This window comes from Hemiscyllium ocellatum, chromosome 4 (assembly GCF_020745735.1).
Source record: "Hemiscyllium ocellatum isolate sHemOce1 chromosome 4, sHemOce1.pat.X.cur, whole genome shotgun sequence".
NCBI classification, from domain to species: Eukaryota; Metazoa; Chordata; class Chondrichthyes; order Orectolobiformes; family Hemiscylliidae; genus Hemiscyllium; species Hemiscyllium ocellatum.
In genome coordinates this window covers 73,647,754-73,936,111 of record NC_083404.1, presented here as the reverse complement: position 1 = coordinate 73,936,111, position 288,358 = coordinate 73,647,754, and the positions used below count along the sequence as shown (strand labels likewise).

The 288,358-nt window shown below is 41.6% G+C and overlaps 1 protein-coding gene across 1 annotated transcript; it reads left to right on the top strand.

Moving 5' to 3' along the window:
* Positions 1-83,773: 83,773 nt before the first annotated feature.
* LOC132815212 (lipoxygenase homology domain-containing protein 1-like) lies at positions 83,774-286,415 on the top strand. Its single transcript, XM_060824026.1, has 25 exons — positions 83,774-83,902; positions 85,774-85,993; positions 107,034-107,188; positions 112,557-112,770; positions 138,553-138,728; positions 139,211-139,421; positions 158,684-158,838; positions 179,918-179,996; positions 196,951-197,085; positions 198,278-198,471; positions 205,623-205,709; positions 205,848-205,980; positions 219,773-219,921; positions 228,338-228,602; positions 235,403-235,644; positions 242,259-242,399; positions 257,373-257,486; positions 261,297-261,531; positions 268,108-268,256; positions 268,356-268,431; positions 274,723-274,801; positions 285,050-285,341; positions 285,432-285,510; positions 285,641-285,716; positions 286,316-286,415. Exons 1-25 carry the CDS (start codon positions 83,774-83,776, stop codon positions 286,413-286,415), a joined length of 3,885 nt encoding a protein of 1,294 aa, XP_060680009.1.
* The last annotated feature ends 1,943 nt before the right edge of the window (positions 286,416-288,358 follow it).

Below are 288,358 nucleotides of genomic sequence, written 5' to 3'. Positions count from 1 at the left end.
AGCAGGCTTAAAATGCTGAGTGGTCCATTCTTGTTCTGTGTTCGTATATTCATAAAATGTCAAACATCTCCCTCAACTTTTGTATTAATGCCCAGGGCATTCAATGGCTTAATTTTGATTTCATAGTTTTATTGCATTCAAAGTTAGCCATCTACCATGGTGGGATTTGATCCTATGTCCCTGGAACATTAGTCTTGGATATGACATTGTATGAAAAAGTCACTGAAGTGGTTGATGAGCCATTACCATATTGAATAACTGTGTAAGCTTGGGAGGCTAAATGACCTCCTGTGTTCCTTTGTTCCCTGTATGTTTAACCCAAATAAGAAACAGAGCAGGAATGTCATTGATACTCAATCACCTTGACAGTCCCCTTGAAATCACATACCATCCTACTGTTCTATCATCATTCAAAGTTTTGTAATTCTCTACCCGACAGCATTGTGCTTACATCTACTATTACCATAGTTCAAGGAGATGGCCTACTTTCTGATCAAATTGGAGTGGGTAGTGAGTGTAGCTTTGAGTGTGATTAACCACTTATGACACTGCAGTATTGAGCTGTATTGCTGAAATTAATGTGCATCGTCATCGTCATCCATACACTTAACAATAATGTGCAGAAGTAAAGAGCTTTTTTGATTGTGCACATGATGCAATTTTGTTTTGGTGCCCTCATTTTAAATCTAGTCACCCTACTGCTGGAGCAATGAGCAGTTTTTTTTTCCTTAAGTACAAGATTCCTCTTGCTATAAACAAACTGGGGGTTTTTATTTGAACTGCTGCAGACCCAAAGTGAGTGAACTCTTAATGCAGAACATAATTCAGAAAATGCACTTTTGCATAAAGCTTGAAATGTGTTGACCTTTAAAATGTAAACATAAAAACTTGTGCTGATGGTGCAGTATTTTCCAGCCTACTATACATGCCACTGAAAGTGGGCATGTTTCTGCCCTTTTTCTTTGTTTGTCCGTATATATCTCAATAATTAATGAGTGGATTTAAGTAATGCTTGCTGTGCCCCTTTGGGCCATACGTGGTTCTGAAATATCTTTGAAGGATCCACAGGTAGGGTGAATTGACTCAATTTTGAAATGTTGTGGGTTCTTTCATTTCAAATATTATGGATTGCCTAAGCTGCTGTGGTGGAGATTAACACAGCTGTCAAATTCTGAGCAGCGTTTTCTGTTCTAGATGGAGGCTTGCTCTCTGAGCTGGAAGATTTGTTTTCAGCTCAGCGAGCAAACCCACATCCAGAACCTCAACATGAGCTACAAATCTTCTCAAAACTCGCTAAGAGTGTTCTGTGTCGATTGGCCTGAAGTATTCTTAGTAAGTTGGAAAGTCTCAATAAAAAGAGCTCTTTTTCAGTTTGTTAGTTCCTCAAGAAAGAGGTGCATAATTGTAACAAGATTAGGTTATGCTCTGGTTTTCTTTACTCATTATTAATTTTAACAACTGGAACTGGAAGATGTTACAAATCAATATGTTGGCCATTGTATTTAATTTTCGAGCTTTCTTCTCATCAAGCATGGCTTCAGTTAGAGATTGCTAATTCAGAGTATTTCTCTCATTCAAAATATTTCTTAAAATATTTAACATCACATTTTTTATGGTGTTTATTATCTGGAAGATATCACAATTGTTATGACATGGACTAAACCCTCCTGCTTTTTTTAACCCTGCAACAAAGACAAGATTTATCCCATGCAGCAATCTGAAAATTCGATAGGCCAAGAACTAGTTAAGTTAAAAGTAACAGCTTTATTTCTTAAAGTATTAACTAACAACTCCTTCCTCTAACCTATCTTTCACCTTTCCTTCCCCAAAATAGGCTGATAAAACTCTCAGATAAGATTTACAAAACAAAACTTCTTATCTCAAAACTAGGCACATCTTGGTTCTCCTCTGTATTCCTGTCTTCTTTTCCTCTTCTTGAGGATTCTGCTTCACAGGTTACTGATCAATAAAGGTATCTTTAAGAGAGCTATTTTTTAGGCAGTCTTTACATGCTGGTAGCTTAGTAGTTCTCCTCTCAACTGTTCAACTTTCTCCAGTCTTATATCTCCAAAGCATCATATTATGTCAATATACTCAATTCAAACTTCATTGGAGGTGGGTATTTTGGGGTATAATTTAAACCTACTGGTCAAATTTGAATTTTTTTTTGTCTCCAAGCAACCAGCTAATCAAGTTGTTCAACCAAATCAGAATCAGAACCCCTACAGTGTGGATATAGGCCCTTTGGCCCAACAGGTCCACACTGGCCCTCCGAAGAGTAACCCACCCAGATCCATTTCCCTACCCTATAGTTACTCCTGACTAATAACCTCCACTATGGGCAATTTAACATGGCCAATTCACTTAACCCGCACATCTTTGGATTGTGTGAGGAAACCGGAGTACCTGGAAGAAACCCATGTAGATACGGAGAGAATGTGCAAACTCCACACAGTTGGCCTAGGCTCGAATCGACCCCAGTTCCTGGGTGCTGTGAGGCAGCAGTGCTAACCACTGAGTCACAGTGTTACCCCATAAATGTTACATTATTTTTTCAGAACACTTGGTGCTGTCAGGTAGTTTTTGCTAGCTTTTAACTCTTAAAGATACAGTACACCCAAATCTTCATAACACAATATTGTGACATGCTACTGAATGCTTATATTAGAAATTGCAATGATGCAATGATTTATTCTATTCATCTAGTAGTCTTTGTTTATAGCTGAGTATATCGGTAAGGCATGAGAATAGGGGCAAGAATTTTGGTTTTGGCCAGGACACCAACATTAGAGTTAAGTGGGGGTCTTGGCCTCACATTCATTCAGAAACAATCACCAAGATCGCAACAATCACCAGGCAGCTGACCACTTGCTTGAATTAGCTAACTGGCCAAAGGTAGGCTCACTGTCTAATTATGAATGGTGGGTTGGCTTCAAAGCTGAAGTGCCTTGAGCTGAAATGGAACAGCAGCCAAGAGTTCAGGTACATGAAAAGTCTTAATATTAAGGCAGCTTTGTTTGGGTCAATTATTCCCAGATCCCTGAAGTCAGCATAGCACATGAATAGGATTGTTAAGAAGGCATGTTGTGGCATAGAATTTAGGAGCAAGGATGTAATGTTGGAGTTGTACAGATTATTGGTTAGACCACAACTGGAGTTTTTTGTGCCATTCTGGTCAACTCACTACATGAAGGATGTGAAAGCACTGGAGTGGTTATAGAAGAGATCCACCAGGAGGTTATATGGGATGGAGAAATAGAGATATAAGGAAAGACTAGATGGGCTTGGATTAGTTTCTTTAGAGAAGCAAATCCTGAGGGGTGATATGATTGAGATGTATAAGGTTATGAGGGGTATGAACAGAGTGAATAGAGAACAGCTTATTCCCCTTAGTTGAAGGGTCAGTCATGAGGAGGCATAGTTTTAGGGTAAGGGGCAAGAGATCCAGAGGAGATTTGAGAAAAAAAAAACTTTTTCAGTCAGTGGGTAGTGGGAATGTGGAATGCATTCAAAAAATATTTTGAAATGCATTTGAAATATAACATTCTACTATATGGGACAAGTGCAGGAAATTGGGATTAACGTCCCTTCAGTTGTAGTTACGTCAGTGCAGACTCAATGGGCTGAAGTGCCTTTGCTGCACTATATGACTGTAAGACTTCAAATTTTAAATCATGTATTATTTTACAACTTACCTCAGTACTCAAGCCATAATGATGGAAGGGAAAATGTCTATCTGCAAACACAGCTATAACCTGGTACATTGTTAGGACTTCAAAACTTATCCAGAGTAATGGCATCCTTATATCTATTGTTGGAGGCTGCCTTCAGGCAGCTGATCAGTTGCAAGTTGGTAATAGCCTTTGTTAATAGCCTCCATCTGGGAAAATGGTCCAGAGTGATGCTAACAGGGATATTACTATCTCCAACTGCGCATTTCCATATCTGCTTGTTTCCAAGCCCACCCTTATGTCAGACTGAAAATTCAGCAAAGACTTCCCATCCAGATGCCTTTTAAATTTTGAAATCTTACCAGCCTCCATCGCTTCCTCTGGCAGCTCATTCCATACACACATGACCCTCTGCGGGAAAAGGTTTCCTGTTAGGTCTCTTTTAAATCTTTCTCTTCTCACCCTAAACTTATGCCCTCTAGTTTTGAACTCGTCTACCCCTGGAAAAAGACCTTGTCTATTTACCTTATCCAGGCCCATCATGACTTTATAAATGTCTATGTGGGATTCTCTCAGCCTCCCAATGCTCCAGGGAAAATAGCCCCACCCGATTCAGCATCTCCCAATGGCTCAAACCCTCCAACCCTCGCAATATCTTGTAAATCTTTTCCTAATCCTTTAAAGCTTCATAACATCTTTTCTACAGCAGAGAGACCAGAATTGCACACAATGTTCCAAAAGTGGCCTAATCAATGTCCTGTATAGCCACAACACAACCTCCTAACTCCTTTACTCAATGTACTGACCAATAAAGGCAAGCATACCAAACCCCTCCTTCACTATCCTATCTACCTGCAACACTACTTTTAAGGGATCATGAACCTGCACTCCAAGGTCCCTTTGCTCAGCAACACTCCCCAGGACCTTACCATTAAATGTATAAGTTCTGCTCTGTTCTTGCTGATCTTTTAGTGCCCTGCTATTCCCTCCCTGTTGTCCTCAATGTATTTGCAGAATCATTTTGGATTCTCCTTAACCCTATTTGCCAAAGCTATCTCATGTCTCATTTTTGCACTCCTGATTTCCCTGTTAAGTATGCTGATACTGCTTTTACACTCTTCTAGGGAATCACTCGATTTCTGATATATCAGACGCATCTATATCTGATGTATGATTCCTTGTTATTCAATTTCTCTAATCATCCAGCATTCTCTGCACCAACCTACCCTGCCCTTCACCCTAACAGGAACACACTGCCTCTGGACTCTCGTTATCTAATTTTTGAAGGCTTCCTATTTTCCAGCTTTGCTTTTACCTGCCAACATCTTCCCCCAATCAGCTTTTGAAAGTTCTTGCCTAATACCATCAAAAATTGTCCTTCCTCCAATTTAGAACTTTAACTTTTAAAACTGGTTCAACCTCTTCCATCACTATTTTAAAACTAATGGAATTGTGGCCATTGGCCCCAAAGTGCTCCCCTACTGACACCTCAGTCACCTACTCTGCCTTATTTCCCAAGAGTAGGTCAAGTGTTGCACCTTCTCTAGTAGGTACATCCACATACTGAATCAAAAAACTTGCTTCTACACACTTATCAAATTCCTCTCCATTCAAGCCCTTAGCACTATGGCAATCCTAGTCTATATTTGGCAAGTTAAAATCCCCGAGCAAAACCACCCTATTATTCTTTCAAATAACTGAAATTTCCTTACAAGTTTGTTTGTCAATTTTCTTTGTACTTGGGAGGTCAATACTATAATCCCAATAAGGTAATCATCCTTTCTTATTTCTCAATTCCACCCAAATAACTTCCCTGGATGTATTTCCAGAAATATCCTTTCTAAGTACAGTTGTAATGTTATCTTTAATCAAAAGCACCAACTCACCCTCCTCACTTGCCCCTCCTTTCAATCCTTTCTTTTGCACTTATATGCTGGAATATTAAGCTGCCAGTTCTGCCCACCCCTGAGCCATATCTTTGTAGTTGCTATGATATTCCAGTCCCGTGTTCCTAACCATGTCCTGAGTTCATCTGCCTTACCTATTGGGCGTCTTGCATTTAATTTATCAACCCTACCTCATTCGCTAATGTGTTCCTACCTGCCCTGGTTGTTTAACTTATCCTTATTCCACTATATCAGTCTCAGACTGATCACTTTCCTCACTATCGTCCTGAGTCCCACCCATCCTTCCACCCCTTACTAGTTTAAATCGTCCCAAGTAGCTCTCGCAAATCTCCCTGCCGGTATATTAGTCCTCTTCCAATTCAGGTGCAATCTGTCCTCTTGTACATGATTTGGAGGTGCTGGTGCTGGAATGGGGTGTACAAAGTTAAAGATCACACAGCACCAGGTTATAGTCCAACTGGTTTATTAAGAAACGCTAGCTTTTAGAGCACTGCTCCTTCATCAGGTGGTTGTGGAGTATAAGATCATAAGACACCAATTTTCTAGCAAAAGTTTACAGTGTGATGCAACTGAGATGATATATCGAAAAAGACCTGGATTGTTTGTTAAGTCTCTCATCTTTTAGAATGACCATGTTGGTTTCAGTTCTTTCAAATGTAAATCTCAGAACTTTTTTAAAGTTACATTCTCAAGCTAACTTTAACAATAGGTGCCATGTCAGCTCAGACAGGGTACTGACAGGGTACCCTTCATTGTCCAGTACCTTCCAGGAGCCAAACAACTACGTCATGTTCTTCATAGCTTGCAACGCATTATCAGTGAGGGTGAGCACCTCGCTAAGACCTTCCCCATGCTTCCACTTCCCGCCTTTAAATAGCTGCCAAACCTCAAACAGATCATTGTTCGTAGCAAACTGCCTGGTCTTCAGGGCAACACCATACAACCCTGTCACAGTAGGCATTGCAAGACATGTCAGAGTATCAACACGGATACCATCATCATATGTGGGGACACAACCCACCATGTACGCGGCAGGTACACATGTGACTCAGCCAACATTGTCTATCTCATACGCTGCAGGCAAGGATTCCCTGTGGCATGGTACATTGGTGAGACCGAGCAGAGGCTACAGCAACGGACGACTGGACACTGCACAACAATCACCAGCCAGGAGTATTCCCTCCCAGTCAGGGAACACTTCAGTGATCCAGGACATTCAGCTTCAGACCTTCGGGTGACCATTCCCCAAGGTGGACTTTGGGACAGGTAACAAGGCAAAGTTACTGAGCAGAGGCTGATAGTCAAGTTCAGTACCCATGGGGATGGACTTAACGGGACCTTGGATTCATGTCACGTGACAGGTGACCCCATTGTATTACACACTCTCTGATACGTGTGTCTGCATGCACACACACTCACACAGACCCATACACCCACGCAGACCCTCTCTCATACACAAGCTCTCTCTCATTCACTTATACATACACACCCCACACACTCATACCCACAAATGCACCCTCTCACTTATACCCCTTCTACACTCACACACAGTCTCTCACAGACACTCACACCCACATGTACACACATACACACACACACACACACATATAAGTTTGTGGGGTGAATTTGTACTAGCAGAATTACATTTTATTTTGCTCAAAAACTGCATGAATCCACACAAGATTCTGTAAATCCAATTTTTTAGAAATACAATTGATCTGAACATTGGGACACAGACAGACTTTAATCTTATACCTTCAGTGCATTATCTGAGCTGACATGGAGCATATTGTTAAAGTTCGCTGGAGAATGTAACTTCAAAAAATTCTGCGATTTACATATGAAAGAACTGAAACCAACATTGCCATTCTAAAAGATGAGAGACTTAATAAACAATCCAGGTCTTTTTCTATATATCATCTCAGTTGCATCACACTTTTGTTTGCTTTTAATTTGGTGTCTTACGATCTTATATTCCTCAACCACCTGATGAAGGAGCAGCGCTCTGAAAGCTAGTGCTTCCAAATAAACCAGTTGGACTATAACCTGGTGTTATGTGATTTTTGACTTTGTCTTCTTATATAGTTCTCTTCTACCCCAGGACATATTCCAATGATCTAACAATGTGAATCTTTCTCCCCTGCACCAGCTCCTCAGCCATGTATTCATTTGCTCTATCCTCCTGTTCTTACCCTCACTGCTCATGGCACTGGGAGTATTCCAGATTTTGCTACCTTCGAGGACCTACTTTTTAAATTCCTGCTTAACTTCCTAAATTCTCTTCACAGAATCTCATCCTTTTCACTTCCTATGTTATTAGTTCCAATGTGTAGAATGGCCTCCTGCTGGTCCCAGTCTCCTTTGAGAATAGTCATCACCCCCTCTGCGATATTTATGCTCCTGGTTCCAGGGAGATAATATACCATTCTGATGTCTTGCTGTCAGCCACAGAATTGCCTGCCTGTGCCTCTAACTAGGCAGTCCCCTATCATAATTGATCACTTGGAATCTGATGTACCCCTCGGTATACTAAAGCTCATTTCCGTACCAGAAACCTGGTTGTCAGGGCTACATTCCCCTGACAGTCCGTCACCCCGTATACTTTCCAAAACAGCATGCTCATTGAGATGGGTATAGCCACTTCCAAAGTTATAGTGCGATCCAGAAGATTGGCCAAGTTATTTTCAATCAATTTTGTTCAATGCCTGCCACCAGAAGATATAGAGAATGCTGTTTTTTTTCAATGACTTGCAAATAAAAGCACACTGATATTCACATCAATATGTTAAACCTGAAAAAGATGCATTGTACTTTCAGCTTAGTTTGTTCCTGGCTTGATCTAGAATAGTATATCTGTCTTTTGGATTGTTGCAACTGTTCATTGGGAATTGTCATTAGTTGAAGGTACCACAAAATGATCTACCAAGTGATACAAAATGATATACCACATTTGCAACATGTTTTGATTGTTTCCTTTACAAGATTGCCTCCAATAAGTGCAATGATGATACTGAAAATTCTAATGTAAAGGATATTTCATTAACAAAAGAATGTATTTAGCACTTTTCACCAATTGCCTCAAAGTGAGCAGGAATAAGCCATTCACTCCCTGAGCCATTCAGCGAGAGCATGATTGACGTTCCACCTCAAAGCCATTCTCCTGCACTGTCTGATGTTCCTTGGCATCATTAATATCTAGAAATCTGTCAGTTTCTTTCTTGAAAATATTTAGTGACCGATTGTCGAAAGCCCTAACTGGTGGAGAATTCCAAAGATTCACCAACATTCGAATGAAGGAATGCCCCTCATCTCAGTCCTAAATTACCTATTCTTAATCTGAGACTGCACCACATAAATTAGATTCCCTTATATTTTGTGCTGGTTACATCATCAGCCATGTTTACTCTGCTCAATCCTACCAACCTTTTTTATGTGCTCAATTTTTTTTAAAAATGTGATCGATGTTTGAGTGTAGAAACACATTATTACTTGCATGGTTTAGGAGCAACAATTTTGAAAACTGCTCCACACTTACATTTTACCAAACCTCGAGCCTGTGCTTTCAAACTCAACATCTTTTACCATAGTGTTAGCTCTCATATTGTTCAATGGGAATCTGGGTCTGATGTTTGATTCAGGTGACCTTTATTTGTCTAATTTACAGCACAGTTACAGTATACAGCAAAAAAGACACTCAACCCCAAACCCTCCCCCCCCCCCCCCACACGCAGTTAATGCTATTAGTCAGCGGTGCAGAGATGTTCCTCTGTAATTGGCTGTCCCAAACAGCATCCTACACAGTCAATTTCAGTGTATTTTCAGTTAAGACCACTGAACAAAAAAGAGATGGACAGGTTGGTGGGCTCCACCCATGATCATAATGTTTTCATAAACTTTCTTATCTTTCTCCTTGGGGCTTTTGACAATGAATACTGAATTCAAGTAACATTTGCCAGAACTGCCAATTAATTAGATCAGGAACTTTTAAATTTCTTATTACAGACAATATAAAAGAATATTGATTTTTGATTAGTACCAACAAAGTTATGTGGTTACACCAAATGTTAGAATTCTGTAGCTAACAAGTTGTGTTTCCAATGTCTGATAATCTCTACCATCCCTGCAATAATAAGTATGGGGGGCTGGCGGGGGTCACTTCTACTACCTGAAACTGGTTTGAATTTTTTTCTCCAATGCTTTTGGTGATTTTTTTTGTATAGACATAGATCCAAAACTAGTTCAGAATCTATATCTATGATTAGCTGAAGGATTTTAACTAAAACCTACTCTTAATATTGTAACAGATTGAGTAAATAATTCAAGAGGAACAATTAATTAGTGTGAAATGTTCTTATCTATGTAACCAATTACAGCTGTACATTCTATCTCAGCCAGTAACCCTGATTCTTACAGAGCTGCTTTTGTGCTACTTGGTGAGATTATATTAAGCAAATATTCTCCCCCACACTCTTAACTACGGTCAGCCAGGTTTTGCTGCATTCCATTTGCCATTTTGTGCCGTTCAGTCTTGGGTAGCTCTAACACATAGTTTATGAATCCACTTTATGAAAGATATTCTTCTAGTAGCATTTTCTTACTTCAAATATCATTATAAGTAGTGTCAGATACTGTCTTAAATATATAGAACTGAATCCTTTTTGAGGCAAACTTTTTTTGTTTGTTCAGATTATTTTAGTTGATCTCGGAGAGATATATAAAATTCGCATAGGGCATGACAATAGTTCAAATAAACCTGGCTGGTTTCTAGAAGAAGTAAAGCTGAAGGAGTTTAATACAGGACGGGTTATCTGTCTTCCTGTAAACCGTTGGCTGGATGACAATCAGGATGATGGAGATGTATGGAGGGAACTTCCCATTGCCAAACCAGGAGAAAAGCACCTTCCAGGTGAGTGTCTCTGTTTGTTACATTTGATTTGATTTGATTTATTGTGTTACAAAATACAGTGAAAAGTTTGCTGTCATGGGCGGTATCTTAAAACATAGAAAAATGAACCAAAACATAGAATATAAAGGCAGAAGAATGAAGAAATAAAGAAAAAATGTTCCCTCCTATGGGCAATGGGCCTGGTAGGTAGGCATGAATCCCTTTCACCACGCTGTTGGAACGAAAATCACCACTCTTAAGTACCATCGATGCCCTTGCCATTATGAATCTTTGCTGGACCTCCCCAATGCAGATGTCACCGAAACCGCCGGATAGCACATCAGCCCAAGCTTGACTCTGCTGCCACCATGAATCTGCTTTGGGTCCAACTCACTGATGCAGCTGCTGCTTATGCAACAGGATTTTCTACTGGACCTAGACTCACCTCCACTACTGCCTCCACAAATCTCCACTGGATGTAAATGCCACGAGGAACCTAACCTCATCTCCACCGAAGTTACCATGAGTTGGCATTATGAGTGCCTTGTTGATGCAGAAGCCACCGGAAACCCAAACTCTTCTGCCACCACTGCTATGAATCCACACTCAGCCCACTCAAGTCCAATCTGGGTCCACTTGCCACTGCCGATGTTATTGCCCTAACCAAGCTCTTCAACAGAATCGAGAGGGTGAAAGAAAAGTAAAGAAAAGCAGGTGGAGGGGACGTGAAACCCTATTCCACCACCAATTTACCACAAATACTGTTGCTATAATATTGTTATTAAGGTTTTCATTTTTCTCCCAACTTAGAGACTTCTGAATGTTTAGGTTGTTGAATATCCAAAGCCCACAATATCAGCACTTGGATGGAACATTCACATTGAATGAATCAGAAACAGAGACATTGAGATCAACAGCACAGAAAAAGGCTCTTCAGCCCATCACATCCAAGCTAGTGAAAAACAACAATCTAACTAATGGAACAGTCAAATTACTTAGCAGCATCCAAATCAGAACCAATCTGGTTGAATAGTTTGGTTAAATAGTCACCCGGTTGTACTGGAGATCAATATCGGCTCAGCCATTTCAGTGATCACAGAACCAATCTTTAATAAAGTTTGCTCTAGACGTCAACTCTTAAGTTTGCGCAAAACTTTGGCCAGACTGAGAATCTATACTGGCTAAACCCCTACAGATTAAGGGTAAATCTTTGGTTCCAGTCTCTTATGAGAAGCAGCTGGTTCAGGTAACATTAATTGTAGTAAAAGGCTTCGGCCCAAGCTTGATATGGTGAAATTGGTTAAGAAAGATTCACTGCTGAAAAATGTGTTGCAGGAAAAGCGCAGCAGGTCAGACAGCATCCAAGGAGCAGGAGAATCGACGTTTCAGGCATAAGCCCTTCTTCAGGAATGAGGAGGGTACGCCAAGCAGGCTGTAATACTAAGTACCTATAATTATATTTGGAACATTGTCTAGGAGTCCAAGTAGCAAATGCTGTTTCATTGAGCTGGCAGATGCACCGCCAGTAGTACTGCCCCTGGAAGAATCCATAATGGTTTGAAATTTTCCGAACTCACTTTCAGTCACAGATAACAGTGTCAGACTTTGGACACACAAAGATCTGGTCCTGTCAAAACTGAAACAGATGGTGGTGATGTGAGAAACCAAAGGGCCATCATAACCAGAATTGAAATCTTTTTGGACCCGGAGAGACCAGATCATAGCAGAGGATAGCATATTATTATGGGAAGCAAGAGGAGTTTCCCAAGTGAATGCTCACTGAAGTCTACTAGGGTCATCCAGAGGTCTCCAAAATGAAGAATTTGATGACAAGTTATGTCTGGTGGCCTGGATTGGCTGCAGACATAGCTGCATTGGTTGGGCAGTACCCAGAATGCCAACAAGGACAAAAATTACTGCCAGCAACTCACCGTCATTCCAGGGAATGGACTTAGTTATACGTTGACTATGCAGTTCCTTTCATGGGCTCGATGTCATTGTGGATGCTCACTCAAATTGGCTGGCTGCACATAGAGTTCATTCGTCAAACAGAGGGACGACAACAGGTAAACTCCATGCATCTTTTGTAGTCCATGGAGTCTGTGAAGTGTTGGTCATAAATAATGGGCCATCATTTACCAGCAGTGAATTTAAGCATTTCTTAAAGTTGAATAGCATTCGATGTGTAAGGACAGTTGCATAACATCTATCATTCGATGGTCTTGCAGAAAGAGAAGTCCAAGCTTTGAAGACAGACTTAAGAAACAACCCATAACTTCACTAGATACCAAACTGTCCCTGCTTCTATTTGATTGTAGGACCAACTTTCATGTTACACAGATGGTTCCAGCGGAGTTGGTAATGGGGAGAAGATACCACACCAGGTGAAATCTAATCTTCCTGGACCTGGGAGGGTGGGGGGTCATGTGAAACAGCATCATAAATGCCAATGCCAGACACAAGAGTCCACTAAGTGAGAGAGAGAGTTTACTTTAAGTTTAGCATACAAAGTTTGGTCTCAGAACCAAGGGAATGGCCCTGCATGGTTAAGAGGCATTGGCGAAGCAGGGCCAGGTCCAGTGATGTATAAATTTTGAGTAGGTGGGATGACTTCTGAACAAGCACGTGGACCATATGAAAGCTACAAACTCTCATCTGGTGTGGGAGCAAGTTGTGCTGGGCTTCTCAACTGCCTTTTTGACTGATCAGGAACCTGTAAGTTCTGCCTTTCCATTGAGAATATCTAGGAATCTGAGATAGACATGATGATGTTGCCACTTAGACACCTTTGTCACCTGAAGAAATAAATTAATTTCTTCTGAGATGCTCTGGACACATGAGGTGAAGTTGGAGGAAACTGACTCAGTACTAAAATACCCCAGGAAGAGCTACAAAAAAAAAGAATTGGCCTATGTCCTTGCACTCAGAGGAGAAGGGATGTAATCATTGTAATGAGGTCAGCCAGTTGGACCTCATATAATAGAGTTCCCTGATGGGGATTTTAATTTCATCCAATCAGGGAGCCTTGGCTGACAGATAAAAACAGGAGGGCCTCACATCGTGTCCACTCTGAGAGCTGGTTCTCAATGAGCTGGATCAGTGTCAAGGACTGTCTGTGTAGATAAAGTGATGGGGTACCAGCCACTGTGGAGTTAATTTACTCATATCTTAAGGAACTGATGTACATTAACTTCTAATTTGCGGTGCTTCCCAGTGTCCTATTATTCATCACATTTGTCATGACTTGTTTGTCCTGCCCAAGTACATCACTTCACATTTATCTAGATAGAATTCCATTTTCCATTGATCAGCCCATCTGACCAACCTGCCTACATTCTTTTAAGGCTATTCTCTTCACTATTTGCCACCTCATCAATTATTGTATCATCTGCAAACTTACTGATCCAACCTCATACATGTAAGTTTAAGACCTTTATATAACCACAAACAGCAGAAGGCCCCAAAACTGATTCACATAGGATGGCATGGACACAGCCCTATAGTCGAAAGCACACCCCTCTTCCATCACTCTCTGCTTCCTGCCACTCAACCAATTGTGGTTCCACTTTGTCAAATTTGTTTGAGTCCTATCAGTCTCTTGATATGATAGGGGGAGGAGGTGTTGGGTGTCTTGAAAAGCATTGAGGTAGATAAGTCTGCAGAGCCCGATGGGTTTTTATTTATTTACAGGATGAGGGAGTCATTAGCTAGGCCAGAGGGCAGTTAGGAGTCAGTCACATTGCTTTGGGTCTGGAGTTACATGTAGGCCAGACATGGTAAGGCTTGCATTTTTTTCCCTAAAGGGACATTAATGAATCTGAAAGGTTTCCTACAATCAGCGATAGTCATCATCAGACTCTTAAATCCAAATTTTTCTTGAATTCAAATACAACCATCGGCCATGGTAGGCTTCAAACCCTGGTCCCCAGAACATTATCTGAGTCTCTGGATTAATAAAGAATTAACCACTGACACTAGGCTATCACCTCCCCCAGGATATTCCAGGTTGCTGAGGAAAGCAATGCAAGAAATTGCTGGCTCTGACAGAGAGCTTTCTATCTTCCTTAGCCACAGACAAGGTCCAAGAAGATGGGAGAATAGCCAGTGTTACTCCTTTGTTTAAGAAGGGCAGCAAGGATAGACCAGGAAGTTATAGGCCAGTGAACTTTACAGTAATGGTAAGGAAATGATTGGAGAAGATTCTTTGGGACAGGATTTACTCACATTTGGAAAAGAATGTTCTTATTCGGCTTTGTGCAGGGGAGGTAAAAACAATGACTGCAGATGCTAGAGGTCTTGCTTCACAAATTTTATTGAGTGTTTTGAGAAAGTGGTGGGGATGATTGAGGATTGGGCAGTGGATGTTGTTCTACATGAACTTTACTAAAACATTTGACAAGACCTTCATGATGGACTGGTCCAGAGTATTAGTCATGTACGATCCACAGTGAGTTGGTAAGTTGGATATAAAATTAGAGTTGTGGAGGGTTTTTTTTCTGATTTCAGATGTGTGACCAGTGGTGTTCTGAAGAATCAGTGCTGGGACCTGTATTGATGAAGATATGGATAGTCTGATTAGTAAGCTTTCAAACATCACAAAAATTGGAGTTGTGGAGAGCAAAGATACAGATCGGGATACACATCAGTTGACAAATTGGGCAAAGAAATGACAGATAGACTTTCATCTGGACAAGTGTTGCAGTGATGTATTTTGGGAGTTTGAATCTAAGAGGAAAGTATTCAGTAAATGACAGGTCCTTTAGGAGCATTGATGTATAGAGGCATCTTGAAATGCAAGTCCATAACTTCCTGAAAATGACAACAGAATTAGAAAAGTAGCAAGGCGGCCTTTGTGTGGAGCCGCAGGAGATGCGGCAGATACTAAACGAATATTTTGCATCAGTATTTACTGTGGAAAAGGAGACGGAAGATGTAGAATGTAGGGAAATAGATGATGACATCTTGAAAAATGTCAATGTTACAGAGGAGGAAGTGCTGGATGTCTTGAAATGCATAAAAGAGGATAAATCCTCAGGACCTGATCAAGTGTACTCTAGAACTCTGTGGGAAGCTAGGGAAGAGTTTGTTGGGCCTCTCACTGAGATATTTGTATCATCGATAGTCACAGGTGAGATGCCGGAAGACTGGAGGTTGGCTAACGTGATACCATTATTTAAGAAAGGTGGTAAGGACAAGCGAGGGAACTATAGACCAGTGAGCCCGACGTCAGTGGTGGGCAAGTTATTGGAGGGAATCGTGAGGGACAGGATGTACATATATTTGGAAAGGCAAGGACTGATTAGGGATAGTCAACATGACTTTATGCGTGAGAAATCATGTCTCACAAGTTTGACTGAGTTCTTTGAAGAAGTAACAAAGAGGATTGATGAGGGCAGAGTGGTAGATGTGATCTATACGGACCTCGGTAAGGTGTTTGACAAGGTTCCCCATGGGAGACTGGTGAGAAAGGTTAGATTTCATGGAATACACAGAGAACTCACTATTTGGATACAGAACTGGCTCAAAGGTAGAAGACAGAGAGTGGTGGTGGAAGGTTGTTTTTCAGACTGGAGGAGGCCCATGACCAGTGGGGTGCCACAAGGATTGGTGCTGGGTCCATTACTTTTCATCATTTATATAAATGATTTGGATGTGGGCATAAGAGGTATAATCAGTAAATGTGCTGATGACACCAAAATTGGAGGTGTAGTGGACAGCAAAGATTTCATGATACAATGGGATCTTGATCAGAGGGCTGAGGAGTGGCAGATGTAGTTTAATTTAGATAAACACAAGGTGCTGCACCTTGGGAAAGCAAACCTTAGCAGGACTTATACATTTAATGGTAAGGTCCTAGAGAGTGTTGCTGAACCCAGAGCAGAAATACCCAGTCTGCTCTGTCAGTCCTTTCATAATCTTGTATTTCAATGCAATCACCTCCCTTTTTTGAACTCTATAAAATCAAGTCCAATTTACTTCAACTCTCATGATGAGAATGCTCTCATCATAGGAACCAATCTCATGAAACCTCTTTGTGCTGCTTCTAAGGAAGGTATCATCTTCCTTAAATTGGAGACAAACTGTGACTAGAACTTCAGTAAGTTGAACAAAGCCTCCTACAATTGTAGCAAGACTTTCGTTTCTTATACACTAATCTCATTCATCACATATCTTCCAAATTGCTTGTATTTCTTATATTTAGGTTTGTCTGACAATTAACATTTAAAAGTTGAATACTGAAGAAAGAAGTCTGATCTTACTCCTACCAACTAGATAGCCTTGTCGCACTTCTGCAGATTACTCTCCATCTATTACTTTGTTGCCTACTTACTTTAACGATCTTCATTTCTTTTCCATCCCTTTGTGTCCTTCTTCACAGCTTCTCTTCAAACTTAGATTTGTATCATCAAGAAAGCGAATGCATTACTTCCAATTTCTTTTGTCAGATTATAAATAGTTGAGACCCCAGTATTAATCCTAATTATAACCTGCCAAGTTGAAAATGCCCTGTTTATTCCTATTTTTTGCTTCTGTCCATTAACCAATTCTTCATTCATGTTAATATATGAATGCCAACTCCATGAGTGCTTATTTTTTTTGCGTGGTGTCTCATCGTAAGCCAATCAAAAACCAAAGTGGAATCCAAGTGCATCACATCAACTTATCTGCTTTTATCATCTGACTACCTGCATCCTTAAAATAAACGTTAATAAATTTATCAACCATTAATTTCATTTCCTGATACTATTTTACTGCATAAAATTCCCCTCATCCCAACCCCCAAAAATAAATATTCCTTCACCGCTGATCCCATCCTTCTCCCTGGCAACTACCTGAGACTGAGAGAGTTCCAATTCTTGGCAAGAGATTTTCAGCTTCTTAAAGAGGTCAAAAGTGGATCACAAATGCAAAGCTTATTACCATTTTTATGGCTTTTTGGCAAATTGGAAGGGTCTCCTGCAAAACATATGCTCAGGGGTTGGGATCAGGAAATTTGTTTCTGTATTATGTGTGTATTCCTTTTCTTTAATCCTTTAAAGTCCATATCTTCTTATTCATGCCATGATCACTCAGTTAGTTTGGAAAGACTGTACAGTTCATATGAAGCAACTTCCTTCTATTATTTTCTCAGTTTTAAAACTGCAGTGCTTGCATACAAGTAAAGGCATACTCTGCCAGGAAAGGCAGGTAGGTTCATAAGGAGGAGTCCCTGAAGGTCACATTCAGCACTTGGCAGCAACAGATCTCCAATACAACCTCAGAGTCTTCAGTACAGCAGGTTAGGCAGCATCTCAGGAATAGAGAATTCGACGTTTCGAGCATAAGCCCTTCATCCTGATGAAGGGCTTATGCTCGAAACGTCGAATTCTCTATTCCTGAGATGCTGCCTAACCTGCTGTGCTTTGACCAGCAACACATTTGCAGCTGTGATCTCCAGCATCTGCAGACCTCATTTTTTACTCAGAGTCTTCAGTAGTCAGGTACTCCCTTGCAAATCTTCATTTTGTTATATGTATAGCACCATGCTCCCTTCAGTAGAGTGGGGGGGGGGGCGCACAGAGATAAAAGCTGCTGCATAAATTATCTCATCATGCATGTGCATGGCTCCAAGAACAGAAGGAACCAAGAAGTAAAATGTTCCTGAGGAGGAGGAGATGTCAATGAAGTAGAATCCACAAAAATGTATATGTTGGAACAGGGTCACTTCTTCTGCCATTGTCTCTTAGTAATGATCAACTGAGGTTTCAGTCCTAAGCGGTGGTGGTTAAGTTTTGCATTCTTCTACAATAAGGCCTGCAATGATTGGAATGTATACTCTCCTAATTGCATGTGGCTATGACTCTCCATTTCCTCACTAGCAGATCATTGCAGGGCTCTGCAGCTAACCATTGTGGAATTTCCTGGTTATCAGCACACAGGCCCATCCATCAGTCACTGTTGCCCTGATGCCTGGGGCAGTTTACTCCGTTTTGCATGGATGTTGCATCACAGACACGGGTTGATAGGATTGCCCTTCATTACAAGCTTCACCCAAGTGCACGTGTGGTCAACAGTGCCCATGTGATGATAAGGGCACTTCTGTGCTATTGGGTGAGGTACATTAATCAATAGACCACCACCCTTTAAATGTCCAGCTCCTTTGTGACCAAACTAGAGATTGCTACATGTTTGCAACTGCTATCTCGCCATAGCGGCATATAGCACAAAAACAGACCCTTCAGTCCAACCAGTCCTTGCTGAACATAATCCCAATTGTTCCAACCTGCCTGCTCCTGGCCCATATCCCTCCAAACCTTTCATATTCACATACTTATCCGAAAGTATTTTAAACGTTGTAATTGTACCCACATCCATCACTTCCTCAGAAGGTTTATTCCACCCTCTATTTAAAAAAATGCCCCTCATTTCTTCTTTAAATCTCTCTTTCCATTTGCCAAATTTGTTTATCCAAAGGAAATCTGGGCTAACACAAATATTTTGGCAGATTTCCCAGATTTCAAAAGGATATTCCCTGAAAGTATGACTACCTGATCACTACAGTTATTTTGAGAAAGGCTACCTTCTTAGGACCAGGAGGCAGATGGCAGATTGGACCTTAGGCATGAGAGGGCATCCAAGTGGATCTCTACCAGCTACAACAGGATCACAAAGTCATTTTTTTAAAAAAGTGGCCTCTTTGATATCCTGGTTCACTCTGAGATTGGCCCATCCCAGAACAGGGCTATGGAAGGTATATGAGTCAGCATCTTTGGTTTTCATGGCATGTGGTTCCTTGTCACAAACTTCATTGGGCTCAGTAATCTCAAGGGAAAGGCATTGATCATGGCATGCTCAGGATGGATTTACAATTTATAGAATCCTGACAGTGTGAAACAAGCCATTCAGCCTAACAATTCCACACTATCTAAAGAGCACCCCACCGAGAGCCATTCCCCCTACTCTATCACTCTGCATTTCCCATGGTTAATTCATGTAATTTGTGCATCCCTGAACACTATGGACAATTCACCTAACCTGTGCATCTTTAGACTGTGGGAGGAAACCAGAGCACCTGGAGGAAACGTACGCAGACACTGGGAGAATGTGCCAACTCCACACCGTCACTAAGGCTGCAACTGAACCTCGGTCCATGGTGCCATGAGGGAGCAGTGCTAACCACTGAGCCACCATGCTGCTCTAAGCTAGGCTTATTGGCCTAAGGATATTGTTGAGTCAGGCTTGTCACCCTCTGTCTCAAATGCAGTAAGCACCAATGCTTCAAGGAGTACTCATTATGCTTTTGAGTTCACACTGGGAGAGTTCAGTTTGGTACATCTGCTGAAGGGGAAAGCATTGAGACGGCTGTGGTGTGTATGAGAGGGTCAAAACTGGAGAGAGGGGAACAGAGGTGACCTGATCTGCTGTGATGGCTTGCAGAGTTCTGTGAGCTGCTGCATAATATTTTATATAAAACTGAGAATTTTGAGGTGTGCAGCAAAACATCTTGTAAAGCAGGGTTCTCAAAGGATATGTTGGAGTAGCAACATTGGCTCAGATGCGGTTCAATGTTATTTCAACTGAGGAGTTAATGAGCCATCTATCAGAGAAAACTAATATTTCAACCAACGTCAAACAGCACAGCCCTTAGTTAAGATGCAGGTATATGTTTTAGAAGCCACAAACATATACAGGAGTCTCATTTCATAAGTCCATGAGGAAAATCCAGGCATTGGAATCAAGTTTTAACTGAAGATGAGATCGAAACCATATATCTGTGCTGTCACAAGGAGTGCTTGTAACATTGTCCCACTTTGCCTCTAACTCTGGCAACACCTTTGTAAATCTTTTCTAGACTCTTGCACATTTCACAATGTCCTCCACACTACATAAAATTCTAATTAGAGACATAGAGTCATGTAGCATAGAAACAGAAGCTTCAGTCCAACCAGTCCATGGACTATAATCTCAAACTAAAACGGTCCCACCTGCCTGTGCATGGCCCATATCCCTCCAAACATTTCTTATTCATGTACTTTTCCAAATGTCTTTTAAACATTATAACTGTACTCACATCCATCACTTCCTCTGGTAGTTCATTCCACACACGAACCACTCTCGGTGTAAGAAAAAATTGCCTCTCATGTCTTTTTTAAATGTTTCTCTCTCACTTTAAAAATATGCCCCTAGTCTTGAAATCCTCCACACTAAGGAAAAAAACACCTGTATTCACCTTATCTATACATCTCATGACATTATAAACTTGTATAAGGTTACCTCTCAAATTCCTACACTCTGGTGAAAAGAGTTCCAGACTATCCAGCCTCTCTTTATAACTCAATCCTCCAGTTATAGCAAAATCTAGTCTCTCTCTTCTGAACCCTCAGCAGCTTATTAATATCCTTTCTATAACAGGGCAACCAGAACTGGACACAGTATTCCAGAAGAGGCCTCACATCCTCAACATAACATCCCAAATCCTATATTCAATGGTCTGAGCAGTGAAGGCAAGCAGGATAAATGCCTTCTTAATGACCTCATATGATCCAAATTTTAAAGAATCATGAACCTGAAGCCCTAAGTTTCTTTGTTTTACAACATTGGCCAAGGCCCTACATTAAACAGTATAAGTCTTGCCTTAGTTTGTTTTTCCAAATGTAATACCTCACATTTATCCAAATTAAACTCCATTTGCTACTCCTCAACCCATTGACCCAATTAATCAAGAACTCTTTGCAATCTGAGATAACCTATCCACTATACCAACAATCTTGGTGCCATCTGCAAACTTATTCACCATACTTTCTATATTCTCATCTATATCATTTATGTACATGACAAACAATAGTGGAGCCAGCACTGACTCTGTGGAACACTGCTGGTCACAGGTCTCCAGTCCAAAAAATAATTCTCCATCATCATTCTCTATCTCCTATTGTTAAGCCAATTTTGTATCCAATTAGCAAATTCACCCTAAATCCCATGTGATCTAACCTTACTAATTAGTCTACCATGCAGAACCTTGTTAAAGGCTTTACTAAAGTCCAAGTAAAAAATGTCTACCATTCTGCTTCACGTATCTTCTTGGTTACTTCCTCAGAAAACTCAGTCGGATCTGTGAGATATGATTCCCCTCACACAAAACCATGCTGACTATCTCTAATCATTTATTGCCTCTCCAAAAGTATATAAATCTTATCTTACAGAATCAATTCCAACAACTTATCCACCACCAGTTAGATTCACGAGTCGGTAGTTCCCAGGCTTCTCCCTTATATTCCTTGTTAAACATGGACACAACATTTGCCACTCTCCAGTCATCCAGCACCTCACCTGCAGTTATAGATGTTGCAAATATTTCGGCAAAACGTCCCATAATTTCCTCCCTAAATTTCCACAAAGTCCTGGGATACACGAGATCAAGACCTGGAGATTTATCCACCTTTATATTTTCTAAAACCTCCAGCAGCACCTCTCCTGTAGCTGTTTTCCCGGAATTGTCTTGCCTCCATTTCTTTCTCTACGGTTATAATTGATGCAAAATATTCATTTAATATCTCTCCCATCTCCTGAGGTTTAACATAAAGACAACCTCTTTGATCTTTAAGGGGGCCTACTCACTCTCTTGGTGTTCTCTTGCTCTTAATGTACATATAGAATCTCTTTGGATTATCCCAAACTTTATTTGCCAAGGCTATCTTGTATGCTCTGTTTATCTTCCTGATCTCCTTCTTAAGAGTGTCCCTACAGTCTTTATACTGTTCAAGAGATTCGTGTGAACAGAGTTGTTTGGATCTAATATACAAATCATTTTTATTCTTGACTAGAACTTCAATATCTTTGTTCATCCATTGTTCTCTAATCTGACCAGTCTTACCTTTTACTCTATCAGGAACTCTGAACTCCTACTATGGCACTTTTGAAAGCCTTCCACTTATCAGATGTCCCTTTATTTGCAAACAGTCTAATCCAATCAATATCTGAAAATTCTTGTCTCATCCCATTTAATTTTTAATCTTTAATTTTTATGGAAGCCTTATCCTTTTTCAGAACTATTTTAAAACAAATATATTTATGATCACTAGACTCAGAGTGTTCCCCTACCATTACTTTCATCCTATCTTATTACCCGATAGGAGATCAAGCTTTGGTCTTTCACTACAAGGAACATTTACATATTGATAAAGAAAATTTCTTGAACATATCTAACAAATTCTTCAACATCGAAACCTTTAATGCTATGGTAGTCCCAGTCAATGTTTGGAAATTAAAATCACTGACTGTTACAACCTTATTATTCTTACATATATCTGAGATCTCTCTACATATTTGTTTTTCAATTTATCTCTGACTATTGGGAAGTCTATGGTATAATCCCATCAAGGCGATCATTCCTTTTTATTTTTAATTTCAACTCATATTTTCACTGGACTATTTTTCAGAAATATCTTCTCTAGTTACAGCAGTAATGTTTTACTTAATCAAAACACCACTCCCCCTCCTCTTTTGTTTCTTTTTCTATCCTTCCTATAGCATCTGAAATCCAGCAGATTAAGCTAGACCTGTCCATCCCTTAGCCAAATTTCTGGAATAGCTATAGCATCCCAAATCCCATGTTCCCAAACATGTCCTGAATTCATCAGCCTTACCGATAAGACCCCTTGCATTGAGATAAATGCAGTTTAATTCTTCAGAGTTACTTCATTCCCTGACATATTGTTGTCTGTCTTTTCTAATTAATTTGTTCTTTTCAGATTCAAAACATCTTATCCATCTTTCTATTTGCTTTGCCACTTAGGATCCCTCCGCCCCTTTTCTCTAATAGTCCCTTAAAAGAATTAGCAAATCTACTCGCTAGGATATTGATCCCTTTCCAGTACAGATGAAACCCATCCTTTTCAACAGATCTTTTCTACCCTTGAAGAGATCCCAATGATCCAAGAACCTGAATCCTTGAACATTACAGCATCTGTTCAGTCATTGATTTTTCTCCTTTGTCCTTTTATTCTTTCCCTCATTTGAGCTTGGCATCATGAGTAAACCAGAGATTGCTACTTTTGATGTATTTTTAAAAATCTTTCACTTAAGGTCTTATATTGTACACATCAGTAGGGAATATTTTCGATACCAATGTGTACACTAATAGGTGGTTTCTCTTTCTCCCCTTTAACATTATGCTTTGAACATTTTGAGACATCTTTAATCCTGGCACCAGGAAAGGAATATACCATTCTAGATTCATGGTCACTGCCGCAGAATCTCCAGTCTGTGTCCTTGACATAACAATTATTCTTTTAAATTTTGTCAAACCCCACCTAATGTAAGGTTCATCCTTAGTGCCCATGATCTGACTGTCTCTACTATTTTCCTCTGGGAGATTATCCTTTTCAACAGTACCCAAAACTGAGTGTCTGTTTGAGAGAGGAACAGCCACAGGAGACTTCTGAACTACCTTCTTACCTTTCTTAAAAGTCATCCATATATCTGACTGATCTTGCTATATATTCACTTCACTAAATCTATTAGCCATCTAACTCTCTCTCTCGTGTATACTCTCAATTAAGCCGAAAAAGAAACAATTTACGATACTACTGTATACATAAAATGAACTAACTTTCTTTACTCAGAGGTATTAAGCATGCAAAAAGTAAGACATTTTTAAAAATCAAATGTATAAATCTTAAATGAAATCAACCATTTGACAGAACAATCAAATTAAAGAAAAATTCCTGCTTAAGTTGTCCAGCAGATAGTTTTTAATCTTTTGATAAAAAAAACTCATTCCAGAGCCATTCACATGTAAGCCTCTCCAATAGCTCTGCAAATACAACTCCTTTTTTAAACAAAACTCTTCTCTGTGATTTACAAAAAAATCTCTTTAGCGATGTTAAAAAAATCTTTTCTACATGCATAATTTTATAAGAAAAACTAAGTGATCCATTTGTAGATCTCTCCAAAAGGGTCTGTTAACAGAATTAATTATGAATCAAAACATCCATTAACAGAATTCCAATTGAAGAAAACATGTGCTTTTTCGATTTTTGGGGTGTTTTATTGTGAATTTGAGTACAAAAGGAAGGCAGAGAGGGGACAGGTGCAAGAGACGCCGGGGGAAGTACTTGTCAGGAACAAGTTGAATCTTTTCGAAACAGCAGAGACAGATGACACTGCCAGCCCGTGAGGCGGCCAGGTCTGTCAATCAAAAGTTGGCGTGGAGGCAGAGCGGAAGAGTCGGATATCACACAGAGCTGTGGTAATAGGGGACTCCATAGTGAGAGGAACTGACCGGGGTTTTTGTGGCAGCAGGCGGGACTTAAGGATGGTGTGTTGCCTTCCTGGTGCCAGGGTTAAAGACATCACAGACAGAGTGCAGAACATCCTCAAGGAAGAAGGTGAAGAGCCAGATGTGGTGGTACATGTCGGCACAAATGATGTCGTGAAGAAGAGAAGGAACATACTACAGCGGGACTTCGGAGAACTAGGAAGAAGGCTGAAAAGTAGGACGTCCAGGGTGGTTATCTTTGGTTTGCTTCCGGTTCCTCGGGCTGGTGAGGCCAGAAACAGGGAGATAATGGACTAGAATGTGTGGTTGGGGAACTGGTGTAGGAAGCAAGGATTTAAATTCTTGGATCACTGGGGTATGTTTTGTGGTAAACATAAATTATACAAGAGAGACGGTTTGCACCTTAATAGGTTAGGGACCAGCATTCTGGCAGGCAGGTTTGCGACTGCAACACAGCTACGTTTAAGCTAAGTAGCGGGGGGGAGGGGACAAACTGGATGTTTGAGAAGGAAATTGAAGGGAAAGTTAGAACAAGGGAAGTCAAGAAAGACAACGGTATCAATGAAGCAGAAAACTCAAAAAGGGATCATGCTGTAAGGTTGAGTGAAATATGAGTTGATGGGAAGGGTGAGAGCAATAACAAATTAAAAATACTATATATGAATGCACGAAGCATTAGAAATAAGATGGATGAGCTCGAGGCTCTTTTGGAAATTGGCAGATACAATATTGTGGGGATAACGGAGACGTGGCTTCAAGTGGACAGGGCCTGGGAAATGAATATTCAAGGCTACACGTGCTATCGTAAGGACAGACTGATGGGCAGAGGGGGCGGGGTGGCCTTGTTGGTAAGGGATGATATTCAGTCCCTTGCACGGGGGGACCTAGAATCAGGGGATGAAGCGTCAGTGTGGATAGAGCTGAGAAATTCTAAGGGTAAAAAGACCCTCTTGGGAATTATCTACAGGCCCCCAAAAAATAGTCTGGATGTCGGATGTAAGTTGAATCAGGAGCTGAAATTGGCCTGTCGCAAAGATGTTACGACAGTTGTTATGGGGGATTTCAACATGCAAGTAGACTGGGAGAATCAGGATGGTATTGGACCTCAAGAAAGAGACTTTGTAGAGATGGACTTTTAGAACAGCTGGTGCTGGAGCCTACCAGGGAGAAGGCAATTCTGGATCTGATATTGTGCAACGAACCAGAATTGATCAGGGACCTCGAAGTGAAGGAGCCATTGGGAAATAGTGAACATAATACAATAAGCTTCAATCTGCAATTTGAGAGGGAGAGGGTACAATCGGAAGTGACAATATTTCTGTTGAATAAAGGGAACTATGAAGCTATGAGGAAGGAGCTGGGCAAAGTTCAATGGTGCAATACCTTAGCAGGGATGACAGTGGATGAACAATGGCGGATATTTCTATATATAATGCAGAAGATGCAGGATCAGTTCATTCCAAAAAGGAAGAAAGATCCTAGGAGGAGGCATGGGATGCCGTGGCTGACAAGGGAAGTTAAGAAAAATATAAAGTTAAAAGAGAAAAAATATAACATAGCAAAGATAAGTGGAATAACGGAGGACTGGGAAGCTTTTAAAGAACAACAGAGGATTACTAAGAAGGAAATACGCAGAGAAAAAATGAGGTGTGTATATATATTATATTATATATATATGATTAGGTTACTTAGTGTGAAAACAGGCCCTTCGACCCAACAAGTCCACACCAACCCGCCGAAGCACAACCCACCCAGACCCATTCCCCTATTTTTACCCCTTCACCTAACACTACAGGCAATTTAGCATGGCCAATTTACCTAGCCTGCACATTTTTGGACTGTGGGAGGGAACCAGAGTACATGGAGGAAACCCATGCAGACACGGGGAGAGTGTGCAAACTCCACACAGACAGTCGCCTGAGGTGGGAATTGAACCGGGGTCTCTGGCATAGAAAATGGTATTAGTCATAACATAAGCAAATTTGCTGACAATACTAAGCTCGGTGGCAGGGTGAAATGTGAGGAGGATGTTAGGAGATTACAGGGCAACCTGGACAGGTGAGGACTGGTTAGGTGAGTGGTCAGATGCAGTTTAATGTGGATAAATGTATGGTTATCCACTTTGGTGGCAAGAATAGGAAGGCAGATTACTACCTAAATGGAATCAATTTAGGTAAATGAGCAGTACAAAGAGATCTGGGTGTTCTTGTACACCAGTCAATGAAGGTAAGCATGCAGGTACAGCAGGTAGTGAAGAAAGCTAATAGCATGCTGGCCTTCATAACAAGAGGGATTGAGTATTGAAGCAAAGAGGTTCTTCTGCAGCTGTACAGGGCCCTGGTGAGACCACACCTGGAGTACTGTGTGCAATTCTGGCCTCCAAATTTGAGGAAAGACATTCTGGTTATTGAGGGAGTGCAGCGCAGGTTCACTATGTCAATTCCTGGAATGATGGGACTACCTTACGCTGAAAGACTGGAGCGACTGAATTTGTATACCCTTGAGTTTAGAAGACTGAGAGGGGATCTGATTGAGACATATAAGATTATTAAAGGATTGGACACTCTGGCAGCAGGAAACATGTTTCCGCTGATGGGTGAGTGCCAAACCAGAGGACGCAACTTAAAAATATGGGGTAGATCATTTAGGACAGAGATGAGGAGAAACTTCTTCACCCAGAGAGTGGTGGCTCTGTGGAATGCTCTGCCCCAGAGGCAGTGGAGGCCCAGTCTCTGGATTCATTTAAGAAAGAGTTGGATAGAGCTCTCAAGGATAATGGAATCAAGAGTTATGGAGATAAGGCAGGAACAGGATACTGATTAAGCGTGATCAGCCATGATCATATTGAATGGTGGTGTAGGCTCGAAGGGCAGAATGGCCTACTCCTGCACCTATTGTCTAAAAATGAATCAAAATAATAATAATATATGACTGAAATGTAATAACTGTGAGAAATCTAGAAGTAAACCTCGAAATAAGCCTGAATCTCAGGAGCAGCTGTAAGATCCACACTTCTCTCAGTCCACCATTTTAGAATAGTTATGAAATACACCCCAAATTCAACAATGGATTGGGTAAATATTTTAAGGTGAAAAATATGCAAATATAGAAGAATGACTGATTGAACAGTTCTTTCAAACAGCTGGCATGAGTATAATAAACAGAGCTGATTTTTTTGAGCTGTATAAGTTTAGTTTTGTATCAGTACAATGCAACACTGACCTCGCCAGGGTTTAAAGGAGGATACTTGATCAACACTGTCCCTATGAGGATCAAAATTATGGTAGAGCAATTTTGAGCATATATTCCCTACTTATGCTTCCTCTCTAAACTCCAAAATATGACACAAGGTTCCTGTTTTAAGGAAGTTTAAGGATCTCCCAGAAAAGTCTCAAAGAGCAGCCAGCATTTTTTTTTTAATTCTGAGAGTGTTAGGCTGCAGTCTATGAATTTGGCTTTTTGTCCCTTTTGCAAATCACTCGCATACTTCAGAAGGCCAGTATTGTTAGAATTCTTGCTGACTTCTTGTTATTATATTTTTAAATTTTGGTTTGGAGCAGTGAACTGTGAAAGAAGATTTATAGAGAAGAGAGAAACAAACAAAGCTTGTTTATTTGTGAGGCCAAGTCTGTAAGTTTTTCTGGTTGCTTCTTGATCAAAGGATTCTACAGACTCTTCATCACCTAGGAAAGTAGCATGTATAAATATGTAGAAGATATTTGGCCATTAACAAGGTCGGTACCTGGGAATTTGTGCTGGCAAGTCTGCGAGAAAACATGATGGTCAAACAATGGGAGAGCTTGGGATTGTGAATTGTTTTGAATTGGAGTTTTTGAGAGAGGGAGTTTGAAGTTTCAGCATGAAGATTTGAAAACTACTGCCTGACTAACCTCCCAGAACCAGCTATTGGAAGTTCAGAGAATAGGAAACGAGTAATTAATGTAAGTTCCTCAGAGTGAGTGTCTTCAGAAAATCAACCAAGAAACATTCATATACACCTATGGAATAACATATCATGAAAACTGCTGAAGTAATTTGTACAATTTTGTTCCTTTTTGAAAATTTAATTTATTCTTTAACTATGTTTGTTAGTCTTCACAGTTAACATCCTGATAAACCTTTTCTGCACCCTCTCCTTCTGGTATCCACATCCTTCTGGTAGTGTGGTGACCAGAACTGTATGCAATATTCCAAGTATGGCCTAACTAAAGTTCTATAAAGGTTGCAGCATAAATTGTCTATCCTTATACTCAATGCCCCTTCCAATGACGAAAACAAAGCTATTGAGGAGGATTGTCAGAGGATATAGATTAGTTGGGGCAAGTGGCAGAAAAATAGCAAATGGAGTTTAATCCAAGCAAATGTGAGGTAGTGCATCTTGGAAGATCAAATACAGGTGAAAATTATCAGTGAATAGCACAACCCTCAGCAGTATTGATATGCAGAGGTAGCTGGGTGTGCAGGTCCACAGATCACTGAAGGTTTCCGCACGTAGATGAGGTAGTAAAAAGGCCTCTGGCATGCTTGCTTTCATGGGAAGGGGCATTGTGTCTTAGGTTAGGCAAGTTATGCTGCAGCTTTATAGAACTTTAGTTAGGACACTCTTGGAATATTGCATACAGTTCTGGTCACCACACTATCAGAAGGATGTGGATGCTTTGGAGATGGTACAGAAAAGGTTTACCAGGATGTTACCTGGTATAGGGGATTTTAGCTACGAAGAAAGGTTGAAAAATTGGGTTTGTTTTCACTGGAATGCCGGAGGTTGAGGGGTGGCCTGATAGAATTTCATAAGATTATGAATGGCATGGATAGAGTGGAAACTGAGGCTTTTTCCCAAGATGCAATGTCAATTACAAGAGGACACAAGTTCGAGATGCTGAGGGAAGTTTAAAAGAGATGTGCAAGGCAAGTTTTTTCACATGAAGAGTGGTAAGTGCCTGGACGCATTGACAAAGGAGGTGATGGAAGCAGACACAATAGCAACATTCAAGAAGCACCTGGACAAATACACTATACATGAATAGGAAGGAAATAGAAGGATTCAGGATAACGTAAGTGAAGAGTTTTTGTAAAGGGCAAAATGTGTTTCGGAGGCTTGGAGGGTTGAAAGGCCTGTTCGTGTGCTGTATTGTTCTTTGTTCTTTATATTTGGGTTTAAATCATTAAAATTAACATGATTACTTTTTAAAAAATAATTATGCTCCATTAAAGTCATTGTATTGTTAATAGATTAAGTCTTTTGTTTCAGCTACAAAGAATCGAATATTCACAAAGTCTGGGGTTGATTCTTCAAAAAAATCTGTTCGGAACATTGAAATAAAGCTTGAGGGTCTATGAAAGTTTTAGTTCCACTGTATAGTGAATACAGAGACAGGGAGGCTGATTCAATTTGGCTGACTGTCCTGTGGCAGTGTACACCTTTTCTAACGCAAAACTACGCCCATCTCCCTGTTAAGCCAGGTATGCAGGTATTCCCAATATGTGGACTTCCTATCCTTGACTTTTGCCCCAGTCTCTATCAGATTCAGATGATGTGGTAAAGGGTGGATGAAGATTTCACCATTTATTTCACCATAGAAATCTCACAAAGCTGAAACCTGGAGTTTGCACACTGAAGCCCTGGAAGAGTTTGTGGCTATTCTGGAAAATTCCTGCAGAAAAGATGGTGAGAGTTCACTGATCAGCTGAGTAATTTCTATATTGTCTAATAGTGGTAGTGGTGTTTAGATCTCAATGAACAAAATGTTACAGAATGTAATGAATGGATTTAATATGTGATTTTGACATTGAAATGTTGTGTTTTCCCTCTTTTAAAAAAATATGGCAGTCTTATTTTATCACATCCATGTGTTTACTGGTAATAAACCTGGAGCAGAGACAGGTGCCAATGTTTACATCAACATATTTGGTGAAAAAGGAGATTCAGGGAAAAGGAAGCTGCACAAGTCTCAAAACAATCAGATAATCTTCCAAAAAGCTCAGGTAACAAAACAAAAGAACAACATTAAATGCAAAGCATTTTGTTTGCTTCATACTTCATTGCTTGATGTAATGATGTAGTAATGTAGAAAGAACAGTACAGAATAATTTGTTCAAATATTATTATTTAATATCTTAGAAAGAAAGACACTTCCAGGATGGAGAGGGACATTTGGACCATTTGAATTCTTGTTTGAATTATTTCAGAATATTGTGTAGCTTTTTCTCCAAACTGTTGTACATACTTCTCTTACAAAATTTTAGCTATTTTTCCCTTTAAATATGCACGAATGTCAGTCACAAATGACTCCATCTAATAAAGTATTGCATGCTTAAAAAAGAACTGCTGGGATAGGCTCTTCAATATCATAGAATCATAGAATCCTTACAGTGTGGAAAAAGGCCAATTGGCCCAACAAGTCCACACTGATCCTCCGAAGAGTAACCCTCCCAGACCCATTCCCCCTACCCTATTACATTACATTTAACCCTGACTAATACAACTAATCTACACATCCCTGAACACTATGGACAATTTAGCATGGCCAATTCACTTAACCTGCTCATCTTTGGATTGTGAGAGGAAACCGGAGCACCCGGAGCAAACCCATATCTGTTGAATTGTCAGTAGAGCTAAAACTACAGAATCAATGGCAAGCAACTCTTACATTACAGAATAAAATAATATTGAAGAAGCAGCAAAGACTACTAGAAATGTTTTTTGTGAAGCTCCTTCAGTGATATTTTGGCACTGAGAAAGTAAGCGATTAGAATGTTTTCCTTTTACTTATATTGACTTTATTTTTATGTGTGCCCTTACTACAATATTAAGCTGAATGTTGTCTTAGTCATAGAGTCAGACATGTTCAGCATGGAGACAGACCTTTTGGTCCAACCCATCTATGCCAGCCAACTATCCTAACCTAATCTAGTACCATTTTGCCAGCATTTGGCGCATATCCCTCTAAACCCTTTCTATTTATATACCCATCCAGATACCTTTTAAATTTTGCAATTATACCAGCCTCGACCACTTCTTCTGACACCCTCTCTGTGAAAACTTTGGCCCTTAGGTCCCTTTTATATCCTTCCACTCTCACCCTAAACCTATGGTCTCTAGTTCTGGACTCCCCCCCACCCCAGGGAAAATACTTTGTTTATTTATCCTATCCATGCCCCTCATGATTTTATTAACCTGTATAAGATCGCCCTCGGTCTCCGACATTCTAGGGAAAACAGTCCCAACCCATTCAGCCTCTCCCTGTAGCTCAAATCCTCCAACCCTGGCAACATCCTTGTAAATCTTTTCTGAACTCTTTCAAATTTCACCACATCCTTCCAATAGGAAGGAGACAGAATTGTACACAATATTTCAAAAGTGGCCTAACAAATGTCCTGTACAGCTGCAACATGACCTCCCAACTCCTATACTCAATACTCTAAACAACAAAGGAAAGCCTACCAAATGCCTTCTTCTCTATCCTATCCACCAGTGACTCTAATTTCAAGGAACTATGAACCTACACTCCAAGGTCTCTTTGTTCAGCAACACTCCCAAAGACCTTACCATTAGGTATATAATTCCTGTTAAGATTTGCTTTCCCAAAGTACAGCACCTTGCATTTATCTAAATTAAACTCCACCTGCCACTCCTCAGCCCCTTGGCTCATCTGATCAAGGTACCATTGTAATCTGAGGTAACCTTCCACTGCACCTCCAATTTTGGTGTCATCTGAAAACTTACTAACTATATCTCCTATGTTCATGTCCAAATCATTTATATAAATGATGAAAAGTAGTGGAGCCAGCACCAATCCTTGTGGCCAACCACTGGTCAAAAGCCTCCAGTCTGAAAACCCTCCACCATCACCCTCTGTATTCTAACTCCCAGACATTTATGTATCCAAATGACTAGTTCACCCTGTACTTCATGAGATCTAATCTCGCTAACCAGTCTCTCATGGGGAATCTGGTCGAAAGCCTTACTGAAGTCCACATAGATCACATCCACCACTCTACCCTCATCAATCTCTTCGTAATTTTTGTTGATGGCAATTTTTTTCATCTCTCATCTTGCATTCATGGGGTTAATAATGGGGGTAATAGTAATTGCAAAGGTGTAATAATGTCTCGAGCAAGTTTGGAATGTGAATGTTAGAACTGAGCATTAATGTCAGGTAATGAAGCAGCAGATATCATTACTGATCATCTCTTCCAATCACTTCATTCAAAATTGGGAAGAGCCTTTGGCCAAGAGATGATTATTTAAATAGAAATAACATGCAGTGTTATGGGGAAAATGAAGGCTACTGTCACCAAGTCATGCTGCTCATTCAGAGAGCAGATGTAGGCATGAAGAGTGAAATCTAATAGGTGAAATGTGCGGCAGATTCATGTGAGATGTTCAGTGAGTTAACATCAAGTTCATCTTGCTATATCTTTTACATTTATTTCAAGAAGTGTGGCGAGTTCAGAATTGAAGCTTATTATTACTTGTTAAACACCTTGTTAACAGCCTAACTCACCATGGGTTGCAAGCCTGATAAAGGGCTTTTGCCTGAAACATAGATTTTCCTGCTCCTTGGATGCTGCCTGACCTGCTATGCTTTTCCAGCACCACTCTAATCTAGACTCTGTTTTCCAGCATCTGCAGTCCTTGTTTTTACCTGCATACCTACAAAACCTACCATACAAACTAGCCATGTTGAATACTCAAATGGAAATCAGAGCAGATTCTTGCTTCGTTCAAATCATCACTTTCTCCAAAATAACGACATGTCAAAGAATGGGTATGAACATCTCAGGCAAGTTCCATGGAGACCAGCCAAACACACCTGATATACCAGTCCCTAACAGCCCACATGGAATATCTATGATCCATTCCCAAGACATTTCTGCATTTCAGTGTTGCTGCTCAGGCTGTACCACTAACTATCATTGGAATGTTGCAAGGACAGAGAGTGCTCAGGGAAAAGCATCCAGTTCACAGAAGGGACCAGAGTATTTGTTCACTGGGTGGCTGAGTGGTTAGCACGGCTGCCTCACAGCGTCAGGGACCCAGATTTGATTCGCCCTCTGGCTGGATGTAGTTTGCACATTCTCCCTGTGTCTGCATGGGTTTCCACTGGGTGTTCTGGTTTCCTCTCACAATCCAAAGATGTGCTGGAGAGATGAATTGGCCATGCTAAATTGCCCATGGTGTTCAGTGATGTGTAGGTTAGGTGCACAAAGTTAAAAATCACACAACGCGAGGTTATAGTTCCATATTTTGAAGTACCAGCTTTTGGAGCAATTGTTAGGTGCATTAGTCAGGGGTAAATGTAGAATAGTAGTGAAATGGATTTGCATGGGATACTCTTTGGAGGGTCGGTGTGTACCTGTTGGGCTGAGGGGCATATTCCCTCACTGTAGGGATTCTATATGATACTATCATAACACTCATTCAATCTGAACCTACCTGGATGCTTACAGTATCCCTATCTTGGCTCACCTTTTTGTGATGGCATATCAGCCAGAGATACTAATGCAGATACAAGCACAGAAAAATAGTTATAGTTGTCAGCAAGCCTCATCAGGGTATCAGAATTCGGATCCTGTGCTGTTAAGTAGTGAGAAGCCAAATGATGTGCCGCCAATATCCATCTTGACTCCTCTGACCTCCTATGGTTAATTTGTTTCTGGGATATGGGAGGGTCAAGTATTATGGGAGATGAATATGGGAGGCACAGCTGTTACTGTTGGTGCAGGTGTGGAGGTGTCCCAATAGAGTGAATAGGCTATGCAGAGGATCTGCAGGGTTAGTGGTGTCAGGCTTATTATTGGTGAGGGTGAGTGAGGAAAATGTTACAGGAAATAGTGAGATTTATGGAATATCAGCCTCTCTGTGAGGTGGCTATAGCAGCATAGATAGTGATTATGAGATATCGGAGAGAAGATGGTATCATGTAGGTTAGCAAAGTTGAGAAGGTCATTGACCTCCTTCCTCCAGAGCTTGGCATCCAGCCAGACAGCTGAGATTGTTTTAAACTGGGTAGTAACTTCATATTCTGGTGTTGTGACCTTGACTAATCATAGAAGAATTATAGAATCCCCACAGTGTAAAACAGGCCATTTGGCCCAACAAGTCCCCACCAACCCTCTGAAGAGTATCTCACCCAGACCCATTTCTTTACCCTATGACTTTACATTTCCCCTGACTAATGCACCTAGCCTACACATTTCTGAACACTATGTGCAACTTAGCATGTCCAATTCACCTAACCTTCATATATTTGGACTGCGGGAGGAAAACCATGCAGACACGAAAAGAATATGCAAACTCCATGCATACAGTTGCCTGAGGCTGGAATCAAACCTGTGTCCTGGTGATGTGAGGCAGCAGTGCTAACCACTGAGTCACTGGAGTAAGAGGAAGTCCTGCCTCTGTACCACCCCTTCTAGCAGGATCTCTTGGACTCTTGCCTGCAAAGTGCAGCGACAATTTTCCTGTCTGCTATGTCCATGTCAAGAACCGTGCAGGGTAACTTCAGACTGATGATACTAATCTGGGAGCAAAATGACCTTTTAAAGATGGAGCCTGTGCTGTTGATACAGGTGAATTATGAGATCTCTGGTGAGTGGGGAATAGCTCCATGAACACTACAAGGTAAAACCGGCCATGAAATGTCTTTGGTGTTCACCATAGGGACAAGAACAACATTTAATATGACAATTTTGATAAGATGCAGGAAATAAACTCTCTCAACCTTGTGGTGAGAAACACTTGCATTTAGCCAAAAAAACATAAAATTTACCCCAAAGGATTTAATGTCATTCTTTTGCTCCATATTGATTCTGTATGTGATTCTAACAGGCATTAAGGATTTGTGAACTTATCTTACAATATTTCTAAGTTAACTGTATTGATGTTTTGATTAGAAACCCATTCTCCAATTCCATTATTTTGCAAAGAAAAAGAATCCTTTAAATGTCCTTAATTTTTGCAGCATATCATCCATTCGCCAGATCAGTTTAAAAATATGGATTACATGGCCTCAGATTCCTTTTCTAATGAAAACAAGTTTAATCTGAGTCTGGCTTCACTCTTCTCTGAACAAATTTTTCAAAATCTCAGATTTTTACCCATTTGCCCTACCCAAAATTTCACTCTGAGCATTGCTTACACTGTATAACTGATAATATGAATCCACCTCAAAAAAAAATGCAAATGCTTGAGGTATGTAATGTGTTCGAGGTGTTTATTGCGCACTAATTCAGGCAGTGAATATAACAGGAGACTAGAAGCCCTTACATTAGTAATATAGCTTGAATGTTTGATCAGTATTTCTGCATCTCTTCCAAAATTGGTCTACAGATTTTCAAGTTGACCTCTGCCTGGTGCTACCTAACATTCTTGGCTTTCAGAGACCAGTTTTTCCTGCTTAGTGGCTCCAAACACCCCAAGCCCACCAACACCCGTACAATCCATCCACCGTGGCTTTTATTCCCTGCTATGCTTTTGGCTGAATTTTATGTTGGTGATACTGTCCCTGCAACCAGGCCCTATACTGTATGTATATGTGTTGACTCCGGGGTAGCCATTTCTGTTAAGTTCGGCAGCCTACCCTGAGAGCTGCTGATTATTCAGAAGGAAAACAACTCAATGTCTTACTGACCACTGCATCTGCAGACCGCAAACCAGCCTCAAAAATCATATAAATAGGACCTGGGAGAGTCAGGACCAGTCAGGCAGCCTCTGAAAGGAGAGGCATCAATTCCTAGTAAAGACAGTGGTGTTACTTGTAAGACAACTATTGAGATAATATTATGGCTTAGAAAGGCTCAGGGTGGAGAGTCATTTAAATCTGGGTTTGAGGAGTTGAGGACAACTTTCCTACCCCATAGCTCAGTGGGGGATCCAAAGATGTGCAAATCAGATGAATTGGCTATTCAAAATTGCTCATAGTGTTAGGTACATCAGTCAGAGGGAAATGGGTCTGGGTGGGTTATTCTTCGGAGGGTCGGTGTGGACTGGTTGGGCTGAAGGGCCCTGTTTCCACACTGTAGAGAATCTAATCTCAACTGAAGTGGCTGGCTAATTAAAGGCCATTCCTCCTCACTCCTACTTGTTGTAAAAGCATGCTATGGCTAAATAAGAGAGATGCTATCAGCAAGCACCACTTCTTCAAGAAACTCCACTGCCTCCCCCCACCTTCCATTCTTTAAACTATCCCCATTCTACTTATTGCTTGTGACCTAGGGGATCCATGGCTGCTTCTCTTCTACTCCTACTGATGGATGGGCAGTCTACTTCCTGATCTGCTCCACAAGGCTTGGGAACCCCAACACCACCAATTAAGTGGGTTTCCAATTGGCTTTTAATCATGGTAGGGTTGCCACGGTTCATGAGCCGATGGAAAGGCACATTACCATGGCATGCCAGCCTACAGTATGTCTTAATATGCAGAGATTGTAACTCATTTTTAGTAGAATTTCCTCTCCTTTTAAGTTTAATCATATTTATAGACTTCCATTTGATAACTATATTTATTAATTTGCCATCAGTCATTTTATTTATTGTTTACTGTGTTCTCCAGCTGGTTTATTGGCATTTAAGTTGCTTTTGTTTCTTGTAGATCTAGAACACTTGGCTCAATACATTTCCTAATTTGGTCACAGACTAATAAACCTCTTTTAGTTTCTTAACTTCAGTCTCTTACCTGGAATGCCCGATGATCTAAGTTTATGCTGCAAACTTTCATGGGGAACTTTTCCAAAGATTAGCATGGCTGCCTCACAATGCCAGAGACCTGGGTTCGATTCCAGTCTTGGGTGACAGTCTGTGTGGAATTTCCCCAAGGGCTCATGCCCGAAACGTCGATTCTCCTGCCCCTTGAATGCTGCCTGACCTGCTGCGCTTTTCCAGCAACACATTTCCAGCTCTGATCTCCAGCATCTGCAGTCCTCACTTCTCCCTTCTCCTTGTGTCTATGTAGGTTTATGCGGGGTACTCCAGTTTTTTCCCATAGCCCAAAGATGTGCAGGTTAGTTGAATTGGCCATGGTAACAATGAAGGGTTACAGTGATAAGGTGGGGGACTGTATCTGGGTGGAATGCTCGATGGAAGGTCAGTGCAGACTTGGTGAGCTGAATAGCCTCATTTCACACTGTAGGGATTCTTGGATTCTACGATCTCATTGAAACATGCATGATTCTTAAGGGGCTAGACAGGATAAATTATGAGAGTATGTTAACCCACATAAGAAAGTCCATTTGTAGAGGTCACAATCCAATTTAAGACTGAGATGAGGAGAAATTTCTTCTCTTAAGGCAGCTCAATGCCACAGAGAGCTATGGAGCAGAATCTTTGTGTATATTTAATACTGAGATAGATTCTTGTGGTAGCAGCTTGCTGTGGAATCTCACTAGGGACCCAGGATTTTTTATTTCGGATTATAATAAGGCAGACTTGATTTAAGAAGCTTAGGTTGAAGGACCCCTTGGGGACAGGGATTATAATATGATAGAATTCACCCCTTAGTTTGAGAGAGAGAATCTGGAATTATGTAATGATATTATAATTGAGTAGATGTAACTACAAAGTCACGAGAGACAGAACTAACAAGAGTTGATTGAAAAAAGAACCTAGCATGAAAGACAATGCTGCAGCAAAGGCAGGAGTTTCTGGTGGTACCAGAACAGACGCCACAGAAATTCATCCCAAGGAAAAAAAGAATCATATTAAGGGAAAGATGAGGCAACCATGGCCAACAAGGGAATTCAGAGACACCGAAAAATAAAAAGTATACTGTGTGGTAAAGAGTAGTGGAAAGCTGGAGGATTGGGAAAACTAGCAAGAATGCCAAAGAAAAGTATTGGGGGTGGGGTGGGGGTGGTGGTAATTGAGATGAAACATGAGAGTAAGCTAGCTATTAATATTAAAGAAAATAGTAGTTTAGATTAGATTCTCTACATGTGGAAACAGGCCCTTTGGCCCAACAAATCCACACCGGCCCTCCGAAGAGCAACCCACCCAGACCAATTTCTCTCTGACTAATGCACCTAACACTATGAGCAATTTAGCATGGCCAATTCACCTGACCTGCACATCTTTGGACTGTGGAAGGAAACCAGAGCACCCAGAGGAAACCCATGGGGACAATATGCAAACTCCACATGGACAGTTGCCCGAGGTTGGAATTGAAGCTGGGACCCTGGTGCTGGAGAAGTAGTAATGGGGAAGAAAGAAATAGTGGAGGAACTGAATGGTATTTTACATCAGTCTTCACAGTGGAATACATCAGCATCATGTCAAAACTTCAAGAGTGTGAAGGGGCAGGAGATGAGTGTCCATTGCTGTCACTAAGGAAAAGGTGTTTGGGAATCTGAAAGGAATGAAGGTGGATAAATTACCTGGACCAGATTGTCTGCACTGAAGAAGATAGTTGAGGAGATTATAGAGGCATTCGTTATGGTATTTCAGGAATCACTGGAGTCAGGGAGAGTTTGAGAGGATTGGAAAATGGCGAATGTAACATCCCTGCTTAAGAAGGGAAGTAGGCAGCAAAAAGAAAACTATTGGCTGGTTAGTCTGATCTCATTCAATAAAATGGATGAAATTATGGAGTACTTGGAATTGCATGGTAAAATATGGCTGAGTCAGCATGGCTTCATAAAGAGGAGGTCATGCCTGACATTTCTGTTAAAATTCTTTGAGGAGGTAACAAGCAACGTAGATAAATGAGAGGCAGTGAATGTGATCTCTTTGGATTTCGAGAACACCTTTGACAGGTTGTGCGACAGGAGGCTGCTACATAAGATAAGAGTCAATAGTCTTAAGAGCAATTTATTGGTCTTGATAGAGGATTAGCTGTTCAGCAGAAGGCAGAGAGTGGCGATAAAAGAGTCATTTTCAGGTTGGCAGCTGGAAATTCGTAGAGCTTTGCAGGTGTCAGTAATAGCATCACAACAATTCATATTATATATTAATAATCTGGACAGAGGAACAGGAGGCATTGTTGCCAAGTTTGCATATGACACAAAGATAAATGGAGGTGGAATTGAGTAAAGAGGGAGCTGCAGAAGAACTTGGACAGCATAGAAGTAGTAGATAGGATAATAAGTTTAGGTATTTGGGGAGGAAGAATAGAGGCATTGACGATTTTCTAAATAGTGTAAGGTTTCAGAAATCTGAAATACGAAGGGACTTCTGAGTCCTTGTTCAGGATTCTCATGAGGTTCACATGTAGGTTCTCTTGGCAGTTAGGAAGCAAATGCAATGTTCACATTTATTTCAAGAGGACTAGAATATAAAAGGCTGCGTAAGGCTGTGGTCAGACTGAGTTTGGCCATGTCATTGAGTATATTTAAAACAGAAATAGATAGGTTATTGATTAGTAAGGGAAACAAGGATTATGTGAAGAAGCCTGGAAATTGGAATTGAAAAACTTATCAACCATGATCGAACAGCAGATTTGATGGACTAAATGACTTAATTCTGCTCCTATAATTTATGGTTTTATCAATGGAAGAATCAAGAATTATGGAGAAAATACAGGATTGAGGACATAAAGAAAGTGGGGTCACCTGTGATTGATGGGTGGAGCAGGCGTGAGGTGGTAAATGTTTCAAGTTATGTTTCTATTTTTTTATGGTCTTATAGATAATAGAACAAGTGCAGGAATGATGAGCAAAATGGCCCCTTCTGTGTTGCAACAAATCTGATTTTGTGGTTATATATTTTTCTATTTTTTGCTGAACCTGTACAATTTTATTTCTCCATTCCCTTATAGAACTTTCTGCTGCAGTATGTCTAATGTCTATTCATTTAACTTTATGACTTTCTTGTGGTGCTTCTTGATAACTTTCAGGATATATCCAGAAATTTTGCACCACCAATTAAAAATAATATATTTTAATTGTGCTATTTCTTTACATTTAATTTGTATTGAATTCACAATTCAAACTATGAATATAGTTCCTTCGACACTATCCAAATCTGAACCTGATTCTCTGAATATGTGTACAAGGAACTGAACTCGAGAAAGATGAGTGTCATTGGCATGTTATTGACAATCTTGGATATTAATAGTCCTAAAAGATTTAGAAGTGATGAATGTCATCATTGAAAAAAAATGACAATAGTTATCCTGTAGGAAAAAAATACCACTTGATGGGCAGAAGTCTTGAAATCCTTGTGATTGCCTAAGTACGTAATGTCTTACTGCAATAAGAAAGGATTGGTGTTTAGTTTCTTACAACTTATTTCCTCAATCATATTGAAAATAATGCATATTACCTTTCTATATTGTAGATGGATACCTTCACTATTGAGGCAGTTACTCTGGGAATGCTTAAAAAGATTATAATTGGCCACGACAGTATGAAAGCAGGTACTGTAAGATTTATCCATATTTGAACATTTGCTTGCCATTACAGGGAAATAAAACTGAGACATTAATGATTGCTATTTCCAGTGGCTATAGGCAAAAAAAAAGTCAACTCTGAGAAGTGATTGAAATTTACAGACCACTGTGAGGCCGGAATAGAATGGGCATGAAAGAAGATGTTTCCACTGTTAGGACACTCTAGGACTTGAGAGCACATCCTCAATGTGAAGGGATGACCATTTAGAACTGAGATCAGGAAGAATATCTTCAACTACAGGGTGGTGAATCAGTGGAACACATTGCTGATTTGATTTGATTTGATTTACATAAAACATTACAATGCAGTACAGGCCCTTCGGCCTTTGATGTTGTGCCGACCTGTCATACCAATATGAAGCCCATCCAACCTACACTATTCCATGTACGTCCATATGCTTGTCCAATGTCGACTTAAATGTATTTAAAGTTGGTGAATCTTCTACTGTTGCAGGCAAAGCGTTCCTTACTACTCTCCGAGTAAAGAAACTACCTCTGACATCTGTCCTATATCACCCCTCAATTTAAAGCTATGCCCCCTCGTGCTCACCGTCACCATACTTGGATAAAGGCTCTCCCTGTCCACCCTATCTAACCCTCTGATTATCTTCTATGTCTCTATTAAGTAACCTCTCAACCTTCTTCTCTCTCATGAAAACAGCCTCAAGTCCTCAGCCTTTCCTTGTAAGACCTTCCCTCCATACCAGGCAACATCCTAGTAAATCCCCTCTGCACCCTTTCCAAAGCTTCCATATCCTTCTTTTAATGCGGTGACCAGAACTGTATACAATACTCCAAGTGCGGCCGCACCATAGTTTTGTACAGCTGCAGCATAACCTCATGGTTCCAGAACTCGATCCCTCTATTAATAAAAGCTAAAACACTGTAAAAGCAGGCCGCTTACTTGCGGAACGCTTCAGAGAACACCTCTGGGCCGCCCGAACCAACCAACCCAATCACCCCGTGGCTCAACACTTTAACTCCCCCTCCCACTCCACCGAGGACATGCAGGTCCTTGGACTCCTCCACCGGCAGAACACAACTACACGACGGCTGGAGGAGGAGCGCCTCATCTTCCGCCTGGGAACCCTCCAACCACAAGGTATGAATTCAGATTTCTCCAGCTTCCTCATTTCCCCTCCCCCCACCTTGTCTCAGTCGGTTCCCTCAACTCAGCACCGCCCTCCTAACCTGCAATCCTCTTCCTGACCTCTCCGCCCCCACCCCACTCCGGCCTATCACCCTCACCTTGACCTCCTTCCACCTATCCCACCTCCATCGCCCCTCCCCCTAGTCCCTCCTCCCTACCTTTTATCTCAGCCGGCTTGGCTCTCTCTCTCTTATTCCTGATGAAGGGCTTATGCTCGAAACGTCGAATTCTCTATTCCTGAGATGCTGCCTAACCTGCTGTGCTTTGACCAGCAACACATTTGCAGCTGTGATCTCCAGCATCTGCAGACCTCATTTTTTACTTCTTAACAACCGTGTCAACCTGGGTGGCAACTTTCAAGGATCTGTGTATATGGATACCGAGATCTCTCTGCTCATCTACACTACTAAGAATCTTACCATTAGCCCAGTACTTTGCATTCCGGTTACTCTGACCAAAGTGTATCACCTCACACTTGTCCGCATTAAACTCCATTTGCCACCTCTCAGCCCAGCTCTGCAGCTTATCTATGTCTCTCTGTAACCTACAACATCCTTCATCACTATCCACAACTCCACCGACCTTAGTATCATCTGCAAATTTACTAACCCACCCTTCTACGTCCTCATCCAGGTCGTTTATAAAAATGATGATCAGCAGTGGACCCAACACTGACCCTTGCATTACACCACTATTAACTGGACTCCAGGATGAACATTTCCCATCAACCATCACTCTCTGTCTTCTTTCAGCAAGCCAATTACTGATCCAAACTGCTATATCTGCCACAATCCCATTCCTCCACATTTTGTACAATAGCCTACTGTGGGGAACCTTATCGAATGCCTTGCTGAAATCCATATACACCACATCAACCGGTTTACTCTCATCTACCTGTTTGGTCACCTTCTCAAAGAACTCAATAAGGTTTGTGAGGCATGACCTACCCTTCACAAAACCATGCTGACTATTCCTAATCAAATTATTCTTTTCTAGAGGAGTATAAATCTTATCTCTTATTTATTGTCACATTTATCTCAGTACAGTGAAAAGTTTGTTTTGCGAGCAGTACAGGCAGATCATAACATAGCAAGCAAGGATATACAGATCATAGTGTGCTTAAACAGAGCACTCCTATGCATAAGAGGTGACGTCTGCATAGGAGGTGCTCAAAAGCAAAGTCAACATTCAATTTGAAATTAGAGATGTCCATTTACCAGTCTAATAACAGCAGGAAAGGAGCTGTTCTTGAACAGTTGGTGCATGTATTCAAGTCTCTGTATCTTCTGCCTGATGGAACAGGTTGGAAGAGAGTATTACTGGGGTGGGAGGGCTATTCGATGTTGGCACCCTTTCCACAACAATGAGAGGTATAAATGGAGTATATAGATGGGAGGTTGGCTTTTGTGATGGTCTGGGCTGTGCACACAACTTTCTGTGTTTTTTTGTGGTCCTAGGCAGAACAGTTACTGTACCAAGCCATTATGCACCTGGATTTCTTTCTATGAATACATCTGTAAAAGTTGGTGGGGATTCTTATGAACATGCCAAATTTCCTAAGCCTCCTGAGGAAGAAAAGGCACTGTTTTCCCTTCTTGACCATTGCATCTACACGGGAGGTCCAGAACAGATTGTTGGTTATCATCACTCCTCTTAACTTGATGGTCTCGACCCTCTCCACCTCAGCTCTGATGATTTAGTTATGGATATGTCCTCCACTTTTCTTCCTAAAGTTCTTTTATTTTCCTGACATTGAGAGAGATAGTGTTATCACTGCACCATGACACCAAGCTTCTATATCTTATTGTCTCGTGTATTCTGACTCATCATTGTTTGATATCCAGCCTACAACAGTGTTGTCAGCAGACTTATAGATGGCGTTCATATGGAATTTGGCTATATGGTTGTGGGTATACAGGGAGTACAGTAGGGGGCTAAGTATGCATCCTTGCAGGGTGCCGGTGTTGTGGATTAACGTGGAGGTGGTGCTGTTATCTATCTTCACTGATTGCAGTATGTGGGTCAGGAAGCTGAGAATCCAGTCAGAGGGCAGAGCTTAGATCTAGGTCTTGGAGTTTTGAGATTGGTCTGGTAGGGATTATGGTATTGAAGGTGGAGCTGTTTTTGATGAGCAGGAGCTTGATATCAGTGTCCTTATTATCTAGATGTTCCAGGGATGAGTCTAGGTCTAAGGAAATGATATCCACTGTGAACCTGTTTTGTCAGGAGGCACATTTCAGGGGATCCAGGCAGGCTGGGAGGCTAGAGTTGATGTGGGCCACATCACACGTAGACTGATCTGCAGCAGTGACGGAGGGAACAGATGTGGCCGGGGCTGTCGGGACTAATGACACCATGCCACTGGCATTCTGCTTGAATTTAGTGCATCACGGAGGGATGTGTTTTTGTCTGCTATCTTGCTCTGCTTCATTTTGTATCCATTATGTTGTGTAGGCCTTGCCACAGACGACGGGTGTCCATGTGGTTAGTTTGGGCCTCTAACTTGATCTAGTATTGTCTCTTGACATCTCTAATGGCTTTGCAGAGGTCATATCCTGTATAGGTGTGTCTATACTGATGCACAGTATTGTTTTAAAATGAATACATGGAGTTATAAGGAGTCATAGAGTAATATAGTATGGCCCAAACTGGTCCATGCTGACAATGGTGCCCACTCAGCTGGTTCCAACTGCCCTAATTTGGTCCATATCACTCTAAACCTTCCCATCCATTTATCTATCCAAATGTTTTTTAAATGTCGCTATTGTACCTGCCTGATCTACTTTCTCTGACAACATATTCCATATATGCACCACTCTCTGTGTGAAGAAGTTGCCCCTCAGGTCCTTCTTAAATCTTTCCCTTCTCACCTTAAACCTATGTCCTGTAGTTTTTAATTCCCTATTCCTGGGATAAAGACCCTATGCATTCATTCTATGTATCCCCCTTATGATTTTATACACCTCAATAAGTCACCCCTTATTCTCCTACACGCCAAGGAATAAAGACCTATCCTGGCCAACCACTCCTTATAATTCAGTCCTACTCGTCCTGGCAGCATACTTGTAAATCTTCTTTGTAATCTTTCCAGTTTAATAGGTTGACCAAAGCTGTACACAACACTCCAAGTGCGGTCTCATCAACAACTTATACAACTGTAAGATAACATCTCAACTCCAATAATTAATGCCTCAATTGATGAAGGTCAGCATACTAAATGCCTTCTTCACCACCCTGTCTACCTGTGATGCCGCTTTCTAAGAACTGTGTACTTGTACTATTCCACAACACTCCTCAGGACTTTACTATTTACTGTGTAAGTCCTATCTTGGTTTGACTTTTCAAAGTACAATACCTCACACTTGAACTGCATTTGCCAATCCTTCACCCACTTCCCTACCTGATCAAGATCCCTATGTAATTTTTGATAACCTTCCTCGCTATCAACAATACCTTCTAATTTTGTGTCATCTTCAAACTTACTAATTATGCCTTCTACATTCATACCCAGATTGGGGCGGTACAGTGGCACAGTGCTTAGCACTGCTGCCTCACAGCGCCAGAGATCCGGGTTCAGTTCCTGCCTCAGGCAACTGTCTATGTGGAGTTTGCATGTTCTCCCCATGTCTCCGTGGGTTTCCTCCCACAGTCCAAAAATGTGCAGGTTAGGTGAATTGGCCATGCTAAATTTCCTATAGTGTTAGGTGAAGGGGTAAATGTAGGGGAATGGGTCTGGGTGTGTTGTGCTTCGACAGGTCGGTGTGGGCTTGTTGGGCCGAAGGGCCTGTTTCCACACTGTAAGTAATCTAATCTAATCATTTATGTAAATAACAAAAGACCTAGCACTGACCCCTTGGCACACCACTAGTCACAGTCTTCCAGTCTGAGAAACAACCTTCAATCATCACCCTCTGCTTCCTACCATTGAGCCAATTTTGAATTCAATTAGCTGGATCCCATGTGAACTAACCCTCATGACTAGCCTGCCATGCGGTATTTTGTCAAAGGCCTTATAAGGTCCAGATAGACAACATCCACTGCCCTACGCCCTCACCTATCCTCTTCGTTACCTCTTCAAAAATGCAAAGATTTGTCAGACTTGATTTTCCACACACAAATCCATGCTGACTATCCCTAATCAGACCTTGACTATCCAAATGTTGGTTGATCCTGTCCCTCAGTGTCCTCTCCAACAACCTGCCTCCCACTAATGTCAGGTTCACTGATCTGTAGTTCCCTGGCTTGTCTTTGCTACCTTCCTTAAAGCATGGAATAATATTAGCCATCCTCCAGTCTCCTGGAACTTCACCAGTGGCTAAAGATGAATCAAAAATCTCTACATTATAAATATAATGCAAAAGTTGGAAATATGGTGAGGGTGGAACTTCTCTGGTAAGTTCTGGTGAGTATATCAGAAACTGAAATTTAAATTAAATGTAAGTATTTTCTTTAACATTTATGTACAGAGGCCTTATGGCACAATAGGTAGCATCCCCATCTTTGAAGAAAGGAGTTTTGCGTTCAAGTTTCATACCAAAATGTAATGGTTATAGAAGGTGCATCCATAACAAAACCAAAATTCAGTGGCAGGTGATAAGAGTGGAAGAGAATTCTGGGCAGCTGTGTGATGGAAAGAATGGGAGTCTTTATCATTCTATTCTTAGATCAAAGTTACATCATGTTTGTAAAAGTTTTTCCCACAACAACTCCAATTCGATAGAGACGCTAGTTGACTCAGTTGTCTGGGCTGCTTATATGGATCAGATTCCTACCAATGATACGTGGTCCATCTCAGTTCCAGTTAGGGTGGATTATGATTTGCTTCCTTGCCATAGACTCACGGGGGCAAACATAACAATGGGAAGAGAACTTGAGAACAAATTTTAACATTTATTTATATGAACTTCCAGAAAGCATTTCAAAAATTCCCCTTATGAGATTGTTAGTTAAATCTGGATCTCAGGGAGTTGAAGCTAAATTCTTGCTTGGGCAGTGGAGATAGAAAGTAGTGATATTGGGTGGGTACAATAAGTGTCAAGATATCACTTGTGGCATCTTGCAGGGATCAGTTTTGAGACCTCAAGAATCCACCATATGTATTAATGATTTTAATGATGGGACAGAAAACCACATATGCAAATTTAACAATTACAGAAATTTAGATGAAATTGGACACAATCCAGATGGAAGCATAACATTACAATGAAATGTTAATAGATTAAGAGAATTGACAAAATTATGACAAATGCATTTCAATGTAAGCCATTCACTTTGAACCTAACAGGAATAGAACAGACCACCCTCTATATTATGGCAAGTTAGAAACAGTTTGTTCCAAAGAGATCACTAAAATGTCATGGATATGTTCACAAAATAGTCAAATAAGCTTAAGGATATCAAATATGAATTTTGGATCAGCAGCTAATGAGTCCAAACACATTGCTGAAAATACTTGCTGCATTGTTAGCCTCTTCTGGCATGGTATTCTGGCTTCAGTTGCATGTGGGCGGCACGGTGGCACAGTGGTTAGCACTGCTGCTTCACAGTGCCAGAGACCTGGCTTCAATTCCCGCCTTAGGCAACTGACTGTGTGGACTGTGTGGATTTCCTCCGGGTGTTCTGGTTTCCTCCCACAGTCCAAAGATGTGTGGGTCAGGTGAGTTGGCCGTGCTAAATTGCCTGTAGTGTTAGGTAAGGGGTAAATGTAGGGGTATGGGTGGGTTGCGCTTCGGCAGGTCGGTGTGGACTTGTTGGGCTGAAGGGCCTGTTTCCACACTGTAAGTAATCTAATCTAATCTTAACGTCCTCTGCCAGCACAAGAAATTGAACTCAGGAGATCATGACATTTCTCAGCCATTGCAGCTGATTAGATGCCTTTTTCTTTTGAAATAATCAACTATGTTGGGTCAATTGAACAATATTTAACAAAGATCTAATCAATGCTATTTTAATAGACTGTCAGTGTACTTCAGTTAAGATACTTTTGATTTACATTTGCTTCAGTTAGTGGAAGAACTATACTTGCTGTTTGAAGTCATATGTTTACATGACAGTCGATGGACAGAAGAATACTTCATGCATAAGGCTGAGGTGTCAATACTTTTTGATTCAATATTACAGGCAATGGAGCCGAAGATGCAACAAGGTAAAGTGTTGCAAGATGGAAGAAAACAACGGATTCTGCACAGAAGTCCTTTCCAACTTAGGGTTTTTATTAAAAGAGTACTCACAGCTCACCCTGGAGACATACCTGAGGTGACTCATTTTAAGGAGAAAGTGAGGTCTGCAGATGCTGGAGATCAGAGCTGAAAATGTGTTGCTGGAAAAGCGTAGCAGGTCAGGCAACATCCAAGGAACAGGAGATTCAATGTTTCGGGCATAAGCCTGACTGAAGAAGGGCTTATGCCCAAAACATCGAATCTCCTGTTCCTTGGATGCTGCCTGACCTGCTGCACTTTTCCAGTGACTCATTTTAAGTATGGATGCGATCTAGAGCATCCTTTAACTTCACTGGAAGCTTCATAAAAGGATAAGGATTGCAATGCCAGTGGCTATCAATATTACTGTAATCTTAAATTTTTACTCTTCCATGTCCTTCCAGGGAAGATAGGGAAGTTTAGATACTATCCATGTAGTGTTCAGAAGATCTTGAAGGCCGTATGCTCAAGATGATGAAAGTTCATCATCCTTTTACTAAGGCAGGAGAAGAAAAATGAGATGACATGTGAAGGAAAGTGGATGTCCAGAGATATGACCAATTGCATATATGTTGTCCTGTCGACCTCTCCTGTCAATAGGGAAAAGTTAAGGAACTGTACATCCTTTTTCACAGGGTCATCATGCCAAAAATAATTAGAAAATGAGGCTTTGTCTTTTGAAAAGAGCAGCATGAAATATTAACATCATAACTCCACTATAGAAAGAATAATATTAAACTAGAAAAAGTACAGTAAAGATTTACTAGGATGCTACCTGGAAGGTTTGAGTTAGGAGAGATTGGATGTGCTGGGACTTCTTTTCCCTGGAGTGGAGGAGACTGGGGTGGGGTTGGGGAGTGGTGGGGGGAGGGGGGGGGTGGCAGGGTGTGGTGACCTTATACAGTTCTGTAAAGTCATGAGAGGGAAAGATAAGGTTTTCCTCAAGGTAGGGAAGTCTAAAATTAGAGGGCTCAGGTTTAAGGTGAGAGGGGGGAGATACAACTGGGTCCAGAAGAGCAATTGTTTCACACAGAGTGTAGTGAATGTCTGGAATGGCCTGCCAGAGGTTTGGTGGAAGCGAATGCAGTTTCGCCATTTAATAAACATTTAGATAGGGACCTGGATGGGATAGGTATGGAGGAATATGAACCAAACACAGACAAGTGGGAATAGTTTAATTGTGAAAACTGGGCAGCTTGGGCAACTTGTGCAATTTAAGCCAAGGGGCCTGTTTCCATGCTGCAGACTTATATGACTATGACTGCACTCTAATTTCACAAGTTAGATGTGGCCTCTGGGCAAATCCAAACAAGTATGAGAGCATGTCAGTCATAGAATCATAGAACCCCAACAGTACAGGAAGGTGCCATTTGGCCCATCATGTCCACATCAACATACAGAAGAGCATCCCACCTAGACCAAGCCCCCCCACCCCACCCCATCTCCATAGTTTCACACTTACCATAGCTAAATCCTCCTAGCTTGCACATTCTTGGACACTAGGCAAAATTTAGTGTGGCCAATCCACCAAACCTGCACACATTTGGACTGTGGAAGTAAACCAGAGGACCCAGTGGAAACCTACACCGATACTAGGAGAATGTGCAAACTCCACAGTTACCTGAAGCTGGAACCAAACTGCACCCTTGGCACTGTAAGGCGCCGGTGCTCACCACTGAGCCACCATGCCAGCCATATCTCTGAAAACTTGGTAAAATGCAAATTACTTGCCCAAGTGTAATTGACTACCCCTCATCATTTTATGGTAAAGATGTATAAAATTATGAGAGGGTAGACAGAAAGGAAAGTTTCCCCTTGTTGGAAGAATCAATGATCAGAGGCATAGATTTAAGGTAAGGAGCAGAAGATTTACAGATGATTTAAGGAAAGATCTTTCTCACCCAGAGGGTTCACCCCAGAGGGGAGGGTGGTCATGCAGAATCCCTAAATATTTAAGCTTTATTTAGATGTATACTAGTGATACGAAAGTAGTCAAAGCCAAGTGCTTGAAAATAGGATTAGTATAGCTAGGTGGCTTTTGACCAGCAGACTCAATGAACTGGAAGGTCTTTTTTCTCTTCTCTAGACAATTAAGTCCATAGCTTGTAAAAGAATGCTCAATCCTCACCTACATAACTGCATCTCCAACAATACCCAAGATGCTTGACAGCGCCCAAGACAAAGCAACCCAATTGATTGTGACTTCATCCACCAACTTAAGTATTCACTATCTCCGCTACCATTGTACAGTGACATTGGTATGTACAATATGCAATATGCAATCCAAGAACTTGCTACCTCTCCTTCAACAGCTCATTCCAAATCCATGACTTTGACCACCTGGTAATGAAAGGGCAAAAGATATGTGGAAAGACCACCATCTGCAGATTCCCTTTCAAGCAATTCACCATCCTGATTTTGAACAAATCGCTCCTTCATGGAATGTAGATCAAAATCCTGGAATTGCCTTCCTGACAGCGTTGTGGATATACCTGTTTCAAACGGATTACAATGATTTAAAAAGACAACTGAGCACCACCTTCTTGAGGGTGATTAGGGAAAATTGATAATTTTACCAGCGATGTCCACATCTCACGAAAGGTAAAATAAACTCACAGATCCAGAATTGGAAGGAGCGGCAGGAGGAATAGTCTGAAATGACAAATTAGTCACTCAGATTTCAATGAAACAGGTTGTCCATACAAACATGGACCCAGTAATTCATCAGTGATGTGAATCACTAATGTTCAATTGATCACCACTCAGCAGTAAAATTATTTCCTAATATGTTTATCCAACAACACAGTTAAAGATACAAAAAAGATACAAGAAATGATCTATGTACTTTAAGTGACTGCCTGTCCTTCAGATTGCATATTGGCATGGGCAATAGAAATATGAATGCTTTCATGTTGAGACAGGTCAGCAAGTTTGGACAAGATTGCCACTGCCATTCTTAAGGGGTGGTACCTCTGCAAACTAAGTAATCCATTGGGAAGACCAACCACTGAACCGAGCCCAGGTCTCTGGTTCTATGAGGCAGTAGTGCTAACCACTGAATCACCATGCCACATCTATGCTGGAAAGAGTGGATTCCAAGTTCTGCACAAATTCCAGTGTTGTATTAGATATGGTGTTCTCTGTGCTTTTTGCCAGACAAAAGACTTAGTGGCAATTCTGCATTTCTTTGTTCACACGTTTTGGTGTTCTTTTAGATGCATCTCATTATAATCCTTATCTGAATCTTCTTTGTTAGAACTCCTGTGCATCCTTGGGCTCTAAGAGGCTGGCAGAGGGACTGCTTTTTCCTCTTTAGTCATTCATGTCTGGTAAAAGGTGACATCACCATAGGCCCAGGGAATAACAATGGAAGAAGACTCATTAGAAATAGAAGAATGACTGTGAATGGTCACACACCTCAGAAAAGAGGCGAGGTTGAGAAGGCAAGACCTTAGCAAACTCACTCTGGTAAAAAAAACCACACAGTAAATTACCTGCTAACTGGTCCAAAGCAGACCCTCTGCAAAAATATACTAAACTGTAACCTGCTCCACAGGGTCCTAAGAAGGATCACTTCACTGAAAGCAGTCACAATCCACTCCACCAGACCATGTGACCACTCAAATGTAAGACATCCGGGAGGAAGCAGGGTAAGCTTGCCAGCCTGCTAGTAAGACTGAGACTACCTGATTTAAAAACCCTCCTTCCTAGCTTACTCCTAGCAAATGTACAATCTTTGGAGAACAAGATGGACGAACCAAGATCACAGCTCAGTTTCCAGTGTGAACTGCAGGACTGCTGCACCCTCCACTTCACAGAAATCTGGCTCAACCCATCCATTCCCAACTGCACACTTTCAGCTGATTATTTTTCTATCCATCGTTAGGACCATTCAGCATTCTAGGGAGAACAAAGGGTGGATGGGTTCGCTTTTTGATCAGCGACTTGTGGTGCATGAACATTGCAACCCTGGGCAGCCATTGCTCCCCAAGCCTTGAATTCCTCACCATCAAATGTGGCTCCTTCCATCTACCACGGGAATTTCCCACTACTATACTAACTACTGTTTACATACCGCCACAAGATAAGGTTGAGGAAGCCCTGGAAGTGCTGTACTCCACCACTAACACGCTGGAGATGGAACGCTCAGAGGCCCTGTTTATTTTAATTGGTGACTTCAATCAAGCCAATCTGAGGAAGGTGTTGCCCAAGTACCACCACAACATTACCTGCCCCACCAGGGGCCCGAACATTTTAGACCACTGTGAAGGATGCCTTCCACTCCATCCCCGCCCTCATTTTGGGAACTCCAACCGCAATGCCGTGTTTCTTCTCCCAAGGCAGAACCTCAAGCAAGAGACCCCCTCGTGGGTACAGGTCCGGTGCTGATCAGAGGAGGCAGAGGATCAACTCCGATGATGTCTGGAATCGGCTGATTGGGCCATGTTCAAACAGTCTGCAGGTACCTTGGATGAGCACACCACCACCGTCACAGATTTTATCAGCAAGTGTGTGGAGGACTATATACCAAGGAAGTCAAACCCAGTGTTCCTCAGCAGGAAACCATGGATGAATCAGGACATACAGAATCTGCTAAAGAACAGGTGTGAGGCCTTCAGATCAGGAGACCCACTCAAATATATGGAATCCAGGTATGACTTTCGCAGAGCCATTAAGATAGCCAAGGATCAATACCAATCCAAATTAGAGACTCAGACAGAAACCCGGCGACTATGGCAAGGACTGAATGACATCACCAGTTCTAAAAAGAGACAGTGCAAGATAGCAGACAATGACATACCCCTCCCAGATTGTCTCAATGCCTTTTATGGTCACTTTGAGCAGAATTTTGGTGGAGAGGTAACACCTATTCCGACAAGTCCTGACAAACCTAATCCAACAGTGACTGCATCAGAGGTCAGATCAGTTTTCCTTCGTGAGAATCCAGGGAGTTTTGTTTCTAAGCTGCTGGATTGCATGAGACAAAATCTGTTTCTGAATTTGCCTTTTTGCCAAGGGGTTTGATTATGGGATGTTATTTTATTAGTAACAGCATCCCATAATAACAGTAGTATTTACATGCATTTATTCTGTAAGTGCATGTATGGAATGAACTGTCAGAGGAAGTGGTGGAGGCATTTAAGTCATACTGAATACAATTACAACATTTAAAAGGTATCTGGATGGTACATGAATAGGAAGGGTTTAGAAGAATATAGGCCATGTGCTGGCAAATGGGACAGATTAATTTAGGATATCTGGTCGGCATGGACGAGTTGGACCAAAGGATCTGTTTCCATGCTATACATCTGATTTTTAAGTTTTCCAATAAGTTGTTACTCTAAATTCATTCTTTTGTATTTTAACTATTCTATTTAATGTTGAGTAGTTTGACCAATCGAATTGCATCTGGAACACAACAGACATCCTTTGCCTTTAAAACAAGAAAAAAATTAGGCTCAAGGGTAAATAGACAAAGCCTTTTCCCTAGGGTCAGGCAGTCTAGAATTAGAGGGCATAGGCTTAGAGTGAGAGGAAAAAAGATATAAAAGAGACCTAAGGGGCAACTTTTTCACACAGAGGGGGGTGCGTGTATGGAATGAGCTGCCAGAGGAAGTGATACAATTGCAACATTTAAAAGGCATTTGGATGGGTATATAAATAGGAAGGGTTTGGAGGGATATGGGCCAGGTGCTGGCAGGTGGGACTAGATTGGGTTGGGATATTTGATCGGCATGGATGAGTTGGACCGAAGGATCTGTTTCCATGCTGTACATCTCTATGACTCTATAAAAGTGATGGGACCAGACGGAGTATCAGGCCTGCACTTAGAGCATGTGTAGATCAACTGGCAGAGGTCTTCTTGGGCATCTTCAACCTCTCCCTACAGCAGGCCACTGTTCCTGCCTGTTTCAAGAGGGCCAACATCATCCCTGTTCCTAAGAAGGCTCATGGAGCATGTCTCAAAGACTACCATTCAGTGGCCTTAACTTCAGTGGGCATGAAGTGCTTTGAAAGGCTGGTCATGACATTAATCAATTCCAGCTTCCTCACTACTCTTGACCCATTCCAATTTGCCTATCAGGCCAATAGATCCATGTCAGATGCCATATCACTTGCCCTTCACACCTCCCTAGAACTTCTTGACACCAAGAAAACAGCTACATAAGAATCCTACTCGTTGACTACAGTTCAGCCTTCAACACGATTATCCCCTCAAGACTGCTTACTAAACTTAGTGATCTTGGACTAAGTCCCACTCTCGACAACTGGATCCTCAGTTTCCTGACCCAAAGGCTACAATCAGTGAAGATTGGGGACAATATTTCATCTAGGAGAAAGTGAGGACTGCAGATGCTGGAGATCAGAGCTGAAAATGTGTTGCTGGAAAAGTGCAGCAGGTCAGGCAGCATCCAAGGAGCAGGAGAATCGACATTTCGGGCATGGATGTTTCGGATCCTGAAGAAGGGCTCATGCCCGAAACATCAATTCTCCTGCTCCTTGGATGCTGCCTGACCTGCTGCGCTTTTCCAGCAACACATTTTCAGCGACAATATTTCATCCTCAATAACACTCAACAATGGAGCCCCTTGGGATGCGTACTCAGCTCCCTACTCTACTCATTGTGTACCCATGACTGCATCGCCAAAAACCAGACTAATGTCATTTACAAGTTTGCTGATGACACCACCATAGTCGGTCGAATCTCAGATGGCGACGAAACAGACTACAGACGGGAGGTGGAAGACCTGGAAAAATGGTGCACTGAGAACAACCTAGCTCTCAATGCCGGCAAAACCAAAGAAACCATTATTGACTTTCGGTGGGATGTTACTCATGCCCACCTACACATGAACAGTATAAAGGAGGAACGAGTGGAGATTGTCAAGCTCCTGGGAATGGTCATCCACAATAAGCTTTCTTAGACTCTGCACGTGGATGCACTGGTTACAAAGGCCCAACGTCTCTTCTTCCTCAGGCAGCTGAGGAAATTTGGCATGATGACAAATACCCTTGCCAGCTTTTATAGGTGTACCATCAAGAGCATTCTGTCTGGATGTATCACTACCTGGTATGATAACATTACCATTCAAGATTGGAGACTGTCACAGAGTGTGGTGAACTCGGCCTAGACAATCACAAAAGTATCCATCTACCAGGCCTGCTGTCAAGGAAAGGCCGCCAGCATTCTCAAAGATCCATTCCACCATTCTACAATCTCGACCATCGGGGAGAAGATACAGAAGCCTGAGTACATGCGCCAGCCAGTTTCATAACAGTTTCTACCCTACTGTTGTTAGAATACCGAATGGACTCTCAAACTCGTAAGATTTGCCTCTACCTGTATTTTTGTCTTTGCTGCTGTTTACCTATTATCTACGCCACTTAACTATGTGATCTGGCTATATTGCTAGCAAGACAAAGCTTTTCACTGTGCCTCGGTGCATGTGACAATAAATTCAACTCAATTCAAGTTAATTCATGATAAACTCAGACAGTGTGAAAATTGAACTCATGTTGTTGACATCTTCCTGCATTGCAAACCAGCCATACAGCCAACTGAACTCCTGACTAGGAACTTTACAACCTTCTGGACTGAATATTGAATTCAACACCTTCATATTGTGAACCCACTCCCATTCCTTCCCTTTCTTTTACTTTTACTTGTTACATTCTCTGTCACTATTTCCTCCCTCCCCAACCTGTACCCCAGTGAGACTGTCTGTGTTTTCCAGTCTGGCAGTTAGACACACCATTAGTTTGCCTTTTACACATTTCAATCACTTAATCTGAACTATCAACATCTCCCTTCCCTTACAGCACTACCCCACCCCCGCTATTGCTTAAATACCACTTAAGTCAGGTCTATTAAAGAGTCATCTAGACTCAAAACCTTAGCCTGCTTTCTCTCCGTAAATGCTGACTGGCCTGGTATGATCTCCACATTTTTTGTTTCCAGTCCTGAACTCCTGATGCCTGGTACTATACCATGTACAGAGAAAAATAGGATAACCGTGGTCACAACATGATCAGCTTTTGCTTCATGCCAGCTCATTAGATGAAGGGTGAGGAGACAATTAAAAAGTTACTGACCATTCCAAGATTTAAGGAATTGGAGTGCCATCTCCTCCCTCAGGCTGGAAGCCTGCTCATACCTCCAAACCCCACCTCTAGCTTCTCTGGGTTTTCCTGAAGTTACTTGATATTTTGCCGTGGAAGAGAGAGGACAGAGTAAGTAATTACATGTTGCTTTATTCGAGTGATATTTCTTCCTTCATTGATTAGCTGGAGCAATGTACAGATTGTAAGATGTAGCTGTAAGACTGCACACTAGTAGGTTTGTAAGATGGTGTATAGGAAGATTAGATATCAGTTCTGAGTGCTACCAGTTGAGTGATCAGGATATAATACATTGACCAGTGTGACAGATTGGTGGTCTAATGAATATGGAAGGTGAAGTGAAGATACATCCGCTGACCTTGACACTATATGACAGTAACATGCAACAATAAGCTGATTACAATTCTAATATATTTTTGTACAGCTAATGGATGGTTCCTTGAAAATGTCATCATTACCTATGAAGAGAATAATCAGGAGTATGAAGACATGTTCCTTTGCAACAGGTGTGCCATGAATTTTAAAAATGCCCTGATTGAAGAATAAGCATAATATTTAAACAATATTTAAGTAGTTCAGAGCAATCTTTGACATTATTTACTGTCTATTAATTCAATGAACTAACAGATGGCTAGACGTGAATCGGGAAGATCAAAAAACTGAGAGAGAATTGATTGCAAAAAGTAAGTATAAAATTTGTTTTTGCTTCACCGTATTAGATACTATTTGATGAACCATGCTAATATAAATTTACGCCCAAAGTGTGGTGTTGGAAAAGCACAGCAGGTCAGGCAGCATTCGAGGAGCAAGAGCATCGAAGTTTTGTGCATAAGACCTTCATCAGGAATGCCCAAAACGTCGACTCTCCTGTTCCTCGGATACTGCCTGACCTGCTGTGCTTTTCCAGCACCACATTTTTGACTCTGATCTCCAGCATCTGCAGTCCTCACTTTCTCCTAATATAAATTTATGAATACTAAACAGAAAGTTACACTTAATAAAAACTGAAAATGTTGCAAGTACTCAACTGATCATAGAGTCCTATTAAACGGAGACAGGCCTTTTGGCCCAAATTGGTCCATGCCGACCAAAATGTTCATCTACACTAACCCCGATATCCTGTACTTGACCCTTATCCTTCTAAACCTTTTCTATCCATGTATTTATCCAAATATCTTTTAAATGTTGTTAACATACCCACCCCAACAATTTCTGCTGGCACTTCATTCCATATGCGTACCACCCTTTGTCTAAAAAAGTTGCCCCTTAGATTCCTTTTATTCTTTGTCCTCTAACCTTAAACTGATGCTCACTGGTCCTCCAATTCTCCAAACGACACTGTCCATGTGCATTCACCCTGTCCATGCCTGTCATAATCTTATACACTTCTATAAGATTTCCCCCTCCATATCTTATGTTCTAAAGTAAAAAGTCCTAGCTTGTCCAACCTCTCCCTGTAACTCTGGGTGAAACAGTGGCACAGTGGTAAGCACTGCTGCCTCACAGTGCCAGAGACCGGGTTCAATTCTGCACTCTTTCCAGTTTAATAACATCCCTCTTATTGGAAGGTGACCAAAACTGAACACAGTACTGCTAGTGTGGTCTCATCAATGTCCTGTACAACTGCAACACAACTTTCCAACATCTATACTCAATGCCCTGACCAAAGGTCAGTGTGCCAGAAGCCTTCTTCACTGCCCTGTCTAACTGTTACTCCACTTTCAGAGAACCATGTTCCCTCTGTTCCACTACACTCCTTAAGGCCCACTTCCTTGATTTGACTTTCCAAAATGCAAGATCTCACACTTATTTGCATTGAACTCCATTTGTCATTTCTCAGCCCATTTCCCCAGCTGATCAAGGTCCTGCTGCAATTTTTGATAACCTTCCTCACTGTCCACATTGCCACCTGTTTTAGTGTCATCTGCAAACTTACTAATCATGCCTTGTACATTCTCATCCAAATCATTTATAGAGATAATAAACAACAATGACCCCTGAAGCACTCCACTAGCCACAGACCTCTAGCCTAGTAAGCATCCTTCCACTATTACACTATTGGCTTCCTACCATCAAGCCAATTGTGTATCCAATTTGCCAGGTCCCCCTGGATTCCATGAGACCTAACCTTCCAGAGCAGCCTACCGTGTGAAACCTTATCAAAGGCTTTACTGAATCCATTTAGACTATAGACGACATCTACTGCTCTTCCCTCATCTACCATCTGGTACTAACTGTTGAGGGAGCAAAAGTTAACATTTGTGATCTTTCCTTTAAATACTTTAACTCTGGTAAAAGGTTATAGGCCTAGAATGTTGAGCTCATTTTTCATTTCAGGTCAAGATCATAAAGTATATCTGAGTCAGCAACTTGACCTCACATCAATGACAGACATCTGAAGCAATTTTTTTTAACAATGGTACGATTTGTGCACTAACTGTCCAACTAGGAATAGCAGGCTTGATTACAGGGGGTTCTCCAGCACTGAAGGATCAGTAGCCCCACTATCAGAGTTGGGTGCTACCAAAGTGGATCGTGGTATCACCTGCCAAGATGGAGGTACCTCAAAAGGAAATCAAAAAATGTTTAACTTCAAACTGGTTACTATGATGTGTCAGTGTATCCATTGAACATTCAGAAGCTGCAGCTTTCTTCTTTTGGTTCTGGCAGATGCAAAGATGGAGTGCAGTCTCTCTTCCCAGATCTGCCTCCAGGAGGCTAGACCAGTTCTTTTCCAATGTCAACAGGAGGCCTACCTCTGACTGTAAAATAAATTTAATTGATCCAATGACCCACCCATGCTGGTGATGAGCAGTCATGTATCATCCATCCTAATCAGAGCAGAACGACAATGGCCTAGGGGCAGAATCCAATAAAGTTGAGACCATTTAACTACCCTATTTCAGGAAATTGCAGATCCACCTGCCTGTAGTCCTGCCTCCATAAACAAATGAAAAATCTGTCTATTAACTCCATTTATCTCTCTACAGATGCTCCTTTACCTGCTAAGTATTTCCAGTACTTAATGTTAACATTTCAGATTTCCAGCACCCCCAATGTTTTGCTTTTGTACATGCATGATGGAATTGAGGATGATGCAAGAGTTACCAATATAGGTACGGTCAGCATACTGTTTGAGCATATACATCATATCAAACTTGGCACAAGGAATAGCAGAGGTGGAGATCACTATTATTTAGAAAAGCATAGATAAATATTTGAAACGGAAGAAAATTCCAAGGCCATGTGGCAATGAAGAACAATTGAATTAGCATTGAATTATTCAGGTTTAAAGCTAACAGAGACAAATCCACTTCCTTGTGTAATTTGAATGTTAATAGTCACATAGATTATCATTTTTAATTGTTAACAAGGTGATCCTAGTGGTGTCAATAAGAACAAAATCAGACAAAGATGATATGAGTAACAATTAATCAGAAAGATTAACTGTACTTCGAATGGTGATGCTGTATGAAAGACCTAATAGTGAAATATTAAGTTAAAAATGGAGTATCTATTAGAAAAATGGAGGATCAAGGACAGACTTTTCAAAAGGACAGGGGTCACCTTGTCTTTGGAAGGAACAATGTTGGAAAGAAAGGTCAAGTTAACAATGGATTTAGGATTCGGCTGAAATTAAGTAATTAGATTAGTGATTTCTTTTATGTGTGAACCGGTAATAGCAACCAGAAACGTCCCACTCACATTGTGCCTAAGTTGACTCTTTTCAGCTAAGCAATGTAACTGGGAATGCACATTTAAATAAGTTACCAGCACATACACAAAACAAAAGCAGATTTCTTTAAATGAGCTGATTTAATGCATGGTGTAAAATGGAGCCTAAGTTAATAAGTATCATCTAAGAGGTCAGAGTCAAGAGTGTGGTGCTGGAAAAGCACAACCAGTCAAGCAGCATCAATGAAGAAAGATACTCAAGGTTTCAGGAAAAAGCCCTTCATCAGGAATGAGGCCTCATCCCCGAGGAAGGGGTTATGCCTGAAATGTCAATTCTCCTGCTCCTTGGATACTGCCTGACCTGCTGTGCTTTTCCCGCACCATACTCTCGACTCTGATCCCCAGCATCTTCAGTTCTCACTTTCTCCATCATCTAAGAGGTAACTCATGGGAGCAATGAAGATAGAGGAGAAGCTGTGAGATCGCTATAGGTTCAAGACTAGGATAAACAATGCAATAGGAGCCTTGAAATAACAGTGGGGGGTCAGATGAGTAATAATCTTATTTTTGGAGGTTGAAAGCTAAAACAAATTTGCACTTAATGGAGGAGGCATGATGGCACAGTGATTAGCATTGCTACCTTGCAGCACCAGAGACCCAGGTTCAATTCCAGCTTTGGGTAACTGGCTGTATGAAGTTTACATGTTCTCCCTGTGTTTCTACGGATTTCTAAGGTGCTAAAGTTTCCTACCACAGTTCAGAGGTGTGCAATTTAAATGGATTGGCTATGCTATATTCCCTTGTAATGTCTAGGGATATGCAGCCTATTACAATTTTACAGAAATAGGGTGGGATGCTTTTGGGAGGGCTGAATGGCCTTGATCTGTACTGTAGAGAAGGTCAGAGTAGGAAAAGGTGGTTGAAGGACATTGGTAATTTCAAAGTCTTTTCTTTCCCATTCTGATTTTAACAGGTAGTGTAGTAGAAAGAGGCTTCATCAGCTGAGAGGATAATTGTCCACAATGATTCTGGACCTGAAATATCTACTGTCCTCTATGCATTTAATCCCACGATCCTCAAATCTGACATCATAAAGTTTGGTGCAGTACTGGCAGGAGTAGAAACTCATGCAGAATGAAATAAGAATGAAAAGAGGTTGATAGTGAATAAAAGTTGATGTTGAAAATAAAGCAATAATGTTTTAGTAGTTGTACAACCTGAAGAAAGAGATTTGTGTAAGAACAATAGTGAAGAGAGGAGAATAAAGTTATTTTCACAAGGACAGAGGATGTAGGATGATTAGCCATAAGCAGAAGCTTTAGACAGTGAAGAATTCCATGAAAGATTCAGAGATGGAATTATTCATGATCAATGCTTTGAGACCTAGAAAAGTTTAAAAACAAATTCTGATGAGGATCATTAAACTGCACAATTAGCGTTGTTTCTCTCTTCACAGATACTGACTCACTTTCTTAGTATTTCCAATATTGTCTTTTTTGTGGAGATATCCAGTATCACAGTATTAAGCCTTTGCTAGCTTATTAAACTCTGATGAAACATTTAACTAAATCAGCAATCTAGTCCAATGGCCATGACATAAATTGTAAATGGAATTTTGTTTTCCTGTGTGCATGCTATGTACACAGTTGCTGATCTCTTTACCCTATAGCATTTTTTTCCTGAGTTGAAGAATTTAGAAGTGAATTACTTAGTAATATTTTACCTAAAGAGGCCTTGTTGATCACTGATAGCATGGTGTTGTGGATTCTGTGATATTTTAGGTCATATAGCAGATATGCGATACATCTTTAAAGGATGTACTCATGATGTCGTCACTATCATGGCATGTGATATAATAGTATAGAGGCATCAGACTCCATCTTACTGAATTCTTATAGTGTGACATACTGAGGGAAGTGTGCTACAGTAGAAAATGTGAAGTACAGTAGAAATTGTGAGAAAACTTCAGTAGGTTTGGCAGCATCCATGGCGAGAAACCAGAGTTAGTGTTTTGGGTCCGGTGACCCTTCTTCAGTTCTGAAGAACTGTTAGACCTGCTGAGATTTTCCAGCAATTTCTGTTTTATTTCTAATTTCCAGCATCTGCAATTCTTTCTTTTAATGTGCTACAATAAATCTGAGTTGTTTAACTGAGTGCAGACTCACAAGTGCCTGCTATCACCTTGTATGTAAAATAAAATACAGAATACATGTGTGGGTATATTAGGTGCTGGAAGAAAAATTCATTAAATTCTTCAGTACTATGTGGCGTACGTTTTGTTCACATATGAGTTCACATATTTATAACAGTTCACATAAATATCACAGCATGATAATTGCAGATCATCACAAATGAGGAAATATGAGCAGCTAGGGGATAAATTAAAAAGCAGAACCAAAAACATTGTTATCTCTGGATTATCATCTCTGGAGAAACATGTTTGAATTAGTGGGGAAAACGATAGCTGTTCCAATGGGATTGGCTCTACCCAGAATCATGCTAGGATCAAAGTGTTGCCTAACTGGGGCTTTCAGAATTGCCTAACTGGAGTTATTAGTAGAGCTTTAAACTAAATTGTGTGTGATTTGGGGGAGGGGAGGTCTTTACAGAGGGGTCTTCAGTTACATGGAAAATTAGAAAATCAAAGGTAAAGGAGAAGTTGGGATTGCAGTGATGGGGCTAATTGCTACCAGAAAATAAAAAGGAAGGACTAAATACGTGAATGTTTTTTACACCAGGGAATCATAAAGGTGTAGAGAAATTTGAGAATAGAACAAACTATATATTTTGTATCTTAATGCACAAAGTTTTGAGAATAAGTTAAACAAACTGATGGTGTAAATCAAAGTAAATAGATGTGATTGCACAGCCATTACGGTAACGTGGTGTTGGGAACTTCACATTCAGGAAAGCTTGAACCCTTGAGAGACAGGAGGGAAGGAAAAAGTGGTCAGTTGTATTGGTAATAAGAGATGAAATGAAGACAATTGCATTTTGTATGATATGGAGTCCATTGGGTGGAGGTTTTAAAAAAAAGGGGAAGAAAACATTGGTAGGAGTTATTCGTAGACCCCCAAACAGTCACTACACTTCAGGAAAGTGTTCAAACTGACAAGTAATAGGGGCATGTGAAAATAGAGCAATAATTATGAGTGAAGTTAATCTTTATGTTGATTAGGTTAATCAACCTAGATAGGTACGGTAACAAATTTATCAAATGCATTAGTGATAGTTTCATAGATAGTTTCATTATATCATGGAGCCAACCATGGAGCAGGTTATCTTGGATCTCTTAATGGATAATAAGACTGGTTTAATAAATGACCTAAGGGTAAAAATTTCCCTAAGAAATAGTGATCATAACGTGATCGAATTTAATATTCAGCTTGAGGGCGAGAAACTTGGGCCAGAGTCAACTGTGTTTAACATGAAAGGAATTAAAATGAAGTGAGGATAAAGTTAGTGAAAGTGAAGAGGGCTCGTAAATTAGCCAAAAATACAGTATGCAAGCATTAATCGATATTTAACAAGGTAATTCATGACTCTCAGCAAAAGTACATCCAGTAAGAAGGAAAGATTCAAAGAGAGGGATAAACTGAATATGGCTAACCAAGAATGTTAAAAGAAAGTTTGACGTTGAAAAATAAAGCATATAAGCGGACAAAAGTCAATGATAGTCCCAAAGACTGAGATAAGTTCAGAATCCAGCAAAGAAGGACTGACAAAATAAAAAAAGAGAAAACAAACTGCAAGAGAAAATGATTGAGGAACATAGAAAGTGATGATAAGTGCTTCATCAAATATATATATATATATATATATATAAAGGAAATGAGAGATCAAAGTCAATGTTGGCCCCTTAGCAAATGAATCCAGGGAGATAGTTATGGGAAACAAGGAAATGGCAGAGGGGTTAAACAGATATTTTGCACTGGTATCTATTGTGGAAGAAACTTTGAACATCCCATTAGTGCTAAAAAATAAGGCATTGCAATTATTATCATCACCATCACTAAAGAAGTTGGATCAGACAAACTAATGGGGCTGAATGCAAATAGGTTCCCTGGCCCTGATGGTTTGCATCTTAGAATGCTAAAAGAAAAGTGACATACATAGTGGATGTATTGGTTGTAATTTTCCAAAAATCATTGGATTATGGAAAATTATAATGGATTGGAAAACTGTCAATATGACAACGTCTATTCAAAAAAGGAGTGAGTCAAAAAGTGGGTAACTATAGGCTGATTAGCCTAATATCATTCATTGAAACATCAACCATTGGAATAAATCATTCCGGAAATAGAGGAACATTTGGAAAATCATTCAAATTAAGTTTAGTAAGCACGACTTTCTGAAAGGGTGATTGTGTCAAACAAATTTTTAGTTTTTCAAGGAAAGCTCAACTAGACTAGTTGCTGTTTGACCTTCCAGAAGGCAGTCAACAAGACAAAATGTTAAGTCAGCGATAAGAGCCCATGGTGTTGGAGGTGGTATATTGGCATAGGTAGAAATGAGCTAATGAACAGGAAACAGCAAATGGGGAGAAGCGGCTACCTGTGACTGGTAGGATTCCAAAGAAGTCAGTGTTGGTACCTCTGTTTACAGCATATATTTATTACGTTGAGGAAGACCATAATATATTGTAGCAGAATTAGGTCGTTTGGCCTACTGGGTCTGCTCCACCATTCGATTATGGCTGGTATGTTACTCAACCCCATTCTCCTGCCTTCTTCCCATAACCTTTGATACCCTTGCTAAACAGCAACCTATCTATCTCCATCTTAAATACTCAATGACTTGGCCTTCACAGCTGTTTGTAGCAATGAGTTCCACAAATGAACCATGCTTTGGGGGGGTAGCACAATGGCTAGCACTGCTGACTCACAGTGCCAGGGACCAGGGTTTCCTGCCTCAGGTGACTGTCTGCGTCGAGTTTGCACATTCTCCCTATGTCTGCGTGGGTTTCCTCCCACAATCCAAAGATGTGCAAGTTAGGTTAATTGACCACAATAAATTGCACACAGTGCTCAGGGATGTGTAGGTTGGTGCGTTAGTCAGGGGTAAATGTAGAGTAATGGGATAAGGAGATGAGTTTGGGTGGGATATTCTTTGGAAGGTTGGCATGGACTTGTTGAGCTGAAGAGTTTGCTTCCATGTTGTAGGGATTCTATTCTTAAAATAAAAACATGCTTTGGCTGAAGAAATGTTTCCTCATCTCAGTTCTAAAGGGTCATCCTATCACTCTGAGACTATCTCTTCTGGTCCGAATAGTTCAAATTGTGGAAAAATCATCTCAACCTCTACTCTAACCAGGCCTCTCAGTGTTCCGTAATTTTCAATGAGATCTGCCCTTATCTTTCTAAACTCCATCAATTACAAACACAAGGTCCTTGACCATTCCTCATCTGATAAATCCTTCATCCCTGGGATTATTCTTGAAAACCTTGTCTGGAATCCAAAGGCTGGTACATCCTTCCTTTGATATGGGGCCTAAGACCTCAGTTTCAGCAATATATTTCTTATCTTTTATTCTAGTACTTTTGAAATGAATGCTAACATTGTATTTGCCTTGCCGACTGCCAACTGAACCTGCATGTTAAGGTAATTGCCCATGAGAAGGTGGTGTGGAGTTGTCTTCCTAAAATGAAGTCCACATTATGCATGTTGACCCACAATGCCTTTATGAAGTGCATTCCCTGAGTTTGACCCAGTGACAGTGAAGAAATTGCAATGTAGTTCCAAGTAAGGATGATGAGTGGCTTGGAGGGGAATCTACAGGTGGTGGTATTCCCATATATCTGCTGTCCTTGAGCTTCTAGATAGAAATAGTTGTGGGTTTGGAAGGTGCTGCCTAAGGATTTTCTGATTTTCTTTTGTGATTTTCTTGTAGATAGTACAGATTACCGCCACTGAGTGTGGGTAATGGAGGAAATGGATGCTAGTGGGGGTGGTGTCAATCAAGTGGGCTACTTCGTCCTGGGTGGTAACAAACTTCTTGCGTGTTGTTGAAGCTGCACCTTTCCAGACACGTTGGGTGTGTTCCATCACACTTCTGATTTGTGTTCTGTAGAGGATCCCTTTGGGGACTCAGGAGACAAGTTACTTGTTGCAGTATTCCTAGCCTCTGCCCTATTCTTGTAGCCGGTGTTTATGTGATGAGTCTAGTTGAGTATGTGAGGATTCAATGATGTTAAAACCATTTAATGTCAATGGATGGCAATTAGAATGTCTCTTATTGGAGATGGTCATTGACTAGCATATGTGTGGTGCAAATGTTACTTGCCACTTGTCAGCCCAAGCCTGGATATTATTGAATTTGAAAATAGGCTGCTTTAGTATTGCAGTGAATGGTGCTGAATATTGTGCAATTATTTGGCAAACATCTGAATTCTGACTCTACTTCTGAGCTTATGATGGAGGGAAGGTCATCGATGAAGCATTTTAAGATAATTGGGCCTAGGTCACTATCCTGAGGAGCTTTTGCAGAGATGTTGTGGAGCTGAGATAACTGACCTTCAACAACCACAACCATCTTCCTATGTGCTGGGTGTGACACCAACATGTTTGTCCCCAATACCCATTGATTCCAGTTTTGCTAGGGCTCTTCAATGCACTCTCAGTCAAATGCAGCCTTGATGTCAAGGGCTATCGCACTCACCTCACGTTTAGTATTCAGCTGTTTTGCTCATGATTGAATCAAAGCTGTAATGGGCTGATTGGTCCTGACAGAATCCAAACAGGGAATTACCAAGCAGATTATTGCTGAGCAGATGCTGTTTGATAGCATTGTTGATGGCATCTTCCGTCACTTTAGTGTTGATCAAGGGTAAACTGATGGGACAGTAATTGGATATACCTGGGCAATTTCCTACATTGTCAGGTAGATGTCAATGTCATAATTACAATGGAGCAGCTTGTCTAGAGTGAATGGAATTGGCTGAAAACTGTAATGCTGGGGACCACAGGAGGAGACCAATTTGGATAATCTACTTGGTTCTTCTAGCTGACGATTGCTGCAAATGCTTAGCCTTATCTTTTGGACTAACGCATTGAGCTATTCCACTGAGGATGGAGATTTTTGTGGATCTGCATCCTCCAGTGAGTTGTATAATTCTTCACCACCATTCATAACTGGATGTGGCACGACTGCAGAACTTAGGTCGGTTATGGAATTGTTTAGCTCTGTCTATCACTCGCTGTTTGGTGTCTTCACCAGGTTTTTGGGTATGCCTGGTGCTACTCCTGACATGCCCTTCACACTCTCCATTGAGTTAGGGTTGATCCCTTGGCTTGATAGCAATAGTTGAGGTTGCACTGGAGTACAATCTTGCTGCTGTTGATAGCCCACAGTGCCTCATGGAAGTCCAGTCTTGAATCGGTAGATCCGTTTGAACTTTATCCCATTTAGCACAGTGATAGTGCAACATACCATGATGGAGCTTATTCTCAATGTGAAGGTGGGATTTCATCTCCACAAGACTGTACGGTCACCACTCTTTCTGATACTGTCAAAGACAGATATGTCTGCAGCTGGCAGATTGGTGTGGATGAGATAAAGTATGTTTTTCCCTCTTGTGGATTCCGTCACTGTTGTTGCAGAGCTACTCTTGGTGGCGGACATTGAAATCCCCCACCTAAAATATATTTTGTGCCTTTTCCACCCTCAGTGCTTCTTTCAAGTGTTGCTCAACATGAAAGAGTAGTAAGTGGTAATCAGCAGGCAAGGGAACGTCCTATGTTTAACTTGAAGCCATAAGACTTCATAGGATCCGGAGTCATTGTTAAGAACACTGAGAGCAACTCCCTCCCGAATATAAACTGCCTTCCAGCCACCTCTACTGAGCCTGTCCTGGGACAGGACATATCCAAGGGAGGGTGATGCTGGCATCTGCGACATTGTCTGTCAGGTATGATTCCATAAATATGATTGCCAGGCTATTGCTTGACTGGTCAGTGAAACAAACTCTCACAATTTTGGTATCAGTCCCCAGATGTTAATATGGAAGACAGGGTTGACAGGGCTGTTTCTGTTTTTGTCTATTCTGATGCCTGGTTTGATGTCAGGTAGTCTATCGAGTTTCATTTCTTCTTTGAGACTTTGTAGCAATTGATACAACATAGTATTTCAGAGGCCAATTCTAATTGAATTCAAATTCCACCATCTGCTGCAGATTATAGTCCAATTATAATAACACTACACCGTTGCCTACCCTGTTTCTCTCACTTCTGTTCCTTATGGTATTCTCTCACCGAGGAGAAAGTGAGGACTGCAGATGCTGCAGATGAGAGTTGAGAGTGTGGTGCTGGAAAAGCACAGCAGGTCAGGCAGCATCCAAGGAGCAGGAGACTCGATATTTTGGGCATAAGCCCTTCATCTGGAATGAGGCTTGACCTCAGGATGACACAAATTGCTTAATAACCAATGGAGCTGGAAATGTGTTGCTGGAAAAGTGCAGCTGATCAGGCAGCATCCAAGGAGCAGGAGAGTCGGCATTTCATGCCCGAAATGTCGACTCTCCTGCTCCTTGGATGCTGCCTGACTTACGCTTTTCCAGCAACACATTTTCAGCTCTGATCTCCAGCATCTGCAGTCCGCACTTTCCCCTCTAAAAACAATGGAATCTTGTTGAAATTTAGGAAGAAACAACAACCAGCTTGGACAAAGCAAGTGTCCTAAAATGACAATGCGATGCTAATGTCGAATCATAAAACATTTACTTGCAGAAGCAGGCCATTTGGCCCATCATGTCTATGCTAGCTTTTTGCAGTACAGCTCATCTAGACTCAATCCCTCACCTTTTCTTCATAACCCTGCAATTTTCCTCCTGATGAACACAGGGATTAAGAAATATTTTGAAGTTTAATAATTTCTACTGTCCATTGGCTTGAAAAAAAAGGAACTTTTCACAATCAAGCGAATATAAGTCATTTATGTATTTATGTAGTTACCTCAAAAAGGTGATCTCCAGGACCTGATCAGGTGTACCCGAGAACTCTGTGGGAAGCCAGAGAAGTGATTGCTGGGCCTCTTGCTGAGATATTTGTATCATCGATAGTCACAGGTGAGGTGCCGGAAGATTGGAGGTTGGCAAACATGGTGCCACTGTTTAAGAAAGGCGGTAAAGACAAGCCAGGGAACTACAGACCGGTTTGGTGGTGGGCAAGTTGTTGGAGGGAATCCTGAGGGACAGAATGTACATGTATTTGGAAAGGCAAGGACTGATTCGGGATAGGCAACATGAGTTTGTGCGTGGGAAATCATGTCTCACAAACTTGACTAAGTTTTTTGAAGAAGTAACAAAGAAGATTGATGAGGGCAGAGCAGTAGATGTGATTTATATGGACTTCAGTAAGGCGTTCGACAAGGTTCCCCATGGGAGACTGATTAGCAAGGTTAGATTTCCTGGAATACAGGGAGAACTAACCATTTGGATACAGAACTGGCTCAAAGGTAGAAGACAGAAGAGAGTTGTTTTTCAGACTGGAGGCCTGTGATCAGTGGAGTGCCACAAGGATCGGTGCTGGGTCCTCTACTTTTGTCATTTACATAAATGATTTGGATGCGAGCAAAAGAGGCACAGTTAGTAAGTTTGCAGATGACACCAAAATTGGAGGTATAGTGGACAGCGAAAAGGATTACCTCAGATGACTACAGGATCTGGACCAGATGGGCCAATGGGCTGAGAAGTGGCAGATGGGATTTAATTCAGATAAATGCAAGGTGCTGCGTTTTGGGAAAGCAAGTCTCAGCAGGACTTATACACTTAATGGTAAGGTCCTAGGGAGTATTGGTGAACAAAGAGACCTTGGAGTGCAGGTTCATAGCTCCTTGAAAGTGGAGTCGCAGGTAGATAGGATAGTGAAGAAGGCATTTGGTATGCTTTCCTTTATTGGTCAGAGTATTGAGTACAGGAGTTAGGAGGTCATGTTGTGGCTGTGCAGACATTGGTTAGGCCACTGTTGGAATATTGTGTGCAATTCTGGTCTCCTTCCTATCGGAAAGATGTTGTGAAACATGAAAGGGTTCAGAAAAGAATTACAAGGATGTTGCCAGGGTTGGAGGATTTGAGCTACAGGGAGAGGCTGAACAGGTTGGGCCTGTTTTCCCTGGAGTGTTGGAGTCTGAGGGGTGACCTTATAGAGGTGTACAAAATTATGTGGGGCATGAATAGGATAAATAGACAAAGTCTTTTCCCTGGGATCGGGGAGTCCAGAAGTAGAGGGCATAGGTTTAAGCTGAGAGGGGAAAGATATAAAGGAGATCTAAGGGGCAACCTTTTCATGCAGAGTGTGGTGCGTGTATGGAATGAGCTGCCAGAGGAAGTGGTGGAGGCTGGTTCAATGGCAACATTTAAGAGGCATTTGGATGGGTATATGAATAGGAAGAGTTTGGAGGGATATGGACTGGGTGCTGGCAGGTGGGACTAGATTGGGTTGGGATATCAGGTCGGCATGGTCGGGTTGGACCAAAGGGTCTGTTTCCATGCTGTACATCTCTATGACTCTATGACTCAATATTGCTTCCATCAATAAAATTTTAGCTGAGGCATTTCTAGGGAAATTAAGGATCAGTGATCAATATCTGGATTGGTTCTTCATATCTGTTTCTACGTCTGCACAAAAAGAGAGTGCTACCTAATTTCTTCTTGGCCTCGAATTTGCACAGTGCTCTGTCTTCATGTCTATAACACAACACCAGGTAGTATTTAATTACCACCAAAAACATATTAAAGGATAAATTAACTTGCAACCACTGCTTCTAAAGTTGACAAAATTTTGTACTGCCTACTGGATTGCATGATTACTGGCAATTTTGTGCGAGGCCAACACCTCTTAACATCAGCCTGCAATATAGAAAGGCAACATGCATTCTGTCTGCAGAACAAGCTGTAATTACTTGTAAAAGAAACTCTAAGCAAGAAGAAGAATAAATTATGGCATAACATGGGAGAAAGTGCACTTTATTTTTCCCAGATGTTCTGGAGGAGGAGATAATGAAAAGTTCCAAATTGAACTTGAAGGCCATCCTGACGAATTGCTAAGGTAATGGGATAAGGTCGCCATGGCAGTGTCAAGGATGTGGAAACACAGTACCACAATGTTCCAGAACCTCAGTTGAATGGCTATGGACAGTAATGTGTCTTTGACTGCAATATCCAATCGGCTACACCACTTGCTTCACATGTTGTTGAGTAAACTACACAGTCATCACTCACTCACACATCTGTGTCAATCGTGATTTCTACCATTAATCTATCTTCACACACGTTACAGCTGAAAGTTTAACACTTGCTACCATTGTCAGCTTGACAATCATGAGTCCAAGTTGGCGGTAGAGTAAGACACTCCAGCTGGAGTTCCTCTGCTCTGCCTGTTCTTTTACATTATTCTTTTTCTTTCTCACCTTTTTTTCTACTTTCTGTATTAAGGGAATGGAGAAGCTGGTGAGCCCCAGAGTGAAACCCCGAGCAGAGGTTGGCACGGGGAAGCAGTCCCGAATCAGTGGCTGACATGGGGAAGCAGTCCTGAAGCAGCAGCCAGAATGAGGAGCAAGTCCCATGTGGAGGCTGGTGAGGGGAAGCGAGTCCTGGAAGAAACATACCTTGGAGTAGCCGAGAGCTGGTGCAGAGTGGACCAGGAACATGGGAACAATTGTTGGACTGGGGTTTGGCATGGGTGGTCAGACCATGTGTGTAGCTTAGCGCAGTATAATATATATTCGTAACTTGTTTATCTGATTGCAATCTCAATACTTTAACTATGTCTTATTTCTAACTTATTCTTTAAACACTGTAAAGTAATACAACAACTTTTCTTTTGTATTCCTCTTTTGTATCTAAATTTTGTACCAAGGTACTTGCACTAGATGCACCACAAGAGACAACATTGTAAAACTTTTCACTGTACTCCTCTACTTGAGTACACATAACAATAATGGATACTTTAATTCTATGTTAATTCTGCAGGTAATATCAATAATAAATCTGCAAATTCTGCTGATGGTATTTGCTGAAGTGTGTAGGTAATATGCTTGGGTTCTTTCACTCTTCTTTCACTGTTTGTGCTTGGCCTTTGGAAATGCTGGAAACAGTTCCTTTGCAGACATTTCTTCAGTTTAGGTGCTCTTGGGCAATAGATCCCTATGAATCAATGGGAATGTTGCATATTCTTCATAGGGGCATTGAAGACATCATTGAAGTGTTTTCTCTGCACTTCAGTTTAACTTTGCCACAATGAAGCTCAGAGTAGAGAGCTTGTTTAGGTGGTTTTGTGTAATAGACTAAATGATGTGGCAGTAGTGAGCTGAAAATGCGTTGCTAGTTAAAGCACAGCAGGTCAGGCAGCATCCAAGGAACAGGAAATGCGACGTTTCGGGCCAGAACCCTTCAAACGTCAAATTTCCTGTTCCTTGGATGCTGCCTGACCTGCTGTGCTTTAACCAGCAACACATTTTCAGCTCTGATCTCCAGCATCTGCAGACCTCACTTTTTACTACTAAATGATGTGGCAGCCCCTATACAACTGTTTGACCATAACTAGTGCTTCAATACTGGAATGTTGGTCTGAAAGAAACAACACTAATAATGGAGCACCTCGTTGAAGAATGGCAACACTCTCACTCACCTGACACTACTAATAATGAATTACTGGACAAGTGATGCAGTTGCCTCAATCCATGCATATTCTTGACACTAGTTATTATATCCCCTTTTACACAATCTTAATTCACCCTTTTTAAAAATCTTTCTAACAGTAGCTGCAGTAATTGTTGCTGACAGAAATTCGTCGATTATCCCCATATTCTGAACAATGCCAGCAACTTCTGCCACTATGTTTGTCCCTTTGCCAACTATGTAGCACTTGTAGGAAATAAACGTATTTAATGAGAGTTGCTGCTGGATCTTATGTGACACAGGAAGTCATTAAAAAAAGCCATAATTTCTAAACCAAAGCATGATGGGCAGGGAGACTTATGGTGGATGCTAAGCAGCATATTTAAGTTCCATTTTCTGATCTTTCTGCTGTATTCCTACTGGACTTAGGGTTTACGTATACTATGAAGGACAGAAGAAGTTTGACCCCATTTTAGTTCCTAAATTGCATTAGATCATTAGAATTTTTAGATGTTTTCAGTTTTTAAATACATGATCATATTTAAATAGGACATTATGTTAGAAATGTTCAAAAAGGAGTGACGTGAATTGCTGGGGACTTATGGTTTTAAATTATGATTTTTTTTCTCTTTATGGAAAACAGTTTGACATGGGATGTGATCCACCTGCAAGACTTAGTAAGGGGTAAAAAATGATCTAATGAAAATAAGCAATTTGAGTTGGACTTTGAATGCAGAACTGAAGAATACAGATTTTAAATGAATAAACCTTGAGCAAAGTAGATTTTTTTTGTAGAATAGTGAGACTGGACTAAGCAAAGGCTGTTCTGCTGTGCCAATCAATTTCTTCAAAGAAACAAAAACAGTTATCTGGTTGAGTACTGGACTGACAATTAATTTGTTATGTTCAGTATATTGCAGCTCCAGAGCTGAGACTGTAGATTGCTGTGATAGACAGTGAACTGATCATTTGTACAGGTCATAATTAGGTCACCAACATGGGATTTTTTTTGTGTGCTTCAATACACTTGCAGACTCCACTCTGTGTATTTTTGATGTTGAGTGTATCTGCTGTCTCATTACAATGTTGTTTAACAGAAATAAGTAAAAACAATAGTGTAAAATAAAATAGTCATTGACTTCATAGAATATCTTTATCAAAGTAAGAATAACTTTCTAGAATGTATCAAAGATTACATTTGCTGCTAATTGGTTGATTGCACAGAATGGTGAGTTTTTTTTAAGAGTATGAGCAATCTCTAGTCACTGATGAGAAAGCTGTTGAGTATAGAATGATGCAATGTTGGTTGAGGTCTTTGACCTCCCTGATGCATCTGATGTGCCAGTGCATGATAGGTGGGATATGTTTAGAATTGAACCATTGGATGTGATGTTTATTAAGTATTTTTATGATTCATTGTGCATGAAGGACCTTTGAGACTCCTCAATTACAGACTGCAGGTTATTTCCCCAATATCAATGAGATTGCGGTCATATTTTGACATTAGATGGGAGAAGAAAGGGTCAAACTACTATCCTCAGTTTTTAGCAAAAACTCTTTCCCCTACTGTCAGGCTCCAGTCCTCTTCCTGGAATGGGCAGATAGCCATATGAAGACAAGTTAGACAAACTAGGATAGCATTCACTGGAGTTTAGGAGAGTAAGTGGCAACTTGATTGAAACATGCATGCTCTTGAGGGGTGTTGCCAGCTTGGATGTGAAAATGGCGTTTCTTCTTGTAGGAGAATCTTGGAACAGTTTCAGAATAAAGGGCAGTCATTTATGGTGGAAACAGGAGAATTTTTTTCTCATTAAGTCTTGAGTTTTCAGTGCTCTCTTGCTACAAATGAAGTGGAAGCAGAGTCCTTCCATATTTAAAAGATACAGGTAGATTTAAAAAAAATAAAAGCAGAGGTCAAAGTTTTGGGCATAGACAGAAAAAAAGAGAGTAATCAGATCAGCCATGAGGCTTGAGGTGCAGAAGGGATTACCCCTTCTCATGAAGAGTTTCAGTTATTTGACAGACTAAAATCCTAACAAACCCTTCTATTCACTCTATATATTTCTCTGATAATAGAAAATTAAATGTTGTTTGATCTCATTGACAAAGATTGTATTGTAATCTTCCATTTGAAACAACAGATGGGCAAAGTGCAAATATCTCAATTTGGCCTGGAAGGAATCAAGGCACGTAGCCTATTATTGCCGTTGTCACCTTGAAAGCTACAGGTCATGCTATCTTTTCTACTTAAAGTTTGTATTTATGACTGTAACAGTTAGGAAATTTCATTGAGTAGGAGTACAGTCATGTCACAGTGTTCCTCACTAAGATTTCAGGTAGATAGATTGTTCCAGTTAATGCTTTGGAGTAATATGGACTATTTTTGAAAGAGCTCACAGCTAGCAAAGAGCTACAGACAAAATCCCCTTTCTTTGTACTGGAAACTGTATTTTCTTTGGATTTCCTGCTGTTCCATGAAAGATGATAGCCATTTGAGCAGTAATGAAAATTATTATTTTACATTAGACAATCAACAATAGGTGCAGGAGTAGGCCATTCAGCCCTTCGAGCCTGTACCGCCATTCAATATGATCATGGCTGATCATTCCTAATCAGTATCCTCTTCCTGCCTTATCTCCATAACCCTTGATTCCACTATCTTTGAGAACTCTATCCAACTCTTTCTTAAATGAATCCAGAGACTGGGCCTCCACTGCCCTCTGGGGCAGAGCATTCCACACAGCCACCACTCTCTGGGTGAAGAAGTTTCTTCTCATCTCTGTCCTAAATGGTCTACCCCGTATTTTTAAGCTGTGTCCTCTGGTACGGCACTCACCCATCAGCGGAAACATGTTTCCTGCTGCCAGAGTGTCCAATCCTTTCATAAATCTTATACGTCTCAATCAGATCCCCTCTCAGTCTTCTAAACTCAAGGGTATACAAGCCCAGTCACTTCAGTCTTTCAGTGTAAGGTAATCCCGCCATTCCAGGAATTGACCTCATGAACCTACGCTGCACTCCCTCAATAACCAGAATGTCTTTCCTCAAATTTGGAGACCAGAACTGCACACAGTACTCCAGGTGTGGGCTCACCAGGGCCCTGCACAGCTGCAGAAGCACCTTTTTGCTTCTATCCTCAATCCCTCTTGTTATGAAGGCCAGCATGCTATTAGCCTTCTTCACTACCTGCTGTACCTGCATGCTTACCTTCATTGACTGGTGTACAAGAACATCCAGATCTCTCTGTACTGCCCCTTTACCCAAATTAATTCCATTGAGGTAGTAATCTGCCTTCCTGTTCTTGCCACCAAAGTGGATAACCATACATTTATCCACATTAAACTGCATCTGCCATGCATCTGCCCACTCACCTAACTTGTCCAGGTCACCCTGTAATCTCCTAACATCCTCATCACATTTCACCCTGCCACCCAGCTTTATCATTAGCAAATTTGCTAATGTTATTGCTGATACCATCTTCTATATCATTAACATATTGTAAAAAGCCGCGGTCCTAGCATGGATCCCTGCAGTACCCCACTGGTCACTGCCTGCCATTCCGAAATGGAGCCGTTTATCACTACCCTTTGTTTCCTATCAGCCAACCAATTTTCAATCCAATCTAGTACTTTGCCCCCAATACCATGCACCCTAATTTTACTCACTAACCTCCTGTGTGGAACTTTATCAACAGCTTTCTGAAAGTCCAGGTACTCTACATCTACTGGATCTCCCTCGTCTATCTTCAGAGTTACATCCTCAAAAAAATTCAAGACGATTAGTCAAGCATGGTTTCCCCTTCATAAATCCATACCGACTCTGTCCTATCCTGTTACTACTATCCAGATGTGCTGTAATTTCATCCTTTATAATAGACTCCAGCATCTTTCCCACCACTGAGGTCAGACTAACTGGTCTATAATTTCCTGCTTTCTCTCTCCCACCTTTCTTAAAAAGTGGTACAACATTAGCCACCCCAAATCCTCAGGAACCAACCCCGAATCTATCGAACTCTGGAAAATAATCAACCCATCCACGATTTCCCGAGCCACTTCCTTCAGTACCCTGGGATGTAGACCATCAGGCCCCGGAGACTTATCAACCTTCAGACCTAACAGTCTCTCCAACACCAAATCCTGGCAAATATAGATTCCCTTAAGTTCAGGTCCTTCAGCCACTGTTACCGCAGGGAGATTGCTTGTGTCTTCCCTAGTGAACACAGATCTGAAATACCCATTTAATTCTTCTGCCATTTCTTTGTTCCCCTGTTTCTGTCTTCAAGTCCCCAATTTTAGTTCTAACCATTTTTTTGCCTTGCACATACTTAAAAAAGCTTTTACTATCCTCCTTTATATTATTGGCCAGTTTACCTTCATACCTTATTTTACTTCTGCGTATTTCCTTCTTAGTAATCCTCTGTTGCTCTTTAAAACCTTCCCAGTCCTCAGTTTTCCCACTTATCTTTGCTATGTTATACTTTTTCTCTTTTAACTTTATATGTTTCTTAACTTCCCTCATCAGCCACGGCTGCCCATGCCTCCTCCTCGGATCTTTCTTCCTTTTAGAAATGAACTGATCCTGCAACTTCTGCATTACACACAGAAATATCAGCCATTGTTCCTCCATGGTCATCCCTGTAAGGTATTGCACCATTGAACTTTGGCCAGCTCCTCCCTCATAGCTCCATAGTTCCCTTTATTCAACAGAAGTACTGTCACTTCTGACTGTACCCTCTCCCTCTCAAATTGCAGATTGAAGCTTAATGTATTTTGGTCACTACTTCCCAATGGCTCCTTCAGTTCGAGGTCTCTGACCAATTCTGGTTCATTACACAATACCAGATCCAGAATTGCCTTCTCCCTGGTCGGCTCCAGCACAAGCTGCTCTAAGAATCCATCTTTGAGGCACTCCACAAAGTCTCTTTGAGGTCCAATACCATCCTGATTCTCCCAGTCTACCTGCATATTAAAATCCCCCATAACAACTGTAGTAACATCTTTGCAACAGGCCAATTTCAGCTCCTGATTCATCTTACATCCGACATCCAGTCTACTGTTTGGGGGCCTGTAGATGACTCCCAAGAGGGTCTTTTTACCCTTAGTATTTCGCAGCTCTATCCACACTGACTCTACATCCCCCGACTCCAGGTCCCCCCGTGCAAGGGACTGAATATCCTCCCTTACCAACAAGGCCACCCCACCCCCTCTGCCCAGTCTGTCCTTACGATAGCACATGTAGCCATTAATATTCATTTCCCAGGCCCTGTCCACTTGAAGCCATGTCTCAGTTATCCCCACAATATCGTATCTGCCATTTTCCAAAAGAGCCTCAAGCTCATCCATCTTATGTCTAATTCTTCATGCATTCATATATAGTATTTTTAATTTGTTACTGCTCACCATTCCCATCAACCCCTATTTCACTCAACCTTACAGCATGACCCCTTTCCGAGATTTCTGCCTCATTGATACAGTTGTCTTTCTTGACTTCTCTTGTTCTAACTTTCCCTTCAATTTCCTTTTTAAACATCCAGTTTGTCCCCTCACCCCCGCTACTTAGTTTAAACGTAGCAGTGTTGCAGTAGAAAACCTGCCTGCCTTAAGATGCAAACCGTCTCTCTTGTAGAATTTATGCTTACCACAAAATGTACCCCAGTGATCCAAGAACTTAAATCCTTGCTTCCTGCACTAGTTCCCCAACCACACGTTCAAGTCCATTATCTCCCTGTTTCTGGCCACACCAGCCCGAGGAACTGGAAGCAAACCGGAGATAACCACCTTGGACGTCCTGCTTTTCAGCCTTCTTCCTAGTTCTCCGAAGTCCCGCTGTAGTATGTTCCTCCTCTTCTTCCCGACATCATTTGTGCCGACATGTACCACCACCTCTGGCTCTTCACCTTCGTCCTTGAGGATTTCCCGCACTCTGTCCCCCTGGCACCAGGAAGGCAACACACCATCCTTAAATCCTGTCTGCTGCCACAAAAACCCCGGTCAGTTCCTCTTACGATGGTGTCCCCTATTACCACGGCTCTGTGTGATGTCTGACTCTTCCGCCAACTTTTGATTGACAGACCTGGCTGCCTTGCGAACTGACAGTGTCATCAGTCTCTACTGTTTCCAAAAGCTTCAACTTGTTCCTGACAGGTACTTCTCCCAGGGTCTCTTGCACCTGTCTCCTCTCTGCCTTCTTCATAGTCTGCTCTCTTCTGGCATGATTGGTGTAATGACCTCGCTGAAGGTCTTGTCCAGAAAGAGCTTGTTCTCTCGGATGAGCCTAACGTCCGAGTTCTTTCATCAGCGCTGCAATATGCTCAGTCATTAGCTGAATGTGCAGACACACTTTCCACACCTATACGAGCCAGACACACCAGAGTCATTGACCTCCCACATCAAGCACATAGCGCATTGATCCAGCTGGGCAGTCATGTCTTCACCCTCTTCAACTGTGGCGTAATCACTTCACTCAACGTCCTTATCAAAGACTCCTGAGCTGAAGCCTCCCTCTTCAATCCAAACTTCCTTAGACCCTCTTTTTGTGGCAAATCTGTGGACTCTTAATTTAGGTTAGAGGAGGAGAGAGGGAGGGAGACCCTATTTTGTAGGACATTGTGCAGAATAATGCCCTGCTACTTATTTGATTGATTTTTAAAATAAAAATCCATTTGGTTTTCAACACCATTTAGGGAAGGAAATCTGCTATCCTTACTTGGATTGACAAGCAGGATGTTCTTCATCTAATGCAGAGGGGTACCAATATCTTGGGTGGAAAATTCACTGAAGCTATTAAGATGGATTTAAACTAATATAGCAGGGGGATGGGAACCAAAATTGTAGGATAGGTACAGAAGAGGATGAGAGTAGGAAGTTCCCAAATCAAGTATCTGACACTGGCAAGCGAGAACCTGGTTTGAAGTGTGTGTACTTCAATGTGAGGAGCATCCCAAATAAAGTGGGTGAACTGACAGTGTGGGTTGGTGCCTGGGACTTCGATGTGGTGGCCATTACAGAGACATGGACAGAGCAGGGGCAGGAATGGCTGTTGTAGGTTCTGAGATTCAGATGTTTCAGTAAGAATAGAGAAGATGGTAAAAGAGGGGGGAGGTGTGGCATTGTTGATCAGGGACAATATTACAGTTGTAGAAAGGATGTTTGCTGACTTGTTAACTAAGGTAGTATGGGCTGAGTTAGAAACAGGAATGGAAAAGTCACCATACTGGGAGTTTTCTATAGGCCTCCAAATAGTCCCAGAGATGTAGAGAAAAGGATAGCAAAGATGATTCTCAATAAGAGTGAGAGGGGCAGGGTAGTTGTCATGGGGGACTTCAACTACCTAAATATTGACTGGGATCACTACAGTACGAGTACTATAGATGGGTCAGTTTTTAATTCAGTGTGTGCAGGAGGGTTTCCACAACAGTATGTAGACAGGTCTACAAGGGGCAAAGTCACTTTAGATTTAATACTGGGTAACGAGCCTGGCCAGATGTCAGATTTGGAGTAGGTGAGCACTTTGGGGACAGCGATCACAATTCTGTCAGGTTTACTTTAGTGATGGAAAGGGATAGGTGTACTCCACCGAGCAAGAGTTACAGCTGGAGGAAGGGAAATTACAATGCAATTAGGAAAGATTTAGGAAGCGTAGAATGGGGAAGGAAACTGCAGGGGATGAGCACATTAAAAATGTGGAGCTTATTCAAGGAAAAACTCCTGTGTATCCTAGATAAGTACGTACCTGTCAGGCAGGGAGGAAGATATAGAACGTGAGAGCCTTGGTTTATTAAGGAAGTGGAATCCCTAGTCAAGAAGAAGGCTTATGTTAAGACAAAATGTGAAAACTCAGTTAGGGCGCTTAAGGGTTACAAGGAAGTCAGGAAAGACCTAAAGAGAGCTCAGAAGAGCCAGGAGGGGACATGAGAAGTTGTTGGCAGATAGGATCAGGGTTAACTCTCAGGCTTTCCATAGGTATGTCAGGAATAAAAGAATGACTAGAGTTAAATTAGGGCTAATCAAGGATAACAGTGGGAAGTTGTGTGGAGTCAGAGGAGATAGGGGAAGCACTAAGATGGGCGGCACGGTGGCACAGCGGTTAGCACTGCTGCCTCACAGCGCCTGTAGACCCGGGTTCAATTCCCGACTCAGGCGACTGACTGTGTGGAGTTTGCACATTCTCCCCGTGTCTGCGTGGGTTTCCTCCGGGTGCTCCGGTTTCCTCCCACAGTCCAAAGATGTGCGGGTCAGGTGAATTGGCCAAGCTAAAATTGCCCGTAGTGTTAGGTAAGAGGTAAATGTAGGGGTATGGGTGGGTTGCGCTTCGGCGGGTCGGTGTGGACTTGTTGGGCCGAAGGGCCTGTTTCCACACTGTAAGTCTAATCTAAGTCTAATCTAATCTAAATAAATATTTTTCAACAGTGTTCACTATAGAAAATGAAAATGTTGGTGAGGAAGATACAGAGATGCTTGCATCTAGACTAGAAGAGTTGGAGGTTCATAAGGAAGAGGTATTAGAAATACTGCAGAGTGTGAAAATAGACAAGTCCCCTGGGTCAGATGGGATCTATCCTAGGATCCTCTGGGAAGCAAGGGAAGAGATTGCAGAGCCTTTGCCCTTGATCTTCAAATCTTCATTGTCTACAGGAATAGTGCCTGAGGACTAGAGGATAGCAAATGTGGTTCCCTTGTTCAAAAAAAAAAGGGTAGTAGAGACAACCCTGGTAATTACAGACCAATGAGTCTCACGTCAGTTGTTGGTAAAGTGTTGGAAAAGGTTATAAGAGATAGGATTTATAACCATCTAGAAAAGATGAATCTGATAAGGGACAGTAAGCATGGTTTTGTGAAGGGCAGATCGTACCTAACAAATCTTATTGACTTTTTTGACAAAGAGACCAAACATGTAGATGTTGATGGGGTGTATATGGATTTCAGCAAGGTGTTCAATAAGGTTCCCCAAAATAGGCTATAATACAAAATGCAGAGGAATGGGATTGAGGGAGACATAGCAGTTTGGATCAGTAACTGGCTTGCTGAAAGAAAACAGAGGGTTGGAATTGATGGAACATGTTCATCTTGATGTGTAGTTACTAGCAGCGTACGGAAAGGGTCGGTGTTGGGTCCACTGCTGTTCATCATTTTTATAAATTACCTGAATGAGGGCTTAGAAGGGTGGTTAGTAAATTTGCGGACGACACTAAGATCGGTGGAGTTATGGATAGTGACGAAGGATGTAGTAGATTGCAGAGAGACATAGACAGGATGCAGAGGTGGGCTGGGAGGTGGCAAATGGAATTTAATGTGGACAAGTGTGAGGAGATACACTTTGGACAGAGTAATTGGAATGCAAAGTACTGGGCTAATGGTAGGATTCTTGGTAGTGCAGATGAGCAGAGAGATCTTGGTGTCCATGTACACAGATCCCTGAAAGTTGCCACCCAGATTGACAGGGTTGTTAAGAAGGCATACAGTGGTTTGGCTTTTATAAATAGAGGGAATGAGGTCCGGAACCAGGAGGTTATGCTGCAGCTGTACAAAGCTCTGGAATGGCCACACTTGGAGTATTGTGTACAGTTCTGGTCACTGCATTATAAAGGAGGATGTGGAAGCTTTAGAAAGGGTGCAGAGGAGATTTACTAGGATGTTGCCTGGTATGGAAGGAATGTCTTACGAGGAAAGGCTGAGGGCCTTGAGGCTGTTCTCATTAGAGAGAAGGTTGAGAGGTGACTTAATAGAGACATACAAGATAATCAGAGGGTTAGATAGGTGGACAGGGAGAGCCTTTTTCCAAGTATGGGGATGGCAAACACGAGGGGACACAACTTTAAAGTGAGGGGAGATAGGTATAAGACAGATGTCAGAGGTAGTTTCTTTACTCGGAGAGTAGTAAGGGTATGGAATGCTTTGCCTGTATTGGTAGTAGATTCACCAAGTTTAAATGCATTTAAGTCGTCATTGGACAGGCAAATGGACGTACATGGAATAGTGTAGGTGAGATGGGCTTCAGATTAGTATGATAAGGCTGTGCAACAGAGAGCATCAAAGGGTCTGTACTGTGCTGTAATGTTCTATGTTCTATGACCTACATGTGACTCCAGACCTACAGCAATATGTTTGATTCTTGACTGCGTTCTGGTCATTTTGGATGAATTAGAAATGCTGGCCTAGCCAATGTTCACATGCCATAAATGAATAAACAAAATCAAAAATGTACATATTCTTGCAACATGTATAAATAGAAGTTGAGATACATTAAAATATTTTATATAAATATAATCTAAATGGTTTCTGTGAATACATATTGTAAAAGATTCTTCATTATCTGTAATATTCAAAAGTTTGAACTCTAACCATAAAACATTTTAGAAATATTTAGATGCGTATTTGAAGTTTCATTACATTTCAAGGCTGTGGGCCTAGTGCAGAAAAATGGGACCAATACAGATAGTAGTATATTTTTAGCAGCGCAGTCTTGATGGCCCTGAAGAGCATTCTCTGTACTGTATGAGTCTATAAACCAGTGAAAGTAGTATCAACTAACTGTAACAAATCATTTTTGTATGTAGCAATTGAAGGAGAAAATTTGGTTAATTCTATTCCTCAGCTAAATCTAATTCTGATAATCTTATTTGCTTTTGTTATCAGACAGACATTCATGACTTGCTAATAAAAAGCAGTGTCATATAAAAAGAAAAGCAAATTCTGGAAATCTGAAATAAAAAACAAAATTGCTGGAAATAAACAGCAATTATAGGGAGGAAATATGAGTAAACAAATCAGGTTTGACTCTTTGTAAGGTTCCTTTGGTGAATAGTTCACTTTGAATGGGCTCTCTTCAATATATATTACAGCTTTGAATGTTGCAATTTTATGCTATACAGAGAAATTCAAGATCAGCCTGGAAACAGCCAAAGATTCAATGCAACCTGAAGGTATTAAAACTACTCTGGTGGCCTATGGTTCAAAGGGAAAAAGTGAAGAAATTGTTCTGTCTTCAGATAAGCCAGAGTCTCCACATTTCCTTCCAGGAGCTATTGATGAATTTATTGTAAGAAATGAAATATTTTAGAATTTTTTTGGTTTAAGAGTACTATTCAAAACTACATGTTAAATAATGTATTAAGAGCTCATTGAGTATTAAAATTTGGTATGCTCATAATCTAATTATAATTATTATTTTATGCAGTTATGATTGAAGAATTCAGTCAGTCCTTTAACTACTGTGCTCAAAATAACCGAAATGAAGTAATTGATATCAGTACTGATATCCCATAAAGATCTGTCCTTGGCCCTGTCCTATTTCTAGGTCATAGTTTTAGGATAAGGGGTAGCAAATTTAAAAAGATTGCCGAGGAGAAATTACTTCTTAGGTGTCATGAATCTGTTGAATTCAGTACTTTAGATTGTAATGAATGCTTGGACATTGAATAAATGAGACAATAGATACAATTTTAATTAGGATTGAAGGGTTATGAAGATCGAGCAAGAAAGTGCAGGTGAGGCCGAGAAGAAATAAGCCATGATTGTATCAAATAGCTGAGCAAGTTTGAGGGGATAATTGCTTATTCTTATGCTCTTAATTCAAGTGCTACACTTTGTCAACTTCATCCAACACCACCATCGGCTTTCACGAGAACTAATGACACCCATCGTTACCTCAATCACCTATCCAACCTTTCAACAATTGCTGAACTATCAGACTTTTCTCTTGATGAGAAGTTTCCTCCAAATAAACTTTGGAAATACTGAATTTTTTCAGTCCTACCTATCACTGCACTCCTTAGAAGTGATTATATCCCTCTATCCTAAAGGTCTCCAACTGAAGTAGACTGCATATAATCCTGATGTACTTGATGCTAACATAGATCTGCACCATCACAAAAATCAACTATCTCTATATCTGTGACAATACCCTAACTTCACTAATCTGCTGTTGAAACTCTACTTATGCCTTTGTTATCTTTAGACTTGACAATACTCAAGACATGACTTGTCAGCAAACTACTTCCTATCCTCTGCAAACAGGAGATTGACCAAAACTCTGCTGCACTTGTCCTTACTCTCATACAAAGTCCCATTCATCTATCCCTCCTGTGTTTACTGACCTACAAAAGGATCTAGACAATCAATTTTTCAACATGAAACCAAGCATCAGAATTCTTAAGTCTCACATGGGCTTACCCCTCTATCTCTTTCATCTCCTTCAATCTCAAAATACTTGTAATTTAATCTTGGCTTCTTGATTTTTAAGTATTCATTGATGACTCTGCTTTGATCTTGCTGGGTTCTAGACTTTCCTCCGTGACCCCTTTGAATTTCTGCTTGGCTTTAAGGTCACCTTTGACGCACACCTTTGGTCAAGTGCCCCAATATTGCCTTTTCTGGTTTAGTACTATGTTTTGCTTTATAACTGCCCTGTGAAGCATCAATGGGCATTTCATTTTACATTAAAGGCAATACTATTATACTACTCTTTTGAACCAGAGATTGTCTACTTAAACTATGGATATCATTGTGGTGCAAGTATATATTAATCAAAATTCAGTAATACTGAATTAATAAAGATTGTAAAGAAGAACATTAAGGAAGGAGAGGTAGATTTAAAGAAAGCCTTGTATAATTGAGTAAGTGCATTTATAGTTGTTTAGTAACTAGTCCATAGCTACCAATCAACATCAAAGTTCTTTAGGTAGTGTCACTAATAATGATGTTATGCAGACCAGAGTCAATTCTGCAGGGTCTGCTACACCACAAGGTTACACTGCCTGTGTGGCATTCTTCAGAGTTCACAATTTGCAACATTTGCCCCAGGGAAATTGATATAAGCCTACCTTTTTGGAGTATCAGTGAAACCAATTTCTTCCTCTGTCAGACATTCAACAGTAACATACTTTCAAGCTAAAATATATTTTCTTTTAGATTTTTATCGAAAACATTGGAGATATTTATAAGATTCGAGTCAATGGTGAAGAATTGGGAAGCTATGTAGGTTGGCATTTAGTGTCAATAGCTTTGGAAGATTTGAAAACAAAACAAGTCTTCATTTTTAACTGCAACACCCAGCTGTCTGCTACTAATGAAGACAAGGAGCTGGTGAAAGAATTTTCTGTAGCAAAAGGAGGACAAAACCTGTTACCGGGTAAGAAAATAATTACTTGAAAAATTAGATAAAAACTGCAGGAGCTGTTAAATATTAGCAAACATAATTGCATCATGTTCTATTTAATTACTTAAAATGAGATCAGATTAATGACTCCTTCAAGAACTGATTTGATGGGTAATGTACACATTGTATAATTCTATGCTATTCTAATATTTATTGATTCCAAGAATGTATTTGAAGAGAAATTAAGATAACAATTTTAAGCTATATAATATTGTTTTTCTCCCCCTTTAAAGCATGCACACTTCGTATTATTCCCTGAAGAAATTATATGAACTACTTTGAGAATTTTGCTGATTTAAATATTAATATTTATCCTTGTTTAATTGTGTTGAAATAACCTAATATGAAAAGAAAGCAAGCAATTAATGGAACCCTAGCCTTTGGCAGATGCAAGTTGCTCTTACTAATCCACCTCTAATTGTTTTGGAATTGCCCTGAATGATATCAGTTACAAGCCATGACTCCACGTGACAAAAGACCAAATTGAGGAACTGTGTTTCAGATCGTACATACAATCCCTGCTGTATAATCAGACTAGTCATACTATTGATACCAAAAAAAACTATACTGTCACTTCTAATTGGCAAAAACATTGTTTGTTCGTAAAGTAGTTGGACATTTAAATATGAATGAACATAAGGGTAGACAAAAAAAATTCAATGACAAAACAAGAAAGTAAACCTGGATTTAGTAAAGGAGACAAGCCCAGTAAAATCAGTTACTTTCACACAAAGGATTGACAAGAAATAAATGAGCAAATTAACTGAGGTTAATTGAAGAGTGTATGGAATGCCCTGTATATATTTTGTGAAATCTATCATGAAATCTAAATTTCTCTTGAGCAGAATTTGACAATGTCTCCACTGTCAAGTAGATGAAGTTAGATAATTAAGCAAAATAGCTGAAACAAGTTTTTCTGGACCTTCAGTCAGCTTTTGTGCAGCAGGATACAAAGCCAGGCATCTCAATGTGACTTAAACAATGTGGCCTTGAACAGATATTTTGGGGCTTGGAGATTGGGGAGTTTGGTGAAGAGTGGGAGTAAGTGCCACTTTGCTTGTACTTTCTCTTAGCCTCTGGCATTTTTTTCCCCCACCACTATAGGGGAAGAAACAAACTGTTAGAGAATCTGGGGGCAGTGTTTGAAATAACTACATAGCGGCCAGTATCCGGTCATCAAGTCACCCTTTATTTACATATGCACAGCACACTGGCTAGCGAGCTTGGAGTCAGTCCCCAGAACGGAGGAGGTTCTAAATCTCCTGTTTATGTATTTTATTATATTAAACGGTAAAGTTACAAACAAACAGTAAAATAGCCATATACAAGAAACAGCAATTTACACAGGAAAGGGCAACAAACTCAGATACCAAACCCCACTACAACCAGTTCACAGGGAAATGAGGATAAACCTTGAAATCCATCTTACATTATCAAAAGGGAAACAATAAACACAATCACATACAAACAATCCAGTAAACCAAACAATACATATAACACAGATAAATGTGGCCACCTTGCAAATCACCTGTCTTTCCCACCTGCCAGTGGACCTGCCTATCTCCTTTTCCACCTATACATTCCACCCTCTCCTCCCTGACCTATCACCTTCATCCCCTCCCCCACACCTATTGTACTCTGCTACTTTCTCCCCACCCCCACCCTCCTCTAGCTGATCTCTCCACGCTTCAGGCTCTCTGCCTTTATTCCTGATTTTGCCCAAAACGTTGATTTCGCAGCTCCTTGGATGCTGCCTGAACTGCTGTGCTCTTCCAGCACCACTAATCCAGACCCAGGGCCAAGACAGTGCAAGTCATAAATCCAAATGCAACAAGACAGAATCAGAGTCCGAGTCAATTACCAACAAACACAGGCCCTTCTGGTACAGAGTCCATTAGCATAAACGATTTTCTTCAGAACGCAGCATGCACTCCTGAAGGCAGCTGGAGCATCAGGCCTATCCCTGCCAGAGCATTATCTCAGGGGCTCAGATCAAACATAAAAAATATGAAAACACATGCAAATAAAAGAACCATGGTGCACAGCTAAGCCGAGCCACAAAAATCAATATAATCCTTTTGTCAAATAAAAAAAAAGAGAAGAGAACACAGGCTGTAACCAGCCAGTGAAACAACAGTTCCCTGATGAGAACTAAAATACACCTGTAACACTGACTGTGTAAGTCAGGCAGTTTAGAAATCAGTCCTCATTAAAAAAGGAATACCAATTAACAAAACTGGCTGTGTAGATTAGCCAGTTCAGGAATCAAGTTTCCCCAAAAACAGATGGAGGCAGAGGCAGAGGCAGATTGGTTATGGCCAGCCAGCTCAGTCAGTCCCCTGAACCGAGGAGAGTCTAAATATACTGGGTTCTTTTATATTATTTTATTAAACAATATGCAGTTTACAAAACAGTTAACATTGAGAGCTGGATACAAAGAAACAGCAATTTTACAAGGAAGACGAGTGGCAAAGCCAGGCCCCAAACCCTACCGTTCAACTAGTTTTCAGGAAATTTTCAAATCCTACTTTCAATCACTGCAAAACAATAAAGATATAAGTCAATCCAATTACATAAATAGAATGCTAAAAATAAAGACCCCCCTTCCCCAACCACCCAGGAAGCCCGCATTCCTCCCACCTTTCAACCGCTCTAAGGCAGCCCGCTCCTAGGTCTGCACCATGCCCCTTCTGGTTCTTGGTCCGCCCTGACACATCACCTCTAGGACAGCTCGTCCTGCTTCCTCAACCTCCCCAGGATGACAGCAGTCAGAATGGCCTACCCTCCTTCCGGCTTCCCTAACTGCCCTTTGCACCTTCTGGCCACCTCTAGGACAGCCCCTCCCCTGGGACGATGGCACGCAGGATAGCCACAAGCCTTCTGGATCTCAGTCTGCCTTTCCACACCTTGTGGTGCTCAGCCACTGACACACCTTCCAACCACCTCTAGGACAGCCGATCCTGATTACCCCTTCTCAGGACGAAGTGCTTATAACAGTCTATCCACCTTTCGGCTCTTGGGGCTACTTGATCCAAGGTGGCCTACCCACCCTCCGGCTTTCAGAGCAACCTACCCAGAGTTAGGTTCACAGGACAGCCTACCCATCCTCTGGCTCTCAGGGTGAGTGCTTTCGGGATGACATATGAGTCACTTAGCTCAGAGGCCTGTTAGAGCCAGGGACACAAGACAGTGCAGGTGAAAACCCCAACAAGCAACAAGACAGTCAATTAACAACAAACAGAGTCCCTTCTGGTAGAGTCAATTAACAGAAAGTCATCTTCAAAATGTAGAATGCAATCCCAGGAACAGAGTCCACTCCAGTATACAAAGTGCATTGTCAGAAATAGAATCCACTCCAAACTGCAGAGTCCGTTGCTAAAAACGGTCAACAGCTGAGGTCAGAGTCCACTCCTGAAGGCAGCAAATACACAGGCATTTAGTCTCCATAGAGTCCTGGCCCATCTAGAGAGAACTAGGCCCACTCACAGGAACACAGTACAGTACATAGTAAAGGTGAGTTAACTCACAGGGGTTTGGTCCATTTCCGAAGGCAGGGCCTACTCCCAAACTCCAGGACACAGCAAGTGCTCACCTCCTTGCACACATACACATGTTCAGTCTTTACAGAGGTCTACTCCCAGGACCAGGCCTGCCCACAGGAACAGCTTATCTGGTAAGATGTATTTTCTCACAAGTGCTCTGTCCAAACACCAAAAACAGTGAAGACACACAAAAAACTAGAGTGCAAGGACCAAGTCCTGCCACAAAATCAACATTGTTCTTTTCTCAAAGATTGACAAGGGGAGAGGCCATTTTGGATTTGGTGCTTGGCAACAAGCCAGGACAGGTGTCAGATCTCGTGGTGGGAGAGCACTTTGGTGAAAGTGATCACAACTGCCTCACATTTAGCATGGCCTTGGAGAGTGAAAGGAGCAGTTACCAAGGGATGATATTTAATTGGGGAAAAGGAAATTATGACGCTATCAGACAGGAGTTGGGAAGTACAGACTGGGAGCAATTGTTCCACAGAAAGGGCACAGCAGACATGTGGAGACTATTTAAGGAGCAGTTGTTGCGAGTGATGCACAAATTTGTTCCTCTGAGACAGGTAAGAAGGGGTAAGATTAAGTCACCTTGGATGACGAGAACAGAGGAATTTCTTGTCAAAAGGAAGGCGGCGGCTTACGTAAGGTGGAGAAAGCAAGGATCTAGCACAGCTTTAGAGGATTACAGGCTTGCTACAGCTGTACAAGTCCCTGGTGAGACTGGACTTGGAATATTGTGTCCAGTTCTGGTTGCCCTACTATAGGGAAGAAATAGAGGCTTTGGAGAGGGTGCAAAGAAGATTTACAAGGATGTTGCCTGGACTGGAGGGCTTGCCTTATCAAGAAAGGTTGAATGAGCTTGAATGTTTTTCTCTGGAGAGAAGGACGAAGAGAGAAGGACGAAGAGAGGAGACCTGATCGAGGTATGCAAGATAATGAGAGAAATAGATAGAGTCAATAGCCAGAGACTTTTCCCCAGTGTAAGATTGACTGGCATGAGACGTCATAGTTTGAAGATATTAGGAGGAAGGTATAAAGGAGATGTCAGAGGTAGGTTTTTTTTACACAGAGTTATGAATGCATGGAATGCATTGCTAGCAGTTGTGGTGGAAGCAGAATCATTGGGGACATTTAAACGACTGCTGGACATGCACATGGGTATCTGAGTTGAGGGATGAGTAGGTCAAATTACTATATTTTATGTCTAAAAGCAAAAAGAGTAACATACAGGCTGTAACCAGCCAGTGAAACAACAATCCCCTAATGAGAACTGAGTTATACCTGAAATACATTGACTGTGTCGATCAGGCAGTTTAGAAATCAGTCCTCACTCAAATCAGGAATACCAGTTAACAAACTGGCTAAATAATTCAACCACTTCAGGAATCAGTTTTTCCTCAAAAACGCAGCAGAAACAAACAACAGCAATAATGCACTGACAGTGGCCCCTCCAGCTCAGAGTCAGTCCCCTGAACTGAGGGTCTAATAATGTCCTGGGTTTTTTTAAATTTTATTAAACAATAGTTTACAAATAAACAATTAACATTAACAACCACATACAGAGAAACAGCAATTTACAGGGGAAAGGGGCAGTTAAGCTAGACTCCAAACCCCACTGGTCCAAACTGGTTAAACAACCAGTTTTCAGGGAAATGACAACAAACCTCAAAACCCACTTAGTCATCACAAAAGTAGCAGAAACAAATGCATATGAGAGTCCAATTAAGTAAAAAAAAACAATGCATAGAATACAGACCACCCCTAGCAATCCCTCCCACCTTCCAGCCACACCAAAGCAGCCAGTCCCGACTCCCCTTCTTGCTATCAGTCCACCCTAACACACCTTCCGGCCCACCCTGTTACTTGTCTGAGGTGACAGCTCTGAGAACAGCCTACCTGCCTTCCGGTCTGCCTCTATATATAATCGGGCTCTTGCCCACCGTGATGCACCATTCGGCTTGTGGACTGCACTGACACATCTTCTGGTCACCTCTAGGATAGCCCATCCCCCTCCCTGGGATGAGGGCATGCACGGCAGCCCACAAGCCTTCCAGATCTCTGCCGCTCTGACACCTTCTGGCTACCTCTAGGACAGCCTGTCCTGATTGTCCTCCCAAGAGGAGGTAACTCTCAGAACAACCTAACCACATTCCAGTTCTTGGGGTGACATCTTTCGGGACGACCAAAAGTCTCCTTACTCCGAGGCCTGCATCCACGACACACACACACACCCCATTGAGTTCAGTCCCCATTGAGGCCTGGCCCATCCATAGATGACCAGGCTCACTCACAGGAACACAGTACATTGTAAAAGGTGCAATCACCTCATTGGGGGTTGGTCCACTCCTGAAGGCAGAATTCACTCCTGAATTCCAGGATGCAGCAAATTCTTATCTCTCCCAGCACACACTGGTATTAGATCTTTATAGTGGCCTAGTCCACCGACAAAAGAGCCAGGCCTACCCACAGGAACAGCTCATCTGGAAAAGTGCATTTTCTCAGAAGAGCTCAGTCCAAACACAAAGTGAAAACACATGCAAAAAACCAAGAAAACCAGAATGCCACAGCTGCATACTGCCACAAAATCAACTAGTCCTTTTCTCAAAGAGAAAAATAAAAACAAAGAGTAACACACAGGCTGTAAACAGCCAGTGAAACAAGTTTCCAAAGGAGAACTGAAGCACATTGACTGTGTACATCAGGTAGTTTAAAAATCAGTCCTCAATGAAAAGAAATACCAATTAACAAATTGGCTATATAATTTAGCCAGTACAAGAGTCCAGTGCCCCAAAAAGCAGAAACGAATAGCAGCAGTACATGTTGACTGTGGTCCAGCCAGCACAGAGTCAGTGCCCTAGAGTGAGGGGATTCTAAATCTCCTGTTTTTTTTTATATATAGATTCCAGTCATGGCAGGATTTGAACCCTGGTCCCTAGAAAATCATTAGGGTCTCTGGATTAATAGCCTAGCAGTAATAACACTCTACCATTGCCACCTCACCTCTCCTGGTTATATAAATTTTCATTCTTTTGTTTTTTAATTCCCCACACGACTGTCTAATAGCAGCAAGGCTTACTTTAACCTGGCATCCAAGTTGTGTGCGTGCACAGGTTTGAGACAGTGAAAGATAACAGGTGTCAAAATTTTTATTCATTTTCTACCCCCAGGAAGGAAACACCAGAGTGGGCAGTGTGAATAGGGCCCTTCTCATCTAAGGGTGCTGTTGAGTGATCAAAAAAAAGAGTAAAAGTTGAGGGGGGGGGAAAGAGGTGGTGTGCAGAGAGGCAGGCAGGGGCAGGGACCTAAATCAAAATGGACTCCACTCTGCAGTGCCCACCTCGCCCTGAAAATCCCTTTATATAGTGTTGTGCAACCACCACCAATACAAGTAAAACAGTTACTGGGAGGATGAGGGAGGGGTACAAGAATCCCTTGACATCACTAGGAGTACACAAAGAAAGTTACTGACACACTTTCACTTGTTTATGTTCAGCTCAGGTGCTTGGCGAGCAGTGTACCAGCTCGAAGGAGCTCCAGCTCCTGGTTGAGTGCCAGTTGGGCTCTATTCCCAATGACTGAGGTTCCTCCACAAAGTCCTGGGGTTCCTTGAGGGGAATGGGGGTATTTCGTGGGGGACACCTGGGACTCAAATTTCACTGGAGATGGATTCCACATCATCTCCAGTGCCCACCATTGAGCCCGAACCCTCCTCCAGGAAGTTGCTGTCAGTCACTGGTCTCTCTGCTACCATGAGTAGGGGCTGCTCCAGCACCACCAACTGGCCTCAAACCCCAGTGACCCCACTTCCAAGGTCACCAGTGGTAACGTCCTCAGTGCATCCCTTCCTGGAATGCCCTGAGGTCAGGTCATCAGGCGGAGGCTTGGGGCCAAACTCCTTGGGAAAAAGGTCCTCCCCTGCCAAGGCACCCAGGAAATCACAGTATTGGGGGGGGTGCGGGAAAAGGGTGGAAGAATGAGTATAAAACGTTCCTCCCCTCCACTGCTCAATGACCCAGTGTAATTAAAATAATTGCAGTCCACACCACAGTCTATGAAGAATACAGGGTCATCCCCAGGACTGGCAGAATGGCAGCAGCAGGGGAACCTTTTGTGACTCCCTGGAGCCCCGGATAGGTCAGGCTGTGGTACAGGAAAGACCATAAGGAGTGGAAGTAAGGCCATTCGGATCATTGAGTCCACTCTGCCATTCAATCATGGCTGATGGGCATTTCAACTCCACTTACCCGCATTCTCCCCGTAGCCCTCAATTCCTTGTATCATCAAGAATTTATCAATCTCTGCCTTGAAGACATTTAGCATCCCGGCCTCCACTGCACTCTGCGGCAATGAATTCCACAGGCCCACCACTCTCTGGCTGAAGAAGTGCCTCCGCATTTCTGTTCTGAATTTAACCCCTCTAATTCTAAGGCTGTGTCCACGGGTTCTAGTCTCCTCGCCTAATAGAAACAATTTCCTAGCGGCCACCTTTTCCAAGCCATGTATTATCTTGTAAATTTCTATTAGATCTCCCCTCAATGAATACAATCCCAGGATCCTCAGCCATTCCTCATATGTTAGACCTATCATTCCAGGGATCATCCGTGTGAATCTCCGCTGGACACGCTCCAGTGCCACTACGTCCTTCCTGAGGTGTGGGGACCAAAACTGGACACAGTACTCCAAATGGGGCCTAACCAGAGCTTTATAAAATCTCAGTAGCACAACGGTGCTTTTATATTCCAACCCTCTTGAGATAAACCCTCTTCAGAAAGGCAGAAGGCACCATAGGCACACCCCCTCAGGAGGGGTAGCATATCGGCCTGCCATAGGCGAGTTGTCACCCTCTTGGGAGCAACTTTGGTAAGCACTGTCCCTTCCCTGCCTGCTTTGGTGATCATGGTGCCTGAGGCTCCTCCCCTGGATTTTCATGGAATATGATTGGCTGGTGGAAGGCAGGAGGTGTGGCAAGAGCAGGAGAACCAGCTGTATCACTTCTTGTCTCACCCCTGGGTTCAGGTGATGGAATGTAGGGGCAGATACCAGGTTTCTTTGTCCAGGACCCAGAGACATAGCTACTGCAGGATGGAGGGCAGCAGGTTCTCCAAGGCCAGAGCTGGGGCTGGGCCGGATACAGGCTCAGGGATCCTGGAGTCAGGTGCCACAGGATGAGGGTCAGACACATGCCCTGGATCACCACACCGAGGAGCTAGGGGTCAGGGTTCCCATGCTGGGGCAGTGCTGGCACAGCCACAACAGCATTATCATGCCAGGGCCAATCGGGGGGGGAGTGTGGGTGTGGTGGCACCACCTGTAGCTGCCAGTGTAGACTGGGCAGCCCTTTCTTCTATGTCCCCACCTCACAGCACAAGTGGTGCCACATGCCATCCACCATCCAGAACATGAGGGAAAACAGAAAAACACTGAAAAAAAAACCCAAAAGTTAAGTTAAATGTCTACTTTAGAAAGAAAGTCTCCTTCTTAGCAGAAAGCAAAAGCACCAGTAACACTGACTGTGGCCCAACCAACAGAGTCAGTCCTCTAAACTGAGGAGACTTGAAATTTCCTGTTTTTTTTCCCCAAAACACCAAATATCTTCCCTAAACAGGGAGGAGAGTGTGTGCAGGGAAGGAGACAAAGAAACTCTCCTCTTTAATAGCAGGAACACACTGACTATGGCCTAGCTAGCACACAGTCAATTCCCTAAACTGAGGAGATTCTAAATCTTCTAGTTACAATACCATCCCCTCCAACAGCGGTAGTGCTATTTCCTGGTCATTTTTTTTTAATCCCCACACTTATTGCCTAACTGCAGTAGCGCTTGTATTATCTCCTGGTTATACTTTTATTTTAAACAAATTACAAAACAGTTTACAATAAACATTTACAGCTGTACAAGAGACAGCAATTTTAAGGGAGAGGAGCAGCAAAGCTAGGCCCCAAACCCCATCGTTTGACCATTTTACAGGGAGATGAGGACAACCCTCAAATCCTAGTTCCATATTTAACAAGACAGTGACAATGACATTTGTACATTAAACAATATGGTTACATACAGAAGTGCAGACAATACAGACCCAGCAAGCCTCCACCCCTCCCACCTTTTGACCACTAAGGCAGCCCGCCCCTACCCACCTTCCGGTTCTCGGTCCGCCCTCACCTTTCGACCACCTCTAGGACAGCCCGTCCCGATTACCCCTTATCGGGACGACAGCGCTCAGAACAGCCTACTCACCCTCTGGCTCTCGGGATGACTGGCATCAGAGTGGCCTACCAAACCCTCTAGCTTTCAGGGCAGCCTACCAACCTTCAGGTTCACAGGATGGCCTACCCACCTTCCAGCTCTCAGGGTGACAGCTTTCAGGGTGACGTATGAGCCTCCCAGACCCAGGGACACACAAGACAGTGCAGGTGATAAAAAAGTCCTTTCTGGTACACAGTCCAAAACCATACATAACAGTCTTGAAGATATAAAATCCATTGCCAGGAAGAGTCCACTCCAGTATATGACATGCGTGGTCAGAAATAGAGTCCGCTCCAAATGGCAGAGTCCATTACTAAAAACAGAGTCCACAACCAAGAGCAGAGTCCACTCCGGAAGACAGCAAATGCACACCCCACAGCACACAGTTGTTTAGTCCCCACAGAGTCCTGACTCAGACTTGGAAAACCAGGCCCACTCACAGGAACAGTACATTGTACAGGTGCAGTTAACTCACAGCAGTTTGGTCCACTCTTCTGGGAGAACACCTTTCCCTAACTCCAGGATACAGCAACTGCTCACCTCCCAGCACACACAGGTGTTCAATCTTCAGAGGCCCAGTCCCAGGGCTAGGCCTCCCCACAGGAACAGCTCCTCTGGTAGAATGTATGTCTTCCACAAAGGCTCAGTCCAATCACCAAAAAAAAAGTGAAAATACATACAAAAAGCAGAGAAAACTAGAGTCTAAGGGCTAAGCCCTACCATAAAATTAACAGTGTCCTTTTCTCAAAAAAATGGAGTAAAAAGAGAAAAGAGTAACAGGCTGTAACCAGCCAGTGAAGCAACAATCCCCTAATGAGAACTGAGTTACACCTGAAACATTCTGTGCATCAGGAGTTTAACAATCAGTCCTCACTAAAAGGAATGCCAGTTAACAAACTGGCTAAATAGTTCAGCCAGTTCAGGAATCAGGTTTCCCCTTCCAAAAAGAAAAGGGAAAGAGAAACTAACAGCAACATACTGACTATAATACCAGCCAGCACAGAATCAGTCTCCGAAACTGAGGAGACTGAATCTCCTGGTTATATTTTTTTATTTTATTCAACAAATTACAAAACAGTTTACAATAAACATTTACAGCTGTACAAGAGACAGCAGTTTTACAAGGGAGAGGAGCAGCAAAGCTAGGCCCCAAACCCTACCGTTCGACCATTTTACAGGGAGACTAGAGCAAACCTCAAATCCCAGTTCCACACATGACAAGACAGTGACATTTGTACATTAAACAATACGGTTACATACAGAAGTGCAGACAATACAGACCCAGCAAGCCCCCACCCCTCCCACCTTTCGACCACTAAGGCAGCCCGCCCCTACCCACATTCCAGTTCTCGGTCCACCCCGTGCCCCTTCCAGTTCTCGGTCCGCCCTCACACACCTTTCGACCACCTCTAGGACAGCCTGCCCCAGTACCCGCCCAGGGAGACAGCGGTTTGGACAGCCTACCCACCTTCCGGCTTCACTAACCACCCTCATCACTTTTCGACCACCTCTAGGGCAGCCCGCCCCAGTACCTGCCCGGGGTGACAGCGCCGAGGACGGCTACCCGCCTTCTGGCTCTCGGTCTGCCCCTACATACCATTGGGCTCTCACCCACCCTGTTGCGCCTCCGACTAGTGGGCTATCCTAGCACACCTTTCGACCACCTCCAGGGCAGCCCGTCCCCTTCCCTGGGACGACAGCATCTAGGGTAGCCCACAAGCCTTCCGGATCTCAGCTGTCCCTACGGGCCTTCTGGCTCTCGGCTGCTCTGACACCTTTTGACCACCTCTAGGACAGCCCGTCCCGATTACCCCTTAATCGAGACAACAGCGCTCAGAACAGCCTACTCACCATCTGGCTCTCGGGGTGACTGGCATCAGGGTGGCCTACCAAACCCTCTAGCTTTCAGGGCAGCCTACCAACCTTCAGGTTCACAGGATGGCCTACCCACCTTCCAGCTCTCAGGGTGACAGCTTTCAGGGTGACGCATGGGCCTCCCAACTCACGACAAGGCCTGCCAGACCCAGACAGCGCAGGTGATAGATACAGGAAACACCACAATATATATAAAAAAAGAGTCCTTTCTGGTGCACAGTTCAAATCCATACATAGAGTCTTCAAGATATAAAACCCATTGCCAGAAAGAGTCCACTCCAGTATACGATGTGCATGGTCAGAAATAGAGTCCACTCCAACCTGCAGAGTCCATTACTAAAGACAGAGTCCACAACCAAGGGCAGAGTCCACTCCTGAAGGCAGCAAATGCACATCCCACAGCACACAGGTGTTCAGTCTCCATAGAGTCCAGGCCCAGCCTTGGAGAGCCAGGCCCACTCACAGGAACAGTTAACTCACAGCAGTTTGGTCCACTCCTGAGGGAAAGGTGTTCTCCCAAACACCAGGATACAGCAACTGCTCACCTCCCAGCACACACAGGTGTTCAATCTCCAGGAGGCCCAGTCCCAGGCCTAGGCCTCCCCACAGGAACAGCTCCTCTGGTTAAAATGTATGTTTTCCACAAGGCCTCAGTCCAACCACCAATAAAAAGTGAAAATACATACAAAAAGCAGAGAAAACTAGAGTCCAAGGCCTAAGCCCTACCATAAAAGTAACATCGTCCTTTTCTCAAAAAAAAGGAGTAAAGAGAGAAAAGAGTAACACACAGACTGTAACCAGCGACTGAATCAACAATCCCCTAATGAGAACTGGGCGGCACGGTGGCACAGTGGTTAGCACTGCTGCCTCACAGCACCTGAGACCCGGGTTCAGTTCCCGACTCAGGTGACTGACTGTGTGGAGTTTGCACGTTCTCCCCGTGTCTGCGTGGATTTCCTCCGGGTGCTCCGGTTTCCTCCCACAGTCCAAAGATGTGCGGGTTAGGTGAATTGGCCATGCTAAATTGCCCGTAGTGTTAGGTAAGGGGTAAATGTAGGGGTATGGGTGGGTTTCGCTTCGGCGGGTCGGTGTGGACTTGTTGGGCCGAAGGGCCTGTTTCCACACTGTAAGTCTAATCTAATCTAACTGAGTTACACCTGAAACACATTCTGTGCATCAGGAGTTTAACAATCAGTCCTCACTAAAAGGAATGCCAGTTCAGGAATCACCCAGGAATTGTAGGTTGCTAATGATTATAATAACTGTGCATCTCTCCTAATTGAAATGCAGATTCCTAAGCTACCACCTGCTGCAAGGAAACTAGATGCTGAGAAACCTTGACATAGAAGTTAGAGTTGGTACATAGTGATTTCAGCTCACTGCTGGCTGCAAAGAATCTCCATATTGGTCACAATGTAACAGCATCTCAAGCCAAAATTCATGGGCATCAATTCCACATACCTTCTCATCAATGGTCATTGGCATCCAAAAATAGCCTATCCCTCAGTATCCTATGCCACCTCTCTCTGATCCACTTGCAGGACACATTGAAGCAAAGATTTGCATATCAGGCTGCAACAAAAACTAACATTGAAAATCTAGATTAGAGTGGTGCTAGAAAAGCACAGCAGGTCAGGCAGCATCCAAGGAGCAGGAAAATCAACATTTCAGGCAAAAGCCCTTCATCAGGAATGAAGGCAGGGAGCCTCCAGGGTGGAGAGATAAATGGATGGGGGATGGAGCTGGGGAGAAGGTAGCAAAGAATACAATAGGTAAATGGGGATGGGGATGAAAGTGATAGGTCAGAGAGGAGGGTGGAATGGATAGGTGGGAAGGAAGATTGGCAGGTAGGACAGGTCATGAGGATGGTGCTGAACTGGAAGGTTGAAACTGGGGGAAGGTGGGGGGAGGGAAAATGAGGAAACTTGTGAAGTTCACATTGATGCCCTGCGGTTGAAGTGTTCCAAGTCGGAAGATGAGGCGTTCTTCCTCCTGGCGTCAGGTGGTGAGGGAGTGGTGGTGGAGGAGGCCCAGGACCTGCATGTCCTCGGCAGAGTGGGAGGGGGAGTTGAAATGTTGAGCCACGGGGTGGTGGGAGTTTCCCAGAGATGTTCCCTAAAGTGCTCTGCACGAAGGCATCTAGTCTCCCCAATGTAGAAGAGACCACATTGGGAGCAACGGATGTGGAAGGCTCCTTTGGGGCCTTGGATGGAGGTGAGGGGGAGGTGTGGGCCCACGTTTTGCAATTCCTGCGGTGGCATGGAACTGGAAGCTGGAAACCATTGCCTGAACAGCACTGACTTTTACCTTCTACTGTGTTGGAAATCAAAAATTCACAGCAACACCTGCACTGGAGCCTCTTGGGCAGGACACACTCAGCATGAACTGGAGATTGATGTATGTATGGACTATAAATGGATGGTATGCTGCCTGTCATTTGCCTTTTCACTGATTGTGAGGATACAATTTGGATCTAGACCAGCCTGTGTACAGCCTGGGCTAGTATCAAAGGCTGCCCTTGACTTACTCGGCTGGGATCCCCTGGGCAGAGGCTTGACTTTTGAGGCTTGCAGCATTACAATAATTGTCAAAGCTATCCAGGGGTAGAGGCTGTTCATTTCAGTTGCCAATATCTGTGGCTGATGCCCATGGCATGTGCCTTGAGTTGTTGATGCCCAGTTTTCAAGCGGCGAGCTGAATCTGCCAGATGCTTTTTCTGGTTTCTTTTTCAAGTTTTCAAGCCTATTTTATTCAATAGTAATATAACAAACTAATTCTGACTTGAGAGTTTGATGAAACAGTCTGCTCAGAAATTGAATCAAGGTCTGAGATATTTAAAAGTATGTAAAATTATGAGGGGCATGAATAGGATGTATAGTCAAGCTCTCTTTACCAGACTGAAATGTCAAATACTAGAGGGCATAGGTTTCAGATGAAAGGGGACAAGGTTAAAAGAGATGGGTAAGGAAAATCTTTACACAGAGGGTAGTTGGTGCCTCAAATATGCTGCCAGGAGAGGTGGTAGAAGCAGATACAATAGCATTTAGACAGATTCATGAACAGCAGAAAATGGTGAGATAAGACCAAATGGAGGCAGATGGGATTTGTTTAAAATAGTATTGTGATTGACACAGACATGGTGGGACAAAGGGCCTGTTCCTGTGCTATACTGATCTATATAAGACCGATATCAAGTGATGTTTTTCGAAATACATAGTACAAATGATGAAATGGAGTAATATAAAAAATATTGAGTGAGACTGAAGAGATAACTGTGATAATGGTTCATGTCTTTCCTTTAATTAGGCAAAACATTGAGCATGCTATAAAAATTTCCTTTTCTGTGGGTAATTTTGTCTTGCATTGAGCTCTGCCTGTCATTCTGCTGTTTTCTGAAAGATTCTTGCCTGTCACACTGGGTTTCTAGAATAATTTGAAGCAATCCAAGCCAGTTTAATCTTTGTCATTGATATTTATAAGTTTACCATTTCGGTAGCATGACACGGCTTTTATTAAATGGAAATGTCACTGCAGTCTTCTTGATTATGCTTCCAACTGTAGAATGCAGCTTGACTTGAACAAAGTGATGTCTATCTTCTTGCTCCTATGATTTCCTTTCCACAATACATTAATTTTTAATTTCACTGGGATTTGTTATGATTTTTCAGTTTGAAACCCAGTAAAGAGAATCCTGCCCTTTTGGCTCTCTTTTCCCCTCCAAATTTGCACAATGATTAGTACTGTTGCCTCACAGCATCAGGGTCCTAGATTAAATTCCAACCTTGGGTGACTGTCTGTGTTGAGTTTCACATTCTCTCTGCATAGGTTTCCTCCCATGGTCCAAAGATGTGCAGTTTGGGTGGATTGGCCATTGCCAAATTACCTATTGTGTCCAGAGATGTGCAAGCTAGGTAGATTAATCATGGGGAATGCACGATTTCAGGGATTGAGTGGAGATTGGGTCTGGGTGGGATGCTATTCAGAGGGGTGCTGTGGACTCAGTGGGCTGAATGGCCTGCTTCCACACTATGGAGATTCTACAATTCTATGAATGAATCTGGATTATTCCACATGGTTGAATTTGTAAACAGTGAGAGTGAGCATTTCTTTTTCACTTCAGTCCTTTTGGCCAATTCTGGGTTAAACTAAATAAAAGGCACACTCATATAATTCTTTGATATGTGTCCCAAATGAAAATTTTAAAACATCCCTTTACATTTTAACCACAATAGGCCTGTCATATTTTCAATTCTCCAGACTTCAAAAGGGTATAGTTGACATAATCCAGGATTAACTGAATAGCTTTGGGTGCTCCACTTGTGCACTCCACTTGTACCTAAATTGTGCACTCTGATATTCTACCCTTGCCAAATTTGGTGAATCATCTAGTTTGCTTCAGTGATTTGGTCAAATGTTTAAGATTTGTATTACTATATATCATGTAGAGCATTTATTTCTTAGGTAGAACGGGAGTGGGGTGTGCTTTATTATAGCATAGATTCCAGACCAGACAGACCCATAAAGTTAAGGCAACATGACAACGCAACATGTGGCATTCTCATTGCCCATCTCTACACATAAACATAGAACCCAGACCAAATGTGTAATTTTCTAATATATGGATAAATAAACTTCAGATTTATGACTCAAAAGAATGTGACTAATATATAGAAAATACCATAAATAGAATCGAGGTTGGATATTCTTTCAGAATATTACGCTTGATTATTTTCGAACTCTGCATAATAGTTTTCAGCATTTGGAACAAGCACAAATGAGAAAATGCAGCTTTTGTTGCTATGATTTACAAAATATATAATCTATAATTAACATTTGCTAAACTTGGATCATAACTCTTACTTATTGATAAATACCTTTTTCTGGATATTCATAATTTTTGTACAACATTTCTGTGTCCTTTGTTTTAACTCTTGTATTAACCCATTTACTTGAAGTAGCGTCCATATCAGGTGAAGGACCAGATACGGGAATGTTATACTGAATGTTTGTTTACTTGTATAGCAAGCAATTCATAGGTTTTGGTCTCAAAATTAATGGATGATAAATTTTGTTGGATGTGGTCATGTACAGTTTTGAATACTGTGACCCATCTTCAGAACACATTTCTGGAATTGAAATGTTAGCTCTCCTTTCTCTCCACAAATGCTGCTAGAGCTGCTAATGTTCTCTAGCAGTTTCTGTTTTTGTTTCACTGTGTATTATTGGCTGAATGTACTCCCTAATATCTTCATCAATATTTATCAATCAACCAACAATATTGAAATACATTGTTGAATGTGGGATTTTGCTGTGTGCAAATTGGCCATAGTAGTTTCTGAACTAGATGGTGACTATACTTCTTAGTTTCCTTCAAAGTGAGTGTGAGTATCCTGAGATTGTGATAGTTGAAAATAAATGGAAATTTTAATCAGTTAGTAAGTAGCATCTAATCATCAGTCAATGGAGGTAACCATTTGGCCACGATACTTTTGGAGTATCAAATGTAAAATGTAAAACTGAGCAAACTACCATTTTATTCCCTGAGTAGGACTCATTTCATAGTCAGCACTATGATGGCACGGTAGCTCAGTGGTTAGCACTGCTGCCTCACAGTTGCCAGGTGACTCAGGTTCAATTCTTGACCTTGGGCATCTGCCTGTGTGGAGTTTGTATACTCTCCCTGTGTCTGCGTGGGTTTCCTCTGGGTGCTCCAGTTTTTTTTCCCACAGTTCAAAGATGTGCAGGTTAGGTGAATTGGCCATACTAAATTGCCTGTAGTGTTAGGTGTATTAGTTAGGGGAATGGGTCTGGGTGGGTTGCTCTCCAGTGGGTCGGTGTGGACTTGTCAGGCTGAAGGGCCTGTTACAACACTGTTGGTAATCTTAATCTAAATCTATTATGTATCATCAGTAAAGCTTTTAAATAAACTGTTTCATGGTTTCACAAGTATGGAAACATCACATTGGATAGGGACCCAGTGCTGTTAGAATCATTAATCATATTGCAAGATTATGACATCCCTTTAACTAAAGTGTGTTGTGCAGCTATTCCTTTGAGTGTGGGGAGTGCTACTGCTGGAGTGACTAAGGAAGAAAAGGGGGAAATTATCTATGTGTTACCAGGCTGTTGAGATCATTGAACTGTTTGTGATACTATTCTTCAATTGAGAATTGGCATTCAGTCCCAGTGTCACTTCCCTTCAGATGGCTTGAATGATACTTCTGGCAGGAGATCTGCCATGGATACCCAACTGTCTGTGTTTCTTGGCTGATCTGAATTTCCTTGAGATGAAGTTGTAGTAGCTTTCTCTCTGCTGATATTTCCACTTTGTATCATCTTGTTTATGCTAGCCTCTCCTATTATGCAGATTTTCAAAAGTGGCTGAAAAAGTATTCTCGACATATTAATTGATAGTTAATTGACAGTCAAAGGTGTCAGTCAAACACTGCTCCTTCATTAGTTTTTGTCCCCACTCAATTTTGGAAATGTTCAGTTACAACCACTTTTCTGAAATCTAAGCTCAAACTTTGGTGTACAGTTGGAGATTACATGAATCTTACATGTGAATTAGGCCTTTAACTATCCCATTGAATGTACAAATGAGTTTGACACAGCAGACTGATGTGCATAAGAACAACTGTAAGTTCACCTCCAAGCCATTCACCATCCTGACTTAGAAATACATTACCTTCAGTGTTGCTGGGGAAAAAATTCTGAAATTCCCTCACTACGAGCAATGTTGGGGTCCCTGCAGCAAAAGGACTGCCGCAGTCGGATGAGCAATAAATGCAGGCCCAGCCAGCAATACCCAAATCCCATGAAGACAAAAAGAGAGGAAATGTTCTGGTCCCAGTGGAGGTGAGGTAGGAGTCAGGAAAAGGCATTTAATTAGGTGGGACAGATGTATACTTGATCTTTAATACCGTTTATTATCTAAATTAACATCACAATTTAATTCTCTAAGAATAGGTTCAAGGACAAGCTTTAGCACTGCTGTTAAGATGTTGAAGTAATATAATCCTTTACTTGTTTTTGGAATTCTCATTTGTTTCACAGTTTCATAGGACATAGAAAAGTACAGCACAAAACAGGCCCTTTGGCCCATGATGTTGTGCCGAGATTTAATCCTAATGTAAAATATAGTAACTTAACCTAGGCACCCCTCAACTCACTGCTATCCATGTGCATGTCCAGCAGTTGCTTAAATGTCCCCAATGACTCTGCTTCCATCACCACAGCTGGCAACGCATTCCATGCATTCAAACTCTCTGCGCAAAGAACCTACCTCTGACATCTCCTTCATATCTTCCTCCTAATATCTTCAAACTATGACATCTCTTACCAGTCAATCTTGCCCTGGAAAAAAGTCTCTGCCTGTTGTCTCTATCTATTCCTTTCATTATTTTGTATACCTTGATCAGGTCTCCTCTCTTCCTCCTTCTTTCCAGAGAGAAAAGTCCAAGCTTATTCAACCTTCCTTCATAAGGCAAGCCCTCCAGTCCAGGCAGCATCCTGGTAAACCTTCTTTGCACCCTCTCCAAAGCCTTTTTATCTTTTCTATAGTAGGACAACCAAAACTGGACACAATATTCCAAGTGTGGTCTCACCAGGGACTTGGAGAGTTGCAGCAAAACCTTGCAGCTCTTAAACTTGATCCCCTTGTTAATGAAAGCCAAAACACCATATGCTTTCTTAACAACCCTAGCCACTTGAGTGGCAACTTTGAGGGATCTATGTGCTTGCACACCCAGATCCCTCTGTTCCTCCACACTGCCAAGAATCCTGTCTTTAATCCTATATTCAGCATTTGCGTTCCAAAATGCATCACTTCGCATTTATCCAGGTTGAACTCCATCTGCCATTTCTCAGCCCAGTTCTGCATCCTGTCTATGTCGCACTGCAGCCTGCAGGAGCCCTCTATATTATCAACGACAACTCCAACCTTTGTGTCATCTGCAAATTTACTAACCCACCCTTGCATGATCTCAGGTAAAGGCAGGATGAGGGGGCTCCTTCTATGAATGTCCTGTTTCCATTGGGTCCATGCCCTCCACCACCCATCCACTGCTCCCACATCTCACTTGTGATTGTGTGAATATTTTTAGCACTTACTCCTTTTATATTGTTTAAGATGAAGAGTAGAGATTAAAGGGTAGCTAATTAGCCTTTGTATCTGACTACAAGGCCCAAATCTTCAAGATGTCTTTTGTTTCCATGGAATTTGACTTTGAGAGGGGAAGATTTCATTGGAAGCCACATTAGGATTGGCTTACAAGGTGTTTTCTTAAAATATCAGTGAAGCTCACAAACAGTCTCAATATTCAAGATGGAGATGGAGATAGAGACAGAGACTTTTAATTCTCTATGGTTCACCATCGAGAATGTCATTGGGAACTCACTCTCAGATTGAAAAAGTTGAATTTCTGAGGATTTGAAACTGAGGATAGCTTTGACTACAGGAAGAATCTTTAAGGTAATCCGAACCTGAAAAGCCAGTTTAGAGATTAGTGATCATTCTGCTGGAAAAGGGAAAGAAAAGAAGCTAGACATTTGGAGCTCAGATTCATTTTTGGGCTGATGCTGAGCAGAGTGTCTACTTAAGGGTCAGTGCAAAGTATAATCATGGAAATGAATTTTTTTCAAGTATTAACCATGAAGTCCTTCCATAGTTTAGAGTACTTGAAATCACGTTTAATCAGTGTTACAGTAAAACTTTTAAAATTGAAATATTGTCATTTATGTTGGTCACTGGAAGTTAACTTCTAAAAAAATTTTAAGTCAGTTTCTCTGGGAATTGTAAGAAGTGGCCCAAAACCTAGATATGAATTTTACAAATTTAAATTCCCAGTATGGACCACGCTGCCAGGCAGAAGAGCAAAGTGGATTACTTCTGTCATATATTTTATATTATTTACCTTGCCTGTCAAGAAATAATAAAAAGTGCACCCCAATGGTGGAGAACCTTTCTCAATGAACTTTCATTGGAGAACTGGTCTGCTTGCCTTGTCTGCATACCACAGACAAGATCCCTTCGATCTGTTTCTAGTTGATACACTAACTCACGTTATTTATTTGCCTCCGATACTTCACCAAGTCCAAAATGAGGCAAAGAAACAGGAATTCCAGGTCTTTGGAATACCTCAAGTCTTGATGATATATGTCACTTAAGTGGGTGGCCAAGGTTATGCTAAAACATACCCATAAATTGCAGAAACATCAGATTTGGCTTAGCCAGGCTTCTGAATTTCCAGTGAGTTTTGCTCATCTCTTACTGGGGTTATAACTGGTGGAACTCCTGATAATCCTCAGATTTTGGATTTGTGTTATTTTCTAACCACCTTTTATTTTGCAGTGAACCATTATCTTGTTTATGTACATATTGGTGATCGTTGGGCAGCTGAAACCTATGCTAATGTATTTGTAATACTACATGGTGAAAGAGGAGACACTGGAATTAGAAAGCTTGAAAAGTCATTAGTACATGGAGAAAAGTTCCAACAAAGCAAGGTACTATACTTATGTTAAAGAATTAAATGTATTTTGAGGTTAAGATAGAACATAGAACATAACAGCGCAGAATAGGCCCTTTGACCCTCATTGTTGTACCGACCTGTGAAACCAACCTGAAGCTCATCAATCCTACACTATTCCATTTTCATCCATATGCTTATCCAATGACCATTTAAATGCCCTTAAAGTTAGTGGGTCTACTACTGTTGCAGGCAGTACGTTCCATGCCCCTAAAGAAACTACCTTAGACATCTGTCCTATATCTATCACCATTAAATTTAAAGCTTTGTCCCCTCTTGATAGTCATCACCATCTGAGGAAAAAAGCTCTCACTGTCACCTTATCTAACCCTCTGACTATCTTATATGTCTCAATTAAGACACTTTTCAACCTTCCTTTCTCTAACAAAGACAGCCTCAAGTACCTCAGCCTCTCCTCATAAAACTTTCTCTCCATACTTGGCAACATTCTAGTAAATCTCCTCTGAACTCTTTCCAAACCCTTTCCATTTCCTTCCTATAATGCAGCAACCAGAATTGTACGCAATACTCCAAGTACAGCCACACCAAGATTTTGTACAGAAGCAACATGACCTGATGGCTCCAAAACTCAATCACTGTACCCATAAAAGCTAACACACCATATGCCTTCTTGACAACCCTATCAACCTGGGTGGCAACTTTCAGGGATCTATGTACATGGACACAGATTTCTCTGTTCATCCAAACCACCAAGTGTAGTCTTACCATTAGCTCAGTACTCTTTATTCCTGTTAGGATAGTTGATGGAAATGAGAACAAAGGGAGGGTAACTGAATGGAGATTGCAAGCATGGGAAATATAAGTTACCTAATAAAATTAGATCAGATATAAAACTTTGTTTTCCTGATGGAAGTTGGAGATATAGCGGTAAAGTCAGCTTTGTGCTTTTGGCATGTAAAGCATCACCCAGCCTGCGGTGAATTCATACTTGTAATATATTTGCATGCTATGATTACTATTTAATACAATGGTTGCTAGTTAATGTGAATTTCATTTGAATAAAGTGTGTCTTATAATATGAAGTCAGTAGTGCATGAGAATCTTAATCACAATCATTTAACGATGGCATGCAAAAGTCAACATTGTGCAGTGGTATATAAGGTCAGAGGTTTTTTTTTGTTGTATATCTGTATGGCACAGGGGATGGAACAGGACAAGAAATTCTGGTGTGGATAGTCAGAACTGGCAAAGGTGAGTTAGTGCTGAATGAATTTGTGGACTTGGAAGTTTAGAAGATAAATCAGGTGAGGACAGAGAGAACTTGGGAGAGTGAACTGGAAAAGAGAGTTGAAATGTGGTGGGGTTTTTTTGAGGGGAGTGATGTTGGGGGCTATCACTCAAGGTAAACAAATAAAAGGTTTTAAGGGTGGTGTGTTTACTATCCAAATGTATGCTCATTTCAGATCTGTCCAACTCTTTACAGGGCTTTCAGTCCCCTCCAACATTTAAATTACCTCCACTGTGATTGCTCTTGAACACTGCCCTTTATTATGCATGTAAGGAAGAGCCAGCTGAGCCTGCAAATTCACAGGAGTAAAGGATTAACTTTACCTTTGCTAAATAACTATTGAGCAAGTGCACAATAAACAATTTTACACAGAAAATAAATGCAACCAGGATGTAAGTGCATAGAGTAACAGGTAGATCTCCTCTTATAGATAAAATCATGATTTTAAAAGCTTGTTAAGGGTCACTCACCTGAGTGTAGATCATGTCTTACGGCAAGTTCATCCATGCCCCACGGAGTGCTGAGTACCAAACCAGAAACAAAATGCAAAAAATCCATAGGAAGATTCCAACACGGTTCACCACAGCACAGGGGCTCAGTGGTCAGCACTGCTACCTCACAGTACCAGGGATTCGAGTTTGATTCCACCTTCAGGTGACGTTGTAGAGTTTGCACATTCTCCCTGAGTCTTCGTGGGTTTCGCCTGGGTATTCCAGTTTTCAAATGCAGTCCAAAGATGTGCATGTTTGGTGGATTGGCCATGCTAAATTACCCCATAGATGGGTTAGCTATGGGAAATGCAAGGTTACAGGGATAACTCTGAGTGGGATGTTTTTAGGAGAGTTGGCTTCTACATTGTAGGGATTCTATTGAATATTCCCTGTAAAAGGTAAAGAGATTAAAATTACTCCATCTCCTGGGATTTATAAAACTGATCTTCCATCTCACTCCTGATCTGATTTTTTTTGGATTGTTACTTGTACTCAAGTACAAGAATACAGGACTAGATTGAAAAGTGTATAACATCGCCATTCTCCAGCACAATCTAAGTAGACAAAAGACAGCATTAGATACAGAAGCAGAAATAAAAGAAACTGCCAAAAGAAAAGGAAGCATCCAGATTGTTATACCACTTTTTAAGAAAGGTGGGAGAGAGAAAGCAGGAAATTATAGACCAGTTAGTCTGACCTCAGTGGTGGGAAAGATGCTGGAGTCTATTATAAAGGATGAGATTATGGCACATCTGGATAGTAGTAACAGGATAGGACAGAGTCAGCATGGATTTATGAAGGGGAAATCGTGCTTGACTAATCTTCTGGAGTTTTTTGAGGATGTAACTCTGAAGATGGACGAGGGAGATCCAGTAGATGTAGTGTACCTGGACGTTCAGAAAGCTTTTGATAAAGTTCCACATAGGAGGTTAGTGAGTAAACTTAGGGCGCATGGTATTGGGGGCAAAGTACTAGATTGGATTGAAAATTGGTTGGCTGATAGGAAACAAAGGGTAGTGATAAACGGCTCCATTTCGGAATGGCAGGCAGTGACCAGTGGGGTACTGCAAGGATCCGTGCTGGGACCGCAGCTTTTTACAATATATGTTAATGATATAGAAGATGGTATCAGCAATAATATTAGCAAATTTGCTGATGATACAAAGCTGGGTGGCAGGATGAAATGTGATGAGGATGTTAGGAAATTACAGGGTGACCTGGACAAGTTAGGTGAGTGGGCAGATGCATGGCAGATGCAGTTTAATGTGGATAAATGTATGGTTATCCACTTTGGTGGCAAGAACAGGAAGGCAGATTACTACCTCAATGGAATTAATTTAGGTAAAGGGGCAGTCCAGAGAGATCTGGGTGTTCTTGTACACCAGTCATGTAGGTACAGCAGGTACTGAAGAAGGCTAATAGCATGCTGGCCTTCATAACAAGAGGGATTGAGGATAGAAGCAAAAAGGTGCTTCTGCAGCTGTACAGGGCCCTGGTAAGACCACACCTGGAGTACTGTGTGCAGTTCTGGTCTCCAAATTTGAGGAAAGACATTCTGGCTATTGAGGGAGTGCAGCATAGGTTCACAAGGTCAATTCCTGGAATGGAGGGATTACCTTACACTGACAGACTGAAGCGACTGGGCTTGTATACCCTTGAGTTTAGAAGGCTGAGAGGGAATATGATTGAGACATATAAGATTATGAAAAGATTGGACACTCTGGCAGCAGGAAACATGTTTCCGCTGATGCGTGAGTGCCAAACCAGAGGACACAGCTTAAAAATATGGGGTAGATCATTTAGGACAGAGATGAGGAGAAACTTCTTCACCCAGAGAGTGGTGGCTATGTGGAATGCTCTGCCCCAGAGGGCAGTGGAGGCCCAGTCTCTGGATTCATTTAAGAAAGAGTTGGATAGAGCTCTCAAAGATAGTGGAATCAAGGGATATGGAGATAAGGCAGGAAGCGGATACTGATTAGGAATGATCAGCCATGATCATATTGAATGGCGGTGCAGGCACGAAGGGCTGAATGGCCTACTCCTGCACCTATTGTCTATTGTCTATTGCTCCTCAACTCTGCAAGGGTCCTCACTGCCAGAAAAGTAAAGCCACAAAGTCCACCGCTCAGTCTGTGAGTACTCAGGTGCCTCTGCGTCTCTGCATGTCACTGCAGCTGGATTGCTACCACCTCCACTGTCAGGTATTCGGGGTCAGCCATATCCTGGAGCTGTGCCACTACTAATGGAACAGTATCGCCATTCTTCAGCGCCATCTTGTCTCCACTGATGTTGTTGCCAACAGGAGTCTACAGTCTGCCAATCTTAATACTTGCCATTTACAAACGATCTGTCCTGACTCCCCCAACTCTCCCCGTTTACCAACCTGACCGTCCTCAACTCAACCTCACCACCTAACTTCCTTATGAGTGAGAAGGATCCACCCTGATTCCCACTCACCCACCTACCATCCTAACTTCTACCCACCTGCCAACCTGTCACTGTTTCCAGCTACCCATCTAACATGATGTTCACCTGCCATGCTACCAACTTTGTGTTAAGAGAAACTAGGTTCACTGAGAATCATTAAAGTTGTCTTAAACGTTAAATGTTTAAAATAATAATTTATAATGATTTATTATTAGTTAATAACAATAACATTTAATGCTAACTTGAAACAGAAAAAGTAATGAAAAACGATAAAATAGGCGAAAAACACCATTGAAGTATCATCAAACGTGCCTTGCATTTGAAATCTCTATGCTATCTGCTCCTGACCTGAAGAACCATTCCATGGTTCCTCCAGCATCATAGGGGCATGGCTTAGCTTTTCTGGCACAGAATTGAGATCTGCTGTGCTTGCAGCCATTGAGGTTCAATTGAGCAGCCAGAATCAGAAGACTGGCTATAAAAAAAATGAACAGGTAAGTGGGTAATTTTTTTCAGTGAATGACATTGGTCAGAATAGTTCTGATGCTAATCAGAAATTCCCAGCCACTGTTTCTTCCACAAAAAGGAAATGTTCCTCATTTAGACATGTGTTGCTGGAAATGAGAACAAAGGGAGGGTAACTGAATGGAGATTGCAATCATGGGAAATATAAGTTACCTAATAAAATTAGATCAGATATGAAACTTTGTTTTCTTGATGGAAGTTGGCGATATAGACATGTGTTCTCTGTCTAATTCAGGCATTAATATAGTGAATCCACTGTAATGAGAAATATTAAATTAATTATGATATATACCTGTACACCTTTATGCTGGTACTGGCAATATAGTTAGGCAGGAAAATTGTGACCGTGAGGCACAGCCTTCCTGTTTAACCATGAGGGTCTTTGATTGGCTGCCTATGGATGCAGATTGTCAGCTACTGACAGGTTTCACCAATGAAGAAGTATACACGCACACCCGCGCGCGGGCACGCTATTCACGTATACCGCTGGCATTTAGAAAATGGAAAGAAAGTAGAAGTGGCAAATAGTTCCAGGTATGATATTGGGAATAACATGTTGTTAACAAAACCTGGCTAAAATTCAAATTCTAAAATCTTGGCAGTTAATCATGTAATGAATATTTTACTGACACAGTTGTCATTATAACTTACAGATTGATTCATTCTTGGTGAAAGCAGTATCTTTAGGCCAACTGACGAAGGTGGTCATAGGTCATGATGGAGAAGGCTACGGTGCTGGAATGTATCTGAAGATGGTAATAGTGCGTGAATCAAAGGATGCAAACAGGGAATGGGTGTTTCCTTGCTGGAGTTGGCTCGATGACCACATTGGAACTAAACAAACAATTTGTGAATTAACATTGTTAGGTGAGATTTATATCCAAAGTGATGCTTGAACTTGTGAAAGCAATGACTCAACAACTATAATCTTCACACTGCTTGCTTAATTTTGAATTATTTCTCCTAACAGCAAGGCTATTCATTTACATTTATTTAAATGAGACTAAATTTTAAATGGTTGTACAAATGCATTTACTTTTCAACAAACCGTCCAGTTCTCCTCATTTAAAATTGTTTAATTTGATTTTCTTTGCAAGTAAAGATGTCCATGATTTTGTTTTAACTTACAGTACTGACTAGTTTGAATTTCTTTCAAGCATAATACAGTTTAAATTAATCCTAATTGTATTTTTGGAACCAAGATTATGTTTTTGTGCATGAGCTGAAAAGGTGTTCTTAGCACACAAGGAGTCAGAAATTAGGGTACAAACTTTAATAATGTTCCCTATGGCACAAAATCAGTGAGCTAACAAAGGATACACCTTTCAATCTACAACTGAGAGTTAGAGATGTGAGGCATGGACTTCAAAATCTTGGTGACCTCTTTACTGGCAGACTGTTAATTAACACTTCATAAGTTAATACCTACCCATTTCTTTCTAGAGAGATGATTCAAGGCTTTTCCTTCCATTTTGTATTCTGCTTGTCCAAGAATTAGAGGAGTCACCGTTCTACCTTGCACATCCAAATCCCTCAAAATAATTACATAATTCAAAGGGGGATTGTGAAAATTGTTGACAAAAAATGCCAACATCTTGCATTTGTTTTTCTTATTTTAATTCTGTTGTAGTTTAGATGGTTAGGTGCCTAAGTCATAATTGATATGTAAGTGTAACCTTTTTTATAACCATGACAACTGCCATTTAATGCCAATATACAAGTACATAGCACACTATTTTCATCAATATTGTTTAAGGGAATAAGAGGAGACTAAGAAAGTGATGTTAGCCAGGTCAGATCATATCAGATATATTTTCATCTGTTCACCAGTGCATTTGACCAGAATCGAAGGTCAGAACTGCATATTCTTCCATCTTTGAATGGGACAATGGAATATCAGCTTATCAGGCATTGCCAGTGCCTGCCAAAGGCACAACTTTGAAGATTTGGGATCATTTCAGGTTATTCCTGATGATACTAATGATATGAATCAGACAGCTATGCAGTTATCTCAGAGAAGATAGCCATCATCTTATTTGTTCAAACAAACAATTTCACCTAAATGCTATTGACAACCCACAGCTATTGAATAACAGATGGGCAAGTATCTGCTTTTCCAAATAGCCTCATGAACTTGGCTGAGCTCTAAGACTCACTGTCCACTTAGCCAAGCAATTTAACATTTTTATCAACACATTAAGTTAATGTTTCTTTGTGGCTTTTCAATGTTGTATGTTTATTTGTATAAAAGAAGAGTTGTGAAAGGGGGAAATGTTTTTATTATTAATATGATGAATTGCTCTATCTGTGGGTAATACTTACCTATTGTCCACAAAGGTTGCCATACATACTTTTGAAGTCAGATTCTTCTAAAAATATGAGGTAAGCCAGGGAGCAAGCTTTGATAGCTGCCAACACAGACAAGGATTTAATTTGCACTATTGGCATCATTCTGCATTGCATTCTCATCAAACAGCCATCTGATCTTTATGTTTCCATCAGGTACACTTCTACAAAGTGTGCTGTTCCGCTTAGTTGAAGGGTTTGTAACAAGGGGGCATAATTTGAGGATGAAAGACAAAAGAGGACTTGAGGAAAATATTTTCACCTAGAGTGTAATAGAATCACAAATCATATTCCTACAGTGCAATTAGAGCCCATACCTCCTGTCAAGTCTACACCGACGCCCAGAAAATTATCCCAATCACAACCACTGCCTGGGAGGGTAGTTGAGGCAAATAATCTCAAAATTTTGAAAAAAAAAGGACTTGAATGAGCACTTGAAGTGTGATAACATTCATGGTTATGGGCCAAATGCTAGAAAAGAGGACTACTGTAGATTTAGTATATTTTTGGTGGTACAGACTCAATAGGCCAAAAAGCTGTTTCTATACTGTATGATTGTTTTTAAAATCCAGAGAGACTTTTGGAGCACAGTTTTTTCTCATGAGCATTGTTTCAGTCCATAATGCATACTGGATGAAAGAATGTGAGGGATGCAGAGAACATGAATGGAACATGGGAGGCAGGAAGGGGGGAGAAGGGTATGAAAGGGCATGGAGAGGGTATGGGATTATTACATTAGATTCCCTACAGTGTGGAAACAGGCCCTTCGGCCCATCTAGTCCACAACGACCTTCCAAAGAGTAACCCACCCAGATCCATTTCCCTCTGAATGCACCTAACACAATGGGCAATTTAGCGTGGCCAATTCACCTGACCTGCACATCTTTGGACTGTGGGAGGAAACCGGAGCAGACACGGAGAGAATGTGCAAACTCCTCACAGATAGTCATCCAAGGCTGGAATCGAACCTGGACTCTGGTGCTGTGAGGCAGCAGTGCTAACCATTGAGCCACCTTGCCATCCCAAAGGGCAATGGAGTGTAGTAGACAGAGATGAGTATGGGAGTGAGATCAAAAAGGCTTAACAGTCTATAAAACAACTCAGCCAAAGTCTACAGGGCCATGGTAGCTCATCTAACCAGCCTGCTATGACATTCTACTACCTCTAATGGGCTGCTTTCTCTACTTTTCAGGATGGTGGATATGGGCCTATTTAAAAGAAACTGTTCCAATGGGTTAGGAAGAATTTTGACTTAATCCTGTGAACTCTTCCACAGAAATGGTGTCCATCTTATCCTGAATTGAGTTTCTGACCTATCATGTCATGAGGAAGACCATGGATTTCACTTCACTCTCAATTTAGCCCTGTCTTAGATATCTGCTAAAATTGCCATTCATACCTACATTAACTTCTGGTCAAGCAAAGTATTCATTTTTAAATTCTCATTCTTTCAAATACTCCATGGCCTTGACCCTCCCTTTCTATAGGACCACCTCCAGTCCCATAGTCTCTGAGAAATTTGTACTATTCTAATTCTGTGCTTTTGTGCATTCCCAGTTATAATTGATGGGCTCTTGTGGCTTTCCCTTCACTTGATTAGGACTCAATGTTTGGAACACCCATGACACAAACCTGCATTTCTTTACCCTAGCCTTCCTCTTGTAAGACATATCTAAAAACCTAATGATTTGACCAAGCGTTTGGCATCTGATTCAACATCTTCTGATGTGCTCAGTGTTACATGTTCTTTCGTAATGTTCCGTTGAAGGACATAGAAGTAGTTTATTATGTTAAATGTAACAAACTTATGGAACTTGTTTGGTAAGAGAGTCTAATTTTTTATTTTGTTTGTAGCTTGGTTTTGACATTTAACTAAAAACTGAAGTTTAAATTCTGTAGTTCGCTGCATTAAGCAGGGTTTTAACAAGCTTTTTAGTGGAAGAACAGTTGGCTTAATTAAGAAGCTGGAATAGGATCTTATTAAGTGGGGCAAAGTAAGCCTAATATTTTAGGAGCAGATCAATACATCTATCAGGTTCTGGTGTGGTCATACTATCACGATCTCAGGGATGGAATCTCTGGGTGAAAGTAACCATTTAGGGCAGCAAGGTGACTCAGTGATTAGCACTGCTGCCTCACAGTGTCAGGGACTGGATTTGATTCCCGCCTTGGGTATTTGTCTGTGTGGAGTTTGCACATTCTCCTTGTGTCTGTATGGGTTTTCTCCGGGTGCTCCAGTTTCCTCACACAGTCCAAAGATGTGCTGGTCAGTATTGCCCATTGTGTTAGGTGCATTAGTCAGGGGTAGGTATAGGGTGGGAGAATAGTTCCAGGTGGGTTACAGTTTGGAGGGCCTGTTTTCATACTGCAAGGAATGGATCCTGAAGACGCACTACAGCCTGTCCAAACAGGTTCATTTAAAATAATAATAAATGAATTTAGCAAACTTGCTTTGACTTAGGATTGAATACTTGGGGATATTGTGTAAGAATGTCTTTGTATACATCTAATTTACTATATAGTTGATTTTTAACTGAAATGTACAGTTTAAATTATGGCTTTCACGGCCTGAATCAGCTTTTTAGTATGTCATAGAGTCATAGAGATGTACAGCATGGAAACAGACCCTTCGGTCCAAGCTGTCCATGCCAACCAGATATCCCAACCCAATCTAATCCCACCTGCCAGCACCCGGCCTGTATCCCTCCAAACCCTTCCTATTCATATACCCATCCAAATGCCATTTGAATGTTGCAATTGCACGAGCCTCCGCCACTTCCTCTGGCAGCTCATTCCATACAAGTACCACCGTCTGCGTGAAACAGTTGCCCCTTAGGTCTCTTTTATATCTTACCCCTCTCACCCTAAACCTTCATCCTCTTGTTCTGGACTCCCTGAACCCAAGGAAAAGACTTTGTCTATTTATTCTATTCATGCCCCTCATGATTTGTAAACCTCTATAGGATCATCCCTCAACCTCCAACGCTCCAAGGAAAACAGCCCCAGGCTGTTCAGCCTCTCCTTATAGCTCAACCCTCCAATGCTGGCAACATCCTTGTAAATCTTTTCTGAACCCTTTCAAGTTTCACAACGTTTTTCCGATAGGACAGAGACCAGAATTGCATGCAATATTCCAACAGTGGCCGAACCAATGTCCTGTACAGCCGCAACATGACCTCCCAACCCCTGTACTCAATACTCTGAACAATGAAAGAAAGCATACCAAACGCCTTCTTCACTATCCTATATACCTGCGACTCCACTTTCAAGGTGCTATGAACCTGCATTCCAAGGACTCTTTGTTCAGCAACACTCCCTCGGACCTTGCCATTAAGTGTATAAGCCCTACTAAGATTTGCTTTCCCAAAATGCAGCACCTCACATTTATTTGAATTAAACTCCATCTGCCACTTCTCAGCCCTGGCCCATCTGGTCCAGATCGTGTTGTAATCTGAGGTAACCTTCTTCGCTGTCCACTACACCTCCAATTTTGGTGTCATCTGTAAACTTACTAACTGTACCTCTTAGAGGAGAAAGTGAGGTCTGCAGATGCTGGAGTATCAGAGCTGAAAATGTGTTGCTGGAAAAGCGCAGCAGGTCAGGCAGCATCCAAGGAACAGGAAATTCGACGTTTCGGGCTTATTCCTGATGAAGGGCTTATGCCCGAAACGTCGAATTTCCTGTTTCTTGGATGCTGCCTGACCTGTTGCGCTTTTCCAGCAACACATTTTCAGCAACTGTACCTCTTATGCTCACATACTAATCATTTATGTAAATGACAAAAAGTAGTGGACCCAGCACCAATCCTTGTGGCATTCCACTGGTCACAGGCCTCCAGTCTGAAAAACAACCCTCCACCACCACCCTCCATCTTCTCCCTTTGAGCCAGTTCTCTATCCAAATGGTTAGTTCTCCCTGTATTTTATGAGATCTAGCCTTACTAACCAGTCTCCCATGGGGAACCTTTTTGAACGCCTTACTCAAGTCCATATAGATCACATCTACTGCTCTGCCCTCATCAATCTTCTTTGTTACTTTTTCAAAAAACTCAATCAAGTTTGTGAGACATGATTTCCCACGCATAAAGCCATGTTGACTATCCCGAATCATCAGTCCTTGCCTTTCCAAATACATGTGCATCCTGTCCCTCAGGATTCCCACCAACAACTTGCCCACCACTGAGGTCAGGCTCACCGGTCTATAGTTCCCTGGCTTGTCTTTACCACCCTTCTTAAACAGTGGCACCACGTTGCCAACCTCCAGTCTTCCGGCACCTCACCTGTGACTATCGATGATACAAATATCTCAGCAAGAGGCCCAGCAATCACTTCTCTAGCTTCCCACAGAGTTTTTGGTACATGTGATCAGGTCCTGGGCATTTATCCACCTTTTTGCATTTCAAGACATCCAGCACTTCCTCCTCTGTAATCTGGGCATTTTGCAAGATGTCACCATCTATTTCCCTACATTCTATATCTTCCAAATCCTTTTCCACACTAAATACTGATGCAAAATACTCGATTAGTGTCTCTCCCATTTTCTGCAGCTCCACACAAAGGCGGCTTTTCTGATCTTTGAGAGGCCCTATTCTCTCCCTTGTTACCCTTTTGTCCTTAATGTATTTGTAAAAACCCTTTGGATTCTCCTGAATTCTATTTGCCAAAGCTATCTCATGTCCCCTTTTTGCCCTCCTGATTTCTCTCATAAGTATACCCCTACTTCCTTTATACTCTTCTAAGGATTCACTCGATCTATCCTGTCTGTACCTGACATATGGTTTCTTCTTTTTCTTAACCAAACCCTCAATTTCTTTCGTCATCTTGCATTCCCTATACTTACCAGCCTTTCTTTTCAACCTGACAGGAATATACTTTCTCTGGATTCTCGTTATCTCATTCCTGAAGGCTTTTCATTTTCCAGCCATCCCTTTACCTGCGAACATCTGTTGCCCCAATCAGCTTTTGAAAGTTATTGTTTAATTCCATCAAAATTAGGCTTTCTCCAATTTAGAACTTCAACTTTTAGATCTGGTCTGTCCTTTTCCATCACTATTTTAAATCTGATGGAATTACGTCACTGGCCCCAAAGTGCACCCCCAATGACACCTCAGTCAACTACTCTGCCTTATTTCCCAGGCATAGGTCAAGTTTTGCACCTTCTCTCGTAGCTACATCCACATACTGAAACAGAAAATTTTCTTGTACACACTTAACAAGTTCCTCTTCATCTAAACCCTTAACACTATGGCAGTCCCAGTCTATGTTTGGAAAATTAAAATACCCTACAATAACCACCCTATTATTCTTACAGATAGCTGAGACCTCCTTATAAGTTTGTTTCTCAATTTCCCTCTGACTATTCGGGGGTCTATAATACAATCCCAATAAGGTGGTCATCCCTTTCTTATTTCTCAGTTCCACCCAAATAACCTCCTGGATGTATTTTCAGGAATATCCTCCCTCAGCACAGTTGTAATGCTATCCCTTATCAAAAATGCCACTCCCCTTCCTCTCTTGCCTCCCTTTCTATCCTTCCTGTAGCATTTGTATCTTGGAACATTAAGCTGCCAGTCCTGCCCATCCCTGAGGCATATGTCTGTAATTGCTATGATATCCCATGTTCCTAACCATGCCTTGAGTTCATCTGCCTTCCCTGTTAGGCCCCTTGAATTGAAATAAATGCAGTTTAATTTATTAGTCCTACCTTGTCGCTGCCTGCCCTGACTGTTTGACTCGCTTCTGTTCTCAACTGTGCCAATCTCAGATTGATTTCCTTCCTCATTATCTACCTGGGTCCCCAGGACAATGACCTTTTGCTGGCTCTCTCCCCTTTGAGAACATTCTGCACCCTCTCTGAGACATCCTTGATCCTGGCACCAGGGAAGCATTGACCAGAAACTGAACTAGGCCTAGTCATATAAATACAGTGGCTACAAGAGCAAGTCAGAGGCTAGGAATCCATCCATGAGTAAGCCACCTCTTGATTCCTCAATGCCTGCCCACCTTTAAGGCATAAGTCAGGAGTGTGATGGCATGGTCCCTACTTGATTGGATGAGTGCAGCTCCAGTGACACCTAAGAAGCTTTACAGGGCAAGTAACCCACTTGATTGGTACCACGTCCAAAAGCATCCACTTCGTCCAACATGGAAGCTCAGCAGAAGTATGTGGAGGATGCACTGTAGCAGCTCTAAGTCTCTTTTGGCAGCACATTCCAAACCTGTGACAACTACCACCCAGGAAGATAAAGGCAGCAGAAACATGGAACATCTCCAAGTCACTGAACATCCTGACTTGGAAATAAATCACTGTTCCATCAGTGTTGCTGGTCCAAAATCCTGGAACTCACTCCTTAACAGTGGGTAATGTGATATAAAGTATGGAATTTAGAAATAATTTTAGATCATTTATTTTAGAATTTGGATTTTTGAATTAGTGGTATGCATGTTTTGGTCTGTATATCATAATGGAATTAAGCAGTTAAATTGTCAGTATTTCTTGAGCCACATTGGTTTAAACTCATATATATATATAAAAGGTAGACAGAGAAAGAGAGAGAGTCCCCAGCATGGCATTGTAGATTTGTTGTTGGAAGAAATTTACACGTGAATAGAATAAGTGTTGAGAATTATACAATAGATTATATTGTAATCTATTTATAAATGGAAAGTTCATTGTTTCAAGGGCAACTATGGATGGAGAATTAAATGCTGGTCCAGTCATGGGAGTTTTAAATTTCTATTTTGACAGGAAAAATTAGATGAGTTCATGGAACATTTTTCAAATTAATTTTATAACAGCATGTAGAAATAAGAAAGGGATGATCACATTATAGACTTCCCCAATAGTCAGAGGGAAATTGAGAAACAAACTTGTAAGGAGATCTCAGCTATCTGTAATGATAGTAGGGTAGTTATGATAGGGGATTTTAACTTTCCAAATGTCGACTGGGACTGCCATAGTGTTAACGGTTTAGATGGAGAGGAATTTCTTAAGTGTGTACAAGATAATTTTTTGATTCAGTATGTGGATGTACCTACTAGAGATGGTGCAAAACTTGACCTACTCTTGGGAAATAAGGCAGGGCAGGTGACTGAGGTGTCACTGGGAGAGCACTTTGGGACCAGCGACCATAATTCTATTCGTTTTAAAATAGTGATGGAAAAGGCTGCACCAGATCTAAAAGTTGAAGTTCTAAATTGGAGAAAGGCCTATTTTGACAATATTAGGCAAGAACTTTTGAAAGCTGATTGACGGCATATGTTTGCAGGTAAAGGGACGGCTGGAAACTGGGAAGCCTTCAGAAATGAGGTAACAAGAATCCAGAGGAAGTATATTCCTGTCAGGGTGAAAGGAAAGGCTGGTAGGTATAGGGAATGTTGGATGACTAAAGAAATTGAGGGTTTGATTAAGAAAAATAAGGAAACATATGTCAAGTACAGACAGGATAGATCGAGTGAATCCTTGTATACTTATGAGGCAAATCAGGAGGGCAAAACGGGGAGATAGCTTTGGCAAATAGGATTAAGGAGAATCCAAAGGGTTTTTACAAATATATTAAGGACAAAAGGGTAACTAGGGAGAGAATAGGGCCCCTCAAAGATCAGCAAGGTGGCCTTTGTGTGGGGCCACAGAAAATGGGGGAGATACTAAATGAATAGTTTGCATCAGTATTTACTGTGGAAAAGGATATGGAAGATATAGACTGTGGGGAAATAGATGGTGACATCTTGCAAAATGTCCAGATTACAGAGGAGGAAGTGCTGGATATCTTGAAATGGTTAAAGGTGGATAAATCCCCAGGACCTGATCGCGTGTACCCGAGAACTCTGTGGGAAGCTAGAGAAGTGATTGCTGGGCCTCTTGCTGAGATATTTGTATCATTGATAGTCACAGGTAGGGTGGCGGAAGACTGGAGATTGGCAAACGTGGTGCCACTGTTTAAGAAGGGCGGTAAAGACAAGCCAGGGAACTATAGACCGGTGAGCCTGACCTCGGTAGTGGGCAAGTTGTTGGAGGGAATCCTGAGGGACAGGATGTGCATGTATTTGGAAAGGCAAGGAGTGATTAGGGATAGTCAACATGGCTTTGTACATAGGAAATCATGTCTCACAAACTTGATTAGCAAGGTTAGATCTCATGGAATACAGGGCGAGCTAGCCATTTGGATACAGAACTGGCTCAAAGGTAGAAGACAGAGGGTGGTGGTGGAGGGTTGTTTTTTAGACTGGAGGCATGTGACCAGTGGAGTGCCCCAAGGATCGGTGCTGGGTCCTCTATTTTTTGTCATTTACATAAATGATTTGGATGCGAGCATAAGAGGTACAGTTAGTAAGTTTGCAGATGACACCAAAATTGGAGGTGTAGTGGACAGCGAAGAGGGTTACCTCAGATTACGACAGGATCTGGACCAGATGGGCCAATGGGCTGAGAAGTGGCAGATGGAGTTTAATTCAGATAAATGCGAGGTGCTGCATTTTGGGAAAGCAAATCTTAGCGGGGCTTATACACTTAATGGTAACTCCGAGGGAGTGTCGCTGAACAAAGAAACCTTGGAGTGCAGGTTCATAGCTCCTTGAAAGTGGAGTCGCAAGTAGTTAGGATAGTGAAGAAGGCCTTTGGTATGTTTTTCTTTATTGGTCAGAGTATTGAGTACAGGAGTTGGGAGGTCATGTTGCGGCTGTACTGGACATTGGTTCTGTTGGATTATTGCGTGCAATTCTGGTGTCCTTCCTATTGCAAAGATGTTGTGAAAGTTGAAAGGATTCAGAAAAGATTTACAAGGATGTTGCCAGGGTTGGAGGATTGAGCTGTAGAGAGAGTCTGAACAGACTGGGGCTGTTTTCCCTGGAGCGTTGGAGGCTGAGGGGAGACCTTATTGAGGTTTACAAAATTATGAGTGGCATGGATAGGATAAAAAGGCAAAGTCTTTTCTCTGGGGTTGGGGAGTCCAGAACTAGAGGGCATAGGTTTCGGGTGAGAGGGGAAAGATATAAAAGGGAACTAAGGGGCAATTTTTTCACGCAGAGTGTGGTACGTGTATGGAATGAGCTGCCAGAGGATGTGGTGGAGGCTGGTACAATTGCAGTATTTAAGAGATATTTGGATATGTACACGAATAGGAAGGGTTTGGAGGGATATGGGCCAGGTGCTGGCAGGTGGGACCAGATTGGGTTGGGATGTCTGGTCAGCGTGTACAGGTTGGTCTGAAATGTCTGTTTCCATGCTGTACATCTCTGACTGTATGACTTGTAGAGACAGCTAGAAAGCAGGCAGTACCAGATCTGATAGTGAGCAGTGAGATCAGTCATGGTGCTCTCAAATAGTAGTGACTATAATATGACTGAATTTAATATTCTGTTCAAGGAAGAGAAGAGTGGTTTTAAGACTATTTCTTCAAATTTAAATGAGAGTAGTTACAAGGGCTTGTAAGCAGAAAATATCCGAAGTAAATTGACAAATTAGATTAAAGGATAGGTCAGTAGAGATGCTGCAACAGACATTTAAGGGGATGTTTTAGCATATACAAAATGGATACATTCCAAAGAGTCTGAAAAATTCCATGAATGGATTGAACATCTGTGGTTAACTAGAAATGTTAAAGGCTGTATCAAAGAGCACATAATTGTTCAAAGACAGGCGACATGTCAAAGATTAGGCAGAACATGCCAAACAGCAAAGAAAGCTTGAGTGAGCTGCCATGTTGTGAGCAAAGGGGCAATTTCTAGAAGGATATTGATAAAAAGCCATATCAAAGGCATGGAACATTATGGAAAATAAAAGCTGTTGGTATCGGTAATAGCATATCAGTATATATAAAAGATTGTTTGGTAATAAATCATAGAATCCCTACAGTGTGAAAACAGTCCAATTGGTCCAACAAGTCCACATCGAACCTCCGAAGAGTAACCCACCCAGACCCATTCCCCTATCCTATTATTCTATATTTATCCGTGACTAATGCACTAAGCTATATATCACTGAATACTATCGGCAATCTAGCATGGCCAATTCAGTTAACCTGGGCATCTTTGGATTGTGAGAGGAATCTGGAGCACCCAGAGGAAACCCACACAGATATGGGGAGAATGTCTGTGTGGAGCTTGCACAATCACTTGAGGCTGGAATCAAATCGAGGTCCCTGGTGCTGTGAGGCAGCAGTGCTAACCATTGAGCCACGTGCTACAGTGAATAAGTCAGTAGAAATACCAAAAGCAGAGAACAGCCATAAGTAGTTTTTTCTCAGGTTAACATGAAGGAACACGTGGTGTTTCACAGGAATCAGTGCTGAAACCTCAACTGTTCACAATTTATGACTTGGTGAAGGCAGAGAAGGTACAGTTGTCAACTTGTCTAATCAAGTAAAGATGGATAAAAAAGATAATTTTGAAGGGGACATAATGAGCCCAGAAAGGGAGAAAGTGAGTTGGAAAATATGGGAATTAGAGTATAATATGGCAAACTGTGAAATTGCCCATTTTAGAGGGCCCTAATTGAAAGGGTGCAAAACTGGACCTCCTCTTGGGAAATGAGGTTCGGCAAGTGTCTGAAATGTCTTTGGGATCAGTGACCATAACTCTCTTAGCTTCAGCATAGTTATGAAAAAAGGGAAGACAGGTCCACAGGTTAAGTTGCTAAAATTGAGCAGGGCCAATTTTGGGACCATTAGGCAGGATCTAGCAGAGGTCATTTGGGTGAGTCTGTTTGAAGGAAAGGTAATGACTGGCAAATGGGATGCTTTTAAAAGTGTAATATCAAGAGTCCATAGAAAGTCTGTCCCTGTGCGGATGAAGGGAAAAGCTGTCAGGTTTAGGGTTCCCTGGCTGATGAGGGATATTGAGGCTCTGGCCAGGAAAAGGAAGAAGGCATACATTACATTTCAGCCATCAATCTCAAGAAATACCCGAGATGGCTATAAAAAGTGTAGGAGCACACTTAAGCGGAAAATCAGGAATAAAAAGAGGGTATGAGATGTACCTGGCAAATAGGTTTAAAGATCCCAAGAGGTTCTTTAGTTATATCAAGAGCACAAAAGTGGCTAGAGAGAATGGGTCCTCTTAAAGGTCAGCATGGCTGTATATGTGTGGAGCTACAGGAGATTGAGGAGATTTTTAATGATTATTTCTCCTCAGTGTCTACTAAGCGGATAGAATCATGGATGCTAAGGAAATAAGAGAAACAAGGGGGAATGTTTTGGATTGTATACATATTACCAGAGAGGAGGTGTTTGCAGCCTTAAGATGCATTAAGGTGGATTAATCTCCTGGGTCTGATCAAGCCCATCCTCTGACATTTTAGGAGGCTAGGGAAGAAATTGCCGAGGCCCTTGCAGAGATCTTTGCTTCATCTTTTGCCACTGGTGAAATTCTGGAAGACTGGAGGGTGGCTAATGTTATTTAATTTTTAAGAAAGATAGCAAAGACACGTGGCCCTGACATCAGTGGTAGGCAAGTTGTTGAAGAGGATGCTGAAGGACAGGAGCAACCAACATTTGGATCGGCAGGGTCTGAATAGGGAGGGTAGACATGGATCTGTATGCAGGAAGTCATGTCTGACAAATCTTTTACAGTTTTTTGAAGAGTTAACCAAGAGGACAAATGAGGGTTTAGCAGTGGATCTTGTCTATATGGACTTTAGTAAGGTCTTTGACAAGGTCCCACATGGCAGGCTAGTCATGAAGGTTGGATCACATTGGTTTCAGGGAGAGCTAGCTAATTGGATTCATAATTGGCTCAATGGTAGGAGGCAGTGATGATTGAAGGTTGTTTCTCAGACTGGAGGCCTGTGACTAGTGGTGTGCGACAGGGTCACTGCTGGGACATTTGTTATTTGTTACGAATATAATTGGTCTGGATATGAGTATACAAGGCATAATTAGTAAGTTTGCAGATGATACAGCATCAGGAGGCATCATTGATAGTGAGGAATGTTATCAAAAATTACAGGTGGGGAAATGGGAAGTGAGCTGAGGATTGGCAAATGCAAATCAAATTCAACAACAAGAGAAGGCTTCCCAAATATTTCCATCCTCAATGATGGAAGAACCCAGCATATCAGTGCAAAAGATCAGGCTGAAGCTTTCGCAGCAATCTTCAGCCAGAAGTGCCGAGTGGGTGATCCATCTTGACCTCCTCGAGTGACTACCAGCATTACAGATGCCAGTCTTCAGCCAATTCGATTTGCACTTAGTGATATCAAGAAATGGTTGGAGACATTGGAAACTGCAAACGCTACAGGCCCTGATGATGTTTCGGCAATAGTACTGAAGACTTGTGCTCCAAAACTTGCCATTCCCCAAGCCAAGCTGTTTCCAGTACAATTACAACACTGGCCATGTACCTGACAATATGGAAAATTGCCCATATCCTGTATGTAAAGTGTAGGACAAATCCAAACCAGCCAATTACTACCCCATCAGTCTACTCTTAATGGAAGGTATCGACAGTGCTATCAAGCAGCACCTGCTCAGCAATAACCTGCTCAGTGACACCAGTTTGGGTTCCACCAGGGCCACTCCTGACTACATTTCAGCCTTGGTTCTAGCATGAACAAAAGAGCTGATTCCAGAGGTGAGGGTGAGAGTGGCAGCCTTTGATATCATGGCTGCATTAACTGGAATCAATGGAAATCCAGGAGAAAACTCTGTGGTAGTTAGAGTCATACCTGGTATATAAGAAGATGGTCATGGTTGTTGGAGTTCAGACATCTCAGCTTCAGGACATCTCTGCAGGAGTTCATCAGGGTAGTGTCCTAGGCCCAACCATCTAAATTGCTTCATCAATGATCTTCCCTTTTAACATCAAGTCAGAAGTAGCAAAGTTCATAGATGATTGCATAATGTTCATCACCATTTGTGACTCCTCATATATTGAAGGAGTCCAAGACCAAATGCAACAATATCTGGACAATATCCAGGCTTGGGCTGACAAGTGGCAAGTAGCATTCATGACACACAAATGCCAGGCTATGGCTTTTACCAGTAAGAGACAATCTAACCATCACCTCTCAACATTCAATGGTGTTACCATCACTGAATCTCCCACTGTCAACATCCAGGAGATTATCATTGACCAGAAACTCAACTGGATTCTTCACATAAACAGTGGCTACAAGGCAAGGAAAACTGTGGTGAGTAACACACCTGATAACTCCCCAACCATCTGCAATTGTTTTATCAATGATCTTTCCTCTAACATAAAGTCAGCAGAAGCAATGTTCACCGAAGATTGCATCATGTTCAGCAACATTTGTGACTCCTCAGTATACTGAAAGAGTCAATGTCCAAATGCAGTAGGTTCTGGACAATAGCCAGGCTTGGACTGGCAAGTGGCAAGTAACATTCATGACACATAAATGTCAGGCTATAGCCATCACCAACAAGAGACAATCTAACCACCGTCTCTTGACATTCAATGGTGTTGCCATCACTGAATCCTCCACTGTCCATTCTGAATCCATGTAGCCAACTCACTGTGGATCCTATGCACCTTAATCTTCTGGATGAGCCTACCATGAGGGACCTTGTCAAAAACCTTACCAAAATCCATGTATACAGCATCCACTGCTTTATCATCATTGATCATCTTTGTCACCTCTTTGAAACATTTGATCAGTTTAATAAGATATGCCCTGCCCTGCACAAAGTCACGATGACTGTCCCTAATTAGTTAAGAATCTCACAACACCAGGTTATAGTCCAACAGGTTTATTTGGAAGCACACTAGCTTTTGAGGTGCTGCTTCTCCATCAGGTGATTGTGGAACATGACCATACGACACGGAATTTATAGCAAAAAGATTACAGTGTCATGGAATTGTGAAGATATATTAAACAATTTTAGCTAAAAATCACACAACACCAGGTTATAGTTATTAAACAAATTTAGATTAGGTTTTTCATCTTTTAGAATGGGATATGGTGGTTAATATAGAACAGTACAGCACAGAACAGGCCATTCAGCCGACTGTGTTGTGCCGACCATTTATCCTCATGTGAGGTAAACCTAATGTACGAACCCTCAAATTTCTGTGACCATATGCATGTCCAGCAGTCTCTTAAATATCCCCAATGACCTCACTTCCACAACTGCTGCTGGCTATGCATTCCATGTTCTCACAACTCTCTGCGTAAAAAACCCGCTCTGACATCCCCTCTATACTATCCGCCAAACAGCTTAAAATTATGACCGCTCGTATTAACAATTTCTGCCCTGGGAAAAAGTCTCTGGCTATCAATTCTATCTATGCCTCTCATTATTTTGTATACCTCAATTAGGTCCCCTCTCTTCCTTCTTTTTTCCAAAGAAAAACGTCCGAGCTCAGTCAACGTCTCTTCGTAAGATAAGTCCTCCATTCCAGGCAGCATCCTGGTAAACCTCCTTTGAACCGTCTCCAAAGCATCAACATCTTCCCTATAGTAGGGCAACCAGAACTGGACACAGCATTCTAAGTGCGGTATAACCAAAGTTTTATAGAGCTGCAACAAGATCTTACGGCTCTGAAACTCAATCCCCCTGTTAATGAAAGCCAAAACACCATATGCTTTCTTAACAACCCTGTCCACTAGGGTGGCAATTTTAAGGGATCTATGTAACTGCACACCAAGATCCGGCTGTTCCTCCACACTGCCAAGAATCCTGACTTTAATCCTGTACTCAACTTTCGGGATCACTTCACATTTATCCAGGTTGAACTCCATTTGCCACCTCTCAGCCCATCTCTGCATCCTGTCAGTGTCACGCTGCAGCCTACAACATTCCTCTATACTGTCAATGACACCTCCAACCTTTGTGTCATCTGCTAACATGCTAACCCATCCTTCAATCTCCTCATCCAAGTCATTAATCAAAATTACAAAGAGTAAAGGCCAAAGAACAGAGCCCTGTGGAACACCACTCACCATTGACTTGCAGGCAGAATACTTTCTTTCCACTACCACTCGCTGTCTTCTGTCAACCAGCCAGTTCTGAATCCAGACAGCTAAATTTCCCTGTATCCCATTCCTCCTGACCTTCTGAACGAGCCTACCATGGGGAACCTAATCAAATGCCTTGCTGAAGTCCATATACACCACATCCACCGCTTGACCCTCATCAACTTGTCTAGTAACATCCCCAACGAACTCAGTAAGATTTGTGAGGCATGACCTGCCCCTCACAAAGCTATGCTAATTGCATTTAATCGAGCCATCTCTTCCAGATGGTCATAAAACCCTATCCCTCAGAATCCTTTCTATCACCTTGCAGACGATAGCCGTGAGACTGGCTGGTCTGTATTTGCCGGGGTTTTCTCTATTTCCTTTCTTGAAGAGAGGAATTACATTTGCCTCCCTCCAGTCCTCAGGTGGAGAGCAAGGATGCAAAGATCTGCGCAAGCGGCGAAGCAATCACATTTCTTGCTTCCCAAAGCAGCCAAGGACAAATCTGGTCTGGCCCTGGCAACTTGTCAGAATATAAAAAAGGTTTAGCATACTTTGCACACAATAGCTCTATTAACAAAGTTTAATCCCATATGCTTTGTTGACTACATTCACAATATATCTTCCTACTTTCAAAGTTCTTTACATACAAACCCCTAGATCAACTACCCCTACATACTCTTAGGAGGTGTAATTTTTCAACATTATTTCCCCATATTCCTTAATATAAAGTTTAAAAATCACACAAGTAATTTTTGCACATCTATTTCCTCCTGGTCCATTTGTCACATATCAAATGTATGGGTTACTCTGACTTGAAATACTGCATTCCAAATGCTTGCTGATTGAAAGAGACAGGTACTACTGTACTAAAAATGACAGTTTTTGTTCAGGAAAGTGAAAAAATGTAAACTTTTCAGGAGTGGTAGAGAATTTTGAGTAGAATGTTCAAGGAAAGCCAGTGATCTTTCAGTTTCTATCAATTTCATTAGCACAACAGGAATTCTATCTGCATGTTATACTTGAAAGAGGAGGAAGGAAACAACAATATCTGGAAGCCAGGGAAGTGAGGTATTACTGAAGCAGAAGGATCCTCATATGACTTTACCACAAAATGTGAGATGATGCATTGTATATTAAGGAATGACTTGGAGGTGTTGGACTGGGGTGTACAAAGTTAAAAATCACACAACACCAGGTTATAGTCCAACAGGTTTAATTGGAAGCACTAGCTTTCGGACCAATGCTCCTTCATCAGGTGATCAGACACAGTCAGAGAGTCTCTAGTGAAGCACTGGTGATATGACCCGCCTCTATATTTATAAGTCTTGGTTTCTTTACGTGGGTGATGTCGTTTCTGGTTATTTTTTACAAGGCTAGGTAGATAGGATCTAAATTGATGTGTTTATTGATGGAGTTCTCATTAGTATGCCATGCCTCTAAGAATTGTTGTGCATGTCTTTGTTTCACCTGTCCTAGGATATGTGTGTTATCTCAGTCAAAATGGTGTCCTTTTTCTGTATGTATAGAAACTAGTGATAGTGGGTTGTGTTGTTTGGTAGCCAGATGGGTGTTCATGTATCCTGGTAGCAAGTTTACTGCTAGTTTGTTAGATGTAGTGTTACAGTTCTTACATGATATCTTGTAAATGACATTAGTTTTGCTGGTGCTATCTAATGGATCCTTTGAGTTCATTTGTCATTGCTTAGGTGTGTTGGTAGGTTTGCGGGCTACCATGATGCCAAGGGGACTGAGTAGTCTGGAAGTAATTTCTGATATGTCTTTGATGTAAGATAGTGTGACTATAGTTTTTGCTTGCATTGTTTCTGCTTGTTTGGGTTTGGATGAGGAATCAGTGGATTATAGTGGTTCTGTTTGCCGAGCTGGAAGTTTTGGTTGCAAACGTTTCGTCCCCTGGCTAGGAGACATCATCAGTGCTCTGGAGCCTCCTGCGAAGCGCTTCTTTGATGTATCTTCCGGCATTTATAGTGGTCTGTCCTTGCCGCTTCCGGGTGTCAGTTTCAGCTGTCCGCTGTAGTGATTGGTATATTGGGTCCAGGTCGATGTGTCTGTTGATGGAGTTTGTGGATGAATGCCATGCCTCTAGGAATTCCCTGGCTGTTCTCTGTCTGGCTTGCCCTATGATAGTAGTGTTTTCCCAGTCGAATTCATGTTGCTTGTTGTCTGAGTGTGTGGCTACTAGGGATAGCTGGTCGTGTCGTTTCGTGGCTAGTTGGTGTTCATGTATGCGGATTGTTAGCTGTCTTCCTGTTTGTCCTATATAGTGTTTTGTGCAGTCCTTGCATGGTATTTTATAAACTACATTAGTTTTGCTCATGTTGGGTATTGGCTCCTTTGTTCTAGTAAGTTGTTGTCTGAGCGTGGCTGTTGGTTTGTGTGCCGTTATGAGTCCTAGGGGTCGCAGTAGTCTGGCTGTCAGTTCTGAAACGCTCCTGATGTGTGGTAGTGTGGCTAATCCTTTTGGTTGTGGCATGTCCTCGTTCCGTGGTCTATCTCTTAGGCATCTGTTGATAAAGTTGCGTGGGTATCCGTTTTTGGCAAATACCTTGTATAGGTGTTCCTCTTCCTCTTTTCGCAGCAACATGAATTCGACTGGGAAAACACTACTATCATAGGGCAAGCCAGACAGAGAACAGCCAGGGAATTCCTAGAGGCATGGCATTCATCCACAAACTCCATCAACAGACACATCGACCTGGACCCAATATACCAATCACTACAGCGGACAGCTGAAACTGACACCCGGAAGCGGCAAGGACAGACCACTATAAATGCCGGAAGAAACATCAAAGAAGCGCTTCGCAGGAGGCTCCAGAGCACTGATGATGTCTCCTAGCCAGGGGACGAAACGTTTGCAACCAAAACTTCCAGCTCGGCGAACAGAACCACTACAACAAGCACCCGAGCTACAAATCTTCGCACAAACTTTGATCAGTGGATTATGTTTATTGGGTACCCGTTTTTCTTGAAAACGTCTGTATAGATATTCTTCTTCTGCTTTTTGTAGTACTTGAGTGCTGCAGTGTGATATAGCTCGTCGAAATAATTTCTTGATGCAGCTCCATTTGTGGGTGTTGGGCTGATTGCTTCTGAAGTTAAGTATTTGGTAAGTGTTATTTTTCTATAGATGCTGGTTTGAAGCTCTCCATTAACTACGTTCAACTGTCATATCTAGAAATGGGAGTCTGTTGTCTTTCGCCTTTTTTGTGAATTTTATGCCTGTCAGGATATTGTTGATACTGTTGTATGTTTCCTCTAATTTGTTCCATTTTGTGGTGACAAAAGTGTAGCAGACCCCAAGTTTGGGTTGGATAGATGTGAGCCTTTTCAAACTACTACATGTAATGTCGATGCACTCATAGTTCTGTTAAGGAGGGCATTCCAGGTTCATGACTCAATGATAGCGAAGAAATATTGATGTCGTTCCAAGTCAGGATGATATGTAACATGGATGTTGTCTGACAAAGGGCCACGTTCCCATGCCATTGTGATCCTAATTCATTTGGGCAGTAGAAGTTGTGGGTTTGAATGGTACTGTTGAAGAAATGGTGTTAAATTACCACAATGCATCTTGTAGAATGTTATCTGCTGCTATTCTGCCCCAGTTGGGGAAGAAATGATTATTTAACATAACACATGTTATTTCAGAATTTAGAATTCACAGTGTGAATTGATATTATGCAATAAGCTCTGGCCATCACTGTGCAAAGGACTATACTATGGAAGGAGCTAACCAGTGTGTTCTGGACCACCAAGGATATATTTCCCTCCCCTCCCTATCAGAGTTCCGGAAAGACCCCTCCCTCTGCGATTCCCTCATCAGGTCCACACCCCCCACCAACCCAACCTCCACTCCCGGCACTTTCCCTGCAACCGCAAGAAATGCAAAACTTGTGCCCACACCTCTCCCCTCACTTCCCTCCAAGGTCCCAAGGGATCCTTCCATAACCGTCACAAATTCACCTGCACCTCCACACACATCGTTTACTGCATCCACTGCATCCGATGTGGCCTCCTCTACATTGGGAAGACAGGCCGCCTACTTGCGGAATGTTTGAGAACACCTCTGGGACACCCACACCAACCAACCCAACCGCCCCGTGGCTGACACTTTAACTCCCCCTCCCACTCCGCCAAGGACATGCAGGTCCTTGGCCGCCTCCATCACCAGACCATGGCAACATGACACCTGGAGGAAGAGCTCCTCATCTTCCACCTAGGAACCCTCCAACCACAAGGGATGAATGCAGATTTCTCCAGCTTCCTCATTTCCCCTCCCCCCACTGTATCTAAGTCCCAACCCTCACACTCAGCACCACCTTCTTGACCTGCAATCTTCTTCCCGACCTCTCTGTCCCCACCCCTTCTCCGGCCTATCACTCTCACCTTAACCTCCTTCCACCAATCGCATTCCCAACGCCCCTCCCCCATGTCCCTCCCCCCATCTTTTATCTTAGCTTGCTTGGCTCACCTTCCTCATTCCTGAAGAAGGGCTTATGCCCGAAACGTCGAGTCTCCTGCTCCTTGGATGCTGCCTGATGAGTAATTCTTCACAGTATTCCTAATCTCTGATCTGCTCTTGTAACCACTTCTGACTTTATGATGGAAGGAAAGTCATCAATGAAGCAGCTGAAGATAGAATCCCGACAGCATGGAAGCATGCCATTCTGCCCATCGAGTGCACACAGATCCTATGGCAATTCCACCTAGCCTGCACATCCATGGATGCTATGTATGGACAATTCAGCATGGCCAATCCACCTAACCTGCACATCTTTGGACTGTGAGAGGAAACCAAAGCACCCAGAGAAAACCCATGTGGACACAGGAAGAAGGCGCAAACTCCACACAATCACCCAAGGGTAGAATTGAACCAGGTCCCTGGCACTGTGGGGCTGCAGTGATAACTATGGTTTCGCGTAGGATACTTCCCTGAAGAATGACTGCAAAGATGTCCTGGAGCTGAGACAGCTGACCTCCAACAGATACATTTTCCTATGTGCCAGGTAAAACTCCAACCAGCAGAGAGTTTGCTCCTTGATACCTATGATTCCAGTTTTGCTAGAGCTCGTTGATACCACACTTGGTCAAATGCAGCCTTGATGTCAAGGACCAATTCTCACACCTCACCTCTGAACTGCAACTCTTTTCTCCATGTTTAAACAAAGTTGTAATGAGATTAGGAGTTGGGTTGTCCTGGCAGAACCCACTGAGCATCACTGAGCAGATTATTGCTGGGCAGTTTCTGCTTGATAGCACTGTTAATAAATGTTTCTTCCTCTAACAGCAGAGTTCTGAAATAAGTAAGTCATCAGCTATTTTAAAGTCAGAGTCTGAGAGCGGCTTGGAACAATGATAAACCTACTTGGTAAACCTGATTTACTTATTTGTTGGTCTTCAATGCAAGAAGGTTTGAGTGAGAATAACAACATTTTCTGCAACTATGCAGGGTCTTAGTGAGACCAAACCTGGAGTATTGTGAGCAGTTTTAGTCTCCTTACTGAAGGAAAAAATAAACTTGCCATAAATGGAGTACAGCAAAGTTTAACCAGATGGCAGGTTTGTCCTGTGAGGAGAAGTTGGGTTAATTGAGTCTTTATTCACAGAATTTTAGAAGAATGTGAGGAGATCTCATTGGAAACATAAAATTCTGATGAGGCTGAACAGACTAGATGCATAGGATATTTCCCCTGGACAGGGAGGTCATAGTCTCGGGATATATGGCAGACTAAGTAAGACTGAAATAAGGAGAAATTTCTTTACTCGGAGAGTGACGATATGTAGAAATCTCTGCCAAGGAAGTTTAAGAAAGTAAAATATTTCTGGAGACTGAAGCTACTAAGGAATATGGGTAGGGAGGGAGGAAATAGAGGATAAGTTATTCTCATGAATCTTCTGCACCGTCTCTAATGCGCTCATATCTTTTCTAAAGTATTATGCCCAGAAATAAATGCAAAGCCTAAGTCAAAGCGGAACCAATATTTGATACAGGTTTAGCACACCTGCACTGATGCTGCAAAGATGACATAAAAACAGAAAATGCTGATCTAATTCAGCCTGACTAGCAGCACCACTGTGGAGAGAAACAGTTAACATATACATCTAATTTGACTCTTCTTTAGAACTGAGTTTCACACCCTTCATCTGCTATTTGTGCTTGGCCACTATCTGAGCCTGAAGAAGGGCTTATGCCTGAAACATCAATTCTCCTGCTCCTCGGATGTTGCCTGACCTGCTATGCTTTTCCAGCACCACACTCTTGACATTATCTGAGCCTGTCAGAGTTCCTCAAAGTAGTTGGAACTTTGGCCATACTTCTTGAGTTTCTTTACCTCAAATTTTTGTGATGATTACATCTTGTGCTTCTAGTTTATCTTCTGATTTTTTCTTGTCAGTCTTCTGGTTTCCTGGTTAAGAAATGAAATGTATCTTTGCAGGTGCTGGTTATGATAGATTTCAGAGCAAATTAGATACAGAGGGCATTCTGTTGATCCTGCTTATTAAGCATTGCTAGGTTGCTCATAATGCACTGTCTGAGTAGTGTTTGTGATTTTTTTAGAAGATTTGTCACTCAGGTTGTAAGTTTGCTTGCTGAGCTGGTAGGTTCTCAGACGTTTCGTCACCATGCTAGATAACGTCATCAGTGATGAAAATGTGTTGCTGGAAAAGCTCAGCAGGTCAGGCAGCATCCAAGGAGCAGGAGAATCGACGTTTCGGGTATGACCCCTTCTTCAGGAGTGAGGAGAGTGTGCCAAGCAGGCTAAGATAAAAGGTAGGGAGGAGGGACTTGGGAGAGGGGCGTTGGAAATGCAATAGGTGGAAGGAGATTAAGGTGATGACCTGGGGTGTGCAGTGAGAGAGGGACTCAATGAAATTCTTATAGAGGGAGGAAGAGAGCTTCTTCAAGGAAGGCATCTTTGCAAGAGGATTCGCAGTAGGTTAAAATCTTCTAGGAGAAAGTGAGGACTGCAGATGCTGGAGATCAGAGCTGAAAATGTGTTGCTGGAAAAGCGCAACAGGTCAGGTAGCATCCAAGGAGCAGAAGAATGGACATTTCGGGCATGAGCCCTTCTTCAGGAATGAGGAGAGTGTGCCAAGCAGGCTAACATCATCAGTGAGCCTCCACTGAAGCACTGGGGTTCTGTCCCGTGTTCTATTTATGTGTTTTGGTCTGTTCAGGTGGCTGATATCACTTCTGTTTTTTTTCCAGAGGTTGGTAAATAGGGACCAACTCGATGTGTTTATTGATGGAGTTCTGATTTGAATACCAGGGCTGTAGGAATTCCTGTGCGTGTCTTTGTTTTACCTGTCCTAGAATGTATGTGTTGTCCCATCGAAGTGGTGTCCTTCTTCGTCTGTATGTAAGGACATTAGTGATAGTGGGACATGTCTTATACAGCAGGACACTATTTAAATGGGCCACAAAACACTGCATCACCAGGAACCATGAGCGGCGGAAGAAAAATACCTATACAACGTTTTCAAGAACAACGTGTACATGATAAGCACATTCCACTGATTCTTAAACAATAAACCCAAACAAGAGACACAACACACCAGAGACTCTAGCCATACTACCGTACACCAAAGACTACTCTGACCCCTTGGCATCATGGTAGCCCACAAACCTACCAATATACTTAAACAGCAGCTAATGAACATAAAGGCGCCTACACCAACAGCTAGCAAAATGAATGTCCTATAGGAAATACTGCAACAAACACTACATGAGACAGACAGGCAGGAAACTAGCCACCAGGATACATGAGCACTGAAAGAAATGACCAACTATCACTAGCATCCTTACACACAAACGAAGAAAGACACGGCTTCAACTGGGACAACACATCCATCCCAGGACAGGCGAAACAGAGACATGCCGAGACCTGGCTTTCAAACCGGAACTTCATCAATAAACACATCAATTTGGACCCCATTTACTAACCTCTTAGAAAAAGAACAAGAAATGATATCACCCACCTTAAGACACCAAGACACATAAATAGAAAGTGGGACAGAACACCAGCGCTTCACCAGAGGCTCACTGATGATGATACTTAGCATGGTGATGAAATGTCTGAAAACAAACTCACCAGCTCAGTAAGCAAACTTACAACCTGAGAGTGTATTCTTCTCAGAATCCTTGAGTCCATTGACATTGAATTTTTTTGCATATGCTGCCTTTTTAGGCTTGATGGAGACAGTAGTCTGGATTAGGTAATAATCAGTTCAGTGATAGGATTAGGGTTAGTTTCAGTACCTCTCAGTGTGGATGATGTGAACACCATTGTGGTCCCTCACTAGAATGATGATTTTGATATGAAGTATTTGTTATGACCAGCAAGTGGTGGGCGGCACTGTGGCACAGTGGTTAGCACTGCTGCCTCACAGCGCCAGAGACCCGGGTTCAATTCCCGCCTCAGGCGACTGACTGTGTGGAGTTTGCACATTCTCCCCGTGTCTGTGGGGTTTCCTCCGGCTGCTCCGGTTTTCTCCCACAGTCCAAAAAATGTGCAGGTGAGGTGAATTGGCCACGTCAAATTGCCCGGTGGGTTGCGCTTCGGCGTGGACTTGTTTGGCCGAAGGGACTGTTTCCACACTGTAAGTATCTAATCTAAAAGAACATCCTACTGGTGTTTACCTTCACTATCCCTTCCTTTCCAATTATGCACTTCTTCCATTTTACGTGAACTTCCCCCCCCCCAATTAGCTGTGTTGAGATTGATTAGATTAGATTACCTACAGTATGGAAACAGGCCCTTTGGCCCAACCAGTCCACATTGACCCTCCGAAGAGTAACACCCTCTGGCTAATTAACAAACACTATGGGTAATTTAGCATGGCCAATTCACCTAACCTGCACATCTTTGGACTGTGCGAGGAAACCGGAGCATCCGGAGGAAACTCACACAGACACAGGGAGAATGTGCAAACTCCACACAGATAGTCAGCCAAGGCTGGAATCGAACCTGGGACCACTGAGCCACCGTGCTGCCCTTTTAATTGTTGAGTTTAATCTCCGTGCACGGTAAAATAAGACTCCATTCAAATAAAACTCCATTATTTTGTTTTCACTTGCAAAATGACAACTTCATATTTTCCCATCTGTACTCTATTTGCGAACTTTTTAGTCCACTTAACCTATCAATAATATTTCTGTAAACTGTTTGTATCCTTCTCACAACTTGCCTTTACACGTATTTTTGCGTCATCTCCAAATCTGGCTACAGTAAATTTGCTTCCTTCTTCCAAGTTATTAATACATTTTGGTTAAATCAAATGGCAAGATATTAAATTAAATTGAGCCTTGTTTCAAGAAATTGTTATTGGAAACAAATGTTTGCTAATTTAAATTTAATTTTCCTGTAGGTGAAAGACTTACTGTCAGACCCAAGGGTGTAATGGAGCAGTCATCAGATATATGGTTAATGGATATCTCAAGTTCAGATGTGAAAAATAATCCTGGTCTGCAGATAATAATAAATGTTTATGGGAAAGACGGTCAGAGGATGTTCACAGTTGGAATTGCAGATGAGCTGACACAAGTAAAGGTGAAATATGTATTTTGCACTCTTGGGTTCTGTTCTGTGTTAACCTCCTGAAGCTGTTGATTCATAACTGGAATAACTATTCACAGTCACATGTAAGTCAATCAGCAACAACTAGTTGACATATATGTCTGAACCTCAGGAGTGAGTTCTGGCAGGCTAAACAGCTCTAAGAGGTACATATATCTATGCAACAGTCGATGTCTGCATGCAAGCAAGATTAAGGGTTCGGGTTCAACCTCTCTCTCACTCATTCAGAGACACCACATCAAAATTAGAACACTTACCACCATCTAAATTGTGGTCAGCTCATTCGCCCTGGGCCTGATATCAAACCTGGGATGATTCTGGTCTCTCAGGCTGAGGACAAATGTTAACCCTGCCAAACCAAAGGGAAAGCTCATTGGCTCTAACATGTTTCAGTAGTTTTTCACAGAGTCATTTTTTAAAGATTTGAATTAATTCCTCTTATGTTGTAGGCTGAATTGGGAGGTGTGGGATTAGTTTACAAGCTTCGTGTTACTCCCAAAGCCAATGGCCGGAGGCAGCCGTGGAAATTAGATTCCATCAATCTGAAGCGTACTGCCACGAAAGAGGAGCTATGGTTTACATTTAATTGGTGGATTAAACCCAATGTCATTCAAGGCAAGGAACTGCCCGCACTGAATCCTTTGGAAGATCCACTTCCTGGTAAGCAAATATAAATCTAATTTTGTGTTTTTTTATTAGCAATCTATAAGTTTTGTAATTTATTGTCACCTATTAACAGCAGTATTTCGCACACAAACATAGTTAATTTTTACAGTCACTATTTCCTGCACAGTGAAGGGAATTACAATTAGCCAACTGTAAGTTGTATCTTTTCTTGCTAGCAGTTGAACTAATTGTCTGTCACAAGTGCTGACTCTTAGATCACAGAGAACTAGGTATTTCTTTATTTACGTTTCAGATATGTGTAATGTAATGACCAATATAATGTCAGTTTTTCCCTCCAATGTGATGATTTGCAAAGAAAACAGTTTCAGTTTCACTTCTCCGTGCATATTTTGGAGTCCAAAATCCATTTTATGATGATATGTATAATATATGGTATTAACGATGTCTTTCTTGCCAAAACACATCCTGCTTTTGTTTGGACCTCATTATGAAATCAATCAAATCTACATTCTTACGGTCATTTCACCTTTGGATCACAGACATCACAACCCTTTTGAGATATTAACTGAAAATACCGAAAGTACTCAACAGAGCACGAAACATCTGTAGAGAGAAAAGTACGATTAAAATTTCAGGGTGATGACCTTTTGTCAGAACTGAGATGTTAGAGATGTGGCAGTTTTTAATAAAGCACGTGTGCAGGCAAAGGGAAGAGTGGACAGTGAATAAGATTATTCCAGAGTGCAATAGGACCTTGATCAGGTGGAGCAATGGGCTGAGAAGTGGCATATAAAGTTTATTTCAGCTAAATTAGAGATGTTGCATCTTGGTAAGGCAAAACCTATACAATGTCGTTAAAATGTGTAGTTGGAAAAATCGTAGCAGGTCAGACAGCATCGGAAGAGCAGGAAAGCTGACATTTCGGATCCAGACTCTTCGTCAGAACAGGGGAGGGGGAAAGGAACTCAGAAATAAATAGCGTGGGGGGCGTGGGCCTAGGAAAATGGTAGGTTGGATGGTGATAGGTGGAGACACGTAGCATGTCATTGTGATTGGTCAGTGGGAAGGGGAAGTGGTTAGGTAACAATGAAGATGGACAGGGATGTCAGGTCAGGGATGTGGGGAGGAAAGGGAGGGCTGGACATTGGATGAGGCTGGTTGTGGGGAGGTTTTGAAGCTGGTGAACTCCATATTGAGGCTGTTGGACTATAAATTTCGAAGGTAGAATAGGAGGTGTTGTTCCTATATGGCCTCATTTTGACAATAAAGAAAGTCCAGAATGGACATGTTGCCAAGGAGTGGAAGGGGGTGGTGAAATGGCTGGTATTGATTGGAGCATACAGAGTGCAGATGCTCTGCGAACTGATCCACGAGACTGCACTTGGCCACTGTGATGTAGAGGAGACCACTTCGGGTGCAAAGGATGCAATAGACGTGGTTAGAAAAAGAGCAGTTGAATCTTTGCCAGAATTGGAATAATTGTTTGAGGCTTTGGATGGAGGTGAGAGGGGTAGTGTCGTAGGGGCAAGTGTAACACTTTGTGGTTTCGGGGAAAGATGTGAGCAGTGTGATACCGAGTAGGGAATCATGGGGTGAATGGGCCCTACAGAAAGCAGATAGGAGTAAGGAAAAAATATCTTTTCGGTGGTGGGGTCTCACCGTAGGTGGTGAAAATGGCAGAGGATGGTGCGTTTAATTTGGAGATTGGTGAGGTTATATGTGAGGACCAGGAGGACTCTATCTTTATTGTTGCTTTGTGGGAGGAGGTTTGAGTACAGAGGTCAGGGAAGTGGAGTAGATATGTTTGAGGGCATTATTAATCATGGGAGAGTGGAAAGTTTGGTCCTTGAAGTTAGGAGGACATCCTGCTTTTTCTGGAATAGAATCTCTCATTCTGGTAGCAGATGCGGTGGAGGCAGAGAAATTGGGAGTATGGGGTCACATTTTTCCAAGAGTCATAGAGATGTACAGCATGGAAACAGACCATGGGCAATTTTTTCATGCTGATCAAATATCCTAACCTAATCTAGGCCCACTTGCGAGCACTTGGCCCATGTCCCTCTCAGTGTAAAAAGTGAGGTCTGCAGATGCTGGAGATCAGAGCTGAAAATGTGTTGCTGGTTAAAGCGCAGCAGGTCAGGCAGCATCCAAGGAACAGGAAATTCGAAGTTCGGGCATAAGCCCTTCATCAGGAATGCCTGATGAAGGGCTTATGCCCGAAACGTCGAATTTCCTGTTCCTTGGATACTGCCTGACCTGCTGCGCTTTAACCAGCAACACATTTTCAGCCCATATTCCTCTCAACCCTTCCTATTCATATACCCATCCAGATGCCTTTTAAATGCTGTAATTGTACCAGCTTTCACCACTTCTTCTTCCATATAGACATCACTCTGTGTAAAAACATTGCCCTTAGGTCCCTTTTATATCTTTCCCCTCATCCTGAACCTATGCCTTCTAGTACTGGACTCCCTCACCTTAGGGAAAATACCTTGTCAATTTATCCTATCCATTTCCCTCATGATTTTATAAATCTTCCCTTAGCCTCCCTTAACCTCTGACATTCAAGGGAAAACAGCCCATCTATTCAGCCTCTCCCTATAGCTCAAACTCTATAACTCTGGCAGCATCCTTGTAAATCTTTTCTGAACCCTTTCAAGTTTCACAACATCCTTCCGATAGGAAGCAGACCAGAATCGCATGCAATATTACAAAAGTGGCCTAACCAATGTACTGGGGGTAAAAAATGAGGTCTGCAGATGCTGGAGATCACAGCTGAAAATGTGTTGCTGGTTAAAGCACAGCAGGTTAGGCAGCATCCAAGGAACAGGAAATTCCAATGTACTGTACTGCCGCAATATGACCTCCCAACTCCTGTACTCAATGCTCTGACCAATAAAGGAAAGCATACCAAATGCCTTCTTCACTATCTCTCCTACCTGCAACTTGCAAGGAACCATTGCAAAAGACTTCAAGGTCTCTTTTTCAGCAACACTCCCCAGGACCTTATCATTAAGTGTATAAGTCCTGCTCTGATTTGCTTTTTAAAAATGCAACACCTCTCATTTATCTAAATTAAACTCCATCTGCCACTCTGGAACTCATTGGCCCATCTGATCAAGATCCTATTGTACTCTGAGGTGACCTTCTTTGCTGTCCTCTCCTGCTCCAATTTTAGTGTCAAGTGCAAACTTCTTAGCTGTACCTCCTATGTTCACATTCAAATCACTTATATAAATGATGAAAAGTAGTGGTCCTTGTGGCAGTCCACTGGTCACAGGCCTCCAGTCTGAAAAATAACCTTCCATCACCACCCTCTGTCTTCTACCTTTTGAGCCAGTTCTGTATCTATTTGACTAGTTCACCCTGTATTCCATGAGATCTAACCTTGTCAACCAGTCGCCCATGAGGAACCTTATTGAAGATCTTACTGAAGTCCATATAAATCACATCTACCGCTCTGCCCTCATCAATCCTCTTTGTTACTGCTTCAAAAATTAATTCATATTTGTGAGACATGATTTCCCATGTACAAAGCCATGCTGGTTACTCCGATCAGTCCTTGACTTTCCAAATGCATGTAAATCCTGTCCCTCAGGGTTCCCTCCAATAACCTGCCTACCAATGATGTCCGGCTCACCGGTTAAGAGTTCGCTGGCTTGTCCTTACCACCTTTCTTAAATAGTGGCACCACGTTAGCCAACCTCCAGTCTTCCAGCACCTCAACTGTGACTAACGATGATACAAATATCTCAGCAAGGGGCCTAGCAATCACAGCTTCCCACAAGTGATCAGGTCCTGGGGATTTATTTTGCATGTTTCAAGACATCCAGCACTTCCTCCTCCGTAATATGAACATTTTTGAAGATGTCACCATCTATTTCCCACATTTTATGTCTTTCATGTCCTTTTCCACAGTAAACACTGATGCAAAATACTCATTTAGTCTCTCCCCCATCTCCTGCACATCCACACATAGGCTGCCTTGCTGATCTTTGAGGAGCCCCATTCTCTCCCTCGTTGCCCTTTTGTTCTTAATGTAGATTCATATACCCATCTAGATGTCTTTTAAATGCTGTAATTGTACCAGCTTTCACCATTCTCCTTAACCCTATTTCCCAAAGCTATCTCATGTCCCCTTTTTGCCCTCTGATTTCCTTCTTGAGTTTAGTCCTACTGCCTTTATATTCTTCTAACGATTCAGTCCATCTCTCTTGGCTATACCTAACATATACTACCTTCTTTTTCTTAACCAAACCCTCAACTTCTCTAGTCATCCAGCCTTCCCTACACCTACCAGTCTTTCCTTGCACCCAAACAGAAATCTACTGTCTTTACATAGAACATAGAACATTACAGCGCAGTACAGGCCCTTTGGCCCTCGATGTTGCACCACCCTGTCATACTAATCTGAAGCCCATCCCACCTACACTCTTCCATATGCCTGACCAATGACGACTTCAATGCACTTAAAATTGGCGAATCTTCTATCGATGCAGGCAAAGCATTCCATACCCTTACTACTCTCTGAGTAAAGAAACTACCTTTGACATCTGTCTAATATCTATCTCCCCTCACTTTAAAGTTGTGTCCAGTTACTAGCGGCGTACAGCAAGGGTCGGTGTTGGGTCCACTGCTGTTCGTCATAGAACATCTATCTAACCCGCTGATTATCTTGTATGTCTCTATTAAGTCACCTCTCAACCTCCTTCTCTCTAATGAGAACAGCCCCAAGGCCCTCAGCCTTTCCTCGTAAGACATTCATTTCAAACCAGGCAACATCCTAGTAATTCTCCTCTGCACCCTTTCCAAAGCTTCCACATCCTTCTTATAATGCGGTGACCAGAATTGTACACAATACTCCAAGTGTGGCCGTACCAGAGCTTTGTACAGCTGCAGCATAACTTCCTGGTTATGTAACTCAATCCCTCTATTAATAAAGGCCAAATCACTGTATGTCTTAATAACCCTGTCAATTTGGGTGGCAACTTTCAGGGACCTGTGTACATGGACACTGAGGTCTCTCTGCTCATCTGCACTCCCAAGAATCTAACCATTAGCCCAATACTTTGCATTCCGATTACTCCGTCCAAAGTGTATCACCTCACACTTGTCCACATTAAACTCCATTTGCCACCTCCCAGCCCACCTCTGCATCCTGTCTATGTCTCTCTGCAATCTATTACATCCTTCGTCACTATCCACAACTCCACTGACCTTAGTGTCGTCCGCAAATTTACTAACCCACCCTTCTAAGCCCTCATTCAGGTCATTTATAAAAAATGACGAACAGCAGTGGACCCAACACCGACCCTTGCGATACGCCGCTAGTAACTGGACACCAAGATGAACATGTTCCATCAATTACAATCCTCTGTTTTCTTTCAGCAAGCCAATTACTGATCCAAACTGCTATGTCTCCCACAATCCCATTCTTCCGCATTTTATATAATGGCCTACTGTGGGGAACCTTATTGAACGCATTGCTGAAATCCAAATACACCACATCAACCAGTTTACTCTCATCTACCTGTTTGGTCACTTTGTCAAAAAAGTCAATAAAATTCGTTAGGCACGACCTACCCTTCACAAAACTGCGCTGACTGTCCCTGATCAAATTATTCTTTTTAATCAAGAGACAGATCTCAATAAAACATACAACCAAGAAAGAACCCATGCTACTCACTACTGTAGACTTACAGCAAGGTTACATGTTAAAACTATGCACTTATCTGTTCCTGTGCTGTGAGCTCTCCCACACAAGTTCTTGCAAGATCAGTGTGAATTTCACTGTTTGTTAATTTTTCCTAGACACACTCCGACATCCAGAGATACATGAACTCAAACAGCAAAAGCTGTAACTGTGCTGATTTACAGCTGTGTCAGTTAATAATGCAGCTTTCTCTCTCTCTCTCCCTCACTGATCATGTGGTTGCTGCCTTTTGTCTGTCTTCCACCTTTTCAAATTGTCATTGTTTTGATCTTTTTTCTCCAAACGTCCCTAAACAATGCAACAGCATATATAACAGTAATTACTGCTCCTGAAATTTGAGGAAATCACCTCCAACACCAAATATACCTCAAAAAAAGGAGTAGCTTATACAAGCCACAATTTTTTCCCAACCTCCACCTTGAATTACCCAAACTCCCCCACACCATGCCACTGAGAATGTCCATTACTCTGGGTTTATCAGCCCCATGCTATGCTGCTGACAGTGTCCCACTTTGAGTTTATCCACCCATGCTTTGCCATTGAGAGTATCCCACTCCGGGTTTATCAGCCCACATTGTGCCGCTGAGAGCGTCCACCACTCCAGGTTTATCAGTCCACAGTGTGCCACTGAGAGTGTCCCGCTAGTCGAGGTAGCTGTTGGAGTTGATGGGACTGAAATAGATATCAGTATTAAGTCAGTTACCAGAAATGGAGTCGGAGGGGTCAAGAAGGCAAGGGAGTGTCCAAGATGGTCCAGGTGAATTTGATTTTTGGGGTGGAAGGTGTTGATAAAGTTGATGAACTGTTTGAGTCCTTGTGGGAGCACAAGCTGGCACTGATACAGTCATCAATGTAGGGAGGAAAAGGTGGGGAATGGTGCCAGTGTAGCTGCGGAAGAGGAACTGTTCCACATATTGTATGAAGAGGCAGGCATAGCTCGGACCCACATGGGTGCCCATAGCCACCCCTTTGGTTTGTAGGAAGTGGGAGGAGTCAATGAAAAATTGTTGAGGGTGAGGACCAGTTCTGCCAAGCGAATATGAGTGTCAGTGGAGGGCGACTGATTGGGCCTGCGGGAGAGGAAGAAGTGGAGGGTTTTTTGGCCCAGATATAGAGAACATGGGCCAAGTGTGGAGCTAGGAGTGAGGACAGAGACTGCTTCTGGAGTGGGTGTGTGTACAGAAGTGGTCATGTGAACAGAAGCTGGTGGCAGCATCAGTGGAAGCAGCTGGAACAACCCCATAGTTAACAGTGCCAGGCAGATTCAGGAGGAAATCTTGGATGGGGGTAGGGGATAGGGGTGGTTGAGGAGGTTGAGAAGTAAGTACGAAGAGATCTCAGGGGGTGTCTCTTCCACTGCAACTCCCAGTTATCTCCTCCAGCCTGAAGTTGTTTAAACAATCCTGCTTCTACAGCCCTGTCTCCTTCCTCAGTACCTGCCCATGCAACCAACTTATCCCCCTTGGACTCCAGACGGCATACAGACCATCTGAATTCAGATCAAACCATGATAATCATTATCTATAGTACCTCTGGAGTCTTCAGAAACAATTCTCCCTGTGGGTCCACAGTCGCAGCATATGCCGACATCTCCTCACTACTAATCTTACTAGTCAGCCTTATCCCAGCTCAGGGCCTCTCTCTCTCAGACCTGCAGATGATTTCTGCTGTTTTTCATTCTTAGAAGGATCCACACCCTCAACAAATGCTTTTTCTCCACCTTATTGGACATCAGAGGTCATAAGTACGCCAAACTATCTTGTACTTACCTCCAGACATAGAGCTCCTCAGCCACTCTAGACCCTGACCCTATCCTCAACCACCTCCTGAATCTGCTAGGCACTATTAACTACACTGTTGCTCCAGCTGCTTCCACTGACATGGCTGATGACATAATTTCTGCTGCTGCAAATGTGTTGCTGGTTAAAGCACAGCAGGACAGGCAGCATCTCAGGAATAGAGAATTCGACGTTTCGAGCATAAGCCCTTCATCAGGAATAAGAGAGAGAGAGCCAAGCAGGCTAAGATAAAAGGTAGGGAGGAGGGACTAGGGGGAGGGGCGATGGAGGTGGGATAGGTGGAAGGAGGTCAAGGTGAGGGTGATAGGTCGGAGTGGGGTGGGGGCGGAGAGGTCAGGAAGAGGATTGCAGGTTAGGAGGGCGGTGCTGAGTTGAGGGAACCGACTGAGACAAGGTGGGGGGAGGGGAAATGAGGAAACTGGAGAAATCTGAATTCATACCTTGTGGTTGGAGGGTTCCCAGGCGGAAGATGAGGCGCTCCTCCTCCAGCCGTCGTGTAGTTGTGTTCTGTCGGTGGAGGAGTCCAAGGACCTGCATGTCCTCGGTGGAGTGTGAGGGAGAGTTAAAGTGTTGAGCCACGGGGTGATTGGGTTGGTTGGTTCGGGCGGCCCAGAGGTGTTCTCTGAAGCGTTCCGCAAGTAAGCGGCCTGTCTCACCAATATAGAGGAGGCCACATCGGGTGCAGCGGATGCAATAGATGATGTGTGTGGAGGTACAGGTGAACTTGTGGCGGATATGGAAGGATCCCTTGGGGCCTTGGAGGGAAGTGAGTGTGGAGGTGTGGGCGCAAGTTTTACATTTCCTGCGGTTGCAGGGGAAGGTGCCGAGGGTGGAGGTTGGGTTGGTGGGGGGTGTGGATCTGACGAGGGAGTCACGAAGGGAGTGGTCCTTGCGGAACGCTGATAGGGGAGGGGAGGGAAATATATCCTTGGTGGTGGGGTCCGTTTGGAGGTGGCGGAAATGGCGGCGGATGATACGTTGTATGCGGAGGTTGGTGGGGTGGTAGGTGAGAACCAGTGGGGTTCTGTCTTGGTGGCGGTTGGAGGAGCGGGGCTCAAGGGCGGAGGAGCGGGAAGTGGAGGAGATGCGGTGGAGGGCATCGTCGATCACGTCTGGGGGGAATCTGCGGTCCTTGAAGAAGGAGGCCATCTGGGCTGTGCGGTGTTGGAATTGGTCCTCCTGGGAGCAGATGCGGCGGAGACGAAGGAATTGGGAATATGGGATGGCGTTTTTACAGGGGGCAGGGTGGGAGGAGGTGTAGTCCAGGTAGCTGTGGGAGTCAGTCGGTTTATAATAGATGTCTGTGTTGAGTCGGTCGCCCGAGATAGAAATGGAAAGGTCTAGGAAGGGGAGGGAGGAGTCTGAGACAGTCCAGGTGAATTTCAGGTCGGGATGGAAGGTGTTGGTAAAGTTGATGAACTGTTCAACCTCCTCGTGGGAGCACGAGGCAGCGCCGATACAGTCATCGATGTAGCAGAGGAAAAGGTGGGGGGTAGTGCCAGTGTAGTTGCGGAAGATGGACTGTTCCACATATCCTACGAAGAGGCAGGCATAGCTGGGGCCCATGCGGGTGCCCATGGCAACTCCTTTAGTTTGGAGGAAGTGGGAGGATTGAAAAGAGAAGTTATTCAGGGTGAGGACCAGTTCAGTCAGTCGAAGGAGGGTGTCAGTGGAAGGGTACTGGTTGGTGCGGCGGGAAAGGAAGAAGCGGAGGGCTTTGAGTCCTTCGTGATGGGGTATGGAGCTGCCCACAATCACATGATGATTGTTGATGCCACCAACTGTATCGCTACTTTTGTCCTTGTGACCACTCCTGTACACCTACCCACTCCAGAAGCAGTCCCCATCCCCACTCCTTGCTCCAGCTCCACATTTAGCCCCAGGCCCAAGCCTTGCTGGGTATTCCCCATCCACACAGACCTCCCCCTCACTGAGGATGAATGGTCAGTCCTCAGCAACAGGCTCACAGTCATTCTCCTATGTCCACACATCAACAAGTTCCACATACGTCTAAATTTCGAACAGATGTTCCACCACCTCCGTGCCTACTTCTTCGAACATGAATCCATATCACCCTCTGAAGACCCTTTCTCCCTCCTCCAACAAGCCCCATCCTCCTGGGCACCATTCCCTGGCCTCCTACCCTCCCTTGACCTCGTCATTTTCACCTGCCATCACAGCATCAGTTACCTGATACTTTTCACCCCTCTTACCCAGGCCAATCTCTCCCTATCAGAATGGACAGCCCTCTGCTCCCTCTGCTCCAACCCCAACCTCACTATTAAACCTGCTGACAGGAGGTGGGGTATTAGTACTACATACTTACCTCTACTTCGCTGAGGTCAGACACCAACTCTCTGGCACCTCTTCCTATCATCCCCTTGATCATGACCCCACCTCTGATCACCAAACCATCATGCCCCAGACCAACAACAATCTCATCACCTCAGGAGATCTCCCATCCACAGCCTCCTACCTAATAGATTCCCATCCCTGCAATGCCTGTTTCTATCTCTTACCCAAAATCCATAAACATGACTGTTCCAGTTAACCCATTAAATCTTCCTGCTCCTGCCTCACTGAACTCCTCTCCTCTTATTTCGACTCCTTCCTCTCCCCTTTGGTCCAGGTACTCCCCACCTACGTTTGGGATACAATCCATGCCCACCTTCTCCAAGACTTTCAATTCCCTGGCCCCCAACACCTCACCTTCACTAGGGACATTCAGTCTCTCTGCATCTGTATCCCCATTGAGTAAGGCTGAAAAGCCCTCTGGTTCTTCCTGTCCTGCAGGCCCAACCATCCTCCTCCCCTGGCACTCACATTCACTTGGCAGAACTGGTCTTCAGTCGGATAATTTGGGTCTCAAATTGATGTCCTCAACTTAAATCGATCAATTACAGAGACATGAATAAAGAGTTTTTTAAAGTAGCCTCAGAAAATTATTTAATCAGATATTGCTTAACACTCAATAAAAATTTAGTCCAGTCAAAAAGAAAGTGTTCCATGCGAATGATGCAGCAGGTCAATGATGCGCTTTTCCAGCAGCACATTTTCAGCTCTGATCTCCATCATCTGCAGACCTCACTTTTTCCATGCGAATGATGAACATGTCATAGCTAATAAAAGCAATTAAGGAATGCATCCAGTCAAAAACGAAGGCTTACAAGTAATGAAAATTTGTGGTAGATCACAGGAGTAGGAAATGTTTTTGGCTAGGTCCAAGTTGATGTAAGTGTTCTTGGTGGATTTATGGCCATGGGGCCTAGCAAGGTCTCTAGCATATCTTTAGAGAAAGCTCACTTTGTTAATTAACTACCTAGCCTCTGTGACACCCATCACATCTGATTCCAGCCACATCTCACATGCATCATTCCTGAAGCAACTTGCCACTCAAAAGACTGGCATCCCTTGCACCCATATCATCTTTAAAAGACCACTGTGCATGTAGACAAGCAATGCTATTCTGAAGCTTGCTTTTAATTCATTCATGAGATGTGAAATGCTTAATCCAGCATTTATCATGCACCCTAATTGGCCAGAGGATAGTTAAGAATCAAACACATTGCTGTGGGCCAGGAGTCATAGCTTTCTTCCCCATAGAACATAGTCATAGAGTCATAGAGATGTACAGCATGGAAACAAACCCTTCATTCCAACCTGCCCATGCCAACCAGACATCCCAACCCAATCTAGTCCCACCTGCCAGCACCCAGCCCATATCCCTCCAAACCCCATCCTATTCATATACCCATCCAAATGCTTCTTAAATGCTGCAATTGTACCAGCCTCCACCACAACCTCTGGCAGCTCATTCCATACATGTACCACCATCTGTGTGAAAAGTTGCCTCTTAGGTCTCTTTTATATCTGTCCCCTCTCACTCTAAAGCTATGCCCTCTAGTTCTGGACTCCCCGACTCCAGGGAAAAGACTTTGTCTATTTATCCTATCCATGCCCCTCAATTTTGTAAACCTTTATAAGGTCACCCCTCAACCTTCGACGCTCCAGGGAAAACAGCCCCAGCCTGTTCAGCCTCTCCCTGTAGCTCAAATCCTCCAACCCTGGCAATGAGTGAACCAGATGAAATTTTCCTGACAATAAGCAATAGTTTTATGTCATAATCAGACTCTTAATTCCAGATATTTATTGAATTCCAATTCCACCATCTGCCATGGTGGGGATTTGAATGCAGGTACCCAAAACGTTTCCTAAGTCTTTGGATTAATCATTCAGTGATAATACCATGAGACTAAATTTAAATTGCACAGATATTTTGGAGGGGTTGTTGTCATGAGACCTAGTGAATTCTCTCACCAAATCTTAACAAACTCAATTCATTATTTATCAACTTAGTCGCTATGGCATCCACAATGGCACTCAGTCTGGTGCAAGGTTGTCACTGGGTGAGTGCTATCTGCAAGGTACATGGTGTCGAAAGAAATGTCGATGACATTTCCCACAGTACTCTGGTAAGTGCCCCACAGTTGTTTTAGCTACCTCATGTTCAGTCTATCTTTGCTACAGTTTCTACCTTCCAAAAAGACTCATGTTCTAGCACTCACTGGTTTATTTACTGCATGCAATACGTTACCTCATATGCTGTTGCATCTGCCACAGCCCCCACGCCACACACACATATACATACACACACACACACTCCTAATTCCCTCAGAAGACCTTTCTGTCACTTTGGGGGTGTGGGTGCCCAACATTCAGCTGCTCAACCCCTATGAGGACAGAATCCTTTAACTTGCAGGAAAAGACTGAAATTGCACCTGCAGGATTGTCAAGATATTCATGTTACATCAACTGAGTAAGTACTACTCGAGAAGAACAAAGAAAATCTACAGCTCAGGAACAGGTCCTTCAGCCCTCCAGGCCTGTGCCAATCTAAATCCACTGTCTAAACCTATCACCCAATTCCTAAGGATCTATATCCCTCTGCTCCCCACCTACTCATGCATCTCTCCAGATGCACCTTAAATGAAACTACCATGCTTACCTCTACAATCTCTGCTGGCAACGCGTTTCAGGCACCTACCACCCTCTACATGCCACTGCATGTCTCACAACAACCCTGCTGTTAGTCACATTCATTGCACATTATTTCCAACCACTGGCTGCAATGTCTTCTCTCTTTCTTTTGTGTCTTGCTGGTATCACCAGCATTTCCATAAACTCAACAGAGGAAATACACAGCTCTTCCAGAAGCCACCTATTGAACCTCTGAAGACGAAAGTACCAAAGTCTTGGAGGAAGCATCAGCAATGCTGGCTGTTGCCCCCTCTCCCAACTCAGATACTGTCACCTTTGTGGGAGTGGTCATGGTAGAGAGTGAGGGATCACAATCTGTTGAGCACCTCATTGTGACTGCTCTGTAGCTGGTTGATGAAGAAATGCCCCCGATATCTGGCAGTTGTACAATTGCCAGAGACAAGACAACTGCACATCCTCAGGCACGAGAGGTCCCTGTGGTGTTCGGAATTGGGGACATCATACAGCAGAGAGGCGCCTTGGAGGTTAAAGCCAAGGACAGTCAACTTGCCTTTGACAAGATGGCCCTCAGCATGTCTGGTTGTTTTGTTTGTTTCTTTCTTTTCTTTCTCCCCCCCCCCCCCCCCCCACCAAACCAAAATTCCAGAGTTACCTGACCAATCCTCCCTGGCCAATGGATTTCACTGTTGAGCAACTGCAAAGATAGAGCGTGTGGTAAGGCATAGTGAGAGGGAGAGGAAAAGAAAACTAATCAAGGGAATTTTGGTGGCACGACTTGTAAATGATTGAGAACCTTTATTCACCGTCATGCCCACATTTGAGTTTCATGGATGAAGGACTGTGCTGAGAGCCTGTCTTCACTTAAAGGATCCATATCCCTCTATTTCCTTCCTATTTATGAATTCGTCCAGGTGTTTCTTGAATGCTTCTACCACCACCTCCTCTGGCAGTGCATACCAAGAACTCAACAACCTTTGTGTGAGAAACTTGCCTTGGACATCTCTTTTAAACTGCGTTATGGGGAAGTAAAAGGAACAAGGTGTGAGGGTGGCATTGGGTCATGCTGATATCTTTTCCTCTGCTCATATAACATTCACAAAAGTGTCACTGTCAATCAGCTGTCCAGCAGAATCAATAGTAGAATAGTGCAATACACTGAGGAGAATAATGCTTTACAGATCTGTGTTCTATATTGTGCATAGATCCATGTGCAATATTCTTTCGCTTTAAAAACCCTATCATTAGTGGGTGCTGCAGCCCCCTCCCTCACAGGTTGAATCACTAATTCAGCCCACTCCAGATGTGGTTGCGGAATTTTCTTCCTTGTCACATATTCTCAGTTTCCAACACAATGGAAGGTGACAGTGCACACTGCTTGGTCAGTGGCTTCCACCCTCCACCTGAATGCACTGATAGCCCCCAGATATCTACAAACCCTTTCTAGTGGCTTACTGTGTAAACACAGTCATCACAGCTCCCCAGTCTACATGTACCTTCACCTGTCCATCCTTCTCATTCTGTCTCTGGCATATGAGATGATCATGCCAGGTGAGGTCAATACACTGCCCCCGCCAAAGCTCCCTCCCACATTTCCAGTCATGCTTTATCATGTCTGGATATTATAATGTTCCTTTGCAATTAGATTGTCATAGAAATCTATGAAATTCTAACAAGCTAGAAAGGATCAACATAAGGAGGGGATGTTCCCAATAACTGGAAATTCAACTATGATCAAAGAACAATGCATTTTGCCCTTCCATACTAAAGCTGTCTTCACTTAAAGGATCCATATCCCTCTATTTCCTTCCAATTCATGAATTCGTCCAGGTGTTTCTTAAATGCTTTTACCACCACCTCCTCTGGCAGTGCATACCAAGAACTCAACAACCTCTGTGTGAGAAACTTGCCTTGCACATCTCTTCTAAACTCCATTCCCACCTCTTTCCTCCACCCCCCCCCCCACACTAATTGACCTATCCACCCTGGGAAAAAGGCTCATATTATTCACTCTATCCATGCCATTCATAACCATATAAGCTCCTTTCAGGTTCCCCGTTAACCTCCTGCGTTCCAGAGAAAACAAACCCAGTCTATCCAACCTTATTCAAAGCTTAAAATCCTCTATACCAGGCAACATCCTGGTCTACCTTTTCTGTACACTCTCCACATACTTCTGGTAGTGTGGTGACCAGAACTGTAATATTCCAAGTGTGGCCTAATTAAAGTTCCATAAAGCAGAAGAATAACTTGCCTGTCCTTGCACTCTATGATCCTTCCAATGAAGGCAAGCACGCAATAGGCCATTTTTACTATCTTATCTACCTGTGCTGCCATCTTCAGTGATCTGTCAACCTGCATACCCAGATCCCTCTGCATCTCCATACTGCTAACAGTTGTGCCATTCACTGTATAATTTCCACCTGTACTTGACCTTCCAAAATGCATCACCTCACATTTGTCCAGATTAGTCCAAAGCCAAGTGTCACAATCTCAGGGTATGGGATAAGCTATCTAGGACTGAGCTGCGGAGGAAGTTCTTCATTCAGAGAGTGGTAAGCCTGTGAAATTGTCTGCTACTGTTTCAAACCAATACATTGAATGTTTTTAAAAAGAAGTTTGACGTAATTCTTACAGATAAAAGAATGGAAGGGTATGGGGACAAAATAAGAACAGTATTCCGAGTTGAAAGATCAGTCATGATTATATTGAATAGCAGTGCATGCTTGTAGGGCTGAATAGCCTATTCCTGCATTTATTTTCAATGTTTCTACATTTAACCTACATCGTTTAGACCTCTAAGTTTCTGCCTGATACTTCAATTAACAGTAATGTGTTAGAACAGCTGGACTAAACATACTTCAGCTCAGGGCATCAACCCCATTTCAACCCCAAGGCATCAATGTGGATTTCACCATTTTCCTCATTTTCCCTTTCCCCCACCTCACCCCAGTTCCAAACTTCCAGCTCAGCACTGTCTCCATGACTTGTCCTACCTGCCAATCTCCCTTCCCATCTATCCAATCCACCCTCCTCTCTGACCTATCACCTTCAACCCCACCCTCATTCATCCAATGTACTCTTTGCTACCTTCCCCCACCCTCCTCCCTGATCTATCACCCCCACTCACCTATTGTACTCAATGCTACTTTCTCTCCACCCTCACCCTCCTCTCATTCATCTCTCCACTCTGCAGGCACTCTGCCTCTATTCCTGATGAAGGGCTTTTGCCCGAAACGTCAATTTTCCTGCTCCTCGGATGCTGCCTGAACTGCTGTGCTTTTCCAGCACCATTCTAATCTAGAATCTGGTTTCCAGCATCTGCAGTCATTGTTTTTACCATACTTCAGCTCAGTAAGGATAACAGAATAACAACCATCCAATTGCTTTATGAAAATGATGAAAGTAACACATCAATCATTGTACATATTATTGTCATTGGAGAGTTTATATTCAAGAGATGAACTGTTAATTCTTGAATAATTATATATGCCACACTAGGTTCTAAATGGCTCTTCACTGACAATAAATCAATAGGTGCAGATTTAGCAGAAACTTGTGAAACATTGCAGAAAAATTTTGCATCTGAATCAGTTTCATACTTCTTTGAAAATGATTTAATTCAAATACTACATGGAATTGGATTTGACTTGATTTATTATTATCATATATACCTAAGTACAATGAAAAGTTTTGTTTTGCATGCAATACAGGAAGATCATATCATACAAAGTCCATTAAAATTATAGAAAATGTTATTTACAATGTTACTGGTGCAAGAGAAAGTGCACAAAGAGTGAGGTCAACATTAAATTTGAAATTTAAAAAGTTCATTCAGAGGCTCATGACAGCGGGGAAGAAGCTGTTCTTGAATCTATTGGCCCGTATGTTTAAGCTTTTGTATCTTCTACCCAATGGAAGAGGTTAGAAGAGATTATAGCCAGGATGGGAGGGGTCTTTGATTATGTTGGCTGTCTTTCCAAAGGAACTTCCAAATCTCCACACTCCTCGCCTCATCCCAGATCCAATTCGATGACGCCCTCTTGTCATGACCTACCTGTCCATCTTCCTTCCCATCTACCTACTCCACCCTCCATACTGACCAATCACAATCGCCTCTCACCTGCAACCACCTATCGCCATCTCACCTACATTTCACACCCCCCTGCTGGGTGGAGGAACATAGTACTGTGATCTGATTTTCCGAAGTGCAGATGGGGTATAGAGCAGTAGGCATCTTTGATGGTTGTGTGGCAATGATCAAGTATTTTTGACCCTTTGGTAGGACAAGAAATATGTTGACGGTATTTTGGTGGCACACTCTTGAGGTTGGCCTGAATGAAATCATCAGATAAAATGCATAAGACCTTGGGGTATTCTCAAGTCATTTGTAGTAGTGTATATTTCTTCAAGAGAATACTTCACTTCCACATGAGGTGGTATGTAGACTGCTGTCAGGATAGTAGAGGTGAACTCGCATGGCAGATGGTAGGGATGGCTCTTCACTGTTAGGTATTCTTGGTCAGTGGAGCACTAACTCAAGGTCACAACATCTGAACAATTGAAAGTTTTGATAAAGAGACAGACCCCACCACCCCTTGCCTTGCCTGAGGATATCATGTTGTCCACGTGATGGATAGAGAAACCTTCTAGTTGTAAGGCACAGTCAGGTTTAGCAGGAGTGAGCCACATCTCTGTAAGACAGAGCATCACAGCAGTCTCTCAGTTCCCTGTGGAAGGTAAGTCTTGCTTTAAGATCAACTAGTTTGTTTTCAGTACCTTGGATATTTGCCAGGAGTATGCTGAGGAGGGAGACATGAAAGCACATTGTTTCCTGGTAAGGTGTCTGCTTCTGGTCGATCTTGGGCATTGGTAATGGAAGTCTGTGTTTTTGGGAGATAAGAATGTGTTCCCAATGAGGTCCTGGGTATGGGCTGTAGCCACTAGAGCTCCGGGGGTTCTTGGAGATGACTCCATTGGGCCTCCACGTTGTCTGGTCTCCTTAGGGCCCGTTGTCATTCCTATGCTAATTTGGCCTCCTTGGCATCAGAGCAAGCCTCCTCAGAGTCTGGTCTCTGTGGGATCAGGCATCGTTTCTGGTTGGTTGTGACTTGATTCCAGATTGTCTCAAAGTGATGAACGTCTGGCCTACAGGAAGCCGGGAGATTTACTCTAGGCTTGCTAGTCCAGCACCAGTAATTAGGCCTAAATGATCATGGAGTCTTCAGACCTGCAGGTAGATTTAAGTGAGCATTATGATTTTTGAGAAGATTTGTAGCTGAAGTTGAGGTTCAGGTTGTAAGTTTGCTCACTGAGCTGGTCAGCTTCTTTTCAGACATTTCATCACCATAATAGGTACCATCATCAATGACCCTCTGGTGAAGCGCGGGTGTTCTGTCCCACTTTCTATTTATGTGTCTTGGTCTCTTAAAGTGGGTGATATCATTTCCGGTTCTTTTTCTAAGAGATTGGTAAATAGGGTCCAAATTGTTGCATTTATTGGTGGAGTTCTGGTTTGAATGCCAGGCTGTAAGAATTCCCATGCGTGTCTCTGTTTAGCCTGTCCTGGGATGGATGTGTTGTCCCGGTCAAAGTGGTGTTCTTCTTTGTCTGTATGTAAGGATATTAGTGATACTGGGTCATGCCTTTTGGTGACTAGTTGGTGTCATGTATCCTGGCGGCTAGTTTTCTACCTGTGTCCAATATAGTGTTTGTCACAGTCCTGGCATGATATTTTTTAAATGACATCCATTTTGCTGGTTATTGGTGTCGGGCCCTTTAGGTTCATCAGTAGCTGTTTCAGTGTTTTGGTAATTTTGTTGGCTACCATGATGCCTAGGGGTCAGAGTAGTCTGGTAGACTACTTTCTACTCAAGACTGAATTTCTCACACTTTTCTAAAAGATTGGATGAATGATTACTTGTGGATCTGTGACTTCCATTTAGTTGTACTTTGAATACCAGCTCAGTTGGCTGCATAGGGCTGCATGACAGGCCAGATCCTGACATCTGAACTGGCTGTGAAACAAGCCAGTTCTAAATAGTTAAAAATCATACAGCACCAGGTTATAATCTAACAGGTTTATTTGGAAGCACTAGCTTTCAGAGCACTACTGCTCCTCCATCAGTACGAAACAGTATATTCAGAGCACTGAGGGAGTGAATATTCAAGTCAGTAGATTGGATGTTGTTCAAAACAACATTTGACTTGAGTCTATCAACAAGGAATTCTTACAAACTGAAACTATTGGTAATCAAGGATGAGGTGGAAAAGACCAAGTAGGCACTGAAGGACTATGGTGACGTATCATTCATCAGTCAGATCCTGATCAACATTTTCCATTAACTTCTTTTAGGTAATTTCTGGCTTGCTGTGTATTTTCAGCATTTTTAGAAGTTTAGCTTCCAGCATTCAAAACATCTCGTTTTCACTTGAGGGAAGTTTTTTTAGTTTCCATTCAACAGGATAAAGTGTTGGGATCGCCATAAGATGGCTTAGCAGCTGATTCTGCCACTTCCTTGTCACAGTGATAGTCTCTGTGGCAGTAGATGGTCCCACCAAAATACTTATGAAACTTACCTTGTCATTACTCTACTGTCCCCAGTCCAGTGCAATGGATATAAAAATAAACTTCAGGTGAAACTTCTCTATATAGCCAACAGTTCCCCAAAAGAAGTCTCTATGCTTTATAACAAAAGTAATAATTTTCATGTGCAAATATTCTTATTTTATACATTTTAAGTGCTATCTGATGGGTTACTCAATTGTTACATTGTTACTCAATTTAGTTGTGGAATACAGTGTTCATATACACACTGGAGATGAAGCAAATGCAGGTGCTGTTGGAACAGTTTTCATTATTGTCCATGGAGACAAGGGAGACTCTGGAAAACAATGGCTGACAAAATCTAATTCAGAACTTGTCACTTTTGATAGAGGAAAGGTAAGTTTTAGTCATAGATTTACACTACATTCTGATTATGATGCTGTAGTTGTGACCTTATCTTTTCTTTTTTTGCAAATTTTTGCAATTTCTGCTAATCCAACAAATTTTCACCCCAGTCGTAACAACAATGTGGTTTTTCTTTTCTTCCATTTGTATTATAACAAATGTATGAGCTTTGATTTAGCCACACTCTCTCAATTAGTCAGTATGTAGATAATATTCAGCATTTTTAAAAGTGTCCACAGTTATAAATAGACCAGATATTTTGCCTCACACTTTATATTTTTTATTAATGCTACAGTCTGTTGGGTAACTGAGCCTATTTTCCTTCCAGTATGCTTTCTCCAAAGTTAATTAAAATGCTAAAGCACTGTTTTCACCTTTGCCCCTTTGCTGAAGATTTTCTGCCAGCCAACTTTGATTCATATTTTTCACTTGCCATTGTATCCCTTTTGTTTTTGTATCTTTTTTATGAGTATGCCATGTCAGAACATTATCAAAAGCCTTATAAAAGATCAGTCTAGATCACATCAAATGTCAGTATGCCTCAAAATTTTTAATCAGTTTATTAGGCACAAATTTCTCTTCTCCAGTCTATGTTGGTTGTCATTGGTCAATTATTGTCTACTTGAACACCAAATTATATTGCAATTTCTTTTTCTTATAGTCTATCCAACATTGAACTGGCCTATAGTTACTCACGCTAGTCCTTTCTCTCTTTTTAAGCACTAGTACAATGTCACTCATCCTCCTATCCTCCATCACCATTCTTAAGCTAGAATGAATTGAAGAATGATGGTCAAAGCCTATGCTATTTCTTGCCATGCTAAGCTGCTCTCCCTGCAAACCCCTTTCAGCTTGACTAGTTCCTGAAAATTATGTCCAGAACTGCCAATTCTCTTTTTGGGCTTGCCATGTACTTCATTAATTAAAGGTCTTGTTGAGTTTGTTTAATGAATGCTGTACCGCTGTGTCTTTTAAACCAAAATTATCCCATTTAATTTCAAGGTAGATGCAATGAACTCCATTAGCTGTCGTTTTATTTCACGCTACTTAGTCATTTGTTTACATGTTTAATAGATAGAAGACAAAATAATTTTCCCTTATCACCTACAAATAGATTGTGCAACAATATTTTGTGTAAAATGTAGTCAACAAAAGTATGTTCAAGTTTTAGTTGCACAAGATTTTAGAAAAATCACTTTGAGGTAGTGCTGGTTAATGGTTCTTCACGCAAGAGTAGTTCTAAAAGGCAGGAATTTGTTTTCAATACATTTAAATGAGTACTGGTGGTGTGTGGATAATAGAAACCATCAAAAAATTGGGGCTGAATTTTGCCAGTGTTTAGCAAATTGTTTTAATCAGTGGGATTCATGACAGATAGTCCATGGTGATCTCCATTGACCTTTCCCATGCAATTCTCTGTTCTTTATTTTATTAATTATGGAACTGACCTCTTTGGCCTCTATTTCATGCAATTTTACAGAAGAAGTGTTAAAAATGCTCACCTTTGCTGGCCGTTTGTGAAATTCACCGCACTAGCACCATATTCAAACACCAGCTCTATAACAAACCAGAAACTGATCCTCACATTATGATCCTACACTATTGGAACCCAGCAGGTGACACAGAAATAGAAGCTGACACCTCATTTCACGGCAGGGAGCTGGTGACCAGGGTGGTTGTACAGAGTGGCAGTAACTTTTCCTTCAGATTACCAAAGGATGCCACATCACCAAATACAGCCTGGACAGAGAAAGTGGTCGAGGTTAGTGTGGACCAAATAAAAATGACCAGCAGTGCTGAAAGAAGGTTAATGATCTTCTGTATTTGTAAGTAAAGGCCACCATCTTTTTTCTGCTATCTCACACACACACTGCCACCATTACTCACGCTAACTGCCACTGCACATAACTCTCACTAAGTCTCAAGGACTGCAACCTCATTACTGAATGCAGCTCAACACTTACTCACCTCATCCTCCAAAACTACTCATTCTTCCTGCGCTCTGCACTCCTTAATTACTCACTGGAGATACCTCGCCATCTCTCCTACTCCTGCTTCATGACAATTACTTCATTCATCCACTTCCATCATATCAGTCCCTCCTGTTGTGCCATTATGAAACAGAATCTCTCAGAACCAGCTCAAGAAAGCAAAAGTGCCAGTAGAGTAGCAGATGTTAAGTTTCTCAACCTGTATGAGGAGAAAATGCTGCAGTTAGCCAGAGAAGAAGGTAACTGATCATGTGGATACACTGAGACCTGTATGAACATTAGCACCAGTGCTTATCACTTTATCCTAAACAATCTTTTATTACTTTATTATATCCAATTTCTTCTCTTATTTAAGTATTAGTGGATTCCAGTGAATTATAATGAGGTAAGCCAGCAGAATCGACAGTAAGCTCAACCCCCACTTCTGAGGAGAAGCCACTTTATCTTCTTTTGGACCAGCAAATGTATAATCTACATCCTTGACCAGTTCAGATTTCCACCTCAGTTGGTTCTCTTTCTAGATTAGATTCATGAACGTGATCTGCTGAGTGCATTATTGAAATGTCTATGCAGTTGGTCAAGGATGAAATGCCACATGTCCCTGACATTGATGACAGCCAAAGAACAGGCACCTGCTCAGCTCCAGACAGGGGATGATCCATAGTCTCTGCCTTCATCAAAATTCACAGAGAGGTTCACGAACAGCCTGCACTTTTGTCAGAGGCAATGAGTAAACTGGATCCGTTTAAGAGTCCATTAGATTAGATTACTTACAGTGTGGAAACAGACCCTTCGGTCCAACAAGTCTACACTGACCCTCCAAAGAGCAACCCACCCAGACCCATTCTCCTACATTTGCCCCTTCACCTAACACTACGGGGAATTTAGCATGGCCAATTCATCTAACCTGCACATCTTTGGAGGAAACCGGAGCAAACCCACGCAGACACAGGAAGAATGTGCAAACTCCACGCAGACAGTTGCCCGAGGCAGGAATTGAACCTGGGTCACTGGTGCTGTGAGGCAGCAGTGCTAACCACTGTGCCACCGTGCTGCCACCGTATTATGAGTATCATGCTAGCTCTGGGACACATACATTTGGCTACTTCCATGGACAAATTTGAGCCATGGAGATATATCTGCAATAAACTGTCTTTTTTTAGTTTATTTATGGGATCTGGGCATCACTGGCTGGGCGAACATTTGCTGCCCTTCACTTGTTGCCCTTGAGAAGGTGGTGAGCTGCTCTCTTGAGCTGATGCAGTCCTTGAGCTGTTGGTTGACCAATAATTTTAGGAAGGGAATTCCAGGAAGGAACAACGATATATTCATCAGTGAAGATGGTGAGTGGCTTGGAGGGAAATCTACAGGTGCTGGTGTTCCCATATATCTGCTACCCTTATCCTTCTAACTGAAAGTAGTTGTAGGTTTGAAAGCTGCTGTTCAAGGGTCGTTGGTGAATTTCTCTAGTGCATCTTTTAAGGTGCATTCCAAGAATGCGGTGGAGTAGGACGCTATGGACAGAGCTCGTCTGTTCCATCCGTTCCCTCTCTTTTTTCTGTTTTTTTCCTTCTCGTTTGTGTTTCTTTTCCTCTCTTTTCTTTGTTCTTCCAACACGGATTCTCAACCACAGTGCAAGACCAGCAGGGCAGCCTCCTGGCCTGGCTGGGTGGACTCTCAGCCTGACTTAGCAGACACTCGGCCCAGTGTGGCGATCTCGCAGTGGCCCATGAAGGAATTCAGCTCAATGTGGTGATCTTTCAATTATATATTGCAGTGTCTTGGCTCAAGGTGGCCTTAGTATGGACTTCTGGTCTTGAGGGATTCCTCGATGTGCAGTCCCACTATGGTTAAGCACTTGAGAAAGACTGTAGTATTTGAACTTTCAGCTTTATTTCTTTACTTTCTGCTCAGAACTAAGAAGACACCACTGTACTACAATTACTGCAAAGTTTAACTTTTAAGTTGTACTTTCTTTTTGCCTTGTTCTTAAGATTCTGTACCGAGGTGGCAACCTGTTAAACATTCCACTGTACTCTTGTACTTTTGTACTTGAGTATATATGCCATGAAAATCAAATCAAATTTAGGTAGTATACACTATTGCAATTGAGGGAGCAAATGTTTGTGGATATTTTACCAATCAAGCAAGCTGCTTTGTCCTGGTTGAAAATGTGTTGCTGGTTAAAGCACAGCAGGGTAGGCAGCATCCAAAGAATAGGAAATTCGACGTTTCGGGCATAAGCCCTTCATCAGGAATGAGGAGAGGGTGCCAGGCAGGCTAAGATAAAAGGTAGGGAGGAGGGACTTGGGGGAGGGGCGATGGAGATGTGATAGGTGGAAGGAGGTCAAGGTGAGGGTGATAGGCCGGAGTGGGGTGGGGGCGGAGAGGTTAGGAAGAAGATTGCAGGTTAGGAGGGCGGTGCTGAGTTGAGGGAACCGACTGAGACAAGGTGGGGGGAGGGGAAATGAGGAAACTGGAGAAATCTGAGTTCATCCCTTGTGGTTGGAGGGTTCCCAGGCGGAAGATGAGGCGTTCTTCCTCCAACCGTCGTGTTGTTATGTTTTGCCGGTGGAGGAGTCCAAGGACCTGCATGTCCTTGGTGGAGTGGGAGGGAGAGTTAAAGTGTTGAGCCACGGGGTGGTTGGGTTGGTTGGTCCGGGCGTCTCTGAAGCGTTCCGCAAGTAAGCGGCCCGTCTCCCCAATGTAGAGGAGGCCACATCGGGTGCAGCGGATGCAATAGATGATGTGTGTGGAGGTACAGGTGAACTTGTGGCGGATATGGAAGGATCCCTTGGGGCCTTGGAGGGAAGTGAGGGAGGAGGTGTGGGCGCAAGTTTTACATTTCCTGCGGTTGCAGGGGAAGATGCCGGGAGTGGAGGTTGGGTTGGTGGGGGGTGTGGACCTGACGAGGGAGTCACGAAGGGAGTGGTCTTTGCGGAACGCTGATAGGGGAGGGGAGGGAAATATATCCCTTGTGGTGGGGTCCGTTTGGAGGTGGCGGAAATGACAATGGATGATACGCTGTATACGGAGGTTGGTGGGGTGGTAGGTGAGAACCAGTGGGGTTCTGTCTTGGTGGTGGTTGGAGGAGCGGGGCTCAAGGGCGGAGGAGCGGGAAGTGGAGGAGATGTGGTGGAGGGCACCGTCGATCACGTTTGGGGGGAATCTGCGGTCCTTGAAGAAGGAGGCCATTTGGGCTGTGCGGTGTTGGAACTGGTCCTTCCTTGAAGAAGGAGGCCATCTGGCCTGGTGTCAAGCTCCTTGAGTATATTTGCAAGTGGACCCGTCCAGGCAAGTGGGGAATATTCAATCATTCTTGAATGTGCCTTGTAAATGCTGGACAGGCTTTGAGGAATCAGGAGGTATATTCCTCACAATGTCTGTAAACTAGGTGCACAGATGTTTATTGCCATGACTAAGTATTTAAGATGGGAGGGAGATGGACACATCAAGCTCCCTTCAGGTGTCCCATCCTCTCAGGAAAACAAGACAGTTCCAGCTGGCATCCAGATGGAAGAATAGCTACATGCTGGTCTGTCAGAAGCTTCCTCTTGGGACACTCCGCAACTGTCTACCTTTCTGCCTCCCCTTTGCCTTTGGTGTCAATGCCTGCAGAAGTCTAAATCGAGGAGCTGGACCTGCATTGGGCAAGACCTTCTTGACATTCCAGGGCCCTCTAGGCTCAGGCACCCTGGTGTGAACCAACCAAGTCTTCCAGGCTAACAGGCAATAGAGAGCAGACTCCCTGCATCCCATCAGGGTATCAGGACTGCACTTAGAAGTACTGGGACAAAAATGAAGGGAAACACTTATTGAGGTACATAGATGTCATTTAAAATAACCTTGCATTCTTGTAACAATATCTTCACTTACATTCTTAAGGTGTCTACTCTGGCATAATTTTCACTTTTAGACCCGCTGATGTTGCACCTGTTTGATGTACCAGCAACCTGTTCAGATGTCACAAAGATGAAAGAAGCTGTTAAGGACAAATATGTTCAGTATTCACATGCAATCCAACTCCTTGACCATAGAGCGGCATCAGACCATGTTTGTACCATGGTATGGATTGCTGCAGCCAAGTGTTTGCACTTTAAGTTGCAAAACACTGACACTACAAGCAATAAACTTGGGCATATCCATTCCACATATGTACTGTCCTTGTGATTATGAATTCAGTAATGATTCCACACATGTCTGCAGGCAACATTCCATTCCATGCTTTGCAGTTAGGAGGTGTACAGTGGGAAATTCATATCTCCATTTTTCTTAAAGCACAGTGACCTGCCAAGACAAGATACACAAAGTGTTGCCTTTCTCAGATTAAGTGATGTGCAAAGGGATGCTCAACCATTTCAGGGCAATTTACCAATCTGTGTGAACACTTAAACATTGAAGGCTAACCAGTGATGGAAGTGAATGAAAGAACTAGAACCATAGGAATGATGCAGTTCAGAAGGGAACCATTTGACCCATCTTGTCCATGCCAACCCAAAGACACTCAGTTGTCCTTTCTAACCCCATCTTTCTGAAGATGGCCCATAATCCTGCAGTTTATAGCAGTTAAGGTGCAGATCCAGGTATTTTGTGAAAGGACTTTTGCCTCCACCACCAACTCAAGCAGTGACTTCCAGCCACCTGCCACCCTCTGCATAAAAAAGTTTTTACTCTCATCCCTTCTGCCCCTTAGCTTGAATCTATGACCCCTGTTTTTTTTTAACTCTTCACCAAGGAAAACAGGTTCCTCTTGTCTATTCTATCTCGACCACTTACAGTTTTATGCACTCAATCAAGTCACCACTCAGCCTTCTCCATTCCAAGGGAAACAACTTCAATCTTACCAATCTCTCCTCATCACTACAATTCTGCAGCCTTGGCATCTTTCTGGTAAATCTTCTCTGCACTCTCTGCAGATAAATTATTACATTAAAAAGCACTCAACACCAGGTTATAGTCCAAGGGGTTTATTTGGAAGTACAAGTTTTCAGAGCACTGCTCCTTCAGCAGGTAGCCAGTGAAGTAGGATCAAAAAACATTTTTAGATTAGATTCCCTACAGTGTGGAAACAGGCTGTTCAGCCCAATAAGTCCACATCAACCCTCCGAAGAGCAACCCACCCAAGACCCATTCCCCTACATTTACGGGCAATTTAGCATGGCCAATTCACCAAACCTGCACATCTTTGGACTGTGGGAGGAAACCAGAGCATGCGGAGGAAACCTATGCAGACACAGGGAGAATGTGCAAACTCTACACAGACAGTCGCCCAAGGTTGGAATCGAACCTGGGACTCTGATGCTGTGAGCCACCAGTGTTAACCACTTAGCCACAGTGCCGCCCCAATTTTATAATACAAAATCATAGTTCATGCAACTGATATGATATATTGAACAAACCTAGATCGCTGTTAAGTCTTTCAACTTTTAGAATGGTTTGCTGGTTTTGATTTATTAATATGTAAATCCCAGAACATCTTTCAAGTCACATTCCCAAGATAACTTAAGGTTTTATAAAAAAGGTGACATCTCAGTTCATACAATATGCTAAAGGTGTAAAGTTAGAGTCTGTCTGTAATCCAATCTTGAGTCAGACTGGTTCTATTTCCAAAGTAAGGATTCATAAAATGTTACATGGATTGACTCCTTGCATTGACTGCCTGCAGACTGTGTGCTTTGTTGAGTAAAATAGAAAATATCTGCAAATACAATTCTGCAAATGCAAATTTACCCCATAGACTTATATGTGTGTGTGCATGTGAGGGGAAGAGAAAGAGAAAGAGAGAGAGACTGTGTGTGTGTGTGTGTGTGTGTGTGTATGTGTCTAAGTGTGTGTTGAGAGAGAGAGTGCGTGGGTGTGTGTGTGCGCGCATGTGAGAGAGAGTGAGTGTGTGTGTGTGAGCGTGTGTGAGAGAGAGGGTCTGCGTGAGTGTCTGAGTATGTAAGGCTGTGTGTATAGTGTAGTGGGTCACCTGTAGCATGACATGAACCCCAGGTCCCAGTTGAGGCCATCTTCATGCACATTGAACTTGGCTATCAGCATCTTCTTGGACATTCTGCTTTGTTATGTATCCTGAAATCTGCCCTGGATGACGGTCACCCGAAGATCTGAGGCCGAATGTCCCTGACCGCTAAAGTGTTCCCCGACTCGGAGAGAACATCCCTGTCTGGCAATTGCTGCACAGCGTCCATTCATTCATTGTCATAGTGTCTGTTTGGTCTAGCCAATTTACAGTGCCTCTGGGCATCCTTGCTTGCAGCGTATAAGATAGACAACATTGGCTGAGTTACACGAGTACCCGTCACATACATGGATCTCCTCATCAGAGCAATTATGTCCTCCCTGAAATGTGGTGATCAGGACTGTACACAATACCCCAGTTGTGGCTTCGCCAGTCCCTTGTACAATTTATATCCCTACTTTTGTTTTCCATACCTCTAACAAATAAAGAAGAACTTTCTATATCTCTTCTCTCCAATATATATTGCTACGATTTAGGGGCACATGCTCTTGCACATCAAGATCTCTCACTTCATCCAACTGCCTAAGTATGGTCCTGTATATCATGTATTCCCTTGTTTGACGTCCCAAAATGCATTACCTCACACTTATCAAATCTGAACTCCATCTGCCACTTTTCTGCTCATGCCACAAACTCATCTATACAATTTTGGAGCTTATAGCTATCCTCTACATTACCCACCGCACAGCCAATTTTTATGTTATCTGCAAATTTCCCAATTGTGCTCCTCATGTTCAATTCCAAATCATTAATGTATAATGCAGCAGAGGTCCCATGGGTCCTGCGGAGCACCACGTGAAACGGCTTTCCATTCACAAGTGCCTTGTGATTTTCCCCCAGTCTGTTGCCCATCATGAAGTACTGCAGTACACAGCACTCTGATATTATTGGTAGTGTTGTGTTGGTTATGTGGCAGGTCAGTCTGTGGTGCATGTGTACTTAGTTATTTTTGAAGTCCTTGAATTTTTCTGTTGCTGAATAAATATTTCCTTATCCATATGATTGTATGCTTAATATCTTCACCTGATGTCACCTTGCTGTCTTACAAAATCCTCCTTATCTTTTAGGAGATAGCAGCAATCGGAGAGATAGAGCAGTAACTAGCAAGGCTTTTAAGGTTAGGTGGATTTTAAGGCTTCAGTTAGCAGATAATATCAGAGTAGGAGAAAGTGAGGACTGCAGCTGCTGGAAGTCAGCATCAAAACGTGTGGCCCTGGAAAAGCACAGCCAGTCAGACAGCATCTGAGGAGCAGGAGAATCGAATGAAGAGCTTATGCTGAAAACGTCGACTCTCCTGTTCCTCAGATGCTGCCAGACCGGCTGTGGTTTTCCAGGGCCCCGCTTTTTGATGCTGACTTCCAGCAGCTGCAGTCCTCACTTTCTCCTACTCTGATATTATCTGCTAACTGAAGCCTTAAAATCCACCTAACCTTAAAAGCCTTGCCAGTTACTGCTCTATCTCTCCGATTGCTGCTATCTCCTAAAAGATAAGGAAGATTTTGTAAGGCAGCAAGGTGAGATCAGGTGAAGATATTAAGCATACAATCATATTGTTAAGGAACTATTTTCTCAACAACAGAAAAATTCAAAGTTTGGAGATGCCGGTGTTGGACTGGGGTGCACAAACTTAAAAATCACTCAACACCAGGTTAGAGTCCAACAGATTTATTTGGAAGCGCTGCTCCTTCATTAGGTGGAATAATTCAAGGACTTCAAAAATAACTAAATTCACATGCACTGCAGACCGACCAGGGACTACCTGCCATATAACCAGTGCAACGCCACCCAATGAAAGCAAGTCCAAATCCAGCTCAGCAGGGTTTAATGAGGTTCTACCTGCCCTTTCAAACTGAATGGTGCATTTTTGTATCAGGCTTCATTAGATAACCCTTCAAGACAATTCTTGATATCATTTTTCATGCTCAGTATTGCTCTCAATCTCCAATTTCTTCTCCATCACGAGCGCTTCTTCTTTGTCAGTTATGAAGGGTACAGAAGCCACTATAATGTGAGACACTCTTTCTGGGCTATACTGCAAAAGCTTTGTTGGAACAGTCCAGGGAGCGAAGTCTTAATTTAAGGAGGCCAATTGTCTATTCCTCTGAAGTTAAAATGGAGACATGGCCAATATCTGTGATTTCTCAGATGAATTTGTGGACCAAGAATTGGGTTGTGTCTCACAAGTCACTAGTTGCTATTAGAATGAGCTTTTGTTAATAAAATTCAGAATAACTGTGATTTTGATGGGCATTGTGAAGGGATGGCTGGCCAATCCTCCTGAGCATATATCTTGTCCCAATAGATAATACAGTTTGTTGGTGGTCTAGAACCTTTACTCATTTCTAACAGATGTTGATAATGACAGTGAGACAGATATATTCGGTGCCTGTTTATTTTCTTCTATCTTCTTGGAGGATCTTTTGCTGCTGTTTCTCCCTTTGGAAGTTTAATATCTTTTTCAATATTGAATTCTGGTTTCTAAAAAGGTTGGAAAGAACCCTCTAAATAACTGCTCAATCTAAAAGGGTGAGCAGATAATCTGTCAGGAATTTGGAAATATAACAGTGTATCAATAACATTGCTTAGGATCACTGGGGCGGCACGTTGGTTAGCACTGCTGCCTCACAGTGCCAGAGACCTGGGTTCACTTCCCGCCTCAGGCAACTGTCTCTGTGGAATTTGCACATTCTCCCTGTGTCTGTGTGGATTTCCCCCAGGGGCTCCGGTTTCCTCCTACAGTCTAAAAATGTGCAGGTTAGATGATTTGGCCATTCTAAACTGCCCATAGTGTTAGGTGAAGGGGTAAATGTAGGGGAATGGGTCTGGGTGGGTTGCTCTTCGGAGGGTCAGTGTGGACTTGTTGGGCCGAAGGGCCTGTTTCCACACTGTAAGCATCTAATCTAATCTAAACATACATCAGGCATAATAAAGTGGCATGTTATGGCCTCACACCCAATGTCATGCCGAGACAATGCACTATATAATCTTACGCAGACTTACATTGCAAAACTAAAGGTCTAATGCAACATTGGGTGAGTTAATTTCAGGCACTTCTCCACCATGATAGCAACTCTTCCCTAAAAACAGCCACCCTTTACAGTTAGATGTGGAAAATGGCAGCTCTGAAACATGTCAGTTATAGATAACAATGCAGAAATAGCAAAACTAAATAAGACTTCCAGTCATATATCTACATAGAACAAAGGACGGTTTTGCACAGAAAATACTGTTGAGTTTCACATTATGATGAGGAAGCTATTGGCGAGAATTCTTGGGGATAGGATTCATACACATTTGGAAATGATCTAATTAGGGATGATAAACATGGCTTTCTGCAGGACAGGCCATGCCTTCCTAATTTGGTTGAAGTTTTCAAAGTGTTGGTAAAAGTGATTGATGGGAGTAGAGCAGTGAATATTACATAAGGCTTTCGACAAGGTACTTTCTGATAGGGTCATTCAGCAGATTAAGACGCATGAGATCCACAGGGACTTGACCATTTGGATTCAGAATTGGCTTAGAAGACAGAGAATACTGGTGGAGAGTTGTTTTTCAAGCTGAAAGTCTGTGACTAGGGGTGCTCCACAGGGATCCATACTAGGACCTCTGCTCTTTGTGACATATAGGAAAATGTAGATGGGTGGGTTATTAAGTTTGCAGATGGTAAAAGATTGGTGGAGTTGTGGATAGTGTAGAAGGTTGTCAAAGGATACAGCAGGATATAGATCAGTTGCAGATATGGGCGGTGAAATGGCAGATGAAGTTGAATCTGAGTAAGTGTGACGTGCTGCACTTTGGAAGATCAAATGTTAAGGAAATATAAACAGCTAATGGCAGGACCCTGAACAGCATTAATGTAGAGGGGAATCATAAGATTCAAGTTCATTACTCCCTGAAAGTGGCCACGTGAATAGATTGGGTGGTAAAGGTGGTGTATGGCATGCTTGCCTTTACTACTTGGAGAATTGAGTACAGGAGACAGAATGTCACGTTGCAACTTTATAATACTTTGGATTAGCCAGACAGAGTATTGTGCTCAATTCTGGTTGCAACATTACAGGAAGGATATGGAGGCTTTGGAGAGGGTGCAGAAGAGATTTACTATTTTGCTGCTGGGATTAGAGGATATGACCTATAAGGAAAGGCTAGAAAAACTTGGGTTGTTTTCTCTGGAGTGACAGAGTCTGAGGGCAAACTTGATAGAAGTCTATAAAATTGAGAAGCATTGATGATGGTCAGAATCTTTTTCTCAAAATTGAAATGCCTGATACTAGGGAGTATGCATTTAAGGTGAGGGGGAGTAAGTTTAAAGGAGATGTGAGGGGCAAGATTTTTGCACAGAGTATTGCCGGGTGGTTGTGGAAGCAGATACTACAGGGGCATTTAAGAAACTTTTAGATGAACACATGAATATCCACAAAATGAAGGGATATGGAACAAGGGCAGGCAGAAGACATTATTTTAATTTGGCATTATGTTAAGCACAACATCATGGGCCAAAGGGCCTGTTCCTGTTCTGCGCAGTTCTACGTTCTATAAACAGGCCCTTCAGGCCTTCACGACTTCATTGACACGTGTTGCTTTTCTGAACTAAAACCATTTTTCTGTACATAGCTCTAACACCTCTATTCTGTGCCTCTTCGTACGTCTGTCAAGATGCCTCTTAAGCATTACTACTGTTTCTGTGTCCACCACCTCCACTCGCAGTTACTTCCACCCTTGGTTTAAAAAACCTGCCTCTCACACCTTCTAATTTGCTTCCTTTTAACTTAAAATTACATCCCCTTGTAATTGACAATTTTACTCTGAGAAAGACTCAGATGATCCATTCTATCTTTGACCCTCATAATTTTTCAAACTTCTGTTAGGTTGCCCTCATCCTTCAATGTCAAGTGAAAAGAAACCAAGTTTGTGTAATCTCTCCTCATACCTAACACCCTTCAAACTAGGCAATGTCCTGGTAAACCATTTCTGTACCCTCTCCAAAGCTTCTACATCCTTCTAATAATGTGGCAACTAGAACTGTACACAATATTCTAAATGTGGTCAAACTAAAGTTCTATACAGCTGCAATATGGCCTGCCAATTTTTATAGTCTATGACCCAACAGATAAAGGAAAGGATGCCACATGCCTTCTTGACAACCTTATCCACATATGTGCCACTTTCAAGGATCTGGTTATGTATACACCCAGATCTGTCTGTATGTTGATGCTATTAAGGGTTCTGCCATTTACTATATATTTTCCTCCGCCATTAAATCTCCCAAAATACATCAATTTGCATTTGTCCACATTAAACTGCATCTGCCATTTCTCTGTCCAAATTTTCAGTCTGTCTACATCCTGCTGTATCCTCTGGTAATCTCCTCACTGTCCACAGCTCCCCAAGTTTTATGAAAACTTGCAACTTATTCTCCTTCAAATCATTTAAGCATATTACAAACTACAGGGATCCCAGCACTGATTCCTGCAAAACACTATTCTCAGGTCGTCTGTCAGAAAAACACCTTCCTCACTATTCTCTGTCTTCTATGACCAAGCCAATTCTTACCAGATTACTTGATCCCATGTGACTAAACATTTTGTATCAGCTGCCATGAGACTCCTTGGCAAGAGCCTTGCTAAATCCATTTAGATTATGCCCAGCCCTCATCAACCATCATCTGGGCAACAAGATGGCACAGTGGTTAGCACTGCTGCCTTATAGCACCACGATCCTGGGTTTGATTCCACCCTTGTGTGACTGTCTATGTGGAGGTTGCTTGTTCTCTTGCTGGCTACATGTGTTTCCACTAGGTGCTCAAGTTTCCCACCACAGTCCAAAGAAGTGCAAGTTAGGTGGATATGCCATGATAAATTACTCCACAGTGTCCAGGGATGAACAGGCTAGTTGGGTTAGCCATGCTAAATATGGGGCTATGGGAATGGGTTGGGTCTGGATGGGATGCATTTTGGAGGGCTGAATGACGTCTTCCTGTACATGTGATTCTATATTCTTTGTAACTTAGTCAAAAAAAACAATAAATTTTGTGAGACATGACCTTCCACACACAAAACCATGCTGCCTATTGCTAATAAATCCATATTTTTCTAAATGTGAGTAAATCCTATCCCTCGGAACCTTCTCAAATAATTTCCATACCACTGAGATAAAGCTCACCGGCCTGTATTTTCCTGGATTATCCCTGTTGATCATCTTGAACAAATGAATATTGCTCTTCTCCAGTCCTCTGGGTCCTCACCTGAGACTAAATAGGATGCAGAGATTTCATACAATGCCCCAGTAATTTCCTTAACTATCTCTCCTAGCATTCTCAGATAGATCCCCATCAGATCCTGGGGACTTGTCTACCTTAATGCTTTTCAAAGCGCCCAACACCTCCTTTTTCATATTGATATGCCCTAGAATATTAACATGTCCTCATTGGTCTCACCATGCATCATGTCCTTCTCCTTTGTGGATGCTGATGCAAAGTATTCATTAAGCACTTCACCCTTAAAAGGTTCCCAAATGCGGATTTACCCTCAAACAACCACCCCCAATCTATATTCTCCAGTTCCTGCCTAATATTTATAGAATTCCAAACAGTGTGGAAGCAGGTCATTTGGTCCATCAAGTCTACACTGCCTGTCTAAATTTCTCACTTTCTCCTAGAAGATTTTAACCTACTGCGAATCCTCTTGCAAGGATGCCTTCCTTGAAGAAGCTCTCTTCTCACTTCCTCCTGTCTAAAGGTCGACCAACTCCTCCCTGCCCTATGATCCTGCATTTACCATGGCTAATCCATTTAGCCTGCACATCCCAGGACATTATGGGCAATTTAGCATGGCCAATCTAGCTAACCTGCACATCTTTGGACTGTGAGAGGAAATCATAGCACCTAAAGGAAACCAACGCAGACAAAGGCAGAATGTGCAAACTCCACACAGACAGTCACCTGAAGGTGGAATTGAATATAGGCCCCTTGTCATAATTATCGTAGAACATAGAAAAGTACAGCACAGAACAGGCCCTTAGAACCACGATGCTGTGCCAAGGTTAATCCTAACATGAAACGTAATACTTAACCCATGCATCCCTCAACTTATTGCTATCCATGTGCATATCCAGCAGTCGCTTAAATGTCCCTAATGACTCTGCTTTCACCACCACAGCTGGCAATGCATTCCATGCATTCACAACTCCCTGCGTAAAGAACTTACCTCTGACATCTCCTCAATACCTTTCTTATAATATCTTAAAACTATGGCTCCTCGTACCAGTCAATTCTGCCCTGGGGAAAAGTCTCTGGCTATTGACTCTGTCTATTCCTCTCATTATTTTGTACACCTCGATCAGGTCTCCTCTCTTTCTCCTTTTCTCCAGAGAGAAAAGTCCAAGCTTATTCAACCTTTCTTCATATGACAAGCCCTCCAGTTCAGGCAGCATCCTGGTAAACCTTCTTTGCACCCTCTCCAAAGCCTCTATATCTTTCCTATAGTAGGGCAACCAGAACTGGACACAATATTCCAAGTGTGGTCTCACCAGTAACTTGTAGAACTGGGGCAAAACCTCACAGCTCTTAAACTCGATCCCCCTGTTAATGAAAGCCAAAACACCATATGCTTTCTTAACAACCCTATCCACTTGGGTGGCAACTTTGGGTACTTGCACACCCAGATCTCTCTGTTTCTCCACACAACCAAGAATCCTGTCTTTAATCCTATATTCAGCATTTGAGTTCAACCTTCCAAAATGCATCCCTTTGCATTTATCCAGGTTGAACTCCATCTGCCATTTCTCAACCCAGCTCTGCATCCTGTCTATGTTGCACTGCAGTCTGCAATAGCCCTCAATATTATTAATGGAACCTCCAATCTTTGTGTTATCTAAAAATTTACTAACTCACAGCTCAACATCCTCATCCAAGTCATTTATACAAACTACAAAGAGCAGAGGCCCAAGAACAGAGCCCTGTGGGACCCACTCATCACTGACTTCCAGGCAGAATACTTTCCATCTACAACCACTCTTGCTTTCTGTCAGCCAACCAATTCTGAATCCAGATAGCCAAATCTCCCTGTATCCCACACCTCCTGACATTGTGAATCTGCCTACCATGGAGAACCATATCAAATGCCTTGTTGAAGTCCATATACACCATATCCACTGCTCAACCTTCACCTCCTCAAAGAACTCAATAAGGTTTGTGAGGCATGACCCACCCCTCACAAAGCCATGCTGACTGCCTTTATTCACACTATGCTTTGCCAAATAGTCATAAATCCTATCCCTCAGAATTCTTTCCACAACTTTGCTAACCACAGATGTAAGACTGACTGATCTGTAATTGCTAGGGATTTCCCTATTACCCTTCTTGAAAAGAGGAACAACATTTGCCTCCTTCCAATCCTCTGGTATGACTCCCATGGAGAGTGGGGAGGCAAAGACCCTCGCCAGCGGCTTAGCAACCTCCTTTCTCGATTCCCGGAGCAACCTAGGATAAATCTGGTCCAGCCCTGGGGACTTATCAACCTTAATGTTTTCCAAAATTTCCAGCACATCAATGTCATCAATCATGATCTGGTCAAGCCTGTATCCCAGCTCCTCAAAGTTTTCATTCACAACAAGGTCCCTTTCCTTATTGAAAACCAAAGCAAAAATCTCATTTAGGGCTTCCCCTATCTGCTCAGATACCACGCCGAAGTTCCCTCCATTATCCCTGATCAGCCCTACCTTCTTCCTGGTCATTCTCTTATTCCTCACGTATGAGTAAAAAAATGCCTTTGGGTTCTCCCTGATCCTTCTTGTCAAGCCTTTTTCGTGCTCCCCTCTGGCTCTCCTCAGTCCATTTCTGAGCTCCTTTCTAGCAAGCCTGTAATCCTCTAAAGCTATGCTAAATCCTTGCATCCTCTACCTTATGTAAGCTGCCTTCTTCCTTTTGATGAGAAGCTCTTCTGTTCTCGTCATCCAATGTTCATTAATCTTATCCCTTCTTACCTGTCTCAGAGGAACAAACTTGTGCATCACTCGCAACAACTCTCCTTAAATAGTCTCCACATGTATGTTTTACCCTTTCTGTGGAACAATTGCTCCCAGTCTGTACTTCCCAACTCCTGTCTGATTGCGTCATAATTTCCTTTTGCCCAATTAAATACCTTCCCTTGGTAATTGCTCCTTTCCCTCTCCAAGGCTACAGTAAACATGAAGCAGTTGTGATCACTGTCACCAAAGTGTTCCCCCACCGCGAGATCTGACACCTGTCCTGGATCATTGCTGAGCACCGAATCCAAAATGGCCTCTCCCCTCGTTGGCCTGTCCACATACTGAGTAAGGAAACCCTCCTGAACACACCTGACAAAAATGGCTTCATCCAAACCATCTGCACTTAGGCGGTTCCAGTCAATATTGGGAAAGTTGAAATCACCCATAACAACAACCCTCCTACATCTGCATTTTTCCAGAATCTGCCCGCCTGTGAGTTCCTCAATCTGTCTACTGTTATTAGGTGATCTGTAGAAAACCCCCAGTGTGGTGGCTGTCCCCTTGCTGTTCCTAACTTCCACCCATACTGACTCAGTAGACAAACCTTCCTCAACAACCTTCATTTCTGTAGCTGTGATGCACTCTCTGATTAGCAATGCTACACCCCCTCCTTTTTTTCCATCCTCCCTGTTCTTTTTAAACATTCTAAACTCTGGAACATCAAGCAACCATTCTTGTCCCTGTGAAACACACGTTTCCATTATGGCCACAACATCATAATTTCCCTAGTTTCATATTACTGCTTCAGGACTACTCTTGTCCTTATCCATAAGTAGCTTTAAATTTACAAAACCTTTGGCACTGTTTCTAAAATGTTTGCCCATTTGAAACGTTGATCATCTGGCAGGGCTCATTCTCCAATGCCAGGTCTAGTATGGCCCTTTCCCAAGCTACAATATTTAAATATTGTTTCTAAATACCATCCTGGACACACCTAACAAATTCACCCTCTATCCAAGGTCCTGGCACTGAGAGAGTCCCCATCAATCTAGGGGAAGTTGAAATCACGCACCACAACACCCTTGTTGTTTTTACCTTTTTCAATAATCTGTCTCTGTATATGTTCGTTGGTCACTCGCTGGCTGCTGGGAAGCATGTAGTAGAATCGCAGGATTCTACCCTTCCTGTTTCTGAGCTCTACCCATATGGTCTTGCTTGGTGAGCCCTCCAAGGTGTTTTCCACCCGTACAGTAATATCAGTAATGCAACTCCCCCTCCTCTTTTACATCTCTCTCTATCATGCCTGAAATATCAAAATCCCGGAATGTTAAGCTACCAGTCTACTCTGTCTCTCAACCAATTCTCTGTCACAGCTACAACATCATAGTTATATGTACTCTAATGTAATCTAAGCTCTCAGTTCATCTCCCTCAAATATACCTCAGATTGTCAGTCCTTCCATGTTCAGACATCTCTCCCAGTGTGTTCTTCCCTTTAGTCTTACTGACCTTAGTCTTTGACTCCTCAATAATTTTACTTGCTGACCTACAGCTTTGGTTCCTGGCCGCTGCTATCCTAGTTTAACCCTCCCAAGTGGCACAAACCTCTTTTCCAGGACACAGTTCTCCTTCAGTTTAGGTGAAACTTGTCCTTCTTGCATAGGTTGCCCCTGCCCAGGAAGGCATACCAATGATCCACATACCTAAAGTCCTTGCTCCCACACCAGCTTTTTAGCCACATATTTAAATGTACTATCTTCCTCTTCATAGTCTCACTGGCATATGGCACAGGAAGTAATCCTGGAGGTCCTGGTCTTCAAATTCCTATCTAACTCCCTGAAATTCCTAACTCATTTCACTTTCTGCTTTGTTGTCTGTAACAATGTGGACCACAACCTCTGGCTGCTCACCATCTCCACCAGAATAACCTGTGCCCACTGAGAGATATCCTTGATTCTGGCATCAGGAAGGCAACATAACACCCTGGTGTTTCATTTGTGGCCACAGAAATGCTTATCTGTGCCCTGACTGTAGATTCCACAGTGCTTGCCTACACTTTTATCCTCCAAGTTATACATAGCTTTGTGTATTTGACATGATGGGGCCAACTGATGCCAACTATCTCACAATCATGATTGTTTGAGACCATAATTTGTAATGTTAATGATTGCCAGAAGACCGATCAATTGAATGCAATTTGTGGTATATGAAGTGACATTACAGAATCAGTGTATCCATAATTTTCCTGACATATTAATAATTATACTCTGTCCCTGAAGAGAAAAAGTAGTCAGAGTAATCACTTTGTGGCCATTGTATCTCATTATTACATAGTTATGTTTGGTGCATTGTAGTTATATTATTCTACTGTCTGCTCGAAACGTCGAATTCTCTATTCCTGAGATGCTGCCTAACCTGCTGTGCTTTGACCAGCAACACATTTGCAGCTACTGTCTATAATGACCATTCTGTCTACCCATATTTCCATTCAGCTCCTTTCTATCAGAGTTCTAAAGAAGCGTCACTGGACCCAAAATGTTAATTCTGATTTCTCTCCATAGTTGCTGCCAAACTTGCTGAGTTTTCCAGCAATTTCTATTTTTGTTTTTGTTCCTTTACATTATGGTTACTCTTCCCAGTTCATCCCTGAGCTCCCTACTTTGCAAATTTCCATGCCCTTGCTGGCTCTGAAATCTCTTTACATTGAGGTGAGCATGTTTGTGATTGTGCAAGCTCCCCTCCTTCCTGTGTTCTATTAAGATCACTCTCTCTTTTATCTCTCATTGTCCCCTTCCACTATCATCATTCCTACAGTGATCCAGTCAAATCAATCTCAAACACAGACTTTAGCATTCCACTTTCCCCTTAACGCCACGGACAGTCCATTGATGCCTAAATTTCCTGGACTCACTTGGGAGGAAAACCCTACCACTGGATGCAAGTCTCAATAGCACCTAAGCTTGTGATCTGATAACTGATTGCACTGGACTTGCAGGCCTGACTGTTGCTTAACTCACAAACCACAAGGATCCCTAGATTCTGCTGAGACCAAGTGCCTGAAGCTAACCTCTTGGACTGAGATCAAACTTTGGTGGAGCCCTATGGCTGATTATAGTCCCCCTTAACTCCACTGAAGAATGGTCTCCTTTCACTTTCAAATGTAGCCACTTAGTTGAAACACATGCAATGTGTTTTCTGTCTGAGTGTCTAACACATGTTGTAGGTGTGACATTGAAATTGCCTAGTACAGAAACATGTCAACCCCTTGGTTGTTCACTGTTCTGCACAGTAAGAAACTACCAACCTCTCCCTTTATACTAAAAAGCAGTGCAAGCCAGAGAAACAGAAAGTCTATAGGTTATGGCTGAAGTGTCTGTGTGCTGAAACGTAATGCCAGCTCCAGAGACCTCAGCCTTAAAAATGAGCAACATAAGTGAGTACTAAGAATGTCAGATAAAAACCATAAGACGCATTCTTTTTAGATGTATGAGGTGCATACATGTTCCTGCTTACAAGGAGACCTGACAAAATCATGCAAGGAGTAAGTGTCTGTGAGGACCAAAGTGAAATCCTGAAGGGCTGGAGTGGTATGAACTAATTCAAAAGCAGCCATTGTCAAAAAAGGGTGAAACATGATTGAGCAAACATAGTGTAGACAATGAAGCTATTTGAAGGCTAAGAGAAGCAAATGGTAGGTGGTAATACTTTCATGTCAGAAATTGGCATCATCTAGTTTTTCAGGGAAAAGGGAAGAATCAGACACTTAGAAATAACGCAAGATTCGCTACCACTGAGATGAACGTACATGAGAATAACATAATTGCCATTCAGTGAAATTCATAACTAGCTGTTTTGAAACTTATCAGAATATCAGAATTTTTTTGTTCTGCACATCAGGAATCTGATTTTTTAATGTTTACTGTTGCATGTCCCACCAATGCCATCTTATGAAGACATGGGAAAAGTCCACCCTTGAAATGACTTCACTTATATGCAATTCTCTGACTAAGCAGCTCCAAATTTTACTTTTCTTCTTAACATAAAGAAATGAAAGATACTTACATTTTCTTTCTAAATGTCTGCATTTTCAGGTGGACATATTCAGATTTAGTGCAGTGTACCTTGGAAAACTCCATGATATTGTTATTGGATACAATAGCCAGAGAAAAGGTATTTCAAATCACAATATTTCACTTTAACATTATGTAAGCAGCATTGATTTGATATGGATATCAAACAATTATATTTTTTTGACATCTCTGCAAGGTTCAATGTACTGTTTACTGCTGAATTGTCAATATGAGACTGCCAAGTCTAATTGTCTCTTTTTGGGAGTCAATTCACCATTTGTCAGTTCAATGTTTACCTTTGAGTCAACATCACAGAAACAATCTTGTCATTATCATGTTACTGTCTGTGAGACCTTGTTGCGCACTAATTAACTGACATATTTCCTACATCAAAACAGTGTCACAGACATACTTTATTGCTCGTAATGTGTTTGGTATATCATGAGATTAACAAAAGTACTTTTTTGTGCATCCTTTATGTGGTAAAGAAAAATCAACACTTTTCATCCCCACTATCACTCTGATCACAATGCCACTAATTCATATTGAAGTGTAATTCCATGATAGATTGTAACACTCCAGAGTTTTTTTTCCAACTGGCTAATCTTCATTATGTGAATTAAGAGATTATTGAGAAAATGAGAGAATAAATCCCAATATGGACATGTTGGGCAAGATGTCCTATTTCTCCATTGTAGTTTCTATACAAAGGATTATTAATGATAACAGTAATTTAAAATACTAGCTGTATTTTGGCAAAATTCTCCAGATCTTCCAATTTATACAATTGAAAAGCTGCTGAAACCGTGATATGACTGACTTTTCTCCTACTCTTATTACCAAACCTTGGGTCTTGGTCCTCCATTTGATAAGTCCGTTTTCTATTGGCAAAGTGCTGCAAGACTTCTTGGTAAAGCAGTTTAAATTACAAGCTTTAGATACTCATACCACAATCTCTGTAATTCTCCCCGTGTCTGCTTTGGTTTTCTCTGGGTGCTCTGGTTTCCTCCCAAAGTCCAAAGATGTGCAGGTTAGGTGAATTGGCTATGCTAAATTGCCCATTGTGTACTGGGGATGTGCAGGTTAGTCAGGAGGAAATGTAAAGTAATAGGGTAGGGAAGTGTCTGGGTGTCATAGTCTTCGGAGAGTCGGTATGGACTTGTTGGGCCAAATGGCCTGGTTTCCACACTGCAAGGATTCTATGGTTCCACGAATTAGCTCCGTGGAGGTTCCAGAAAATATATTTGAAAATACACCATTGGTTAAAAAAGTATATATTCGCAAAATGGTGCACTTAACATTTTAACGACTTTGAAAAATATCTGCCTAAATTTTCCAGTGAGTCATGGTAAACATACTTGGATGCAAACATGAGTGTTTAATAGTTTTTTTTTCCCTTTAAATAGTTCAGTGAAATAAACAAGACATTTAAATGTCTAACTTAAAATGAAATTGAACAAATACATCAGTTTAATAAATTGAAGTAAACCACTAATATGTTGTTAACCGTGTGGAATTATTTCCACTAATGGTAAACACCTGCAAATGACAGATGAAACACAAGAGGGCCCACAAGCCACATTTTTTTGCAGAACACCTCCAATCTGTCCATAAGAATGATCCTGACCTTTCATTTTAATAAAATTCATACACTAATGTTTCTATGCTGTATGACTGGCACAGTTTTGCAATGAAACTCAATACAAATGCATTTAGACAAAAGTAAATGAACCCGTCAGTTCTGCCAGATTAGTTGTGAATGGTGGTGGACAGTTAAAGGTTAACAGGGAAAGGAGGACGACCACAAATATTCCCATTCTCTGATGAAGGAGACCATCACCTCGGTGCAAAAAACAAGACCAAAGCACTTGCAACCATTTTCACCAGAAATGCCAAGCAGATGATCTATCTAGACCTCTTCTGAAGTCCAACAGTAACATAGATACAAATCTTAATTTAATTTGATTCACTTCACATAATATCAAAAAATAGTTGAAGGCACTGCATACTTGCTCCAAAGGCAATGGGCCTTGCCAACATTCCAACAATAATACAAGGTATTTGTGCCACAAAGAAGACTGATGGGGTAAAATTGACTGGATTGGATTTGTCCTACATTTTGTGAACAGGACACAGTTCACATTGTTGGTAGATGCCACTTTTGCTAGAGCAACTTGAATGGGGTGCAGCTAGATTTGCAATAGAAATACTTAATTACTATTTGAGAAGTTGTCAGAGCTTATAGCCTATGCAGTTTGAGGCAGTTTCTGCCTTTCCTTGTTTTTATTTTATTTGTTCATGGAATGTGGGCATCATGGTTAGGCAAACATTTATTGGCCATTCCTAACTACCCTTGAACTGAGAGACTTGATTCTTTCAGTTAAGCAGCAACCACACATTGCTGGTGTTATATTATCCAGACCAGGTAAGAATTGCAGATCTCCTTCCTTTAAAACAAATTGGTGACCCAGGTGTGTTTTTACAATTGACAATAGTCACCATTAGACTAGCTTTTAATTTACAATCCTGGCTTTTCTTTATTGAATTCATATTTCACTATTTGTCATGATGGGATTCAAACCCATGTCTCCAGAACATTAGTTTGTGATTCTGGATTACTAATGCAGTGACTTTACACTATGCCATCACCTCTCCATATTGGACAAGTACGCAGTGAATGAATTGCCAAAGAATTGGCATCTGCAGAGTAATAAACATTACAACACAGAGGGAGGCTACTCAACCCATTTTATCTGCATCAGTCAAAATAAATCTGACTATAGTAATCCTTTTTCTGGCTTTTGGCCTATAGCCCTGGATACTATGACAATGTGTGAATATCAAAATACTACTTCAATGTTACAAGAGTTTCTGACTCATCTTCCCTTTCAGGCAATGAGATCCAGACTCCCTCCATCGAGTCAGAAAAATTCTCTGCAACACCCCTCTTAGTCTTACCTCTTGCCTCAAATCTATGCCTACTGGTTATTCATGACATCTACTACTGGAAAAGCTGCCTTCGTAAACATCCAATCTTTTCCTCTCAAACTTCTAACAGGTCCCTGTCAACCTCCGCTGCTCCAAGGATAACAGCTCTAGTCTATTCAATCTTTCCTCATAGCTTACACCTTCCAGCCAGACTGCATTTTGGTGAATCTTCTCTGTGCCCTCTCTAGTGCAATCATATCTGTCCTTTAATGTGGTGATCAGAACTGAATGCAGTACTCCAGTTGTGGCCTAGCCAATGATTCATACAGTTTCAGCATAAACTCTTTGCTGTTGTATTCAGTGCCTCAGCTGATAAAGGCAAGTATCCCATATTTCTTCTTAACTACTTTATCTATCTGCCCTGTTGCTTCCAGAGATCTGTGGATATGCACTCCAAGGTCCCGCTGATCTTCAGTACTTTCCAGAGTCTTGCCACTTAGTGTATTCCCTGGCTTGTTAGCCCTTCCCAAATATATTACTTCATACTTTTCCGGGATTGAAACCATTTTTTACTGCTTTGCCCACTTGACCAGTCTGTGCTATTTTCCTGCAATTTGAGCTCTCCTCCACATTTTTTTAATGTCATCTTGATCATATACCCCTAATTTAAGTCCAACTCATTAATGTAATTAATAAGTAATCATCACAAATTGAGAAGGCCTCAGGACCAAACCCTGCAGAACTCTACTGAAACAACCCTCTTTTTCCTGTCAGTTTGCCTTGAATTCTATAGGCTCTTACTTTCTTGACTAGTCTCTGTGAGATGACATATCAAAAGTCTTGCTAAAGGCCACATGGAATGTAAAGTACCTGAAATTCTCTGATCTAGAATTTCCTATACTTTCTTAATAATGGGTCAACAGTAACAATCTCCGGTCTTCAGGTAGCTCACCTGCGGTCACAGAGGATTTGAAAATTATAGTAAGACTGCTGAAAGCTCCTCCCTTGTCTCCCTCAGCAGTCTGGAGTACGTCTCGTTCAGACCTGCAAATTAATTCACGTTCAAGACTTTTAAGGGCATTTGTAAACCACTTTTAACCATTTAACAATTCCTGCCACACTGTTATTCTATGGCTAGAGAGGGAGTGAGCTCCCAGTGAATGCCATCAGCTCATCTCATTTCATAAGGAGGGAAAGAAAGGCGAAGGCCAGCTATGAGGTGCAGTTCCAACCAGCAATGGCCCAAAACTGGGCCTGGAGATGGCAGCAGGCAAGAAGGAAAATTACAGAGCCTCAAAAAAAGATAGTAGCAGGCAGTGTCCATTTGTGGCCACTTCATTTAGCAGAGCTCAGTAAGTACTGGGTCCCTCTGGTACAGAGCCCAAAATGTGACTATGCTGTGGCTCCACACTCTGTCAACCATAGGAGTTCATCTTTTCTTTCCTGAGGCTGCACTGGAGGAAGCCAGTAATGAGGGGCTGCTGCCACAGCAGCAGCATCGTAGTGGATCCAGATGTCCATTCCTTGTGGCTATAGTGGCCATTGTTTTATCAAAAATTTCATTGTTAGTGGGTCTGGTCCACTGCTCTTCACACTGGTGCAACAGTTACAGTGATGGATATAGTGGTGGCAGCATGGTAGTTCTGTTTTGTTCCTTGTAGTTATAGTGGCAATGTTGAGGCTTCAGTTGTTAACTGAAGTGGGCATTGGCTTGAGTGACAGCTTCAGCATAGATGACTTGGTGGGAAAGCAGTGGCTTTGGTGTTGGCTTTGGCAGTGGCAACATCGTGGGTCCCCTCCAGAAATGCTTGCTTTGGCAGCCTCAGGCGGCTTCAGCAACAGTGTCACATAGTTGCTCCATAAACCTTTCTTTGTTCAGAAATCTCTGCAAATGTTTGGGGACATTGTTGACTGTGGTACCATCTTGGAGTCATGTTTATAGCCACAAAAGCAACTGTCTACTCTCCTCAGTAACGAGTCCTTACTACTATTGCCCCTCCATACCTCCTCATCACTTTCTCACACCCCTTCCCCCTACACCACTACTCCTCACCCTCAACCCCACACCCAGCAGTTGGTCCACCTATGGTATTTTGGCTTTAGTCCTAACTGGCTTCCACAAATTAACTGTCATTCTCAACATTTTCCAAGGCAAATAATGGTTTCCAGATGAGGTGTATTCAGGAGAGTCTCACACTTCCTACCCGATATCCTTCTTCTGTCTGGTCAACCATTCCTTCCCTATTTGCATTTTCTTAAACTATGAAGTCACCGTACCTAAAAAGTGCTATCCACAGAACTCCCAACTTTGTGAAAGCACCATGCTGCTTCCAACTGCTGGTCAAGCTTAAACATCCAGAGCTCAAGTTGCTCCAGCCAGAGGGACCTCATGTACAAATGGTCATCCCGATCACCAGGAGTATCTCTGATTTCCTACATAGTGTAGGATGTGTAATTCAAAGGCCTGACCTCCCTAGACATACCAAAAAAAAAGAGGATATAGACCTTTACTTTTATTTTATTCTTACCCCTACTTAAGTATAGAGTTTAAAAAACAATCAAGACCATCTTCATGTCTGAGTCCTAGACGGTCTTCCTGTTTCTCAGGAAGCATCCTCATCTTGTCCTCCCCTCTTAGTTATGCTGACTGCTTGGCAAAGTATTCTCACCTATGATCCTGGGAATGTCAAAAAAGAAGCCAAGATGGATCAGACATTTAGAGGAAACCTAGCAAACATCTATCAAACATTTGCAATAACCACACACCAGCTGTAGGTAGTGGAATCCCCTTCTTGACAGTCAATACAACAAACTGTTCCTCAAGAACTTTGCCTGCACCCATGTGACCATCTATCACCCCTATTTCTTGAGGCCTAAATTTCTCACTGCAATCACCCCATCCCAAGGATGGTGCACAGGTCAGCAAACACGTGCTTTCAACAGCACAAGTGTTGAGGGACGTTCACAAACTGAACCTCTGCCAGTATAGCTTATTGTGAATGTAGATTAGATTACTTACACTGTGGAAACAGGTCCTTCGGCCCAACAAGTCCACACTGGACCACCGAGGTGTGTCACCCACCCAGACCCATTCCCCTACATTTATCCCTTTTCCCAACACTACGGGCAATTTAGCATGGCCAACTCACCTAACCTGCACATTTTTGGACTGTGGGAGGAAACCGGAGCACCTGGAGGAAACCCATGCAGACATGGGGAGAATGTACAAACTCCACACAGTCAGTCACCTGAGGCAGGAATTGAACCCGGGTCTCTGACGCTGCGAGGAAGCAGTGCTAACCACTGTGCCGCCCACATGTAGTATCATCATGCACCACTGAACCTTGGCCAATGCTTCTGTAGCCCACTGCAGCAAAAGAGTTTTTTGAGGTCTTTGCTCCTCAACACTGTTGAAGCAGGTGGGAACCCATAGCCAGAGAAAGTCCTTACTTGAAGTGAACTCAGCTGCTTAGGTTTTCTGGTGTCTTATAGCGATGAAATAGATCCTAACACTTCTACCCTCATTTCCACCAATATCAGTTTGTGAGCTTTGTTTCTGTAATGACACCTCTGTGCCAATGAAGGTCATCCTCCTTCATGATTCCCACATTTAACAAGTGAATGAATGATTCCGATTTGATGACTTGCTGATCTAATGTGATACTGTCAAAATTGTACTCTCATCTAAGAATAGCTGGCAATTGATTGATTGATAGCCATACTTGATGACTGATTGCTTCCATGTGGGCAGCCATCCTCCTAAAAAGCCTGTAAAAAAATTGCTAGGAAGTCGTAGCACATCAGATAATTGGTGATCCACCTCTGCTGCGAAATTGCAGCATACTAGTCTCCAAAAGCACTTCCAGACCTCTGAAAAATTTTACCTTGTGGAATTAGTTATCTCCATCAAATCAGAAAGGAGGGTCTTTAGATTCTGTCCATAGCCCTGTTCTAATTTGGGACTGGCCTCCTTCATGCTGGATAGCACAATGGCATAGTGGTTAGCATTGCTGTCTCACAGTGCTAGAGACCCCGGTTCAATTCCAGCCTTGGTTGATTGTGTGGATTTGCACGTGCCCCCAAGTCTGCATGGGTTTCGATAAAGTGCTCTGGTTTCCTCCCACAGTCCAAAAATGTGCAGGTTAGATGGATTGGCCATGCTAAATTACCACATAGTGTGCAGTCTAAGTGAAATAACTATGATAAATGTGGGGCTATAAGTATTGGCTGAGATGCTCGCCAGAAGGTCAGTGAAGACTTGATAAGCCAAATGACTTCTATCTGAGCCGTAGGGATTTTATGGTTCTATGCTCATTGATAGAGAGAATGAGTTTTCTGCCAGACCTGACAGTGCAGAAAACAGTTCTGAGTGTGGATAGTGCAATGCCAGTCACCAAATTTTGTATGTTACTGCAGCTAAGTCCTCATCTTAGTTCTCTGCAGCATAACTCCAGAGAGTTGACATCTGAACAATAATGTTTCCCTGGTCTAGCCACAAGCCATTCTTATCTGGTAACTCACCACATAATGATTGATACAGATTTCCCACCTCGACTTCCCTCCTGAATAGTGCATTCCAGGCCCCACAATCCTCTGGGTGTTTACACCCCTCTGTATTCACCCTGTACATGCCCCTTATAATCTTACCCACCCCTCAATCTTTTTTTGCTCAGAAGAAAACAAATTGAGTTTATCCAGCCTCTTTGCATGGATGAATTGCTCCATACCAGTCAGCATCCTGGTGCATTTTCTTTCCATCCTTCCTATAACGTAGTGACCAGAACTAAACCATACTCCAGTGTGGTTCAACCAGAGTTCTGCTCAGCTCCAACTTAACCTGCCTGCTCTTATAATGTATGCCATGGCTGATAAAGGCAAACATGCCATGGGCTTTCTTAATGACCTCATTAACTTACACCTTCAGGGATCTGTTCGTCTGAACTTCTTAGTGTCTTACCATTCATTGAGTTTTTTTTGTTTTGTTCCTTCTTTCAAAGTGCATCACCTCACTTTTATCAAGGTTGAATTCTATCTGTCACTGATCTGCCCATCTTTATATTCTATTGTAACATAACACTGTCCAGTCTTGTGTCATGTGCAAATTTACTTATTATTAACCCTCTGCAACTCACACACACTCTTATATTCTCATTTATGATTATCTAAAATAATAAGGGATCCAGCACTGATTCTTATGGATGGCACTGCACACCAGGATTCAACCATACAACTTTCTACCACATCCTCTGTCTTCTGACACAAAGCCAATGTTAAATCCAACTTGTCAAGTTACCTCGTATCCCAGAAGCTTTTAACTTGTTTGTCAGTTTCCCATGTGGGACTTTATCCAAGACCTTGCTGAAATCCATATTAATGATATCAACTGCCCTGCCCTACCCTCGTCCAAGCACTTGATCAACTCCTCTCATAGATCCACTAGGTTTATTAGGCATGACCAAAGCTATGTTGACTACCCCTGTCCAAACCTTGCCTCCCAGCATGAAGATTCATTTTCTCCTTCACTTTTTTGTTTCAATTGTTACCCTCACGTGGGTGTATCTCTACCACATTTCTTATAAAGTGGAAAGTTAAAAATCACACACCATCGGGTTATAGTCCAACAGGTTTAATTGGAAGCACACTAGCTTTTGGAGCACCGCTCCTTCATCAGGTGCTGTGTGATTTTTAACTTTGTACACCCCAGTCCAACACCAGCATCTCCAAATCACTTATAAAGTGGAACTATATTAGCTGTCCTCCTGACCTCTGCCACCTCCCCTATGGCCACAGATATTTTAAAATTTGGATCAGGGCCTCTATAATATACTCCCTTGTCTCTGACGGCAGCCTTGAACACAACTCACCTAGACCTTAAGAGTTGTTCATTTTAAAATCTGTCACACCTTCAATACTTCCTTCTGATATCAATCTGCTCAAGAACGTCACAGACCATTTTCTCAAATTCTGGACTTGCATTCTCCTTCACCTGAGTGAAGACAGATGTGAAGTATTCTTTTAATACTTTTCCAATGTCCTCCAACTTCATGAACAGATTTCCCCCTTGGTCCCTAATAGGCCCTACTCTTCCCTGGGTATTCTCTTCCCCTTGACATAATTTCAGAATACCTTGGCACTTCCCTTAATCTTACCTGTCAACATTTTCTCATGTCCCCTCTTTCCTCCTCTAATTGCTTTCTTGAGCTCCTTCTCTGCCCTTACCCTTCGGCACACTTTTCTGGGGCATCTGTTGCTTTCTCCCTGTGTACCTGTTACAGTCTCTCTTTTCCTTTTCCTCCCATTCTGAATATTCTTAAAAATTCTTAGTTCTCTAGGCTATATTTCACTTCAAAGGGAATATATTGAGCCAGTCGTCTCCCCAGTTGCTTTTTGAAAACCTCCCACTGTTTTTCTGCAGATTTATCCTGAAGTAGCTATTCTTCTATTATGGCCAGATCCTGCCTTCCTTTAATAAAATCTGCTTTACTCCAATCCAAAACTCTTTTTTCCAGACCACCTTTCTCCTTTTCATAAAACTTAAGAAGTATGGTTTAGTGGTCACTGTCAATAAAATGCTCTCCCACTGTCCCCTTGAACACCTGCCTGGCTTTATTTTCCAGAATTAGATCCAGCACGGCACACTCCTTGTAGGCCCATCTACATGTTGATATAATAAGCTGTCCTGTATGCATTTCAAGAAATCTACCTCCTCTAAACCCTTTATACTATGATAATATTGAGGTAGCTGAACTCTCCTATATATTATTTTTACACATTTTGCTGAATTGACTACACATCTGCTCCTCAACTGTCTGCGAACTGTTTGCAGGCCTAAAGTACACTCCCAACAGTGTGACTGCCTCCCTTATACTCCAAAGTTCAACCCAAAAAGCCTCATTTGACAACCCTTCCAAGGTAGCATCCTTCCTTACTGCAATAACTGATCCCCTAACTAATAATACAACACCACCTCCACGTTTGCACCCTTCCATGTCCTGCCTGAAGATCGTATATTCTGGAATGTCAAGTTGCCAGTTTTATCCCTCCCTCAATCACGTCTCTGTGATGGTAACAACATTGCAGTTTCATTTGTCGATCAGCATCCTTAACTCTTTTGTCTTAGCTCAAATACTCCTGACATTAAAGTAGAGGCTATCCAGCCTTACCTTACTCCCTTGAGACATCACATGGCTGGATGCACTCTGCTTTGGTTCCTATTCTAACTCATGCTGTGTCACTGTTGAACTGCCATACTGTTTCCCCTGCTCCTGTAATTAATCTCTTCCTGACACTCCTAGTGTACAGAATGAGTGAATCCTTGTCTGTAAATTTAAATTACTCCATAACATAGGATCTGACATTGTCCTGGTTCCCCGGTAAGTTGGCCCAAATCCTTGGCTGTAAATTTATGTAATCACTACTCTGTGCCCCTCCTCTACAGGCTCCAAGATTGTCTCAGCACCCAGTAAATGGGCCTGAATTTCCAGTTGTAAATTTACATTACTCATGGAAGAGAACTTAACAAGAAGAACTGTAAAGTTGAATACTTTTTCTGTATTTCTTTATGCCTTTACATTCTGTGATTTGGTTTATTATTCTGTGTTTCAAAATGGTACTGGAGAGTGGTGACACTACACAACACTTTTCACTGTATTTTGTAACAAATTACACTTGGCAATAAATAAATCAAATTAAATCAAACATACTCGCCACTTTGTGATGTCATGTTTCTTATTTTTATGACCTATGGATCATAATGTGTGTAGCAGTAATGCAACTTTTTTTCTTAATTTCTCTGATCTATAATTAAGGATTGTACCTCAGAACATTTGTATCTAAGGTGGCGTTGTAAATGGCGACTAATAAACTTTTCACTGTACTCATTTGAGTATATATGTGCTAATAAAGCTAATTCAATTCAATTTAATTCACTCCATGTTTCCCCACGGGCTCCAGCACTCTCCCATTTCCCTGGTAGAATTAAGTTAGCATGCTATTGTCATCAATTGAAGAGACAACGATTAATTGTCCATAATGATCCTAATACCCAATGCCTAAAGACTATCCAAATTAGTCCTCAAGAAATTCCCTAAGCAATTGCCCTTATTTCCGAAAGCACTGTTTCTGAGAAAGAGAAGCCTTGTCATTCCATTCTTCTGCAGCAACTATTTCTAGTGCTGCTCCGATTCCCTCTTTCCCCTTCTCTCCCCAAGTTTGTTATTTGTATTGTCTATAACCCTTGAAATTGGGTTAATCTTTCAGTTGCTGTCATGAGTTCCAATGGCCATCCCTGCCTCTGGCACAGACATCACGAAGAGGGGGCCTTGTAATTACATCACACCTTCTGTATGAAATCACATCTGCTTAAATTAGAAATGAGAAATATAGTCATGTGTCAATAAGCTCATTTAAATGGCAGAATTCTTGACCAGATGTTTTTCAGTGAATCTAAGGAAATTGAACGTTTTCGCCCTGATATTTGTGGAGAAGCTGAAGATGCAAGGGAGACCTGGAAAGGCAAATGATCTGCTACAGCTGCGTTGTTTTCTCTTACCTGCCCAGCAGCTTGCCAGGTGACCCTGCCTCTTTCAACTCCTCCTGACAATACCAGAAAACCATCGTATAAGGATATTAGTCCTGTTCTGGATCATTCACACACTGGCCTGTTTGTGGAGGTTTGATCTTGCCCAGAAACAGTACAGGCGATCCAGGAATCTAACACCCATCTCCAACTATAAACAGGTGGACATCTTTGGGAATCAAACCCTATTAATTGGGAATTGTGAAATCAATAGTTGGAGCTTGCTAGAGTGGCTGTCGAGATCAGAGGGATTAGTCATGATTGTGACATAACGATGCCAACAATAAAAACTTGCATGAGTGAAATGGGGCAGTGTCACATACAGAAGAGAGAAATCATAGCATGAGGCATTTCTGAACCCATGGAAAAGAGTTTAATAAAACATATGATATGAGCTACTGAAACTTTGTGGCCAGAACACCTTCAGAAGTTTGCGTCATATTCGATCTGATGGATGGTATACAGTGTATTACTCAGGCAGAGATATCAGAGGCTGCCCTTGAGTTGCTGTTTCAGGATCCCCTGAGCAAAGGTTGTCACCTTTGATTAAACTGAGGCCTGCTGACGACCATGTCACCTTTCCTGGCTTTGTGTCCACCTTAGATGCCATAGCACTTCTGTGGTAATATGAGATTAATGTCTTTGGCTGAGGGAGCAAAACACAAAAAAGACAAGGCAAGACAATGTGAAAAAGGGATGCTCTGAGGATCCAAATAGGCTCAAAGTGAATTAATACTATAAAAGCAAATAAAAACCTGAAGATGTAACCTGGTCCATTCCATGACCTGAGTAAAAGTCCTGAGTGTACAGTGTCCTTACTACAGAATTACAATTATCATTTCTGTTGTGGCATGAGATGAAGTATTGAAGTGCTGAAGAATCCTGTTAGTGGGTCAGAGATGTACTATGAGGATTCAAAGAACTGATACATGTCAGATACCAACATCCAAAGAATCCTGGAATCCCTACAGTGTGGAAGCAGGCCATTTGGCCTATTGAGTTCACACCCATCCTCCAAACAGCATCCCAACAAGAGCCACCCCATCCCTGTAACCCAACATTTCACATGCCTAATCCACCTAACCTGCAAATCTTGGACACAATGGCCAATTTAACCTGGCCATTTGCACATCTTTGGACTATGGGAGGAAACCAGAGCTCCCAGAGGAAACCCATGCAGATACAGGGATGATGTGCAAACTCCACACAGACAGTCAGCTGAAGGTGAATTGAACCCTGTTACTATGAGACAGCAGTCCTCACCACTGAGTCATCATACTGCCCACTGATACAGATTGCATGTGAACTTGCACATGAAGCATGACCACTTTATCAGTGCTCATGTTAGAGTCACGTATCTACAGTGCAGAAATGACCTTCAACCGACCATGTCAACACCAATTAAAATCAACTGTCTAGCTGTTCTAATGTCATTTTCAGCACTTTGTTAATAGCCTTGTATGCCTTGGCATGAAGACTGCAAATGTAAATACTTCTTAAACGTTATGAAGGTTTCTGCCTCTAATCATTCTTGCAGGCTGTAGGTTCCAGATTTCCACTACCCTTTTGGTGAAAAATGATTGGAGGTTCCAGTATCGGACTGGGTGGACAAAGTTTAAAAAGCTCACAACACCAGGTTGTAGTCCAACAAATTTATTTAGAGGCATTAACTTTCGGAACCCTGCTCCTTCATCAGGTGGTTGTGGAACAGAATCATTCTGTGTTGCATGATTCTGCTGTACAACCACCTGATGAAGTAACAATGCTTCGAAAGCTAGTGCCTCCAAATAAACCTGTTGGACTATAACCTGGTGTTGTGTGCTTTTTAACTTTGATGAAAAAGTTATCCTCATATGTCCTGTAACCGTCTGCCCCTTAACTTAAATCTATGACCCCTGATCATTAATCCCTTCATCAGGGGAAAATGGTTCCTCCTCTCTACCCTATCTGTGCACCTTATACATTTTAACCATGTCCCCTCTCAATTTCCTCTAAGAGAAATAACCCTTGTGTGTCTGACTTCTCTTTGTAACAGAAATTCTCAAAACCAGTGAACACCCTTGTCAATTTCCTCTTTTACATGCTTTTGCATGCCTCCTACACTGTAGATTCCAGAAAGTAGCAAGTTGAATCTGCCAAGACCCCACTCTTAATTTCCATGTCAAGTTTCCTGGTGTCTAGTTTGTATGTTGAGATTGGTAAAATCACAACTCATGGTGAATTGGACTGTTAAAGAGGCTTTTAACTGGCAATAGTAATCATCAATTAGGAACTTCTATTTGTTACTGCCTATCGAGATCTCATAATGCCATGTGTGAAAAATATACAAGATATAGTGCTCAATGAACTCTATGTCAAGATTGGCCTCACAAAACATCTTGACTGATTCTGCTACACAGCCTGCCATAATCACATCAGTAAGCCTGATGAAATTTCAGCCAATGATATGAAAGGACTGATTCAACATGAATTTATGAAAGGAAATCACAATTGATAAACTTGTTGGAGGTTTTTGAGGATGTTGTTGTAAAAACTAATGAGTTGGTGTGATATATTTGGCCTTTTCAAAAGACTTTTGATGAGGTCCTGCACAGGAGGTAAGTAATCAAAATTACAGCACATATGATTGGTAGTAATAGACTAGTATGAATTGAGAATTCATCAATAGACAGAAAAACAGAAAGCATGAATAAATGAGCCATTCTCAGACTGATAAACTTATTTTTTGAGTACGAAAGGATCAGTGCATGGGTTACAGCTATTTGCATATAAATGATTTGGACATGGGGACCAAATATAATGTTTTCACATTTGCTGATGAGACAAAACTGGATTGGAATGTAAGTTATGAAGGGCATGCAAAAATTTTTCAAGAAGATTTTATCAGGTTAAAATGAATGAATAATAGCATGTTAGGTGGAATGTAATCTGAATAAATGTGAAGCTATCCTCTTTGTTAGAGAAGAGCAAAAAGAAAGTGTATTTAGTAAATTGTGAAAGATTAACAAGTGCCGTTGTCCAAATGCTCAAGATGTTTTTCCTCATGAATCAGGGAAAACTAGAGGTGCCGTAAGTAACAGGTAATGCAAATGGCATGTTGGCTGTCATTGTAAAGGATCTGAGTACGAAGTATACTTTGTACAAGATGTACAAAGTACAAAGATGAGGCCTTGATGTAGCATCATATCCAGAACTAGCATCTCCAAAATGTAGTGCACTCACAATTCATCTCAGGAACCACTTCAAGATTAGGGTACAGAGTAAAATTTCAACATTTATAGATAGTTAAATCTTACAATTCACAGAGATTAAGGGCATGGAATGACACAAGGATGTATGATGTTGTTGACAACACAGAAACATGGTTAAGGGAAAGCGATTCAGCACTCCAGTGTATGGGATTTTTAGGTGAGACAGAGGAGAGTGTAAAAATGGTGGTGGTATAGCTCTATTAATTAAGGAATCAATTACTGCAATAAGGAGAAATGGCTCCTCAAATGAAGCTTTGTGAGTGGAATACAGGAATGTTAAGGAGGCAGTTACTTTATTGCAAGTGTATTATAGGACCCCAAAGAGTCAGCAGGAAGGAGAGAAAATATGTAGACAGTTCACAGAAGTGTGCAAGAGTAATAATAGGGGAATAATACTAGGGAATAACAGGTTTTCCAACCTAAATTGGGATACTTATAGTATGATGAATATTGAGGTAGCAGATTCTCTTGAAATGTATCAAGGGAAAATTTCTGTATCAATATATTAAAAGGTCCTCAAAGTTTGGGAGAAGATTTGTAGTTCGGGTGCTCGTTGTTGTGGTTTTGTTCGCTGAGCTGGGAATTTGTGTTGCAGACGTTTCGTCCCCTGTCTCTCCTCAGTGCTTGGGAGCCTCCTGTGAAGCGCTTCTGTGATGTTTCCTCCGACATTTATAGTGATTTGTACCTGCCCCTTCCGGTTGTCAGTTCCAGCTGTCCGCTGCAGTGGCCGGTATATTGGGTCCAGGTCGATGTGCTTATTGATTGAATCTGTGGATGAGTGCCATGCCTCTAGGAATTCCCTGGCTGTTCTCTGTTTGGCTTGTCCTATAATAGTAGTGTACAAATTCCCATGCAAGGACTGCACAAAACACTACATAGGACAAACAGGAAGACAGCTAACAGTCCTCATCCATGAACACCAACTAGCCACGAAATGACATGACCAGCTATCCTTAATAGCCACACACTCAGATGACAAGCAACATGAGTTCGACTGGGACAACACTACTTTTATAGGACAAGATAAGGGGAGAAGATTCACAGAGAAGTTTTGGGGAAAAAAATGTTTTCACTCAGCATTTGGGAATCTGGAATGCACTGCTTGGGAAGGTAGTGAATGCTGTAAACCGTACAACCTTTAAAATATATTTGGATGAGTACTTCAAATATCATTACATTCAAGGACATGGAACAAGTGCAGGAAATTGGGATTAGCACACCATTTATAGTAATTATATTGGTGTCGACTTGATAGACCAAAGGGCCTTTTCTGCCCTCTGTGACTCTGTGAATCCACAGGTATTGTGAACCATGAGGAAGATAATTAGATCTTATAAAAGATTGGTTGGTGGAATAGTTGAAGAAATGGCAGACGAAAGTTAATGCTCAAACTGGTGGAATCGTTAATTTTGGTACAATGAATACAAAGAGACATTATAAAATAATGGCACAATTCTAAAGAGATGCAGGTGCAGAGAGATCTGAGTGTTTACATGCATAAAGAATTTGTGGAATGATCATAACGCAGAGGGCAAGTTCTAAGTTAATAAGCAAACAGAAAGCAATGGCGCCATGAGGGAAATCTTTTACAATGCAGCAAATGGTTTGAATTTGAAAAACACTGCTGAGAATGTAATGGAAGCGGTGCAAAGCAAGATGCCTGAAGGCAATTGGAACATTACCTGAAAAGGAAAAATGTAGGCACATGGAAAGAGGACACCAGAATGGACAACGTAAGGTGGAAAATTTCCCATTGGTCTGTAAGCATTCTCTCTTAGCACAATATTGTAACAAAATAATATAATACTATAATAATGATTATACCTGCCAGGTCTCAAAAGTTAATTGACCAATTTGTCATGGTGTACGGTAACCATCATCAGGAAAAGGAACTCTTTTCTATTGTGACCTTGCTGTACAAAGAACTGCATGGCTGCAAATGAAGATCTCAGGAGTCTTCCTGCAAATCTATGGTGTTATTTCCTTCTGTGGCTAAAAAAACAAAAAGAAAAATTGTTGTGAGTCTTTATCTCCTGAATACTTAAGATGGTGAATGTCTTTAAGAATCTGCATCTGATATATATCAGGTATCCTGACTTTTAAGCCATGAACACTTTCATGCTGGCAGCTTGCCTCAATCATGCAAGAAACAGGAGAGATTTGCCACGCCTCCAAATGGCGATTGTACTTGCCCAAACCACTTTCCACCTGAAAATAACTCCTTTATATCTTATTTCAGCTGATGTAATCTGATTGTACTTTTGTTTAAATTATTTTTGTTCCTACTTCATAACCAGATCACTGGTTCCTGGAGAAAGCTGTGATAACAGAAGGGGAAATGCCTGTTTCTAGATTTATTTTTGTCCACAATGACTGGATAGGCAAACATCAAAAGGTTGATGAATTCTCTGAAGTAATTATCCATATTAAAGGTACGCAAATTATTAACATATCTTATTCAACTAATTCTATTCTTTTAACTTTGTGCTTAAAATAGGAGTTAACCTTGAAACTAGTTTCCACTGTCTTCGCTACAAATAGGGAAACCAAAGGAAGAACATGTGTATTTGTTCAATTATTTGTTTGCATAAATAAACCATTGTGATATTTTTATAAGGCCATGATCAGGTTTCTTGAAAATAATAGTATTTTCTTTTGGACTGACTGACAGGGAGCAATTACTTGGCTCATTTTTTTCCTATTATTGTTTTCTTTTGAAATAAGCCAAAGAATGTGAAAGAATGGCCCAGATGTTCTAACAACCAGATAATTGTTGTAGCAGAATAGACTGGAGTTATGCATTGGAACCACGAGCAAACCTTGCCACAGCCTTCTTCAAAAGAATTGACCAGAAACTTGCAACTTCCAAGGGGCAATTTCCATGTTCAAAAAAGATTCTTAGTGCAAGAGACTTTGGACGATCTAAAAGCTACCTGGAAGAAATTTAAAGGATTAAATACCTACTGTAATTTCTGAGTAGCAATTAAACTAAAGGCTGACTCACCAAATAACCCCTTTACTATGTTTCTACCACCCCCTCCATCCCCCGTCGCCCTCCAAAAATAAATCTGTCCCCCAGCCAAAACCTCTGACATTCAAACCCCATGGATTTCCCCATCCACCAACTTAACACTGCCAGATTCTGACTGGACTCAAAAGCATCGGGCTAATACCACATATCACGCACACTCAACTGCAACAGTCCTGACACCCTGCCTCTTGACCAACCGAACAACTCACCACCTCCATCCTGACCCAGATCCACCCCTAGTGAGACACCACTACCCTGTCCCTGATTGGAATTTCTGGGCCAACTTTTGAATTTTAATGGAACATCTAAATATCTGTGAAATATTAAAGACTTGTCTCTGAGCAAACATTCCTATCAGCTTTTTCTCGTGAAGTTAATTACTGCATCAGAGAAAATAAATATATGGTCAGAATGTACAACATCAAAGTAGCAAACAAGATATTTCTGCACATTCCTGATTCAATTATCCTCCAACTTTAAAATTGATGTCTCATAAGGAGATTATTTGTTTATGATTCACTACTTGTAATGCATCGAATGCTTGCTAGTATTTATTGCTTTCAGAACAACCCAATCTGTTTGTTTGTGTACAGAATCTGCTGACATTTTCACTAATCCCTTGAAGCATGTTACAATTGACCGCAAAGAACGTTGGAACATATGGATACTTAGGATGGCTGACAGTAGTGGAATAATACAAAAGCCAGAAATTTTCATGGTAGTATTTGGAACAAAGGGTAAAACTGCTTTGCTAGAAATTCCAAATATGAAAAATATTCCATTTGAAGTAAGTCAATTTAAAAAATAATTCTGAAAGATTTTTATTGTTTAGCTTTTTTGCTTACGCTGATTCCTTTTGAAACTACCCTCTTATTCTTTTATGGATATTATCACTATTACTGTGATACTTAGCAAAAATATTGAACTACTCTGAACAGTTAAGATAGTATTTTTCCCTTTGCAGCAAAATCATCGCACATTGGCCCATAAGATGTCAAGAAAACAGCAAGTCTCATAGTGCTTTGGGTTTTTGATGTGCAGGTGCCACATTAGCTTTAGCTGAGGACAGATGCTCAACAAAATTGAGAAGTGGCTTTTACAGACACATTAATTTGCTCGTCAGTTTTGTGGAACTATCAGCTCATCATCTCACTCCCCAGTCATATATAATTAGGTGGAATGAAGTTCCTCTGTTTTCATTCTAGATACAGGGAAACATACCATATAAATTGGAGATGCCGGTGTTGGACTGGGGTGTACAAAGTTAAAATCAAACAACACCTGATTATAGTCCAACAGGTTTAATTGGAAGCACTAGCTTTTGGAGCGCTGCTCCCTCATCAGCTGGTTGTGGATTACACGATTGTAAGACACAGAATTTATAGCAAAATTTTACAGTGTGATGTAACTGAAATTATACATTGAAAAATACCTTGATTGTTTGTTAAGTCTCTCATCTGTTAGAATGACCATGTTAGAATGGTTCCGAAAGTTAGTGCTCCCAGTTAAACCTGTTGGATTATGACCTGGTGTTGTGTGATTTTTAACTTCATACCACATAAAGTGAGTCATTTAAAGTCTAAGTACTGCTTTAATTACAAAATGTTAGTAACTCCCATTCAACTTCTCTGATAGCAAAAATTGCCAACTACAGTTTTAAATTGCTTTCAGAGATTTTGTTTTGACTTAAAAATGCAAGTTTTCTTAGTCATCTTTGTTTCTTTTCTCACTGTCTGATTCCAATCTTTCCTTTATTATCTCTATTTCTCATTCTGTATTTATATGGCACTGAATTCAAAGTTACACTTACTTCTCAATATGTGAGCTGATTTGGCACAGTGGAGTAGAACATTTCGACCAGAGCCTGTCCGCTCCGCCCACTCTTCTTTTTCTTTCTCTCAGTGCTTTCTTTCTCTTCTTATTTATACTTTGACCCCTGGCCTCGAGTGACAATTAACTGCCTCTGGCAATGATTCCTAGCCTTCGGCAAGCCACAAGTCCTGGCCTTTGGTGACAATTCCCGTCCTCTGGCGAGGACCAATTCCTAGCCCCCTCTGGTGCAGTGGCCTCCTGGCATGGTATCCTCGCAGCCTCCCGCAGATGCCTCCCTGTATGGTGTGACACCATGCTGCAGTGGCTTCTCACTGTTGGCATGAAGACCTCTTGGCATAGTGTGGCAACATCCAAATCAGGCACATTGGCCTCCTGGCATGGTGTGCTGACTTCCCAGCCTGACACAGCAGTAACCTCCCGTAGAGGCCCCGCAGTGTGGCATGGAGACCTCCTGCAGCAACCTTCTCCTGTAAAGGCTGCTTGGCTTGGCATGGTGGCCTTCCAGTCTGGTGCAGTAGTCTCTCACATCAGCCTCCTGGTATGTTGTGTCACCAGTGCAGTGTGGAGCCAGGGTCTGCTGTGGAAGTGAGGTGCCAGCATGTACTGCTGTACTGAACTTTTAGTTTTGTAATTCTGGACATATTAGCCCTGTACTGTCTAAATCTTGTAACTAAAGAATCTGTGCATAGGTACTTTTGTATCTAAGGCACTGCTGTAATTAGATTAGATTAGATTCCCTACAGTGTGGAAACAGGCCCTTCGGCCCAACAAGTCCACACCGACCCTCCGAAGAGCAACCCACCCAGACCCATTCACCTATACATAACACTATGGGCAATTTAGCATGGCCAATTTACCTAACCTGCAAATCTTTGGACTGTGGGAGGAAATCGGAGCACTCGGAGGAAACCCACACAGACACGGGGAGAATGTGCAAACTCCACACAGACAGTTGCCTGAAGCAAGAATTGAACCCGGGTCTCCGGTGCTGTGAGGCAGCAGTGCTAACCACTGTGCCACCGTGCCACCCTTAAGGAACCTTAAAAGCAGGATCATTTCTGTGCCCCGATCATACATAGTTATTGAAAAAGCCCAGACTCCCATTGGATGATAATCTAAAATTTTTCAACCTTGTGTTTTTTGGCAATAAGAAAAACCAAAGAACAACTGTCCTTTCCAAACTTTAGCCAACAGCCCACAAGTGCAGGTACAGCAAATCTGCACAATCCCACTGAGCATAACCCACTGAGGTTGAGTATGCCTGTTTTTTTTAATTTTTTCATGGGACTTCAGAAGTCTGACATGAGCCAAGTTCTTAAACTGTTAGAATGCATGTGATGCATGCATAGTCACAGTGCTGTTAAGATACAAGTTCCAATGACAATGACATTGCTTCAAGTCAAAGTGATTTGTGACTTTGAGGGGAATATCCAGATAGTAGTGTTGCCTTGTATCTGCTGCCCATGTCCTGCTAGGTGGTAATGGTTAGTGAGTTTACAAGGTGCTGCTGAAGGACAGTTGCTAAATTGCTGAATTGCAACTTAGCAATTTGTTAAGTATGATTAAATGGATTAAATTGTCCTGCAATGTGTGGAGGTTCTTGTAGCCGCACTCAATCTAGCAATTGTGAAGTATTCTAGCATCCTCCTGACTTGGATCTGGCTTAGTTACCTCAGAATTCTTGGTCTCTGATCTGACTTAAGATAAGAGCCCATGGTATTAGCATGAGAAAGTTGGTATAAAGTGTGTGTGTGTGTGTGGGGGGGGGGGGGGGGGGGGTGGAGTTGCATTTTCAGGATGGCAACATGTGGTGTGCCACAGGGATCAATTATTTACTATATATATTAGTGACTTGGACGATGAAGATGAATGTACTATAGTCAAGTTTGCAGATGATACAAAAATAGTTTGGAAGTCAAACAGTGACGATGAAACAAAGAATCTGCAGAGAGATATGGACAGGTTAAGTGAGTGAGTAAAACCTTGGCAGATGGAATGTAATGTGGAGAAATGTGAGATTATGTATTTGGCAGGGAGAATATAAGAGCTGAATATTAATTAAATGAAAACAGACTGTAAAAATCTGCAGAACAGTGGGATTTGGAAATGCTTGTCCAAGAATCAGAAAAAGCTAGAATACAAGTTCATTTGTTAATAGGGAAGGCAAGTGAAATACTGACCTTTATTTCAAAGGGAATTGAACATAAAAGTAAAGAGTTTTTATGAAAACTATACAAGGCACTACTCAGACTTCAGCTGAAATACTGTGAATGATTTTGGACCCTTTTATAAGAAATATTACACTGGCATTGGAAGCAGTCCAGAGAAAGTTCACTCAGCTGACACGAGGTATGGAGGTGAGCTGCAGAGAGTGAAAACACTGGGAGTTGAGAAGAGTGTGAGAGACAAGGGAAGTAGGGAAGGCAGGTATTGCCATGTCTTGTTCCAGCCATTTTGTGGCCTTTCTTCAGAGAGACTGCTTTGTTGTCAAAGTGCTAGTGGTAAATCTAAGTGTGGACCTAGGTGAATGCTGAGCTTTGTTGAGGGAAAGTAGCAACAAGGTAAGGGAAGGTAAGACCTTTTGTTTCCATAAGTCTGCTGGATAGTAAAGAGGCAGAAATGGCAATTAGTGGAGTGGTATGCTGCTCTTGTCAGATGTGGGAGATCAGAGAGCGATTGAACTTCCCTGGCAACTATGCTGATGAAAGGCTTAGGCCCCAAATGTCAAATCCCCTGCTCCTCAGATGCTGCCTGACCTGTTGTGCTTTTCCAGCACTACACTTTTTGACTCTGATCTTCAGCATCTGCAGTCCTCACTTTCTTCTAATCATTGCAACCTGACTGCAAAGCCTCTTCCAAGGATGCCCACCTTGAAGAAATTCTCCTCCTCCATCCACAAGGATCTCCGTGAGTTTCTCTCTCTCTCACTACACCCCCAACCCCCACCCCAGTCATATCTCTCAGACCCTTGCCCCAACTCCCCACCCCCACATTCCTGATGAAAGGCCAGTGCACAAAATGTCAACTCTCCTGCTCCTCGGATGCTGTCTGACCTGCTCTGCTTTTCCAGCACCACACTTTTTTTACTCTGATCTCCAGCATCTTCAGTCCATATTTCATATGGGATTTAGGGAGAACTAGCCAAATGGATTCAAAATTGGCTGAATTGTAGTATATAGAGGGTGATGGTAGAAGGTCATTGTTCAGACTGGAGGCCTGTGACCAATGCTGTGTCCAATACTTTTTATTGTTAAATCAATGATTTGGAAGAGAAGATAGGAGACATGGTTAGTAAATTTTCAGATAACACCAAGATTGGTGATATCGCAGACGAAGAAGACGGATATCTAAGAGTACAACAAGATCTAGATTAAGTGGGACAGTGGGAGGAGGAATGGTAGATAGAGTTTAATTCAGATAAATGTGATATATTGCATTTTGATAAGACAAATGAGGGAAGGACTTCCACAGTTAATTATAGGGCCCTGGGGCCTGTTGTAAAATCAAGATATCTAGGGTGTAGGCATGAAAGTGACATTACAAATATACAGGGTGGTGAAGAAGGTACTTGGTCTGACTGCCTCCATTGATCAGAGAATTGAGTACCGAAGTTGGGACATCATGTTAGAGCTGCACATTTGGAGTGAATATTGCATACAATTCTGGTCACTCTGCTATATAAATAATGTTATTAAACTGGAAATTGTGCAACAAAGACTTGAAGGAATGTTACCAAAACTAGCAGATTTGAGTTATAAGAAGAGTTTGGGTAGGCTGGGACTTTTTCCCTGGAGTGCAGGAAATATAGGGATGACCTTGTGGAGGTTTATAAAATTATTAGTGGCATAGATAAGGTCTTTTCTCTATGGTAAAAGAGTCCAAAACTGGGGGGGGGGCATTGGTTTAAGGTTAAAGGGGGAATATTTAAAAGGACCTGATGGGCAACATTTTCATATAGAGGATGGTGTGTATATGGAATGAGCTACCAGAGGAGGTGGGTATAATTACAACATTTAAAAGACATTTTGATAGGTATGTTGATAGGAAAGGTTTAGAGGGATATGAACCAAAAGTAGGCAAATAGGGCTAGTTCAGTTTCGGACACATGATCAGCATGGATGAGTTGAGCCGAAGGGTCTGCTTCTGTGATGTATGACTGTATGATATGGGGAGAGGAATATTGGACTTGGAATACGGAAGAATAAGAGGCGACCTTATGGAAACGTACAAGATTTTTAGAGAACTTGTCAGTGTAAACTTGCAAAGGTTTTTTCCCTTGTGGAAGAAATTAAGACCAGAGGACATAATCTCAGAATAAGTGGGCACATATTTAAAACAGAGATGAGGAGAAATAAATTCTTGCAGAGGGTCATAAATCAGTGGAATTCTTTATCACAGTGAACTGTTCAGGTTGTGTCATTAAGTATATTCAAGGCTGAGGCAGACAGCTTTTTAATCAGTAAAGGAATTGAGGGTTGTGGAGAAAAGATAGGAAAGTGGAGTCGCAGATTTTCAGATTAGCAATTATCTCATTGAATCATGGAGCAGACTTGATGTACTGAATGGTCTACTGCTTCTGGTTTTCTGCTGTTCGTGCCCCAGTGTTTATGTAGTCGGCCCAGTTCAATTCAATTCCTCATCAATAATAACCACATAGACATTGGAGGTGTTCAGTGATGGCCATACTTTTGAAAATCATTGTTACATTCAAGATGGTGTGATGTTGGACAGGGTCATTGCTTGGTAGTTGTGCGGCTTTCCAATTTACCAAAGCAGAGACATGCCTGCATGATTCTGTGTCCTGCTTCTTCAAAAGAGTCTTCCAATTACTCTCGTTTCCCTAAAATTCATAGAATCATAGATTTCCTACTGTGTGGAAGCAGGCCATTTAGCCCATCAAGTCCACACAGTCCCTCTGAAGAATATCCCACCAAGACCCTCTCGTTATCATTTCTCTGTAACTCTCCATTTCCCCAGGCTAATCTACCTAGTCTGCACATCTTTGGATGGTGGAAGGAAAACAGAGCACCTGAAGAAAACTTTCACAGTCACCAGAGGTTAGGGTCAAACCCAAGGCTCTGGCACTGAGGCAACAGTGCTAATCACTGAGCTATTGTGCTGCCCCAAAGATTATTTTCATAAGCCAGAAGCCAGCTCTGTACACCTTGTATGGTATTTGTTATTTCTTGGTCTTTGCAATTCTCTCCAATGAGATTATTTTGCCCCTCAGATGGTCATCTGATCATTCTCCTTTAGTGTATGAGTCCTTGCGGAAGTTATAAATACTTTTGGCTTTCTCTCCAAGCTTTTTTTGTTGTTTTTGTAGAGATTCTATCAATCCTTCTCCTTTTATGACATATATATCTTTGGCTATAGTGCACTCCTTAAGAACAGGTTAAAAATCATTCCAGGAAATTCCTTTTCTCATTCAATGGTTCTAGTTCCTCTGCCTTTATTAAATAAATGTTTAATGTACTCTTTACATTTACTGTTCACTTCCGCAGGCTCTCTCGATTCCCTGATCGATTCCCTGATCGACTCCACATGTGTGTATCTGAACCCCACATGTACTCAACAACAGAGCATCGACAATCCTATGGCCTAGAGAATTCTAAAGATTCATAATTCTATTTCTCTTCGCATCAGTCCTAACTTATCAACACTTTATCCTGCCCCCCACATTTTAGATTCCCCAATGTGCCATTTGTCTTCCTCACTATTTTCTGCATCTTGTACAAGTGTACCCAAACTGCTCTGATAATCAACATGACACAAGGCTAGAATGAGAAAGGAGATAGCAAAGAGAACATGATGTGGCTTCATGAGATTTCATCAAATTAAATGAGTGGAGAACAGGTGGTAGCTGGAATATACTGGTGGGGAAGTGTGATGTCATTTATTTAGCAGTAAGAATAGAATTTAAAAGAAAATAAGGTGTGAACCTCGTAAATAGAATCATAGATTCATACAGTTATACAACACGGAAACAGAGCTTTCTCATAATTGCAACATTTTGCTAAAATAATCCAATTTGTTTGTGGTTATTGCTTGGTAGGTTTGTCTTATTAACACTGGAAAGCTGAAAACTTTATTGCCTATTTATAGGTAAGCCTTAAAGGGATTGGTGAAATCAAAAAGGTCTCCTTTGTGTTACTAAACCCTTACCGACATAAGGGGATAAGACTATTTAAGGTGAGTGATTTATGGGAATGTGCTGAAGGAACTTCTTTGGAAAACAATTTTTGCCTTTTACTTAAAGGAAAAAGTTGTTCCATTTAAGTGTTGCTGGCTACAAATCTAAGCATGTACAATAAATACCTGTTATCCCAGCTGCGTATGAAGAACCTGAAAACAAAACAAGAACTGGGATTTAACACATCACGTCGTTGGTTGTTTAGAGAACGTGGAACTGAAACTGTGACAGAGCTAGCAGCTGTTCAACCCGACCGACAACCACTGAGAGGTAAATGCAGTGTGCCTTAATTAAAGACTAAGTAAAAATAATAAGTGTTATCTTATAATTTGACTGTTTTATAATATATTTCAAGTTGCATATTTAGAATTCAATGTGAAACATTAACCTGATTAGAACCAGTTTTACCACATCTCATGATATTTTCTTGCCTCAGATGTAATTTAGTTATTTTCTTTTAGCCTAGAAATTTTGGTGTAATTCATGCTGGGATTTTTCTCAGTGCATGAATAATAAGTTTTGAGGTACTCCCACAACTGGGCTTCAAGCTTCATTTGCATCAAGCTGGCATGTTGCCAGGAAAACATATTTTGCTGTGAAATAATATTGAACATCACAATGTACTTAGGGAAATGGGAAAGGATAGTAGTGTGGATTTGCGTCCATCAAGATGTGTTACCTGATGAGATAATGTTGTGATGTCCTGATGAAGGGCTTATGCCTGAAACGTCGATTCTCCTGCTCCTTGGATGCTGCCTGACCTGCTGCGCTTTTCCAGCAACACATTTTCAACTCTAATGTTGTGATGTGTCCTGTGTCCCACAACACGAGGAGTGGGATGTTGATGGCAAGGTATTGAATCCAACAGGAACATATGTGCTAACGTTAAGCTATTATATTATAATAGATGAGCATATTTCCTATATTATATCATGCTTTAAGTGATCTGATGTCAGATGAAGTTCAAGATCTTTATACCCTTTGAACACATGTTAATAATGACTCCCCCTACACAGCTAAACCACATAGACCTGGCTGTGGCTGCACAATCATAAGACCATAAGACATAGGAGCAGAAACTAGGCCATTCAGCCCATCAAGTGCTCCACCAATCAATCATGGCTGACATGTTTCTCAGCCTCATTCTTTTGCTTTCTCTATGTAACCCTTGATCCCCTTGATAATCAAGAACCTATCTATCTAAGTCTTAAATATATTCAATGACCTGGCCTCCACAGCCTTCAGTGGAATGAATTTAATAGATTCACCACTTTCTATCTGAAGAAGTTTCTCCTTATCTCCATTCTAAAAGGTCTTTCCTTTATTCTAAGGCTGTGCCATAGAATCATAGAGTCATAGAGATGTACAGCATGGTAACAGACCCTTTGGTCCAACCCTTCTATGCCGACCAGGTATCCCAACTCAATTTAGTCCTATCTGCCAGCACCCGGTCCATATCCCTCCTATTTATGTACCCATGCAAAATGCCTTTTAAATGTTGCAATTGTACCAGCCTCCAACACTTCCTCTGGCAGCTCATTCCATACACGTACCACCCTCTGTGTGAAAACGTTGCCCCTTAAGTCTCTTTTATATCTTTCTCCTCTCACCCTAAGCCTATGCCCTCTAGTTCTGGACTACCCCACCCTAGGGAAAAGACTTTGTCTATTTATCCTATCCATGCCCCTCATAATTTTGTAAACATCTATAAGGTCACCCCTCAACCTCCGACGCTCCAGGGAAAACAGCCCCAGCCTGTTCAGCATCTCCCTATAGCTCAAATCCTCCAATCCTGGCAACATCCTTGTAAATCTTTTCTGAACCCTTTCAAGTTTTACAACATCTGTCCGATAGGAAGGAGACCAGAACTGCACACAATATTCCAATTGTTACAGCCACAACATGACCACCCAACTCCTGTACTTAATGCTCTGAACAATAAAAAAAAGCATACCAAACGCCATCTTCACGATCCTACCTACCTGCAATTCCACTTACAAGGAGCTATGAACCTGGATTCCAAGATCTCTTTGTTCAGCAACACTCCCTAGGACCTTACCATTAAGTGTATAAGTCCTGCTCAGATTTGCTTTGCCAAAATGCAGCACCTTGGATTTATCTGAATTAAACGTCATCTGCCACTTCTCAATCCATTGGCCCATCTGGTCAAGATCCTGTTGTAATCTGAAGCAATCTTCTTCGCTGTCCACTATACCTCCAATTTTGGTGTCATCTGCGAACTTATTAACTGTACCTCTTATGCTCGCATCCAAATCATTTTTGTAAATGCCAAAAAATAGAGGACCCAACACCGATCCTTGTGGCACTCCACTGGTCACAGGCCTCCAGTCTGAAAAACAACCCTCCACCACCACCCTCTGTCCTCACCACCTTTGAGCCAGTTCTGTATCCAAATGGCTAGTTCTCCCTGTATTCCATGAGATCTAACCTTGCGAATCCGTCTCCCATGGGGAACCTTGTCGAACGCCTTGCTGAAGTCCATATAGATCACCTCTGCCCTCAATCCTCTTTGTTACTACTTCAAAAAGCTCAATCAAGTTTGTGAGACATGATTTTCCATGCACAAAGCCATGTTGACTATCCCAAATCAGTCCTTGCCTTTCCAAATACATGTACATTCTGTCTCTCAGGATTCTCTCCAACAACTTGCCCACCACCAATGTCAGGCTCACTGGCTTGTAGTTCCCTGGTTTGCCCTTACCACCCTTCTTAAACAGTGGCACCACGTTAGCCAACCTCCAGTCTTCCAGTACCTCACCTGTGACTATCGATGATACAAATATCTCAGCAAAACGCCCAGCAATCACTTCTCTAGCTTCTAGGGTACACCTGATCAGGCCCTGGGGATTTATCCACCTTTATGCATCCAGCACTTCCTCCTCTGTAATATGGACATTTTGCAAGGTGTCACCATCTATTTCCCTACATTCTATATCTTCCATATCCTTTTCTACAGTAAATACTGATGCAAAATACTCGTTTAGCATTTTATGCGACTACACTCAAAGGCCGCCTTGCTGATCTTTGAGGGGCCCTATTCTTTCCCTAGTTACCCTTTTGTCCTTAATACCCTTGGATCTAAGTATCTCCTACCAATGGAAACACCTTCCCAACATCCATGCTGTCCAGGTCATTCAGTTTTCTGTATGCTTCAATTAGATTCTCCACCCCACACCCCATCCATCTAAACTCCATTGAGTATACACCCAGAGTCCTCAAACATTCCTCATATGTTAAGCTTTTTATTCCTGAGACCATTCTCATGAACCTCCTCTGAAAATGCTCCATTGCATCCTTGCTGAGATATGGGGCCCAAAACCGCACACAATACTCAGAGGTATATAGCCTCAGAACTACATCCCTGCTTTGATATTCACGAAAGCTCAGTGGTTAGCACTGCTGTCTCACAGCGTCAGGGATCTGGGTTCAATTCCTGCCTCGGTTAATTGTCTGTGTGCAGTTTGCCTATTCTCCCTGTGTCTGCATGGGTTTCCTCCCACAGTCCAAAGATGTGCAGGTTAGGTGAATTAGGTAAAAACAAGGACTGCAGATGCTGGAAACCAGAATCTAGATTAGAGTGGTGCTGGAAAAGCACTGCAGGTCAGGCAGCATCCGAGGAGCAGGAAATTCGACATTTTGGGCAAAAACCCTTCATCAGGATTAGATGCAGGGAGTCTGCAGAGTGGAGAAATAAACAAGAGAGGGGTGGAGCTGGGGAGAAAGTCGCACAGAGTACAATAGGTGAATGGGGGTGGGGATGGAGGTGATAGGTCAGGGGGGGAAGGTAGCACAGAGTACAATGGATGAATGGGGGTGGGGATGAGGTGATAGGTCAGAGAGGAGGGTGGAGTGGATAGGTGAGAAGGGAGATTGGCAGGTAGGACAGGTCATGAGGGCAGTGCTGAGCTGGAAGGGTGAAGCTGGGGTGAGGTGGGGAAGGGGAAATGAGGAAACTGGTGAAATCCACATTGATGCCCTGGGGTTGAAGTGTTCCAAGGCGGATGATGAGGCATTCTTTCTCCAGGTGTTGGATGGTGAGGGAGCGGCAGTGGAGGAGGCCCAAGACCTACATGTCCTCGGCAGAGTGGGAGTTAAAATGTTGGGCCACAGGGCGGTGGGGTTGATTTGTGCGGGTGTCCTGGAGGTGCTCCCTAAAGTGCTCTGCTAGGACGCGTCCAGTCTCCCCAATATAGAGAAGACCGCATCGGGTGCAATGGATACAATAAATGATATTGGTGGATGTGCAGGTAAAACTTTGATGGATGTGGAAGGCTCCTTTGGGGCCTTGGATAGAGGTGAGGGAGGAGGTGTGAGCACAGGTTTTGCATTTCCTGCGGTGGAAGACCATTCCCACCGTGACTATCTGGTCAGGTCCACACCCACCAACAACCCATCCTCCTGTCCTGGCACCCTCCCATGCCACCACAGGAATTAGCTAGAAACCCCTCAGTTCCTTCATTAAGATCATTAAAATATAAAGTGAAAAGTTATGGTCCCAACACTGATCCTTGAGGACCACCACTTGTCACCAGCTGTCATCCTGAGAAGGACCCTTTAATCCCCACTCTGCTTTCTGCCAGACAGCCAAGCTTCTTTCCATGCTAGCATCTTGTCTCTAATACCAGGGGCCTTTATCTGACTCAGTAGCCTCTTGTGTAGAACCTTCAGGCTCTCCTTGATCTAATCTGCTTGTTATTTCCCCAAGAATTCTAGCATATTTGTCAGGCATGACCTCTCCTTGATGAAACCATCCTGACTTTGCCCTATTTTACCATACATTTCCAAGTATTCAGAAATCTCATCCTTCACAACGGATCCAGGATCTTATCCACGACCGAGGTTAGGCTAATCGATCTGTAATTTTCCATCTCTTGCCTTTCTCCCTTTTTAAACAGGGGTGTCACATTAGCGATTTTCCTGTCCTCTGGGACCCTGCCTAATACTAACGATTCCTGAAAGATCACCCCAACACCTCCGCTATCTCTTCAGCTATCTGCCTCAGGACGCTGGGGTGTAGTCCATCTGGTCCAGGTTATTTATCCATCTTCAGGTCATTCACTTTTTCTATCACCTTCTCCTTGGTGATGGCCACCATGCTCAGATCTGCCTCCTCACTCTCTTGCATTTTTGGGATATTACTTGTGCTTTCCACTGTGAAGACTGATGCAAAGTAATTATTCAGTTCTTCAGTCATTTCCTTGTTCCTCACTACTATCTCTAGCGTCATTTTCTAGTGGCCCAATTCCCACTTTTGCCTTTCTTTTGCCTTTTATATATCTAAAGAAACTCTTACAGTCTTCCTTTATATTACTAGCCAGCTTACCCTCATATTTAATCCCCTCCCTCCTTATTTCTTTTTTTGTTGTTGTCTGTTAGTTTTTGTAAGCTTCCCAATCCTCTGGTTACCCACTGCCCTTCACCACCTTATAGAGGAGATCAAGGAGATCCAATGGATGTTATCTACCTGGACTTCAATAAGCTCTTTGACAAGGTGTTGCACAAGAGGCAACTGAGTAAGATAAGGGCCCATGGTGTGAGAGGCAAGGTGCTTTCTCTTTTAACTTATGCTATTCCTGACTTCCCTAATATGATTGCCTCCTCGTCCCTGTACCATGCTTCTTTTTCCTCAGGATGAATCTCTGCTGTGTCTCCTGAATTATTCCCAGAAATACCTGCCATTGCTGATACACTGCCTTCACCTATTTAGAACTAAATACCAGTTTGAGTATGCGGTGCACTTAGAGGATCCCTGTGCTATCTGCACGGTTCTGTTTTACTGTTGAGAGATCATTTATTCTCTCTCTCTCTCTACCTACACACTCTTAAGCTGCACATGACTCTCCATAAATACACAATCCATTTCAATCTTTGCCTCACTATTCATCTCATTTGCAGCTGAAGCTCAGCTAATGACACTTATTTATAGAATAGAATCCCTACGGTGTGGAAACAAGTCCAGACCAATCCTCCGAAGAGTAACCCACCCAGATTCATTTCCCTACCCTATTATTCTAAATTTACATCTGACTAATGCACCTAACCTACACATCCTTGAACAATATGGGCAATTTAGCATGGCCAATTCACCTGATCAGCACATCTTTGGATTGTGGGGGGGAAACCAGAGTACCCAGAGGAAACCCACACGGACACGGAGAGAATGTGGAAGGTCCACACAGACAGTTGCCCGAGAATGGAATCAAACCTAGGTCTTTGGCACTGTGAGGCAGCAGTGCTAACCACTAAGTCACCATGCCACCCTCACTTTTTGCAAGTGGTTGTCCAGAATATAAGCATTGGATTTCTCTCATGAAACAAGATATGCTTTCCATTAAACCGAAAGTGCCCCGTCATTCTTGCATCCAAGTGGTCAAATATTTTGACTGTAATATATTTACGACTATAAAAGAGACACACATGCCAGTTAATTGTCAATCATTTCTTTCCTTCGTACTGATGTCAGTTTAAAAGTTATCTTTTCAGATGCTAAAAATACTAAACACTTCTCTGAGGTCAATAACTTTCTGAGACTGACAATCTTAAAGCAAACTAGCCTAACCTTTATAAGACCGTAAGACATAGGAGTGGAAGTAAGGCCATTCGGCCCATCGAGTCCACTCCGCCATTCAATCATGAATATAAAGTACATGATGGATGACTACTATGATATGTGTTCTTTAAATGTCAATAAAATCAAAGTTTTAAACAATAGTGTGAATTATTTGCAGATTATTTAGTGGTGAGTATGAGGTACATTGAATGGTGTCGGGGCAGATAGAGAGAGATCAACGTAAAAATGCATTCACAGAACTAACTGTCCAGGTGTCAGCATTGCTGTAAACTTTCAGGTCCAAACAGTTGAGCTTGACCACTTTGTTAGTTGCTCCAATTTCTCTTAATAGTGGTCCTTGAAGTCCTCCTGCCCCAACGCACCCATTCTTGCAATATCCTACACAGCCTCCTCCATTTGATGTATACTCCTTTTAAGAATGCCTTTAAGAATACATGTGGTTCAGGCTCCAACAGGATAGAGTGGCAGCTGGGCATCTGCCCAGTGTTGTCGTCACATAAAAAAAGTGATATCACCAAATTTCCATGCTGCCCATCTATATTTGAAGTGGAGTGGGTAAGTCATGATTTGTGACACCCCCATCCTTACACCAAATTAGCAGCATTGATTAACCTTGGCCCAATTTGCTATTACAACCTAGTCTGTAATTCTACTATGGCTCATTTTATGAGCTCAAATTGCCAGGTGAGAATAGCCCTTAATTGCACATTTTTAAGTGGTTCATCAAACCAACCAGTGGGAAGCCAAATCACTTATAACATGATTTGGTAAGTGAAAAGCTCTCTTCCTTATGCCCTGCCCCTCACCTGGCTCCATTGCCTACCCTTTGCTATGTTGGTAGCTCTCCTACCTTCCCAACCTGTGAGCAATGGTTCGGGAGAATCCAGTCTCATCTCTGCACCTGGCAACTACCTGAGGCTGAACTTTTCATCAGCTAAAGAGAAAACGCAGGAAAAAAAAACATCCGGTCAGGCGGTACCTGCACAGAGAGGGAAAGAGTTAAAGAAAGAAATTTTAACATGGTGAGTGTCTGGATTGGGGTTTACATATGTGTCTTAAAACTGGCAAAAATATAAGCACACCAGGAGATGGCTCCAACCTGCTAACTTAAGAATTGTACAGGAGCTGTGCAGCAATAGCAATCTCCATGTGGAAGAGGCAACTTTTCAATTCTGATATATGAATCAATTAATTGCCTCTATCGTCATGTTCATCATGATTATAGAATCCCTACAGTGTGGAAATAGGCCATTAGGCCCAACAAGTCCACGCTGACCCTCAGAAGAGTAATCATTTCCCTATCCTATTACTCTATATATCCCTTGACTAATGCAGTTAACCTACACATCCCTGAACAGAATGGACAATTTATCACAGCCAATTCACCTGACCTGCACATGGTTAGACAGTAGGAGGAAACCTGAGCACACGGAATGAACCCACACAGACACAGGAAGAATGTGCAAACTCCACACAGACAGTCTCCCAAGGCTGAAATCAAACCCAGTTACCAGGTGCTGTGAGGCAGCAGTGCTAACCACTGAGCCACTGTGTTGCCCAGTTGATTTTAAGTTCAACTTTGACCTGACATGTTTCCCAAGATTCCTGCAAGTCACCAGTGTAATTGAGGCAAGGGGAAAGTGACAATTGTACAATCTGAATGAAGACAGAAAAATACACCAGTAACTATTCACTGCACACGACTGTTTTCAGGCCTTCTTGTGTGAAAGGATTTGTTCGTAATACGTTGTCTGAAAGATGAGTTGACGGGATGCTGTTTTGGAAAATGTAGGAGGTGATAGATTCTCAGGGGAATGTAGCATGAACAGCCAAGTTTCTGGTTTTGAGACTGGCTCTAATGCAATGAAGGGTACGTTGGCTTCCAAGAGGTCAATTGTGTTAGGGGATTCTGTAGTCAGAGGTAAAGACAGACATTTCTGTGGCCAGCAGTGAAAAAGCAGAATGGTGTGTTATTTCCCTGGTGCCAGGCTCAAGGAGGTCTCAGAGAGAGTGCAGAATGTTCTCATGGGGGAATTGGGTCAGCAGGAGGTCAGTCCACATTGGAACCAACGACATTGGAAGGGAAAAGGTTGAGACTCTGAAGGGAGATTACAGAGAAACAGGCAGAAATTTAAAAAGAAGGTCCTCAAGGGTAGTAATATCTGGATTACTACCAGTGCTACAAGCTAGTGAGGGCAGGAATAAGAGGATAGAGCAGATGAATGCATGACTGAGGAGCTGGTATATGGGAGAAGGATTCACATTTTTGGATCATTGGAATCTCTTCTGGGGTAGAACTGACCTGTACAAGAAGGATGAATTGCACCTAAATTGGATGGGGACTAATATACTAGCAGGGAAATTTGCTAGAACTGCTTGGGAGGATTTAAACTAGTAAGGTGGGGGGGTGGGATCCAGGGAGATAGTGAGGAAAGAGATCAATCTGAGACGGGTACAGCTGAGAACAGAAGTGAGTCAAATAGTCAGGGCAGGCAGGGACAAAATAGGACTAATAAATTAAACTATTAAACAGGGAAAGCAGATGAACTCAGAGCATGGTTAGGAACATGGTTAGGGCGGCACGGTGGCACAGTGGTTAGCACTGCTGCCTCACAGCGCCTGTCAGACCTGGGTTCAATTCCCGACTCAGGCGACTGACTGTGTGGAGTTTGCACGTTCTCCCCGTGTCTGCGTGGGTTTCCTCCGGGTGCTCCGGTTTCCTCCCACAGTCACAAAGATGTGCGGGTCAGGTGAATTGGCCATGCTAAATTGCCCATAGTGTTAGGTAAGGGGTAAATGTAGGGGTATTGGTGGGTTGCGCTTCGGCGGGTCGGTGTGGACTTGTTGGGCCGAAGGGCCTGTTTCCACACTGTAAGTCTAATCTAAAAACATGGGACTGGGATATCATAGCAATTATGGAAACATGGCTCAGGGATGGGCAGGACTGGCAGCTGAATGTTCCAGGATACACATGCTACAGGAAGGATAGAAAGGGAGGCAAGAGAGGAAGGGGAGTGGCATTTTTGATAAGGGATAGCATTACAGCTGTGCTGAGGGAGGATATTCTCAGAAATACATGCAGGGAAGTTATTTGGGTGGAACTGAGAAATAAGAAAGGGATGATCACCTTATTGGGATTGTATTATAAACCCCCCCCCCCCCCCAACCCCCACCAATAGACAGAGGGAAATTGAGAAACAAAATTGTAAGGAGATCTCAGCTATCTGTAAGAATAATAGGGTAGTTGTGCTAGGGGATTTTAACTTTCCAAACATTGACTGGGATTGCCATCATGTTTAGATGGAGAGGAATTTCTTAAGTGTGCACAAGACAATTTTCTGATTCAGTATGTGGATGTACCTACTAGAGAAGGTGCAAAACTTGACCTACTCTTGGGAAATAAGGCAGGGCAGGTGACTGAGGTGTCAGTGCGGGAGCACTTTGGGGCCAGCGACCATAATTCTATTCGTTTTAAAATAGTGATGGAAAAGGATAGACCAGATCTAAAAGTTGAAGTCCTAAGGTGGAGAAAGACCAATTTTGACGGTATTAGGCAAGAACTTTTGAAAGCTGATTGGAGGCAGATGTTCGCAGGTAAAGGGACAGCTGGAAACTGGGAAGCCTTCAGAAATGAGATAACAAGAGTCCAGAGAAAGTATATTCTTGTCAGGGTGAAAGGGAAGGCTGGTAGGTATAGGGAATGCTGGATGACTAAAGAAATTGAGTGGTTAAGAAAAAGAAGGAAGCATATGTCAGGTATAGACAGGATAGATCAAGTGAATCCTTAGACGAGTATAAAGAAAGTAGGAGTATACTTATGCGGCAAATCAGGAGGGCAAAACGGGGACATGAGATAGCTTTGGCAAATAGAATCAAGGAGAATCTAAAGGGTTTTTACAAATATGTTAAGGACAAAAGGGAGAGAATAGGGCCCCTCAAAGATCAGCAAGGTGGCCTTTGTGTGGATCCACAGAAAATGGGGGAGATACTAAATGAATATTTTGCATCAGTAGTTACTGGAAGATATGGATTGTAGGGAAATAGATGGTGACATCTTGCAAAATGTCCAGATTACAGAGGAGGAAGTGCTGGATGTCTTGAAACGGTTAAAAGTGGATAAATCCCCAGGATCTGATCAGGTTGTACCTGAGAACTATGTGGGAAGCTAGAGGAGTGATTGCTGGGCCTCTTGCTGAGATGTTTGTATCATCGATAGTCACAGGTGAAATGCCGGAAGACTGGGGGTTGGCAAACGTGGTGCCACTGTTTAAGAAAGGCGGTAAAGACAAGTCTGGGAACTATAGACGGGTGAGCCTGATGTCACTGGTGGGCAAGTTGTTGGAGGGAATCCTGAGGGCCAGGATGTACATATATTTGGAAAGGCAAGTACTGATTAGGGATAGTCAACATGGCTTTGTGTGTGAGAAATCATGTCTCACAAACTTGATTGTGTTTTTTGAAGAAGTAACAAAGAAAATTGACGAGGGCAGAGCAGTAGAGGTGATCTATATGGACTTCAGTAAGGTGTTCGACAAGGTTCCCCATGGGAGACTGATTAGCAAGGTTAGATCTCATGAAATACAGGGAGAACTAGCCATTTGGATACAGAACTGGCTCAAAGGGAGAAGACAGAGAGTGGTGGTGGAGGGTTGATTTTCAGACTGGTGGCCTGTGACCAGTGGAATGCCACAAGGATCGGTGCTGGGTCCTCTACTTTTTGTCATTTTCACAAATGATTTGGATGTGAGCATAAGAGGTACAGTTAGTAAGTTTGCAGATGACACCAAAATTGAGGTGTAGTGGACAGCAAAGAGGGTTACCTCAGATTACAACAGGATCTGGACTAGATGGGTCAATGGGCTGAGAAGTGGCAGATGGAGTTTAATTCAGATAAATGTGAGGTGCTGCATTTTGGGAAAGCAAATCTTAGCAGGGCTTATGCACTTAATCGTAATTTCTGAGGGAGTGTTGCTGAACAAGGAGACCTTGGAGTGCAGGTTCATAGCTCCTTGAAAGTGGAATCGCAAGTAGACAGGATAGTGAACAAGGCGTTTGTTATGCTTTCCTTTATTGGTCAGAGTATTGAGTACAGGAGTTGGAAGGACATGTTGCGGCTGCACAGGATGTTGGTTAAGCCATTGTTGGAATATTGTGTGCAATTCTGGTCTCGTTCCTATCGGAAAGATGTTGTGAAACTTGAAAGGGTTCGGAAAAGATTTACAAGGATGTTGCCAGGGTTGGAGGATCTGAGCCACAGGGAGAGGCTGAACAGGCAGGGGTTGTTTTCCCTGGAGCATCGGAGGCTGAAGGGTGACCTTATAGAGGTTTACAAAATTATGAGGGGCATGGATAGGATAAATAGACAAAGTCTTTTCCCTGGCGTCGGGGAGTCCCGAACAAGACGGCATAGGTTTAGGGTGAGAGGGGAAAGATATAAAAGAGACCTAAGGGGCGACATTTTCACGCAGAGGGTGGTACGTGTATGGAATGAGCTGCCAGAGGATGTGGTGGAGGCTGATACAATTGCCACATTTAAGAGACGTTTGGATGGGTATATGAATAGGAAGGGTTTGGAGGGATATGGGCTGGGTGCTGGCAGGTGGGACTAGATTGGGTTAGGATATCTGGTCGGCATGGACAGGTTGGACCGAAGGGTGTGTTTCCATACTGTACATCTTTATGATATCTTAAAGTGTTACCTGCACTTGGAAGTCGAGAGGTTTGATCTGCACTTTAGAATGCTGAATTAGGTTTTACTTTGGTTCTCAAATGAGGACCAATGTAACCAGTATTTTGCTGCTCCTAGAGCTGCAGCTCCATGGGAGAAAGATGAGCAACAGTGAAATACAGTGCAAAGAAGCAGAAAGTAGGTTGCCTTGCCTTATTGAACATCACCAGGCCAGGAGATTCAAGACCTCAACTCAGGTAGTAGCAATTTGCTGAAATATGTCTTCCTTTCAGCTTCAATTGGTGCCACGTTTTACCTGTAATCAAAAACACAACCATCCTCAGCTTCTTTGCCTCTGGAATCTAACAGGGCTTTGCCTGATATATTTGCAGGATACTGCAGTTAGTGGCTGACCGTTATTATTAATAAATAACTGTTTTCTTCTTTAAGATCCAACAATTATGCCATATTTGCTAGTCAAATGCGAGTTTACTTGTGTTTGTGGTCTAGATGACTTTCCACAGGTTCAGGATACTACTGACTGTAATTAAGCCATTCAAATCATCCAGTAATATTTGTCAACAGCAAGGATTACCACTCCATTAGTCTGCAGATGCTTTGCAACTTTACACAAAATTCTCAGATGGCTGTCTTTTCCCACAGCAGGTCATAGTTTCTCACTTTTTCATGCTTGGATGCAGAATGATAGCAGTCATGCGATCCTACTTTAAAGATGGCTGATGACATACCTCAGAAACCTGAGGAATGAATGGAATGTGCCTGTCTCCCAGTACTCAATTCTCCAAGGTTCCACTGATTTCTACTGAACAGCTACTTGTTAACTGTGAGATAACTAGTGCTGCTCCTTCAGCTCTCTCCTTTTGCCTTGTCTTTCAAGGTAGCAAAGAAGAGATTTGTAAGAAGGATAATAGAATGAGAACATTTGATCAATATGAGGTGGGACACATGATATTACATAAAGATGAGGGCGAGTAGCCAAAACAACGAAGATATGAGAAAGTGCTTAGACAAGAGAAGGCTGAATTATTTTGTGATAAAATGCAAGATAAAATGATATGTGGAATAACTTTCTACAGTAGGCTTGAGAAGTCAGGCTGAGACACTTTGGAGAATACACACAAGGAATTACTTGGATATACTTTTGCTGTCATCTTCCTTTCCTGCTGTGTTCATTGAACTTGTATTGTTTTCCGCAGTGTGAAATAACATTCCTGCTGCTTGTCTCTTGTGCCACTGCAAATTGCTCCTTTCTATTGTCCTAAATCCTCATAGCACCAAGCATTTCCTAAGTACTCAGAAACCTTGCTTAATATTGTAGCTGTGTTAAAAACTACAAATGAATGCAGTTCACAAATTTCCAGTTTTTTAATGCAAAATATTAGATTTCATGCAAATATGAAAATTAAAAAGCAAACCCGTGGTACAGTTTCATGTGAAACCAAGCCCCAAACCGAAGGACAACACTTCTGTTGTCAGCCTTTCACCAGGAAAGACTATTTTAGCTATTTCTTCAAAGCATAATTCTGGATGGCTTGTGTCGTGACAAGTATGCTAATGAGCTCTCTGGCATGAGTTGTCATTGGTAACTGTTGGTGCAGAGACTGTCATATTTATTAACCATAATTGCCAATTACATTGTTCGAGAAAATTATAACCCAATGTTTGTTGTTTCTGGGTATCACTGAAGTTATTGCTTTAGAGTAATTCATTTTTATTTTCTTTCACATTTGTCAATGTATTGGAAGAAACAGGAATGGACTAACTCTTGCAACTATTTGCAGATATCTTGTATTCGGTTCAAGTGTTCACTGGGGACGTTCCTGCAGCAAGCACTGATACAGATGTTTTCGTTATGATCGTTGGTGAGCATGGAGATACTTGCAAAAGGAGACTTGGGCATCCTAATGCTAAACCTTTTGAAAAACATCAGGTTGGCATCATGTTTTTTATAATCCTGTAAATAAAGCTTCACTTAGCTTATAGTTTTAATATCTGTACTAAATAAGTTAATTGCTCTATGGTGAAGCATGCAGCTGGTTTTATAACAAAACCTCTCTGTTACACATATAGTAATACAAAAAACTGATTTGATAAACAACATCAGTATTTCATAAGTGATCATAGCCTGGACATTGTTCGCAATCATCTCGGCATGAATTGACATTATATTCTTTATATATGTGTTTAAAAAATGTTACATTGTATTATGAACTACAACAAAATTCTTGATGTCTGATATGTGTATATTTTGCATTCACAATGTTGTTGAATTTTAGTGTTCAGAAAGTTTAGAATATTAGGTGCTATCTTTACAAGATGGAGTACGTTTCTGGAAAAAAAAAGACAGCTCATGAATGTAATACAGAAAACAAATTAAAATCCAATTGTGGGCAGTGTAGCAACTGGGAAGTCACAAGTTTTCCACTGCCTAATACCTGCTTCAGAAAATCCAGTTCAGCAGGTGGTAATTAACTCTTCACTTTAACTCCTAGATAGTGAGGTCAGAATTGAAAACAAATGTCAGAAATAGCCTCCTAAATGTCAGTGATTGTCAATGCTGAACTGTCTACATATGTAGAGAATTTATGCTGAAATTCTGCCTTAAAGTATGTCAGAAGTGAGGCACAAAGTAAGATATAATGAAATGATTCTGTTAATTCCAAATGTAGTTATATAAACCTGAGAATCTGTCACTCTAATTTATGCTACTGTGAGGCCATGATGAATTATAAATGTTAGATGCAGAAATGTTAATTTGTTGTTATTTGGATAGGTCTTACGACAATAGATTTTGTTCTTTATTTCTTCTAACTTCATTATTTTGGACATTGTGAGGACTTCTTTGGGAATCTAAAAGGAAGGAGGATGCATTTTAACTTTTTCAATGTTCTCCTCCAGCACCTAAAATATAATATGTGGGCTATTCCTGAGTCTGGATCATCACCAGCTGTGATAGTGGTTGCCATGTGATCCCCATGAAGCCCAGTTCTTGCAAATACTTTTGTCAGCTTCCGCGAGGAATGTGTATTTGATGGAATGGCAGTTTCTGATATGATGATGAAATATCTCCGGTTTGAAATTGAATAGTTAAATGAGCTTCCTTTCAACAATGTCCTAGCTGAGAAATGGCCTGGGGGTTCTCTACTGCAAAACCACTTTTAAAAATCAGGTTTAAGAACAGCTTCTTCCTGGCTGTTACCAGACCTATGAATGGATCTCCCGTGTATTAGCGCTGATATTTCTCTGCACCTTGTCTGTAACTGTAACACTATATTCTCCATTCTGTTCTATCACCCTGGTCTATACATGTAAGGTATGATTTGGCTGGTTAGCATGCAAAATAAGATTTTTCACTGTATCTCAATACATGTGATAATGATAATCAAATCAAATTAGACAGGAATTTGCAGGGGCTGATTGGAGTTGTTTTCAATCAAAGGGACCTCTGGCAAGTGGGAGGCCTTAAAAATGAGATAGCTAGAGGTCAATGTCTATATGTTCCTGTGAAGGTGAAGGGTAAAGTTGGTAGAAATAGGGAACCCTGGATGACAAGAGATATTGAGGCTTTGACCAGAAAAAAAGAAAGAGGCATGGCTCAGGTTCAGGCAGCTGGGATCAAGGGATTCCCTGAAGGTATACAGGGAGAATGACCTTACTTCCACTCCTATGTCTTATGGTCTTATGGAGATGGTCTTGGCTGAGAAGATTAGGGTGAATCTAAACGTGCACTTTAAGTACATTAATGGAAAAAAGAATAACTAGAGAGAGAATAGGGCCCCTCAAGGACCAAAGTGGACATGTATGTGGAGAACTGCAGGAGATGGGTGAAGTTCTCAATGAATATATCTCCACTGTGTTTACCATGGAGAAAAACATGAAGACCTGGGAACTTGGGGAAGTTAGTGGTGATATCTTGGTGATTAATGGCACAACATTCTCTACCCTCTGGTCTTCTGGGACTTGGTCTGCAGCTACTGATGATGCTTGGGGACAGTCCATACCACAGAAGAGGAGGTGTTGGATGTATTAGAATGTATGAAGGTGGATAAATCTCTTTGTCCTGACCAGATATATCCAAGAACACTGCAAGAGGCTAGGGAAGAAATTGTGGGGGCCCTGAATGATATTTTTGCATCACCAGTAGCTGCAGAGGAAGTCCCAGAAGACCAGACGGTAGAGAATGTTGTGCCATTAATCAAAAAGGGCTGCAAAGGAAAGCTTGGGAACTATAGACTAGTAAACTTAACATCTGTGGTGGGTAAGTTAATTGAAAAGATTCTCATAGAATCCCTAGAGGAATAAGATGCATTTGGAAGCACAAGGTTTGATTAGGAGTATTCAGCATGGTTTTATGAGTGGAGATCATGCCTCACAAACTTATTAGATTTCTTTGATGAAGTGACCAAGAAAGTTGATGTAGTCTACATGGATTTCAATGAGGCCTTTGATAACATTCCACATGATAGGCTGCTCTGGAAGGTTAGATTGCATGGAATCCATCACAGGGTGAGCTGGCAAATTGGATACACAATTAGCTTGATGGTAGGAAGTAGAGGGTAATGTTGGAAGGATGCTTGTCAGACTGGATGCCTATGACTAGTGGAGTGCCTCAGGGGTCAGTTTTTTTTGTTATCTATATCAATAATTTGGATGAGAATGTACAAGGCATGTTTAATATAGGCGGTATCATGGACAGTATGGAAGATTATCAGAAATTGCAACAGGATCTTGATCCGGTGGGGAAGTGGGCCGAGATGTGGCAAATGGAGTTTCATATAGATAAGTGTGAGGCCTTGCATGTTGGAAAGTCAAATCAAGGCTGTGGGCCTTGTAGTGGAACAAAGGGACCTTAGAGTTCAGATGCACGGTTCTCTGAAAGTGGAGTCACAGGTAGGCAGGGCAGTGAAGGAGGCTTTTGGCACACTGACCTTCATCAGGGCATTGAGTATAGAAGTTGGGAAGCTATGTTGCAATTGTATAAGACATTGGTGAGGCCACATTTGGAGTATTATGTTTAGCTTTAGTTACTTTGTTATAAGAAAGATGCTATTAAACTGTAAAGAGTGCACAAGAAATTTACAATGATGTTGCCTGGACTCAATGATTTGAGTTATAGGGAGAGATTGAACAAACTAGGGCTTTTTATTTACAGCATAAGAGACTGAGGGGACTTTATAAAGGTGTATAAGATCATGAGAGGCATGCATAGCGTGAAGGCACTCAGTCTTTTTCCTAAGGTTGGGGAATCGAGGACGAGAAGACATTAATTTAAGGTTAAAGGGGTAAGAATAAAAGGGAACTTGAAGGGCAACTTTTTTTACTCAGAGGGTAATATGCATATGAAATGAGCTGCCAATGGACATGGTTGAAGTGGGTACACTAACAACATTTAAAAGGCATTTGGACAAATACATGGATAGGAAAGGATTAGAAGGATATAGACCAAGTGCAGGGAAATGGGGTTAACATGGATGGACATTTTGGTCAGCATTGACCAATTTGGGCCAAATGACTTGTGTCCATGCTCTAGGACTCTATGACTCTAAATAGTACCTCAATGTTGAGAAAGGGCGCATCGGAGCCACCCTGCTAAATATTGGCTATCTTGATTAGATCAGTTGTCACTGCATAGCATGCAAATTCATGGAAAACTTTAAGGTTGTTATTCTTGTATTTGAAAAGTATCCAGTACATCTCAGAGTAATATCCCAATAGTTTGAACTGAAGTTGAAGCTCGATATTTTGGGCTTTTACTATTTAGTAGCAAGATGAGTGGTATTTGTCGCCAAGAGGATGTTGCCTTCTGCCTATCACATAATTGAGTAATGTTGCACATGAATTTCACACCTGGTGTGACATCAGGCATGTAGGCCATAGAACAGAGAATAATACAGCGCAGAATAGCCCTTCGCCCTTCGATGTTGTACCAACCTGTGAGCTATTCTCAGCACATCCCCCTACATTATCCCAAAATCATCCATTTGCTTATCTAAGGATTGTTGAAATCTCCCAAATGTGGCGGAGTTTACTACATTAGCAGGTAGGACATTCCATGCCCTTATCACTCTCTGCATAAAGAACCTGCCTCTGACATCTGTTTTGAATCTATCACCCCTCAATTTGTAGTTATGCCCTCTTGTACAAGCTGATGTCATCATCCTAGCAAAAAGACTTTCACTGTCTACCCTATCTAATCCTCTGATCATCTTGTATGTCTCTATCAAATCCCCACTTAGTCTTCTTCTTTCCAATGAGAACAGATCCAAGTCTCTCAGCCTTTCCACATAAGACCTTCCCTCCAGAGCAGGCAACATCCTGGTAAATCTCCTCTGCACCTTTTCCAATGCTTCCACATCCTTCCCAAAATATGGCGACCAAAACTGTACACAATATTCCAAGTGTGGCTACACCAGAATTTTATACATTTGCAGCATGACATTGCGGCTCCGGAACGCAATCCCTCTATGAATGAAACTTAACACACCATATGCCTTCTTAACAGCACTATCCACCTGGGTGGCAAATTTCAGGGATCTATGTACATGGACTCCAAGATCCCTCTGCACATCCACACTACCAAGAATCTTTCCGTTGACCCAGTACTCTGCCTTCCTGTTATTCTTCCCAAAGTGCATCACCTCACATTTAGCTACATTGAACTCCATTTGCCACCTCTCAGCCGAATTCTGCAGTTTATTCAAGTCCCTCTGCAACCTGTAATATTCTTCCAAACTGAGCACTACTCCACCAACTTTAGTGTCATCTGCAAATTTACTAATCCATCCAGCTATGCCTGCATCTAAGTCATTTATAAAAATGACAAACAGCAGTGGTCCCAAAACAGATCATTATGGCACACCACTAGTAACCGGACTCCAGATTGAATATTTTCCATCAACCACAACTCTTTCAGAAAGCCAGTTTCTAATCCAAACTGCTAAATCACCCTCAATTCCATACTTCTGTATTTTCTCCAATATCCTACCATGTGGAACCTTATCCTAAAGATTGGAGGATGGCATCAAACAGCAATTTTCCTTGTCTGTTCACAACAATGTTCTGACAGAACATAGCTAGCCATGTTTGAAAACCTGCAGCACAGTGTCGAACTTTAGATATCATTCAACAATGAAACAGCATTTTCTGGATAATCCCAAATATATAAGAATTTAAGCTGATGACCAATTTAGGATGTCAGTTGGGCTTGAAGTGGGTCACACTTGCATGGATTTGATTTCTACATCTCAAATGGGGGCAGCACGGTGGCTCAGTGGTTAGTACTGCTGTCTCACAACGCCAGGGACCCAGGTTCAATTCCAGCCTCGGGTGACTGTGTGGAGTTTGCACATTCTCCCCGTGTCTGCGTGGGTTTCCTTCGGGTACTCCAGTTTCCTCCCATGATCCAAAGATGTGCAGGTCAGGTGAATTGGCCATGCTAAATTGCCCATAGCAATTGGTGCATTAGTAGAGAGTAAGGGAATGGGTCTGGGTTGGTTACTCTTCGGAGGATCTGTGTGGACTTGTTGGGCTGAAGGACCTGTTTCCGCACTGTAGGGAATCTAGTCTAACCAAATAGACAGTGCTATGTTCTTTGTCAAGAGTGTGGTGCTGGAAAAGCGCAGTATCTGAGGAGCAGGAAAATCGACATTTCTGGTAAAAGCCTTTCATCAGGGAGCCCTTCATTCCTGTTGAAAGGCGTTTGCCCGAAACATCAATTTTCCTGCTCCTCGGATATTGCAAGATCTGCTGTGGTTTTCCAGTACCATAATCTTGACTCTAATCTCCAGAATCTGCAGTACTCACTTCTACCTAGTGCCTTGTTCTTTGCAGAGATGAATATGGATTATGTTCGTTTCAACTCAACAAAATAGGTGACAACTACTCACTGGTTTGTGTCTCAGGGCACCATCTTGACCAATTGGAGTCAACCTGCCTGGTTTAAAATTTTAAAATTCTTAGTAGTTAACTCTCAATCAGCATTTATGGGTGCATTCTCCATAGCAAAGCCTCTACTAATCAGGATTTGGAGATGCCGAGTTGGACTGAGGTGTACACTATCGTCTAATGAAGGAGCGTCGTTCCGAAAGCTAGTGTGCTTCCAATTAAACCTGTTGGACTATAACCTGGTGTTATGTGATTTTTAACTTTCTACTAATCAGAGTCTGTTTGCACTCTTCTTTCATGCAGTTAGTTTTCCCCTTGAATCTGTATTCCTTTGAAATGCCTTGATGAATACAAGTCAAAAAACTTGGACAAAATCTGTCTTTTATCAGTAATGCCAAAGGATAAAATACTAGACACACATGTTTCTTTAACTGATGGTTAACAGAATAAGATTTGTAAATAGCAAGGACTGAAATTAGTAACAATTGAAAATTTTTTTTTAGTACAATAGGGGATGGTCATTGTTGCTCCATGAAATGTTTTACGCTTCACAAATGTAAAAATGATCTGTCTACAAGATTCTTCTGTCACACACCTGACTACTTTGCCATGACCAGATCCTTCCCTTATCTGGTCAACTCAAATATTCTTTCTCAGATCTAGTTTAAGATCATGTTTTGTTTGAAAATATTGCTGTTTCAATTATTGCTGTGAAAATTCCAATCGATTTTATACATAATTGTAGCTGACAGGAATGTTGCCCTATAAGGAGAAAAAGAAAATGTAATCATCTCATTTGCATTGTCCCTAAGGGGTTAGAAAAGCAGTAACAATCTCAAATAATACCTGAAGTAAGTCCATAGAGGCCAGCTTCCCATCACCTTATTTCCACATGCACAGTACTTGACACTAGTCCACTTTCCTTAGAGCCAGGTCTCAGAGTGAATAGAACCTCTAATACTCTCTTTATATCTGTAAGATAGGACTCCCTGATTGGGTCTGTTAAGCTGGTCCAATCAGGGAGAATTCACATTCTGTGAGGTCCATCTGGGTGACTTTGTTACAATCACTACAGTACCTAAGCTGAATCATGGAAATGATACAATTCAATATCCTCACTTCCATTAAAATTTCCATTTTGAAACTCTGGGAATGGGACACAACATATCTAAATCTAAATTTAGGAGTGCATGATGGCACAGTAGTTTGCACTGCTGCCTCACAATGCCAGGGACCTGGGTTTGATTCCAGCCCTAGGTGACTGCTTGCAAATCCTCACCATGCCTGCATGGTTTCCTCCAGGTGCTCAAGTTTCCTCCTACAGTCCAGTGAAGTGCAAGTTGGGTGGATTGGCCACGCTAATTTGCCCCATAGTCTTCAGGGATGTGCAGGCCAAGTTGGTTAAATATGGTAAATGTGGGGTTATGGGAATAGGGTGAGATTCTTTTTGATGTGTGGGCTTCTGTCTGCGCTGTAGGGATTCTATGAAATGCTTTAAACCGTTAATAAAGAAAGGGGCCTGATGAGAGGTGGTGTCATATGTCTGGGCTTGTTTTGTGAATTTTAAGAACGTAGGTATTAAGTTACAATATATTATTTTGGAGATAAAGAGCAGAACCTGAACTCCCAAAAACAAATCAGTAAGATTGCAAATATTCTGGAAAAGAAACACACTTGCCTCAAACTCACCCTCATCTAGTTTTTAAAAAAGGAAAGTCAAATGATATTCACAAATATCATTGTAAATAGCAAGGACTGAAATTAGTAGCGATTGAAATTCTACTGGTGAGAAATGGGTTAGTTAGTTATTATTAATGTTATTAGTTAATTTTATGATGGGCAAGCTTTGGTTTTTACAGTCAATCTATTTTAGCTACATGAAACCATGCTTCCTGGACCTTGGGATATTCAGCAGCTGAAGGTGCTGAAACCGAAAAGTGCCTTAACAGTACTGCTTATGGAAATGTTTCCTCCACGACCAAACAAGCAGTCCATGCTTTATCTCTCGACCAATGTTTTAAGACAGGCGAAGTAAAACAGACAATAAGGTGTCACAACACTTAGTAAAATTATATTGAAGGAATTAAACATATACATTTATAGTTGCTGCACTCCTAATCAAACATCATGATCAAAGACAGAGTTGATGACTTGAGTTTTGTGACATTTGACTATTTCATCAGGAGTTAACTAATATTCCCAATTACCTGCTTTAACTTCCAAATGATAATCGGGAAACTGGTATAAAACACATGACCAGCTCTGACCTTTCAACAATGGTACAACATCTGTAACAAAATTCTCAGTGCAAACATTTTTCCTTCACATCAGTGTTTGTGGCTATTCATATACAACAGTGCAATTACTTTAAAATTGCTGTAAAATTTGAATTTTGAGAATTTTATGACTCAACATAGTTCATCTAAAAAACATTCTTGTATTTTCTTCATTCTTTTTGCTAGGTTAGCAATTTTCATATACAAGCTGTAGACCTGGGTATTCCAACAGAAGTCCATGTTGGCCACAATGCTACTGGATATGGGGCTGGCTGGTATCTAGATGCAATCACAGTGATGGAACCAGCTGAGAATAAAGGAACCAATGAATATGTATTTCCATGTGAACAATGGCTAGATAATGAAGTTGCTGATAGACAAACTAAACGGATGTTAAAGCTTCTTGGAAAGGTCAGCAACGAAAGTAAAATGCTGACAGAAAGTCTTCAGGGTATGATGTCAGTTAAGTTTTCTACTCTAAATGTAGTGTTTAGAGTGTTTAGGGAAAGAATAAGAAAGCAGAATTTGTATAAGTTCTCCTGTACAACAAAATATGTCTCGGTCAAAGTTGATTTTGTTCTGAATACAATTTCCTTCCATTTTTCATATAATATCAGTTTTATGGTTCACATATGATATTGAATAGTTATTATTTATAATTATGCCTATTTATATTTTTATAGTTCTCTAGTTATCTTTGTAGTACTCACTATTGCCTTGGCAGTGAGAGTAAGTAGATAACCCTGCTTGAAAGTCTTTGAGTACTGCGCTAATGAATTGAGTCAGATACATGGATGTACAAGAACAGGCTGAGTTCTCTCCCTGTTCCTGATGAAGGGCTCATGCCTGAAATGTCGATTCTCCTGCTCGTCCGATGCTGCCTGACTTGTTGCTTTTCCAGCACCACACTCTCGACTCTGGTCTCCAGCATCTGCAGTCCTCACTTTCTCTCCCTGTTCATTTACTCTCCCTGCAGGAAACTAAATTGTCAGCAGTAAAGCATTCTCTTCAATAGCCAAATTAAAACCATGAAAAATTTGATTATTGAGAATAGGCCAGAATCCATTTATGAAGATTTTGTTAGCTTAATACTGCAGCACAGATGTAGCATATTCAGGATTAACCTTATGAAATATATTGCATTTTAATTTATATACATATAAATCGATGTTTATTACTCTTTCCACATCAAATCATTTTGTTATTTTTATAATCCACAATTCAAATTCTTCCCTTACATTACATATGTCTAGCAAAGAGCATACTGTGTTACATGTAGGAAACAAACTTTGATTTTCCTGCTTGTTGTGATAAAGTAATTAAAGGGTCATAGATGTCTATAGCACAAGAAGGTTTTCTACCTTCACGACTCTTACAGGGAGTGAATTTCAGATTCCTATTGTCCTCTGGGTGAAAATCTTTCTGCTAACATCTTCTGTAAATCTTTTGCCCCTTACCTTCACTGTATGCCACCTACAGAATAACCTTCCCTTTGTGTCAAATTTGTGCAGTTTATTTTCAAAAGGCTGTAGTTGACTGATGATATATCAAAGTTCTTAGCTCATGTTAGTTGTGATGGGTTTTAATTCTGAGTGATACTACAAAAGTCGTTTGAACTGTGTAGTGTGTTGGAGCAGCAATTAATATTGCAACACATCCTATTCTTTTGATTTTCAAATGTAAGCCATGCCCTCAGCCATCTTTTCCTTGATCATGATATCTGTCTAAATGAAAGTCTAGGGTGAGAATATAAGTTATACGTGCGATTACCACATCAAAGATTTTGCCAGTAGTTTAGTGGCTGAATGAAAAGAAAACTGAACAGCACTTTTAATACTCCAGAAGAATAGTTCTTTCCCACTAGTTAGTTCAACATTGCACACGCTGGTAGGCTTCAGGTTTGCGTAGATGTAGAGTTGTGAAAAATAAGAGAAAGTGAGTCAGAAACAACCCTGAGGGCAAGCCATAAGTTACATACCATCAGTCAGGGAATAGACTGGGAATAAGCTGAATCTGTGGAAGAAGCAGAAGACCTAGAGTCAGCAGAATTTTAGTAAAGCATACTGTCGGTATGGGGTGACACTGATTCTTTCTAGGTTCTTCCCAAAGTAGAGAGGAAGACTGTAAAAATGGATACCGACACAGTGATGTCCTATTTCCTGAATCAGTCTATAAGGAGAGGTTAAGAGCCTACCTTGAAGCCTGCCGAGACCATTGTTATGGGGAAAATCACCAGCCTAGAAGTCAGAATCAGGGTTCAGTGACAGAGTTTATTGTAGAAGAGAGTACCGGAGCTCCGGGGAAAGAAAGACACCAACAACAGTGGTCAGCTGCGCATCTTCTCTCAACCTGGAGAACATGTCAAGACATTTTTATACATTTTGTGATATAATGGATCAGTGATGAGGTTACTGTCTTTGGAACATAGTTTGTTTATTGTAAACATTGCAGAATCATTGATAGTTTTGATGCAGCCATTGTCAGTTCCAGCGCAACCTTTGTTAACTTCAGTGCAGTCGTTGTCAGTTTTGGTGCAGACATGGTCAGTTTCAATGTCTGTGCAAAGGTCTATTGCTGTAGTAATGGGCACTAATCACTCTTTCTGAGAAGGATAATTTCTGCAGCCCTGTCTGTTACCACTTTGTATTGAGTCCGTATCAAGCTGTTAGCATTTCTATCAAAGATATTCTCTCCCCCATCCACCTTAAACTAATCAACTAGATTGTGAGTGCATTGTGCTGATATTCTGGTGGCCCCAGGCAGTATCTATGTTTGCTTTGCTGTCTCTCTCCATATTATGGTTCGGTGGCCATCTTGTATGTCAAGTGGCCAATTTATGGTTTAGTGGCCATCTTGTGTGTCTGTGTGCCTAGTGTCACCCTGCCCTGTGCCATCTCCCACTTCACTTTACAATGGATATAAGTGTAACAAGTGATGGCACTGAAGGGTTATGTACTGGTGAAAGTGCAGTTAGGGGACTAGTGTGCAGAATTGCCACTGTACATAGTGTGAATACTTTGCAATATCTGCACTGTCTTGGTTACAAAAAATAAGGTTGAATTGGGGCATGGTTAATAGATTGGTGGACTCAAACATGAATTTGCAAGAGATTGTGGACAAGTACAAAGTTGTTTTCAAATGAACCCTGGGGGAAATGAAAGGAGTCATAATTAAATTACAGCTGAAGACAGAGGCTGAAGGTACATCCCATACCAAATGCCATTGGGCCTAAAGTGGAGGTGAAACTGCAAAGTGAAAGGGCCACTCCCATCATTCTTGTCTTAAAAACAGATGACGCAGTGAGGATTTATGGTGACTTCAAGGTCACAGCCCTAAGTGCAGATCAGTACCTCTTCCACTCATAGAAGGTCTATTCAATGGACTGGCATGAGAAAATTAATTCTCAAAAATGGATATGTTGCAGGCCAACCAACAGATGAGAGTGGTGAAGGAATTAGAATTAGGTTTTATTGTGGTGTGTACTCAAAGGATACAAGAGTACAGTGAAAAGTTTATAATGTGACCATTCATGGTACCATCTTAGATACGAGGTACAGAAGTGCAAAATCTTTGGTAAAAAGTAAAAAAAAATGGAGAATTGTTAAAAGTTAAACAATACAATTCTTTTCAGTATAAAGTAGTAAATAAGAAGTAAAGTTAAAAGTTCCAAATTACAGCCCTTCTTTAGAGATGGGCCTGCAGTCACTCCTTAATCTCTCCCCTATGCTGGGCTAGGTCTCTCCATCTCTGTGTCTCCATGCTGCCATCTCAACACTGACCACCATCCCCTGTCTCCTGTGCTGGGCATGATATCTCAATCTCCGCTCTGCCGTTTTTCCATCGAGTGCCATCATCAATGATCTCCATGCCTCTGCACTGCTGTCTCATTTGTGACTGTCATCTGGACTCACCAGCCATCTTGCCACAGGCTGCCAGTGTCCCATGCTTGGTGCCATTATCGGCCTCCACCTGCTTCCATAATACCACTAATCACCATATGTTTGCCCAGACACACCAACTGCCTCTTGGCGTTCGCTAAAGTTCCCCCCCTGCAGCCTCTAGCTGCTGCCATCACCACCACTGCCTGTTTTGCTGTGAATGCTGCAGTGTTCCAGTAAGGTTCTGCACCAATTCAAAGAACAAAAGAACAACATCTCATTTTCAGCTTGGGGGTGATAGTGATACACAGGTCTTTCTCACTACAAGTGATTTTCTTTTGCCATCAAATCAGTGCCAACTATTTCAAAGGGCTACAAGCTAAATTTTAGGTGGATTGCTAGGAGTGTTATTGGATGATATTTTGGTCACTGGTTCCTCCAACAGAGGAGCATTTGAAACAAATTGAAAGAGCCTAAAAAATTGTGGGAGCATAGCCTGCAAGTAAAAGTAGAGAAATGAGTGTTTTTAAGACTTAATAGAGGTGGCTCAGTGGTTCACACTGATGCCTCACAGTGCCAGGGATCCAGGTTCAATTCCAGCCTAGGGTGACAGTCCTTGTGGAGATTGCACATTCTCCCCCTATCTGCATGGATTTCATCTGGGTGCTCCAGTTTCCTCCCACAGTGCAAAGATGTGCAGTTTAGATGAATTGGCCATGTTAAATTGCCCATAGTATTCAGGGATGAGTAGGTCGGCCATGAGAAATACAGTGTTATTGGAATAAGATAGGAGGATGAGACTGGGTGGGTTGCTCCTTGGAGGGTAGGTGTGGACTTGTTAGGCCAAATGGCCAGTTTCTTCAACACTGTAAAGACTTTATATGGTTTCAACTTGACAAGTTAATGAAGGACTACACAGGGCTCCCAAGAAGATGAAGGAACATGAAGTCCCCTAGCCCAAAGAATGTGTCTCAGCTGAGATTGTTCTTGGGACTTGTAAATTACTATGGCAAGTTTATGTCTGACTTGACAACCATGCTAAAACCTTTACGTCAGATATTGGGAAAAGGGTGGTCATGGAAATGGATCTATGAATGTGAAGCAGCTCACCAGAGGTGAAGCAAGCCCTAAAAAGATCAGAAGTATAAATATATTTCATCCCAAAGTTACCACAACAGTTAGGGTATGATGCCTTGCCTCATGGAGTTCACTCTGTGCTATCATACATCTTACTGAATGGAGAGTAAAGGTCTTTTGCATTTTGCATTCAGACCACCAACAAAGATGGAAAACAAGTAATAAAGAAGCTTAAATAAAAAAATATGAATTAAGCATTGTGTTTGGCATTAAGAAGTTCACCCATTTCCTTTGCAACAAACACTTTGTGCTACTGACCAACCACAGACCTCTAACCTCCAGTTTTGGCCCATGTACAGGAATACCATCAATAGTAGCAGCCTGCCTACAGAAATGAGCACTGGCTCTGTAAGCTTACTCATATAAAATCAGATACCAATAGGCAGAGAAGCACAGCAATGCAGATACCCTGTCAAGGCTGCCACAACCGGGGAATAAAGATGTTTTCCACTGCTATCTGAAAATTATGTACTTTTCCCAGGGTGATAAGGTATTGGTATCAGTGGGTCAAGTGCAGAACGCTTCTCGGAATGACCCAGTCCTGAGCTAACTGTTGGACCTTGCCCTGAGAGAGATGATCAGTCATAATAACTGCCCATCCAAGATGTGGGAGTTATGTGTATTGGACGTATGATTAATGTGGGGAATGAGACTTAGTATTCGTCCTCCATTAAGAGGAAAGGTGCTAGAATAAATGCACCAAGGGTACCCCGGTGTGGTGTGAGTGAAGGAGTTAGTTTTAGTAGTCAAATGTGGACTCCCAGAAGGAGGTGAAAGTAGGATCATGCTAATCATGCACATAAGTAAGAAAGGTTCTGCTGTTGTTGCCCCTTCACCCATGAAAGTGGCCTCAAACACCATGGCAGTGGATTCACATCGATATCATGGGACTAAAAGAGAGGCTAATGTTCCTACTGTTTGGGGATGTCCACTCCAAGTTGCCTGAGGTGGCAGTCATGAAATTGGTATTGGTGGAATCAACAATAGACTGACTGGATGAAGTGTTTGCCCGGTTCAGAAATCCCGAACAAATCATGAGTGACAGTAGTCCACAGTTTGTGAAGCAAGACTTCAAGGAGTATCTGGCAAATCACAGAATCAGGAATGTGAGGTTTGCTTCATAATACCTTTTAACAAATGACCAGGTGAAGACTTTTGTATAAACCTTGAAGCAGGCTCGAAAGGCCTCACGAGGGGAGGAATCACTGGGATGGCAAATCCACAAGTTCCTGAGCATGTACAGGAACACTCCACATGTGATAATCTAGTGCTTGCCAGTGACTTTATTGTTTGACCACCAGCTGAGAACCATATTTGACATGAAGAGACCAGAGAGGTGGTAAAGCGAAATCAAAAAGAATAGATGACCAGGAGGAACTGCAAGGTCAAGGGTATTCCAAAGAGAAGGGACTATGTTAGGTCAGAGTTGCACATCTGGGGAAGAATGGATCTGAGTGGTGATCATGCCTCAAACAAGACAGTTGTCATATAGGGTTTACACTGGAGTGAATGGTCTGGAGGATTCATGTGGACCAGCTGGTTGCTGCACCTCTCGCCAATTAGGTAAAGTGCTTCAAATCACTGATCCAGATGGGCCCAGTGGTCTCGATCGGGTCATGTGTCTCCACACTAGGTTTGACCATATTCACTGAGGGCACAGGGCAACAACCGTTAATCAGAGAGTGTCATATCTGTGGAACAACTGGAGCTTCCAGAGGCCGAGGAAGACTACACTAGAAAAGGTTCCTGGAATAAGGTGACAACCTTCTCGGAAACACCATTCCTCAGAAACGCTGATCATGTCAATGTAGACTACAGAAGGGTTATTTTCTTTATTCATTTTGTATATATTCCTGATGATGTATACGTGTTAGTTACAATATTTTGATAATAGTTATTATTATCTATCTATATATATGTTGATTATTGGGACTTTTAAAATTAAGAGAGTGGGGTGTTATATGTAGGTAGTTGGGGGGCACTGCTGCTTAGGTCAGGTGACCTGAGGCAGTGTTTGGTCCAGTCTCGAACCAGCTGTGGAGGTGTGAGCATCATAAATGAAATGTTTCTGTTCAGATTTACCATTTATCTATATGGTACACTATTCCTGGTTTCAAAGGAAGCATTGTGATAACATCTTTATATTTTTCTGAAAAGTTGTAAATAAACAGTAATTATATAACAGAATTAATACCACGTAATTAACTCTGCATCAATAATTATTTTCATTCATCAGGAAGCTGGGATGTCTTTGTCGTCACCAGTGACATGCCAAACAGTGGCACAGATGTAGAAGTAATACTGACTATTTGCTGCAAAAATGGTTCCGCTGCCCCCATAATTCTTAAGAAAGGGTCTTTGAACAGAGGTTGTACATACCAGACCTCCATAAGCATTGATGACCAGCTAGGAACCATCACTAAAGTAAGGCTGGAAAGAGAGGAATCCAAGAATGAAGATTTTTGGCATTGTCAGAAGGTAATGAGTGAAGGTGTCTGTTGGCAATAATAACTGATCACCACTCCATAATGTGAAATTACTAATTCCTTCCAAAATTTTCTTACTGTTTCAGGTTTACTTAGTATGATTTTAATTCTTTGAGAAAAAAAATGTGTAGTCATTGCAATTGCTTAATTCCCCTAGGTAGAACTCCATCACCAAAGCACCAAAGAAGTGTTAGAGTTTTTGTTCCTGCGCAATTTATCACAAGTTGAAGGATTTGCAGTGGCAGAACTTCCTTTAATCATGAGCAGTACCAATTTTCTGACAGGTTTGTGGCTCTGTTGATGTACCTCTAAATAGACAGACATTCAACGTGGGTCCATTATTGGTTTAATGAAGTATAGTGAAAGATGTTCATTTTCACTTCATGCTCTTACCACATTGTCCAAAGTTTTAAGCGTACTATTGTACTTTACAGTGAAGGAATATGTGCTATCCATCATTACTGGATCATCAAGTAATTTAGGAGCAGATTCTGATGTATATATCACTTTAAAAGGAACTCTTGGAGATACAGGAAAAAGAAAAGTCAACACACAAGCAACAAATAAGGAAACAATGGTAGGAAAGCATATATTGGTCACATAATTAATTTTAGTTTTCACTGTGCATTCTTAGGTATAAATAAAGTTAGGATTGATCTAATCCAATTAATGGACTCCACACATATCATTCCAACATGAAGTGACTTCTCTGAAGATCTGAGAATTGCAAGTTGTTGAGAAAGCAGTCAGAAGTCACAAAAATAGGAAGGGGATGGAAATGCCTATCCTACACAATGGTTTCAACTAGGTCAGGAATGCAAGCTGCAGGCGAGAAACACATACTCTTAATAGGTATTTCCTAATCAACCTGTTCAGAGATGTCATTACACACCTGTTAGCAGGTGAGATTTGAAATCAGGTATCCTGGCTCAGAGAAAGGGACACTACCACTGGACTACAAAAGAACTCAATGCATACCTTTATATTGCACAATTGAAAGTTGGGGCCAGGAATCTGAGAATCAAGTCTCAACTATCAATTTTAAATGCCTGCAGACTCCTTATATTTCTGAAAAATCTGGTTCTTTATGTCCTCCTCAAAATTTTGTTTCTTAAGAAATAGGAACAAAAGTCAAACATTCAGTCATTTAAGCCTATGATGCCATTCAATAGGATTATGGCTGATCCAACATTCCTTACATCCACTTTCCTGCTTTTTCCATACAATAAGAACATAAGATATAAAATCCCAATAGTACTGGAGTAGGCCATGAAGTCCACATTGAACCTCTGAAGAACGCCCAATGGAGACCTATCACTCTACCCTATTCCTAAATTTTACCATGACTAATTTACCTAGCCTGCACATCCCTGGACACTATGCGCAATTTAGCATGGCCAATCCTCCAAATCTTTGGACTGTGGGAAGAAACCCATGAAGTACAGTAAGAATGTGCAAACTCCATCCAGGCAGCATCCTTAACCTGGAATCAAGCCTGGGTCCTTGGTAATTGTGAGGTAGCGTGCTAACCATTTAGCCACTGTGCCACTCATATAAGAGCAGAATATATGAGATTCAGCCCACGAGGTCTGATATGTCATTCAATCATGTTCTATATGTTTCTCAACCCCATTCTTCTGCCTCTCCCTATTACATTTGATCCCCTTACTAATCAAGAATTTATCTACCTCTACCTTAAACATAATCAGTAACTTACCTTCCAAAGCCTTCCATGACAATTAGTTTCACAATTTTACCATAGAACATTATAGTGCAGTACAGGCCCTTCAGCCCTCGATGTTGCGCTGCCCTGTGAAACCAATCTGAAGCTATCTAACCTACACTATTCCAATCTCGTCCATATGCCTATCCATTGACCACTTAAATGCTCGTAAAGTTAGAGAATCTACAACTATTGCAGACAGTACTTCCACACCCCTACTGCTCTCTGAGTAAAGAAACTATCTCTGACATCTATTCTATATTTATTACCCCTCAAACTGAAACTATGCCCTTTCGTGCTAGCCATCACCATCCTCAGAAAAAAGCTCTCACTGTCCACCTGATCTAACCCTCTGATTATCTTGTATGTCTCAATTAAATCACCTCTCAACCTTCTTCTCTCTAATGAAACCAACCTCAAGTCTGTCAACCTTTCCTCATGAGACTTTCCCTCCATACCAGGCAACATCCTAATAAATCTCATCTGAACCCTTTTTAAACCACATCCTTCCAATGATGCGGTGACCAGAACTGCACTCTCTGGCTGAAGAAATGCCTCATCATCTCAATTCTAAAGTGTTGTTCCTTTACTTTGAGTCTGTGTCCTCTGGTGCCCAGTCTTACCTAATAGTGGAAATATCATCTCCACACCCATTCCAGGCTCTCAGTATTCTGTAATTTTCAATCAGATGCACTGTCATCCTTTTCACTTCCATCAAGTACATAATTAGAGTCCTGAACCGCATCTCATTTGCAAAGCACTTAAAGAGTCATAAAAATGTACAGCATGGAAACAGACCCTTCAGTCCAACTTGTCCATGCCGACCACATATCCCAACTCAATCTAGTCCCACCTGCCAGCACCCAGCCCATATCCCTCCAAACCCTTCCTATTCATATACCCATCCAAATGCCTCTTAAATGTTGCAATTGTACCAGCCTCAACCACTTCCTCTGGCAGCACATTCCATGTATGTACCATCCTCTGTGTGAAAAGATTGCCCCGTAGGTCTCTTTTAAATCTTGCCCCTCTCATCCTAAACCTATGCCCTCTTGTTCTGGACTCCCCAACCCCAGGGAAAAGACTTTGCCTATTTACCCTATCCAAGCCGATCATAATTTTGTAAACCTCTATAAGGTCACCCCTCAGCCTCTGATGCTGCAGGGAAAACAACCCCAGCCTGTTCAGCCTCTCCCTTTAGCTCAAATCCTCTAACCCTGGCAACATCCTTGTAAATCTTCTCTGAACCCTTTCAGGTTTCACAACATCTTTCCGATAGGAAGGAGACCAGAATTGCACACAATATTTCAACAGTGGCCCAACCAGTGTCCTGTACAGCTGCAACATGACTTCCCAACTCCTGTACTCAATACTCTGACCAATAAAGGAAAGCATACCAAATGCCTTCTTCAGTATACTGTCAACCTGCAACTCCACTTTCCAGGAGCTTTGAACCTGCACTCCATGGTCTCTTTGTTCAGTAAAACTCTCGAGGACCTTACCATTAAGTGTATAAGTCCTGCTAAGATTTGCTTTCCCAAAATGCAGCACCTCACATTTATTGTGGGCGGTACGGTGGCACAGTGGTTGGCACTGACCCGGGTTCAATTCCCGCCTCAGGCGGCTGACTGTGTGGAGTTTCCACGTTCTCCCCGTGTCTGCGTGGGTTTCCACCGGGTGCTCCTGTTTCCTCCAACAGTCACAAAGATGTGCTGGTTAGGTGAATTGGCCATGCTAAATTGCCCGTAGTGTTAGGTAAGGGGCAAATGTAGGGGTATGGGTGGGTTGCGCTTCGGTGGGTCGGTGTGGACTTGTTGGGCCGAAAGGCCTGTTTCCACACTGTAGGTAATCTATTCTAGTAATCTAATCTGAATTAAACTCCATCTACCACTTCTCAGCCCATTGGGCCATCTGGACAAGATCCTGTTGTAATCTGAGGTAACCCTCTTTGTTGTACACTACACCTCCAATTTTGGTGTCATCTGCAAACTTACTAACTGTACCTCTTATGCTTGCATCCAAATCATTTATGTAAATGACAAAAAGTAGAGGACTTGCGGCACTCCACTGGTCACAGGCCACCAGTCTGAAAATCAACCCTCCACCACCACCCTCTGTCTTCTACCTTTGAGCCAGTTATGTATCCAAATGACTAGTTCTCCCTGTATTTTATGAGATCTAACCTTGCTAATCAGTGTCCCATGGGGAACCTTGTCAAACACCTTACTGAAGTCACATCTACCGCTCTGCCTCATCAATCTTCTTTGTTACTTCCTCAGAAAACTCAATCAAATTTGTGAGACATGATTTCCCACGTACAAAGCCATGTTGACTATCCCTAGTCAGTCCTTGCCTTTCCAAATACATGTACATCTTCTTCTAAACCTCTGGACCCTTTCCAAGCATATCTTTCCTTAGATAGGGGACCCAAAACTGCTTGCATGCAGTCTAACCAGTGCCTTTTACATCCTCAGCAATATATTAGTGCTCTTGAATTCTAGTCCCCTCAAAATGAATGCTAACATTATATTTGCCCTACCACCTTCAAACTGAACCCACAGATCTCTTTGTGCTTCAGATTTTTGAAGACATTCCCAATTTAGAAAATAGTCTATATCATTTCTTCCTACCAAATTGCCAACCCTCACACTTTCATACATTGCTACTTTGCCCAATCTCCTAATGTATCCAAAGTCCTCCTACACTTCCTCAACAATATCTGTTCCTCAACCTAATTTTATGTCATCTGCAATAATGCCCTTAGTTCCTTTGTCTAGATCATTAATGTATAACATGAATAGTTGTGGTCCTTCATTTTGAGAGGACTAGAATCTCGAGCAGTCATGTTCTGCTGGGGCTTTATAAAGCTCTGGTCACTTAACATTTGGAATATAATGCTAACCTTTGCAGAACTCCCCTGGTGGCTGACTACCATCCTAAGAAAAGACTCCTTTAGCCCCACACTCTAACATTGCCAATCAGCCAATCATCTAATCATGTCAGTACCTTGCTCTTCACTCCATGTGCTCTTATTTTATTTAGTAGTGTCCTGTGCAATGCCTTGTCAAAGGCCTTCTGGAAAACAAATAAATTATATCCACTGGCTCTCCTTTGTCTAACTTGCTCATTACCTTCTCAAAGAATTCTAACAGATTTGGCAGGCTTAACCTTCCCATGATGAAGCTGTGCTAGCTTAACCCAATTTTGCCATACACTTCCAAGAACTCCACAATCTCATCCCTGATAATAGGCTGTAAAATCTTACCAACAACCGAGGTCAGGCCAACCCACCTATAATTTACCATATTCTGCCTCCCTCCATCTTAAACAGAGTGTTACATTAGTTATTTTCTAGTTGAGTGGGACCCACCCTGACTGCAGTGATTCCAGAAAGATCATCACCAATGTGTCTACAATCTCTTCAGCTATCTCCTTCAGAGCTCTGGGGTGCAATACATCTGGTCCAGATTGTTTCTTCAACTTCAGACCTTTTAACTTACCAGTACCTTCTCCTTAGTGATGGCCCTATACTCACCTCTGCTCACTGACTTTGTTGAAGTTCTGGTATCCTGCCAGTATCTTCCACAGTGAAGACTGATGCAAAGTATCTTTTCAATTCTTCTGCCATTTCTTTGCTCCCCATTATGTAATGATACTACCACTTTAAAAAGTTACTTTGTCCTGGGTTTTTTTGAAGAGTGATTGTTAGGGCAGAGGTGCTGAATTGGCTACCGAAAACATCTTAAGTAAACAATATGTGAGGACTTTAAGCTTTTTTTAAAAGTTGGTACAACGGAAAAAAACATGAATGTATGTGGCCAGCTCCCACAGACCAAGCTTTCTAAATTTTTTTTAGCTGCAGCAGTCAGAAGCTGTTTGGGGGTCTCAGAAGAGTCAGAGCTTTATTGAATGATTCCTAGCTGCTGGCGAAGCAGTAATTATTATGGACCAGACCAGACCCCCTCAAAGTATTTTAAGAAAGTAGCTACGTCCTATATTTTTCTTATTTTAAAGGTAGATATGAAGAGCATGTTCCAGATGTTATAAAACTGATCAAATTACTTTCGTACTACTTTCTAGGGTGACATGGTGGCTCAGCGATTAGCACTGCTTTCTCACAGCACCAGGGATCCGGGTTTGATTGCACCCTCGGGCAACTGTCTGTGTGGAGTTTGCTTGGGTCTCCCCGTGTCCACATGGGTTTCCTCCCACAATCCAAATATGGGCAGGTTAGGTGAATTGGCTCTCTTAAATTGCCCATAGTGTTCAGGGATGTATAGGTTAGGTGCATGAGTCAGGGGTAAATGTAGGAAAATGGGTTGGGGTGGGATACTCTTCAGAGTTGTGGACTTAGGACAAAGGGCCTGTTTCCTCACAGTACGGATTCTAATTCTCGGAAATCTCTTTTGATGTTGTTTCCTCCTAGACTGGAGAACTGCATGTAAGAATATGTGTCTGAATTTACCTTTTTGCCATGGGGTGTGTAGTAGGTGATGCTTACTCTCTTCCAGAAGACACTTTACCCAAATTTCTTAAGTGATGAAGATACACTAGTGTATACATCCATTGGCCCTTTGCAATTCAGTTTCCAGTCACTGATCCCATATATACTGGCAAATGCTGTTATTTTCAAAATAAGTTCAACTGTTAGGATTGCAAGTTGTTCATCTTTTTGGTCCTTTCTTTGTATTGTACAATATTTATTCTATATGAACAAACAGAATCTTTTCAGGAAGCTTTTTAGCTATGAAATAACTGCAGGAGAAGCTTTTCTATCAGGGGAGACACACAGCTAGTTTTCACTGCTGTAATTAATTTAATATTTTGATGAAATATTCCTACTAATTCAGTGTTTAATTTCTCAATGAATATTCAATTTTCAGGTTAACGTACTGATAATTGAGTCAGTTGATGTTGGTGAACTTCGGGCACTAACCATCCAAATGAAAGGAGGTTTTGATTTATACCTGAAGAAAATTATTGTTCAGGAAGGAAAATATGCAATGGTAGAACATATATTTATGGTGGGTGAATGGTTATACAATCCGAAAGATGCAAACAATGTGTCAACATTAACTATACCAATTACAGGTCAGTGAAATTACAGGAACAGAATACTTAAAGTTCAAAGGTTGAAAATGTTGACAAACCTGCAAGCTTAAAAAACATTGACCAAGAAATTTGTCACATAACATTTGTTTCTCATCATTATATATCCTCCTAAAATATCAGAATTTAGGATTGGAGGTGCACATTTTTCATGAACTTGAAAGGTAATAATAAACATTTAAAAAAATGACATGTCTGAAGCAGATGTACTGCTGTTCGCGTATGTAAACAAGAGACAACATCTGTTTGATACCTTCACTACAATTTTGCATTGTGCCAACATTCTAAAAAACCAGATTAATATGGTCCTTGAAGGGTTTAGGATACTATAATCAAGGAATGATTTTCATAAATGAATTCAGAGCATATGAACATCATATGGGAAAGCCAGCTCACTATGCTCACTTTGTTGTCACTTTCCTTGTATGGCAAAGCCACGCCCACAACTTGTCATGGGTGTCTATTTGCTGCCACAATTCTCTTTAAGAATAGGTAAATACAGGGCCTGCTTGGAATAGTGTGGTAGAGGAAAACAACTTTGTGCTATAACTAGAAGAAATGTTTTTATTAAGCGAAGGGAAATTCATTGTATGTTAGCAAAGAACAATATGAGACAGCGATATGCTAGATGTTGTTATGGTGACTAGGCTACCTTTGCTGGATGCTCCAGATGCCTGAGGAAGACACCATCTGTAGAGTTGTTGGCATACCCTCCATATGTCTTTGCACTGCTAGTATCAATCAGGCCAATCTGTCCATGCTACACAACATTTCTTGGATTTTCTGAGTATTGGTATAGTCCTTATATGCACTCCATGTGCTACCGCTGCTGGTTCTTCAAAAGATGGGCATTCCCCTTACATAGAGAAGGCATTTGACAAGATGCCACTGAAAGATTTATTCTGCAAATTAGGAGCTTGTGTTGTGGAGGATGTGGGTAATATGTGAGCATTGATGGAAAATTGGCTGACTATCCAATACAAAAAATTCACAAAAAATATGGGGAGGTGATTGCATAATGGTATTATCACTAGACTATTAGCTAGAGATCCAAATAAAGTCCTGGGAACCAGCATTCAGGTCCTGCCGTGGCAGATGGTAGAATTAGAAATCAATAAATATGTGGAGTTAAGAGTCTAATGATTACTATGAAACCATTTTCTATTGCTGGAAAAACCCATCTGGTTCACTAATATCCATTAGGGGAAGGAATTTTGCTATCCTTACCTGACCAGGCCTATATTTGACTCCAGGCATTATCATCATAGGCCAATATAGCATGGAAACAGACCATTTAGCCCCATCTACGCCGACTGGATATCCTAATCTGATCTAGTCCCATTTGTCTTTGTAACCACTGTGCCCATCATGTTTTGGTAAGCCGAACTGCCTCCTGTTTTGTTATCCTGGCTATCTGACCCACTGCTGCCTGTACTGGAGTGATGCCATGGAAGAATAACTGAGCCCTGTCTTCAGCATTGTGTGTGTATTTCTCCTGCTAGGACAAAAGAGAGACAGATAAGCATTGGTGTACTATGAGGTCAACATCATCTACCCCTTTCAGTTGTGTTGGCTCATCTTTGGATCTATAGCCACACCGTTATTCTGGTCTAGGACAACATGCATCCTGAAACATGGAGCATGTTTGAAGGAGGGTTTAAGCCCTGAGACCTGACCAGAAGTTCAGGGCTTTGCACTTGCCTTGCCAGAGCATATGAGTTTGTAAAACCTTTTATGTACACGTCAAATCCAAGTTATAATCTTACTAATGCAGATTTTATTTTTGAGTCAACCAGCAACCTCAATAATGGCTGTGTGGGAACCTAAATTGGTTTCCTTCCTGACTCTGTGGGGAAAATTCAGCCCAAGGAGAGGAATGAATAAAATATTATTTGCTGCAATAGTTTAAGGAAGGATGGGGAAAGAACGAAGGAGGAGTGTGACTGTATTGATCAATAATATTGATTCAACTTTTTCAGAGGTAGTTGGTGTCTCACTGCTGTAATCCAAAGTAAGAGAGTGAACCCACTTCACAGGTCATCACCTGTGGCAATTGGGTGGCTGCTACAAAGGTCCCAAGAGTAGGAATTGAAATGAAAAACACTGACACTCACTCTCACACTGAAGTGTCAGCAGCTCCAATACTGACTTTCCTTTCTTTAGAGAATAGCTAATATTTCAATCCCTGCAGAGACTAATAACTATTTTTAAAATAGATACATTTCCTAGCACTGATCTGAAAACATCATGGTATATAATTTCATGTTTAAAGATTTTTACAGTAAGCAACAAACTAAAATCATTGCAGATAAAACATTTAACAGGCAGCTATTACAAACATACAAACAAGAAATAAGAGTAGGGCATTCAGCCCTTCAATCCTATTCCACCATTCAGATTATGGCTGACCGGATTTTAAGCTCAACTCCATATTCTTACATATTCCCCATAATTTTTCATCCCCTTAGGAAAACAAGAATCTTCCTAAATCTGCTAGTTTGTTAGTTACTGTAGAAGTCTTAAAACATGAAATTGTGTCCTACAAATCTTTCTGTCAGTCACTAAGATAACTCCTCTTTTAAAAAATAATTATCAGACTCTACAAGGATCATAGAGCCTTTAAAACTCAGATGTTCAGTCATCTGTGAAAGCTTTGAAATAGCCAAACAGATTGTTGAGCTGACTTTCAATCAAGAAATGAAAGCAATGGGGACAACACCATATCTGGCTCTTATTTTGTTTTCCAACGCACTTCCGATTAGTTTATCAAAGAAGAATATCAAAAATTCCTGGACTTTTAAGGACAATACCATGTTTATTGTTTAAGTTCACATAAATTACTGAAGGAAAGAGTTCCACTGTGTGCTAGCTATAATTCAAGTTTGTTACGTATGTTATGATTTTGCACTTAGTACACCTTTCTCTTCCATGACTAAATCATATTGCAAAGCTCTGAAACAAAATTTGTTCATGAAACTTTGTTTACTCAAAGCAAACTTGTATTAACTGAAAAATATTTTTGATTAATTTAGAATTGAAGTTGAGCAGCAAATACCAAGATCTTCCATCCTGGGAAGAAATTAAATCAGGTACATTGCTAACTAATGTAAATATGTTAATACTTTTGAAAAATGAAAATTACATGACAATTCTTGATGTTGGTTTTTGTTCTTGATCCAGGTGGCAAATGGAAAGTCTATCTCTCAAATCTGAAAGGCAATACAGTGAATAGAATTGATTTAGAAATGATAATATATGGGCAATTGAAAAAATCGAACCCAATTCCTTTGTCGACTGAACTCACTCGTTATATGGATGTTGTAACATTTGAGGTAAGTCACAATACTGCATCGTGGTATCTGTTTTACATCATTATGTTCATTAGTAAATTATGTTCATTGGCAAATAATTTAAGGACTGGATTGAGTATGTCTTTGTCTGGTACATTTTTGCTCTGAAGTACCCCAGGCTGCTGGGGCCCTGATTAAAAGTTTCAAATCATCTCTCAAATCAGGTGCCATGCCAGAGGATTGGAGGACAGCTAATGTGGTTTCACTTCACAAAAAGTGTGGTAAAGATAGACCAGGAAACTATGAACCAGTGAGTCTAATGTCAGTGATAGAGGAACTATTGGAGATAATAGTGAAGGGGAAAATTAATTCTTTTTAAAGAGGCAAAGTTTGATCAGGAGTAGCCAGCATGGCTTTTTTGGAAGGAGTTGAGAGTGTGATGCTGGAAAAGCACAGCAGATCAGGCAGCATCTGAGGAGTAAGAGAATCGATGTTCAAGCAAGAACCCATCATCAGGAATTTTGATGAAGAGCTCTTGCCCGATACATCGATTCTCTTGCTGCTCGGATGCTGCCTGACCTGCTGTGCTTTTCCAGCACTACACTCTTGACTCTGATCTCCAGCATCTGCAGTCCTCACTTTCTCCCTTTGTTGGAAGGTGGTCAAGCCTAACAAATCTAGTGGAATTTTGCAAGGAAGTGATCAAGTTTGCAGATGAGGGTAAGGTATTTGATGTTAGTTTATATTGTTTTCAGCAAGACCTTTGACAATGTCCCAAATGGGAAGCTGATAAAGAAGGTAAAAGCTCTGTGTCTGTCTCGAGGCTCAACTTGGTTCCTTGGACTAAGAACTCGCTCATTCTTTCCACTCCACAACAAAGTCTGCAATGTTTGGTGGAGATCTTCTCCTTTATATGTTATATCATGCTTCATTCTTTTCCAGAGGTTTGTGGAGGTTAGCAATTTACAAAGGTGATGACTGAGTGGAAACTGAAACAAATTAAGATTAAAACAGAAGAATTTTGGATGAGTTGAAGTTTGTAGAAGTTTAGAGAGGAACTTGAGAGGCTAGCCATAACATGCATGTAATGTGTAATTTGGATTTGATAAATATATGAGTGAGCAGAAATTCTGTGAAACAGTCATAGTGTGGTTGCAAAGGTTGCAATGAACTTTCTTGGTGATGGAAAGTTGAACCACAAATTGCCGGCTTCTACCTGAGGCAGTGTCCAAAGAGAAGGTGTTGACAGAATTGTTTTTATGACAGAACCGAAGATAAAGTGATTCCATATTCTTAATACTTAACTGAGAAAATTATGGATGATTCTGCAGTGGATGTCTAACAAGCATGTTCACAACACAGAGGCAATGGAGAGATTGGAAAAGATAGTCGATGCATCAGCCTGCATATGGATCTTGTCATCATATAATGTAAATGAAGGTCAACAATGAAAATGACAAATATGATCATACCAAGATCTTGTAAATAATGATGCAGGCAGGAAGAGAACCATTGCTCTGGCAACTGTTGGTTTTGTTCTTACTGACAAAATTAAGAACAGACCAAGTCAGCTAGCAACAGAGCAACAACCACATGTCAAAGAGCTAAAGATAAATTGAGGAGAATAAGGAAGGAATGTGCCCCCTCATCAGAAGTGCAGATAATGTATTTGTGCTATTGAATGGAACTATTCACTTCCCTGTCGAAGATGAAGATTGAAAAAGAGAGTGATAGAGCAAAATAATTTAAATACATATGACAATTTGAAATTGAATGTCTAGGATACGGAAGAATTGAGAAAAGGTATGCTAAGTGAATGAGATTTGCTGAAAATGAATGCACAGACCACAGACTTAAAAGTTACAGAGGTTGGAAGGATAAAGGCTGCTATGTCCCCTATGCGTAATATGGCACAGTGGTTAGCACTGCTGCCTCACAGTGCCAGAGACTCAGGTTCAACTCCCACCTCAGGCGACAGTCTGTGTGGAGTTTGCACATTCTCCCCGTGTCTGTGTGGGTTTGCTCCGGTTTCCTGCCACAGTCCAAAAATGTGCAGGTTAGTTGAATTGGCCATGCAAAATTTCCCATAGGTGAAGGGTCTGGGGAGGTGGTGGGTCGGTGTGGACTTGTTGGACTAAAGGGCCTGTTTCAACACTGTAAGTAATCTAATCTAATCTATGATATTAAAGGAAGAAGCCATAAAGATAATTAATAATAATCTTCCAAGAATCCTTGGAATCTGGAAAAGACTAAGATAATTAGAAAACTACCAATAAGGACTCTTATTAAAAAAGGTAAATGTAGGCCAGTTAACTTAACGTTTTTCATTTGGAAAATGTTTAATCTATTATTCACAATCTAATAGCAGAACATTTAAAAATATTTAATATATTCATGCGGAACAGCCACAACTTCATGAAGGAGAAATTATGCCTGGTATTGTTATTTTAATTCTTTGAGGAAGTCCAACAGATTAAGTAAAAGTATTTGGATTTCTCATGGGTTTTCAATAGGTACTATTCAATCAAGTACACCTATTTAATAAGATAAGAGCTCATAGGGCAGTACATTTGCATAGTTAGGGACTGACTAATTAGTAGAATGATATGGAGGTGCCAGTGTTGGACTGTGGTGAATAGAGTTAAAAATCACACAACACCAGGTTATAGTCCAACAGTTTATTTGGAAGTATTAGCTTTGGGAGTGCTGCTCCTTCATCAGGTAGCTGTGGAGCAGGATCATAAGATATAGAATTTATAGCAAAAGATCAGTGTCATTCATGCAATTGATGTGATATATTGAATAAATCTAGATTACTGTTAAGTCTTTTATCTTTTAGAATGGGTTGCAGGTTTCAGTTTATTAATATATCCCAGAACTTCTTTCAAGTCACATTCTCGAGATAACTTAATGTTTTATTTTTAAAAAATGATATCTCAGCTCAAACAATGCATTAAAGGTGTAAGGTTAGAGTTTATCTGAATCCCAATCTTGAGATGGACCGATTCTATTTCCAAAGTAGAAGTTTATAAAATGTTACATGGATTGACTGCCTGCAGTTTGTATACTTTTTGAACCCACCATATACGCGGCTGGTACTCATGTTTCTTGGCCAACATTGTTGATCTCATATGCTGCAGGCAAGGGTGCCCAGAGGCACGATACATTGGCGAGACCAAGCAGACCCTACAACAATGGATGAATGGACACCGCACAACAATCACCAGTCTGGGAACACTTCAGAGGTCAAGGACATTTGGCCTTGGATCTTTGGGTGACTGTCCTCCAATGTAATCGGGATACACAATAAGGCAGAATGGCTGAGCAGAAGCTAATAGCCAAAACTGGTACCCATGTGGATGGCTTCAACCGGGACCTTGGATTCATGTCGTACTACAGGTTACCCCACTACACTATACATTCTCACATATACACATCCATGCACCCTCTTACATATGCACACATCCATGCAGATCCTCTCTAATACACACGCTCTCAGCCACACACGCATATATACACACCCAGAGAGGCATGCGCGCACACGCACATGCACACACACTCACTCACTCTCCCTGACATGCATGCACACACACTTATAAGGTTTTAGGACAAACTTGCATTTGCAGAATTGTAATTGCAGATACATTCTATTTTGTTCAAAAAGCACACAATCTGCAGGCAGTCAATCCATGTAATATTTTATAAAATCCTACTTTGAAAATAGAACCAGTCTGACTCATTATTGGGATACAGACAGACTCTAACCTCATATCTTTAATGCATTGTCTGAGCTGAGATGTCCCCTTTTTTCATAAAACCTCAAGTTATCTCGAGAATGTGACTTGAAAGAAGTTCTGGGATTTATATATTCATGAACTGAAATTTATAACCCATTCTAAAAGATAAAAGCACTAACAGCAATCTAGGTTTGCTCAATATATCGTATCAGTTGCATGCATGACTCTGTGATCTTTTGCTATTCTGTGTCTTAAGATCCTGCTCCACAGCTACCTGATGAAGGAGCAGCATTCGAAAGCTAATGCTTCCTAATAAACCTGTTGGACAACAGCCTGGTACTATGTAATTAGTAGAAGGAGTTGGGATAAGGAGTCATTGTCAGGATAGAAACATTTAACTAGTGGAGTACCACAGGTATCAGTACTGGGGCCACAATTGTTTACAAAATTCTTAATAATTTGAATGATGAAGTTTTGCAGATATCACCAAACCAAAGGAGGTCAAATGGGGATAGGGAGGGGGTGGGGTGTCTGTAAAGTAAGAGAGACACATTAAATGAGTGATCAAAAGCATGGAGATACATCTTTTTGGAAGAAGTGAGGTTATGGACTTTCACAGGAAGATTAGAAAAGCTAAACATTATTCAAATGGAGAAAGACTGCAGAAAGAGGGATTTAGAGGTCGTGTGCATAAATCACAAAATGCTAACAATAGTAAGCTAGTTGTAAGGAATGCAAATGCAGTCTAAAACCATATTTCAAAAGAAATAAAATGAAAAAATAGGGAGGTACTTACAAAAAAAATACAAGAAAGTTGTTAGATCACACCTTACAAAGCTATGAACAGTTTTGTTTCTGTTATCTTGGAAAGATATACTGGTAGATTAGATTAGATGCCCTAAAGTATGGAAACAGGCCCTTTGGCCCAACAAGTCCACACCAACCCACCAAAGAGTAAGCCACACAGACCCATTTCCCTCTGACTAATGCACCTAACACTATGGGCAATTTATCATAGCCAATTCACCTCATTCCTCTTTGGATTGTGAGAGGAAACTGGAGCATGCAGAGGAAACGCATGCAGGTATGAAGAGAACGGGCAAACTCCACACAGACAGTTGCCCGAGGTTGAAATCAAATCTGGAACCTTGGTGCTGTGAGGCAGTAGTGCTAACCACTGAGACACCATAGTACTGAAAGCAGTCCAGAGAGGTTTCACTGGGTTGACCACTGATATGAAAGGATTCTCTTATGAGGAGAAGTCGATTAGGTTGGACTTTAGGAGAATGAGAGGTGACCTTATTGAAATATACAAGATTCTTTGGATGTTGACAAGAGATTATGAAGAGATTAAACAAGCTATTTTAAGTGCTTATGAATTGGTACCAGAAGCATATAGGCAGTGGTTCAGAAGCACAAAGAATGAACCAGAACAGACTTATGTTGAGTTTGAAAGAATTAAACATAGTCATTTTGATCGATGGGTGTATGCTTTGAAAATAGATAGGACCTTTGAGGATCTAAGAGAGATCATTCTGCTGAAGGAGTTTAAAAACTCACTTCCAGAAATGGTAAGAATTCACACAGAGGAACAGAATGTTCAGGTAGTGAGAAGAGCAGCAGAAATAGCAGATGAGTACATGTTGGTGCAAAAGACAAGCTTCCGGCCAGAATTTTGTCCTGTGAGGGATAGAAGTTGGGAGAAGGGAGAGATCCTATACTTCGAAACCAAGAGTAGAGAGCACTGGTAATAATTTACCACAGGATAAAAAAGAAACTCAAGAGGGTGAACAGGAGGTGAAAGGCTCAGGTGTTTTCACTGTAATGGAGTGGGATTTACAAAATTCAAGTGACGATGGTTTCAGAAGGGTTGCTAGGAAAAGATGTTTTCACTGCCAGAAGTTGAGACATGTAAAGTCACAGTGTTGGTCTTTAAAGAAAGGCACTGTTGGAAAAGATGTTGTATAAGAAGCTAAGCTAGTGGCATTAGTGAAGGTAGTAAAGGAGACCACGAGAAGAGCTGAGGAGCTGCAGGAGAGTGCACAACCTAGGCTGGGTATGGAGTTATTATCTGATCTCTACAAAGAATTTGCATCTGTAGGTAAAGTTTACTCAGAAAGAACATCTTGCATATTGCCTGGAGAATAGCTCTCTTAAAGTTACCTTTATCAATCAGTAACCTGTGAAGCAGAAAATTCTAAGAAGAAGAAAAGGCGATGCGACATTTGGCTGATTTTTGAAAAGCTGAACTTTGATAAATCTTAATTGGGGCTTTTAACCTACTGGTATTATAGAAGGGAAAGTAAAAGATAGGTTAAAGGAAGAAGTTGTAAGTAGTTGTGACTTAATTATTCTCTGTTATACTTTAAGAAATAACGTTGTTACTTTTACTTTACCTAGTTCTTGGCCTCTCGAATGTTCACAGATTACTGCAGGGGATAAATCTGTTCTGTGTTGCTGGTTTAAATTAAGTAGGAGGGTTTACCCCATATCGTAACAACAGATTAGATATGGAGAGGTTGGTTCTCCATGTAGGAGAGTCTTGAAGCAGATTTAGAGTAAGGAATAACCTATTTGAGACCAAGATAAGGAGGAATTTCTTCTCTGAGTGGATATGTGGAATTTCTTTTACTGTAAAAGGGTTGCAGATGTTGTATAATTAGGCATTTTAAAGCCTGATGTATATAGTTCAGTAAGGAAATCAAGGGTTATGGGGAATAGGCAGGAACATTGAGTTGAGGATTATCAGATCAGTCATGATCCTGTTGAATGGTGGAGTAGACTTAAATGGCCCACTTCTGCTGCTATGTCACACCATTTATGAAGGATACAAGAGCAGTCAGGAGAGCAGTATAGTAATTAACTCGGAAAGAGACAAACTTTCACGCAACGATATGCACAACAGCTGGGCTGTGGTGTGTGGAAATAGATGGAAGTGGATGTAAGTTGCTTTTTATTTCTGGAAAGAATATGAGACTGGAAGATAAGCTTACCGTTTAAGCAAGCAAACTGAGTCTGCAAACAGTCAGATTCAAGGTGATGCACAGATTGGGCAGCGAGCAGAATTCTTTCAAGAGAATGGCCAGATTAAAAACAAGGAATAGAAATTTCCTCTCGGAATGGGGTGAAAGTTTATTAAGTTGAGTCTTTGCCTCTCTCACTGCCAAGAAAACCTGGCCAATCAAACACTGTTCAATTTGTTACAAGCTGATGGGCGAGCAAGGACATGTTTCTTGGCCTGTCATGTGACTCAACACTGGGTTCCCTGGTAATCAAAAGTCCTGGCTGCACCAATCAAAGGCCTGAAGCTTCTAGGCCTTAAACACTGCCAGTTGAGAATACTCCACAAGGAATCCCGAGGTTAGAAGGTAAGTTTTTGTTTTATTCTGTTTGCACTATGGAATATTGGGGAACAAAGATCAAAAGCAAGAAGAGTCCTCTTGCCACCCCTGCTTTGGATCATGTACAGATTTGGCAAAAATGGATTATGTTGTAACACCGCTCCAGCTCTTTCTCTATGAAGATCATCCTGATTTTCCATTTGGGAAATTAGATACCTTTTGTGTCCATTGAAAAGTACAGAATCAAAGAAGTGATAAATTGAGACCCTTAAGTGGCCATCAATTGAGGGCACTTAAAATTATTAATTGGTAGTAGGTCGGGAAGGTTGCCTATGAACCTTCCCACCTAGTAATTAATTGGAGAAGTAGTAAGAAAAAGTAAAGTTCTTTTCCAAACTAAGGCCATTATGCCTAATTATTTACCTTTTATGCTACCTCCATGAAGGAAACTATTCTGACTAATAGCCATTTTTTTTAAGAATAGTTGCAGGTCATCCAATACTGGATAAAGGATAAATCATCTAATACAGAAGCATTAGAAATGTAAAGTAAAATGGTGGAGTATGATTTTAAAAATCTCTCCATGGAATGTTGGTATCACTAACATGTTGAATATGTTTTTGCCCATCCCTAATTGTTCTGAGGTATTTAGCAGAAGGACCTCTACAGTCATTCTGATATAGATGTGCTCACTGTGTTGTTAAGTAATATGTTACAGGATTATGAAGTAGGAGCATTACAGAATTGGTTATATACAGAGGAACCTCGATTATCCAAACAAAATGGGTGGGCACTATTTAATTTGGATAATTGATTATTCGGTTAATTGATTAAATGCCTTTCCTCTCGGGCTCGGAGTTTTCTGTTAATCTGCTCCCCATTCAGAAGACGAGGCAGCAGTACAGCGCTGCACAGCTGTCGTCCCTGCCTGCCCCCAACCCCGTCCAACACCGTGCCCCTGCCTGCCCCCACCTCCACACCCCTCCCGCCGCCCAACCCCATCCCCCGTCCACCCCATCCAACACAGCCCCATCCCCTCCACCTGCCCCCTTCTGCCGCCCAACACTGTCCCCCCAACACCATCCAACTCCGCCCCTGTCTTCCCCCAATCCTGTCTAACACTGCCCCATCCCATTCCCCACCCCCTTTCTGTGCACCACCGTCCCCTCTCTGGGGCAGCTGGACTGGACACCAACCACAAAAGGCTCCAAATAGTGCACGCACTCGCAACTTTTTGACAGGTTCCATCTTTGCCCTGTACCATGTTAGAGAGATTATCTGGGCAAGGGGTTTTAGGGTACACCCCTGTGTGGAACTCCAGGAAAAGTGTGGTGAGAGAGGGACGGAGTTCAGTCATTTGGAGATGGTGCCTAAGCTCCCATCAATGTCCACCGGCAGCATTTCAGAAAGTGAGTTCACTTTTAATCACTGTAAACAAAAGACTCGATCACTGTTGGAAACACGACTTTGATGTAATGTTTCTATTGGGACCTCAAGATCTCCTTTGGATAATCCAATATTCGGATAATTGATATTCGGATAATCAAGGTTTTTTTTTAGATTAGATTGCTTACAGTGTGGAAACAGGCCCTTCGGCCCAACAAGTCCACACCGACGCGTAACCCACCCATACCCCTACATATACCCCTTACCTAACACTTCGGGCAATTTAGCATGGCCAATTCACCTGACCCGCACATCTTTGGACTGTGGGAGGAAACCGGAGCACCCGGAGGAAACCCACGCAGACACGGGGAGAACGTGCAAACTCCACACAGTCAGTCGCCTGAGGTGGGAATTGAACCCAGGTCCCTGGCGCTGTGAGGCAGCAGTGCTAACCACTGTGCCACCGTGCCGTGCCTTCAGTCTGGAATGTATGTGACCTGGATAAGGTCATGTTCTTGTGTGCCTGCTGTCCTGTTCTTCCAGGCAATACAAGTTGTGTTTTTGAAATGATCTGCCAAAAAAATCTTCGTGAAGTCACTGCAGTACAACCTTTAGTTTGTACACCTAACAAACATAGTTCACCAGTCGTGAAGGAAGTAAGTATTTGAGGTATAGAATGCTATCCCAATAATTTAATGGGGGTAGCAAAATTCTTTTCTGTTTAATTTGAGCCACATGCTCCTAGGCAAGTGGAAAATATTTAATTATACTCAATTTTTTGCCTTGTTGATGGTGGTCAGATTATGGGAAGTAACACTGTGAGAATATATAAACTTGGCTGTGTTCTTGCAGCCATGGCTGATCCATTTAAGTTTTTACTCAATGGTAATCTCCATTATGTTGATAGTGGGGAATATCAGCAGTAGTAATGGAATCAAAAGTCAAGGGAAATGGTTAAATTCTCTCTTGTTGGTGACGGTATTCTCAGCTTGGCACTTGTTTCTTGGGAATATTATTTGCAACTTAGCTCAAACCTGAATGTAGCCCAGTTCTTGCTATATGCTTCATTATTTGATGAGTTGTGAATGGAACGCAAAATAGTGCAATCATCAATGTACACCCCAACCTGTCACTGCATACTGCAGCAAGGTTTATTGAAACACTTGAGGTTGGTTTGCCCTGGACAGTCTCCAATGGAGCTCTTAAAGTAGTGCACTATGGATGAATTGATTGATCTCCTATGTAACAACCATAACTATCTTCCTTAAAGCTAGGCATAATTCATGTGAGTGGAGAGTTTTCCCATGATTCTTATTGACTTCAGGTACAGTAGGGCTTCTTCATTCCATACTCGGGCAAATGCTGCTTTGATATTAAGGACATTCACCTCACCTCTGGAATTCATCTTCTTTCTCCTTCAAGTTTGGAGGAAGGTTGCAATGTTGTCTGGAGCAAAATGATTCTGGAGAAGTCCGCATAATTACAGAATTGCTGTTGGGTAGAGTGAGGCCATTCAGCCCATTGTGCTTGCACTGCCTCTTCAAAAAAGCAACATTACCTAGTGCTAATATCCTGCTTTTCTCCCCATACCCTTGCACACTATTCCTATCCAAATAATCATCCATAATGAGCTCTTGAGCGCTTTAGTTAAACTTGCCTTCATCAAACTTCCAGGCAGTACATTCCACACCCTAATTGCTCATTGATTAGATTCCCTACAGCATGGAAACAGACTCTTTGGCCCAACCAGTCCACACCAACTCTCCGAAGAGTAACCCGCTCAGACCCATTTTCCCTCTGACTAATACACCTAACACGATGGACAATTTAGCATGGCCAATTCACCTGACCTGTGTGAAATTTTTCTCATGTCATTTTTGCTTATTTTGCACATCCCTTTAAACGCAAACTGTTTTATTCCTGTACGTTTTACAAGCAAGAATAGCTTCTCCCTATCTACTCTATTCTACACATCAAATCTTCTCTCAGCCACTTTCTCTACAAGAATAACGGACCCAAGTTCTTCAATCTACCCTTCCAAGAATATGGATGCATAAACTGAGTAGTAGGTGAAATGCTACTTGATAGCACTGCTGATAATACTTTCCATTTCTTTACTGATGATTGGGAGTTGACTAATGAGAAGGTGATTACCAGGTTACATTTATCTTTATTTTGTATTCAGAACATACCTGGGCAATAATAGGTTACAAAGTGAAGTTGAACAGAATTGCAGGCAACAGTCCATCCCTACACATTGAGTTCAGTCTGTTCTATCTTTGCTTTGAAGGCCAATGAAACAATGTGACCTATCCCAACAGCCTTAGATGCACCTGTGCCCATGGTCACTGCTGCAGATGTTGGATCAGCTTTCTTGAGAATAAACCCACAGAACTCATCTGACCTGGATGGAGTCTGTGTTTGCACACTCAGATACTGTACAGACCAGCTGATGGTTGTATTTGCAGAGATCCTTACTACGATCTGAGGTCCCCATCTGCTTCAAGACCAGCAACATCCCACTGCCAAAGAACAATCATGCAGAGTACCTCAATGACTTCTGCCCAGTGGTTTTGACCTCCATAATTATGAAGTGATTCAAGAGGTTAGTTATGGCTCATAACAGTTCCAGCCTACAAATTGCCTTAATCTTTTGCAATCCCCCTACCAGATTAACAGGTGACACCATTGCCTTGGCCCTACGTTCATCACTGGAACAGATTCAATAACAAGGATACCTATGTCAGGCTCCTACACATCGATTACAATTCCTCATTCAAAAACCATAATTACAAGCAAACTCATCTCTACACTCCACAACCTATGTCTTGGCTCCCCGCTCTGTAACTGGATCCTTGACTGGCTGACCCATAGACTACAATCAGTAAGAATAGACAACAGTACCTCCTCCATGATAATCCTCAACACCGGTGCTCCACAAGGCTACTTACTCAACCCACTACTATATTCCTCATACACTCATATCTCTATGGTCAAATTCTGCCCCAATTCCATTTACAAGTTTGCAGATGATACCACTGCTGTAGTCAGATCTCAAACAATGACAAGGCAGAATACAGGAAAGTGATTGCGTGCTTAGTGGAATGGTGTAAATATAGCAATCTCTTCATTAGCATCAGCAAAATGAGGAGCTGGTCATTGACTTCAAGAAGCAGAGAGGAGAGGATGCCCTTGTCTGCTTCAGTGGTGCTGAAGTGGAGATGGCTGAGTGCGTCAAGCTCCTGGAAGTAATGATCGCCAATCTGTTCTGGTCTGCCTATGTCAATGCAATGGTCAAGCAAGCACAATGTTTCTATTTCCCCAGGAGGCTAAGGAAATTTGTTATGTCCACAAGGATTCCTATCATACTTTTGAACAGACCTCTCAAGTATTTGTTCTGATCTTTCTCTCTCTGCACCTTCTCTGCACTCTGTTCTGCTACACTGATATACTTTGTATGATATGATATGCCTATATATCATGCAAACCAACACTTTTCACTGCATCTCAGTACATGTGCCAACAAAAAAATCAATCAATTAATCAATTTTCCTGTTTGTTGAGAATATATCAGAGTTGGTTCAGTTTTCCTGAAAATGTAGTTGGTTCCAGATTATAAGCATTCAGCATTACAGGTGGATGGTTTCAGAGCTCATAGCATTTATGTTGTTCAATGCCATCAACCATTCTTTGACAGGATGATCACATAAAGAAGGCATGATGGTTCATCAACTCCACATTCAAGCTGAAGCTTCTTTTAAAAAAAGAATTGTTCATACGATATGTATATTCCTGGCTGGGATAACTTTAAGACACATCCCTAATTGCCCTGGACAAGTAGGTTCCACATACTTAACTGAGGATAGGAATATTTATGGAACCTGCTGCTCTGGTTATTTGTTTAATTATCCACCATTACCAAATGTGTTAAGATGAAAGGCCTTGCAGTTGAGCAACTGGTTATGGGATCTCTTCACTGTATGCCTTCTGCTTATGCTCATTGGTATGTGAGTAATTTCAGCAGGTTGCTTCCTTACTTTTACCTTTTATCTATATCCTGGCATGCTCTCTTCAACTTCTTACTTAGTCAGGATTCATCCACAGGCTTGATTGTAAGGGATGTAGTAGAGATAGCAAGGGATGTGCCAGGTTACAAATTATGATGGAATACAACTCTACTACTGATGATAAATAGCACTTTATGAATGCCCAGTTTTGGTCTGTTCTGAATTGATGGCAGTGTTACACAACAAGATGTTAGTGTCCTCAGTATCAAACAGTGGTGTAGTGATACTGTCACTGACTCATGATTCTTAAGCTGGATCCACGTTGTTAGTATTTAATTCATAATGCTGGAATAGAAAACTTGTTTCTGTAATGGTGACCACAAAACTACTGTTAATTGTCAGAAAAGCTCACTAGCAAATTTTGGGAGAAGGAAATCTATTGTTCTTACATGGTCTGGCCTACATGTGACTCCATATCCACAGCAATGTCGTTGAACATAAGAACATAAGCAATGGGAGCAGGAGTAGGTCATCTAGCCTACTCCGCCATTCATGGCTGATCTTTGGCCTTGCTGTCAATAACCCATCCTATGAAAGGATTTTTTAAAGTGTTGCCTCCATAGACACTGTGCTGTGGTCATTTCTATCAATGCATCCAGGATTTATGCATCAGTACTTAGTAGGATGTTCAGGATGGTGTCACCTATTAAACACCAGAGGTTAAAATATTCATTGGCCAAAGCACAGGGTTTTGCTTTTCTGATCAGAGTTTCCTTCCAACTCTCAAAGCACCAACTCCCACACCACTGGTTTCTTGTTCCCTATAGATATTTTCAATCAACCTGTTCAGACATATTATGACACACCTTTGGAATATATAAGACTTGAACCCAGAATTTCTGGTCCAGAGGACATAAGGTGTGTGATTTGTATATATTTTAAACATAATTTAATAGGGATTTTTTTTTCAACTTGAACCAGTGGAATACAAAATTTCTGTTTGTCTGAAGAGGTTATCTAATTAACTTGTAGGTGTTTCTATCACCATGGAAACTTATTTAAATCACTATATTAAAGAGCAACTTCCGGGAGGGTTTTGTTTACATTGGGAGGGTTTAACAGAGAACAAAGTAAACAGTACAGTGCAGTAAGCTTTTGGATAAAAGATTCTGGAATAGTTTTCTTTTAACTTAGGTGAAATTCATGCAGCTTGGGAAAAAAAAATAGTTTCAATTTGAACAATTTGCAGATATTTTGACTGAAGCTGCATCATGAGTAAAATGGTTGGCTCTGGGAAAGGGAGGTAGTTCAGGACTCTAAAGAAAGATTTTACCTTAATGCAAAGAATTTAATTTAAAAGATCCAGATGAAAGGTGTTTGGTCAGAATCCTGAAGTGGTTAATTGATGCTGAGAAAGTATAAACTCAGTTGTATAATGAATTATGGAACAGTTTATCATATTTTCACAACCGGGAATTGAAGCCAATGTTAGGTCAAACATTATGTGAAGTACAGAGGGAATTTTTCTCTCATGTTTTAGTACTGTAATGGGATGCTTTTGGGATTAATGGGATTGTTTTTATACAATGTGTTTCAAAATCTTTAAATATGTAACAGATGAAACTGAATTATTTGCATATATTTTAACTTGTTTTTGTTTGTTTTTTTCTTATAAATTGGAAAATCAATATTTTTACATGGTTTTGCGATCAGATATTAACATAAATGCATGTTACTATCCATCCAGTTTGAAACAAATGTTTTAAGTGATCATAATGAGAGGACCTAAATAACAAACCTGTAATTATTGAATAATAATGATTAGGTAAATGAATAGTTGCCGGTGCTATTTATAGACCACTGGTGATAATGCTATACAAAGCATTGTAATTTGATAAATAGCCTCAATCTAAAATATTAATTTAATGTTGAACGACAGGCCCTAAATTTTCAGAGTGACCTTCAGGTTTTTCTTTGTGCAATGCGATATATTCAACAAATGAACTTCCAATGTTTCAATCCATGTGATTGGACATATTGCTTTCTTTGAAACACTTTGAAGTACTACTTATTTCCCATGAGCTGCCGAGGTGAAAAGAATCAAGGGTCGTCTGCTTCCCCTGTTGCAGCCCTCGTCCCCATTCTCCTAACCCAGAAGCTAGAAACAATGTGGTAATCAAAGTCACAGTGTTTGGATATCAGAAAGCTTTGTGCCTGCACCTCCTGCTTAAATGTTCTATCCTTATGTGTCAGGAACACTGAGTTAGATGTCAGAAGCCCTTGACAGTCCCTCATATTGGAGAGCCTGAGTGAACCAGGCAAAAAATCAATTAAGGGCCAAAAGAAGAACAATATATTTTTTTAAAAGATCAGTTGGATTTCAGAATGTTGAAGCTTTCATGTCAATTTTCTGTATCTCAAGGACTCACAATATTGCCAGCTATACAGCTTCAGACCTGGAGCTGCTCTCTTGATTCTGTGTTCAGAATTGAACACTATCAACTGGATAGTTGGAGCTCTTAGAAATAGAATTGTGATCCAATATCCAGCACGAGGAGGAATTACTAAGGTTATCTTGTCTAACTCACCCTGCAGTTAACCCAATTAAATGCCATCTGTGAATTGCATTAGGTTTTATTGAACTTCCAGTTCCAAGTCATTAATTTAAATTGAAAACAATTGGGAATTTGACAATAATTCCTGACAACGGGAAAGACTATGATGCAGTGGAAATGATATGAAAAATATTAGGGTATCAATGAAATTAAAGAGGTTATCTGGAATGTCAAAATTAATATGTTTGTGTTGGCAAGCAAAGCCTTATGATTGTGGAGTAGGTAGTCCATAATTTTATTAATTTAATTGTAGTATCATGCAGTTTTCCTCGGCTACATTTAATAATACAGCTGTGTTTGTAGTTGAATTGACTAACTAGTTTAAGCTGCAAAAATCATGATTTATATTATGGTAAAATTGTTTAACATTAAAAGATAGATTTTATTTTAAAATAGCATAATAACATATAGGTTCCACAATACTTTTAAATTTCAGGTTAATATCCCAGAAGATATAGGCAATCCCTGGAAAATTCGTCTAGGACTTGGAAAACCAGGAAAAAAAACAGCTCCAGCAACTTCTTCAATATCACTCCGCTATTTTAAAATGCAAAACATAACTAATCTAGCCACATTTAGCTATTCTATAAATGAAAGCCTTCCTGTAGAATCTAATAATGATAAGTGCCTTGAGTTCCCAGTAGAATGGCCATATAAACCTACCATGTCTGGTGAGTATAAAATACTGGTTAAAAAATCTTGATATTATGTTCCTTGCTATCTTATAAGGTCAGAAGTCACACAACACCAGGTTATAGCCCAACAGATTTATTTGAAATCACAAGCTTTCGGAGCACTGCTCCTTTTTCAGGTGAAGTGAGGAAAAGCATTCAGGCATAGAACTTATAGGCAGAGGGATCATTAGGCAGAACGATCAAAATGTCATTCAAAGGATGTGAGTGGAGTGTCGACAAGCTGAATAATAAGTGTGTGCAGGTGATCAAAAGTGTCAAACAGTGCGAGTAAAGTGTCAACAGCTAAATAGGAAGTGAAAGGATGACATATAATCTGATTAATTGAAGCAGAGATAATTACAAAAAACTTCAGCTGCTGACACTTTACTTACACTGTCTGACACTTTTGATAAGCTGCAGAAACTTATTACTCAGCCTATCAACATTCCAATTACACCTTTTGATATCAGGTAAGATTCCGCAAGACTGCAAGATTGCTAATGTAATGCCACTTTTTTAAAAAATGGCTGCAAGGAAAAGTCAGGGAACAACAGACTAGTAAACTTGACATCAGTGGTGGGCAAGTTGTTGGATAGAATTCTGAGAGACAGGATCTACATGGAATTGGTAAGTCAAGGACCAGTTAGGGAGAGTCAGCATGGCTTTATGCATGGGAAATTATCTCTCACCAAAATGATAGGTGAAGGCAGAACAATAGATGTTACTTACATGAACTTCATCAAGGCATTCAATAAAGTTTTGCAATATAGATTGGTTATTTAGGACAGATCAGTTGAGAGCTAACCAGCTGGATACAAAACTGGCTTAATGGTAGGAGACAGCGTGATAGTAGAGGATTGTTGTTCAGACTGGAGGCTGTGACCAGCAGCTTGAAGGTATGAATCAATGGAACGTTAGGTGACATCAGAGTTGGAATTAGAGGAGAAGAAATATCTTGGATGATTGTAGGGATGGAAGAGCTTACAGAGTTAAGAAAATACAAGGCCTTGAAGGGAATTGATATTAATTGTGGACACGTTATCACCTTCTAACTCTGTTGTAGAAAATGCTCTCTGTGCTTTGACAGAAATTCATTTAATCTGTTTGCCAAGTGAAATGAATGAATATTGTCATGATGCGTAATGATTCAATAAAAGGTTAGAATTGCCTCTGGCAGTTCATGTGTGATGCAGGGCTTTCACTCGCTGCAATGATGAATTGGAACTTATAATATTTTCCTGAGGGGATCCTACAGGAGTAAAAGATTACAACAGAATTGTAGTCTTAATTGGTTAACAGCTGTTGTGTGGGAGGGAATTATAATTTAACTCTGCCATTGATTAAAGGGTGTGAAGCATTTAAAGTGACGTAAAAGAGAGAAAAGAACCTGGCTTTCAGCATTATTGATAAGGACTCACAGATTTTAAGACTAATCTGTGTAATCATAATTGACAGACACAAATGTAAATAGGAATTAGTTGTTTGGTATTTCTATTTGGTAGCCTGAAGAGATAGTGATGCAGACACAGGCACTCAGTGTAATCTCAACCATTCTACTCATGATAAGTACTGAAAATACTTTAAATGCCTCAGAAGTCTGGCCAAGGTAAATCAGCCATGAGTTTTCTCATGCCCTGCAAAGCTGTTGAAAACATAATCCACTTGACTAGAATCCCTACAGTGTAGAAACAGTCCATTTTGGCCCAACAAGTCCACACTGACCCTCTGAAGTATCCTACCCAGACCCATTCCCCTACCTTTTTACTCTACAGTTCTCTTGACTAATGCACTTAACCTACACATCCCTGAATGCTATGGGCAATTTAGCATGTCCAATTCACATAACCTGCACATCTTTGGACTGTGGGGGGAAACCAGAGCACCTGGAGGAATCCTGTGTAGATGTGGGGAGAATGTGCAAACTCCACACAGACCATCACCTGGGCTGGAATCGAACCCAGGTCCTTGCGCTGTGAGGTTGTTTTGCTAACCACTGAACCACTGTGCTGCCACTATGGCACTTTTTTAAAAAAGTGTTATAGGGGAGAGTAGTATATGTATTCTCAACTTGTATCTTTTTGAGTTGACTAAGCTACTGGGCTCTAGGATGCTACTTCAACACAATACACTTTAAGGACTACAAGAGATAAGTGACAGCACTATACCAGAGGGGGCTCATAATGGGTAAATTTATGATGATAAAGGGCTGGCCCCCAAAATATGGGGACAATGCAATAGCAACAGTCGAAAATGCCCTGAACAGAAAGGAAAATCAATTTTTAAAATATTGAACCTTTAAGCTGAATTTGATTGCATAGAAATAGACATGCCAGTTCGAAAGGGACATTGTGCATCTAACATTGTACATTGATAAATTTGGACACTGGAAAGGAAGTAACAAAACTTTAAAGATGAATCTCAGCTGAAATTGATTATTAAAGATACAAAATGGCTCCCTGGAAAGTTTCCCTTAAAGCAGAGAGGTTGAGGTGGTGGGGTGGGGTGTTTGTGTGTGTGTGTGTGGGGCGGGGGGGGGGGGGGTGGTGGTGGGAGGTGGAGTGGAAATCTGCTTGAGATATACAACCTTGAGGGACATGGATTGGGTGGATGAACTCTTACCCCCTTTTCCTTTGGTAGTGGGGTCAATAACCAAGGGGCATAGATTTAAAATATGGGATGGGATACTGTGAGGGGATTTTTGCTATGTTGTATCTGCAACTGAAATAGTGAAGTAAGAACCATCACTGTATTTAAGTATTTAGATCAGCACTTGAACTTCCAAAGTTTACAAGGCTACAGGTCAAATGCTGGAAAACACTAATATTATCTCACAGGGCAACTTTATAAATGGATGAAAATTCACATGCATTTGATATCCTACACACATGATAATAAGATGTGGCCTGAAGCAAGACAAGGTTCTGACTCACTATTTTGTTATAAGGGTGATAACATATCCACAGTGCACATCAATTCCCTCCAATGCCTTGTATTTTAACTCTGCAACCTCTTCCAGCCCTGCAATTCCCCCAAACTCTTTCTTTACCTCTAATTCCAATCTCTGGGAAAGGTAAAAGTTTAGGACCAGTAAATCTAAAAAGAAGGACAGACAGAGACAGGAAGACAAACACAATTGTAGTAATGGGTTGAACTGTGTTTATTTCAAAGCAAAGAATCTTATCGGTAAGACAGATGAACTTAAAACCTGGATCAGTCCATGGAACTATGATATTGTGACCATTACAGAGACTTGTTGAGAGAAGGACACGACTGGCTATTCAACATTCCAGGGTTTCATCGTTTTTGATGAGATGGTGAGGGAGGTAAAAGAGTGAGAATGTCACATTTGCATTCAGACATACTAGAGGGCTCGTCCACTGTGGCAATATAGTAGAACTCAAAAATAGGAAGGGAGAAATCACTTTGATGGGATTATACTATAGGCCCATAACAGCCACTGAGACATTGAGGAACAAATGTGTAGGCAGATTATGGAAAGATGCAAAAACAGCATATTGGATTACTTTAGCTTCCCCAATATTGACTGGGACATCCTCAGATCAAGAGATTTAGGTAGGGCAGAATTTGTTAAGTGCATCCAAAAGGTTTTTTTGAAACATTACATGGATAGTACTGACAAAGGAGGGGCCATACTGACCTTGTATTGGCCAATGAGCCTGGCCAGGTGATTTACCTTTCAGTGGGAGACCATTTTGGAAACAGTAATCGCATCTCCTTAAGTTTTAAGATAGCTATGAAGAAGGATTAGTCAGGATCTTGCAGGAAAATATGAAATTGAGGAGAGCAAATTATGACAAGATTCAACAGGAGCTAGGGAAAGTTAATAGGGAGCAATCTGGTTGGCATGGACAAGTTGGACCAAAGAGTCTGGTTCCATGCTCTATATCTCAATGACTCTATGGCTCTAACTATTATTGGGCAAGTCCACATTTGGCATGTGGGAATGGTTTAAAGATCTATGAATCAGAGTTCAGGATCAGCATATTCCAGGAAGGAGGAAGGATAAGAATGGTAAGGTAGGGATCCTTGTATAATGCGAGGAGTTGTGAACTTAGTCAAAAGGAAAAAAGAAGCAACAGTAAGGTTTAGGAAACTAAACTTGGACAGGTCCCATAAGGAACATAAAGTAAGCTGGAAAGTACTCAACCAGGGAATTAGGAGAGCAAAGAAGGGCTATGAAATGACCTTTGCAAGTAGGGTTGAAGAGAATTCCAAGGCATTCTGGATATACATTTAAAACAAGAGGATAACTAGGGAAGGGTAGAACAACTCGAGGGTAAAGAAGGCAGAGCATGTGGGTGAGATTCTTAATGAGTACTTCAATATTCACCCAGGAGAAGGCTATGGATGATAGTCAGATTCGTGAGGAACATATAATATACTAGGGCACCTTGAGATCAAGAAATAAGTGATGTTGGGCTTCTTGAAGAGCATCAAGTTAGTTTAGTTCCCAGGGCTCAATAGTTTCTACTGTAAAGAGATTGAGAGAGGTAAGAGAAGAAATTGGTGGCTCCTTGACCAAGATCTTTGCACCCTCGGTAGCCACTGGAGAGGTCCTGGAGAGCTGGTGAGTTGCTAATGTTGTTCATCTGTTCAAGAAGGGAAATAGGGAAAATCCAGGAAACTATAGATCAGTGAGTCTCACACCAATGATTGGGAAGCTATTGTAGAGAATTCTTCAGATTGGAATTGTGTGCATTTAGAAAGATATTGCCTAATTAGGGGCAGTCAACATAGCTTTGTGCAGGTCTTACCAACCTGATTAAATATTTTTGTGGAGGTTACAAAGGTGATCAATGAGGGTAGAGCAGTAAATGTTTTTTACATGGATTTTAGTAAGGCTTTCAACAAGATTCATCATGGTAGGCTCATCCTGAGGATTAGGATGCATGGGATCCATGGTCACTTGGCCGCTTATATTCAGAATTGATTTGCCCATAGAAGTCAAATGATAGTGGTGGAAGTTAGTGACTGGTGGTGTTCTGCAGGGATCAGTACTGGGACCTTTACTGTTAGTAATATACATAAATGACTTGGAAGAGAACATAAATGGGTGAATTAATCAGGTGGATACAATGGGATGTAGATCAGTCACAGATATGAGCAGGGAAGTGATAGATGAAGTTTAATCCAGGCAAATGTGAAGTGTTGTGCTTTGGGAGATCAAATAATAAGGAAAAGTATACAGTTAATAGGCAGGTATCTGAACAGCATTGATGTACAGAGGGATCTTGGGATTCAAACCCAAAGCTCCCTGACAGTGGCCACGCAAGTAGGGTAGAGTGGTAAAGAAGGTGTATGGTATGCTTCTCTTTAATAGTCGGGGAATTGAATTCATGACTCAGAATGTTATTTTGCAGCTTTGTAAGACCTTGATTGGGCCACACTTAGAGTATTGCATTCAATTCTGATTGCAACACTGCAGAAAGGATGTGGAGCTTTGGAGAGAGTCCAGAAGAGATTTACCAGGATACTGCCTGGATTAGAGGGTATGAGGTATGTGGAGAGACTAACAAAGCTTGTGTTGTTTTTTCCCGAAGCAGCAGAGGCTGAAGGAAGGCTTGATAGAAGTCTATAAAACTATGAGATGCATAGGTAGGGTTGACGGTCAGAATCTTTTTCGCAGAGTTCTAATGTCTAATATTCGGGGGCATACATTTAAGGAGGGGGGAGGAGTTCAAAGGAGATTTAAGGAATAATTTTTTAACACGAAGAGTTCTAGGTGACTGGAATGCACTGTCATACGCAGTGGTGAAGGCAGATATGATAGGGGCGTTAAGGGGTTTTTAGATAATCACATGAATAGCAAGAAATGAAGGGATGTGGACTATGGACAAGCAAAAGGGATTAGTTTCATTTGGCATCATGTTAATCACAATATCATGAGCTGAATAGCCCATTCCTGTGCTGTACTGTTCTATGTTCCATATTCTGTTTAGCTATTCCATCATTTCAGCCTGCCTCATTCCACTTACCTGAGATTGAAGATATTAAGGTTAAGAGAAAAATATTACAAATGTCGCAAAAAGAGATCTGAGACTTAATAGAAATGGTTAGGTAACTCTTCAGAACAGCTCCTGAGTCCAAACAATGAAAGGTCATACCCAAATGAGCTTGCTGTAAGCAGACAGTAACATTCTCCATTTGTGGGATGGTAATTACGTTCATGCCACTGTTTATTCCTTGGCTATGGTAGGGTCATTAGTTGTAGGAAATGATAGCCACCACGAATTTGCATGCAGCTGGATGAGTGAAAGGTTTTGGTTGAATCATAAATGTGACTTCTATTTTAGCCAATTTGTGATAATTTGGAACAAAACTGTGACGCAAAATTTTTCATAATCTGTTTAGACAGGTAGTTTTCTGAATGAAAATCCAACCTAAATTTTAAAATTAACTTTAGTGACATAAAAGAAAGCTCAGTCTGCAGAAAATGTTGGGAACTTAATATTATTTGAAACATTACATATTAATGATGTATGTGGTATTTAAAATGCAATTTAATTGGTCTATTTGTGCTGGTAGTACAATACTACTTCTCTTTTTTTGTAGTTCTCACATATCAGATAACGATGTATTGCAGTGACTTTTTAGACATAGAACATCCTGCTTCTATTTCTTTGTGTTTATATGGGGTGAATGGTGATACAGGAGACAGAAGCCTGAGCAAACCTTTACGCAAAGAAACAGGAGCTAGTCAGGTACTTAATGCATCAGACAACATGTACTTAAGAACAGCTTTTTTTAAAAACAAAAGTGCATTTTTGCTTAATATATTGATGGCATTTGTTCTTTTTCAGTCATATTTATTTGAAATTAGTGCTGTGGAGCTGGGTGAACTAAACACACTTGAATTGTATATCAGCAGTCCGAAGAGTAAGTTATTTTTGAATAGCAATATGTTTCTGAATTGTTTTAATGTTGACCTAATTTCTTTCACTCACAAGATAGTCTTTACACTATTTTGTTCTCTATTATTCACCAAAAATAAGTTTCATGTTTCCTCACAAACTACAAGTTTTTTTTTTATTTTCATGGTCACGCCAGCAGGATGGTAAGCAATGTGAGATGTGTTTGGCAGCTCTTGGTCAGTTCGTCATCTGGGTTGGCCAAACAAAAATTGGTGATAATCGCACAAAGAGGAATAACAAGGGACTGTCAACTTATCTCTAGGTTTCATTTCCAGGTCCAATTCTCTGACAATGGAATCAGATTTTATGTACTGGTCTAATTCAATCGTACATGATTAACAATTGATTCACACCTAGGCAAAATAGTAGTTTTCCTGAGTTAGCTTATTTACACAGTTCTTCACAGCTCCAAGACCTACACAACACATTTTAATGGCTGATGACCTGATAACCCTGCTGAGAGCTTTAACTTCAAATTTCATTTTTTTGTCATTGGATGATAAACTCTCCATAGTCAGATCTCAATGTGCCTTCAGGAAGATTAAACTCATTCAGACAGGTGCAGCTGAATGCTTTCATCCAAGAAACAATCAATCTGTACTGGATTTTAGGTCATCCTACTATGGGGCACTTGATGATGATTGGATTGAGATGCATCAAAAGTGACACAAAGCATGACAGTTGGTCACTCCTTTATTGATCATTTATACCTGGTGTCATTAATTAACCTCCTTTGGAAAGTGAAGTGTCCATAACAAGACTGACCAAGAATTTTGGCAGAAGGGAGAGCACCTGTTTCATGGCAAAAATGCTTAAAGTCAGGAGTGCCAAATCTTGGCCCCAACACAGCATCTCTCATTTTCACAAGATCGGGAACATGGGCGGTCTATGGGTCCCATGAGTGCAGTTCCTGGAGATAGCTAGACATTTAAATGATTGGCTTTCTTCAAGGAGATCAGATTTTGGAAACTCTGACTTGTAAAGCCCAGAGTCTGGAGATTATACAAATCAGAACAGGTCTGTTCTCAGTGTGTTTCTTTTAGTTGCCAAGGTATGCATTTGAAGAGGTAAGATAGTCCTTTGCATCTGGTCCTGTGACATCGTTCAGAAAGGAAAGGGTATATTTGTTGAAGTTCAGGGTCTGTTTGATGGAGATAGGTAACTTTTGTGATTATAAAACGTAGGCATGTTTGTGCGTGAAAACTGCATTTTTTAGAAATCTGTTATGAGATGAAAGTATTAGTGTCAAGGCCAGTGGTTTTGTTCCATCGCTAATTGTCTTGTTCGTGATTTAAAACAATTTTTAAAGTATTGGGACACCAACAGTGCTTTTACAGAGGGAGTTCCAGAATTTTGACTTAGCAACAGTAAAAGCACAGCAATGTAGTTCCAAGTCATGGGTTGTGGCTTGAAAAAGAATGTGTAATTTTTCTCAGGTGTCTGCTGTTTTGACCTTCTTTAGGTGTCTGTGATAAAGGGAATGAATGTGAAGGTTACTGACAAACCGGGTGCTTTGTTTTGGATGGTGTTGAGCTTCTTGAATGTTTTTGGCACTGCATCCATTCAGACAATTGGAAATTTTTCCATTATGCTGCTGACATGTACTTTGTGGTTGATTGGCAACCTCTTAGGAGTCAGGAGGTGAGTTACTGTTACAGAATTGCTACCTCTGATCATTTCTTGTAGTCTCATATTTGCATGACAAATGCAGTTCAATTTCTTTCATAAGATGTCATTGGCTGGCCAGCATTTATTGCCTGCCCCCTAGTTGCCATTGAAAAGGTGATTGCGAACTGCCTTCTTAAATTGCTATAGTGTATTTGCTGTAGGTTGACCCACAATGCTTTTAAGGAGCGAATTCCAGGCTTTTGACCTTGCATCTTGTGGATAGAACAAATTGATGCTACTGAACATTAGTGGCAGAGAGAGTGGATTGTTGCGAATATGATGCCAGTCAAGTCGTTGCTTTGTCCTGGATGGTGTCAAACTTCTTCAGTGGTATTGGAGTTGCAACCATTCAAGCAAGTGGGGAATATTCCATCATTTTACTGACTTGCACTTAGATATGGTCCTCAGGTAATGAGTTACTTGCTGCAGCATTCCAGCCCTCTGACCTGCTCTTGTAGCCACTGTGGCTATGCGGTGAGTCCAGTTGAATTTCTGGTTAATGATAACTGAGGATATTAATAGTGGTGGATAGCAACACCATTGAAGGTCAAGGGGCAGTGACTAGATTGTCTCTTATTAAAGATGGCCTCTTATTAGAGATGGCCATTACCTGACATGTGTGTGATGTGAATGTTGTTTGCCACTTGTGAGACCAAGCCTGGATATTGTCCAAACCTTGTTGCATGTGAACATGGATTGCTGTTGGAGCAAAGATTATGCATGAAATTTGAAGATGGTTGGGCCTAGGACACTGTCTTGAGTAAGTCCTGCAGAGATAGGCTGAGATGATTGACCTCCAACATCTGCAACTATTTTCCTTTGTGCCTCGTATGACTCTAACCAATGAAGAACTAACTTCCTGATTCCAATTAACTCCAGTTTTTCTAAAGATCTTAATGCCATACTCAACCAAGGAAGACACTCTTGCATCATCTCTGGAATTCATCTATTTTGTTCAGGTTTAAAAGGCTATAATAAAGTAAGGAGTTGAGTGGCCCTGCTAAAATCCAAACAGAGCATCAGTGATCAAGTTATTGCTGAGTAAGTACTGCTGAATAGCATTGTTAGGGATCTCTTCCATCATATTTTCCTAATCATTGGGATGATAATCAGTACTGTTGTTGTTGGTAAGGTACTGTTCAAAAAGGTGTTGCTTTTCTAAAAATAAATTGTTAGGTATTGCAGTGGAATTGCTTTACAGGTTTTCTGCCCAGTCAACCTCAGGACAAGTTGCCTTCTCAGCTCTTTATTGGTCATCTAGCCTATTCCCAATGTAGCTCACACCCTCAATCTGAATAAAAGAAGTCCAGGCAGTCACTTTTAAAAGTCAAGTTCCACCTCTGCACACCTACCTGTGAACAAAAATCAAGACCTTATTCTCTGCTAAAGTCCTGTATCTCCACCTTTATGTTAATGTGGACGTGAAAGTACTGGAAGATAATATAGTCCTGAGGAGCTGAATAGTGTAACTAATACAACAAAAGAATGTGCAAATATTTGGCATGAATGCAAGAAGAAGATATAGTGACAGTTCTGTAGGCATGTCTTTTATGTATAAGTTTTATTATTTGGTTTTTACAATGCATTTTCATATGCAACAGAATCTTCCAGTGATCCAATACTGCAGGCATGAATCTACTCAAATATCCTGAAGTTTCAAATATGAAAAAGGTGTTTATTTTTGTCATTCAAAGATCCCATAATTAGCTTGGCTGCTCCATGAACCCCCCCTCCCCCCCTCCCCCCCCCCACAACCACCACCACCACCACCTCACCACCTCCCCCTGCATCAACCACTGCCACCACCTCCACCCCATGCCTTTTCCCAACAGAGATACCAAGACAGACTCATTTTGTAGGGAGGGTATCCTGGAGTACCAAGACTGGGATTGACACAATCACACATACTTACTATTGAAATGTTTGACAGGATTAGGTTGCAGGCCCATGTAGATATCCTATTTCAGCGAATGAGAACACAAAAAATTTGTGGCCTAACTTTATATGCTTGCCTTGGCCCATATCACTTAATACCTTTACTTAACAGAAGTCTATCTTTCTCAGATTTAAAATTAACAACTTTCTACTCTTTGTGTGTAGAAGTGTAGTTTCTTCGGAATTATTCTGTTCTGGATAACCTTCTGGTATCAACTTTAGTATGGAAACCAATGAATGCAATAACTTTTCAGAATCACAATTTGTAAAGATTAAATTCTCATTCCCAATCTTCCTTTGTGCTAACTACCTGTAAAATCCACTAAAGCTTTCTGCTTCACAGTTAATCACAGCTAACTTTTTGCGTGAACTGTGCACACTCTGAACTCAGTAGTATTAATTCTGCATGTTCTCTGAATTTCAGGTATCAACACTGCATTTTCTGACTTTGAGTATTAGCACTGTGCATTCTCAGAATTTCTATTAGTTCTGCAAGTCTCTGAACTTGGGTGTTTGCGCAGGGTTCATGTAGTCTTCTGCTGTACATTTTATAAACTTGAGTGGATTTATACAGTATATTCTCTAAACACGAGTATTTATGATTGAACACATGAATGTCACTGTATATTAGGATTAGAGTTAGAGTTGTACATTCTCTGAACTGAAAAGTAATTACTGTGGGCCAAATCTTAGCTTTTCTTTCATTAACTCATTGAAGCATTTAATGCTGCAAGATCTAGCAATTCATCACCATATCTTAATAAACTTGCTGTATTGATCACTAACTCTCACCTATGACATCTCTCACATCTGATTTCTACCGCATCTTACCAAATACCCTTTTCTGACCAACTCACCACTCAGTGGATGTTCTGTAATTCATCAACATTATTTGCATCCATACCATCTTTAAAAGATCGATATTCAGCTGGACAAACACCATCAGTCCAGAACTGCCCTTCCACAGTTGTCCAAGGCATGGCGGATGAGGAAAATCAATGCACAACTTTGTGGGGAGGTTCATGGAGATTGTGCTGGATGAGATGGTGCAGTGGCAAGGCATCTTCTTCATAGGACCAGCAACAGAGACCATGACACCAAACCAGGAGCATAGTTCCAGCTTGCCAGCCAGGTCAGTGCAATCTCAGCCATCTGGAGGAATGCCCAGCACCATAGGAAGGTCAACGACCTTATTCCGTTCTGCAAGCATAAGTTTCTCCATCTTCTCTCTGTTACATGATACTCACTCAGTCTCTGGTACTACATCCACACCCACCAAGGCTCATGCTCTACCATTTTTACTACTGGCTGCAATATCTTGACTCCCTCACTCTTACCCACTCCAACTCCAGCATTGCCAACTCTGCATGCTATCTATGCTGCCTACTCACTTGTTCAGGACAACTCCCCACTTGCAACAACAGTAATAACTGTGCTGGCCACTGTAATCCCCCATAAAACCTGCCTCCCATTTACAAAAACAGTGCACAACAGGGCAGAATGTGTTGAGACAGATGGTGTGCTGCACATCATTCAGCTCCTCACCCATTATAAAGGAAAGATCTTGACTGATTACCTCAAGCAAAGCCTAGACTGGCATTAGAGGTTGCCCTTGACTTACTAAGCTAGGATTCCTGAGTGAAGTTTAATCCTCTTGATGTGACTTAAGGCCTGCTGACAACAATGACAAAGTTTCTGGTTTTGTATCTGTGCTAGATGGCACAGCAAGACAGCAGTAAACCAACTGAGGGAGCAAAGTTCGAAAAGGCAAGGCAGCTTGCAATGTTGTGAGTTTCCAAGTAAACTAAGTGTCAGTGAGCCCTCTGAGAGCAAGCAAACAGCTCAGAGCTCAGGCATGGTGCAATCCAGGAGGTGGATGCATGTCCTTGCATGCGCACTGTCCTTACTGCAGCATTACAGCGCAGAAGCATCCTGTAAGTGAATTGGAAATATGCCAAGAGAATTCTGAAAGGCTGCCACCTTGTCAGATGCCAATATCATAGATATAAGGAGAGTATGGTCTGTGCCCATGGAGTCACCTGGAGATGTTGGTGCCCAGTTACCACAATAGAGTTATTCACAGCAAATGTCAAGCTATTTCCACCAGGTGCCAATCTGGTTTCCTTATCAAGTTTTACCGATATTCAAGTTATTTGAAACAGTTCTGGACTTCTCCTGCAAAGGATCATGTAGCCAAACAACCTACAATCCTAAAACTACTAACCAGAGATTTTCCTTAATCAAGATAATAATCCCTTTAATGCTGGAATAGTGGGATGGGCACCACATGGTTGTGGGGAGGATGCAAAGGATGTGATATTTGAGGATCACAAAGAACATTATTTCACAAGATGGACATAATTTGAACACAGAATCATTCTGAAAAAAATTAAATGGTGCCTACATTTGCTTTAAAGTAAGCATCAAGAATGCCCACTGAGCATATTGAAGCCAATTTGGCATCAGGCTCCCTTCCAAACATGAAATAATTGACTGCAAAATTTCAGTATGTGGTGAGATTTTCTTGGATTCAGAAAATGTGTGAACTTCATAACTCATTAACTTGAGATTACTGCAAATTTCACACAATTTTATTTATTTAAGAAATTAACTGATGTTGAATTGATGTTAAAATTAATGATTTTTTTTTCAGATCTCAAGATGTATGTTAAAGAGATATATGTAACTGAAGTTACTTCTCCAAGGCTGACTTATGTTTTTACACTAGATGAGTAAGTCACTTTGTGCATTCATTAAAATAATACAGCATCAAGAAGAAAATTCAGCCTATCAATTTGTAAAATTGACCCAATTAGTCCGACTTATTTGTTCTCCTCAACAGAGCTGTGTTTTTGATGGTACATTCAGGTCACCATAACCCGCAGCTCAACAACCTTCTTATCATTTCACTCCACCTCCCCACCTTTTCCTTTCTGCCAATTATCTTGAATTGTATCTTCTCACACCATTGGAAACTAATTTCTTCTTACATGCTATAATGAAGCCTTTCATTATTTTGACTAGGTAAAAACAATGACTGCAGATGCTGGAAACCAGAATTTGGATTAGTGGTGCTGGAAGAGCACAGCAGTTCAGGCAGCATCTGAGGAGCAACAAAATCAATGTTTCGGGCAAAAGCCCTTCATCAGGAATAAGAAGGGCTTTTGCCCGAAACGTCGATTTTGCTGCTACTCGGATGCTGCCTGAACTGCTGTGCTCTTCCAGCACCACTAATCCAAAATTTCATTATTTTGAGCCCACTTACTGAGTTATTTCGTCCTTAGTACATTTTAATAAATCTCCTCTGCATTCTTCCAAAACCTATTTAGTGATCTAACCAGAATTAGCTAAAATCAGGCAACACCAGGTTGGAGTCCAACAGGTTTATTTGGAAGTACTAGCTTTCAGAGCGCTGCTCCTTCGTTGGGTAATTAGTGGGGCAGGATCATGCCCCGCCTGTTACCTGATGAAGGAGCAGTGCTTTGAAAGCTAGTACTCCCAAATAAACCTGTTGGACTATAACTTGGTGTTGGCTGATTTTTAACTTTGTCCACCCCAGTCCTCAACATCACCGGAACCAGAATTAGAAAGAGTATTCAAGTTGAGGTGTATTCAATGATTTATAAAGGTTTAGCAATAACGTCCTCAATTTTAAACCATGTACCTTTATTTTTAAGCCAAGGATTACATCCAGTTTCTTTATACCAACCTCATCGATTTATCCTGAAATCATTAAAGACTTGTGCATGCCATTCCCTTTAAAATTGTACAATTTGGTTTGTATTAGCTCCTGTCATTCTTTCTTTCAAAAATTATAACTTCACAGTTCATAGGTTAATAAATCCATATAGCACAGAAAGAGGTCATTCGGCTGGTTGAATTTGTACTGACCCTCCAAAGAGCATCCCGCCCAGACCCAGTTCCTCCCCATCCTATTCTGAAGCCTTGCATTTACCATGGCCAATCCAGTTATTCTGCATATCTCGAGACACTACAGGACAACTAAGTATGACCAATCCACCTAATCTGCACCTCTTTAGGCTTCTTTGCATTAAATTTTGTCTTACCCTTTCATTGCACTACCTATGTCATTCACGAAGACTGTTGTTATGCTCCACTGCACCTCTAAGTTGTGCAAATTTTGAAATTATCTCTTTTCTACAGCAAATGCAGGCATCAAAAAGATCAAAACTCTTAATAATAATCCCTGGAAACATTCCTTTATCATTCCTTGTAGCGTTAAAATAATTGCTCAATGCTGATCCTTGCTTTACATTTCTTAAACACTTTTGTACCATGCTGTAATTACTTCATTAATCCTGTGCATTTTATTGGTAATTAACCATATGGCGCAACATCAGTCACTTTTTGAAAGTACATATACATAAGATCTACTGTACTAACATAATCCTAAAACAATGTAGGACAAAGGTGGGCCATTTATTCATTGAGTGCCAGCATTTTCTAAAAGTAATCCAGTTAGCCTAACTCACTGCATTCTTTGTCCATCCTTGCTATTTTTTACCACCTATTATTTATCTAATTCACCACTGAAAGCTGCTATTGAACTCTGCTTAGGTTGGCAGTCTATTCAAATAAACCAAGTATTCCAGTATTAGGTATTCTCTTCATGTCATTTCTAACTTTTTTGTCAGTCAGCTTAAATTAATATCCTCTGCTTTTTGACCTTTCAGCTATAAAAACCACTGGGTGGCATGGTGGCTCAGTGGTTAACACTGCTACCTCCCAGTGCTAGGGACCAGGGTTCAATTCCTGCCTCAGGCAACTGTCTGTGTGAAGTTTGCACGTTCTCCCCGTGTTTACGTGGGTTTCCTCCCACAGTCCAGAGATGTGCAGGTCAGGTGGATTGGCCATGCTAGATTGCCTGTAGTGTTAGGTGAATTAGTCAGGGTAAATGTAGGGGAATGGGTCTGGGTGGGTTGCTCTTCGAAGGGTCGGTGTGGATTTGTTGAGCCGAAGGGCCTGTTTCCACGTTGTAGGTATTCTAATTTTCTTTACTGTCTTCTCTAAATCTTTCATGATTTCAAATAGCTCCATCTAATCTCTTCTTAGCCTTCTTTGGCGTAAAAGGTACAGCACTAAATTTTCCAGTGTTTCCAGATAGCCAACGTTGTTCTGGCTTTCATATTTTCCTTCCTACAGCACGAGTTTTAAAATTGGACACGATGCTGTTATTGGAGCTGAGCTCATGTTTTATGTTTATGGCTTTTGTATTGTCAGTATCAATTTATTGAGCCCAGGATCCCAGATATTCTTTCAGTTACTGTGTTAACCTGTCATTCCACAAATTGTGTACAATGAACCCAAATTTTGGGGTCACTGCTGTTTGTCATTTTATGAGTTACCTAGATGAGGGCGTAGAAGGATGGATTAATAAAGTTGCAGGTGTTACTAAGGTCAGTGGAGTTGTGGATAATGCTGAAGGATGTTGCAGGTTACAGAGGGACATAGATAAGCTGCAGAGCTGGGCTGAGAGGTGGCAAATGGAGTTTAATACTGAAAAGTGTGAGGTGATTCACTTTAGAGGAAGCAAAAGGAATAAAGAGTACTGGACTAATGGTAAGATACTTGGTAGTGTAGATGATCAGAGAGATCTGTGTCCCTGTAAGTTGCCACCAAGTTAATAGAATTGTTAAGAAGGCATACCGTCTATTCATTTTTATTGGTAGAGGGATTGAGTTTAGATTACTTACAGTGTGGAAACAGGCCCTTTGGCCCTACAAGTCCACACCGACCCGCCGAAGCGCAACCCACCCATACCCCTACATTTACCCCTTACCTAACACTATGGGCAATTTAGCATGGCCAATTCACCTGACCTGCACATCTTTGGACCGTGGGAGGAAACCAGAGCACCCGGAGGAAACCCACGCAGACACAGGGAGAACGTGCAAACTCCACACAGTCAGTTGCCTGAGTCGGGAATTGAACCCGGGTCTCAGGCGCTGTGAGGCAGCAGTGCTAACCACTGTGCCACCGTGCCGCCCACTGTCACCGTGCCGCCCAGAGCCATAAGGTCATGCTGCAGCTGTACAAAACTCTGGTACGACTGCACTTGGAGTATTGTACACATTTCTGGTCACCGCATTGCAGGAAAGATGTGGAGGCATTGGAAAGGGTTCAGAGGAGATTTACTAGGATGTTGCCTGTTATGGAGGGAAGGTGTTATGAGGAAAGACTGAGGGATTTGAGGCTATTTTCATTAGAGAGGAGAAGGTTGAGAGGTGACTTAATTGGATGGCATGGTGGTACAGTGGTTAGCACTGCTGCCTCACAGTGCCAGGGACCCAGGTTCAATTCCTGCCTCAGGTGACTGACTATGTGGAGTTTGCACATTCTCCCCGTGTCTGCGTGGGTTTCCTCCGGGTGTTCCGGTTTCCTCCCACAGTCCAAAGATGTGCAGGTCAGGTGAATTGGCCGTGCTAAATTGCCTGTAGCATTAGGTGTAGAGGTATGGGTGGGTTGTGCTTTGGCAGGTCGGTGTGGACTTGTTGGGCCGAAGGGCCTGTTTCCAACTGTAAGCAATCTAATCTAACCTAATCTTAATTAAGACATATAAGATAATCAGTGGGTTACATAGAGTGGACAGTGAGAGCCTTTTTCCTGGGATGATGATGGTGAGGACGTGGGGACATTGCTTTAAATTGAAGGGTGATAGATATAGTACAGATGTCAGAGGTAGATTCTTTATTGAGAGAATAGTAGGGGTGTGGAACGCGCTGCCTGCAACAGAAGTGGACTCATCAACTTGAAGGACATTTAAATGGTCATTAGATAAACATATGGATGAAAATGAAATAGTATTGGATAGATCAGCTTCAGATTGGTTTGACAGGTTGGCGCAACATCGAGGACAGAAGGACCTGTACTGCACTGTAATGTTCTATGTTCTATCTCTCTGTACTTACATCTCATCTAAAATTCTGCCTCCTAACTCTCGCTATATAATTTCACTTTTTCCTTAATTTCATCTGCCACAAATCAGCCTATTCCACCAGCTTCATCATCATCATGTGCTCTTCATCTATTACACTTCACTCACCTTTTACTGCATTTTTCAGGTTTGCTGTCATGTGCAAATTTTAAAGCTATATTTTGTACCTTCGGATCTTTAACATATCAAAAAAATATTTGAGCTGGTTTCCTCCCATAATCTAAAAAGTATCTGGATTAGGTGGATTGGCCATGCTCAGTAACACACAGTGTTGAGAGATGTACAGGTCAGGTGGACAAGCCATGGGAAATGCAGGCTTACAGAGAAAGGATGTGGGTCTGATGGGATGCTCGTGAGGTCAGTGTGGACTTGATGCGCTGAATAGCCTGCTTCCATGCTGCAGGGATTCTATGATTCTATGTTTGCAAGAACAGTCATTCGAGCACTGAATTGTGGAATTGCATTTTTCCTCCATTCTAAAAATTATACATTCACCACAACTCTGTTTTCTATCTCTGAGATGAATGTGGATCCATGCTACTGAAATAACTCCACAGAGGCCGGTACCGTTTCACAAAGTCACCCTTTATTTACACATGGAGAGTCCTTGACACTGATCCAGCTCCTTCACAGCCAACTCTGTGTGAACTGGATGTCTGGCATTCCTCCTCCTATCTATCAGCCAGGCCGTTAATCTGGTCCAATCAGGGAATCCTATTCTGAGGTCCACCTGGCTGACCTTGTTACAATCACTACTCCTCTGAGTCTGACATAGGCCAGTTCTTTTTTTTGTAGCCCATCCCAGGGTGTTTTAGGACCGGGTCAGATTCCTCCAACTCTGCCTCTAATATGGCTGACATGTAACACAGTGGTAGCTCACATTATGCTTCTGGAGCATCTCAGATGAAATTCATTCTCTTCTTCAAGCAGCAGATGTGATGATATCTGCTATGTCCATCTCAGTTTCTGAGGTACCTACAATGCTTGACGATGAGGAAGAACTTCTGGGTTCCAGAACAGCTGGGAAAGCTGTTGATGAGCTGAAAATGTGTTGCTGGAAAAGCGCAGCAGGTCAGGCAGCATCCAAGGAGCAGGGGAATCAACGTTTCGGGCATGAGCCCTTCTTCAGGAATCAGCTGTTGATGAGCTGGACATGTTTTGCCTTTGTATCATTTGTGAGTTTGCAGCTTTCATATGATCCATATGCATGCTCAGGACAACCACATCTACCCAAACTTTAGACATCACTGGACCTGACCTTGCATCAACCATTTACCCAAACAAGACCATTCCCATGGTTCTTATACCAAGCTTCATCAGCTGAAGTAAACTGACTCTCTCATTTATCTGAGTCTTGTGTCCTGCATTAGCATTCCTGATGCTGTTTCACTATCTCCCCAAGGTCCGAGAAGATCAGATTTAACCTAGTGCGGAGTCTTCGCCCCATTAGTGATGCTTCCAGAGCTATCCCTGTAGTTTCATGAGGGGTAGTCCTATAATCAAATAGGAACCAGGACAGTTTTGTATCCTGTGAAGCTGTAGGCTGTTTCTTTAAGCCTACCATCAAAGGTTAGCCTAATCTTTCTGCCAGACCATTGGATGATGGATGCTATAGTGCTGTCTTTGTATGTCAAATACCACACTACTTGATGAAATATTCAAGTTGCTGTGACCAACACTTCCAGGAATCTGTATTCTGCAAAAGATGCATGAAGATTTTCAACCGTTGTCCCCGTGTTTGAAGAATAATCTCTTTGCATGTCCAGCCACTTGGGCATCTACAATGGCTAAAAACACTGAGCCTATGAAAGGACCTGCACAGTCAATTATAACTGAGTTTAGCCGGCCATTCTCACGATTGTGGGGAAACGCTGGCAGTAGTTTTGTCCATACTGGCACTCTGGGCACTAACACAGCTATGTCTGCATCAGCCCTGGCCACTAGACATGACTGCTCACCAAGCTCTTCATTGGAAACCCTGGATGACACAGGTAGAGTTCAGCCAGTATCTAGCGGTGGCCTTTGCATCGGATAGTCGCTCTTGCTCCCCATAATGTATACTGTCCTCTACTATGATCTGGTCTGTCTAGAGCCAAAATGATTTCAATTCTGGTTGTGACCACCCTTTGGTTTTCCACATCATGATCAGCTATTTCAGCTTTGCCAGGACTGATCTTTCTGTGCCTGAAGTTTGATATTATCAACTGTGACTGGAAATATGTCCAAAATATTTAAAATGATTACCGATAGTATATCTGCCAGCGAGAGGCGAATCAATTCATCTGCGTTTGCTGCTTGGGCTCCAGGACAGTGTTGTAAATTTTAATTATATGCACTTTGTGTTAAAGCCTACTGCTGAATTTGGCATAAAGCTATGGATAACATTGCCTCATCCTCTTCCGGAGATTTATCCGGGGTTTGTGGTCCATTATTATTGCGAATTTACATTGTAAAGATATTGATGGAACTTCCTGACTCCAAATATGATCACTAAATGTTCCTTCTCTATCTGGGTATATTTACGGTCTGCATTAGCCAAAGTCCTGAATGCACATGCTATTTAATATTCCTCTCCATTGGGCTATCTATGAGTTAGTACTATCCTGATGCCATTTGGGGAAGCATCTAATGCCAGAACTTCTAAGAATCCTTGTCTAACTGCAATTGCAAATGCACATGGCTCATGTCCAGTTTTGTGAAAGACAGCTCCCATGCCACCTTTGCAAATGCACACTATGCAAAGGATTGGGTATTTATCCAGCTCCGAAAAGCAGTTTAAAATTTGTTAAAAACTCTCTCAAAGGTAAACTGATCTGTTGGCTTCACAATTGGTAAAAACAGTGCCGCCCATTCACAAACTAGATTAGTTTGATTTCTGCCTCTACCTACACCCGTAAGGCAAATGGCAGTTGGTAGGCCTTGCAGAACCATGGGAATGCCTACTAGTCAACATTCAAAGTGGCCTTGGCTCCCTTGATAGTCCCTAGACCTTTCTAAAAGCATCCGGGTATTTAATTAAGACTTCTCTCAGGCAGCCATTTTCTAACTGAGAAATGTTGAGCCAGTCTAGATGAATCTTTCTCAATTAATTTTGCCACATCAAGCTTAGGCCTAACTCTTTATTACAATCAGTGATGACTGAACCATCTCTTCTCATAAGAGTTTGGGACTGAATTTGTACCCTTAATCTGTAGGGTTCCCTGGTATAGGTTCTCAGTCTTATGCAAACTGAGTGAATTTAATTAAAGACTGGTTCTATGAATGGTCATGCTGGTGTTGACCTCCATTAGAACTCCATTTAATCGGACATTTATTCAGGTTGGTTCTGATTTGGATGTTGCTAAGCAGTTTAACTGTTCCAAACCAGCTGTAGATGGTCTTTCCAGGGTGCACTCTTCTGGATGCTGGTCTATAAGTTCTCTTAGGTAATTTAGGCTCAGTGGGACCTGTTTGCTGCCTTAAGCCTGCATACCATTACGTGGTTGAGGGAAAGGCTGGACTGGCAATTCAACTTTCTGGGGTATAGGATTTTTAATTAAGGAGTCATTTACTGTAATCAAAAGGATAATATCTTTGAAGGGACCTCAAGCAAGGCTCTGTGAGTAGAATGTTAAGGGGATAGCTTTTACTGGATGTGTATGATAAACTTCCAAAGAGTCAGTGGGAAATAGATGATCAAATATGTAAACTGTTCACAGAGGTGTGTAAGAGTAAAGATTGGATAATTAACTAGGGGATTTCAACTTTCCCAAGATAAATTGGAGATAATAATAGTATTTAGGAGTGGACTTCTTGCAGTGCATTCAAGAGGTTTTTTTTGTATCAACACATCAATCCCAACAAGGGATGATACAGTGCTTGATGTAGTTCAGTGGAAATAAGCTGAACAGTTTTTCAATGTAGCAGTAGGGAAGCATTTAGCTGATAGGGACCACAACACAGTCTGGTTCAAATTTGGCTTTAGATTGGGGGAAGACAGATTTTATTGAAATAAAGCAGAATCTGGCCCCAATAGACTGAACAGCTCCTTGTGGGTAAGTGTACAGCAGAGCGACGGGTGAGCATTGAAAAAGGAGCTGGGATAGTACAGGTCCAATGTATATCCTTTCGAGGGAAATGTAAGAGCAACGTGTTCAGAGAGCCCTGGACGTCAAGGACAACTCAAGACTGGATAAAGAAGAAGATTGAGCTTTTAATGAGTCCAAAGGGAGCAATTCTAACATAGTCCCAGAGAAATACAAGAAGTGCAAGAAGGAACTTCGGAAAGTAATTAGAAAAGCAAAAGAGAGGCATGAGAAAGGACTTGCAAACAGGTTTAGGGAGAATCCTAAAATTAGTTTATTAGGTTACTTACAGCGTGGAAACAGGTCCTTCGGCCCAACAAGTCCACACCAACCTGCCGAAGCGCAACCCACCCAGACCTATTCCCCTACACTTACCCCTTCACCTAACACTACGGGCAATTTAGCATGGCCAATTACCTACCTGCACGTTTTTTTTGGACTGTGGGAGGAAACCAGAGCACCCAGAAGAAACCCGCGCAGACACGGGGAGAATGTGCAAACTCCACACAGTCGCCTGAGGTGGAGGTTGAACCCAGGTCTCTGGCGCTGTGAGGCAGCAGTGCTAACTGCTGTGCCACCGTGCCACCCACAGTATAAATACATTAAAGGGAAAAGGATAACCAGGGAAAGTATAGGGCTCATAAAGGCCAAGGTGGCAACTGTGTGTGAAACTGCAGGATAATGGAAATGTTTTGAATGAATACTTATCTTTGGTCTTTACTCTGAAAAAGGAGAATTTTATATATAGAATTTTATATATATATATATATATATATATAAAATTCAGGAAAAGGTGACTATGAGGAAGCTGCACAAAATGACATGGGAAATGAGGAGGTATTAGAGGCTCTGTTGGCCTTAAAAACAGACAAATCACCTCATCTAGATAAATTATATCCCAGGCTCCTTTGGGAGGGGAAGCAAGAGATTGTGTCAAGGCCCTTGCAAATTTTTAATTCCTTTCTGACCGCACAGGAAGTTCCAGAGGACTGGAGGTTCCACTTTCTAAAAGAGATGAACCAGGAAATTAGAGACCAGCAAGTCTCATGCCAGTGCTAGGGAAACTATTAGAGAAAATTCTGAATGAGCAAATTATCGTATCACTTTGAAATGCATGGGTTAATTAGGGATAGTGAGCATGGATTTGACAGAGGGTGGTCATGCCTGACAAATTTATTAGAATGTTTTGAAAATGTGATCAAATATCAATATATCAATTGATATTGTTTATATGGATTTTGGCAAAGCTTTTAGCAAGGTCTCTAATGAGAGCATGATTAAGAAGGTTAAAGCATACAAAATTGAGGGAAACTTGGTGAGTTGGTCAGAAACTGGTGTTATAAAAAAAGACAAAGGGTAGTGGTAGAAGGCTGTTGGGGGTGACTGGAGGCCAGTGTCCAGTGGTTTACCACAAGGACAGTATTATGACCCTTAAATAATATAGGTGCCATTCAATGGGATCATGACTGATCTAATGCTTCTCACATCCACTTTTCTGCTCTTTCCTCATAACTCTTGATTCCCCTACTGATCAGGAAGCTATCCATTTCAGCCTTAAATATGCATAATGACTCTGCCCCTACAAATCTCTGTGGCAAAAAGTTCCAAAAACTCTCAATCCAGAGAGAAGAAATTCCTCCTCATCTCAGTTTTACATTGGCACCTCTTAATTATGAGACTGTGCCTTCACATCCTAGACTCTCCCATGGGGGGGAAATTTTATCAATCTAAACAAAATGGAATCTTACACACTTGCATTACAAGACTCGAAACTCATTCTGTATGTAAGAACAACTTACAATTATAGAAAAGAAAGATCTGGAGTTATGTAATATATTGTCTCCCATGCACTTTAGGTAACATACGACATTAATCAAGATTGTGTATTAGCCAAACAAAATCATCAATCTCCTCACAATTTCCATTTAATTTGTTATTTATTTGTGCATTGTGTTTTCTAGGTATATTACTGTTCATTCCAAAAGACTTCCCATTATAAAGAAAGTTCCATTATCTGGTATGCTTAGCAGTGATTACAGGAAACCATCTTCTGTTCTCTCAGTGAAGGACACAGATATAACTGGAGCTCCAAATGAAGTAGATGAATACTTAGTCCAAGTCTACACTGGAGATAATTTTGGAGACAGGACAAATGCTAATGTTTATCTTGTTTTATTTGGTGACAAGGCATGTTCAGACAAGATTCCTTTAACACAAACACTTGATCATAAAGATCCATTTAGAAAAGGACAAGTAAGTAAAATCCCAGACTGACCAATGAAGAAAAATGTACTATTTCTATTTTGTCCTATATTTAACTTTCCTCTTTTGTTTTTTTTTAAGATTGACACATTCAAATTCAAAACAGATCTTTTGGGGAGCCTTTACAAAATTGAAATTGGTCATGATGGAGGGAAACCTGGTGAGTACAGTATAGAAGAAAAACATAACCCACTTTAGTGTGCTTTAACTATCGAGCTATTATGATTGAAATGTATTTGATGGTATTGATATGCATGTTAAAGTTTCTAAATATAAATATTTCTTCACAGGAAGTGGATGGTTCCTTGAAAAGATTGGGATAACTAACTTAATTACCAATGAAAACCTTGTCTTTCCATTTAACAGGTGTGTTATTAACATTAGATTCATTCAGATTGCTTTATTTTTTGTTATTGTTAAACATTTTTAAGACTTTTGGCTACAATGGAAATTGAACTCATTTCTAACAAGCAGAAAATTCACTGCAGTAAAATTTTGTTTCTGTGCATGCCATTAGAGCTGAAAAGTTTATAGATAAAATTTAAAACTTTTTCCATAGAAAATGCTGACACACTTTCTCATATGCAAACAAAGCAAATAATATATTTGAGTACACGTCCAAATAGATAACTTAATGGATGACTATTTCATTTCAGTAAAACTTTACAGTGTAATGTACCATTTGGGATCAACCAAATGTGGCATTGCAATTAACTGTATTATAGCAAATATGATGTGATACAGCTGTAAGATGTTTGCTAAAGTAATGCAAACTAATCTCAGAATAACCAAATTCCCAGAATAAGATTCCCTACTTCCCATAGCCACCGTTATAAGGAATTGACTATGTCTACACACTGGATGGGAATTCTTGTGTGATTAGAAATTCCCGGTCACAGAATACTGTTCAACCACAGAAGGTAAAAGTTGAAATTTTACTTGCAGTCTACTTTCACTCTGTGTAGTTCGTTGCCGTTCACTGTCAAGATTACCATTGCTTGGAAATGCTATGATGCTATGCAAATTTGTCTACCTCTGGAGACATCAGCAGCATTACACAATTAGCTGTGTATATTTGAACCGAGGGACGTGGAGGTGATTTTTTTTTGCTAATGTATGCAGTTCCCCATAAATAAGAGACAGCAATCTGACTGGACACTGCAATCTCACAGATAAAAGTCTACTACTTCGACACTGCAATCTTAAAGAGTGCAGTGTTGTTCAAAGTACTAAACTTCCATCATCATGAAAGAGCTCCCTCATACAATGTCCAGCTTATTTAGGACCAGGGCTATCAGTTCCCCCAAGATTTCCTGGCACTGCCACACTTCTTTATAAAGCTGTACTATTACTCTTCCAATGTGAAAGGCAACTGAATCAGGACAGATTAATGTAAATATCTAGAGGCTGAGGTGACCTGTTCATATTCTCAAAATACAAGCTGAGGAGTCAGTGATGTATTCCACTCCTCCACCAAACCCATTTCAAAACAAAGAATTAAAATTTTAAAAGTATGTCTGAGATCTCAGCAAGCACCAAAAGTAGCATTGAAATCAGGCAGCAGCAACATAGACAGAGCATAGAGGATATAGGACACATACAAGTCTTTTTTTGCACAATCATTTATGACAGTAACTCCTTCCCACTGCATGAATAGCCATGTCTACATTTCATGTTGCCCCTCATGTGTTTGTTGAGATTTAGATGACTTTCATCTTGTGACATGTAAATCCTGAGCTGTCATTGTTGCAGGCTGCATTGTTTGTCTTGCTAAAAGGAGAAAGACATTTGTAGCTGGAGATTTGAGTTGGATTGGTGAGATACTAGAGCATATTAAGATTAAAAATATGGAGTTTTTGATGTTTTAGTACTCATAAAAGTCCATAAAACTGTATCTCACTTAGGGTTTAATATCAGAGATATTTAATACTTTGTCAGACATGGTGAAAGTGCCAAATGACTGGTTTTTTTGTTCAAGAAGGTACAGACCAGATAATTACTGACCTGTTAGTTCAGCCTCAATGAAAGTGAAGTTATTGGAAAATATTCTGAAGGACAGGGTTTATCAACACTTAGAAAAGCAGGGATTGATCAGAGATAGTTAGCATGGATTTGTTAGTGGGAGATCCTGTCTGACTAATTTAATTGAGCTTTTTTCAAAGATGAATACATTTGTTGACAAGGGTCGTACAGTTATCATGGTTTACATGGACTTCCATAAGATCTTTGACAAGGTCTCACATGGATGACTGGTCCAAAAGGCCCACAGGATCCAAGGCATCTGGATCTAAATTGGCTTGCAAATAGAGGGCAAAGGGTGATGGTGAACAATGTTTCGGTGATTGGAACCTGTGAGGAGGGTGGTCTCAGGCTAGAGTCTGGTATTTAAACTGGTAAATTGGTAAGAGTGATAGAAGCTAGAGTTTGTTCCTGATAAGAATGAGATAATGCATTTTGGGAGGTCTGTTAAGGGAAGGATATGCACAATGAATTGTAGGTCTCTAGAGAGTACTGAGAAATAAAGGAAAGTTGGTGTAAAAATCCATAGATCCCTGAAGGTCAGTAGAGGCAGATATGCTTTTGAAGAAAGCATATGGATGCTTCCCTTCTTTAACCAGTCTGGAGAATATGGGAACAAGGAAGTTTTGTCACAACTTTACAAAACATTGGTTTGGCCACAGGTGAAATATGGTGTGTAGTTCTGGTCAGCATGCTATTGGAAGAATGTAATTGCACTGGAGAAGTGCAAAGGAAATTTGCCAGGGTGTTGCCTTGGATGGAAGGTCTCAGTTATGAGAACAGACTGGATGGGATAGGTTTGTTTTTTCCTGGAGCAAAAAAGACTGTGGAGGTATCTGAAGTATACACAATTACATGAGGCATAAATTGGGTAGTTTGTGAGAATCTCTTCCCATTGCAGATGTGTTAAAAACCAGACAGCATAGGTTTAAGGTAGGAGTAAGTGGTTTAGATGGGATCTGAGGAAAACGTTTTCACCCAGAGGGTGA

What these genes read in the sequence shown, in the direction of transcription:
- LOC132815212 (XM_060824026.1), top strand. Translation starts at nt 83,774, where the DNA reads ATGCAACCTGAAGGTATTAAAACTACTCTGGTGGCCTATGGTTCAAAG. An exon ending in TGGTAGAACATATATTTATG is followed by an intron (nt 242,400 to 257,372) that starts GTGGGTGAATGG and finishes TCTCTTCATTAG; the next exon opens with CATCAGCAAAATGAGGAGCT. An exon ending in CTTGTCTTTCCATTTAACAG is followed by an intron (nt 285,717 to 286,315) that starts GTGTGTTATTAA and finishes CACTCTGTGTAG; the next exon opens with TTCGTTGCCGTTCACTGTCA.